The sequence below is a fragment of the Pimephales promelas genome, chromosome 15, assembly GCF_988280905.1.
Source record: "Pimephales promelas chromosome 15, fPimPro1.hap1.1, whole genome shotgun sequence".
NCBI classification, from domain to species: domain Eukaryota; kingdom Metazoa; phylum Chordata; class Actinopteri; order Cypriniformes; family Leuciscidae; genus Pimephales; species Pimephales promelas.
The window spans coordinates 24,191,258-24,479,615 of NC_142783.1; the positions used below are offsets into that span (position 1 = coordinate 24,191,258).

At 37.6% G+C, this 288,358-nt stretch overlaps 7 protein-coding genes across 20 annotated transcripts in view; 5 read left to right on the plus strand and 2 right to left on the minus strand.

The window, feature by feature from the left end:
• Nucleotides 1-51,019: 51,019 nt before the first annotated feature.
• Nucleotides 51,020-179,396, plus strand: mdga2a (MAM domain containing glycosylphosphatidylinositol anchor 2a). Its single transcript, XM_039679659.2, has 17 exons — nt 51,020-52,189; nt 89,596-89,735; nt 100,690-100,864; nt 105,480-105,676; nt 107,647-107,779; nt 109,765-110,034; nt 120,222-120,551; nt 123,503-123,796; nt 138,295-138,564; nt 149,299-149,447; nt 164,088-164,265; nt 170,283-170,303; nt 171,550-171,705; nt 173,566-173,730; nt 175,835-175,965; nt 176,185-176,287; nt 177,123-179,396. The coding sequence occupies exons 1-17, from the start codon at nt 52,117-52,119 to the stop codon at nt 177,209-177,211; spliced, it is 2,874 nt and encodes a 957-aa protein (XP_039535593.2). The 5' UTR covers nt 51,020-52,116; the 3' UTR covers nt 177,212-179,396.
• Nucleotides 179,397-204,378: 24,982 nt separating this feature from the next.
• Nucleotides 204,379-206,798, minus strand: LOC120484359 (uncharacterized). Its single transcript, XM_089120405.1, has 4 exons — nt 205,959-206,798; nt 205,679-205,885; nt 204,987-205,203; nt 204,379-204,878 (listed from the first exon to the last, which is right to left on the minus strand). The coding sequence occupies exons 1-4, from the start codon at nt 206,614-206,616 to the stop codon at nt 204,677-204,679; spliced, it is 1,284 nt and encodes a 427-aa protein (XP_088976531.1). The 5' UTR covers nt 206,617-206,798; the 3' UTR covers nt 204,379-204,676.
• Nucleotides 206,799-207,065: 267 nt separating this feature from the next.
• Nucleotides 207,066-215,049, plus strand: mis18bp1 (MIS18 binding protein 1). Of its 3 annotated transcripts, none has more exons than XM_039679396.2 (19): nt 207,066-207,197; nt 207,919-207,999; nt 208,400-209,069; nt 209,165-209,260; nt 209,410-209,499; nt 209,868-210,139; nt 210,250-210,323; nt 210,566-210,687; nt 210,766-210,856; nt 210,955-211,067; nt 211,374-211,540; nt 211,669-211,744; nt 211,830-212,874; nt 213,008-213,177; nt 213,273-213,412; nt 213,499-213,641; nt 213,813-213,891; nt 213,996-214,047; nt 214,490-215,049. In XM_039679396.2, exons 3-19 carry the CDS (start codon nt 208,472-208,474, stop codon nt 214,597-214,599), a joined length of 3,438 nt encoding a protein of 1,145 aa, XP_039535330.2. In that variant the 5' UTR covers nt 207,066-207,197; nt 207,919-207,999; nt 208,400-208,471; the 3' UTR covers nt 214,600-215,049. The 3 variants fall into 3 exon arrangements, with proteins under 3 accessions (XP_039535330.2, XP_039535250.2, XP_088976530.1); XM_039679316.2 differs by having other exon boundaries at nt 207,159-207,314; XM_089120404.1 differs by lacking the exons at nt 207,066-207,197; nt 207,919-207,999 and adding an exon at nt 208,030-208,221.
• A 1,126-nt stretch (nt 215,050-216,175) lies between these two features.
• heatr5a (HEAT repeat containing 5a) lies at nt 216,176-242,264 on the plus strand. 3 transcript variants are annotated; one of them, XM_039679068.2, is made up of 37 exons: nt 216,176-216,312; nt 218,506-218,705; nt 218,969-219,180; nt 219,298-219,406; nt 220,698-220,847; nt 221,510-221,681; nt 221,939-222,096; nt 222,597-222,846; nt 222,931-223,086; nt 223,937-224,187; nt 225,907-226,018; nt 226,145-226,297; nt 226,522-226,621; nt 226,718-226,827; nt 227,206-227,369; nt 227,489-227,652; nt 228,449-228,554; nt 228,649-228,839; nt 229,642-229,801; nt 229,967-230,156; nt 230,247-230,416; nt 230,842-230,868; nt 231,653-231,797; nt 232,383-232,562; nt 232,698-232,934; nt 233,108-233,286; nt 234,645-234,713; nt 235,064-235,243; nt 235,437-235,659; nt 236,872-237,111; nt 237,269-237,396; nt 238,383-238,530; nt 238,621-238,893; nt 239,196-239,420; nt 239,524-239,675; nt 240,316-240,526; nt 240,711-242,264. In XM_039679068.2, the coding sequence occupies exons 2-37, from the start codon at nt 218,580-218,582 to the stop codon at nt 241,010-241,012; spliced, it is 6,123 nt and encodes a 2,040-aa protein (XP_039535002.2). In that variant the 5' UTR covers nt 216,176-216,312; nt 218,506-218,579; the 3' UTR covers nt 241,013-242,264. The 3 variants fall into 3 exon arrangements, with proteins under 3 accessions (XP_039535002.2, XP_039535070.2, XP_039535135.2); XM_039679136.2 differs by having other exon boundaries at nt 222,937-223,086; XM_039679201.2 differs by lacking the exon at nt 230,842-230,868.
• Nucleotides 242,265-242,567: 303 nt separating this feature from the next.
• Nucleotides 242,568-271,073, plus strand: hectd1 (HECT domain containing 1). Of its 7 annotated transcripts, none has more exons than XM_039678129.2 (43): nt 242,568-242,817; nt 245,901-246,147; nt 248,860-249,094; nt 249,300-249,527; nt 250,730-251,011; nt 251,114-251,384; nt 251,502-251,578; nt 251,981-252,079; nt 252,176-252,290; nt 252,808-252,982; nt 253,101-253,239; nt 253,335-253,505; nt 253,628-253,850; nt 253,988-254,251; nt 254,346-254,422; nt 255,009-255,143; nt 255,241-255,387; nt 255,492-255,586; nt 255,684-255,789; nt 255,897-256,031; nt 256,136-256,275; nt 256,427-256,750; nt 256,868-257,034; nt 257,587-257,787; nt 258,422-258,469; nt 259,022-259,846; nt 261,289-261,510; nt 261,751-261,929; nt 262,243-262,399; nt 262,558-262,780; nt 262,889-262,943; nt 263,255-263,437; nt 263,826-264,039; nt 264,128-264,210; nt 264,417-264,544; nt 264,630-264,831; nt 265,654-265,791; nt 265,901-266,508; nt 266,640-266,718; nt 267,692-267,785; nt 267,966-268,116; nt 269,805-269,949; nt 270,073-271,073. In XM_039678129.2, the coding sequence occupies exons 2-43, from the start codon at nt 246,008-246,010 to the stop codon at nt 270,208-270,210; spliced, it is 7,818 nt and encodes a 2,605-aa protein (XP_039534063.1). In that variant the 5' UTR covers nt 242,568-242,817; nt 245,901-246,007; the 3' UTR covers nt 270,211-271,073. The 7 variants fall into 7 exon arrangements, with proteins under 7 accessions (XP_039534063.1, XP_039534199.1, XP_039534141.1 ...); XM_039678265.2 differs by having other exon boundaries at nt 261,751-261,884; XM_039678207.2 differs by having other exon boundaries at nt 257,611-257,787.
• A 47-nt stretch (nt 271,074-271,120) lies between these two features.
• ap4s1 (adaptor related protein complex 4 subunit sigma 1) lies at nt 271,121-275,619 on the minus strand. 4 transcript variants are annotated; one of them, XM_039678875.2, is made up of 6 exons: nt 275,464-275,619; nt 272,285-272,446; nt 271,930-272,016; nt 271,738-271,806; nt 271,641-271,652; nt 271,121-271,317 (listed from the first exon to the last, which is right to left on the minus strand). In XM_039678875.2, exons 2-6 carry the CDS (start codon nt 272,420-272,422, stop codon nt 271,189-271,191), a joined length of 435 nt encoding a protein of 144 aa, XP_039534809.1. In that variant the 5' UTR covers nt 272,423-272,446; nt 275,464-275,619; the 3' UTR covers nt 271,121-271,188. The 4 variants fall into 4 exon arrangements, with proteins under 4 accessions (XP_039534809.1, XP_039534992.1, XP_039534890.1 ...); XM_039679058.2 differs by lacking the exon at nt 275,464-275,619 and adding an exon at nt 272,580-272,641; XM_039678956.2 differs by lacking the exon at nt 275,464-275,619 and adding an exon at nt 272,551-272,640.
• Nucleotides 274,568-288,358, plus strand: part of strn3 (striatin, calmodulin binding protein 3) — a 23,555-nt gene continuing 9,764 nt past the window's right edge. Inside the window, exons 1-9 of the mRNA XM_039678765.2 lie at nt 274,568-275,092; nt 284,018-284,121; nt 284,551-284,624; nt 284,777-284,858; nt 285,015-285,191; nt 285,296-285,434; nt 285,547-285,688; nt 286,901-287,037; nt 287,370-287,545. Of these exons, the coding sequence (XP_039534699.2) occupies nt 274,820-275,092; nt 284,018-284,121; nt 284,551-284,624; nt 284,777-284,858; nt 285,015-285,191; nt 285,296-285,434; nt 285,547-285,688; nt 286,901-287,037; nt 287,370-287,545 (1,304 nt within the window). The 5' untranslated portion in view covers nt 274,568-274,819. The remainder of the gene's footprint in view (nt 275,093-284,017; nt 284,122-284,550; nt 284,625-284,776; nt 284,859-285,014; nt 285,192-285,295; nt 285,435-285,546; nt 285,689-286,900; nt 287,038-287,369; nt 287,546-288,358) is intronic.

A 288,358-nucleotide genomic window follows, 5' to 3' on the forward strand; every position in this document is an offset into this window, starting at 1 on the left:
GTTATCTGCAAGTTAGAAGTTTCTGTGGATGGCTATGCATTATGTCACATTGTCTGAGGTTCTCTGCCATGTGTGCTCACATTCAGACAAAGAGAGAATGAATCTGCCACAACAAGTGACCTCCATTTGTCTGCAGTGGCAAGATGAAGAAGGGACCGTCCCTGTTCACTGCACAGGTCAATCCCCAAAAAACCATCAAATGTCTTACAGAAATATGAGAATACATTGGGAAAGCTCCACAAAGTATGAAATAGTGACCACAGTGACCCAAATCATGACTTTCTGCTTACACTGAAGAGAGAGAATATTTTATTATAGTCAGTAGTGTAAAGTATTTGAGTAAATGTAATTAGTTAGTGTACTTAAAGAAGAACTCCGGCGAACAATGAACCTTTGGTCTAATAAAACATCGGTATTTATTTGGTCTAATAAATACTTCTAATGCTAAAGAAGTATTGTTCATTCTTTGTTAATGTTAACTAATGTAGTTAACTAATTAACCTTGTTGTAAAGTGTTACCATTTAGTTTAAATCAACTCCAATGAACTTTTCCTCTGTGGTCAACCAACAAGTTGGAAGCGGAATTGTCCATTACCGCTGGCGTAATTAATTTAGCCTGTCACAAGCCCACGCTCGCTGTTTATCCAGCACCGGCTTTGGAATCAACAATGGCAGACATTGCAACCTGTAAGAAGTCATTTCAGAGAGGTACACGCACCTAAAGGATTATAAGGAACACCTGTTCAATTTCTCATTAATGCAATTATCTAATCAACCAATCACATGGCAGTTGCTTCAATGCATTTATGGGTGTGGTCCTGGTCAAGACAATCTCCTGAACTCCAAACTGAATGTCAGAATGGGAAAGAAAGGTGATTTAAGGATTTTTGAGCGTGGCACGATTGTTGGTGCCAGATGGGCCGGTCTGAGTATTTGTATTTTGTGTTCAACAGAAGTTGTTGTTGTTTGTTAGTTTTTTGCTCTGATGATCGATTCTAACGCTTAGCGAACTATCCCTACTTGTTTCATATGCATGAGTTGGAGAAGCCTCCATGCTGGCTATCTCATCATGTACCACTGCATGTGAGGATTAGAGAACCACAGCCGTGCTGGGCAGTGCTGGCATCACATTACAGGAAAGTGCTGAATAACTATGTGCCCTTCCAAATTCTAAGAAAGAAGTGCAAGTTAAAAGACAAGAGAGGGATGAGAGTTAGTAAATACTGTATGGAAATTGATTCGAAAAGGAGAGAGAAAGAGGGGAGAATGCAGTGAGAATCAACTGGACTTGGCTAATCTTTATGGCATTTAAACTAAAATGTACAAATATGTTTCCACAAAAATGTTAAGCAGCACAACTGATTTCAACATTAATAATATGTTTCTTAAACAGCAAATCACCATATTAGAAAGATTTTTGAAGGATTATGGAACACTGAAGACTATATCAGCGGAATATATTACAATAAATTTAAAAATATTGACTGTTTTACAGTTTTTTTATTATCAAATTAATGCAACCTTGGTGAGCATTAGATACTCATTTCAAAAACATTTTCAAAAACACCAACCCCAAATACCCCCAAACATAGTGTACATGCAGAATGTGCTACAGCAAAACCAAGAAAAGAGTGCTTGTATGCTTTTAGGAATAAAGCAAGCCAATGAAGTGCTATAGTTTACATAAATGCTGTAAAATATTACATAATCAGGCAAACAAAGAACTGTCTCATTTCATTCTATATTTTAATGTGTTTTTCTGTTGTATTCAGTGATGTTTTATTTTGTGCCTAAATCCGAGCCATTTATTTAATGTGTCTCCTAAAAATACCTCCAATTACATTATAGGATTTTTAGAATTGCACCAGTACCATGGCAGAGAGAACAGATATGTTTTAGGCACATGATGAGTTGAATGTAATACTCGCATTTCGCAGAGGAACTTGTCAGTAATCCTGTCAGGGCAGGCAAAGGGGTGGAACAGGAGATAATGATTTTTCTCTTTCTCCCTGGTAATTTATACTGAAACATTTATATGCGACTGTCTGAAAATGGACAGTGTGTGCTACATTGGCTCTATGATATCTTGTCAGACATAAAACCCCCTAAAATCTTTATCCTTTGATATATTACCCAAGCATATGTACTGTATGTTTAATGCATGCATATATTATATATATATATATATATATATATATATATATATATATATATATATATATATATATATGTCTGCACTCTGATTCTGTTCCCCTGGGATGTACATTGTTCTGAGAGATAACAGTTTCCCCAGGGACCACAGAAGGATCTGATACACTAATTTGGAAAGAGTACGCAATCTCAGAACCCCCTGATTAATTAAATAGGAGGCCACTGACACCTTTTCTGCGTGGTGATCGCTGAGGTCTGGGAGGAAGCTCCTTAGAGCCCTGCCATCCATGACCGCACACAAGCCTTTGAGGGGGGTGTCTGTTGAAGTGGCTTTCCGGCAGCATGACGCTCCCAGCGCGGAGCCTTAGGACAGAAAACCAAGCTTTTTTCCACATAGATGGGGAACGAAGGCATATGCGTGTAACCCTGATCAATCCCTGAGAAAATCCCTTGGTTTTCAACCAGCACTGCAGAGTGAACCTCAGGAACTTCCTGTGAAATGGAAAGATGGATATGTGGAAGTATGTGTCCCTTAGTGACAAACCAATCCTCAGAATTGATCTGATTCACAATGATGGAAATAGACAGATTCAAGACAGACAGATTCCTTAGATATAAAATTGGCGCAACCCCATCTTTCTTGGGAACTGTGAAGCAGCGACTGTAGAACCTGGACTCCCTGTCTGGCGGAGGAAAATGCTCTATGGCCTCCTGTGCCAGCAGGGAGTTTACTTCCTTTTCCAATACTAATATATTGCAGAGGTATCAACGATCATCAAAATACAAATTCGTAGATACCAAAAATGGTACAGGTGAGGTTACATTAACTAGTGGTTCTATCATAAAGCACACATAAAATGGTGCACAATGCAAAATACACTTTACAATACAGTAATAATTATTTGCACAATGTCCTGGAGATATGCATGTTCATCCATTGAAGGTTTTTTATGATATGAACCAAACAGTTGATGGGCCCCATTGACTTCCATAGTATGGAAGTATAAAAAAAATATGGGAGTCAAATGTGGTGCCCATCCACTGTGAGTAAATGACCGAATTTTTATTTTTGGGTGAACTATCCCTTTAATTGTTAAACTAAAGTTGTTTAAAGTTGTTACTGTAAAAAAAATATTATAAGGGTATAAATATTTTTTCCCCATACATTTTTGAGAACTAGGTGTTTTGAACTATGTATTAAACAACTTTTCCTTTATAATATTCCATTTAAATTTTTCATTGACCTTCTTGTTACACTTTAGCAATAAATGCCATGCTCGCTCTTCACACCCTGCCAGGATATGCTAAAAAAAATCTGGCCAGTGTGTATGTGTTTGTTTGTGTGTGTCCTGTAGATCTAAACATGTTTCTGTTACCCCGCTGTGCTGCTAATATCTCAACTGATTCTAAGCATCCAGGACTCGGCATGAGGTGCAGAAAATGTCCATACCATGCAGAGAAGAAGCCTGTTTGAACTCAATATTCTCCATCCTCTGGAATTCAGATAGTCCATCAACATAAGAGATATGTTGGGTTCAGTTCAGACATGCATTGAGTAAAACCTGTAAGGTTCCAAGTGAAAAGTATATGCACAGTTTTCTAGGAGAGACACAGACGATATTATTGGCTGTCAAACTGATTTACATTCAAGATCTAGGCTCCACAGCAATGTACATTCATCAAAAGGATTATTAGGAACACCTGTTCAATTTCTCATTAATGCAATTATCTAATCAGCCAATCACATGGTAGTTGCTTCAATGCATTTAGGGGTGTGGTCCTGGCATTTAGGGGTGTGGTCCTGAACTCCAAACTGAATGTCAGAATGGGAAAGAAAGGTGATTTAAGCAATTTTGAGCGCGGCATGCGTATTGGTGCCAGACAGGCCGGTCTGGATATTTCACTATCTGCTCCGTTACTGGGATTTTCACGCACAACCATTTCTAGGGTTTACAAAGAATGGAGTGAAAAGGGAAAAACATCCAGTATGCGGAAGTCCTGTGGGCGAAAATGCCTTGTTGATGCTAGAGGTCACAGGAGAATGGGCTGACTGATTTAAGCTGATAGAAGAGCAACTTTGACTGAAATAACCACTTGTTACAACCGAGGTATGCAGCAAAGCGTTTGTGAAGCCAACCTTGAGGCAGATTGTGCAGAACAGCAGAAGACCCCTACAGGGTACCACTCATCTCTACTACAAATAGGAAAAAGAGGCTACAATTTGCAGGAGCTCACCAAAATTGAACAGTTGAAGACTAGAAAAATGTTGCCTGGTCTGATGAGTCTCGGTTTCTGTTGAGACATTCAGATGGTAGAGTCAGAATTTGGCGTAAACAGAATGAGAACATGGATCCATCATGCCTTATTACCACTGTGCAGGCTGGTGGTGGTGGTGTAATGGTGTGTTGGATGTTTTCTTGCCACACTTTAGGCCCTTTTAGTGCCAATTGGGCATCGTTTAAATGCCACGGTCTACCTGAGCATTGTTTCTGACCATGTCCATCCTCTGATGGCTACTTCCAGCAGGATAATGCACCATGTAACAAAGCTTGAATCATTTCAAATTGTTTTTTGAACATGGCAATGAGTTCACTGTACTAAAATAGCCCCCACAGTCACCAGATCTCAACCCAATAGAGCATATTTGGGATGTGGTGGAACGGGAGCTTCGTGCCCTGGATGTGCATCCCACAAATCTCCATCAACTGCAAGATGCTATCCAATCAATATGGGCCAACATTTCTAAAGAATGCTTTTAGCACCTGATTGAATCAATGCCATGTAGAATTAAGGCAGTACTGAAGGCGAAAGGGGGTCAAACACAGTATTAGTATAGTCCTAATAATCCTTTAGGTGAGTGTACAACAGATCACATAATACGTTTGAAAGCAAATGACAGCAGTATTGATGAAAATGCCATTTCACCAAATCTAGTAAATGGTTTCCAAGCACAATGTAGCTTGTTACCCTGACTGATGTTAAAACAATGTAGCTTGTTACCCTGGCTGATGTTTAAACATTAACTGGACAAATAAAACAATTATGGATAATCGTAAAGAGGTTTTGCTAGCACACAATTTGATTTAATGGGGAAAATGAGAACAATTTGTAAGATCTTGATGGTACAGGGTGAGTTTGAAACTAATGGAAACTGAAGTCTATAAAAAAACTGCCTGGCTAAGCCATTTCAAGACAAAAATGATGAGAAAGGTAGCCTTTGTCTTGCTGAGTATAGAAACTAACAAGTCTGACCACTAATATGCTGCTATTGCACATATTTTTCATAACATAAAAGTTATGAATTAATACTTTGGCATAGGGTTGTGTGTTTACTCATTAAATAATATTTCACAAGCAAAATCCTAAAAACTTGGGTTTATAGCATTACTGTTAAATTAATTCTGGAAAGTAACCAACGCATTCTCACCCCAAGGCGTCACCTTTGACCATGCTTCAATATTTGACGTTTTAGGCGCCCTTTAGCGTCACTTACATGACGCGATCCTACGGCGTCATCTAACTGACGCTAAAGGAAAGCGTCAGTTAGAGGACGCGGTTAGGTTTAGGTGTGGGGTGGGGGTAGGGTACACGCGATCCTAGGGCGTCATCTAACTGACGCTAAAGGGCGCCTAAAGCGTCAGATATTGAAGCATGTCCAAATGCTTCCCAAGGCGTCAGTTAGGTGACGCCTTGGGGGTGAGAATGGGCTGAAGTAACACATCACGGCTTATTTTAGCCAAGAAGTTTTTTGACAGGAAGTGTAAAAGCATTTCCGTGGCATATGAAACACTGACCTCCATCCTGCTGCTTTGTTAACTTAAGTAAACCTATGCATGTTGTACTTGGTAATTCAAGCCCAAAGACTAAACAGAAAGTGATAATATGAAGTCTTAATACACATCAAAACTGTTGCAACAATTCAGTCAGTGTAAAAATACAAAACAAAACAAAAAAAACTTGATGTATTTTTTTCTTAAAATAAGTCAGATTTTGTATGCCACCAGCTCGCTTTAACATTCATCATATCTGACAGCAGAGAAAACCAGCATCAGGAGGTCTACGAGCAGTAGGACCCCAAGGGTCTACTCCCATGTATGTGTGTGGGTTTGTGTGTTCGTGCACAGTCTTTTCCCCTCCTCTTCTTTATCAATTTTCCACCAGTAACCTTTTTTCTTTATATAGAGAATCTTTTCTTTGGAGATTTCTAAAGTTATTATGCTTGATTGACTAGTCTGATTGTCTGTTATAAATGTGAAAAGTTGACAACATACACACACACACACACACACACACTACTCCAAAGGCAATTCCAGATCTCAGCAAGCCCATGAATAAGAAAGGAACTCAACTCTGCCTTGTATGTGGGGGATAAGGTGTCAGTCTGAGAACTAGTTAATGTGGAGAGAGGGAAATTAGAGGTGCTGATGCGAGCGAGAATCGTCTCTGCTCTCCAGGGTCTCCTGCCTGCAGACCAGCAGTCGATTCTGAGCAGCATTTGAAATGCTCTTTTCCAGCCTTTCTTCTGAAACACTTCCAAAGTCAAGGTTCATAATGGCAACACATTTAAATTCAATCGAGCTCATCCATACAAGAGACAATAGACACACAGTATACCTTTGTGGTTTTTACACACAATTAAAATTCAATAAGAGATGATTACGCTCTTCTGTAAACAAAAGCGAGGAATTGCACAGTACAACTGCCGTTCTTCACAAAGACACTATGCAATCCCTTCTATATAATGGTACAAATGAGCAGATTACACTAAAAAAATACTACAGTTGGAAAAGACTGCAGGATTTATGCATACAAATCATGTTCAGTGCTTCAGTGCCAGTATGTTAGAATACTGTTAGTTCTTAATGCCTGCTTCGGTGCCATTTATCATACAGTATGTAGCGACAAAGCAACCGAATGTAATTCATTTTCAATGAGGGCTGATATATTTCAACGCGTTCTCATCCCAAAGCGCCATATAGGACGCTTTTGCAAAAGCGTAAATATCCAACGCACATGGCACCCTTTAACGTCTAATGAGACGCTTCGGTTAGGGTTAAGTTTAGGTAAGGTGTAGGGTAAGGGTTAGACCACTCGGGGGCGCCTTCTGCCCAAATATATCTGCGTCCCATTTCACGTTAAAGGGTGCCATGTGCGTTGGATATTTATATTTTTCTTCTTTAATATACTGCAGTGTTCATTTTATATTTAGAATTATAAAGCCACAAAGCATATTGTTGATTTGAACTTCTCAACAATTACTTTTTACTGTGGCATTAAGAACTAAATCATCAAACAGCATTTTTATTAGCTTACACTCTATGTAAATAATATATGACAGCACAAAACAAATCATTGCATCAGAGGAACACTATAACAAAGGAAATGGGCAGGTGGTTGAGAGGTGGCAAGTTATACAGTATGCAAACAGCATGAATAATTAATGTATTTAAAATCACACATTGTTACTATAAGGCTATTGCATTTGATTTCATGTAAGTTTGGAATTGATAGTGTAAAAAGATGATTCTTTAGGTGCTGAAGAATGGATTGTTTTGTATGTAAGTCACAAAGGATTTTTGATGCTAAATCATTTTTTAAAAAATAATAATAAAAAAAACTGTAGATCAGGACTATAACTCCAGGCCTGAAGGGCAACTGTCTTGCAGAGGTTAACTCCAACTCTTGTCAAAAACTGAACAAGCGAAACAGGATAACTAGTTATAGAAGAGATATAGAATCAGATATAGGTAATTTACTAAATTATATAGTTTTCTCATCTGAGGTTCCCGTGTGTTAAGGATGTATAACAATAAATAAAATTGGAAAAGTTTGTATAATTGGAAAGATTTAGATGTAGGTTTATTATTTAAAATATCAAAACTTTAACTTAAAGGTGTCATTTCTGTAACACATGTATTGCAAAAATACTGTTTTTGTTTTAACGGTTCAATAAGAAATGTCTGTTAAAATAAGGATCAATATGCTGAGTTAAATGAATCAATATTAAGGTAATCAATCAATATCAATTATAAAGAAATTTTTCGTATTGATTTTTCACACGTGTTTTACATATTTTGAATTACACATTGCATTGCATTGTGTTTTAGGGTAAACAGAAATACATGCAAACTTCTTTCTTATGGTATAAAAACTGTATTTATTTTGTTGTTTAATGACAATGCATTTTCACCCCCAAGGCGTCACCTTACTGACGCCTTGGGAAGCATTTTGACCATGCTTCATAATCTGACACTTTAGGCACCCTTTAGCGTCAGTTAGATGACGCCCTAGGATCGCGTGTACCCTACCCCCACCCCACACCTAAACCTAACCAACCCGGTCTCACCCCAAGACGTCATATAACTGACGTTTTGGGACGTCTTTTGACCATACGTCAATATTCGCCTTTTTAGGGCCCCCTTAAACGTCGGTAGATGAGGTTATGGGATCCTAACTCTACCCCATACCTAAACCTAACCCTAAACCTAACCCGTCACCTAACTGACGTTAAAGGTAAAGCGTCAGTTGTATGACGGCCCGGGATCGCCATCTACCGACGTTTAAGGGGGCCCTAAAAAGGCTGATATTGACGTATGGTCAAAATACGTCCCAAAACGTCAGTTATATGACTTTTTGGGATGAGACTGTGTTAACCTAACCACGTCATCTAACTGACGCTTTCCTTTAGCGTCAGTTAGATGACGCCGTAGGATCGCGTCATGTAACTGACGCTAAAGGGCGCCTAAAACGTCAAATATTGAAGCATGGTCAAAGGTGACGCTAAGAATTCTACAAAACTCTCATTATAACAGCTATTTTATGAATATGAATATCACTCTGTAAATCCCTAGACGTATGAATTAGCATTTAATTAAAACATTGGTTCATAACATAAACATTTTCATTTCCCATTTTGGTAGCAAATCAATGTGAAGCCAAAATAATAACAGAAACCTGCAAAAATGTGACAGTAAACTTTCATGTTTAGTTTCAAAACCTCCACATTTGCCAATGTTAGTTATGAAAAAGTAATAATGAAAAAAAAAAAAACTTTATTAAAGTCCGGGTAACTTTAAATTACCTTTCTTTTAAAGGAAAAATGTTTGTTCATATCTTCGAGAGAACCTTGCAGAACGTCAGCTAAAATTCTGGGAAGGTTTTCTGTTAGCCTGGTTGTCGATGAAAGGTGAGGAAAGCCCACAGAATCACGTTTTAATAGCCATTCATGCTTCCCTGTGAGAGCTGATGTTGGCAAATTGTGGTGGCCTCGGGTCAATAGATAAAGATTAGACTGCCTTCATGCAGCACCAAGAGTTGTTCATTTAATTCCACATGAGCTGTGTGTTTACACTAATTATCTTCCTTATTGCTCACTGTGCGATCAATTGGTGACTTTTTTTAGATGTCTTAGGGGGGCGATGTGTAAGTCATGCCACTTTTTACTGAAGTTGTCTGCTATTGGAGTTTTTTTTTTTTAAATTTTAAGCGTTAAACTAATATTCAGTTTATTCTGGTTCTAGACTCTGATATATGATCTCATATAATAATTCAAAAGGGATCTTTCACTCAGAGAGTGAAATTCTCTGTGTATTAGAGGTTAGGATTTTTCAGTGTCTGTAGATTACATCAATTCATACGAATTTTACAAGGTGGCTAATTCGTATCAATTCATAAGAGCTAACTTGTACAAATTCGTAAGAGTTTTGCTAAATCGTACATATTTTATGAGTTGCCAAATTCGTACGAATGACCTACCCCTGACCCCGCCCCTAAACCTATCCATCAGGTGGGTTTAGACGAATTTTGTACGAGCGAGGTCATACGAATTAGCCACCTTTTAATCTATTTTGGTTGTGAGACAGCGTTAAATATGTGCTTTTTAAATGTTTGTTTGTTTGTGTCAGTTTGTCTGTCCCTCAATTTCATAAAACTAATCGTCACTTGTTTGCCCTTAAGTTTCTCAACGAGCATTTGGATGCAAAACTCATTATTGCTGGCACACTTTACCCCTCAGCTACCATTTTGGGAAAAATTACTCATTTAATAATTCATGGCCAATTTTTGGTAAATGCTAGACTTTAAATTGTTGACCCCTCAGAAGGTCATTGAATAATTCGGGGGAAGGAGATCGTGCCATAAAGACCTGGGATTTCCTCATTTTAATGTACAGAAGTTCAAAACCCAACAGATTCACATGCTTCTTAAATCTCTCCCATTTCCTTCTGCCAAAGATCAAACGAAAACCCCACACACATTTTTACCCTTGGACGTGACCCTTTACACTTTTGCAATTCATAAGCAGCATTAGCTCACACGACACTTAACCCCCTGACATGAATGAGATACGCCGCTATAATCCCACTCCGCATGTCTGTTTAGGAATCTACAACATTTCTCACCCTGAGACTTGAAGCCTCTCATCCAGGTCTTAGCAACTTGGTCTGGCTTTTTTCATTAAGAAGCCTGACTAGAATAATAACGTTTTTAAAACACTCTGCATGTGCTCTGCAAGTTAACAAGCTGATGAATTTTCATGAGCTCATCCTGCTGTCTGTTTGTGGAGCTCACGGTGAATAAAACAACACCTCTGTAATGAAAAGATAATTATAGCCCACAAAGCTATTGAGTTTTTCAATAATCAGTTTATGCTGGGCTGCGTGTGAGGTGAAACGGGAAAGAGGAACAGGGAAGTCAAGGAGAGGAGCTTGCCATAGCAAGATTTTAATTTCACACCTCACTTTACATGATAATTCAGACTAAAACAGTCCCCAATGATACCGGTGACCTGGGGCATCTAATACAAGCATCCTAGTGTTAATTACTCTATACAACAAGTGCAAAGTGTAAATATATTCATCTTTGTGAACACGTTTTCTTTGCGAAGAAATTTGTGAGCCATCACTCTTTGAATGGTGCACTTTAGTAACATAATTAGTTGACTAAAAGTTCTTTATTCAAGATTTTTACCCAATAGTTTCTGGCTTGCCCCCCTGCAGTGCTTTAAAAGAGTCACGATCAATGAAACCTTCAATGAAACATGCCTTTCACGTAGACTTTGGCTTTTAAATTTGGCTGCTACATCGATTAAGTAAATAATAGTGGAGTCCGATTTGTGAAAAACACTAAAGGACCATTTCAATGAAAAGTGTGACCTTTGCAATGCCTTTAGTCAAAACGTTTGCACCTGCTGTGCAAAGCATCTTTATGCAATACCTCTTTGTGCAAAACAATCACTGGATTTATACAAGTAATAATAATAAAAGGCAACGCTGCACACCATTGTTGACATACTATATGAATGGTGAATAGACTGGCAAGAGCTGACAAATTGCTTGTGATAAATGAAACACATTAACACTGATGTTTCTTGAATAAATGTTGAATAATGCGTTCCTGAAAATGAGTCAATTACAGTATAGCTACTTAGTTAAATGACTTATTGTATGCAAATAATATGCAAACTACAGCCAGGAGCTAAACATTTTTTTTTTTTTGTATTATTGTTGAGCTATGTTTGAAGCAATGTGAAAAAAATGTTTTGAAATAGTTTTATGTAGCTTAATGTACTGTTTAATAATATACTTAGTAAACAAGAAATAACATATTAAAATGTTGCATTCTAAAATAAATACTAGTAACAGTCACTTGTTTATAGGTAAATGCCATGTGCCTTTGACTGGTATGTAAAAGTGTAAAAAAAAAAAACACAAAAATGAATGAAAACATTCATTAATAAATAAATGAATACATTTATTAAAGGGGTCATGAACTGGCTTTTTAAATGTTATTATATTGTTGTCTGAGGTCAACTTATAACGTTCGCTTGGTTTTGCATTCAAAAACATCAAAATGAACAAGTAATAGGCTATTTTGTACCCTGGTTGTGAGCCTTCCTGAAAAACAGTCGGTTTTTATGGGCGTGTCGCACTGAAGACTTGGAAGTAAACACCCACTGCTGCGAGTGGAGAACAGTTTTGCATATTATAATGAGTTTAACTCACCCGTCAGTGCACATGGGGGAAAACGTCCTATGTTGTAAAATGGCAACCGGATTCGCCCATACATGTTCAACCCAGAGTCCGTGTGTTGCACAATATTCCTGTCCAACCCGATCTCACGACCAAGTCGTACGAATTCGACGAATGATTAAAAAGTGGCTAATTCGTAACAATTCATACGACCTCACTCGTACGAATTAATACGATTTTGCTAAATCGTACATATTTTACGAATTGGCCAATTCGTATGAATTCGTACGAATGACCTACCCCTTACCCCGCCCCTAAACTTAACCATCACGTGGGTTTAGACAAATCGTACGAATTAGTACGAGTGAGGTCGTACGAATTAGTACGAATTAGCCACTTTTTAATCATGCGTCGAATTCGTACGAATTGGTCGTGAGATAGTGTTGTCCTGTCAGATCCAATATAGACGGCACAGCACCGTTCTTTACTCTTAATCGGTCTGCAAATCCAGTCTTGTTGACAAAACAATCCTCAGTGAAATGAAGCGAACGGACGACGATGTTTTACCTCATCAGCTGGAACGTCATTAAAAATAAATGTTATCCATGCAGTCCTATTGGAATCCACAGGAAGCTTATGCAGCGACTGTCTTGCACAACCAGGCACTGCACAATATTCTGTATTGCTCGGTAGCGATCCAGTTTGTCATCACGAGGTAAGCATGTACATGTATGATACTTATGTGTGTAATGCGCGAATCGGTGGGCGGGGCTAAACCTGCCGTGGTGAAGCAGGCGTTGATCATCTTCTGTGGGGGTGGTGTTTTATCCTCTTTGTCATCATAGTTCCCCACTTTTAAAAACGAGTCGTTTTTAGAGGCTGTGTCAATAAAAGCTTTTACTGGACTAACAAGGACGTTTTCAGTTCTGAAACGTACAGGATATTCTTATAATATGATGACCTCTTAGATGTCAAAAGCTCAAGGAAAATTTGATTTCTCAGTTCATCACCCCTTTAATAAACTAAATTAAATTAACTGAAGTTATATTAGAATACAATAATTGAATGAATGAACAAACACTAGTTATTTCAGAAGTCCTCCACATGCCAGTGTGCTCTTTCTATTCAATCTTGCACTGATCAGGTTTCAAGAGGTAAGTGACTGTTACTCATTCACATCTTGCTCTACCGCTGATGAGAGTTGATGGCTGAAGAAAAACAAATGCATCTTTTGCATGCAGTGGCTTGTGATTTGTAAGAAAATATGCCACTGAAGACACTTTCAGCGTTGCGTTCAGTGTGAGAGCTGCTCATGAGGAATTCAGGCAGGCAAAAGGGACACCACTTTTTCCCTCATTTCTCCCTTTTCATAATGAAAATCTCTGAAAGACACAGAGAGAGAGAGAGAGAGAGAGAGAGAGAAAGCAAAAAAAAAGATGCTTTGAGACATGAAGAATGAGAGAATCAAATTTTCATCATCTTATTTAGTTAGTTCTGTCTCTCTCTCTTGTTCCTGTGTTGACTAATTCTCAGGCCAAGCCGAACAGGAGGGAGTTTTGATCAATGAGCACGCTGGCCTTCCGCCATCAATCAAAGGAGGATTATGCTGTGTGTGAGAGCCTCCTAAAGACATTATTATCGAAGTCCCAGTTCCTATTATGAGGGTGTCAGCTCTCTTCATACCAGTGACATCACATCCTCTCAGCTCTTCTTCATATGAACATTTTGGTATTGAAGTTTCAAATATCTTTAATCCTGCTGCCATTTAAACTCCCATCATGATGCAGCGTAAGTCGATGTGAATTAGGAGCAGGCAAAAGGTCAGGTCAGATATAATTTTATCACCTGCTGTGGAATGATAAAATGCACAGTTTGTTGAAGCTTAACAGTAGCAAATGACTTTACAAGTGCAAATTGATTATAAAGATGGATCATCAGTACTGATAGGGGTGGATATAGAGTAGAACAGTACAGTATTGTTTTTTTTTTTTTTTAAAAACTATAATGAAAGAACGTGTGCAAATAATTCAACTATAAATGCCAGTCAGTAAATTGTGTTTTAAGACAAGGCTATTCCTTTACCCTTAACATTGTTTTAAAATGTCCGGTTCAAGCTGCTTTTGTCCAGGGACAGCCGTGGTCATCGTTCACTTTCATTGTATGGAAAAATAAGCTTTGGCATTCCACTCAATATCTCCTTTTGTTTTTCATGGAAGTAAGAAAGGCATAGGTTTGTAATGACATGAAGGTAAGTCAAATAACAGACTGTTATTTTTTTGTTGTGGTTGTTAAACTGTCCCTTTAAGGGGAAACACTTGCTCCTTTATTGTTGTTGTCCAACTGTAATACTTTCTGCTAATACTGCAAGAAAATAACTGGGCTCTCCTGAGAACACAAGTTACAAAGCAACAATCTTTTATTTGTATTTGTTTTGCTCTCTTGCTTCTCACTGGTCAAACCTCAGAGCACCAGATCGAACAGAATTAAGTCTGTCAATGAACAAGTAAGAGTTCTCAAAAGGAAATAATGTTGTTAAAAAAAAAAACAACCATAATTTATTTCAATTTAATTTAATGTGTTTAATTTAAATTGTTTAAATGCAAAAATAAAAATAAACATTAAGATATCCCCTATTCCTATGCATGTGTGTGCTGTCAGGTCTATGTTCTGTTTTGGTTTAGTTTTTGTGTTCCCAATTCCTGTGTTTATTTCCTGTTTTCCTTAGTTGGCCTTGGCTGTGTCTGAAATTTTCCCCTATACACTTCAATGGGGCTCTATTGAAGGGAAAAGCCATTTGTAGTTGTGTCCGAAACCATATTGCATGTTATTAAGTCCACTCATTCAATCCCACAATAACATTTTTTTTTTTTTGCAAATGTATAAGAGGTGTTTTGCCTACTCCCTGCCAATATGCTGTTTTATCATTATTGACAACGGTGGATCTAAAGTCTTCCTTTTTTTAACCCTTAAATGTATAAATATTTCACCAATTGCCAATTCTGATGCACTTCTTACAACTGAATACAAAACATTCTCAAAATGTTTGTCAAATAGTTACTGGACCAATACTGGACTGGACCAGTTTTATTTATTACACTGGGTTCATGTGAACATTTTTTGTGTTCACTTGAATGAAAAGTTGTTATTTTTACAGTCTATTAAATGTTAAAAAACATAGCTTTCAATTACAATATTGAATTAAATATTGACTGCTTTTTTTCTTTGCATGATTGTGTTTATGGGGTTTAATATAACATGTATTCGTGGTTTTTCTTTTTTTTTTAAATCTTATTTTTCATAAACTACAACTTTATTGTCAGCCGCGCTCTCCTCTGTCCCCTGAACGAGCGGTCGACTTCCTGAGTCTATGAAACCACTCAAAGAGGCAGTGGGCTCAGATTGGTTAGTTTGGCCCGGTGTGTTGTGATTGGCTAAACTGTCGCTCACGTTGTCCGGAAGGTTAACGCCCATTACCTTTAGGGGCGTTTGCTCCGGTCCAGATGTAAAAATCTTTATTTGCTCCGGTCCAGATGTAAATATGTGTCGAACTGCAGTATCAGTTTGAGGCAGAATCAGAACGAGAAAGGCGAGATGAAGAGAGTTAAACAGAATCTCACCACACACGGCTATTACTAAATGTTTCTGAATGATAATTTGCTACATTTTTTAACTTTATACACATTTGATTTACACAATAGCATCTGACAACAATAGCAACTGACTGACTACTAATGTTATACCGTACTCAAACAGCGTTGGCAAGTTTACGTTCTTGATCGAATCGAAAATAACGTCATAAAACATATATGCATGAAAAATACATTCACAACATTAGTACTTATACAAAATTCAGGTCCATAATGTTTGTACGCGTTTTTCGTAGACACAAAATAGCATAAGCCTATAAAGCCATCGCTGGCGTTTGAAAAAAATAAAACACAGGGCCACGTCTGGAATTATACATGCAAATACATTTAAAATGATGAAGTCTTACCCAGCTAGCAAAAAGTCGTCTATTAGACGTTGAATAGACGTAAATCTTCAACGTCTAATTACGGTCCACTGAAGGTTGAAAATGAAAATTGAAAAGACATCAAATTTTTCCAACTTTTCAACGTTGAAAACAGGTCAATCTTCAACGTCTAATTATGGTCCATTGAAGGTTGAAAATGAAAATGGAAAAGACGTCAAATTTGTTCAGTTTTACAACGTTGAAAACAAGTCGATCTTCAACATTTACCCAATGCCTATTGACAATTGTCAATTCTCAAGTCCCAACACTAATATGCCAAAAACATTTTAGATGAACATATGAATGAAACAAAGCTTTAAAGAGTTAGCTTAGAATAGCTTTATTAAACCGACACATTTTAAAATAAACCAGTAACCAACATTTCAAGATTTCACATTCCAAAAGCACATTCGAGTCAACACAAAACACAACTTAAAAAATGTACACAAAAAAAATTCACACTTTGCGACCTCCACCTCCAGCTCTCCCGGGAGCATGTTTAAGTGTCTCAGCCATAGCAGTCCTGATTTCTACTTCTGTGGCAGTTTAGCTCTTTGTCGCGACGGATAGCGACCTAAAATGTCTACAGTACAATAAAAAAGTCAGTTTTGTTAAAATAAGGTAAATGTTTATAACGTTACACTTATTTTGCCATCATAGCCAATTATTTTGTCATACTTACATTACACAGCTGCTGCTTACGACTCGTGAACAGCTTCTGGCGGTTGGCTTGATAGGTGTAATACAGATTCGTGCACTTTCTCTGCTGTATGTTCGCAGGCACCATGCACGCACCTCCTCATTACTTCGATGGCGGTTGGCAACTAACTTTAATGATGCATTACCGCCACCAGCTGGGGTGTAGGAATTCTTTCCAAGTATTGCACTTAGCTCAATCCCAGTTATATATATATAATATATATATATATATATATATATATATATATGTATAATATATATATATATATTATATTATATATATATATATATATATATGTATAACGTAATGTGTAAAACTCTTACATTTATTTGAGAACATGTTTTCTCCGTTGTTTTAGCAGATGATCAGTTGAAATCACGTTGTAAACCAGTCCAAGGTGGACCGACTTATTTTCAACCATATTTCAACGTTGAAAGACGGTAATTGTTTACTGGGTAGCCTACTTACAGGTTGTGGCCCAACAACTGCTGCCTCTGGTTTTAAAGTTGGAACTGCTTCATGTTTTAGTAACAGTTTCTTGTTGAATCCGGTGTTGAACTCGTGGAGATTCTGGAAGCTGTCTTCCGTAAAATGCGCAGCACAGAGAGCTAGATTGTGATCATCATTTTCAGGAACATAATCAAACATAAATTGTATCCATTGTTGACAAAGTACAGCGTCCTTGGGAAGCTCGAACACAGAAGACCTGACAGCTGGGTGAAGATAACACACTCGACATGCCGCGGAAATATGTGCATGCCCTTTTCTGCATTATATGGAGGGAGGGTTGATGCAAATGTGTGGGTTATTGACGTCTAAAATCCAGCTGTAACCCCAATCGAGTCGTTTCAATATACTTCCTGATTTTTAAAAGACGATATCTCTGCTTGCACTAAACTTTCAGTGCTGAAACTTTGCAGATACTGTTCATGCACCAACAGCAACATTACACACTATTTAAAATGAAAAAAGTGAAATCGCAGTCACCCCCCCCCCCCCCCCTCATAGACTTTAATTGGACTTATTTGTTTCATAAGACTAAAACATGCTATTTGCATTGTTTTAGTGCCCTGGTTTAGCATCATACACCAAAGCATATAAAACAATAACAAAATGTTTTGCATGCCATAATTCCTGACACCTGAATCTTAAAAGGCTAAAATAGTTTAGTTATTACTAACTGTTTAATAGTTTAACGTGGTGTAATTTTACAAAAAGTAATTTACAAAAAAAAAAACGTGATTGTGCTGAAATAGACATTTTTGTGCAACATTTTGTGCCGCAAAACTGCACGCAACAGTGACGCTGCAGTTCACTGAATTTGCCCCATTAATTAAAAAAATGTATGATCTACAAATTCTACAAACAAAATTTGACAACATTTCACTGGACAGAAGAACATAATGAGAAAAACATAATGAGAAGGAGCATAACTCATTCCCTTGCAGCTCCTCAAGGCTACATTTACTTTTATTCTCTATTCCCTGGGATTCTTCTCTTACAATACACTGCAAACATACAGTACACATTAGATTAGGAAACAAGATTTGGAGCATATCTTGTCAACTGGTCCTGAAAACCCAACCCACAGAATGGTGATGTGAATATATGTTCCCTTTCGTTCGGGAACTCCTTTATCTCATCGGAGGAGTTTCTAACGAATTGGGATCACGTTAAGGAGACCACTTGCCTTTGAGTGAATTAAAATGAGCCAATGAATATTGACATGCAGGACTTGCATTCCGCTCCCCGCCTGCCAGTGTGTGTATAAAGCGGAAGCGAGCGCGCACACATTTTTGCTTCGGAGCCTACCGGTTGTGTCCTCTGAGTGCTTCAAGATTGGTTTATTATGAGGGCATGACCACGTCGGCACGTTGTTCGTCTTGCCTTTCTCATGAGGGGTTGAGTGCTCAGCGTGCCGTGTCCCATCAAAGTTATGGCCACCTTCACTATTTTGCATGCCTGGCAGCTTTCAGGGGGAATTTCTGGTCCTTCTCATGAGGGACCAGCTATTTCATTCGGGGCTCCAGGGGAGGATCAGATGTCAATCGTTGCTTCGGAGAGAGGGCTGTTACACTCTTGAAATGATGATGCTGAGTTCCCACTGTAATGGTGTGTGTACTCATGCTGAATCAGATTTAGACTTGACAGCCACACTTCCCGGGCTACTCTGGGGGCGCAGTGTGACCATAGACGGTAAAAGAAATGGACACAGCGACCCCATTGATTTCAACGGAGAAAATTGAAGCCTGTTAACCTGATAGTCAGGCGTACTGCGCAGGCTCAAACTGAGCCTGTCACGTGAGCAACCTGTATGTTTTCTAGTAGCTGTACTGAGTGGAATCTGAATAATTCCCTTCCGAATCTCACAGAGACGTAGAGAGTGAGTATTAGCTGTCCATGAGCTAGCAGCAGGATCCACTTTGACTTTCTATGTAGGGCCTCCTTGTCCCACCGATTACCTGCGAGCTTCTCCTCCAGTCTATATACGGTATAGTTTCTCTACTGTGCGACGGAGTAGAGTCACTCATCTGAGTTGCGGGCTGGGCGACACTTTCACTATATAGTCTCTGTGTTGAACCTGTTTTACTGCATTAAACATATGATGTCAAAAAGTTATAAATATAGAACGTAATTTCCAGCTGACCGTGCTTTGCATTGCATCCTGAATTTCCACAATATCTCAGAGCTAGACATTTTCACTCCACAACCACAACCTACCTCATATTGTCCTTTGGAATTATAATAACCTCTTTCAGTAACCTATCTTGCATACTGCTATCTTTCTTCCAAGCCTGGTCATTCATCACCAGTGCCTCCACCAAAGCATGATTTTATCCTGAGTCCTAAATGAGAGAGGGAGAGAGAGAGAGAGAGAGAGAGAGAGAGAGAGAGAGAGAGAGAGAGATAGAGAGAGAGTCATGTGGAAAAGGAGAATTCAACCATGAAACCAGGCGAGTCAGAGAGCTGTCGACCTCTGCTAATGATGCTCACAGCATAGCTGTGGTGACAAATCGGCTTTCTAACAAACAGCATCTAGTGAGAAAGCCCAGGAGAGGAACAGCAGGGCTGCTGTAATGCAGAGAGACTGCAGTAGGCCACACTTAATGTGTTTTTTTATGCTGCTCTATTGGTTAATGCAAATCTCTCAAAATCTTTTTTCTCATGTCTTTAGTCAGTCACGAATATGGGAAAATATAACAATGGAGAGATGAGTAGAAAAATATCTTTGGTTGGCAAACTGAGATATATACTGTAATAACCAGGACTATATTAATAATAACATATTATTTAAGTCATCTGTCTATGTATCTGTTCTATCATTTAAATGTTTGGGGTCCGTAAGATTTTATTTTAAAGAAATGTATACTTTTATTTGGGAATGGTGCATTAAAAAAGTGACAGTAAATAGTTGATGTAAATGCTACTTTTGAACACTTCCAATAAAATACAACTTTTTAACATTTAAAATAGGCTTATATTAAAATAGAAAACAATATACACAATACGGTTTTTTTTTTCTGTATTTTTAAATCAAATACTGTTAGTGCAGCCTTGGTGAGCAGATATATAGCCTACACATCTACTACTATACTGAAATCTATGATTACCAGACTTGATTTATATAACTCTCGGCAATCTATAATTGCAAACCATTTTCATATAATAGAACATTTGTTTTGCACATGTAAATTGAAGTACAGTGTGATGGAGCACTTAATGTCATAACGTCATTCGAGTGGACCTTTCCCTGATAGACTGCCTCATCTGCAACTGAGGAAAACAAAGGATGACAAGCGAATTACTTCAAACAATTTATTTACCTGAGCCGCAAGCCTTCAATATGTTTGTTTATCTCCCAAAATGAACAGACTCCCCTCAGACCTTGAGTTTGCTTTCTACCACATGAAGCCTGAACCAGGAAATTAAAAAACCTGCTGATAATTTAAAATGGGATGGAAAATTATTACACTATATTGAAGCACCAACAGGAAACAAAATATCTACTGCCAAAGAAATTAACACACAGGATTTAGTGTTACTAAACTCTAAAGTGGCATTAGGCATTATTTCACACTCAAACATACTGTATAATGTTTATTATGATTTTAAGGCAAGGTAAGGCAATTTTATTTATATAGCACATAGAGTATCATATTTTTCACAGGTCCCAGTTCTACTCTGGGATTTTCCAATAGTGATTACACTGTGTCTGGTGTTCTGGTGTTCTTTTTTTTTTTGTACTGGATTTTTTTTCTGAACTTTGGTTTGTCGTTCGGTGATAACTCTTCGACGCCCACACTGTGATTGCTCATCGGAAAAGAAAAACAATTAATGGACTCTGTGTTTAAGTTTTGGTGATATTTTTCAAACTGTATCCAGTTGTTTATTCCATTTGTCTTGTTTAGTTACTCATATACAGTAAGTTAATGCAAGTTGGAATTATTGGTTGAATGATATTGCTCTTATTATTGTTTTAAATTTCATATTGACGAGCTGATTTTGGTATAATGGACAGTGTTGATGACAAGACTTTTTTATTGGACCAATACTGTATGCATGCTTTAAGTTTCTGGCCAGATGGAGAGGGCCAGTGGCAGTGCCTGGGTCAGGGGAACGCCTGGAGACACAAGTTGAGTCGTAGAAGGAAGAAGTGGAAATGCTGCAGAAGTGCCTGAGTGAGTCCCTGGATCTTCAAAGAGGTATTATTGACCGTTGCACAGAAAACTTGCATGTACATGCTTCATACCAAGTGCCTTCTCAAGTCAGGCCTGTTGCTTTACTTTAGAGATTGATCTTATCTGCAAGCATGCGCTTGAGCGCTATACAGATGTCACTACACCGCTTTTCAAGTTCAAATCCTCATCTATCTCTCCTGTCAGTCAAACTCCCAGCGAAGGGTCAATTAGTTTAAAAGTCTATAAAGTTGGCTTCTTCCATCGTTCATGACATCAAGGCTAGATTATTGTATTGCTCTTATGGGTGGTTGCCCTGCACGCATAATAAACAAACAACTTCTTACTAGAACCAGGAAGTATGACCATATTAGCCCCATTCTGTCAACACTGCATTGGCTCTCATGCCGTCACCTTTTTCACAGATTCAAGTTTCAGTTAACCTGTCACGATTCCTGTCTTGTGTGAACTTTTGTTATTTCCTGTTCTGTGCTATGTTTCGTAGTCCTTTGTAGTTTTTCTTGTTTATTAGTCTCTCCAGGTGTTTCTAATTAGCTCTGTAAGGCAGGAATGAAGCGGAGAGAGAATCCAAACGCAAGCACTATTTTAATGAAACAAACAGGTCATCCAGGGCAAACAAAGGAACTCAAGACAGGAACATCAGGACAGGACAGCAAGCAAAAACGGCCAACAAAAATAACTGAAGTACATAGGTTTAAATACACAGGCAAACAAGCTAAACAAGATAACAAGGGGGTGGGGCTAATTAGAAACACATGGAGAGACTAATAAACAAGAAAAACTACAAAGGACTACAAAACAAAACATGGCACAGAACAGGAAATAACAAAAGTCCACACACAAGGGGAACGCAAGAACGGAATCATGACAATAAGGAGATGTTTTTCAAAATTTTTCAAAACTTTCACTTTGTAACTTGTCAAAGATTGCGTTCTCCAGCCACCAAACACTGTTGTCGTGCAAATGAATGGCCAGAATATATTCAAAGTTTGCTGTTTTTAGTTAAAACGTTGTCGTGTAAGCGAGTAAGTTAATAACTGATGATCTTTGCAATGAAAGTGAATCAATCAAAAACTAACTTTAGCTGGACAATAACTTTAGTCTAGAGCTATATAAATGAAGGTGACTTGACTTAATGTTCTCTAAGGAAATATCATCAACATTTATAATTTCTGAGCTGTTCAACCAGTTCGCAGATCAATAATCCTTCAATTCAGTTTGACAAACAGAGTCTGTAAAGCATAATAATTGGGCTCTGGTTTAGTGCAGAGGAAAACAATCCCATCAAACTGAATTAATGTATTCTTTGCACTGTTTCGAAACACTGCATAGGCTACATTGGATTGTGGCATCCTACATCACTGCAATGCACCTTTGAACTTACAAATTTAAGACACTCATCATTTGATTGGACCAAAAAATCCTTAGCTATACCAAATTATCTAAAACAGTACCTAAATAGCTTTTTTTCCACATTATTATCAAGCCTGAACGTCCTAAGTGACTTCAATGGAAAAAAGAAAAACTATTTTAAATAGCAAAAGACCACTGGTTTTCACTGGAATGTCAAGGAAATAGGTCAATTTTGATTTCACGTCCACTCATGTTTACACAGAACATGTGTTTCCATTCCAATGCACTAATTTTCCATTGTTTTTTTATGTAAAAGCCCTAGACAGACGTGTATAACCATTGCGCTCGCATGACATGGCATTCTAAAACACGGTTAAAAATCAGTTCACAGCCCATTCTCACCCCCAAGGCGTCACAGTTCAACATTTAAAAAAAACATGAGCCCTAAATGTTCATTTGAACCATTACATTTCTCAAATCAAATTTCTAGAGAGATAATCTAGAGAGTGGTTACATTATTGTTGGGAACCTCAGACAGTAGAATAAAGACTGGGTTAAATGTCAGTTCACATAGAACTTTTCTATAGCTTTAGTCACTAAACATTATGCCTTATGACACTATGGCTTTGACTCCTGCACCCTTTTCAGTCCATTTTTTCTTAATGGCTTGGGTCATAAAAGGGCTAAATCAGAGCCCTCTACATTATTGGCCTTAAGGTTATACCACAATTGAAAGGGATAAAGAGAAATAAATTTGGAAGGACAGAAAAATGCATTTCCATGTCATCCTCTTGCCACTTAATTTGCTACATAAACCTTTTCAGACTTTCTTAAATAAACCTTACAAAAGCTGTTGTGACCCCCACCCCCATCATTCATAGTATACTTCTAGAGGTGATAGTGAAAAGTGTTTCTCAAGTCACTTTGAACCTATTTTCAGGATTTCAGGAATGTCCATGAACTGAATCAATCGGCTTGAACCCATAAAACAGAGGAACATAATGTACCACAAGGGCAATTTTCTTGCCATTTCTGATACTATGACAACTGCTCTTTATTCACTGTAGATCTAAAAAAGAAGGAAAAAAATGTCTTTCATCTCTGCACTATAAAAGTTTTATGAAAAAAAATCATGAACAACTTTGAACATGAAGAGGACCGATCCTTTAATTAGGTTAGGGTTAGAACCTTGCATTCATGATTTCTTTACTCCCCATGATACCAGGGTTAAATGAGGCTGTTGGAAGGCATTACCATCAGGGCTCTTTGTACCTGAGACCTGTGCATTCAAAATGAGTTTTTGGGAAACAGGATATTGAGGGATCAAAATCAAGAATTGATAAAATTTCAAAATTTTGTCCTGGCATATAAGGTCTTTCGAACACAGTCCAGGCACTTCCAAGATAGTGAGCTTTCAGGACTTCTGAGAAAAATGATCCCATGCTAGAATTCCTTTTGTAAAGTGATTTTCAGCCACGCTGACATTCAGCGAAGAACCACTGATTGTTGAAAGCAACAATAAAACATTCCTCGACAGCCATTCTCAAGATGCCCTCCGGATTTACTAGACCGGAGAATCGAGCCCTTTGCGACAAAAATAAAGATGACACAGTGTATAAAGATTAGCAAGAAGAAATAACAACAGTCATCTTATGCAAATGATGTAAAATCCACATACATTTCAAGTGTAATCATGCAGCGCTGTTTGCCATGCAGATAAAACCACTCATACTATAAAAGTCCAAAGCCAGATTCTATATTTCAAGAAAAACCTGACATCATAGAGAGCTCTGGAGAGACACCGCAGTGAATAAAGAAGGGATTTATTTAATGCAACCTGAACACTTTACATTTGCTTATATAAACAGTTAAAATGAGCATAAATACTATATGCAATTGAGTGCTAATTTTAGCCATAATGCTTTAAAAAAAAATCAGGATGACATATGCAATATAATAACATCCATTCCAAACAGCAAAGGATTTATTTTTTTGTTGTTGTTTTAGCAAATGAAACAATTAAGCATACACACTTCCAAAAAGAATAATTAAATAGTGTGTTCACAACATACAGTATGACAAATTTATAATGCAGGCGTGATCTAAGCCTCTGCATAGCTTCAGGATGGAGGACTGCACATCCGTAACAGAAGGAGGGAAAAAAATCATCACAAAACTTAATTAACGCTTCCACACCATCTCAACTATCAGACGTCCGGCGCTGTCCGTAATATGTAGCCTATTATCTTTGACTTACTTTTCTGAAAACCTGATCACAGAGTGCTAATGAGAGACATTGTCAAATTAACAACTTTTGGAGAATTTACAGAGCGAACGGCTGAGAGAGAGTGTAGTATCTCAGACTCAAATCTGTTCATTTCAGTTTTGAATAGAATGATGAAATAGCTTATTTCTGTGCTTGAGGAGCTGTTGAACATGAAAAGCAAGAGAAGTTGTAATAATTGTCAGACGTCTGAGGCTGCTGGCTCACCTTTTATTCATAGAAAAATGAATAGTGACTTAATGACAACCGTATTGGTTGTTGAATTATTGCTTTCTGAGTATGATTTAGTGTGCATTGCTTTCTCACTCAAAATAAACATGATATAAAAACAAGAATATTCCTCATTACCAGAAGTGATTTCTCTGAGCTGAGAAGCCTAGGTCCATAGCCTGTTTTTTAAATGTAGTCCTTCAATTCTGAATTAATTACCACAACTTATTAATTTATGACCACTGGCCACATTTTATAAATTCGTTCCCTTTAAGTTAAATCATGGTCATGTCATACTAATCCAAAACTATATCGTGCCCACAATTTAACTAAAATGGGAGAACAAACAACATTGCCACGATTAACCTAAAATGGAAGTTGTTAAAAAATCTTAATTTGTGACTAAATATCTAGTTTGTAGCAAAAATATCTAGTTTTGCTGATAAATTCTGCTTTATTTAAGGTAAATAGGCAAAGCTGACATTTATTTAAGGTAAATAGGCAAAGAGGACAAGCTACTAACTGTTTGCTAAGCAAACACCAACATGAAAACACCAAACGGTTCTCTTTAAAATCTAATCTAACTATCAAAAACAAGAAATCATTTCTCAGTCTATTGTTTTATCACATAGGCCTGCTATTATGTAACATTAGACATTAATAGACATTACACCATAGTTTAGTCTAGAGAGTGAGGGAATGTTCACACAAGACGTGCTCTATTTTTCAATTGTTGGTCTATGCAAACATTGGATGCCTTTTGGCCATTATGGTGCATCTTGTAGCTTTTTAGCATTCCGCAACATGGTGGCACAGTTTTAAGATGCAGTGTAAACAAACTTAAAAGTTTTGACACAGTGGATCAATGTCAGTTTTAAAAAATGGGCCAACTGGATGAATTTGGGCACAGGATTAGTAAGGGATAAACCACGGCTATAGCTGTGTTTTAAACGTTTCTAGTGCTACAAAGAATTCAGATCTTTTAATGGACAGCTAGCTGTGGATTATTCCACTTATACCATGGTAATTTGCCAGCATTGACAAGCTAAAACTGTTACTGATGTTTGCAGCACAATAATTGACCGAAGGGGTAGAAATTATGGCTTTTTTTTCAGTTACTAGTGCGTGGAATGCTATCTCCAATCTCTAAATGCGAGTGAAGTGTATGCATCAGGGTCCAAGTCTGCACAGGGCAATCAAAAATATGGTGTGTTCAAAGCTGCGTTCACACCATGTCGAAATTACTGTACAATGAGATTTCAACTTCTCCTCGTAGAGCTCGTAATTACAACTTGCAAACTGTTTTTCTGAGAGCTCCTATACTTGTACCACATGACTGCTTTACCACCTGACCACTGCAAATTCATTTGGGTGTTGATATTGTTGCCACAGAAATGCATAATTGAACAGCTCAGCGTGTAGTATATATTACGTGTTGTCATCTCGAAATTTCGGTTATTACGACATGGCGTGAACACAGCAAGAGTCCTCCTGAGAAGCTCATATTTATGAGATAGGAAGTCATGTTTACAACATCAGGTTTTGTTTACAAGTGTTTATGTAAGCAATATTGTCTGAGAGTTAACACCTAAAAACATGCCTTAAGTTAAGTCCCGCGCTGTGCTCTGTCTAGCTGTTTAATGCTACAACACGTCTTGTTTGAAAGGCCTTTGACACAATTGCCCAGTCTGTGACACCGAGCAAGGTCTCAGAATTTTCTTTGTGTTTAATGGTCAGGATTTACAGTAATTGATGTTAAACCTTTTTCCGATGAGAACGGGAATGGCCTACAGCAACAAGAAATTAATAGATTTGTCTAAAAATCAAGGGCCATCTGAAATGTCACATTTGAAATACCAACTGCTGCAGGAAAGGTAAATCATTTAAGTGCAGCTCCCCACAGCAGGTGAAATAGCTCATGAATTAATCAAGGATGAGACCCGCCATGTTCCTGCATGAACCTCACGGTCATATTTATTCAGACACGTGTCATGTAAAAGTCATACGCATGGTCACACTTACCTCCACATCTCTCTCTTTAGCTTTAATCATTCACACTTTACCTTACATCTCATCTCTCTCTAAACTGACAGGCTGCATTGTCTGTATCCCCAATCACAGACAATGGAGTCATGTCTAAGCTGAAAGCAGCAATTAAAGAGAACAATATACATACATTATACAACCATCCCATTCATTTACCTTTCTTCTCATTCATAAAGGCGATGTGAAGATGATTCTCCTGCAGAGTTGGATTAGTCTCCACAAGAAAAGTTAATGATACAAGACTGTTTATCATGCGGCGATTTGCCTAACAAGCTGATACTGGTGAAATATCAGCAGAAAGCCTCTTGTCCAGTCAGATTCGAGGATTGGAACTACCTGTTATAAATAAAAATAGCATAACAAGCCAAGCTTGATGTCAGGTTTATGTTCTGTGACGTGGACCCTTATTTTTACATTCTCTTCTCTTCACTTGCGTTTCAACGCTGTTTAATTTCGGTTACATACTAGGTTATTGAATGTGTCCTCGTTTTTGTGCATGCTGACCACGTACAGTAGTAACACTTATTTATATAGCAACAAATAAATCAAAATAAATAAATGGAATGGTGATAATACTGCATATCAGGCTATTGAGCCACTCAAAATTACCGCAAGGGAAAATCATATAGTTAATATTCATAGAAATTAGTTTGTTCAATTGTGTTTTGAGAGTTGGAGCTTAACTTTGCAGGAAGGTGGATCTCCAGTAACCGGAAAGGGCACCCCTGACATACAGTACACACTTCATGCTACGTTGTAATTATTAATGTAAAAAACCTTTACATGAATGTAGAACTTATAATTACAGCATGCAAACTCATACTTTTCTGAGAGCTACGACTTTGTTGCCCCTGTACCACTGCATATTAAGCTGTGTTAGACTTGAAATGGTGCTATGCATGTTTGATCTTTGGCTGACAAATCAGAGGAAAGGGGCGTTTCATTCGCCCACATGTAAATCGAATATTCAAGCTGTTTATTATTTTTTCTACCTCAGAACGAAAAATGATCAAGCTGAATCTTGCGAGTAATGCCTGTAATTACTTACAGAAAACCACTGTGAATAGTTCACATTTCCATAGCATCTTTTTTTGTTTATTATTCAAAAACGTCTAGCATGGTTCCATTCAAAGGGATGCAAACTGTTAAAAACCATTAGTCTTACAACATGACATCATGACTTTTGCGTAAACATACACGCCACTTTCGAGTCAAGTGGCGTGTTATCTCTACGCATTTTGAGCTATCCGCATGTTTGCGTGTATGTCTACGCCATTAACGTCCGCGTCATTCCGCGTGTCTGTACACGACGTCAAATCTCCAGTCATAAATGCCATTAACCCCAGTGACGGTTAAGTTTAGGGATGGGGTTGAGGTAAGTCATATCTTTTTCTTTCCTAGGATGGTAAGGGAACAGTCATAAATGCCATTAACCCCAGTGACGGTTAGGTTTAGGGACGGGGTTGAGGTAAGTCATATATTTATATAACGTTAAGTCAACGGCGTTCATAAACACGCTGAAAGGCGATTATGCGTCTTGATAGCACGCCAAAAATGGAAATACGAATTGGCGTGTCATACACACGCTACTTCATGAGATCAGAGTCTTAATACATTTCTTATCCTGTGGCTGCCTCAAGTGGGCAACGTTTTCACAGCCTTCAACTTCAGTTTGAATGGCTGATACTAGTTTAGAATTTGCTGTTAGCCTCCCGATCATCATAAATTCATGATTGTTAAGAATGACATGTTCTCCATATGTACAGCGTTTTGAGAAGTTTGGCCACACAAGATTTGCACAGCATGGTCTAGAGGTGATGATAGTTTAGTGAAGATCTGACAAACAGCCTATGAGGAGTTTGAAAAAGAACAAGAAACACTGAAAGGTTTCCATTAATGGTTTTAAACTAAACAACACACACTTTCCCTTGTGTGTAGTAAATGGATTTGTAGAGGTAGTTTTTTTTTTTCTCCTTCCATGAATTCATTTATATAAAGAGGCATCCTGTTCCTATAGCTTTTCTCGTGAAACCACATTAAGTGCACAATGCTTTGGAGTTAGCAGATAGAATAGCGATAACTTTTTCTCTGCAATTCCCTCAGAGCATGGCCATCTCCCAAGGGAATGAACCCAGCTGTGAAGCAAGCTGTGTTTGTGTGAAAAAGCGAGAGTGATTATACACACTACTTTTTTTTCATCATTGAACAAAAAAAAAAACTTCTTCCACTACAGTAATTGTTTCATTCATCCTGGTCATTCCTGGTCTGATTGTAGTTGTTGGTTAAAGTCCAGAGTAATCTTGCAAGTAAGTGACAATGCACAGAGATCATATAGAGGGGAATCTGGACCGAGTTCAGGCCAAGTGACCACAACCTAGCCCACATAAAAAAAATGAAATCTTGGTTACTAAAAGAATGAGATTTTTATTTAGATGCATTTGTCCTCACAACTCCATGACTTCTCCATGCCTATTAAAACAACATTTTACACAGGCCCTTTACACCTCAGAGATTTCACTGTGCAAGGATGCATAACATAAATAGAAAGCCTTGAGAACACAAGGTCCATAAAAAAGAACATTTTGGAAAAACATACAGTCTCAGCCCACGCTTAATTGTGTCACTTACTCCAACTTTTAATCTTTTGTTTACTTTTGCAGAGTCAGAGTCAGCTTATTATCAGCTTATTTATAGTTTCTCCAGTTGCATGCCTTCCTGGTTCAAAACTTATTGAAGGTAAAGGTGAATGTTCTGTTGGAACTCCAGTCTTGGTTTCTTAAAGTTATGAGATTCCTCACAGCTTGGCTTTTCAGGGGCAGAAAGACACCACAGTCACATGGTTCACACTCAATACGTAACACCACACACACACAACATGGATGTAAAATTGTAATATTGATTTAAAGTTTAGAACAGGAAACAGACGTTTTGATGCAGTGGGCTCCCAAATATTATATTAGCATTAGTACAAGATCCAGGAACATCGCACATGATCTTTTCATGGCAGTTAAATGTATAATTCTGCAATCAATATACAACAATATTTTACCTCTCAATGCCACGATTGACAAATCAGAATTAAGTAGCCTAGAGGCATGAGATTGTGTGGAGTAAATCAATAAAAACACAGTAAGGCCGACTCATGTTCTATATGCAGCTGGCTAACGACAGAGAAAAAGAAATACTCACTTTTTATCTCAGCATTATGGTGGATTATGGGGAGAGTAAAAGGTGTCTTGTATTTATGTATTCCTGGCTCTCAGCCTGAGATTGGTAACCTTGGCAACCACATGAGCCACAGAGGTTGATGTGAGAGTGTGTGTTTATTTGTGTGTGTGTCACAGAGGGTTTATAGCACCTAAAATCGCTGAAAGAGAAAGGGCTGTCTTAACACTTTCTACCCATAGGCCTTGGATGCACACACACAAACAATTCACAAAGCATCATGATGTGGATAAAGAGGGCCTAGAGGCATCTCCTTTCTTTCTCAATTTATGCCTTCTCTCTAAGTAATACAGAATCATATTTGTTCTCTTTTCATGAAGGGCAGGTTTCACTAAATAAAATTGTCAATAAAAGTGCGTGTACAGTGATTTAACATCTATGGCTGTGTTTGTCCTTGAAGAGGACAGAATGAGTTACATTAGAGCACTGTTGGCATGACCCATTTTTAAGGACCGTTTTTTTTTTTCCTTGACTCCATTTCTTGAATCACTCCTAAGAAAGGTCATTGTGACCTCTCAAGAACTTTTCAATTCTTAAACTAACCTGCTTTTTTGTGAAACCTGATGCTTGAAATCATAGTAGCTCTTTTAGGCCTGATTCCACAGATTTCCTTTACTGAGTGATAGTACAAATCTCGAATCAAGCTCTTAATGCCAAGTAGATCTTCGAGTTTTACACTGTACAGCGAGGTAACCTTTGTCAAGTTATACTGTAGGTATTCAGGTGTCAGATTAGTACACCATACTCATGCTGGAAAAGAAGTGCTATCAAGTGTAGGAGTAGACATAGAGCCATTCATTGAAACTTTGCTTTATGTTTCTGGAGAAAAGTTATATTTGATTTCATAATACAATGATGTGTTGTATTTGGACCATTTTTGTGATTTACTGCTATGACTATGGGAAGCTGAAGGCAAAGTCAAGCCTTTCTGTCTTGCAGTGATATTTATTTTATGCAAAAAAGTTGTCTGTAACTTTCTGCATATATTTCTTGCAGCAATGTTTCTTTGAAAATGATTTTGTTCACTCACATTTGCATTTGTACACAAAGACACATTTATTCTTGTCAAACATTTAGCTGTTTTTCAGCCCATATTTGTTAAAGGGGTATTGGTATACGTCTTGATCAAATCAAAAAATTACGTCATAAAGTATACGGAAAATACATTTATACAAAATTAGTACATATTTACAAGTTTAGGTCCAAAATGTTTGTACACGTTAGCAAAACTAAGTGGTTATTACAGCCAGCGCTGGCATTTGTTTACGTCCTTGATAAAACTAAAACATTACGTCTGAAATTATACATGCAAATACATTTAAAATGATAAAATGCCCAAAAACTGCTGCCTCTGGTTTTAAAGTTGGAACTGCTTCATGTTTTAGTATCTTGTTGAATCCGGCATTGATTTTGTGGAGATTCTGGAAGCTTTCTTACGTAAAATGCGCAGCACAGAGAGCTAAATTACGATTGTAATTTTCAAGAACATAATCAAACATTTTAGCCATTGTTGACGAACTACAGGAAGCCCAAACACAGAAGACCTGACAGCTGGGTAAAAAAACACACATTTTCGAATATGGCCACAAAAGTCGCACAAAGCCTCAGAAATATGGCCATGCCCCCTTTTTTGCATATTCCGGAGGGTGGATTGATGTAAATTTATGGGTTAGTTATGTATAAAACCCGGGAAGTATCTTGTTGTAGTCCCATTCGAGTCGTTTTTGTAGGCATTAAACTTCCTGATTTTTAAAAGACGATATATCTCTGCTTACGTTCAACTTTCAGTGCAGCAACTTTGCAGGTACTGTTCATGCACTAACAGCAACATTACACACTATTTAAAATGAAAAAAAGAAAAGAAAAGAAATCGCAATTAACCACCCCTTTAAAATGGCTGGTGCAATTGTGAACAATTGTCTAATGTTTGACTGTCTAGCTGCAAATGAGTTGTAATTAGTGAGGTCATCATTCACACTAATGTTCAATGTAATAATTGGAATTTCAATAGGCCATTGCAGAGAACTGTGCAGAGGGAGAGCTAATTTTCTGTTAAAGTACATCCTAAATAAATAGCAGATGGATTTTGTTAGTATCCTGTTTACCAACAGCTTTTTGTTGCTGGTGTATTGTCAAATCCATTATATTTGTTCATATCTACTGTTTTTTTAGATTCCTGTAAAGTATTTATGCAAAATATCATCATTACTTCACACTGTGACTGGGCCATCAATCATTTAAACATCATTAATTTCACTGTCTTTGTTGGTCACTTATTATCTCCTCTGGTCATACTTCTGATCATTGACCCTTGTCAAACTGTCAAGCTTTTCAAATAATTGAATCTCCCTTTTCTATTGATTTCTCTTAGACAAATCATATCTCAAGATATTTCTAGATATTTCTATCACACAGAGAGTATCGTCATGTGTTTGTCTTTATATATTTAATGGAAAGGATTAAGGACTATGTTTTTTCTTTCTTTTTTTATAGATAGAATAGATCTTCATTCTCGCTATCAACAGACTGTCACCTGCTTGCTCCATGCTCATCACAAGCCACGGCAACATTTTATGTGATGGGAATAGATCTAAATACTTTAAAAACTTCTCACGATTTATTTAAATAGTATAGTTGTAGTAAAAGTATTCGAGAGAGTTTCACATGATGTAATACTTAGCTATGTCATCTGCAAGAACTGGCTGTATGACAAAGTGCTAATCCTGTCACAGCTTTTTGATACATAATGGTTACCATAGAGGCAACGCACATTTGAAAAAGCGAGGCACTGGAGAGCACCATTCGTTTGAATGCAAAATATACATTTTCATGGCTTGATGGGAGCAATTCCTACACATAGTCCCTTTAAATCACTGACTTCCAATCACAATCCATTCTAATTTAAGGGCTTGTGTATTTAAAATGGCAGACATTAATCAGAAGTTAATCGCAGAAGTCAAGCTCCCATTTTTAAAAAAAGTATATGGAAAACAATCGTTCATACACTGAATAAAATTACCTCAGATACCCAGCGCTCGTTTCGAAAACGTGACTTGCTTCCTTTTAAGTTACGTGATGTATACTAGGCGTTGTTTTTAAGTTTTATTCAGTCAGCTAAATTCACTCTTAGATTATTAGATCGAATACACTAGCTTTACTCAAAACATGGCATGCTGAGGATATCTGCTGGTTAAATCCGTGAAAATGCACCCCAGTGCACGACCAGGCTTAGAATAAACAGACCGTTATCGTTTGTTGGTCTGTGGACGCAAAGTTATCGTTATTGTTATATTTATAAAGTGATTGTCCTTTATGTGATGGCATGTAACAGTTTACAAGCAATAGACAATTAAGGTCAGAGTTCCAATAGAAAAACCCTAGGTGAGAGATACCCACATCGGTGCTGGTGCTTGTGTCAGTGTGTCCGTGTCGGTTCCGGTGTGTCAGTGCCGGTGTATCTGTAATGGTGTCGGTGCCCATGTCAGTGCTGGTGTGCGTGACGGTGCCAGTGTGTCGGTGTCTGTGTGCGAATGCCTGTGCCGGTGTGTTCCTGTCGGGTTGTCCGTGCCGATGTCCTTGCCGGGGACATTTCGACCAGCTCTTCAACCTTTTTTAAAATAATAGTGTTTTTGACAGAGCCATGGAGCTCAACAAAGCTGTCTTTGACAGCTTATGACAACCTATTCTGTTAGATTCTCCTTTTAAATTTAATATGAAACTGGTATTAAAGCAAAACATTGAACATGGTCATCCTGAGGATATGTAGCTGGTGCATGGCACCGATATTATCTCTTCTGCTCCTCAGTGCTGTTTCTAATGCCGAGTCTAACCGTTTCTCCTCCTAATCTCCTCCATATCAATTTAAAATATGGCATTCTGTGTAGAATTTAAATAGGTCCGATACATTTTGTGGTCTGTGCCGAATCGCGCATGATCCACTGTGTGCTATCGTGTCTCTGGACCAGAGCAGACTGTGTGTGCGCTGTGGCAGTTTGCGTGACACTAACACAAAACCAGACTTCATTCGCCCCAATGGAAAACATATTTACTGGTACACTATCTGAATCATTCCCAATCCCCTATATAATGCATTATGTGCCAATCACCAAATAGTACTATTTATAGTGTAGGGTACGGGATTCTTTAGATTCTAGAGAGCATTTGATTGGACAGAAAATCTGATGAGAAGCTGAAGTGCAAAATGTGATGTCATCAAAATCTTCTAAATGCTAATTTTGTCATTGTTTTGGAGCACTCTATCTAAAGCCCCTTTCACACAGCATGTTGATCCCACGAAATTGCCAGAAGACCTTCTGTGTGAACGCAAACACAACCTGGGATTGATCCCCGGATCGATGCAGGGTTGGGGACCTAGTAACATTACCATGTTCAGTTTCGAAACGCGTGCTGTGTGAACAAAAGCCGTAATCAATGCCGTGTCGTAATGATGACGCTGAAGCCGAGATCGTTCGCCAGCTAGTGAAACCGTATGTAATGCGCTAGTTTATGATCAAATCAGAAAAAAAATGCTCAAGCGTGGTTTGAAATCGAGTACATTTAAATATTGAAACGCTAAAAATATAGAAAACTGTTATTTACAGTTTGTGAAATATAGAAAACTGTTTGTGATAATGTCTCACTATATATTTATTTGCTGTATTTTTGATAAAATAAAATCAGTCTTGGTGAGCATATTCTTTCTCACTGGCCCCAAACTATAGTGTGATATAATATTAAAAAATAAATAATTCATAGCTGTATTCAATTTTTGGATTATGACCTCTACTCAAACTTATGTTTTAAGTTTAAATTTATTAAGGCCCAATCAGTTTCATCAGGCTTTCTCTGTGGTGGTTATCCATTCCATGTACTAGAGCATTTTACCAATACACCTTTACATTTTGAATTTTATGTTATCTACAATATGCTGAATTGTCTGTCTTTTATGAATCAAATTTTGTGACAGTCAGCCTGTTGATGTCACCAGCTGTAAATGTAATTGCAGGCTGCATCTGTAAATTCTTCAGTTTACGGCATATCTTGACCTTTCCAGTTTTGCGGGTGTGCAGAATTATGACTGTAGTTAAGAGCAGTTGCTAATGTAGCATCTAGGTATTCATATTTATGATGTGAAGTTCAGACCTCATGAAGAAAGAAAATGAATCCTATATTGCTGTAGCTAGCTACACACTTGTGTTTCTGTCTGTCCCAGATGACAATTTCCCCTCCTCAAATCCTCTGATCCAGATCACTGGTTTTATCTCTTTCTGTATCTATCTTGTCTGGCAGTCTCTCTCTCTCTCTCTCTCTCTCTCTCTCTCTCTCTCTCTCTCTCTCTCTCTCTCTCTCTCTCTCTCTCACACACACACACACACACACACACACACACACACACACAGATGTATTTATGAAACTTTTGGAGTCAAAATGAAACAATGTTCACAAATTAAATGGGAAAATTAAATATGGGACTTTATTTTATACATCAGGGATTAATTGAATTGAAAATTTACTCCATAAGACTCAATAGTGCGTTTCACACTGCGCTTTACCCTGAGTTCTCATCAGTATAATGGGGTTAGGATATAATATAGAGGGGTTAGCACTGATTTTTACCCAGGGTTATGCAAACTTTTTCCAGATCAGAGATAGGACCACTTTTGTGGTGCCAGATGTGTACAGCGTGAAACAATGTTTCAAACTAAACATCAGTATTATTAGAATGTTAAAGCCTTAATATTAATATTACAGTTTTTCTCGATTGTTTACACACATTTTCTGAAAGCATGCCTCGTACCCTCAGAACTCTACAACACACATCAAAAAACAACACACACACACAACAATGGGAAAAAACCCTCAATTATCCTGCAAAAAGAAACTTAACATTCAAAACAGTGCTATTTTTTTTCTCAAAATAGTATTTTGTACTATTTTGTATTTTATTTTGTATTTTAGTATGACACGCACAAACACGTCTATATGAATAAACATTTATAAGAACCAGTTGAACACTGATACTCAATGTAAAACACTAGTACTTGAGACACAATGGAAAACACTTCTTGTCCATTCATCATGACTTAGGCTAGGCCTTTTTTTCAGTGTTCAGTGGATCAGTGTTATACTTACTATAGTAGATACGCATAAATGTGTTGTGAAATATTTGAAATTATTGTTTTTATACTCAGAACACAAATACACGGTAACAAATATATTTTATTTTTCCACACACTTCCACACACAGTTTTTCGAAAGCTTTTCTGAAAGCATGCCTCGTACTCTCATAACTACTCACAAATCAAATAACACACACACAATGGCCAAAATGTGTGGAAGTGTTAAACTAATTAACCAATCAGTAATACCCTTGATAAGCTCTACCAAACATGGATGTTTTTCCATTTAGAAACGAACATTGTTATGTTTTGATTGATACTGTGAAGCTGCTTTGATGCAATCTATATTGTGAAAAGCGCTATATAAATATACTTGACTTGACTCACAGTGTACATCCCAACCAACACAAAGTTGCACATACAGTGGTCTACAAAACAACAGAATAATTTACTTTATACAGTAACAAAAAACAACAACAAAACTATGCTGCATCCTTTATTCTGTTTTAGTCTGGCCATAGCACCTCATCCACATCACAAGCAATGTTTTCCCTGGCCAAGCAGTGGGGGAAATATTGCCCAGCAAGCCGATTCCAACCTAAACTTACGTTGTTCCAAATGACAACGTACCTGAGCTGCTCAGGGCCGTCTATCTAATCTGGTGGAATGAGTCTATTCTGTATGGTGTCCCTCATGATCAAAATGATCAGATGGGCAGTGTTGTAGGGGCCAAGGATAGCATGGTGATGGATGACGCCATGGTGGGTAATTTGCAAACATTGTGATGTTCCCTCCGTGCTGGCCAGGGACTTCGATAATGTCACGCTGGCCGATGATATTCCTTCCCCTCTTTTGTCTCTTTGTGAGGTTGAATCCAACCTCATCAATGAAGATGAACTGGTGCTCCACTGCAGCCACCTCTTTGGCTAGGATGACCATATGTCATTTGTGTTCTTTGTGAAAACAAGAGATTTTCTGCATGAAAATTGTGCCAAATGCAGAGAATTGTGTGTAGTGTTTTGAAAAAAGTATGTTTTAGAACTGCAATTTGGGTGTAAAGCAGGAATTGTGCTTGTAGTTGTAGGGAACCTGGTATATTCCCATTAGCTCAGATACCAGGAATATCATTTTAATAACTAATCATGAAACATGATCGGGGAATCACCTACAAATTATAAAATTACCCGTAAAGGGAAAGTTATCAACGGCCTGTTTGGACAGCCGAACACAACGAATTATGATCAGTTCTCCATCCAGGTCAGCAAAAATAGATCAATTGTACTATCAATAATCAATCATAAGTATTATAATTAAGTATTAATATCTCAATTATGTCTATCATAGTCTATCATTGTCATTATAATCTTTAAGGGGATTCATTTATGATCAAATCATCTGCTTTTCCAGCAAAGCTGATCATTCGATCTCCATCAAACCTCACAAAATGATCCTACTTTATAGACTTTCAAGGGAAGCTATTGCTCTGGCCATATAACAATACCTTTTTAAGTATCAATAAATGTGTAAAGCACGAAGCTTTGGATCGTACATTAAAGGGACTTGTATATGAGCAAGAGACAGAATCAATAAATGAATATAATGAATTTAATAAAGGAAGACTACCTACAGGGTTACTAACGTTATATGGGATAGATGTATATACAAACAGATAATGGACAAAACATAAAAAGAGATTGATAGTGAAAGAAACAGAGAGTGAGTGAGAGAGAGAGAGTATATTAGTATAACAAATGCTCGCACAGTAGTTCTTTGTGTGGCTGCTTCAAAGGCGTCTCGGACGTAAACTACCAAAGAAACAAACAGGCTAAGATCATTTACCCATCTGGGGAAATGAACAAAGTCAAAAGGAAAAACAAAACTTAAACAAACAAAGAAAGAAAAAGATCCCCGGAGGGGAGATCACGGAGGAGTTGCATGATGAAGCGCCACCAGAAGAAAGGAAGAAGAAAGAAAAGAGAGAGCTAATCAGTGATTTTAAAGTGTAAAGATGCCACACCCTCTGGAGATGTGTGAGCCAATGGGAAACTGCCCCTTTGGAGCGAGTTTTACGGCCCTTTGTCTTGTCAAGGCTCGTTCATTTGCATGTTTTGCAGGTTTTATAACAGAGTCAGAGTCATGACACACACATTTCTACTCTCAAGAATGGAAAGTATAGTGTGATACATTCTATCATAACCTAAGATGCATTTTTGACTGGAGGAGGCCACAATGATACCACGCAAGGCATACAAACACGAAAGGAAAGTAATTTTACATTCATAGGCATGAATATAGGCATTCAGAGTTTTTTCTAACACATCTAGAGAAGTCATGATTATACTAAAAGGACAATAAAACAAATGGTTATGCACTATGTGGGAATACCGTATACTTTTCAGAATTAGTCAAGTTACAGATTTCAATGAAGGAATGTATGTTTATGTGTGTGCATTTTGGAGAGAGCTTTCTCTTTGGCCTGGTTCTGAGGAGATAGCGATCTCTTTGAGGCCTGATGCCCGTGTGTGTGTGTGTGTGTGTGTGTTGTACACAACATTCCTTCTTGTCGGAAAGGGGGAAGGCTTGGTTTTAACTCGGTTTGGTATGAAAGTGTCAATGAATGCCATTAGGAAAAGACTTCCTGGCACTCGCTGGTGAATAACTAGTGTGGAAGTAAAAGATTAAAAGCTTTTCAACTGTGGATATGAATGAGTCCCAACTGACAAAGTCCAGTTACCCTACATAGTTTAGCAAAATTGGTTCAGGGGGTTGGTGCAGGAGTTACATGTTGTGGTCATTGTGTCTCAAGTACCAGTATTTGTGTATAAATAATTGAGAAAAACTGTAACATTAACTGCCAACCGCATGCCTTATATTTGCATGCACGGAAACACGTGCACATTGTATAAACATTTATTAGTTTGAGAGAAAAAGTGTCAAATGGAGACAGAAAACACAACAATTAGAGAAAAGAAAAGACAATTAGAATAAAGAAGATGCCATTACATTCTTACCTTTATAGTCCGAAAAGGCCTTTCAGGATAAACTTGTCGACAATAAACAATCAATAGGCTATATGAGGATGTGCAATGCTAGAGCCTTAATGTAAACAGGTTGCGTACTGCGTTCGACACTGACACCACAAATATGCAAATAAGAATCTTAACCCAGGGTTTACGAATGTACAGTGTGTAATTGCAGCTAATGATGAATACCCAGGGTTAATTGTTAACCCCGGGTAAATTATGAAGCAAGATACCAAGGGTTTCCAAAGATACCAAAGATTCCATTTACCTGGGGTTAGGGTAAACAATTTCAAGTTTGGAGGAAAGTAATCAAAACAAATATCAGTCAAAAAAAAAAATTCAGAGCCAGAGCGCTTTGATAAATGTTTGTTGTCCAATATGCATCAATAAATCACACAATAAGACCATGAACATGTGTTAGGAGGGCAAAGTCCTATTCACAGCAATGTAAATGCCATCTTGATTTTATGTGAACTTTAAATTTTGAAGCAAGTTTTAAAACAAAGTAGGCCTAAGTAAGGATATATAATACAGTGTGTCAAAGCAGTTTGAGTAGAATCCTCACTAACCGTTTTGTAGGTTTTCGCCCTTAAAATGTCATTTAAATGTTGTGTTTGGCTTGTTTGGAAGATTACATGTGGGGGTGAGAGCAAAGCGGAAATGAAGTCTCGCAGAGTTCGGCAGTAGTGTTTCACTCTATGACAGGATCCGTTCTGCTAATGAGTTATAGGTCAGCCTCACTTCCTAACAGTATGACAATAGCCAGTTTTAACACGGAATAGTTTCCCTAATTGCCTCTAGAAATGCTCATGTGGCATTCTAGATGATGACTTTTTTTTTAATTAATCATTCACCAGGATTCACTGTAAGGTGTAAAGTGTGTGACTGTGTATGTGTGTTGTCACAAATAATCTCAGACAGATCTTTATGCCTCTTTATTATGGCTCCTAAAAAAAATCAGCCCATTCTCATCCAGCTAAAGGTAAAGCGTCAGTTATATGATGCCCTAGGATCGTCATCTAACTGACGTTAAAGGGTGTTGACGTATGATCAAAAGCGTCAGTTAGATGACGTCTTGGGATGAGAATGTGTTGAAAAAAATACATGTTTGGCTAATTTACATAGCATCCAGAGTTTCAGTTTTGGTGGTTTCAAAGATTTTTCCTTTAGCGCTAATGAGCATTTTTAGTGTGTTTATTCTGTAGAGAGAGATGTTCCCTGTAAGACAGTGTTTTATAAACATGGAGCCAAGACAGAAGCCTTTCTAGAAAGAAAAAAAGAAAGGGGCACATAGATGTGTGAAGTGGTCTTTCTTCAAATCATTTTAAAATTCCTAAGTTTTTTTGTGCGTTTACATGCTTGCCCGCGGAGTAGCCTATATACTAGCTGTATAATGAGAGCTGTGCTGACTGTGTGTTCTCAAACTGGCTTTTCGATTCCCTTTCTCAGAAATCTGTGGAATACAATTCAGTGTTTTATACTTCAGCAGAGAGGACAAATATTAGCTGCAATACAAAGAAAAGCAATAATAAAAACTGAACTATTGTCCTGTGGGTACAAACTACAGTACAAAGACTGGTGTCCCACTGAAGCTAAGCAGGGTTGAGCCTGGTCAGACTCAGTAGGCCTACCAGGATGGGAGACCTCCTGGGAAAACTAGGCCATTATGAGGTGCTCACTTACCCTGTGGTCTGTGATTGAACGCCCCAGTATAGTAATGGGGACAGTATACTGTCAAAAAAGGCATGTCCTTGAGACACTAAAACAAGGTCGAGACTCTCTTTGGTAATTAAAAATCCCAGGATGTCCTTCAAAGAAAAGAGTAGCATTTAAGCTTGGCATCCATAACACAGTCTCATCCCAAAAAAGTCATATAACTGACGTTTTGGGACGTATTTTGACCATACGTCAATATCCGCCTTTTTAGGGCCCCCTTAAACGTCGGTAGATGGCGATCCCGGGCCGTCATACAACTGACGCTTTACCTTTAACGTCAGTTAGGTGACGGGTTAGGTTTAGGGTTAGGTTTAGGTATGGGATAGAGTTAGGATCCCATAACCTCATCTACCGACGTTTAAGGGGGCCCTAAAAAGGCGAATATTGAAGTATGGTCAAAAGACGTCCCAAAACGTCAGTTATATAACGTCTTGGGATGAGACCGGGTTGGCACCCACGCCAAAATTTGCCCATTGGCCTTCTGTCTGTCATCATTCCCATACTGATTGGCTTCATCACTCGCCCTCTCCACCAGTAAGCTGGTGTGTGGTGGGCAATCTGGCACACTATGGCTGCCGCCGCATCATCCAGCTGGATGCTGCACATTGGTGGTGGTTGTGGAGATTCCCCCTTCCATGTAAAGCGCTTTGAGTGAGAAAATAGCTATACAAGTGTAACAAATTATAATTTTTTTAATAGATGACCACTGATTACAAAATGATGCCATGATGAAAGACATTCTCCCTCTTACATGCACATTGTACTGATACACATGGGCCTACAGACACATCACTTTCTGATAGGCTCATTGAGAGTTTTCTGTTGACAAACACTGCCACCCAGAGGCAGCTTGAGAACGCGCAAAAAGGTTTTATTGCATCCTGTGCTAGAATGCCTAATATCGTTTTCACGTGATTATTATTATTATTTACTAATTAGTGTTTTAAAATGAGCTTTAATTTGTACAAATATATATTTTTGCATAAAGTCTTTTTGTTCAGTTCATCTTTTGTGTGGATATTTAAAAACCCATATTCCAAGGAATCTTTATTGTTTTTTAAATACGTAAAATCAACAGTAAATTACTGACAACAAATAGCCAGCAAGCTTCTTTATTTTACACCATAGTAAAATTACTGTAAAACTAACTACCATAGTTTTATGCATTGGCTTACTGTAAAATAAAGTACAGCATTATTTTTTATTATTTTATCAATTGTTTAATTATTTTATGAATTTTACTGCTAACACCGGTTATTGCTTCACAACAACAGCTTTATTCAGGTTTCATCTTCTACATTTCGTTGCTGAACTTCAATAGAATACAGATTTAGCCTACACAATTATAGCCATAGGCCTACCTGTAAAATCTCAGCAGCCTAACACAGTGCCAGTGGAAAATAAATGTTGGAATGGGAAATATTAAAATAAATGATTGAAGATTTTAAGTGCCTACTTAATTAGTAGTAGTATACAACAATAACCAGGGAATACATATAATCTTAAACCGTTTAAAACCACATGCTGTAGATGTGACGATGACGACTCTTCCCGCCTTTCTCACGATGGTCCTGTCGGTCTGCCAGGGAGGAAAATAATACTAGTCAGCATGGCTTAAATGGGCACCCGCACCAGTGTTCTTTTATATATATATATATATATATATATATATATATATATATATATATATATATATATATAAAAACATATTTATACCTTGCAATTTTTTTTTTTTTCAAGGAACATTTATAAACCCTGACCCTGGCTTATAGATCTGTGAAACTGGGTCATAAAGTTTTAAAAGAACAACATTTGTTTATACCGAAGACCATTTGTGTCATTATAAATGTTTTTACTGTCATTTTTTGACTGGTACACATTTTGAGTCAAGTTAGGAGCAAATGATCATCTTAATCCTATACTTTCCTGTTTGGTGATCATTAAACATCAAACCATGATTACAGTATAAGCCGACGTGTCAGAGGTGAATTTACAGTATGCAGGTTATAAAGTTTTTTTAGGTTTCTCTATGTAAGTAGACATTATCACTTCAAGAAAACCAATGGAAATAATAGAGAAGATAAGGATATTTACAGATGACTACTACTGTATATACCAATATGTAATGCTGAAAATAATGCTGTATGAACCATTTATGTTAAATGTGGTCTATAATATAGGTTTGGACATTTGAATCTGGATAAGTATGGAATTTTGAAATGGAAAATGTGTAATCCTGAATGCAACATAAACACAGTAAGTACATTGCACTTATGTATAATTAGTTAAATACACCTATTATAAAGTGGGGCCGTGCTTTGTCCTACAGCTATGTTCCCTTTTACCTTTCCTCATCAGTGGGAGGAATGAAGGTAACATTGCCTTTACCCTCATTTGCTTTATACATTTACACAGACTGAAATACGACTCAGTTTAGACTCGGGTATGAAGCCCATTTCATCCCATTGGAAACTGGAAATGATTGGTGTGGGATCTAACGATTTGCAGCCCCCAGTGGCCCTGGGCTCATTCCATTAGAGGAATGACAACCCCGTGGGATTTAGTCATGGGCGTCTGATGTATTTGTGATTCAGCCAGCTGGATTATGCCACACACATTCAGCAGATATCGACTGGATGCCACCACACCTCCTTTGGCTTGCACAGTCCTTGGAAGTCAGTTACTTAGAAGTAATATCTCATCTTTTCAGATGTCAGCTGGTTCATTTAGTGTGAGGTATCTTACCATACTTCCTTTCCTGCATTTTGCATGGGGGTAAGCTTGCTTTAGGCAGTAAGGCAGGCTACCTTGTCAAAGTGGCAGGTGTCATTGTTGCATTCATGTCTGAGCATTTTGATTTTGATGTGTATAAATTTGTATACATAGATGCCACATTCGTCCACTCCAGACACGTTGACTCGTCCGCCATATTGGAACTGTCAACATTTCACATGCTGTTGTCACAATAGAATTGAAAAATGACGTGTTCGGTGCGCAAGACCGGCAAGACCCCATTTCGCTTGGCCGTGTGCATGGCTTTTTTTGTAACAGTGCACGTGGCAGGTAGCCTACACCTTTTCAGATATCAATAAACTTTTATTTCTAAAGACTATTTAACACTGAAAATGAAAAATATTTTAAATATACACAATAAATTAACACAACCAAAAACTCTCAGTCTCTCAGTCTCTGTTAACAAAAAAATGCACTTGAATAAATACCAAAAACAATCAATAAAATGGATGAAAACCAAACCCGAATCTACTCTATGATAAATGATTTGTTATTAAAGCATTAACACACAAACCATTGTTAATTTTACATAAAAGCTAGCAGGCTACTGCATGCATGGTTTGGCTTGACTGAATGCGCAAAGTTAAATAGTTACATCATGTGGACATGACAGCCATGTATGTGTGCCATTTACCTGGGGAAGTGATGACACCAGGGTGCACTCTGGGATGATGACAAGGCGGTAGAGAAAGTGTGATGCTCTGGGCAATGTTCTGCTGGGAAACCCTGGGTCCGGCCATTCATCTGGATGGAAATTTGACATGTGCCACCTACTGTAACAATGTTGCTGACCAGGTACAGCCTTCAAGAAAATACTGTTGTTCCCTGGTGGAAGTGGCCTCTTTCAGCAGGATAATGAACCCTTCCATACTGCACACATTGTTCAGAAATGGTTTAAATGTTTTTCTCCGGCCTTCAAATTCCCCAGAGCATCAACGGAGATCAACTAGTTTGATCCACGGCGCTCCTCTTCGCAACCTACATGATTTGAAGGATCTGCTGCTAATATCTTGGTGCCAGATACCACACCTTGGTATCCTTAGGGGCTAGGGGTCTTGGAGAGTCCAGGCCTTGGTGGGTCGGCACTGTTTTGGCAGCACACAGAGGACCAACAGCATATTAGGCAGGTGGCCTTATAAATAATAAGGCTATTATGACAGATGTTGACTATGTGAGGTGAGACAAAGTGTGAAGAAATCATTTGCTTAGTTACATGAACACTTGAGATTGATTGACAAATATTTATACAAGATCACTACAAATATGGCATTCAGTACTGCAACTACTACTGCAACAAAAATAAAATGTAATCACAATGATTTTCTCTTGTCTGATTAGAACTACAGAAACGCGACCTGGTCTGGCAATCTTACATAGTGCGCTTATAGCAGAGGACCGCTAAGCGAATCCAGAAGGACTTGCACCTGAGCCACTCTGTAAATTTGTGAACAGGCTCGAACCCTCCAGATCAACAAGAGCTACTATACATGGAGACTGTAAAGTTTCATTTTTTAAAACTTCTTTTGTCCAAAATGTTTTTTTCTGTGAAAGGAGCCAATCTGTGGAACTGTCTTCCAACAAATATAAAGACCTTAACTAAACTGTCCACCATCAAAAAACTAACAAAAGCCTGGTTCATACAGCAGCAGCAGTGTGATCATGCCCAACCCGATCTCACGACCAAGTCGTACGAATTCGACGAATGATTAAATAGTGGCTAATTCGTAACAATTCATGCGACCTCACTCGTACGAATTAATAAGATTTTGCTAAATCGTACATATTTTACGAATTGGCCAATTCGTATGAATTCGTACGAATGACCTACCCCTGACCCCGCCCCTAAACCTAACCACCACGTGGGTTTAGACAAATCGTACGAATTAGTACGAGTGAGGTCGTACGAATTAGTACGAATTAGACACTTTTTAATCATGCGTCGAATTCGTACGAATTGGTCGTGAGATAGTGTTGCCATGCCATATGAAATTGTATATTGTTGTGTATGTGAGGTGTGTATCTGTGTGAGTTTGAGTGAATGTGTTTATTTACTCATTTTTATTGGTGCTAACTGGTTTCTTGACATTTTATTGTATTCACTGTCATTTTTTTTCCCCTGTGTTTTTCTTGATTGTTAAAAGCCCTAGGGACAGGTGTTGCGAATTAGCCTTGGCTATAAACACTATGATACAGGCATCGGATTGTTCTTTATGTAATAATCTATGGGTTTTTTTGTACCTGTCCCTATTCAAATAAACAGTAAATAAAATAAATAAAATAGAAGTGCCTTTCACCCTGTACGACTTATTGAGTCACTGAAACGATTTTTTAGGTAAAATTAAATCTTACTTAGTGTTAACTTACTTATCTACTTTTTTTTATGTACTCTTCAGTTCATTTATTCATTTCATTATAAGATTATACCTTCTATTATAAAAATATCAAACCAAAATGTAAAATTGTCTTTTTCCACACCCATGTGTTTTCACACCCATATACTGTAGAAAGAATTATAATGAAAGTGAAAGAGGAGTTGGGTGATAATGTAATCATACGAGTGGTTTTTGGGGACATTTAAAAAGATTTCTAGTTTTTCACAACCTAAATAATGAAGGGCACACCTAGTGAGCCAAGATGCATTTCAAGGAAGATGTATCTTAAGTGACAGCTGTACAGTAATTGACAGACTTGCTCAGACAAGCAGCACTTCGATCTCTCAAACCCTGCCAAGCGGGTTAGAGCACTGGTGCTTTTTCTTCTGTGAACGACTTAAACTATAACCACATAATAAGAGAACGACATGTTAGCCAATTATTAGTCCAGGGGACTTATTGACTGTAGAGATGTTTAATTCCTAAGGAAGACGCGTCTAGGAATGACAGCCAATACTGTAACTGATGACCCAGCTTTGCTCCATTACACAAACATAACACTTTTCACCACTTAAATGTTGTGTGCAAATCAAAAAATCAATAGACTTGATGAAGTCTCTGTCAGGATCAGGAATTGGTTAAGGATATTTGGTTTACAGTCCAATCTCATTATTTGAAGGTTTCTCTGATCTCATTGGGTTTCAATGAATAGGCATAATATCTCACATGTCAAGTCTTTCATGTACACAGACACTTATTTTTTGTTTTGTTTTTTTGTTTAAAAATACAGTAAAAACAGTAATATTGTCAAATATTAATACAATTTAAACATAACGTTTCACTATTTTAATATATTGTCAAAGGTAATTTATTTCTGTGATAGATTAATTTTCAGCATCATTACTGCAGTCTTTAGTGTCACATGATCCTCAGACATTATTCTAATACGCTGATTTGGTGCTCAATAAACATTTCTTATTCTTATTATTATTATCATCAATGATGAAAACAGTTGTAATGCTTAATATATTTGTAGAAACCATGCAGGATACTTTTTTCAGAATTATTTGATCAAAAGTAAGTTTAAAGAAGAGCATTTATTTGAAATATGGGCTTAATCTTTTGATACATTTGAATTTAATGAATTCATTGAATTTTATGAATTTAATCCTTGCTAAATCAATATTTTGATTCTATTTTTTTACTGACCCCCACACTTTTAATGTAGTAGTTTACAAGAATTAAAGTTATTTGTTATTTGAAAGAATTAAAAGAGCAGTTTCATATGTATCATCGTATTTAAACGGTCGAGGCAGAAATGGGTTTATAAAGTGATAAGTAATAATTATAGAGAATAATTAGTACAGTAATCCATTTACAATGTTGAAGATGTAACTAGTTGTGAGTAATTAATAACTTTTCTTACTTTAACTTGACCAAAACGGTTCTCGGCGTACATCCACGAACACGTTTAATACGTTTAAATTCTGAAAATACTTTATATATATTCACTAAGTCAGAATACAAAAAAAATAAAGACAAAAATGACACATTTCATCAGATCAGAGCTGAAAATATCATACCAGAAATAGTAGCAGTGTTTAAATGTCATCCTCAATTAATTTACCTCCCAGGTCACCTTGTTAAATTTGTGTACACACAAAATATCTTTAAATGGAATTCTTTGTGAATACTCTAGTCTACATTTACATTTGATGTAGCCTATCAAATTGGTACAAGGTATTCTGAAAAGCAAGAATAATTACGAGAACTTTTCATGAAAGGGGTATAATGTTCTTACATCAAGGCCTCATCACCTATTTTGTATACATCAACTCAGTGTGTATCATTTCAGAAGCAAGATTGTTAATTAGAAGAGGTTGAAGAGTGTATGTGGATGCTTAAAACGAGTGAACCTCATTAAAATATAAAATAATCAGATCTGTATCAGATATATGTTCGCATCCTTTCACTCCCTCATGTCAAGGTTCCTCAGCTTCATAGATCACAGAACTGTTCACCATTAGCAGGCAGTTTTATGTGAGCTTGTCGTTGTTGGATAGATAGAGTTAGTGATGCAGCATAATGACCTGGACAGCTCTGAGGTTTCTGGCGAGCGGCTGTCTTGTCAATCTCAGCTCACCACTGCGAGGGCTAATTTTAACCCAACGCTAATTTGCCTCATCTCTCTGACACACACATTTCTAACACACCCTAATTAAACAATAACATGGGTGACTATACACCACACATACAGCTGTCATGTCTGTTGTGTAGCTTTGTAAAGTATCTAGCTTTAGCTGAAGTCCAGCAATTAACCTGACACATTAAGAGCTTTATATATTCAAGAAACCTGGCAGTTGCACTCTACAAAAAAAAAAAAGAAAAATAATAATAGTAACCTTACTGTTGTTGGTATAGATAAACATGTCTGTATATAGTTTACTCCACTAATGTTCATAAATTTTGGACAATAATCAACAGTAAAGACATTTGTAATGTAATGTTACAGAATTTCTATTTAAAATAAATGTTATTTTGAACTTTCTATTTATTTGAATCCTGAAAAAATATATATATCATGATTTTCACAAAAATACTAAGCTGACATAAATAATAAGAAAGATTTCTTGAGCACCAAATCAGCATATTAGAATGTCAACTTTACCATCACATGAATAAATTACATTTTAAAATATATTAAAAAAGAAAATGGTTATTTTAAATTGTAATATTTCACAGGTTTTTTACTGTAACCTAGTGCCACTGCATTCAATAACATTGAATTTGCCTTATTTTATTTACAGTTCTGGGCCTCAAGCAGCTTCATAATAAAACATTGAAAGAAGAGACCAGCTCGACTCCATTTGAATCTCACGCTTTACACTGCTTTGAAGAAGCTCGCCTTACGCTTGCACTGTTCTTTCTGGTTTTTTTTTTTTTTTTTTTTTTTCAGTTTTGCAGATAGTGTTTGCCGTTTTTTAAATTATTAACATTCCACACTCACACCATTAAAACACTTAAGATAATCATAAACCTAACAAAATTACTATTGTGTAATAAAGATGTGCAACGACATCCTAGTAACCCAGACTATAAAAATCTAACAATAAAAGTATTAATCAAACAGCTGTAATAACCCAAAATATCTTACAATATTATATTATTACCTTATTTTGGCCTATTCATGTTCATCAATGTTATATTGCTGTATGGTGTTTTCACATAATGCAGTTTAAACACAATTTGCAATCACTTAGGGTAAATGATTACATGTTTCAGATAAGTCTAGATGACCAAAACAACATTTTATGTCATTTCTAATCTAGTTCTTAAAGCCATAATCACACTAATTATATTCACATACAATATTTGAATGTTAAGTAGTGAATTAATACAAATAATATTATGTTTATAGAAAATGTAATCAGTTTGTGCTGTTTTTCATGTTATCATGCATTTTCATGTAACTTTATTTTATTCCAGAAGATGGCAGTATGTGTACAGTACACATTTTTTTGACCAACTAATCCTCTATGGCTGTGAATCCCTGACAGTATTATTAAGATTTTGTAATCCACTCGACTCGATTGATCATTTGATTGCATATTTCATATAAATATGATGTAAATATGATTCATATTCAATAATACAGATGCAAGGACATAATGTGTGGTGCTGGGAGATTTTTCAAAAAGATAATTGATTCAATCAGGGTGATGCTTGAACTGGAGCTACTGTGATCAAGATTCACGCGAGACCCTGTTGCACAATGTATTGTTTATTAGGTTTTCACATTCACTGTTCATCTGTACTGTATATATAACATTTTTCAGAAAGGAGAAGTGTTAAATAACACTTATTAAACACTGAATGGCCATCATAAAAGTTTAGTGAAATATGACTTTATACACATTTACATTTAAAATGTGCTTTTAAAAAATGTGTTTAAAAAGGCAATATGTATGCTTAATACTGAAACATTGTGGTAAATTGTTTAGTTTTAAAAGTGTTAATTAATTATTAATTAGCCTACATAATGTTACAATAAAATGATCATTCTCAGAATTCTCTATTAAAATCCTAAGATTTTTATTTCTTATTATGTTGTGTAGCTACATTTGGGTATTGTGTGGTATTTTAGTTTGGTTAATGTTTACTGTTTTATATTTAGTGTCTGATCATTGGTCACGGTTGCTAGTGAGTCATCACGCTTTCTCTTGTACCACCTGTGTCATCATCCTCATCGTCATCAGTTTGTTTTACAGATTGTATTACTGTAGCTCGAATATATTGGCATATTAACATCACCGGATTTAATGGTGAAATGTTTAACAGAATGTAGCCTCGCATCTACTGGCATTGTTACGGTTGATAATGGAATGAAAAGGCATTTATTTGATAGTTATAAAGTCGACCAGGAAGAAGAGTGAGCGGCGAAATTAATAGCAGCTATCATCTTCCGTTTCAATGAGAGAAAAAGGGCAAACGAACGAGCAAACGTCAGAAAGCATGTATACCATTTAGACTAGCGGCCGTTAATTTATAATGAAGTTCACGTTGCTCTGCTGCGAACGTTCTCAGCGCGAGAGTGCTTCTCATACAAATGAGATCCAAGCGCGCTCACTCACTCACTCACGCGCTCTTTGACGTAGCCAGCCAGCTGGGCTCCAGCGTTCCAGCGCAGTACGTATGGCGCAGCGTGCCCGATCACCCTTCACATTTCATCCAGTCTAAATTACGGTTAATCCTGAATCTAGGCAACCTGACCTGACAAATCCGTGTGAGTGTTTGTGTGTGTGTCATTGTATCTCTTTTTTTCTCAAGCCGGGACCAAAGACTTCCGAGAAGTAAAGCTGGCCCACACAGCTCTAATGAAATAGCGGATTCATCTGTTTATCCGCTGGAGGCGAAGAATTACAGTGTTACTATAGTAGCGCTCCCATCGGCATCAAAGAACAGCTTTTTTTCGGCGTGCCTTTCTGCCTCACCGGCATCCTGAAACCAGGAAGGGATGAGAGAGGTGGTCTCGTCGATTATTGGTTATTTTTCGCATTAAATTCCGCAGTATTATCTTTTGGCAACGTCGAAGAGGTGGATGCCAGCGCGCGTAACCGATTAATAGCGCGCGTGTTTCCCATGGCGCTGTCATTTACTTTCGCCAGCCGTGTCGGTGCTTAATGCCGGCGAAGGTGTGAGGAGGAGAACCGCTCTGATGGTTTGATGCTCGTCCTCCTTATCTGGCACAGATTTATATCTCCGCCTTGACCAATTTGGTGAAAACATCTGCATTGAATTGACGAGAAATGACTTGAGACATCTCGGACTGACACTATTTCAGCTGTTTCTTGATGATACGGTCACGCGAGGTGGGAGATTTGGACTGCACGTACTGCCTTCAACTGTTTGCCGCCTGAGGAGCTGGATATGTTCAGACTAACGTGAAGATGGATATTATCTTGGCTCTCCTGTGGTTATTCGCCGCACTATTTGAAGGCGTTTTGTGCCAGGGAATATACGGTAAGACAAACAGACGTAGCAGCTACGTACAGAACTGTCGTGACCTTGCTAGGTAGATGTGGATGTTCATTCTCAATGATATCCAGTATAGGCCCTATAGCTCACATGTCAATTGACTGTTTCTGCGTTACAGGTGCACTGTGGGGTAGTCTGTGGTCCCAGTTTGCCTCGTATTGGGCTTATGCATGAAATAGGCTACGTTGCCATGATAACCATTATTGTTAGGATGTTTTGAAATATCTTTATCACTAGGAGATGCATGTGTTCATCTATGGTAAACGTTGCTGCAAAGTATGTATATGGACAGACGGCTATTTGCCACATGGGGAAGTTGTCACAAGGGCTACATTGTGCGCAATTTGTTGACTTTTATTATTCAGTCCAGATGTCATTAATATAATGTTAATACCAACTTATGTGAGCCTGTATGTTACTGAACCTGTATGTTACTGAAATGTCGTGTAGGCTACTACAATTAGCTAATGACACAGGTGGTTCAATCAATGGAACGACCCATAATGACTTGGAGATAATCAAAAGTGCTTTTTCCATAAGTGGCTTTTACATAAAGTCAGAGCATAGTTTACCCAATACAGAACACTTTCGGAATTACACATTACAAAACAAACCAGTAGCCTAATTATTAACTGAATAATATAAAATGCAGTATAAAACACTGTAGATTCAATGTGTATAACCGATAAAAATACCGTGATGGTTAAGTAAAAAATATTTTACTTTGTTATACTTATACTTTCTATTTATAAACAACATCATTTTAATAATTGAGTGTAAATGTTATTACATATACTATTACCTTGTTAAATATATTTGTTATGTAAATTTTAAGGTAATTCATAGGCCTACAGTTTACTTCATTTCAACATCACATTTTTTAATATTTTATAGAAGAAATACATGGATTGTTATAAATTATATCACAATGTAAAATATAATATACTGTAATTTATTATATCAACATATCCATAGTTTTACTGTATGCATTAAGATAACTTATGTAACTAATTAACAGGTTTTTAGTGCAGTATTTTCACAATTATTTATGTAATATTTACAGTGACTGTATCTAAGGTTTTGAATAATAATAAAAAAAAAAACAGTTCTAAAAATATGCTTTCTCTGTGTGTAGTTCAAATACCCCTTTAAACAGAATATTTGATGAATTGTGTCCACTAAGCTCAATAGCTAAATAGCTATGTTGAATAGCTATTTTGTAGCCAATACAGAATTGACAGTCAGATATACTGTACATTAGAAATATTTACATGAAAAAGTGTGACAACTAGCCCCATGTTTTCCTTATTTTATCTAGGTTAGGCTGCTCATGTCAACCGTTCAGTCATAGAAACCTACATAGAAACGGTTCAGCGCTCTACTGCCTGCAGAATATTACAAGGGGTTGGTCATAATGGGATGAAGGCTATACCTAAAAAGCGTGGGCTGGGAGACCGATTTTAGCTGACGTCACATGGATTACAAGGGCAGATTTACTGTTACTTAATGGAAGACTGTTTGGATTGGTAAAAAAGAAAATAAGGGCAAGAATCAGTGCAAAATATTTGCTACAGGTTGGTTGTGAGCACCTGAAGTCAAGCACAATGGACTTGTGGTCCATTATTTTTAAGAACTTAAAATGTACATTTATCCATTCATTTATATTGACGACTCCATGATGACCAAGTAGACAGTTGGTGATAACCTCAGGATATTCTTTTCATTTTCCTTATACAGATTAGATTTGTGTCATATTAAATATGGCATGTTACACGCTAGACGTGATAATCTGGGATATGTGATATTTCCAGTAGTTGACATTCAGTGGTCAAATGGTGTCATTAACTTCATGTTTCACAGTGTGTTGGCTTGCTTTCTATTTGTAAGTGGCATTATGAACAAACAAGTGATTCCTGTGTAATGACCTGTGCAAATTTTGAACTGTTGTGTGGGTTGTACTTCATTTCTAGGAGCTGGATGCTGGTTCATGAGCTCTTAGTTTACTCCATGGATGTTGCAATGCATGGTGAATCATGATGGGGTTTTGAACATTGAATTGATGAATACTAAGTTGGTCTGCATGCATGGATCATGCACTATAGCTGATTTCTCAACAGGATTCAAACAGCCATCGTTCTACATACTGAATCCTGCACCCCTAATATTGATCATTAAATGTTTTGGTTTAACATGTTTACCACAATGAAAGAATTTGCATATACAATGAGTGAGTCTCTGATGCATTTTACTAGGTTCACATTACTTTTTAAGGTGGTAGTTGTCGTTCAAGTCGAGCATGGAAATCTGGAGTGGTCATTTAACTTTTAAGCGAGGAAGTTAGGTCTTTTGTGTTTTGTATTTTCTAACACATGCAGAATTTGCAAACAAAAGTTAACAGACCTTCTTTGCACGCTGCCTCTTAGTGGCAACATGTTTTTCTTTTCAACTTTAAAAATCTTTAACTCAGATCACTCTCCTTGTTCAATTAATGTTGCTTTTGGTGTTCACATGACAACTGTTTTCTTTTTTTTCCCCCTTGTTATATTTAACAAGACATTTAATTTGAAGAGTATGGACTTTAGGTTAGCTTTACACTACTTGCACTGATTTTATAACCAAATAGAGAGAATAGTAAGTAGGCCGCTGGCGCTGTTACGCATTGGTGAACAGAGATGCAAATTTTAAAACACCTGAACTCGTCTTCCTTTTTGAAGTCAATAAGAATTACACCACAATCAACTTTGATGAAGATGCCAACTGGAAAAAACTAATAAATGTTTTATTGTACATTGAGACTAATATACTATATTACAGCATCCCAACTGGCCACTTAGACCGAAATGAAAAAGAGAGCTCTGATAGTAAGACATCTAAGAGGTCGATAAGCTTTTAGTTCATGTAATTCAGTACAACTGTTGGTCCACTGTTGGATCTAATGTCAGCATGTTTTGATTGGATATGGATATTTTTTTCTGATATTTATATTATTTATACCCTGTATGACGGTTCTCTTTTTCATATTTCATATGTAGCCTCTCCATTAATTCCAGGCTCATATCTGTCACAGACAGTCAACTAAGTGGTCAGCTGATATCACACACACTTCAGCTAAATGCGTCCATTCTCTGCTTTTCCAGTGTTAATCCGAGCTGCTGATATTTAAGTATTTTTTAGCTTCAACATCTGTCCATAGAAGAATTGCTTATATTTTACTAACACTGTCAGGATAATCAAATTCATTCTGCTTATCTGGCCACAACAGACTGCTTTAGTTTCATTGTACATTGGTTCAAACATTGCTATGAAGCCTGGACCCTTCAGAAACAAAGGCCAAGCACATCTTTTTACTTTAGAAATAGTACATACTTTAATAGTTTAATTAAAATTTGATGGCTGCATTTGTTAAAATGTAGCATATGGTCACACATACTGACAGTCTCCGCAAGCTGGAAGTATATTGGGCTGGGCTGGGGTGAATGAAAATAGCATTCATATACATTATGACATTATAGCCAGTTGCCTGTGACAGTTTCCCCCAGATTGGACTGACCACTGTGAAAGGGCCATTCTCAGTTCCTCTAGCTTCTACTGTAAATAATTCACACCTCTTACAAGCAGATATTAAAAAGGTATAGAAATAGTTATACAATATTCAAAATTCTCTTACATTTCCAAGTGCAATTTCTTAAGGGGAACGGTTGAACTGATGAATGATGTACAGTAGCATATGTTGCAGGCCACAATGTAGATCTTTATGGGTCTTTATGTGCAAAGAAGGACTCGTGTCCTTACATGCTTTTCTACACCGTGGTAGCAATCATCTGCCGAGTAACCTTGGGATGTACAATGCATATTACGGTTGTTAAGCATTACTGTTAATGTGGAATACAACAACCTTCTCTACACGTTTCTCTCAATTATTTATCAACCCTCCAGTCCCAGTTTGTGTAGCACATTTAGTGTGCCATGTTAGCGTAAACTTTGAAAGACTAAGGCAACATGCAACAAACCTAACACAAGTGCTAAACAGAAATGAGGGTTAGGAGAGCTTGGGGTCGGTAAGATTTCATTTGTTTAAATGTCTTTACTGTCACTTTTAATCAATGTAAGTTGTTGTAAAAAAAAACACAAGTTTGGTATCTATAAATAAAAAAATAGACAGTATATTACAGTACGTACCTTAATGGTCACTTTGTGCTTTTAGGTAAAATGAGAAATTTATTAAACACAGGGAAAATACGCCATCTCTCGTCTTTGCACATCTTTTTCTCTGACACCTATTATTGTTTTTTTCACTCTCTGGGCAACATCTCATCTGCGTTACAGTAAACCCCCATAATTTAGTCATATAATCTTTCTTTTTCAATAAACACAAGAAAAAATCACAACTGAATTTAACAATGGATATCGTTGAATGGAAATGGGAATTAAATAATTACAGCTCCTTGTGTTCCATGAGGAAAGATAGTTTTGAGTGGCATGTGGATGGTTAGATGTTGACAGAACGTTTTTTCACCGCAGCATTTTGATGCTATTTCTACTTGCAATAATAATTATGTCGTATGACTTAATTAAAGATGCAAATAATTTATGTTGGAATTTGCATTCAAAATGCATGGCTCAAAAATATCCACAGGCTTGTTTGAATAGGCAAGATGCTTCTGGCTTTGACTGCTTGTTTTTGAAAAACATTTGAGAACCACACATCCACTGGCACTCGTTTATAAAGATTTTCCAGTTTCACTGGGGGCCCATTTAAATAATACAACACTTTTGTGTAGTACCATCTTGCACAAATCTTATAATATACATTATTCTTCTAATAGCTTTCTAAAGATGTGACACCTAATTTGGTAAGGTTTTAGTGGGCTTTAGGCTTTCATACTGAGGACCACATTTTTTTTTTCTTTCTTTGTAATACTTGTTTTGTGTTAGTGTTTTAGGCTTTCTGCTCCTGTGGGTTTGTACTTTTTCACATTACAGGTGGATGATTAACCATGCAATGCATTACTGCAATCCACTGCCGTTTTGAAAGAAATCATTGTATTGCGAGTTATTGTGGCCAAGAACAATACTGGGCTGAAAAGGCAAAGACTAATAATATAGCAATGCAGTGCTAAGATTTGGTAAAATGCATATGTTAATGAATATTTAATGGCTGGAAGTACAGTATATATGGGGAAAAAATAATCAATGGATGTTGCCTCCCTCTCTTGAGGACCAGTGTGAGCTAAAGTCCTGAAAGCAGAAAGGCAAGATTAGTGACTCTCAAAGTGCCATAAAGAAAAACCTCAGTCACAAGAACTGCCTATTCCCTTAAGAACACTTTGGACAGTAAATTTACTACTGTACATTGCAAGTGATAGGTGATAATTACCATACCTACACATTGTGAAGTTATAGCATATTCATACACATCTCAAATAATGAAATTTTTACTGCTATATAATACCTCCTGACAATCACTAATGCACAATATTCAAGATGTGCTTTTCACATCTCCAATCCTATATTTATTATATTTATAGACTTTGGTAGTCGCTCCATCCTTACTGATTTGTGTAGCTGTTCTGAACCGAATAGCCTCTTGCAAATGGTGATTGACAGAAGCTGATTTTCGAGGTTACAATGTCTTACTGCAAAGTAAAGTCAAAATCTACTCTCTAATGGTATCTGGAATATGCCCAGCACTGCATATTTTGTATGAATCCCTTATTTGACACATCTGATTGAGGTCATGGAGCACTCTACTATCGAACTGATGAATACCAGATGGGTTAGATTAGGAAGACATCCAAAATGTGAGCTATGTCCAGAAGCTACCTTACTGCCCAGTTTATTTATTTATTTATTTAAAAAATGTGGGCTATGACCAAAAGCTACCTTATTGTCCAGTTTATTTATTTAGTTAGTCATCCTAAGACATCATAACATCAAGCCAATGATTTAGAACAGATTTAGTACCTTCTAAGGAAACTGGTTTCAGACAGGCGTCTAAAACGTGATAAGACAATGAGCCCTGGTGAGATTGCTCTGTTTGTGCAGATTATTTTAATAAGTTTGAACGCTGCCAACTGTTGTGCACCAAACAAGAGGACCAAGACTGCTGAAAAGATGGGTCTCAGTCCACTTCCAAACAAAGTCTGAATAAAATGACGTACTGTAAAAGAACCAAGGATGATGCGAAGACAGGAAGATGCGACCCTAAAAAGGACAGAATGTTCGATTGCCCATCACAGTCTCAATTGCCCATCACAGTTCGGTACAGGCATCAGAACCATGTCTCTTGACAGCAGAGCATTTGTGTGTGCCGGAGGGATTCCTGACGCTGTTTTGACTCTTTTACACATTTTATATGCTCTTCACGAGTTCGTATCTGGACAAAATACCATCATATGCATGCACATGCATTGAGTGCGTTTATCCCAGCACACACCATTGTTTTGGATGTTCGTCTTAAAGTTCCGTCTCAAAATAGGCAATAGGTCACAAATCAGGTTGCGAACGTATCTCTATGCCTTTAGGTTCAGTGGTAAAAATGCTGAATGCTAAGTGGACCAAGCCTAAAATGACCAAGACTTTTTTTTTTTTAAACCTAGACCTAACAAACCAAGCCAACCGAACTGTAAATGTGAACACAGCCTAAAAATGCTTATTTCTCCCTTCAAATAGAAATATAATTAATTAAATAAATAAATAAATTAAAAATGCGTCAAATTATGAGATGAGTTATGCTGTACTTTACAAAGTAATTCGATTTTTTTTTTTTTTTTTTGCCTGGCAACTGATAAAACTGTGGCACAAAACCAAAAAAAAAAAAAAACTTTAAGAAAAACATAATCCTTAAAAAAAAACTTTGAACATCTTCACAACTGCTGAGCAACACCCTTTAAACCACTCACAACACACTGGCACTGAGGAGGCAAGATTTGCACAGGCAAGCACCACTCATATTTTCTTCAAAAATGTCAAGTTTTGATGTTTCCTGACTAGAGCTTTGCTGAACTATGCATGAAGAGCGAGTGTGCTTTGACCAAACCTGTGTGTGTGTGGACTCAAATAATGTTCCAACAACCAATGGAACAGCACAAAATAACCTCAGCAAGACCTTGGACTTCACATTGTTAATGCTTCAGTGAAGGTCTCTGAGGACAGCAAGCATTATTACAGAACCATATCCTGCTGAGCCCTGTGCTTAAAAAAAAAAAAAAAAAAAAACATCTCCGCACATCTGTGTTTTTTTTTTATGTTTTTCAATCAAGGGAAATGAATAGAGTGTAAAAGGATTGGGAGCTATTTACCTACCCATGGTGCTTTATTGATTTGGAACGATATTTGCTCTCTATTTTTTATAACAAACATTCTCAACTACATTTCTAGACTTTTGTGTTTCACGTTAAATGAAAATAGCTTGTAGTTTAAACTCATTAAACATTCATGGGACTAAGTGAGTTTTGCAACTGCATCAGTGAACCTTCAGGGCAGATGTAAGCGACATTTGTCAACATGAAAATCCGTAAATTTTTATGCATCGACCCTTGGAGTTTTTCTATTAGCGCAGGCACTCCGCTTACGTTTATCAAGCCATTAGCTGTAGATTTTGTGAGAATGAGTGTTAATAAGTGTTAATGAGTGCTAATGAGTATAAAGTAGTGCACATTATACTGCAAGCAATGCGGGCAGGCTTCATTTTGTGGTTCACCGCACTGTTTGAGTTGATTTGCAAGAAGGTTTCACTTTCTTTGAAAACGTGTAGACATTTCGAAACAGTCTTGAAAAATTGATATTCACATTTCAGGTCATGGATGACTAATAAAAATATCTCTCAATTCAGAGAGTATATGAATTTTTTATTGTTTACTGTATGTATGTTGCGAGGAGAGAAGTAGATGTGAAAGTCTGGTAGGCCTGTGCCGCAGGTTACCTTGAGGGTAACCATGACTTGTGTGAGAATGCTCTCCATAATTAAAATTTCACAAGCTGAAAGCTGGTTAACTTAAGGCCATGCTCACAGATTTATGAAGAAATCATTGCTTCCTGTCTGTCTCATGCTAATATATTTCTGACTTTTATGCTGGAATTGTTTTTACATAAGCACTAGTATTTAGTATCCCAGTGTTATTTTATCCCAGTGGAAGATTTGACGCAGGAATCCATTCATTGTCTGTAATTGGGTGAAGTCTCAAAGACATTATAAAGAAACCAATCAAGCCAACAAAATGATCATTGTAAACAAATTTAGAAAAAGAAGTTACTGTACACAGGACAGAGTCAGACAGAGGCTGTAATAGTTTCCTCTTTCTCTTGATTTTTTTTTTTTTGCAAAATGATGATGGATGCACAAAGTATGATTGCGCCAGACAATAATACTTCTAGCATCTTAGTGAGATCAAAAGTAATCTGTATATTTGGGATTGGACAGATCTGGTCATGACTCATGATCAAATATAAAATCAGCTTACTGACACGAGCAAGGCTCTATAAAGCAGTGTTGTCAGAGTTATGAAAATACAGTGGGTTACAAAAGTGAAATGTTTCATTTTGTTGCATTTTTCTTATTGCATACATTTTATCTGTATAACCAATTAATTATTACAAAATTTTGATTGTTTTATAGTACTAGATAATTCAGCTAGGGATCGACCGATATGGATGTTTTAGTGCCGGATACCGATACCGATTTTTTCCCTTCAGCCTAATAGCCGATGACCCATACGGGCTGCCGATTTTCTTGAGCCGATATTTGGAGCTGATACATTTTGCTCGCTAAATTTACTTCATAAAAATGACATGATGTTAACAAATGATACAGGTCTCAATTTAACAAAAGTAACATTTATTTAACTTTAAAAAGCAACATTTAACAAATAGTAAAAACGTGAGGTAGAACAAGAACAAGTAGATAAACAGTTTAACAGATATTAAAAAGATGAGGTTGAACAAAAAAAAGTTCAGTGTTGAAAATAAATATTTAAGCATAAATGAAATAATTACACTATTGCAAACAGTAGCAACCAGCATAATAAAGTACACAGTGCACACTGTACTTCATTTTAACAGTAACTTAAAAAGTAAATTTTTACTTTAAATTTTTCTGTGCCGGGAAAAACTATCGGCGAACGCAGCAGTCGTGTATCGACCGATTCCGATACACGTAAAAAAACGCAAATATCGGCCCGATATATCGGTCGATCACTAAATTCATCTTCAATCATTTGTAACAAAAGTTTTCACCGTTGAACCAAACCATTCTCATTGCTTAACTGTTTCATTGCAAAGCTGATCCGACTTAGCTGTTACAGATATGGTGCCATTTTTGACTGTGGAGCTGATAACAGAATGCTCTGGAATCTAATACAAATGTGTCAGTTGTTGCCTTGCTAATGCAAGAGTTTACAGATTAAATGAGATGTAAATAGCGACTGCGTTATGAAGCATGATCAGATGTTTCTTTTAATTTTATTCCGTGCCGTGCCAAACCAAGCTTAAGTTGAAAAATAACTGGAACCCATTCCATACTGTTCTTTTGTGGTGCAGTAAAAAGTATTTTTTTACTTTGTTGCTATACTTAGGCTAAATCCATTTTTCAAGTGTCTGTACTTTACCGAAGGAATTAAAAAAATGTAATGTGTTGAGAAACCTTTACTTTTACTCCACTACATTTCCTAAAAACATGTTGTTCCTCGTTATTTTGAACTGAATACATTTTCACCAAGACGCAATGTCTGATTCGTTTATTTTTATATTGTTTGTCGACACTCATTTTGAACAAAGAAAGCTGTAATGAAGCCCATCTCTCCAGAAAATTGTCTTTCTCTTAGTTTTGTAGAGGTCAGAAGAACACAAACAAAATGATTAAACATTATAAAAACAACAAATAAAAAAATACAGCAACTGAAACACTACATTAATGTGGACAATTAAGGTATACCTGTCCTATACCTTACGTCACCTTGCGTCACAATTTTTTCTTCCAATGGGAAAAGAACATGAGTTTGTCAGAGAGAAGTGAGCTCCGTGTCTTGCTTAAAATGAAGCTATTGTGTTGTGTTCATAAGTAGAATTGTGTTGGGACTATTTTAAAGAGGAAGTCTGAACTGTTGAAATTGTGTGTAATGACGTAATGTGTGCGAGAACGGAATTGAAAATTACTGTAAACCAGATGAATGAAGTTACCTATTAATGTGCTTAATTGTTTTATAAATCCTGACAGATACCACACTGCCTTCACACACAAGGATTAGGATATGTGCCTAATATTACGCACATTTATCTAAGTTAACGTTAGAACAAGCTAACATATGGCTACTACTTTGTTTAAAATAATGTTTGAAGTCACCGTTTTGTGGTCATTTTTCTCGCAGTTATGCTACAGAACTTTGGATTTTCTGCCCGACATTACAGCATGGACCAGCCGTATTAACGATCTGTCACTGCGCGACTTTTCTGCAACTGAACAACTAATTAAAATTTAGTCGACCTAGCCTCTTTTCATTTACTAACATTTAGTCGAGTATTAGTTGGCAGCACTAAAGTAAACCTGGTCTTTCTCTTCTGCTGAATAGCATAACCCTCTTTCTGGTCTGAGGTTTTTTTGTTTTGTTTTTTTGTTCATTACTTATACCATTTATTTTGTAAGGCAGCCATAAGGATTATTTACAGCAGTTGTTCCTCGGCTGGTCTTTGGAGTGTGAATTTATGCTCTATAATGAAAAACAGCCCTGCATCAGCACTTTGATAGCGTACATGCAGATTTGTTTTAGTGATGCACCTCATAAATTATTCCTCCTCAAAAGTTTTTTGCCACTCTGTTATCCTTATGATCATATTGTTTCCTTTAGAATAGTAATTGGGTTTTCAGTGAGATCAAAGTGAATGATCCAAGATTATGAATTATGAATGTGCCTCAAGATGTAACTTCATGGTGAACTGTAGTGAACGGAGATGAACTACCTAGATCTTAGGTGAATGCTACAGTATAAGGGGTTCTGTTCTCCAAATGATAACATAGAAAGATACTGTGTTTGCTCCAGTCTTATTCTTATGTTATTATTGTACAGATCTTAGTTTTTTTATGGCAGCAATGTTCTTAAATCCTTAATTCATGTCTTAAAGACGTTTAGCGCAAGTAGAGCTAAATGTGAAACATTAGCTGATTTTTTTTCATTACAAGAAGGAAAAAAAGACCTCCACTGATTTCAAGATCAGTTGTCTTGGAGTGCAGTCTGCCAATATTAACACTAATCTGCAGTCTAGATCAGTGTTCCCAACTTTTTTGTTCTTATGAACCACACAGCCCTTATTCAGTATTGTCATTAATATTAATAAAATTCACATTTTTACGATGATTCAATTTAGGGTATTTAGCACTTGAAATAGTTAACACTTTTCACACTGTTCATCATTTTCTCAGGATTCATATGCTGCCTTTTTACACGGTACATTCATAAACCCAAGGTTAACATTCTTATTTGCATATTTGCGGTGTCAATGTCACTACTTGGTTGAATGCCACACACAGTATGTTTACATAAAGACTCTAGCTTGGCACATATTACCATTTTACTGACTGTACTATCGCGTTTATCCTGAATAGACTTGAATAGACGGTCTCTTCTTCAATCCAGTTGTCGCGTTTTCCATCACCATTTCACATATTCCAAAATGTGAATTCAAATGCTGAAACCGCTGTTTATACCTACTGTACAATACATGGTGTATGTGACTTTCCAGTATGTGAATATGGGGCACGCTATTGATTGTCGGTTGCTAAGCATCTAGTTGTTGCATTCTAGCACTGCATCGTTTCACACTGTGCATTTTTGACACCGCAATGCCTACGCCACAAAAGTGGAGCTAACCCTGCTCCAGAGAACAATTCCATAACACTTGGTAAAAAGCGGTGCGTCTACCGCTTCTGAAGGGTAAGCGTTCCATTCCCGGGGGTTAAAAGCTAGGTTTAGAACGATGAGAACCCGGGGTAAGTACAGTGTGAAAAGTCCTTTTATAGTGAAAACAAAGGTCCATAAAATGTTGCTAATTTTTTACAGTACTTCACTATTGGAGATTTGTGACTGTGTACTGTATATGCCATTTATTATCATTAGCCCCTTTCACACAACATTCCTGGTAAATTACCAGAATGACTTTACTGGTAAATACACAAATGCACTGTTCACACAAGCAACAGTGTTGCGTATTTTTCCCCGGTAAGATACCATTCACACATCAGTACGAAAAGCACTGGTAAAATCATTGGAAATTACCTTTAATCGTAGAGACGTTTTCTTCATCCACCTGGATGAGGAGAAGAACTTTAGTTTAATTTTAGTTACTTTTTTTTTTATACTTCTTAGCACAGGCATGAGGGGATGATCACACAGAACACAGTTTCTGTTGTACGGTATAGGGTTAACAAAGCAAACATAAGGGGCCATTTACACGACTCCTTTTTTAGCTAAATACTGAAAACTGTTTTTATTATAGCATTTTGGGGGCCTGAAAACACAGACTCTTGAAAACTGGGTTCAACTTGCATATTTTTGAAAACTATACTGTTATTTTCTCGTGTAAACTAAAATAACATGCTAATTTGTGAAAATGGTAACATCATCTGCATGCATACTACCTGTTCAGTCTATGGGCACGTAGTTTTTATTTACAAAGTGATTTTGCTAACTACAGGCCTGGCAGCATAATACAGTCTTTTTTTAATCGTTTTCGCGGATCTGTGGGGATCATTTTGACAATTTCGTCTGTACACGAAATACATTTTTAGTAGTAGTTGTGTAAACATATCCTAAATGTTTCCCTGTGGAATTTGCTTGTATCCCTGGGAATCAATCAGAGTTGCCCGAACTATTTCGACAAAGTACCAAAAAGCCAAACTCGATTGAGGACTTTGGGCATTATATGCATTTATTCAACTAAATATTTTACTCCCAGTTTTTCTTTTTCTTGTGTTTAGTAAAAAAAAAACATTACTGTGGATTAATTGAATCAATTGTTCAATGTTTTCCATTTAAGACGAATGGCTGGAATGGCTGATGGATAGATGCTGGGGTTTTTTTTGTTTTTGTTTTTTGCCCTGGTTTGGGCATCACTATTTTTTTTAAAAAAGAACATTAATAAACATTAATAAAGATATTTAGAAAGAGTAAGACTTTGTCTAAAACTAAAACACACATTTAACAATGTATCTGTATAATATAGAATTAGCAAACAAAACAAAATCAAAAAGATGTTCCTGGCATGGTATAGCACTTGCACTCTCAAAACAGCTCAACGGGTTTAGCTAAGAAAGTGAAAAAAAAAAAAAAAATCATGACCTGCTTCTGCTCCTAAGTAACTCTCAAAGGTGAAGCTCACTTTTTCCTTGTCTGCCGTTGCTCACTGTGACCATGTGACGAGTTTCCAAGCAAAGCAAATTACCCTGCGTCGGTAATGTGCTGGAGATGACATTTTAAGACAATGTACATGTGATGAAAATAGCAGAAGGGCGTCAGATTGGTTGTGGTCCAAAGAGGGCAAATGTTCTCCATCAATATTCTTAAACACTGCCCTCATCATCTCTGCCCTTTGCAGGGAATTAGCATATGAAAAGGAGAGCAAAGTGCTGTATTTCAATGAGTCGCCTCTGCCATTTTCAGCACCGCTGTGTTCTCTTTTCTCTGCTTAGTTTCACGAACAGCCTGAATGGGTTGAGATCAGATGGTCAGAGAAGATAGCATACGATTTAAAGCAAATTTAATGAATGAACTGGGCACAATTATGTTGACCTTCAGTTCCAAACGGTTTACAGTGTGCAGTGTTAAGATGTGATGTAAAGTTCTTCCCAGTTTTAAAGAGGCCATATGCAGCTTTCTCCCCAAAATAAACGTAACAATACCTTTTTTTATTTTACCATTTATGACTAAAACATCTCCTGATGAGCAAACTGACACCTTGTCCGCTCACAGTGGGTGCACCTATAAGCCTGTATCCTATTTTTGCTATTTTCTGTCGGGTCGGACTTTTCCCGCGCTGTCTGCGGATGTGACGTCAAGCGCGTTCATGTTAAACGTTTCAGATCACTCTGCCACCACCGCTAGTCAGCAAGTAGCCTACACTCGCAAGCTTTATCTCAAACAATGTTCTTACCTCTGTAAACATAATGTTGACCTCCTTGCGGCAGATGACTAGTGAAGTGTGCACGTAAAAGCGTGCGTTGCGAGAGAGAGCAGAAAGGAAGAGCAGTTCTGTTTTTTGGCCACAGGTGTCAGTCGCGAGTTTAAATTTCAGGAAACGCATGTAGCCTCTTTAAATGAGATTCTTGAAAATGCAAAATGTGATTTTTATGGTTGAACATACATGATACAAAAAAAAAATAGGAGCACATTACACTTTAAACACTTAATTTAGAGATTCTTAAATTACTGCTTTCTAATGCCAGACTCGCATGGTGTTGTTTCAATTTACCTCCCAGTTCTCACCACACTGTGAATCCTTTTAAGGATAACACTGACATGGCCTGACAAATAGTTCTCCTGACAACCAAAGAAATAAACAAAAAAACAAAAACAGATAGCACAGCATAATTACTAGACAAATAAATTGGTAGTGAAGACCGCCTAAAGGCCTGCTCTCAACAGAATGTTATTTTCCTTTTCTTTCTCTTTCTCTTCCTTCCCATATTGTTCTCCTCTGTTTTTTACTGCCATACCCGTGTATGTCTCAGGACCATGGACATAGAATTACAATTGTTTTTTTTTTATATATTTATACTATTGGCACTTATTTTCAGTTTTGGTAGAAATTAAAGATGAGAAACAGATCTATACGCAGCAGTTATGATTTTATTTAACAAAAACTCAAAACAAGACACTCTCAACTACAAATCAGGAACAGAACAATCGTGTATATAAAACGAGAACAAACCATGAACTGAAGTAAACACAGAGCTTATAAATACGCAAACAAACCAATGAAATGAATGACAGGTGCAAATGAAATTCGAGCCCGTTCTCATCCCAAGGTGTCATATACTGAGGCTTTTGACATTTCGTCCACATCCAACGCACATGGCACCCTTTAGCGTCAATATGAGGTGCAGATATGGACCAAAGCGCCTCCTAGTGGTCTAACCCCGACCCTACTCCAGAACTAAACCGAATAAAGCTCTGTGCGTGTTATATTGACGCTAAAGGGTGCATGCCATGTGCTTTGGATTTAGACGAAATTTCAAAAGCGTCAAGGTATGACGCCCTAGGCTGAGAATGCGTTGGATATTCAATGAAAAAAAACAGACACAAACAGAAAACTGGGAAACACAACTACTGTAAAACCCACCCGAAACAGACCCAGATAACACATTGTACGTACATACAATATATACATACGTATATGCACACACAGAGTATGCAACAATTGGCATAAGAAATCTAAGTTGTCTGAGCTATAGTTCCATCTTGTTTTGCTAACATACGCTTGATTGACTGTAACTTTACCTCTTCCTGTCTTGAGTTCAGTATACTAAATTAAACGCTCTGCCAACATGCTGTATCAGCAGTCGATCAGGCAAGCAAATGTCATTAAGCAGTAATTCGAATATGACTAGTGCCCACTTGCTTTTCAGTAAATCACTCACAACTAGGGGAGAGCAGGCCACAACCTAACACTTTTTGACTTTCTCATTTTGTGTAAATTCACTTGGGGTTCAGAGTATTATTTTTTTTTCACACATTCATTTCTAGTGCAATTATATGGTTTTGTTTTATTAATACAGTGTATATACTTTTTTCTTTTTTTTCGAAATAATGGAAGTGAAATCTGACATGCTGTAATATGTGAGGGGCACACTGTAACATAACCAGATATGACAGCTTAAAATGTTATCTGGTCTAAACTAAAACTAAAATATTTTGTCAATAAAATACAATTATTGGCATTTTTTTTATTTTTGAGTTTGACAACAAACACAGCAAAACAGCATAGTTCAAAACATAATAATGAATCATTTCTGAACATGGACTAATTCATGTAAGTATAGAATAGTATAGTTAGGAGCACAATGAAATGCAGTTTTACAACATTTCCCATCTGCGCAACTGGGATTTAAACCCTGCTAGTGTCTTTTACTGGGCTGGGTTTCCCAAAATAACGATGTATCACGAAACGACACGTTTTTACTGACCCTCAAAAAGGGATCATTTTAACATGCTGCAAAAAATATCTGTGGGCTATTTTGAGCTAAAATTCACATGCACACTCTGGGGACAACAGAGACTTATTTTACAGATTGTAACAAGGGGCATTACACCACCCCTTCAAGAAAGAAATTTACTTTTAAATGAATGTTCAGTTATATGTTCCAAAGATGTTTTAATTTAGTAATTTTGCATTTTTTCTCAACGTAGTGTTGATATGGCACCTCGTAAATACAATAATTTTCGTCATGCTGGCATTTGTGGAAAGTTTTAAAACACGTTTGTTACAACTAGTCCCCCTCACCCTACACTCACCCCTACTGGGCAAATGGGACACTTTAAAAGAAAGCAACAATACATTTCTTAGGCCCATCAGTATATGCTGTGACTGCAGCAAATAGAGTGACTTGAGACGCCACTGTGAATAAAACACTTTCTTTGGAGGCTTTCACTTACTCTCATCATGGCCAATTTGGCACGAGGAGCTGTTCTAGAGGTGCTCTAATTGACACTTTTAACTTTTGAGTAGTTTATGGCACTATTACATTAAGTATCACTCTAATGAAAGTACTTAGGTGCAGTTCTAGGACAGAATGTCAGCGGACAACAATGTAATGGCATTCCACATCTACAGACTCATGCTTTCTGCCTTTCCATTTTATCTGCTTCATTACTCTGGAGGGCAAATTTAAAAAAAAAAAGAGAATGACTTCAATTTGTGTAAATTGAATTGCTAGAGAATGTCCTTGGAGGGACAAAATCAAGGGTTTACCCCTCTGTCCTGTAAATACCAGATTCAGTCTATAATCGTGTGTGCTACTTCTGGCAGCTCATGACCTATTCAAGGCCAACGTTAATTGAAAACTACTACGCTTTATAAATATGGTCTTGAAAGTACAGCTAGTTTTAAAATGATGAATATGTAATTGTGACTTATCAATGGCTAAGCTGACTAATATTACCTGTTCAAACATAGTGGGCTCATGTAAATAATCACTGACTGACTCAGTTTCTCACAGTGTGTAAGAAACGTTGTTTTGTGTTGGCATGTCGTTTTGCCTGCTATGTGTTGGCAGAATTCCACTATAGGATTTGATTGGAAGAGATTTGACTTTGTTCCAAGGTGACCATTTGTAAGTTTTCATAAAAAAAAAAATAAAAAAAAATAAAAGCATTTTTTGGATTTGTTGGGTGGCGGTGTTATAATGCTGTTGCCAGAAAATGTAAAACATTCCAACGCATTCTCACCCCAAGGCGTCACCTTTGACCATGCTTCAATATTTGACGTTTTAGGCGCCCTTTAGTGTCACTTACATGACGCGATCCTACAGCGTCATCTCACTGACGCTAAAGGAAAGCGTCAGTTAGAGGACGCGGTTAGGTTTAGGTGTGGGGTGGGGGTAGGGTACACGCGATCCTAGGGCGTCATCTAACTGACGCTAAAGGGCGCCTAAAGCGTCAGATATTGAAGCATGTCCAAATGCTTCCCAAGGCGTCAGTTAAGTGACGCCTTGGGAGTGAGAATGGGCTGAACATTCATAATGAATTATATAGAATGATTGCATAAAGATAGGCCTATAGTATAAATTCAATGGTCCCCACAAGTAGTTTATATAATTATATATAATTTGGGGGGATATTTAGACAGCATACAAAAGGTTTATTTTTTTACATTTACGGGTTAAATATAAATATGTCAGTAAGATTTTCTTTAAGAAATTGATTCAAAATTGACAAGTGGCAAGTGGCATTACATTCAAAAGTGACAGTAAAAACATTTATAATGTTACAAAATATTTTCATTTCAAATAAACACCTGTTCATGTGAACTTTGCATTCATCAAAAAACCCTGGAAAAATGTATCACAGTTTTCACAAATATCAAGCAGAACAAAACTGTTTTCAAAATTGATAATACAATGCTTCTTGAGCACCAAAGCAACATGGAATGATTTTTGAAGGATCATGTTAAAATTCAGCTTTGCTATCACCACAGGAAAAAAATGGCATATTAAAATAGATAACATATATATTTCATAGGATTACTGTTTTTAATGTTTTTTTTTTACTAAAATAACAGCAGCTCTGGTGAGCATGAGAGAGAGAGAGAGAAGAATGGCAAATAATAGTTTAGCTTACATTTATGAAAACTATTTAAGGGGTTAAGAATTTGAATAAAAAACTTTCTTTGTCCTCATAAACCAAATGGATTAAAACATGAAGAGTTCAGATGCAAAAGCCTCTAAATGCCATTTGAAATTTTCTTCTAGAATGGTCATTTTTATCAAGCTTGTATATTTAAGTTCAGTAATTTCACTTAAATGGCAATGCCATTTAAGTGAAATTACTGAACTTAAATATACAAGCTTGATAAAAATTATCATTTTAGAAGAAAATTTCAAATGGCACTTAGAGGCTTTTGCATCTGAACTCTTCACATATCAAACTGTGTGTTTTTCTTTTTTTAATATGCCAAATGTTTTCTGTGATGGGAAGGTTTAGGGGTATTGTTAGTGTAAGGGGTTAGGATATACAATTTGTACCGTATAAAAGCTATTACGACTATGGAGAGTCACCGTAAACCACATATTAAAATATAAATTTGTGTGTGTGTACCTCTTGTCTGGAATTAGATCACTTTTAGAAACTGTTTAAGAAACTGTCAACACTGCAAACTTGTGCCATTGGCTTGTGGAAGGCACATGCTATTTAAACTTTCAAACAGATGTATGCATGTTCATGTTTTAAATTGGAGTGAGATGAATTGAGGTGGGCGCCTAAGAAATACCCCACCTTATATAAATAAATAGACATTTTAGAGCTTGTTGCTTTTTAATAATGGAGATTTATTGTATTCCCACATTTTTTTTAATTGGGGCTTTTATCTCCAGAAAAATTACACCACATGTTAGACTTGGCAGGCAAATTTTTATAAAACCTTTTTGCACACATGAAGCTTTTAATTAATAACACAACCAAAGTATGTTTTCCACCTGACGGGTTTATTCTCATGTTTGCATTTTTCCTCATTTCCTATCCTCCAGTAGCCTTTTTGTCACGGAAGATGAATGGTGTAATTTTGCGGTGTGCTTTCAAGTGTTTCATACTTTTTTTAATGATTATCGGAAAATGCCTTCTGTATGTATATTTGCGAGTGTGAAGATGAACCTAGTGCTTTATAGATTGTAAATATAAGGGGTGGGTTTTTATTTATTTATTTATTTTTGTATGTTTTCCAATTTTGTATGTTGAGCTCATTCTCTCTCTTTTTTTTTTTTTTTGGTTCCAGCATTTATCACAGTCACATTATTAACTCTAGAAATAGGTGAAAATGCATTATGGTGCTCAAATTAAACTATTGTAACTATTTACATCATCTCGTTTTGTTTGCAAAGAGAGCTGATTTTTTTTTCTTTGAAAAACAATTACCTCTATTTTTGTTAACATGTTTTGGTTTTCTATATGTTCTGTATGTCACACATAACAGCATTAAAGATTACAGCACTCATACCCTTGTATGAGTGCATGTGAATGAGCATATAAAGGGTAAAGCATACCCTTTATGTGCTCATTCACATAGAAAAATGAAAACCACAGTATTACCTTTCCTCTATTATTTGAAGTGCTTAAAATAGTCTGGGTTATGTAACCGCCGTGCAGTGTGTGATTTGCTGGTATAAGACTGTGTTACACACTCACACAAACATACACACACATAATTGCACAGCACTGGCAGCTGATGGAGCGTTGTGTCTAATTTAAGATTTACATGCAAAATATGCACAATAAGGAAAGGCATAAAAATGGCAATTGTGCAAGAATAACATTGTCATCACTACTTACTGTGCATCATCTGGAAGTCTGGGCAGATGGCTTCTGTATGCGCTGCCATCTTCCTGCAATATGAGAGATCTCAGGAGACTGATGATCTTTGTAAGCCAGGACCACTGGAGCTGATCATAGTTAAAGGCAGAGGCTGCAAGATGGACTGCTGCTGTCCTGTCACTTTCAGTGGAAGACATTTTATTTGATTTTTATTTGATTTTGAATATTAATATAGTTGTGCATGTCTAAGACTCTTAATTCTCTCTGGCATGTCTGCTTGAATCAAATGGAATGTGTTCAATTTTAGTTAAAGCTGCCGTCGGCAACATTTTGATCATGAAATCGACACTACAATCTGACAGAATAACATAAACAAAGTGGTTTTAGAAAAAAAAAAAACCTGAGCTTATAACTCCACCTGACCTGGAGCATGTTATTTGTTTTGCAAAAATCCACTGCTCCCTGTTCATCGGGTCCAATCAGCGCAGGGGTGTGTGAGATCTGACTGTCAATCACACGCCACCTCTCGCAGCAGTTACTGTCGGCATTTTGAAAGGTGGATTTATTTGGGTTCAAGCTGGATGCAGAGCTTGTAACATTTCTTCTCGACAAGTTATTGCGCTTTATCAACCAGTTACTTTATGTCTCAGTGTTACATTAGTAATCTAAGGCTCAATCCCAATTCACCCCTTGGCCCTACCCCTTAGCCCTACCCCTCCGTTTTGCGCGTTCACGTCTAGGGGTAGGGTGTCCCGATTCTTCTTGAGATCGAGGGGTAGGGCGAAGGGGTAGGGCTACATAGCACTCGAAACGGAGATTTTTCAGAGGCACACTCCAAACAGAAGGCTAAGAGAAAACTTCACGGAATGCATCGGAAATCACCGGCGAGATGGATCGCAAACGGTTAACGTTAAACATTTAAATTTAGCGCCAGATGATTCCACCACGCACTTTATTTACTCTTATAATAACACTATAGCCGTTTAAATTAAGAAAAGGTATAATAAATGACCTTTCCGATCAGAAAAGACATCCATTTCGAGGAAGGGATGTTATAATCATCATGTTTGTGCAAAGTTAAGAGCAGCTGCGCTGATTGTCAGTTGTTGTCATGGAGAAATCCTGTACAAACTCTGTAATGGCAAAGCCATCGCCGACGACTGATGATATATTGGGTTCATGAAGGGTTGTTCCATTTCGTAGAGGAATATTTCAACCCCTTGACCCTTGTAACTTTTAAGTGCCATGGGGTACACTCGAAAACAAGGGGTAGGGTCAAGGGGTGAATTGGGATTCAGCCTAAGTAGCCTATGTTTGTCCAAATGTGTTGGTATGGATAGCTTACGTTAGCACTTGTTGGGCAGGTTCGTTACCTTTGTTTGCACTGAAATCCACGTGAACGTGACGTCGTTAGGTGTATAAACATGTCCAGATGAAGGAATAAAGTTCAGCTTTTTGGAAGAATGTTGATGGATGCTGATGAGACGGGCGTGTTCACAGTGAACTGAAACAGTGAAGCACTCACTTTTTTGCCCTCTAACCAGCCATTAACACATACAAACCCTTAGAAATGTGTTGCTGTTGAAACAGCAGTTCGAGTGCTCGTGATCACTGCTGCACTCGCGTTGTAGAACACCAGAACTGGGAGAGTCTTCCTGAAGAACGCTGACACACTCGCTCGTTGTAAACAACAGCACTCTTCAGAGACTTCAAATCGATTGGTTCTGAAGCGAAAGGCAACAAGTGCGTGCATCCACTTCCGTATTTATACATGCGCCGCTGGGGCGGATTGTGTGATGCGAATCACGCACGCCAATTCCATTGGCTCGTTCAATAGTACTCAAAGAACATTGGCTCTCTGATGCAATCCCCATTTAGTCGACCGTCGACTACCTCTGACTTTATCGACTGAAAGGGAACAGAGGGGCGGAGTGAGCGAAGCTCATTATCATTTATATGCACTGAAACGCGCGCTGAAAACAGCTGTTTTTGACCAGGTAAAATTTGTGTTTTCTTACAATACTAATGAGAATTTTTTAAGTATATTACAAAAGAATCATATTAACATGTATAGAAATGGCATTATATGATCCCTTTAAATGCTCAATTTCATGAAAGTGAGCTTAGAGTTGTCTGAATTTGATTATTTATGTTAGAATTGGTCTGCAGTTTTTAGATTCGATTTAATTACATTTAAATTCTATTGGGTGGTTTGCTGTTTGTAGATGACAGGGTCTTTTCACAGATCTGCAAGGGACTGATGAGCATCTCGCAACAGTACAATTTATCTTAACTGCAGGAAAATGATAGGATATTAATCAAACAGTGTCCTTATGCTTGTGCTCAATCAGTTGCTAATTAAGATTTATGGAAACATTGTTGTGACAAATTTGTGAAGGTGATATTTTTTCACCTTTTACTGTTGTTAAAAACAAATGCAAACACATCAACAATAACAAGTTTGACAGTTACGAAATTAAAAACTACATCAAGTACTGTGCTATTAAAAAGTTCTAAGCTTTCATTTTGAAAAATTCAGAAATGTATCATACAGGACAGTGCATTTGTTCTAAGTGGAAGTCTTTAAAAAGTTATCTTTTAATACAAAGCATACATGAAGGTCATGCAAAACAGTCTTACTGTATCATTCAATGTCAAACCATAATAGGTTTATTGCTGAAATAAGATAGCCTCCTTAAAGAATACTAATACCCACTGTCACACTTCATGAATAACTTATTTGAATGCGTTTTTGTGTAAATTGTCACAGCAGGGCTGTAACCACCATAGATATTGAGTAGACATTTTTGAAATCCTTGGTTGCTGCTCTGCTCCACCCAATTACGCACCACTCTGTTTGTTGTTAGGATAACAATTTTTTTTTTTGGACTGGTCTACCTCAGTGGTCTAACATCACTCGTCACTGTCAGAATGATTGAGATGACCAATCAAATCAATGATGGCGGGCCTTACTGTTCTCAAAAGACATAATAATTTTAATGCATGCTTGAGTTTTAGCAAGAGTGCATGGTGAGATTTAAGATTTGACGACTGTTTTATGATAGAAATGTTCAGTAATATCCAGTGATGCAAACTACTCAACTTTAGGCTCACTTTAGGAGGTAGGTATTCTCGCCACTTGTTAAAGGGTCATGAAACCCTAAACTAAATTTTCTGAGATTTTAACAGATGTATGTGTGTTGAACACCATTTAAGACAATGTAAGCATTTGTTAGATTTAATAGTAGGGTGAAAATTGTTAAATTTTAGGGGGGGTTTTTTCCGCTATCTTCCGGGTTTAAAATCTTCATCGTAGGCTGTGACGTGGCAGAGTCGTTGTGAGTGCGTTGATGACTCATCGGTGTCTCATAATTATTAATGAGGCTGAGTTTTCATATCCTATGAGAAGACACTGCTCTTAATTATTCATGACAGACATGTCAGACTGTGAGATCGCATAGTAGATGAGAGAGGCAATCATGGGACGCAAGTGTTTGTTTTCATGGTGCGAAGTCCAAGTGTTGAATATATTTCCCCGCGATGCTGCCAGGTCTAGACTCTGGCTCAGGACGGTTGGTTTGCCATCAACCACGGACACATCTAAACAATGATCTAAACTATAGTGTGTGCCGCAAACATTTTCTTGAGAGAGCTGCGAGAAGTGGAGAATGGTGGACTTCGCCTTGTCGACAGCTAATACAAGTTGCTGCAGTATCGCAAGGACTTTTCTATCCATTCAGAGGTGTGTGCGTGTGTGTGTGTGTGTAAAATGAGAAGTCATCCACCTCCGCAGAGCCATCTTTATTATGAGGGGTTTCTAGAATGCTTCACAGAACGATTTTTTTAAGCGGAAAATGTATAATTGTTTTCTGAAATGCATTTATAGTGTCTATATAAACCACTATATATTTTAGAATGACATTATAATTATACATGTAGCCTACATTAATATGTTTTAAATAGAATTACGATTACTGTAGGCTAGTATACACTCTCAGAAAAAAAGGTACAAAAGCTGTCACTGGGGCGGTACCTTTTCAAAATGTACACTTTTGTACCTAAAGGGTGCATATTGGTACCTTCTTACCTTTGTGTGTGCACATGTGTGTGTGTGAGAGAGTGATAGAGAGAGAGAGAGAGTAAAGGAAAAAAAAAATTCACCCTGGGCTTATCTGAGTCTATAGCCCTCAGTGGACCACCCACACCATCTGCCGGTGCAGCCAGAGCTTTTAAGTCCGATTCAAGACTGCTTGGAGGATCCAGAGCCAGGTGTTTGGGCAGGACTGACATCAGGCAAAGTGCAATAAAGTCAGATATCAAGGACATGCATATTATCTGTCTCTACTGAATCATATTCCCACCAATAAACCATTTTTACCCCTTAGGCAGACTTTCAAAGTGCCCTACAAAGTTTAGCAAAATCCATTCAAGTGTGTAAACCACTACGGTTTTATTCCAACATCAATTTCAGCTTGTAATATGTTGCAGATCACAATAATTTAATGTAAAATGTATAGGTTATATATGAGGATATCTGGTGGAGTCTCTGATTAATGCTGTAAATCTTAAGCTTATTATTATTATTTTATATATGCGTATGTGCTTATGTTTAGCTTCAATCAGTTAAGCAGAATAACTCCAGCAGATATTAAATTATATTATATTAGAGACTGATCTCATGAAATGGCGTATGTATGACACGCCAATTCATATTTCCATTTTTGGCATGCTATCAACACACCAAATCGCTTTTATGAATGCCGTTGACTTAACGTTACATTACTGATATTTGAACTACCCCAACCCCGTCCCCAAATCTACCCGTCACTGGGGTTAATAACATTAATGAGTCTTCCCCTACCATCATAGAAAAAAAAGATCGCACCCCAGATGTAGATCTACATTTTGCTTTGTTTCGCTCGAACATTTAACGCTGTGTACATACACGCGTAATCACTCGGACATTTAACGGCGTAGACATACACGTGGATAGCTCAAAATGCGTATGACTTGAAAGTGGCGTGTATGTATATGCAAAAGTCATGATGTCATGTTGTATATTATGTTATATATATTAATTATATACTAATTTATTTAAAAATATTTATTATGCATTTTTTCGTTTCGTTTTAGTTTCACTTTTATCTGCACATCAACAATGCCAAATAATGCTGATACCACAAACAGCAATGACAACAACAGCAATTGCTGTGACAAGAGCATATGGCTTCCCACCAGAAGTGGAAGGTTGGTGCATATATGAAGCGATATAATTACATCAAGCCATTATTTCTTGGATGATATATTTTTGCAAGCCCAGTTTTCCCCCCTCTCACCAGAATTGAATGCAAACCATAATCTAATCATCACTTTTCATGTGGACAGCATGCTGCATCAACGGATTAGCTTCTCTGTAAGCCGTAAGCAGCTTTTCCAAATTTCATTACTGTCCCCCTCATGATCAGGTGTTGTGTTCAAACAGGCCCAGACTCCCTGTGTTTTGAGGTAGCTTTGATAGTGGTGATGATAAATCAATGCATTTGCCTCAGTGCAGCAGGAGGAAATTGTGCCGGTTGTTTAGCATTTGGAGGCGTACTTGCTATTGCCCAGAAGTACTATATTGGTAAAGTGGAACGTTGAGATTGGAGGCGTGGAACTTGAGAGACGTGATTGAAATATGGATCTCACAGATATGCACTGCGCTCTGCAAAACTAGCTTTGACTGAGAGACACGCAGAGCTTATCAGAGATAATTTTGCTTTTATATACAGTATATCTCACATCGACTCCCACACTTCAGTGTGTGCAAAAACATATAATGTTAATCTGATTTAAGTTGTATTGTGACGGTTACAGATTGTTTTGAGCTACTCTTCAAAACTGGTGCCAATTGTGTTAAGGCATTTTACAAAAAAACATAAAAAAAACTTTTTAATTTGACATACAGTATATAGCTGCATACATTATATATATTACAGCTACAAGAGTAATCATTAAAAGATTGCAAGCTCGATTCAAACACCCACACAATCTTATTCCTAAACGACAACAATTCAGGTGTCTATTAAACCTTTGATAAATACGATGATAGAGAACATTCAGATCTGCCTTTGTGTTGATTCAGAGAACACAGTTGTCATGTACTGTATATAAATGGAACCACTTCATAATCCGTTACAATGATTCAAATTATCACAGAAGTACGTACTGGGATAAAGGTTTATAGTTGAGAAATATAGCGGTCAAAATAGAGTAACTCAACATTTGAAAGTAACTTGATGCTTCTAATAAATAATGTGCCAATTAAATTACACCATTAGGTGGCAACACGTGACTATTAAACAGGTTTTTCGTTAAATCATTCATTCAAAGGATATTTAAGATGCCTATCCAGTAATGAAACAAGTGACGTCTTAGAGTCAGTTTAAACCTATTTTTTTAAATAATAATTTTTTAATAGACTGGAGCAATTAACATTTTGTCAGAACAGAACCTCTAGTAAGTGACGTTATATTTGGATTAAACGTGTCTATTTGTTGATATATTTGTGAATGTATCATATCATATTTATTAAATGTAATATTTTATACAAATAATATATTTAAATTGATAAATTTACGCTGAGGTGGCACAATGCAATTTGTTATCAATTAGGCATTTCATTTCAACATTTCTACAAAAATGTACTTCAGCATCTCAAACTGGAATGGCAATAGTTTAATAAAATGTTGATGAGTCATGCTTATCCTTCACACAATCTTTTTGCTTTGAATATAGGGTGCACTGTCATGTTCACCTAAAAGCAGGCCAGACATATTGCCTGTCCTAATTACACAGAGAAATTATTTTAGTAAGGCTAATAATATGGGAATTACTCTGGAATAAGACTGCCTGAACTAATGGCCTTGTATTGTCTGCTCATAGAATTAGTATGCCCTTTAATTCACTGTATGTATAGCCTGGTTCATGAGATGATGAAAACAAAATTGAAACAGAATGTATATCCCAAAAGGTTTTATAGTTGGCAAGTACACTGGTGATGCAATTAGAATCACAACAACACGCTTTGCATCAGAATCATTGCTGTGAGATTGACTTTAAACGAAATGAGCATCCATTTGAGGCCGGCTTTTTTTTTCACTTTGAATTAATGTACAACTTAAAAGAGAATGATGAAAGAGCTACAATATAGGCATACATATTTGTAGGTTTTTTTTTTTTGGCATTTTGTTGTGTTGTAGACATTCAGTCTCATCTACTTTATAAAATGAAGATGTAACTAAATGCATGTCTTTGTATAATGGAGATGAGAAAAAAAAAAAAAAAACTTTTCTGTTCTTAAGAAACGGCAGACATACTTCAGCACAGTTAGCCTGGGGCTATGTCACATGTTTGACAGCTTTAAATAGAAAATGTAAAATCTCATTTATCATTAAGACATCTTTTTCATTCCGGACCAATAGATCAAAGGATGCGAAGATTCAAAAACGTGTGAGCAATACTTGTTAGAATATGCAGAAGCTGAATACAGAGTTTGCCTAGCCTGAAAGGTCACCCACTGCGCTGACGTGAATCTAGAACTAATTCATTACTATTTCAAAAGCCAAACAAACCAAACTTGTCAGCTGAAAGCCACAAAGCAGACCAACGTCAATTGAGGTTGTCCTCTGGCCCTCATGCTAAAAAACTTTTCAAATAACGTTTAAATTAAGTTAAAGCATATGGCATGGCATTGTGGTAGAGTTTATTTTAATTAAATTCACTATGATTCATGAGGCCTTAAAAGGCCAAAGGTGACTAGTAAGGTTTAAAAAAAATGCACACTTGTATCAGCTCGAATGCTTGCGGGATAGAATGAGTGATCCTAGCAGTTGACTCAGAGCTGATGCGGTGGTAAATGAGCACAGAAAAGGCCCAAACTGTTCTTCTAAAAAGCATAGACATTTGGTATTGGCATCATCTTTGTTTTACTGTGCATGTTGTAGTCTCAAAATGCCTCTTATTAAAGAAAATATCCCAGCAATGAGATCGAGAATGTGGCAGTGTCCCGCTAACATGTGAGAGCCTGGGAAATGTTCTGTCACATGCCTCACAAGAAAAGAAAAAAAAATAGAAATCATAGAAACCTAAATAATTAAAAATAATTCTGTTAAATAATTAATCCTGTTTTGATATACACTACCGTTTAAAAGTTTAAACGGTTGATTCAAAATTGTTTTGTTTTTTTGTAGAAAATGAATGTTTTGATTCAGCAATGATGCATTAAATTACTGTAAAAAGATTTATTGTGTTACAAAAGATTTTTTTAATAAATACTGTTCTATTCATCAAAGAATTCAGAAAAAAATGTATCATGGTTTCCACGAAACATTGATAACCAGCACCAAGGCTGCTTTTAAATATTTTATACATACCCTCGGGGAACCCCCACCACCATTTTGAAGTGCGTTCAACTTCATTAAGTGGACGAGAGAAGTTTATTTGGACAGACCCATGACCCCTCGATTTTGAACGAGGGAACGGGTCTACTCAACATGTGTGCTTTTTTAACAGCCCAAACATACATACGGTACCAGCCTATAGAATGGTGTGTGTTACAAATTCATGAGGGGAAAACAACTGTAAATAATAAATCATCTCCATTGTGTGTATTCCAAGGGATCAAGGGCTTTGTGCATTCCATTTTAACACATTTTAAGGATTCAACGTAAGCAATGACGTACAGCCGAGTGAATGAGACGGAGGGAAGTTATCGAGGGAAGGGCATACAAAAGTGGACTTAAACACAGCCCTAATTAGCATATTCAAATTATTTCTCGAAGGACACTGAAGTGATCATGTGAAAACTATGAAATCAGAAAACATCTTTATTTGTCTCAAATCGTCATTAATGTACATGGCTTCACCCTGTGCTGTTTTCACTCGGGCTAGCTAAATAAATACTATTGTATTTTGTGACATAGTTGCCTAGACAACGGATAACGTTACAACAAAATAACAGACTTAAAGGGTTAGTTCACCCAAAAATGAAAATTAAGTCATTAATGTACCAACCCCGTAAGACCTTCGTTCGTCTTCGGAACACAAATGAAGATATTTTTGATTAAATTTGAGAGCTGTACAACTACCACATTGGCTCCTAAGGGACTGCCTCTTGACGGCCCAGAAAGTCAATGAAGAAAATGTTTAAATATCCCAAGTGACTACCGTGGCTCAACTATATGTTTATCAAGCGACGAGAATACTTTTTGTGCGAAAAAACAAACAAAAATAACGAGTTTATTCGACTATTCCTTTTCTTCCTTGTAGGCCAGAAACGAGACTTCCTTAGATTTCCACGACGCATGCGCGAGAATTGAACTGAAGTAGTGTAAGCAGATCGCAATTCTCGCGCATGCGTCATGGAAATCTAAGGAAGTCTCGTTTCTGGCCTACAAGTTAAAACTCACACAACGTGCAGATCTTCTACCAGGAGTTGATTCAAAATTGAGCTAGCGCGATTAGAATGTGCGCGTCCGGTGTGCGATACCTGGAGTTGTTCTAGACGCGGCGCTGCGCTTCTCGTCTGGTGTGCGACCCCCTTTAGGTATGAATACAATATGTTGTACCTAATCTTGAAATCGTATACTTGAATTTTAAAAAATGGTTTTGTTATTTGACAAATCTTACATCCCAGTGCTAGATGTTGTATACAATTTAAAAAAAAAAAAAATAGCGCAACTTTTTTAGATTGATCAACATTTGATTATTTAGAAAGTGTCTACATTATGACACATTGCATTCAGACAAGACATTCCAATAATTGGTTTAGCCATCGTGAGTTTTGAAGTGAATTACCAAGCATGTGTTGAGTTCAGTGTGAGTTGAACTGCACAGAGGACTGCAGCTGTGCTGTCGGTATGAATTTACTTGTGTACTTGCGTTTCATAAAGTTGAAGAAACCCTGGCTTACGGATAGCACGAAAATGTTTTGCTTCGTCACGATTCATCCTTGGCTAGAAGTTATATCGGTTGTCTTTGTTCTTCCTGTTGGAAATATAAGTACATTAAACGCAGCCCTTTACAATGATGGACGACATTCTGTGTACTCATTGCCAATCGAGCTTCATGGCCTTGGGTGGTGCCTCTGAGCTCCTCCACAATTAGCCATGTTCCCAGCATGATTAATATTAACCATTAGAAATAATCGGATATTTGAAATAGCACTGTCAATTCAGATGTGAATGTGTATATGGGCCTTTACAGAATTAGTGCCAGGCTAATGAAAAGTAATGACTCGTTTTGCAGTGCTTATTCAATCGAGCTCCTCTGCAAATGAAGGAGGAAGGAAATTCCATCAGCCCTCGGCCCCACGGGTTTGCCATCCAGTGCTGCCTCTCTCTTCCATTATTAGTCATCAAAATGAGCGCATCATCAAACGACACACCCAAGACCTGGGCGCTAATTGTCTTCAATGCAACCCCGCTATAGAGGGATTATCACTATATGCGTTATATATTGACACACGCACTGCGGGTTTGTCCTCTTCCGTGTGTCTCGCATCCCCTGAGGCTGTAGGATGCTATGCATTGTATGAACAAGTGGGTTGCCAGGTTGGCTAGGGGTTAATCCTCACAGCTGGACAGCAGAGGGGCTCAGGCAGCAGCAGTTGTCATAGCATGTGTATCAAAGTGATAAGCTCACTCCGCCCAATAGCTCGCTCCACCCAATAGGGCTATTATCCTCCTCTGCCTGTGTCTGATTAGAGTGATTGAGCAAAAGGAATCTGTTCTGTAAAAAAGGATTAATGTTTGCAAACAGAGGGTTCATTCTCTATTTCTGCACCCCACTGACATTTTTGACATTTAAACACGTTTTTTTTAATGAGCATTAGCGGTCAACACATACAGTTTTGCCAATGCTATTATAATATAATGTATTATATTATATTATATTATATTATATTATATTATATTATATTATATTATATTATATTATATTATATTATATTATATTATATTATATTAATTCTTGACTATCCATCCATCATAATAAGTATTACATTTATAATATATTTACTAAAAAAAAAATACTTGTTTATTTGTTAAAGGTAGACTGCTACTAACTACTTTCAGGTTATTGGTCTTTATTTTTTTATTCTTTTAAAATCATTTTAAATGTTAAACAAACATTCAGAATATGTGCTGTTAAGCTTAACTAAAAATCTGTAACCTCTGTTATTTGTATACTTTCTTTAAAAACATTTGTTATTACATGCAAATGTAATAATTTGACTGAATAGTTACTTTACCTGAAAGATGAAAGTATGTCCTTTATGTTTATTGTATCCGTATAGTGTTGTGTGTTCTTTTTCATCCAGAATCCAATGCCTACCACTCAAATTATAAACAAATGTGTCTGCTGCTCAGGAATAAAGAAGTCTCCGAGAGCTTTATGCTTTCATGTCCGTTTCCATTATTGTTGGAAGCGGAAATTGACAATGGCTTTCCATCAGTGTTCATTAGTGTGTTTATTCCCATAACTATGACTCTAAATTTGAATGTGTGTTCTGTAATAGCATGTGAGATGTTCACTTTTGTAACGTGATCAGAACGCATATGTAACTAGCAATTTTCATCATACTACGCAGTAGGGCTGGTTTTGACATCTTTTTTTTAGCCTTTCTACATATGAAGAGTTCAGATGCAAAAGCCTCTAAGTGCCATTTGAAATTTTCTCCTAAAATGATCATTTTTATCAAGCTTGTATATTTAAGTTCAGTGATTTCACTTAAATGGCAATGATAATTACCTATTAATTGTTATTTAAGTGAAATTATTGAACTTAAATATACAAGTTTGATAAAAATCATCATTAAAGAAGAAAATTTCAAATGGCATTTAGAGGCTTTTGCATCTGAACTCTTCATATAGACATTCTGTATGTAGAAAGTGCATATTATAAGTGCACATATTTTATATAGGCCTAGTTGTCAATATGTTTTTATTCAGTTTGCTTTGGAATGGATTGATTTTTTTTTTCTAATCATTTCAAGCAAACAACTTAGTCAATAAATGATTATTCTAATGAAACACTCTTTATGAAACTTAATGGCCAAAGAAAAAGCACATGAAAAGGTTTTGCATTTTAATGCAAAAAATAATATATCATGAATATTTTGTGTATATTGCCCACCCAGTCCATGAAACCTCCCATGTGTATCCATGTTAACTGATTCAGTTTATTGATACCCATTTTATGTATTATAAAAGTGACTTGTCCTTGTTGTACTCACTTGTTTTTCTGGATGAAATAGAAATTAACATGAATCGATCACTTTTAAACTAAAGCATTTCTTAATTGTATCAGACAGTGATCATAAATCCTTGTTCCTCTCAATGGGACTGCAGGCACATGCACAATTTTGGTTGGGGAAGCAGGCAGATATTACCATTGAAATCAAAGCTTGTTTGATTGGAAGAACATCCAAAAGCACTTCAATTGCCCACACAGGGTTGACTGCGATACAGAGCCAAACTTGAATCACGCTCCAGAGTGGATGAGGCAATCTCACAGCCGCCGGTTTGATTGATCTGGGCAGGAAACTCCAACACGCGGCCTGCATCGACTGCTTTCGGAGATACTAATAACATTCCAGGAAATTAAACTAAGAGTTCGGCCTTATTTATTTAATAGAATATGTTCTCACATTCTCTAGACGGTGCTATACTTGACATGTAATGTGATGGCAAGAGATTGGAGTGTTGATTTGTTGTGAAAATGGATGCTATGGAAACATGATCTGATCTACAGGGCTTTTCAGTTCCAGCTGTTGAAATCCACTGGACAGAATTAAGAAATGCTAATTGACTAATGATTAAAACGTCATGAGGGTTGGGCAGGTGCACTGTTTGAGTCATTTGAAGAACTGCACTTAACAATTCAATTATTATTATATTTTTTTTACGTTATATTCATTCACGCATTTCACAGTCATGGACATGTAAAATATATATTTTAATTGTATTAACACAATTTAATGTTAAATAATAATATACTGTATACTGTGTATATATTCCATTCATTCATACTAGATCACTTATATTTATATAACAACCATTCGGGCCCTCGTGATCAGATTGGGTGACAGTTTCTTCCCCAAAGCCATCAGACTCCTCAATCAGGCCTGACAATCACACACATACATTCACAGCAACTTTATCAATCTTTGAACATAAAAGTCTTGTCTTTATTACCGTGCCCTGTTCTATGTTAGTCTGTATGCGTATAAATGTTCAATTCATATTTTAGTTCTTACTATTGGTTCCTTTTTTTAGCTCCTATTCAACTCAATGTACAGTTTAGTCCTGTGTCCAGTGTTTGTCTTATGTATAGCACCATGGTCCTGGAGGAACGAGGTTTCATTTCACAGGCTGTATAGAGCTGAAATGATAATAAAGCTAAGCGGACTCTTAATTTGAATTAAACAACTAATTAAATAGTTTATTAAATTTCTATGATAAATTAAATAATTTAATACGTGTCGTGTATGTGAGTTTTGACTTCCCTCTTCCACAACACTTATGAGATATGGAGGAAGGAAGTGACATAATTTAGGTCTTCCGAGGAGCCAAATTGGCAAATTTTACTCTTATCTAATATTCAGAATTTGTTGTTTTTTCATGCTTGACAGGACTCATAAAGAAAAACCTATTCACCCGGTCCCAAATCAGACAGAAATAATATATTTATTTAACGTTTTCTCTATTTATAGAAATGTTCTCATATTGTTGACTCTTGAATGCTTGAGATCTGAGGATCTACAGTAACTAGGGGTCATCATCTTCTTCCTCTTACTTGGGGCCGGGTCACAGAGACGCCCAGACCTCCCTCTCCCTAGACACTTCCTCCAGCTCTTTCAGGGTAATATCGAGGCGTTCCCAGGCCAGCCAGCGTCTAGGTCTTCCTCGGGGTCTCCTCCCATTGGGACACGCCCGGAACACCTCCCCAGGAAGGTGTCCAGGAGGCATCCGGAACAGATGCCCGAGCCACCTTAACTGACTCGTCTCGATGTGGACGAGCAACGACTCTACTCTAAACTCCTCCCGAGTGACCGAGCCTCTCACCCTATCTCTAAGGGAGCGCCCAGCCGGCCTGTGGAGAAAGCTCATTTCAGCCCCCTGTATCCAGGATCTTGTCCTTTCGGTCATGAACCTAAAAGCTGGGCTCATGACCATAGAGTAGGAACGTAGATCGCCGATAAATCGAGTCTTTCTTCACTACGACAGACCGGTACATCGACCGCATTACTGCAGAAGCTGCACCGATCTGTCTGTCAATCTCCCGGTCCATCCTTCCCTCAAGATACTTAAACTCCTCCACTTGAGCCTCAAGTGGAGTAAAAATACGGATATTATGTCACAACAATATCGTGGATAGTGACAAACTGTATTGTGTATAGTTCATCTAAAATTTAAATTACTGTATGAGAAAAAAATTCAAGTTTCCTGAGTTTTAGTATCAGTACTACATTAAACTACTATATATAATGTTGAATAAAATGTATAACAATGCAATGGGGGAATATTTGTGGGTCCTGATAATGCCAAATGATAATGCCAGATGTTACCAGTAAAAGGTGGCCTACTACATTATTTCAAATATATCTATCTAGTGACAGAGTGCAAGAATATTGGTCTAAAATAGTTCTGTATTTTCAGAATCATGATTTTTTTTTTTTATTATTCTGGTGTCACTATCGTCCAGTGCATTGGTTTACCAGCACCAAGTCCAAGCCTATTCATTTCTACTCCCAATGTAATAAGAAACTGAGCATTTTAATCAACAGTACATTTGTTAACCTTTTACTGTGTGTCTTGGAGTATTGCAATAATATTATATTTCAGTATTGTCTATTTATTATCAGTATTAGAGTTCAGCATTGTGATACAGTATGTATCAAATCATGACAAGAGGGTATCGTTACAGTAACCAGTAACCATTTTGGTGTGAAATATACCACACCTTCACAAGTCTAGAACATGTTGACATATTTATATTTTATTAATTTAGCTGGAAATAGCTAACTGCAATGTATATTACAAATTGTTTTTAAGATGACTCAAGTAGGGTATACTAAACACGTGTTAGGACATTGGTCTGGTGTCAAAATATGAGTGCATTTGTGTCGACACTTGAAAGATTACCAAACAATGATATGCCCTGGCATCAGTGGCATGTTGAGATGCCTGAGATGAATATCTGTTTGGAATGCTTACGTCAAATAATTCCCTCATGACGTTATCATGTAACTCATATAGATAATCCACCGTTGCGTATACTGTATGAGGAGGTCTCCAGTCTGCAGGGAGCATCCAGATGTCATAGTGTAGTGTAGACGTCAGAAAGCACTCAATGCTGCCTCTTTAATCAATAATAATCCAAAGACCAGCTTCTGTGTGTCCCTTTGAGGCATGTTCAGTGATGTCTGCTTCCTGAATTCTTGACGTCATATGGAAGGACATTAGCAGAGTCATATGGTGGGTTGTGAGATAGACACTGACTTTCTAAAAATAGATGGTGTGAAACTAGGACGATGCAGTGCAGGCAGCTGGCACACTGGAAGAGAATGCTTTTTTGGATGTGTTTTTTTTTTTCTCCCCCCTTTTGTTTCATCTGGCGTTCAGAAGGAGACCTTTCAACATAATGCATTTTGGCACAGTTTCCTGTCATTTCCTAAACTTTTTGCAGTAGCCTGGTGAGCACTATTAGATCTCTGAGATGTCTTCATTCCAGGTGGTGTCAGTCCTGATAGATTCTGTGTGCTTGTTACGCCCTGTCAAGGGAAAAGGGTGCAACTTGAAAGAGTCTGGAATGTAGTGAGTTTGGACCAACTACGATGATCTTAAATTGTAGACGGTAGATTCAGGAGCTGACTGGGTCAAAATAACAAACAAAACTGATTTTAACTTATTTTAAAACCTCAACTCAAACTCTCCTCTATGCAATCAAACTCTCTCTGCTCTGAACACAAGATGACTCCAGAGGAAGTGATGGCGTGCTTTTTAAAGTACTGTGCAACAATCAGGCCTGCAGGAACAAATCAGTAGACGATCCTTGACAGACACTCCCAAAACAACAGAAACATAACAAAACCATTATAACAGTGCTCACCAGTGTTGGGGAACGTCTTTGAAACCGTATCGCTCCAAATAAGCTAGTATCAAAAAGGAGCTAACTACGTGTATGTAGTAACTACATTGAGGCTATATGTTCTGAAAACATTAATACACATTTAATTTATCATTTTCACGCCCACTGTCACGAATATGCTACAAACCGTTTGACTCAGTCAACCAGCCGAGATAACGACTGCATTCCCCCAATGCCAGTTAGTGCATATTCGCTACGGACCTAGGACCTTCGACAAGCACTTGTTTCTAGTGGGACCGCAAAGTGACGGACTTATTTCCTGTTTACGCACGAGGATTACTCCGGTCAGGAACATTTGCAACATTTGCAACATACCAAATGGACCCCAAATTGACCATTATGCCCGCTGTTACAGATTTGCAACATCCCAGATTGACCATTATGCCCGCTGTTACAGATTTGCAACATACCAAAATTTCGATTTATTTGTTGTGCAAAAGTGAAATTGATAATCTCAACATTATTTACCATCTACTTAAAGGCAAAAACACACATAAAACATTTTTTTTATATACAGCTATATAAGTTCAGGTGTTAAGGGGTTAAATCAATCAATCGACTGATTGATTAAAAGTCGGTTTTAAAATTTATGACAAACAAATCTTATCATTAATTAAAATTTGCATGTCTCCAAGTCAACAATAATCGTAATTAAAAGTTTCAATAACGTCCTTGTGTCATTTTTATAAACAAATTTTTTACATCAATAGGAATATGTGGGTTTTTGTTTAAAAAAAAATGGCATCCTTGAAGTGCTTGGTAAGTGGAGATTAGTGTAGGAAACATCAAGCAACCACACTGCAGTGCAGCGGAGCTCCATTCTCCTGCTTAGAGGGGAAATCAATAATACAGGCACTTTTCCTCATCAGTCGCCTACGCATCTTCGAGATGTACTATTAGGTAATGCTTAGATGAGGGTATTTTTGTCTGTGAAATTGCTTGGAAATGCAAGTCCAAGAGTTTTCTGCATACAGAACAACTGGTGTATTGCAAATTACATCTGCTGGAGTTAAGGTGAATGATTGCAGTGCCTCACCTTGAATTTGATTTGGCTGAAAGCATCAGTCTCATATGGCAGGGATTTTATTTCCTTCCTTGACAGCTTTCTGCAGTTGTGGCTGGTTGATGATGCAACCTCAAATGATCCGGGAAACTGAACTATATCACTTTTTCATTTCTTCCCTAATGCAGCTCCCCCAAACGTTCGGATCATCCACTCCGGTCACGCGTGCAACATTGAGGAGGAACGCTACACAGAGAGGGTGTACACCATCCGGGAGGGAGAGACTTTGGAGCTGACCTGTCTGGTGTCTGGGCATCCACGGCCACAGGTGAGGCTCTCGGTGTTTACTGACCTCTTTTGTTTTTTTGATCATCTGCATGAGGCTGCTCATTGATGGGTATCATCGCAGGACTCCTTGTGGGTGAGATGGAATATTTCATGCGCTGTGTCCGAAATCGAATACTTCCCAACTAGAATGCAAGAAAACAGTACGTGAACAGAGTAGTATGTCTGAATACATTAAAAAGTAAATGAAAAGATCCCAGATGACCTACTACTTCCGCAGAGTTATGAAGTTATGTCAAGTCACCTTTATTTAAAGCTCTTTTTACAATACAGACTGTTTCAAAGCAGCTTTACAGTGATAACAGGAAAGTAATGCTACAAAGTTTGTTTCGGCTGTACAGCAGATCCAAATTAAAATAGCGTCATTGTCCAGATTTAGTAAGTTCGGTGATGGTTCTTTTTTTGTTGTAAAAAAGTTTATATATTTTTATATATAAGGCCGTTCTGGAGAAAACAGTGATGTTATCATCATATAAGGGAATAATTATATAATGGTGTCAAAGCAGGCAGATCAATAATATTGTTGAATATTAAGTGTCCGCAACTAAGCAAGCCAAAAGCCAAAGGCGGCTGTGGCAAGGAACCAAAATTCCATCAGGTAACTGTGCACATGTGATGGATTTTACTATCCCATGAGGCCACAGGAGAGGTTTTATGAGTGGAAGTGAAGCGACGCAACTGACACTGAAAGGTCACGTCATGTGACAGTAACAACATGGTGGATGTAGTAGATTTGAATTTCATTCACACTTTCATTCATACATTCATACATGCAATCTGTGGTGTTGAAATATACAATATAGTAGTATTTGATACTCAGTGAACTGCAATTTATTATAGAGCCTTGATATGATGACTGGCACAGAATGAAGAGAGTGGGTTAAGATGTGCCACCTCCTAAATATATAGAAAACTGTGCATCGTTTTTCACAGCGAAGCCCGTCACATACAACATCTCTGGCAAGAGGTTGTTTTTTGCATGTCAAAGTACAAACATGATATATTTTGTCAAAATGTATATAACACAAGTTAATGAATTGCCTGTGTATAAAACTGTTTTAATTAGTTTATATGAATTAAATTTAGTTTAATTATATATGAAGAATTTCCAAAAAGGTATCTTAGGGGTAAAGTGTGAAGCTTTGTATCCATATGCAGGAAATAATATTACCAAAATATGCTGAATATTGAGCATTTATGAATTTGCAGACAAATAGGAGTTGGATTCTGTTTTAGAAAACTGCTTTTTCTCATTTATATTCATATTTTTATTTCAGATGCAAATTATTCAAGTGTTCTGCAATGATTCAACTTACTCTTTGTCATGACGCAGCTTGCCCCTAATGTGGGGCAGAATTTTTCTAAAAAAAAAGTCATATTTCCCATCGTCCAATATGTTGCAGTTGCTTTCTTCTCAACCTGAAATGTTTCATTGTAGGAATACCATTCTCCTCTACTCTTCTCTACCCCATATGTTACTCAGATAAGAGCCAGTGACAGAATAGGCAGGAATTATGCTATATTTGGTGCTACTGTGCATCCTAAATCAATTTTATGCTTCTTAGCTCAAGTGGACGCAATAGAATCCTGAATAATATGACATTTTGATTATCGCAGGACGACAACAACGTTCTGTGTTCCTACTTCATGCACTCCCTGTATGTATCATTCATCTGTTGCGCTCCTGGACTTGCTGCAGTACTCTCCATTTCACCCTCACTCAAGTGGTTTTAATTCTCTCAACGCCCCACTCCTCGCCGTATCTTGCGGAGGGCTTATCAGTCCCATAGCCTGTGTGCTGTTTTAGATAGGCAGCACTCTACGCCTCTCATCTTGGTCTCAGTGCTGAATTTTCAGTGGAGAGGAAGAGCAGTCCCACTGAGTTAGTGCAGGGGAAGAGACGGCCACGAGGGAAATCACTGAACCTGCACGACTGCAGAAGAGCTGAGTGATTCCCCGAGGAGCACTGTCAGACCTCAGAAAGCTAGGAAGAGTCGTAAAATCTAAATGTTTGCTAAAAAAAAATCCTCCCGGCGCTGTGGTGTCATAGTTCTGAGGTAAGCCTTCATTTTGGATTCTACACACAGTTTCTGTAAGGCGTTTGTGGTCCTGTGACGTTCTTTTCCTCACATCAGAGCCGCGCCGCGTCCATTTTGTTCACTGCCCTGCAGCCAGGTTCTTGACGGAGCAGAGGCATAAGAGATGAATAGGGTGGGCAGTGTCGGATGAGGTACACCTTAAAGTGCCCCGTCACCGCTGCCGTTAAGTGCTAAGTGCATCTCTCCTCTGGCGGTTTGCATGCACAACGGGGCCCTGGGACTCAGCGACACTGGAGGAAGCTGCCATCCCATGACCTGGAGGGGAGCAAGAAAGTCTATATTACCTGAAGAAATCTATCTGTTAACATTCCCATTCATCTTAATGTCAGATGATCGATGCCGTTGGACTCCCTGGAAGTATTTTCAATTGAAATCGGCAATATCAGTTCTGGACACGTTTTTTGCTTTTTCTCTCAAGTGCCGTAAATGTGTGTAAAACAAAATTGGGTGCTGGTAAAACATCTACTGAGATATTGTTGATAAAAATATGCTGCTTGTGAAAGAATATATATTATTTCGCATTATTGGGTCTAGTTATGGTGTCGAAGTCTTTGTTAAAGCTGTGAAACCACACCAACTAGCTGTGAGGTAAATCTCAACATTGTAAACTGATTCGAAACAAAATAAATTATTTGATAATTAGACAAAAAGACAAAGGTGTACTTAAGAACTGTACTGAATCAAATTGAAGACGATGGAGAAATTAGTCCTTTTGGCTATATTTCTTTAAAAAAAAAAGGCAGAAATGATGCATGTTGATGGCTTAATATACCATAGATTAACATCCTCACAGTAGGTTTGTCTTTAAAGGTTTACCATTTATTGTTATAAAATTAATTCTCTTATGGAGAAAATGAATGGTATTTCTACTTCCGGAACCCAACTGTTGCGTTTGGTTTGTAGGTTTTGTGTCCTACGTAAAACATAAACACAATCAAATTACAATTTATGCTTATAAATTATGTGTTTGATGACTAAAATTCAGGCAGTTTGTTATTTTAATTGTTTACGCAAGCACGTTTTGAGTTGTGTTGGTTCACGCGGAGGACTTTTTTTTTCATTTTTTTTTTTTTTTGGTTTGGCTGTGAAAACCCTAATGCATTTTGAATGTTCTGTGCTGCATTTGCCTCCCAGTCTTCATTGTAGAAAGATAGGAAGATTTTTGCTGGCAGACTCATTTTGAATAAATGAACTTGTGCCACTTCTCATCTCATCTCCGACTTTTGCTGACTCCCTTACCTTGAGTGTAAATAAGGAAAGATTTTTAATGAATTCTACTTTTTTTTCCACTTTAAAGCAGTCGTGCCATCTCTGCTTTTGGGACGTTAATGACCGTAAACATGAAATATGACTTCCTGGACCTATTCTATCATGCAATGCAGTAGGCTGTCGGAACTGTACTACAGGAACATTTATTATCTAAAATTTAAACTGGGTACCAGCACAGCTCAGTTTTGTTATGAAATGGATGAAGTGTCGGAGACCACCATGTGTAATTGTTGGAAACAACATTTTAACAACAAATTTTTACTTTTTTATAATTGTCCCAGTTAAGCATGTATATACTGTACGTATTCTACCAATAGTTCAAGTTTGCAGGAGCTCTTTAGCCCCTGCTGTTTGATGGCGTAACTGTACCATCTGGCTCCATAAACGTCTTTCTCTGTTGACGTCCATTCAGAATTATTCCCAGCAGCATGCTGTCAGATTTGCCTTTTTTTTATTTGATTGTTTCCCAAGACATTTCACAAGATATCGTGTCTTGTCATCTTGTTTAAATTTAAAGCTGCATTTGTGCATTGTTACATGGATATTTCACCATACAAATAATGGACAGTACTTTTTTTGTTTTGTTTTGTTTTGTTTTATTTTATTGTATTTATTTATTTATTTTATATTCAATTTAATCTTTGAAGCAGGATATATATATATATATATATGAAGAGTTTGGTTCCAAAACGCTATAAATCCATTTTGATGAATTTGAGTAAAACTGTGTTTTCTTTAGCAAGAAAATGGGAAGATGAAAAACACTATTTTCGGTTTCAAATTTTCACATAGCATTTGTAGGTTATAATAACAATAAAAAATGAAATCCAGGTTTTGATGTCCAAAGATTTATTATAAAAACAGATCGTTTTTTCCCCAAAATGCAATAAATCCAATAATTAATTTTTTTTCAAAATGCAATTAATCAAAATAAAATGTTATAGACATTGAATTTCTTGTGCATACTATAAATCCATTGCTTTAATATAACAATATTCGGTAACACTTTAAGGGTTCATGTCATGAATTATCATGAATTCGTGGATAAATGAATTATGCATTAATTCATATTAATATCATCAGGAACTATCAACGTTTTTTTTTAACAGTTCAACGTTTTTCATTCATGACTTCATGGATGAACAAAACCTTAATTAAAACATTAACTAAGACGAGCACATCATCATGAATTATGATTTATTAAGCATGATCTAACGTTATGCATATCGCTGTTGTCAACCTTGGGATGTCGCCGCTGAACTTTGTTGACGGCGATCAGCTGTAAACTGGCTTGGTCCTGCTCGGTTTTCGTTGACTTTGAATAAAACAACTGAAAGTTTTCCAAAAGATCCTCTGGGGGTCAGTGTGTCAGCGTGACAGAAGTTTGATGCTGTCGTGTGAGAACAAGCAACAGCCGGCATTTCCTCCTCCCGAGTCCATCTTCTTCCTCACGTAAATGATTCGATTTCGATGTCACGTTTACCCATGCAGGATGCCTTACCCTCCGCAGGTTCACCAATGCTGTCAAAATTATTCATTTTTTTGTTTGTTTGTTGATCGAAAGGACAAAATAGAGAAAACCTAGGAAGCCGGGTTAGTTAAAGCGCTGCCGTTACTTTTTACATTGCGTGGAATGGTGCGTTGTGATTGGTTTAGCGGATATGTGGCATTTTGCAGAAAAGGGAGACTGGCGTTTGTCGCGGTTTGGAAAGAAAGGGAGAAAACATTACATAATAACACGGCGGATATCCCATTTTACGTAAAATTAAACATTGTTTTGTATCTGGTCGGTATTGAAAAGTCCGATTTTTGCAGTAACTCATTTTTTTTTTAAATGGCGTTTATCGCGTTTTGGAACCAAACTCTTCATATATATATATATATATATATATATATATATATATATATACTGGTCTTGTCCGTATTCTAGCACTGTGAATTGTGACCACAGAATTTTCCAGAATTGTTCTCTTTGTCAAATTAGCACCAGGGTCATCTTAGATGGATTTCTTATCATGCAGCAAAGCATATTAATCGGTAATTAACGTAAACCCTCAAAACATCCTTGTCTAAGGTTTCACCAACTATTTGATTCAGCTCTTCCATTACTGAACCAGTTCCCATAGATCCCACAGACAGTGAGTGGGCCAGAGAAAGATACACCCAGGGCTGCTTTATGATAGACTGAGGGGGCTGGAGGCTATATATAGCTCTTTTTATGGGTGCATTCTGTCTGCATTTGACACTGGGCCCGTCGTCACAGAACTCTCATCAGTGTTCTGGCTCAGGCGCTCCGTGGCACTGATCCACTTAATGCTGGCAGGGGAAGAAATTTCAGACTTGACAAATTTATGAGGATGAACGAAAAATGTTTGTACTTCAAAAAAAAAAAAAAAGAGTAGCTTCATTTTTCATAGTTACTATTTTGTGTATTATATGCACTTAATTTATGACATTACCAAATACATTATAGAGAAATTCTGTCATCATTTACTCAACCGTTTTCTTTTTTCATTTTTCTTTTATGCGGAACAAAAAATAAGATATGTGATGTGTCCATCAGTTTCAAGCTCCATAAGGGCAGCATGAAAGAGCTCCATTCATGAGGTTTGTTGTTATTGATGTGTCATGATATTGTGGATATTTTGATTTTCTAGTGAATATCCACTTAAATATAGGTTTTCATCATAAAGTAACTGGATCACTTCAGAAGATTGGAGTTGCATTAAGTTCACACTTGAAAATATGGACCCAGTTGAATTTCAATAGATAAAAACTTCAACTGAACTTCAAAACACATATTGGACCCCATTGACTTTCTTTGTATGGAGAAAACAACAGAATACAGAGAGTCATACAGGTTTGGAACGACATTACGTTGAGTTATTTAGGACAGATATTTCATTTAGAGGTGAAATAGCCCTTTAAAGTGAAATCCTGAGTTACAATAACTGTAATTTGAAAATTTCCTTTCCTTCCTTTACTCGGAAACGATATTTTCCTTTCTATTATATGACATGGGTTCTGGAGGACTCATTTCCACTGTTTTATGACTATTTATGGAGGCACTTTGGCTGTGAAGACAGTAGGCTCCTGTCAAATTGTTTTCTCTTTCTACCCCAACATATCGCTTGAGTCATGCTCTCTACTAACACAAAAATAAACAGAGGTTTTTGATTTATGTGCTACTTTTTTATTTTATTCATTCCCAAAGTTGCGAATTTATACTGTAGATTAAATGAAGGAAGTTTTGGAAGGATTTGACTGGGCACAAAGAATTATTCAGTTTCACTCTTTCCCCTCTAAAAGTAGAAATTCCTATTTGTGCGCTGTCAGCTATAGCCCACCTCAATACATGTAGACGTACAGGGCTAAGCACTTTTCTTTAGCAGCCTTATTTCCTGTTGAGCTCACAAAGAAAGCCGGCGTATCTAAGCCCCACGAGTTCCAATACCCTTATTCCTAACCAACATCCAATACGTGTGTAAACAAATCTGCCCACCCTCCATCCTCAGCAAAGCATGAAATGGATTTCATTCTGCCACTTCCAAAGGTTACGACTCTGTTGGGCTTCAAACCGCTGTTTTTTGGGGGGTTTTTTTCTTCATAGATCTTCACGAAAGGAAAACCGAGAATTGCGCTCTTAAAAATAAAGATTATTTATTGGCAACCAAGGGTCTTTGTAGAACCTTTCCACTGCAAAAAAATAAATAAAAATTAATTATATATATATATATATATATATATTTAAAACGTTCTATAGGTAATTAAAACGTTCTTCACACTAACACTTTTTAAAAAAAAAAAATAATGGTTCTTTAAGAGCTGTTCACTGAAAGGTTCTTTGGTGAACCCAAAATGATTCTTCTATGGCATCACTTTGAAACCCCCCTTTTGGAACCTTAGTTCACTTTTGAAAAACCATTTTGCTGATAATTTACTCACCCCCATGTCATCCAAGATGTCCACGTCTTTCTTTCTTAAGTCGAAAAGAAATTAAGGTTTTTGATGAAAACATTCCAGGATTTTCTCCATATAATGGACTTCAATGGGAACCGAACGGTTCAAGGTCTAAATGAGAGTTTCAGTGCAGCTTCAAAGGGCTTTAAACGACACCAGACGATCAATAAGGGTCTTAACTAGGACCCTTCGAGTCATGACTTGAAAAAAGATGTGTTCATTTTGATGAACGAGTTTGAACAGGAGAGTCACAAACGCTCATCACAGAACAGAACAAGGCGAGCATTTGTGCTTATAAAACTTCAACTTTTTTATTATTTTTTTAAAATGGCCGATCGTTTCGCTAGTTAAGACCTTTATTCGTCTTCTGGAATCGTTTAAAGCCCTTTGAAGCTTCATTGAAATTCTCATTTGGACCTTGAACCGTTTGGTTCCCATTGAAGTCCATTATATGGAGAAAATCCTGGAATGTTTTCATCAAAAACCTTCATTTCTTTTCGACTGAAGAAAGAAAGACATGGACATCTTGGATGACATGGGGGTGAGTAAATTATCAGCAAAAATTTTTTGTAAAAGTGAACTAAAAAAAGTGAAAAGTGAACTACTCCTTTAATTTTAAAGAGTTTATAGGCGAAGCAGTGCGTAGCCTTTTAAAATCACAGAGCTGAAAATGCTTTCAATTAGTAAGAGCGGGGCTAATAGTTGGGGTGAAGAAGAAGTTGCTACTTGCAAGAGGAAGGCGGAGCTTTGATCTTTGTTGCTGGACTCAAGCTGAGTTGCTCCCGCCTCTGAGGTTCTTGAGCAGCAGTGATGATAAAGGGGGGTTCTGTTGTAATGTAGGTCATCTACACAGTAAGTCTCACTCAGGACTCGGTAAGGCCAAGCCAGGGCTGAATGGCCAATTTGCTCCACTTGTCTGGCTGGTTGGCAGATAGAGTGTACACAGAGGGAGCTACAGAATCTCTCACTCTCTCCTCTATGCCCGGCTGAGCTCCATGTGCTGCATTCGTTCCTTCATCTCTCCATGCTTTCTTCTGGGTTATACTATATTTGTGTGTGGGTCTTGATGTCAAACATTGCAATTTGAAATGTACACAATATTTGTTTGTTTGTTTACCATGAAAAATGTTTGCCATATTACATTTTAATGAGGCAATTAAGCAATAATAGACTAGTGTCACGTTAAAAATTGGCATTTATGTACTTTTGATAGTCTGTAGTCCTATTCAGGCTGTATGTATTCCATTTGGGGAACATGATATAATTTCAACATTTTCAGTGATTTAACTTCTCTCCGAATCAAAAATATTGGTGTACTGGGCTGAATTTCCTGCTGTTTGCTGACATGCTTCAATTTTGAACTACTGGTTTACAAGAATGAATCGATAGAAAGAAAAAAAAAATTGTTTCACAGCCATACTATTTGACACTATGATATAGAAAGCAAAAAAAGGCTATTTGGAAAAATGGGGATTTGTATTAGATATAATCATGTTAGAGACAAAAAAAATCATATGGGCCACCTATATAAATAAAGTTTGATTTATAAACCTGTAGTATATACCAAAGACAGACCATATCAAATAAACTTCCAGGCTGTCAGATGACACTCCTTCGTCCTCTGTGAATTAATTGGCATCCAAATTCATGACATACAGATTTTGTTTTACAGACATCCTGCTGAGAAATAATTACCATCCAAATGCAGCTTATGCCATCTATTGATCTGGAGATCAGATCTGTGACAGAGTATTTGCTCATTTCCAAGTCAAAACTTAAATGTAAACAGTAGCATCACAGTTAGATCTCTTCTAAATTCATTTAAACAATTTCAGTTGCAAATTTAATTGCTATTTTTCATTAAACTTATTACACAGTGATATGATGGGACAAACCACCACTCTGTACAGTATGTTGCAGGGGAACGTAACTCTTCTGCATTGTTCTGAATTATTTTCATTCATGAAATAGAGCAAGAAAGAGTCAAAATGGACAATACTTATTTTTTAAAAATTAATTAACTTATTGTTTATTAAACTATTGTATTAAGTGGAATCTTACGTTTACAATCATGCTGATATTCAGGGGAAACATTCAGCACTTTTGATCGTGTGATATTGCTTAAATATATCATAATATAAAAACATGAAAGATAAAATCTCATATGGGGAAATTCATATCTTGAATTTTGCTGGAAATTTTATAAATTTTTGACCTGGCACAGCGGATTTTTTACACCAGCGCCAGACTCGCTTGTTGTTCAGCTTTATGTAGGGCTTAACAACAAGCGAGTCTGGTGCTGGTGTACAAAATCCGCTGTGTCAGGTCAAAAATTGCTCCAAAATGTATAAAATTTAATACAATATTGCCTAGTTATGCTGTCTCTATGTCGATATTTTAATAATAGTCTAATTTGACAGCAGTGACAAACAATACAGAAGCAGAGTTTAAAAACTATCATTACCTGGCTATTGCAGTGAATGCTGGTCAGTGGGATGTGAATTCTGCTCCGCTTACAGAACTACAAACCACGCCCCCTACCTCAAGTTATGATGCCATTTGGGATGTTCAGAGCCCCTTCCTCTGATGGCTGATGTCCTCACTAGTACTGCTCTTCTTCTACTTCACTTTCCTTGCTTCCAACTGTAGAAGTGATGGGGGACTCAAATTGCAAAATTTTCATAACACTATAAAGGTGTTTAAAATAAATTAGATTAGAAGATGTCTAATGAATACAAATTCTATATGTGTTTTTATTCCTCATATCTTTAATAACATCGGAGGCCTCCCTTTTATCTTAAAATGTAATTAGAATAAACTCCCTAATTTTCATCAGCAGGCTCTTCTTGCATGGAAATTGTGTTACATCCACAATTTCTCACCACACAAAACTCCTTTGTGGAATAATACGAATATAATATGAAATCTTTCTCTTTTTCCAGTTGGTTTAAAGAGGTTTAATTTATATCTTTTCTTTATTTGACAATTCTGATAATATCATATCTTATGAACTCTTCATGACTGTCCATGACTTCCATATTCCTTTTAAAGAATATAATACCGTGCTTAAAGCTACTGTATGCCTACAGGTCTAGTGCAGCTGGTTAAGAGCCATATATTATACAACCAGACAGATACAAAGGCGTCTTTGTTATTGGACTGTATTATTATTAGCAAACATATCTGCCAGATGTTTCAGAAAAGAGACCAAATTTGCTCTTAACATAAACACTTAAACAACACTTAACATGAGTGTTGTTATCGTTAACTAAAACTTAAACTATTAAAAATGAAATAAAATCAAATATACATAAAATGAAAATTGAAATGTTGCCTTGACAACTAACTGAATTAAGTTTCAGTTAAATAGAAGTTTAAAATTAAAAACAAAACTGAAATAAAAATATAATTTTAAAAATACTAAAAGAACACTGTTCAATATTATCTTTTTTACTCAACAATATATCTCATTAACAATATATATTGTTTACCATGTTTAAAGATATATGAGCCATGTGTGCTTCACCAGAGATGTGAACTCTGACTGCTTTAAACCACTAGCTTATGATTCTCTTTTTAATATTATTTTTGTTTCTCTCTCTCTCTCAGATACGATGGACCAAGACAGCAGGCAGTGCTACTGACCGCTTCCAGGACTCCAGCGTATTCAACGAGACACTGCGCATAACCCGCATCCAGAGGCACCAGGGCGGCCGTTATTACTGTAAGGCTGAGAACGGACTCGGCACTCCCGCCATCAAATCCATCCGAGTGGATGTCTACTGTGAGTTAACAAGCTCATCCGCCCGTCTGCAGAAAACCACACACTCTTGCAAGCCATAGCTTGGTATTACGGTCGCCTTTGCTGACTGTGTCTGCGTCTCTCTCTCTCTCTCTCTCTCTCTCTCTCTCTCTCTCTCTCTCTCTCTCTCTCTCTCTCTCTCTCTCTCTCTCTCTCTCTCTCTCTCTCTCTCTCTCTCTCTCTCTCTCTTAGATTTTCAGATGCATACCTTGATTCAGCTCTTCACTTAAATCCTTAAAGTTACACATAAGCAGTTGGAATGACACTTATAAGCAAAAGTGTTTGATGTACCACTGGGTTCACTGTTGATTTTGTCACATCAAATTTTATAAACTAATAAAGAAAAGGAAAAAGTCCTGTCCTTCTGGTTGTAGCAATCAAACATATGGTATATCAAATCAAATATTTATCTATATTACAATATGATTTTTAATTGAGCATTTTTAATTATACCATTAAAGGGATAATTCACCTCAAAATTTAAATTATTTCAGTAATTACTCACCCTCATGTTGTTCCAACCCCGTAAGACTTTCGTTCATCTACGGAAAACGAATTCATTTGTGAATAAATTTCCTTTTCTCGAGTGAGTTCACGTCGTAGTGTAACAGCGCAACACTTCTGTGTTGTACGTCACACGCATCACACACATGACCAGCGTGGGCCAATAGTGAGCCTGCATGTGACGTACAACACAGAAGCTTTGCGCAGTTACTCTACGTGAACTCACTCGAGTCCCACAGAGAAGGAAATTAATAGGTGAATAAAGTTGTTATTTTTGTTTGTTTTTTGCTTACAAAAAGTATTCTCGTGGCTTTATAAACTTAAGATTGAGCCGCTGTAGTCACTTGGACTATTTTAATGATGTCTTTAATAACTTTTCTGGGCCGGCAAGTTTCAATCCCTTAGAAGCCTATGGAAGAGTAATCCAGCTTTCAGATTTCATCAAAAATACCTTAATTTATGTTCCAAAGATGAATAAAATTCTTATGGGGTTGGAACAACATGAGGGTGAGTAATACTGACAGAATTTTCACTTTTGGTTGAACTAACCCTTTAAGCTTGTTAATTGAACACTTGTTTTCAAATTCATACCTCGCTTTCCTTTTTTTCATGATTATGAAAAGAAAAGAAAAAAGCGCATCCCTTGCTTGTTTAGCTATTATGAAAAGCATTTCTCTGAAAAAAAAAAATGTTAGGCACAGTAATCTAAATAATTTATCATGACCGAATGACCTTCCAGAATTGTTTATAATGGGCCAGAACGTTTTCTAAGCGTTAATGTGTCCCTCACTAGCTGCTTTATGCAGCTCAAAATGAGACAGTTGTACAAATTCCAAACGATTTTACATGCTTTCTTTGGCACAATATTCACTAACAAAACAGGGTTTTATAGTGACTAAATCTCAGCCTCTTATGGAGCCAGCCATTAGCCACAACCTTTGTGCCCTTGAGCAATGAATGTTCCTAGAATAAGTTTACAGTTGGTCACTTTGAATAAAAGTAAATGCTAAATTGCTGCTTAGAAAATGTTCTATCCACTTATGGTGACATTTAATGAAGCAGACACAATAACAAAATAATGTTAATGACTGGACTGTGACACAAGGAAGTGCTTAAGGAAAAAATACAATACTACTACTAAGTTTCCATCACTATCTTAGTTATGCTAGTCATCTACTATAGCTTTGCTTTATATGTGAAATGTAACCAGATTTTATAATATTATTTATTATTAATATTATTAATATTATTATACATAATATTTTGACTTTTAGTGCTGTCACTTTTTATATTCCACTGTATTATATATTTATATTTTTTGAAATATTATAATAATTAGTATACTATTAGATTTATAAAACATGTATCATAGTATGTAAAATTATATACTGTTAATATATTTACATGATTTATTTCTATAAAGATACACTACTGTTCCAAAGTTAATAAATATACACTACTGTTCCAAAGTTAATAAATATACACTACTGTTCAGTCATTTTAAATTTTAATAACATTTCACAAAATTAACTGTATTTTTCAACAAATAAATGTGTCTTTTGTTGCATAAGAGCCTTTATTCAAAAACATTTTAAAAATACCGATATTATACTATTTATATGCTGTTTATAGTATATTGTGGTAAGTTACTGTAAGGAACCATTTTAAGTCTAGCTACATGATTTTATATTTTATATTAACAACTGAAGAAAAACACGCATGCAAAACTACTGAGAAAACAGCTGCCAAGATTAATGTGTATCCTATGATATGTCAACCTTTACCTCTCCATATGTTTCTTTACGGCTTCATGTTTGAAATTAATTACAGTACTTCTGATATGGTCAAATTTACATTATCAGGTCCCTAATGGAGCATGTCTTATTTCTTGTCTAGCACAAGCCAGACCAAGCCAGTAAGGTTTTTTTTTTTTTTTTTTGTGACTCATCATAAGAGAATATCTCGCATGTCTCTTTCAAAGAGTTTTGCACTCATACACGTCATGATTCTGAATCTGTGAACACTTTTATTTTCTTAGAGATGGCCTCATTATCGACTTAAAGACACTTCTCATTGAAGTTTTGGCAACCGTAGACTTTGCTGAAATCAAATGCATGGCTTTGAATATGTGACGAAACGCATAAAATGAGAGGTTTAATGAATGAGTGAACTGAAAATGAGGATTATTCTTCAAAGAGACATCATTGTCAGTAAGCTAGCTCCTGAATTTTTCCACGTTTCAAAGGTTTACTCCTCTGCTATCGGAACCATCAAAAGCTATCACAACCTGTCAAAAAAGGAGTTGTGTGTTGCCTCTGTTCCCTACAGACACGGAGGAGCCATAGATGTTGTAAAGTGATTTACGGTAGCACAGAGAGATGAATAGAAGGAGCGATGGACGATGGCAGGCAGCATTGCCGTGGGGAGACAATGAGGAGCAAGTCATTACCCTTGAATTAGAGAACAGGCCTCAGCTTGTCATTTTTATTCCAGCTTCACGGTGGACTATTCGCTGGTGGGCACTCGCTTTTATCGATCAGAGACATGCTACTCCTGATGCAGTGATCAAAGCCTAGACACATGTCATTGATAAAGAACAGCCAACACACTGCCGATAAACAACCGAGTACTTCAAATTGGAGTGCCCGTCTTGTCTCTAAGCGTGGCAGCGCTCATTAGTTTAAAGCGGTCAAGATAGGTAATAGTGATATTGATTACGTTCAGGTTGATATTTGTTCCGAAGGGGTCTACTGAAACCTTTAATCCAGTGATCCAGTTTTTTCTTCAATTTACAGAGATAGTTAACCTACAAATGACAATTCTGTGATCATTTACTCACCCTCATTTTATGTCATTTTTTTTTTTTTGTTTTGCGAAACATAACATAAAATGTGTTAGGTTTTTTTCCAGGAACACACACATTGACGTTCACTGAATGAATGTGTGGTTCAGTATTAAAAATATAACCTGACAAGCAGGAAATGAGTCGTGCCAATGCTGTCTGTCAAATTGTTATCGGACAGGTTGATTAATGTTTTAAAGCAGGAGAAAGAAAGATGTTGAAAGGCACAGCTTACTGGTAGCTGAGAGTTCTCTAAAATTGCATTGCTTTGAGGGCGGTCTAAAAGCACATGGTTCCCCACTCAAGCACTGTAATTATAGGGGGAAAAAAAATACTTTTCAATATTCACAGTTCAGATGCCAAAATAAAGGCCCCCGACGTGCTCCATAATTTTAGACATTATGTTTGCTTGTGTGATTTGTGGAGAGGTGAATTGTGCTTGGTATTGTTATAACGTTTGTAGAATTGAACACACATTATTAATGTTGGTTGTTAATGTACTTTTCGTTTTTATCTGTTATATGTTAGATATTGCATTAACTAATGTTAAAATATATTTGTTGACCTTTATTGTAATGTGTTACCAGACTGCATTGGATCTCAATAACATACACTCATTTTAACTGGTGTTTAATGAGTTAAATATTAAAAATGTGCAAAGCAATTTATGTCTATATTGTACCATAATAGGCTACTGTATGATTTGCGCTCCAGTAAATTTCAATTCTTTTATGGGCTTCTTACTTAATTTAGGTCCTTTTTGGCTCATTAAGCAATTCAACAAAATTGCGCCTTCAATTTCGAGGCAGCTTAGAAAGAAACAGGGAAAAATCAGATATATCACAGTAGAATTGTTTGAATTATTCCACATTATATTTAGCGGAAACTCAATGCTAGTAGTGGCAAACAACTGTTTCTGGTATCTGTAACATCGTGACATGCATTTGAATTGAGCTTACTTTTTAGAATTGAGTGAACATGAATATTAATGTATAAAGTAGGGTATAAATAAAGCTAAATATGGATGTTTTTGTTTACCTGTAACCTAGTTTTCTGTTTATTTACATTCTGTCATTTCCATAATTCTGTTCTGTCCTACATGTCTGCATACTGAATATATCTAGCTAGAGTTCTAGATGGCTATTCCTGTATACCATGCCACAGAAGTCTCCTGGCGTTTTTTTTTTTCAGGGTGATTTGAGCAATGCTAGATCAGCGTTAGCGTGACCAACCCATCTGTGTACATTTCAGATTTAGATGACCCCATCGTGACAGTCCATCAGAGTATAGGAGAGGCAAAGGAGCAGTTCTACTATGAGAGGACAGTGTTCCTCCGGTGTGCTGCCAATTCAAACCCTCCGGTGCGGTACAGCTGGAAACGAGGAAGGGAGTTCTTGTCCCAAGGTTCGGACAAGGGTGTGGAGATCTATGAGCCTTTCTTCACACAGGTAAGACATTGGGATACATTGATGGAGATAAATGTCGTGCAAGATGTGCATCCATTTTTGGTCAAACTCTTGTATTGTCAATGTGAGAGTACTCCAGCACATCCCAATGACTTTTTAATGAGTTTAAGGTCTGGACTCAGAGGTGCCAATTCATCTGTGAAAATTATTCTTCATGCTCCCTCTCAACCATTTGGTCGATGTGAAATATATGATATTCGCACTGCACTTCAGTTAAAGGGAATCATATTTATTTGTTTGTAATATAAAAATTAGGTTATATAGTGTGCATCAATGGTGACCTTGATGCTAGATAACTTTAATATAAGATAACTTTATGAAAGGCTGGCATGCTTGAAAACATTTGATGAATTTCTTGCATCAAAGTTGTCGCAGCTATCAAGAGAGACAAAGAGAGAGCATCAGTTTGACATTGTGAGTGTTATCTGGTCCAGAAGGATGCACATCAGAAATGACAGTTAAAAAAAAGGCTTTCAAAACACAGCTTTGCCATATCCGATATGGCACAGTGATTGGCTCAGAGTGGATCTGTCTTGGTAATTAGTCATAAGATGCAGGGTATTTCTGGACCTGTTTCGCTTTTCTTATTCCCCACAGAGAATCATTCATGCAACATTAGTCTGTGCACTTAAAGGAGATCCTGCGTGTTATTTTCAATAGAGCCTTCTTTCAACCCCTTCAGAACTATGAACATGAAGCTGCTGCACTGCAGTTTTTTGTCAATAGAAAGCAGATCAAAAGCCAAGAATCTTCAGAAGGTTTTGGTATCAAACAGTGCCACTACTTATAACCGATCAACTTAAATGTCTTTGTGCAAATTGACCTCATCTAAAGATGACAAAAAGTAAGTTACTCATTTGATTGAGGTGAACCATTTGCTGTAAGTGCACAGTTGCCATAATAAAACTGGTTTTGGTTCTGAATACAGATTTTACATTGGTCATTAAATTACAAAAAACGAGTTTTGTTCATATTAACTTCTACCAAAATGACAGATATCCTTCCCCAGTGTTGTAGTACTCGAGACTCGGACTCGTCTCGGACTCGGTCTCGAGACCATATTTTAATGGTCTTGGTCTTGTCATGGACTCGTGTCCATTTGGACTCGGAATTGACTCGTACTCGAACATTTTTTTTTTAGGACTCGGAATTATTCCCGAGTCCACTCGAGTTCAATTAAAAATATTTTTCATGATTATTAATGTATGTTAATAAAATATTTCTTTAAATTGATTGACACGCCCAGTGATTGGTGATTTTCTAGTGCGCAACTGCGCATGAAGAATTGTAATAAAATTACTTTTAACACCACCTACTTTGTGGCCTTTTTACCCTAAACTGATCATATTTTTTAAACTAAGTAAATTCAGTAAAAAAAAAAAAAAAAAAAAAACGATTTCTCTAAGTAAATAAAAGTAAATTAGGTAATCAACCCTCACTGGTCTCGGTCTCGACTCGGACTCGACCGTCTCTGGTCTCGGACTCGACTCGGACTCGACTCTCTATGGACTCGGTCTTGACTCGGACTCGACTCTCTCTGGTCTCGGTGTCGACTCGGACTCGAGTGAGGTGGTCTCGACTACAACACTGTCCTCCCCCTTTTTTTAAAAGATCAGTTTATTTATTAGCACCATTATATGGTTAGTTGCATTTAATTATTTGTATTTAGCATTAATTTACCACAAACTAAAAAGGTTATATAGAGTTACTTGCATCAAAACAAGTTGTATATACTCACTGAAATGGAAGCACCTTCACCAAAGAGAGCGCCATTCACTGTAATGCTGACTTGACCATAACAAAATATAAATATATATAAAAAAAAATATTAGCTATCAAATATCAAAACTTTTTGGTACTTTGTTGGATCACCTCTTGATGTCTAATGTAAAATCTGTGTCCTGACCTGAAGCAAAACCCAATTTATACAATATCGTCTTCTTGGCTTGCAGGGTGAGACCAAGATCCTGAAGTTAAAGAACCTGCGTCCTCAGGACTACGCAAACTACACATGCACTGCCTCTGTCCGCAATGTCTGCGGCATCCCCGACAAGAGTGTGCTATTCCGGCTCACCAACAAAACCGGTGAGAGATGCCGAAGATACAGTACCTCCTCCTTGTGCACAGCATTGTCTGTTATTTTAGGCTCCTTCTGCTACAGTATATTTGAGCCGCCCAACGAATAAGAAAGTACATACATGCAGCACCACAGAAGCAACTCTCCAAAGGAAGTGCCCTAAGGCTCTTGTCACCACAAGTGCTGTGTGGTCTGATAATCAGCGAGCTGTGAGTGCTGCATGTGTTACTGAGTATGTTACGCCTGTTACATTTAGAGGCCTGCTGCTACTTTTCTCCTCTGTCGGTTGATGGCTGGAAAAAAAAAAAAACACCCCAGGCTGATGTTTTCACCACTGGCCTTGCAGTTAATTCAGTCTTATGGCAAAACCACGTTCTTGAGGAAATGGCCCTGCGGGTTCCTGTGCTCCTTATCTGTCGCGGTGGGCTTCACACGCTACTGTGGCGAGGACCTAACCTTTACGGAATCCATTAAAGGATGAATAGAGTCGGCAGACCTTTTCCTCCGGCCATCTCTGTTTCTTCCTCTCTTCCTCTCCCTCTCCACCAGACCCGGTCATTTTCTTGGACCATCCTTCTTTCTCACTTATTTTCCGTCTCTCAGCGCATTTCTGGCAACACATATCTGATGATGATGATGATGATCATGGCACAATCCCGGGGATTGACTGATAGCTTTGCCAACTTGAAAGCCCTTACATCACAGCTTGCCAGTGTGCTTTTGAGACAAGGCCTTGATTATATAGATTGGATGTGGTCACCTAGTGCATTATGGGTCCAAGTAAACCAATCTCTTTGGGTGATAATTGTAAATAGCACTTTTTAAGCATAAGCTTTTTTAATAAACACATTAGCGTAATTAGGTAAACCACCATAATTGTCAACAAGAGGTGACAGTACATGAACTTTGTGTATTTGCTGTAATTACTCACTTGAAGTTGGCTGTGCACCTGGTATTGCTTCTAAACTAGCAAATAAACTGTTTTTGATTCCTTTAAAATCGTATAACGTCACTTAATTAATATTCATGAGTCAAGCTGATAAGTGTTTTCTTCCTCAAACTTTTCAGAAGCTGAAAAAAATTAATATTTTCTCATCATTTACTCACCCTCATGGCATTCCTGATATACAGTATATTATTAGACTTTCTTTCTTTAGATGAACATAAACAAAGATTTTTTTTTTTTAAACAATCCATCTCCAGTGTTGCCAATTTAACGACTTACTATTTTAAAAAAGCGCCTATCGACAAATCTACTGACTTTTTTGGACAAACCTCATAACTTTCCCAATTTTGCCAGTACTGTCCTGCTAGTGCGAGGTCTTTCTTTCTCCCTGCCATTACACCTCTCTCTGTGTCTATCCTGTTCAGGTAATGGCTGAGAGAAGCAGCAGCACATTCTGTTGAGCACACGGCTGTTGACAGACGTGAATGGACTTATCACTTATCTGCTTCTACTTTGTTTTGTATTTAAAGAATTTAGTTGAACTGTTTTGATTTCCATGCTTAACACACTACCACAGAGCTTTAGTTCATCCAGTTTCTGAACTCTCTCAATTCAGTTCATTTTACACACATAAAAATGTTGTCATTCACTATACTGTATCATACTCGTTCTATTGTCTGACAAAAAATGTATTGAAAATGAAAACAGCTTAATTGGACGTTCAACTATATTATATTAAAATACAGTATTTGAGCACAGATTAGAAGAGAACTAGGCAGGTAGAACACAAGTGAATATGCTAATTGTCATATGAAGTAATCTAGCGACATTTAGCAACTTTTTAGGCAGGCTTTAGCTTCTTTCCTTTAAAAATATAGTTGGCAACACTGTCCATCTCAAAGTTGATGCTTCAAAAACCATGCAAAAATATTGTTAAAATTTGAAACTAAACCATTGTTTCTGGACAGCTGTCATACAGGCATTTGCTTAGAAAATAGGTCTTCCATGTGAAGTTGATAAGATTAACCTGTTCTGTTTTTGTTTTAGCCTCCCCCTCTATTAAGCTGCTTGTGGAAGACCCCATTGTGGCCAATCCTGGGCAGACAGTGACTCTGGTATGCATCATCTCTGGAGGCGAGCCCAACCCGACCCTGGCGTGGGTCCGGAATGGCGAAGAGCTTCCAAAGAAGAGTGTTCTCAATGGTGGAACCCTCACTATACCTGCCATCAGCACAGATGAAGCTGGTGTTTACAGCTGTGTAGCCAGTAACAACGTGGGTAATCCTGCAAAGAAATCCACCAACATTGTCGTCAGAGGTGAGAAGAGAGGCCTCGAGGCCGAGTTGGTTTAGTTTGTTTGAGCTTGATGTATCATAGTTTCTGGAAATTGTTTATTTGCAGCAGGTGTACATAGCACTGGCCACTCAATGCTTTCAAATAAGTGACTTTGATGTTGGAGAAGTGGCATGACCTGAGTTTGCATTAGGCTTGTGGCATTTTCAGATCCCTTTGCTCTCATCAGGAATTATCAGTATATTTTTGGTTAAAGTTATTCTGAAATTCAGATCTAATTTCTATTCTAATATTTAGACCCAAATCAAACCATAACTGACCCTTAGAAACATGATATTTGTGAAGCCAAATGTCTTTATTTATGGCCACTCACATGTTGTGAAACCAATTGAAAACTTTTCCTGTGCTAATAAATAAATACAAAACTTGTATGAAGTTATTAGTGAATTAGAGCCATTCAGACCCATTGCCTGAAAAAAAAAAATCCACAAAAATATTAAGCAGCTGTTTTCAACTCTGATAATAAGGAATTTTACTTAAGCCCCAAATCAGCATATTAGAATGATTTCTGAAGGATCATGTGACACTAGGCTGGAGTAATGTTATTTTCAATTAAAATAACACTTCACAAAATTATTATTTTTACTGTATGTTTGATTCAAAAAAGCAGTCTTGGTGAGCATAAGAGCATTTTGAATGTGTATATATATACAGTACTGACAAAATGCAAATAGTGTCTGTTAGTATTTACACTAGGGTGTAAATAACATCTAATTTCCTTCACACTCAGTGTAAATTGTCTCCGCCAATAAGTTTTACAAGCCTCTCAAGTTTGCTGTCAGCATTTTCCACTTTACCCATTTCCATTTATATCAGTGCATAATGAATTACATAATGATTATCATGAAGGCAGAATGACAATACATGGGGGTAATAAATATATTGACAATGAATGCAGTGTACAATTATGAATAATGACATCGAAAAAACAATCAAGTTGTCGTTTGAAGCTGATGTGAAAGGACAAAGATTTTGCTATTGCTTACTATAAGCGTTATGAGAAAAGTATTTGTGGAAACTTTCTTGAAGGTTTGAAAGTCTCAGCCTTGCTTGAAATGTATTATAAATAGGTGCTCTTCCAGCCAGAGCCATTACCTAGTGTAATGAATATCCATGACTTTGACTTATTACATCTAGCCAAAAGAGCAGAGTGAAATGGAGAAAAGGATTTGCTTTTTCGGGCATCTGTGTGTGTGGGACTCTCTCTGAAGAAGCTTTACTATCCCCGGTTCGGAGCAGCTTTACTTCACAGTTACTCCTCCTCAAGGCTGATCCCCTGGGTGCACAAAAAGCTGTTTACACATCTGGAGGTCCAGGTTTTAATGTGAATCCCTTACTGTCTGGGTCTGGGGAGCACAGTGAGATTACGCATTTCCAGCGAGCGGGGTTTGTGTGTGAGGCTGGAGAGTATGGGAGTCAGATGTCTTGCCAGTGAGGAGGATCATCTTGGTGAGGTAGACAGCAAAGGGAGAAAGGATCATACAAAAGAAAGAAAGCTGCCATGTGTAATTCTCTGAGCTCTCCTCACAACAAAGAGCAGTTTAGTTTGTGGGTTAGTATCATTACTGACAAGTATCAGTATCATTCTGAGTATCAATTTTGGGATTTTTTTCTTCTTCTGATATCCAGAAACCTTTTTAAATGTGCTTGGTCTGATGAGTTTGGTTTAGCAAAGGGTAATTGCTGTGATATCCATTTTAATGTTTTACTTTGCTCTCTTTTGACTCAAATGATAAAATTATTAAACTCAGTTCAATAATTTATTTTTTCTCCATTTATTTGGGTAAGCTGTCAGCTTACATTACCATAAATTATACAAGTTATTTCTGGTCCTCAAATGTGATTGGTTAGCGCAGTCTAACAGCACTGGGACTTTTCGGTGTTTTTTTGACACAGTCTGTGCATTAGGTGGGGATTTTACAAAAAGATTCAGCAAATTACTTCATTACACCATACGTCAACTTTATCAGTCATTTTAACACTTCGCTCAATCTATTCATTCAAAAATTCAAAATGATTATTCATTCAAGAATGAAACGATTGCCTATCTTTATAAATTAATAATTTGTTTAACCAATTGTTGAAAGTTCTGATTAATTCAGTCACTCTCTTTATGAGTGTATCGTTCGTTTAACCATTTAATAAAAAAATGCTGAGCATTTCACGAATTAAACAAGTGACTCTAATTATGAGTGAGTCAATAATTATTAAAAAACACTAATTAATTTATAAATGAAGCAAGTTATTTTCTTTATGAGAAAGCTATTGAATCATTCATTCAACTGATTCGTTAAAATAACTGAATCATTCAAGAACGAGGTATGCGACGATTCTGCTTCTGTGTTGTTGAAGCAAATAGCTGTAAATAACAAAATTGTGTCTAAAATATGACTCATTATTAACTTATTGTTGATAAAATAATTGTATAAAAGTAATATAACACTAGCAATTGTGCTGCTCGTGTGATATTGCTTAAATACCCAGACTGGTTGATCAGGGCACCAGGTCGAAGTAAGTCTTTTATTTTGTGTTAATGACCAGCTGACTGTAGATTATCCCATAAATAAATTTCACATTAGAAGACAGTTATTTATTGTCATACATAACCTTCCGAGACACTTTTTGCATTATTCATTCATTGTAATATTAAAATGCTATTATTTTAACATTCATTTCCATTAGACTTTGTTTACTCACACATACTGATCCTCTGGTGGCTCAGTTTCTGGTCCTGGTTTCCAATAATCGCTGTTGCAGAAACACTTTGCATGCCTAATGATCCACACTTTAAAAGTATTTTCAATGTATTAATTGACTCTCACAACAACAAAATGAACTTCCCACAATGCCGTTCAGCTTACTTTTGTGCTTTTCTTCATGTACTGTATTAACCACCTTCAGTGAAGAGCTCATTTTCTACTACATCACATGAAACCATGAAGTTTGCAATATCATTGCCACCAATTTATGGCTCACTTGTGACCAATGCTGCCTTTTTGTCCTATACGCGATAGCCTTTTAGGTTTTATAGGCTTTTTCTTATGGATGGAAACAAAATTATTGGGCATAAAATAGCAATGATAGGCCCATTCTGTAGCTCCGTAGATCGAGGAAGGTTTTATAATATAAGATCGTCAGAGGGGACGTTACAAGCTTGGGCTGTGCAGCTTCTTTGCTGCACAGCTGGCGGATTCTCATTTGTTGGGCAAAATAAGCAAGGGATTGGAGAGAAAACGATATTACATGGGTTTGGAAGTTGGGGTAATCCCAACACACTCTGCTGGCTGCTTGTACAAAGCTCTATGATAGCAGCTGTACTGGCCATTTGAAATATGACCTTTTCTCCTGCAATGGGAAAAAGAGCATGTGTAGCCAGATGGGGTGGTGTTTGAGGTGAACTGTTTCTTCAATCACTTATTAGGGAGGAAGCTGAACTCTTGAGGATGGATGAAGGTAGAATAGAGGTGGCTCTATTTTGAGGAGAAGATATAGAGAAGTGAAGTGGATTAAACAAATAAACTCCAAATATTTTGATATAATATTTAAGATTTAATTGGAAATAAAATATACATCCATTTACAGTTTTAACATAAACTAAACTAAGTCATCTAGTACATGTTAACTAATTGCTTGTTCCACTGCTAGCCAGATTAATTGAATAAATTGAGTTTGTTTGTACAATTAACAGATTTGTGCAGATTCTCTGGAATTTCAATAAAATATGATTATTTAATTAAAATCAAAAGGATGAAAATACTGATTCGTGTGTGTGTGTGTCCCAGTATTTGGAAAGAGTAATTGGAAATCTTCCTCAAATTCAAGAAAATTGTCAAGATAAGTTAGTATTTTTTTCTGTTCCCTTTGTTCTTTGGTTAACTTTTCTGACAGAGAGAATTAGAGGCTGCTGTCACTTTAAGACCTGCCGCCGCTGACAGGATCTCATATCTGATTCTCTCACTACTCTTTACTTTCATTAAGATTTTAACTCAAGACTGTTCTTGTGAAGATACTTGACAATACGGACATTTTGGCATACACGTGTGTTTTTGTTCGTTCAAGCAGCGAAACAGAACTCGATACTGGCGTGCTGTCCGTGCGATACTGCATGGCGCGTGTCTTTCTGTGCGTCGTGTGTGTGTATCAGGAGGACATTCATTGGCAGTGCATTCTCTTTTGTCTTGTCGCACATAAATGGTTTAAAAGCATTTGCATAAATAAGAACAGGATCATATGGCGCTAGCTTAAAGTCACTCAGTACTATAAGTTACTACAGCCTTTGCTAGCTAGCCTATGCCTTCGTCACAGAAATGCGTAGGCTACTACCTGGATGCGATCATGCACAAAACAGATCGTGTCCTTATTTAAATTTCCGAAAAACGATCACATCAAGAAGGATCACTCAGCCTTCATCCTTCCGAAAGAAGTATCACCAGAGAATGTCTAATATGGACCGTAAGACGGGCTTTGGTATCACCCATAGGTATCACCTAATATCACCGTCGGCAGCAAGCTTTCCCACGAGTGGCCAGTGGACACGACCCCAGCGTTTGAGAGCAGAGAATAATGCTCTCTTTTTTTTTTTTTTTTTCAAGATTTTAATAGCTTATTTTATTTATTGGGTGGCTTTTTTATTATTCAAATTTGGCTGGGTGGCTAGTAACACATTTTTCTGTGGTGTGACAAACTCATACTTAATTTTGACTTTACAGGGACTTTAAATGCCAACCGTCACTATACATGATGCTTTTGAAGCTGAATTGTATTTGTAATTGCATGAAAGAAAAAAAATGTTGGTTTTGGACTAACATGGGGGTGGGTAAATGATGACAGAATTATCAGTTTTAGTCCTGTAATCTTGCTCGGCTCCTATACAGAGCAAACGCAGTGCAGGGATTACTTGGGGGCAGATAGGTCTGATGAGAGGCGTAATGGGCCGTCATTCAGTGGCACCCAGGTGGGAGTGACCAGATAGCCATCCCTGAGTAAGGCCTTTTCTGACAGCTCTGTTCCAGCACCCGCTGGCAGCACCATCAATAAAACACACCCCACCCTTCCCCAGTTATCACTCAAAAACTGAGCCTTGTCAGTACTCTTCAGCCGATTATGCCAGATGTTGCAGGGTCTGCTCTGCAGATAACTGCAAAATAACCCAACGTTCTTTATAAGATATTTATTAGCCAAGGGGATGGAAGGGAGGGTATTGCTGAGCCTGCACACTGCCGTAGAAACTCATCTTTTTATTTATTTACAGTGAAGATATCATCTCCCGTTTGGGCCACTTTCCACCAAGCAATCAAACAGGCATGCAAAGATCGGTCCTACCATCCCCCTTTTCCTGGCTGCTGAAATTGGTCATATTTCTGATATGGAAATTGTGTTCTGAATCACTTTGATGGTCATTCACATCAACTGTTTTCTCAGCAGAATTGCTGTGCGAATTTGCGTTGTCTGTATTATGGGCATGCGATGTGTCAGTATTGTGAATGTGAGGGCACATTGATGAGATTCCACTGGATGTAATGACTAAATGCAGCTTTTGCTTGTAAAGCTGTTTTCAAATTAGCTGGGCTCACGAATGATCCCCTCGTACATTGCACTACTTGACTTATTTTTCCGCTAAATAAAATGGATAATAGAGAATTCCATTGCTGTTGATGAGGTGGTGACTATTAGCAGACTGCTGCAGTGGTGATTTACTACAGCTAACAACAGATTTGTATCCAACCATTTCTTCTCTAATGGGAGGGCATCTTGTTGGTGGGGCTTTGTGTTGAGTGTACTACTGCCTTTTGTATAAGGGAATGTGAGACGGTGGTATACTTTTTATACACTCTTTGCATGCCCAGAAAAGATTTTCATGCAAAATTTCCTCTAAACAGGTTAATTTGTTCTGAGCTTCATTCTCTTTTTGATGAATAAATCATTTTTCCTAATTTTTATCAGGGAGTGCATGCCTGCAGTTAATAGTGTACACGACCAAATATAGATTAGATAATATAATTTATTCAAAGTATATAAATATTTACATAATGTTAATTGTATACATATATATATGAAGAGTTTAGATGCAAAAGCCTCTAAGTGCCATTTAAAATTTTCTTCTAGAATGATCATTTTTATCAAGCTTGTATATTTAAGTTCAGTGATTTCACTTAAATGGCAATGATAATTACCTATTAATTGTTATTTAAGTGAAATTACTGAACTTAAATATAAAAGCTTGATAAAAATCATCATTAAAGAAGAAAATTTCAAATGGCATTTAGAGGCTTTTGCATCTGAACTCTTCATATATATATATATATATATATATATATATATATATATATATATATATATATATATATTATATGAAGAGTTCAGATGCAAAAGCCTCTAAATGCCATTTGAAATTTTCTTCTAAAATGACCATTTGTATCAAGCTTGCATATTTAAGTTCTGTCATTTAAGTGAAATTACTGAACTTAAATATACAAGCTTGATAAAAATGGTCATTTTAGAAGAAAATTTCAAATGGCACTTAGAGGCTTTTGCATACAGAGAGAGAGAGAGAGTATAATATTTATAATAAAATATTAATATATTTTTATAGAACATTCTGGCATAGCCATTCATGTTTCTAAGACTCCCACCTCTGTGGTTTTTGCAGGTGCAAACTTACCAATGAACCATGATTTCTATGCAAAATGTTTTTACTGACAGTTAGTCAATGAGTGCATAGTGCATTATATCTGTTTGATAAACTATTGTTTAAATTGAACTGGTTGGTTATTGCTCGTTATGTTCCAGGCAATGATAATCGGTTTACTTTTGATTATGAAAGACATTTATTTTAGTTCACTGATTATTATGTTCCATTTCCAAATGACAAAGCCTTCCTGCAATATTCAGCATTACAGAGTAAGTCTGAAACTACAGATTTGCTGTCTATAAAAGGGGAAATTGACTAGTGCAAATGTGGCCATGAAGTAAACTACTTTAAAGATGCCTTTTAAATTCCCATGGTTGCACAAGATGATAAAAGTAAAGAAAAGTGCTTGTAAACATATTCATCAGTAAAAGGCATTTCTCAACCATTCACTGTATCTATTCACTCTGATTGAACGACTATACAAGACTAGTCAAAAGGATTATTGATTTTTTTATATACAGTAATGCAACAAGTGTGTTGACAATGATCTGTGGTGGGTGCTGAGCTGAGGAAATAACTAACTAATTATAATATCACAAAGAAAAGACCCATCTAGAACAAAATCGTTTGAAATGCATCCATCAATATCTTCTGCATATATTTGATGCCAGAAAGGAATCATATTTGAGCATTATTATACTGTTTGTGGAGTGCAAAAAAGCTGAGCAGTAATTCAAGGTGATGTCTTAATTCTTTCCCAGCCGTTAAACATAAAACAAACAGTTACAAAACACAGGTGCAAATGGTGGATAGAAACCATTATGTTTTCTCTTAGGAGCTCCTTGATATATTCTTCTGTTGGAAAGCTCATTAAGAGTTGAAGCAAAAAGTTGGATTTCCATTTTAAGCGTTTTTTGAAATTTCAAGAGATGTTATTACAGCGGATTACTGTAAGAAATCATCGTCGAACGCTCAACGTGTAGCAACCTGACATTAAATGTTCTGGAAAGATTAAGCAGCTTGTCTCTTGGTAATTGCTTACCTGCAGCGCTTTTTGATAATGACAGAACTGGACTCGAAAGCATTAGCACCCTGCACTTTTTACGAGCACACCAAAGACTGCACAGCTATCTCACCACAATATTCTGCTATTGATTAAGTCGCAAATTGACCAGTAAGGAAAGGCCTGCTGAGCCGAACCTTGCATAAAGCAACCCTGCAAAGTTACAGCTCTTCGTTGTCATCAATCTTATAATAAGCAGTCTCTGCCAGTTTCATCATTGTAGTCCACCTTGCAACAGTCCAGATTGTAACAGATTGTAAAATGTGCAGAAAAAATGCAAATAAATTGGTTAATAAGATTTGCTAAAAGCTGTTTTTAAATAATTCAGTCACTGATTAATAGGGCCAGATGCACAGCATTCTCAAAAATTACTGGGAAATGAGTTTGTGGTGTTTTGCTTTGGCTCATAGCTTGAGACTTGGGATCCCATTGGGAGTCATTTGCTTGTGTGTCTCTGACCCCTTTACTCCTGATGAAAAGAGAGCACTAATGAAAATTAAAACAAAAAAGAAAGAAACCTCCAAAATCTCATGATGCAGTTGTGTTTTGTTGAAGTCAACGTGACTTTAGAAAAATTGCATTCACAACCCATTTCCTTGGGTAATGTGACAGTTCCCAAAATAACAAGAACAAAATGTAAGACAGGAATTGATTTTATCCATTGGGAACCAATCAAATTGTGAACATTGGTCTCTGTGACAGGTGAAGAGAGGTTAATATATTGATATATAAGTTTGGGTCAGTGAGTTTTTGATCAAATAAACGCAGCCTTCCTTGGTGACCAAAATAGAATATAATATAGCATTTGTTTCAATAAATTCAATGAATAATTGAATCATAAAACAACACCAGCAATTTTTATTAGGGAGTCAGTTTTGATTTCATGTTGACTTTGCGACTTTACAAAAGATTGTTTTTCTTTTTTTTAGAATGGCGGGTTGCTGTTTCGGCTTATTTACTGTGTGGTTTTAACTCGTAAAGATCCTAAAATAGTTGCTGTTCAGTCTGGTGAGCTTTGAGTTGGAGTTATTTCTGAATGTGAGTTCACAGTGCGCAGTATCTCTCAATCCAGCCTTGCAAAGATTAACTCATTAGCATGTGTGGAGTAGTGTGGAAAGTGTGTGTCATGTCATGCCGTTCTTACATCATTTCCAACTCTGTAGATGTCAGTGTGGTTGAGTCAGAGTTCTTCTCAATGTCAGTGTCAAAGGACTGAGGTTCTGTGGAAGGAAACGTCTGTTCTCCGAAGAACAGAGAAAGTGCGCGACTCCTTGACAATACCTTATCTAAATAATATCACGTTGGTGTGTGTGTGTGTCTTGAGGGGCCCTCTGTTTATTTCTCACCTTATTCGGGGTGATAGTGGGATGATGTATTTTAAGATCCCGCTTTATTTGTGCTGTTTTCACTGGCTAAGATGGTAGTCACTCACGTCAAATACTTAAAAATAGCCCATGGGTATTTTATTAACATTTTATGTTTTGTCATTTTTGTGTCACTGGCTTGTCACAGTGATAATGACTTCCAAAGCAGTGGTGTGGATGAAATGTGGAAAAATATATTAAACTGTTTTGAAATTACATTAAGCAAAGACCTTTTAGCTATGTAAACTGACGCACTGCGTTTAATGCATCATTAACCATGCTGTACAAATCTTGTATGAAGAGATTAAGAGACTTAATGATAAAAAAAAAAAATGTGCAGTGTGTTAATGCTTCTTGAGCAAACCGATATTTTGTAAAACGAAAGTGCCTTTTTTAATGGGTTTTTCTTCAACACCAGGTACTTTTACATACCAGGAATAAAAAAAGAAATATTATCATATAAAAACTATATTAACTAAATATTTAATATAAAAATATGTATAAATAATTTTAAAAACTAAATATTTTACTCTACTCATTGAAAATTAAAAAATTGCAATTACTTACCAGAGATGCACACGTTTCATATGTTGTTCTTCGTGCAAGGAAGCTAGCTAAAGTCAGCGAATAAAACACTGACGTAATGATGAACAAGTAACAATAATATTCGCAATAACATTGTTTTACTGAATAATAAATGAAACCTAATTTCTTAATTTATCTTTGTAAAGATACCTCATTGCTTAACTGGCTACTCTCTACTGTCTCACATCTTTTCCCGTCGTCCACCGTAACTTTTGTTGGTTGCAGTTCGCAACCTCACCACTAGAATCCGCTTAAAATCACACACTGCACCTTTAATTGGCCCAGGTAACATTGCGATCAACAATTTAATGACGTCACCCAAATTAAATGACGAGGAATGAGTCCTAAATAACTTGTGAAATAAGTTCCTCTGAAATAAACTAGTTAGAGAGTGTCTTGAGTGTATTTTCTAACTATTAAAGGGCGAAAAATGGCCAAAGTTGAAGAATAATCCACATGAACATTATTGTCATTATTAAATAGGTTGCATTTCTTTCTGCCCACACAGCTCTGAAGAAGGGCCGGTTCTGGATCACACCAGACCCCTATCATAATGATGACAACATCCAGATCGGCAGGGAGGTGAAGATATCCTGTCAGGTAGAGGCTACGCCGCCTGAGGAGCTGATGTTCAGTTGGCTTAAAAACGGCCGTCCACTGCGTAGCTCAGAGCGGATGGTCATCACCCAGACTGACCCAGACGTTGCCCCAGGAACCACAAACCTGGACATCATCGACCTCAAGTTTACTGACTTTGGCACTTACACCTGTGTGGCCTCACTAAAGAACGGAGGGATACCAGAGATCAGCATAGACGTCAACATCTCTTCCACCACTGGTGAGCTATTCTTATTCTTTACAAATTAAAGAGGGTAGCTGGCTTTTACAGAGCTTCTAAAGAGACGTTTGAAAGAAATTAAAAATATAAAGACTTTTGCACAAGAAACTTTTTGCATGCTCACAAGAAACTATTTCATACAGGAATTTTTTTTTTTTTTTTTTTTTGCGTGCTCACACGTTACAATGTCCAGTTTATCTATAGCCTATTATAACCTATTTCCTTTGCGTCACTGCTATTTTACTTTGGCTGGATCCAGCTACTTATGTGTTTGTCATTTAATGAAGTGTGAGCCACTCCATAATATAACACAACACTATCTAAAGTCGTCTAAGTGCTGTTAGAATTGAATGAAGAAAATCAGCATTCCTCCACCACCTGTAAACATCTGTTAAATCCGACAATGTGGTTTAACAAAGGGTGTTTTGATCTTGAGAAATACAAGATTTTTTGTAACTCTATTAATAATGTTTAATTGGCTGTAAAAACAAATGTATATGGGACAATATAAATAGGTCATTGACAAATAATTCTTCAATAAATGTGTTTTAAAACTTTTTAGAAATCTTTTCAAAAACTGATGTGATGCATATTTTTTGAGGTGTGTTTAAGCAAGTTTCAACTGTTACATAACATTTAAAATACATTTTTTTGACTGTTTTTATGTCAGGTCGTACAACCAAATACGTTGAAACATATTGTACACATAAGTAAATTGTTTTGCATTGCAAAATAGTACATTTAAAATGACAAAAGAGTTTCAGCAGATGATACCGTACCATGTTTTAACTAGCTTGGCACTTGCAGTAACATGGATTTATTCATTATAAATATGAATTAATTAGAAATCATGCATGCATTACTGAATAAATGAGAAACAATTGCAGTGGAAATGGGGTTAATGGTAGGATTCCATCACTCTTTGAAATAAATAAATAAAAAACATTACAATTATTTACTATTAAAATATTTTTATAACGATTACATTTATTATTGTTTTACCGACTGTTTCGGCACATTACGGCTTTATAGCTTCAATAAAACAAAATAATCTCAGCCTCCCCCACTGATGACATTTTAATGATACAAATGTAGATCTAAAATTTTTTTTTTTCTGCGACAAAACATAGATAATGCTGTTTTAGGCTTTTAATGTTGCCAAAATGGATAATGTGATTTATTTTCTGACTCATTTCATTATGCAAAATATCCAATGTTTGTTTGTTTGTTTGTTTGTTTGTTTGCCCTGGGTCTGCAAAAGAAGTCATGCTTAATCAACCTGCAGACGCAAGATCTCTCTCCCACCAGGCCCCCTGCAGTCGCAATCGGAAATACATTCAGCATTGTTCTCCTATTTTTTCATGCTATACTCATTACCATCCCTTTATATAAATCAGTCTTTCCCACTCACCTTCTGGAGGAAAGAAAAGTACATTTCTATTTTTTTTCTCCAAAGGAGGAAAAAAGTTCTTATTTTCCACTGTACGGTATTTATCTGTCTTTGTCATCATCTCTCATGCACATCTCATGCACGCATGATAGCTTCATTATGACCTCCCGTTTCTTGAATTGTATTAAAATTTGATTTAAAAAGAAAGTTTGTTCCCACTTTTTAAGAGAATCCCAAAAGATTACAATCAAGTGATATGCTCACTACCCAACAAGGCCCCTTGTTTTCATGCAGATCTTTTATTAACGGTGCTTGTGAAGTGGGCTGTGGAGACTTGGACAATTCATGTCCAGATACTTTGAACATAGGAAAGTCAAGATTTACAGTGTGTTTAATGGAAGGGGCTCATTTTAGAGGAAGCTGTGTGTCTGTGTGGCATTGTTGAACTATAGACATCTTCAGTTGTCCTGTTTCACAGATCATTTTATCACGTCAACCTGACCCTGCTGTTTCTGAGGTCTGGACTCAATCAAAAAAAGTTGGCGGAAAGAATTATGGACAAATTGTTCAGTCATTGAGGATTTGATGTGAAAAACTAAGATTTTCTTGCACCTAGACATCCTCAGAATAACTGGAAACATTTGAATGAATCGTGTGGGTTGAATACAAGGTCAGTCGACAGCATATGTGACATTTCTATGTCCATTACAGGAATCCTTAGTTAAATAAAAAAAAACACTTACAATTTAAGTAAATGAAACCAGGCAATAAATATTAAAATATGGTACATACTGTTCATAGTCAAATAATAGCATATTATATGGGTTAACATGAGACTAAAGTGATAGAAAAGTGTGTAAAATGATATTCTGTCTTTTGTCGTCATGACAACACAACAGCGATAAGGCCTGTAAACCTAGTAATCTTCACAAAATGTCCCACTAGGATACCAAGAAGGAAGGTGACAACATCCTTGTTTACATGGAGCTAAGCCGGTAGTTTGCCAGACTGTTGTCTGGAATAAGCAGTAGAACATAAACTTGTCTCTTTCCTGTCGTCTGCATGGTGGGTGACAAGATATCTCTATTGATGTACTGGCAAAACCGATACAGATATTATGTCTGTGAAAAGATGTTTATTCACCTAGAGCAGTAGTTCCACTACAAAATTGGTGATTTATTTTAGACAACATTAGTTTAAAATAAAAAGCAAAAGAAAAGGGAAATCAGGTCACACTGAAGACTAGAGTAACGACTGCTGAAAACAGTCACAGGAATAAATTACATTGTAAAATAGATTAAAATTGAAAAATGCATTTTTGATTAAGTAATTAAGTCTTTTTGAGTATAAAACACTTTCAAAATGATTGAAAAAAAATTATACTTATTTCACAATTTTGTAGTAGTATAGTATACAAACTTTAGTGGTATAAATATATTGTTTCTCGTTATTATCATTATGCAATAAATGCTGTCGACCTTCCTCCAAGGACTGTGAAGTAAAATGTGCGTTTTCATAGCTCTTTGCAATATGTACATTTTGATCATCTACTCTCTTTTAGTTCCACCCAACCTGACCGTCCCACGAGGAAAGTCCCCTTTGGCCACTCAGGAGAGCGACACAGTAGAGCTGCAGTGCCTGGTCTCCGGCAAACCCAAACCCATCATCCTTTGGTCCCGTGCTGATAAGGAGGCACCCATGCCGGATGGCAACATGCAAACCGAAAGTTACGATGGAGTCCTGCGCATCGTCAACGTCTCCCGTGAGATGGCCGGAACGTACCGCTGCCAAACCAGCCAGTACAACGGCTTCAACGTCAAACCCAGAGAGGCCATCGTGGAGCTCATAGTGCTGTGTAAGTACTGGACGTGCTTGTTGCTCATGCACTTTAGCTGGACCTAATTAACTTACTTTCAGGCTAGAACATACGTTTTTGTCGTGGTTGCTTGGCAAACCATTCGTTTTCTGGAGAAATAAATGAAGAAAGTGTAGGGGCATCACTAATTGTAATTACAGCCAACCTTGGTGAGCGATGCACATTGCCAATCTTTTCTCATTAAGGCTCGCAGATTCAATTAGCGCAGGTGCAGAGGTTAATGCAATGTAATGCATTCCATATTATCATAGCATAGCATAGCATGAATAAATTGTTGAAGAGGACTTTGACTCGGTTTGACTCGGAGACTGGCACACGAGAGGGTCAGATGTAAGTGTTAACCATCATTTCATCTATGGGGAAGGTAAAAAAACATGTTCTGGCTCTGGCTACTTTTTCTTATTCTCCTCTACAGCTCACGATGTCATGGAATATCTGATTACAGCCGTAATGCAAGTAGGATGTATGGTGGATTAGAGATATACGCTTCACTTAAAGTATTTGAAGAGATTTTAATTAAGTATCTGGCATTTGTAATGATGTCAGGAAGATCTATTATATATCCATCTTGATAACGTGCACCCTAAATGACGTGTTAGAAACAACTCCTATTCAATCTCAGTTCCTCCCAAGGCAGATTGTATGTGGTCCAATTGGCCTTGCTGAGTATATTGTTCTCATACACTACTGTTCGCACATGTACAGTATGGCATGACAGTTCTGCTTTGTGCAAAATGTTTGGACAATGGATGCATTTAAACATGTTTCATAGTGTTTGTATTGAAAAAAAAAGGTTTAAATGACCTCTATGTATACCTTCATTAACAATGCATCGTACAAGAGGGTTTAATTTAAAATGTGCGCATGAAAGAACACAATGTAGCGTCGGATGAAAAGCGCTCAGCATTTTAAGATATAATTGCTAAAACTGTATGGATCCACAAAAAAAAAAATCATTCTGAATTTTAAATAACACTTCGCAATACTGTCTTGTGTCAGCGTTTTACTTCTTTAATGTCTTGAGACTCTCTTTTTGTCTAGTGGGCCAGATTGGTCTGAAATAGCCTTTGTGTGTTTCCTGTTGTGATCTGAGTCAGTGATTTTGTTTGTTAGTCACGATTCACTGCTTTTATTTTGTTTGTCTGTAATTGCCCACTCTGCCTGAGCTTTGTTACACCCTACTATGAAATTCAGCATGTGTGATCATTATTCCCTATTTAGTTGAATCAAATAATCTTGACCTTTGCATATTGCACGGGCTTAGTGAAAACTAATGAACACAAGATCTGGTAAGTGCTGTAGTGTCTTTTGAAATTTGCTTAAAGCCATCATACTTTGCTCTAGGATTATTATTAATATTTTCTACATAAAATGAGGGCTTGTTTGAAATCAATTCATTTTCTTGGTGAGGGAACTGCTTGTCACTTGTCACCTGCTTTTTTTAGGTCATGATATTGTAATTCAAAGCTCTACTCTCCAGTGAAGTACAGTCACGGATGCTTGTTGTAATCTTAGCTTTTGCTTGGCGGTTCAATTTGTATGTTTCTGTTTTAATTCAGACAGCAGAATTTTGTCGTTTAGGGATTTGTATATATATAATACATATATATAGTGTACATACTGTATATACATATATTTAACTCATGAGCTATATGAAGGACTGAGAATAACAGGGTCTTTATTAAAATATATACACACAAAGAAGTAAAAAACTGAAATATAGCACTCAATCACCTTAACTACTACTAATGACACAGAAAAACATGAAAATCCCTACATCAATGTCCCTATCAGTATCCTATCAAGTCACAACTTAGGGGGCGTGATCATAGTTTCAAAGTGTATGATTTTGAAAATGTTACCATTATCATCTTAGTGTAAACAACAAAAAATGTGAATTTATGAAAACAGTGACATCATGCATTCATATTACTTGTTCAGTCTATAGGTGTGTGGTGTTTCTTTACAAAGTGACACAATCCAGCGTTTTTTGTCGTTTTCGCGATCATTTTGACGTAGTTGCGTTCTTTTACGCGAAAATTGCAAAGGAAAAACATTTGACATGTTTGTTTTTTGTTAACATACCGTATGTTGCATAAAAGTGGTCTATACATCTTGCACGCTATATTCCAGGTATTCTGAAGTCATACAGTGGTTTTAAATGAGGAACAGACCCAAAATTTAAGTCATTATTCATTAAATATCTTGACGTCCCCCTAGCGTCCCTCAATGTCTTCGTGAGAGATGTAATAAAGTCTAATTAAATGTGTCAGAACTGTTTACTGAATCAGGTGTTTCAGGGAAACAAACTATTCTAAATGATTCATTTACCAATCAGACTGATCTGGTTTCAGCTCGATTAAAACATTTGATCTTTTCATCAATTGCTCGCTGGAGGAAAATAATTGTCTTTCTCACACAAAACCATTGTATGATTCAAAAGATTTGGAATATAGCACACAAGTTGAATGGCCCACTTTTATTGTGCATTTGCATCCTCGTTGAACCTTTCAAGCTCCCCATTTGTTGTAATTATGTTGAAAAGGATAACCAGTTTTTTTTTTTTTTTTTTTTTTTTTTTTTTTTTTAGCATTTCTCCTTTTGTGTATCACAGAGGAAACAAAATCAGACGTGTTTGGAACAACATGAAAGTGAGCAATCAAACAGATTTTTACTTTGAGTATACTGTCAAATCTCCATTTGAAGCAGCTACAGTATATAAGTTACTCGTCTCTCTGCACACATTGGATGTGGAAGTAGTCTAATGACAGATACAAGCTCTTTAACAAAGCCATCATTTCCTGCTCAGCAGAAGCACAGCTAGCATAAGCATTAGCCGCTCAGAACGAGTAACTGTATTTGATGACTCATTCTCCACCGCTCTAACTTATGTCATCTCTCCCTGTGTGATAAAGGCTGCTTCCTCCCCCTCCATCACAGACAGAATGATTGCAGTTGAATAGTCGAGGGGGGGTCCAGAGGTAATCCTAATGCTGCAGTCATTACTTGCAGAAGTCCAAGGCACAAATGTATGCCATTGGATAATGTCTGCTTATGTCTGTGACAGCTGAACGGGTCTTGCAGCAAATGCTAGGACTGCGGGGGTGGAGACAGACAGAGAGAGAGAGAGAGAGAGAGGAAAGGTGGGATAAAAGAAGCATGAAGACAGATGCTGAAAGAGTGAGGGAGGAAAAGAAAGAGGCGGAATTCTGACAGGGCAAGAGAAAGTATGGAGATAGTACCGAGAGAGCGAGTATGTTTGTGTGAATAAGCGAGAAGGGGGTTGGTTGTCCATCAGAGAGATTGCCCTGGATTTCGTTCTGTCAAAGCGCTTCAAATCTCTGTTATATTGGTAATAAAATGAAACTCGTCTCTCTCGTCACAGAACAAATAGTGCAGAGGTTAATGCCTGAGTGCCATCTGTTAAGTTACCCCCTTGGATTTTCCCCTATTTTCCCTGGCATTTAATCAGGATAATATCATTTCTGGACAAAATTAAAAGCTAAACAGTTGAAGCTCATATCTGAACAGTATATACATCCATCTGGACATACTTTGGTTTGAGATATGACTTGCATAAACCTATTTCATTTGTCATCATGGTGGAGGAAACATGGCAAATTACATATGTAGTTCAAAACGAATAGTATTGGATTATATATTAATATTTACACGTTTTTTTACACATAATTCTCTTTATTTATTTATTTTCATATTTTTTAACCAAAGCTTAGGTGATAAAAACACATATAAACAAGAGTTTGAAGAGTTGGACAGTAAAGAATGTACAGATGTGCTGTGTAAAGGTCTTAATCTAATTTTCATAAATGCCCATGTTTCAAGTTTCAAGTGTCCTCTGCTAAATGTCTTTGGAAAGGCCTTTTTTATCTCAGCTATCTGTACATAATCTGCCATTCAGTCAATAAATGTTGTTTTCGAACTTTGCCATCTCAGAAAAAAAAAAAAACATTTTAAAGGGGTGATGAACTGAGAAATCAAATTTTCCATGAGCTTTTGACATAATAATAAAACTTAATTTTATATAGTGCCTTTAAAAGTAGTATCTCAAAGCACTTTACATAAAAAATAATGGAATTAGAAAGATACACAACAGCCTAGGCAATAAAAACTAAACAAGCAATAAGATAAAAGGCAAATATAATAACAATCACAGTGATCACACAATCACATTAAAGCCACCCTAAATGAAATTTAAAAACTCTAAGGGATTCTGCATTCCTAATCTCAGAGGGCAGGGAATTCCACAATTTTGGAGCTAAAGAAGAAAAAAGAGGGAGGTCATCTAAGAGGTCATCATATTATAAGAATATCCTGTACGTTTCAGAACTGAAAACGTCCTTGTTAGTCCAATAAAAGCTTTTATTGACAACAGGCTCAGCAAATGACTCGTTTTTCAAAGTGGGGAACTATGACGTCAAAGAGGATAAAACGCCTCCCCTGCAGAAGAAGATCAACGCCTACTTCAAAACAGCCGGTTTAGCCCCGCCCACCGATTCGCGCATTACACGCATAGCTAAATAACATAAGCCTACCTCGTGACGACAAACCAGATCGAGCTACCGAGCAATACAAAATATTGTGCAGTGCCTGGTTGTGGAAGAAGACAGTCGTTGCATATGCTTCCTCTGGATTCCAATAGGACTGCATGGATAAACTTTATTTTTAATGACATTCCAGCTGATTAGGGTAAAACATTGTCCGTTTGTTTGCTTCATTTCAATGAGGATTGTTTGGTAAACAAGACTGGATTTGCAGACCAATTAAGATTAAAAAACGTGCTGCAGTGCCTTCTACATTGGATCTGACAGGAATGGTGCAACACACAGACTCATGGGTCGAACATGTAAGGGCGAATCATTCCGGTTAACATTGGACGTTTTCAAAACAATTTCCCCCACTAGCCCCACTAATATCCACTCACAGCAGTTGGCGTTTACTTCCAAGTCTTCACTGCGAGACGCCCATAAAAACCGAGTGTTTTTGAGCTAGGCTCAAAACTAGGGTATAAAATAGCCTATTACTTTTTCATTTTGATGTTTTTGGAAGCGTTTAAAAAGCCAGTTCATGAACCCTTTAAAATCTATTCAATTTGAAAAAATGTATTTTAAATATTTTAAAATATTTAATATTTTTAAATAACTGGAAGCAGAGGTGTGATGTTTCAAAGAGTGAGGCAAAATCTAGTGCCCAGGCCAAATGTCAATATAACTGGAGTATTTTTAATGCACTTGAACTCAATTATCTCCCGTCACTTGTCAAGAGTCGGCACGGATGCCCCACATTCCACACAACATCGCCAATGTTCGCCAGTCAAGGGGTTAATTGAATTCATTTTCAGAGCATGTACCGGCAAAAAACTACCCATCCATAATTAAGCACATACCGATTCATGCAAGACGGACAATGATTGCCACAAAACCAATGACTGTGACCAGAATCGGAACCTCGTCACATACGATTTTGGCAGGAGGCAAACAGCTACAGATTGTAAAGGTCAATTGGCACTCTTGTCGTTGCTCCCATGTGTTTGATGGGAGAAACGATAACAGAAAGGGAGGTAGAAATAGGGAGGGTGTCAATTGAGCTCATATTGTCATTTTCTCAGGAGTGTTTTGCACCAGCAGCTGAGCCTCTCTCATTAGGACGTGACATTTCTTTAACGCTATAAGTTTTCTCTGTCTCATAAAATGCCTGCCCTGCAGTTGCTAAAGCTTCTATTTGTAAAATGAGGGAGGGACATTTATTTTATTTATTTTATTTTGGTGTGACTGTTAATTCTGCCTTTGAGATCAGATTTTGATGATGAATTCATATATCGTCATGTTAGTTAAGCAGACATCACATGATGAATATGACTGCCGTGGACTCCCAACACCTTGGAGTGAAGTAAGTTTTAATTGCATCTAAATGTGGCAAGATTATTAATGATCTAATATATTTTAATGAAGGGATAATTGCAGTTAAACCCTAACAGTAACAACCCACCTTGTCCCCTTCTGGTTCTCAAAGCAGCATGGTAGAAAAAAACTTCTCAAGAGGATTCTTCTTCACAGCAGCGTTAGCGTCTGAATGAGCGTCATTCACAATGTTCCACACATCATCTGCCCTAGTGATGAACAGCTGCGTCGCTGAAGGTAGTGAAGATTTTAGTGAGGTTGTAGTATTGTTATTCTTATACAAATACTATATATATATATATATATAAATGGCATTAAGGCTGCATTAATATTTATTTGATTAAAAGAATTTGATGAATGAAAGTGGAGAAAATTACCCCTGAAATTCCATTACATGGAAGAAACGACTCCTAAAATTTATACATTGTTCAAATTCATATGGCATATTATAATGCAACCTAGTAGCCCTGTATTTATAGAATAGCAAAGTATGCCTAATCAATGACTGTACCACATAGGCTAGATTTATAAAGGCTATCATGATCATTTTGCCAACAATGAACCATGGATTTGTTTAGTTTATTAGTTTAGTAACATTAAAAACTCATTGGCTTAGACTGCATTTGAAGAAAAATAAACGCAACAGTTTTCTGTAATCTTCTGCGATAGAATTAGACTCCTAGAATGTTCTTTCAAGTACAAAAAATTATAATTTTTTCTTATCGTAGCCTACAAATGTCTTCAGAAAGTCCTTTTCCTCGATATACTGAAGCCTATATGTAAAACGCATTAGCAGCAGCACAGCCGTGTATATATCTCTGCCGTCTGGCTCGCTCATAGGCTGCGCTGCGGCAACTGCACATCCAATGGCGTGCGACCAATGAGACAACTCTACGTCATTACATGTCAGAGCCTGCCAAGGGGGTGCCAAGTTCCCGAATTCTCCATTATAGCAGGTCTTCGTTCATTCATAGTTTGTCTGACATATATTAGAAGAAACTATGTGTCTGTCACAGATTTGCAATGAATCTGAAAATACGGAACAAAGTGCGTTCCGTATCAGTTTAATACGGAACAAGACTTTTATGTGTCAAATACGGAACAATTCCGACTTTTCCAGTTGTTCACATGACATGGTATATGTAAAATTAAGTTGGGTGTCCACTTTAGAGATAATCACTATATTTATAATGAAATCATATTTTAAAATATCATATTAATCATATATTATAAAATATCATATTTACTATTACTACTGTAAAACTATAAAATCTGGATCTCGAGATCTCTCTAAATGCCTTCAGAATCTTTACTTTCTTAAACAATTTTGTTTCCATGTTTTTAAAATGAACATATTTTAATGAGAGTAGATTGATTGAAAATCTCTGTTGTACCCTAGGCTACTTTTATATAGCTTCAAAGTAGCGAATTACTTTTCATTTGTAGTGTAACATGTATAGTGCTAGATTTTGAGTAGCTTGCCCAACACTGCATGTTTATTTATTCAACGGTTAATTTGATTACATTTTCTGCTACAAATAAAAGTAGTTCTATCTACCACGTTTAAATCCATTTAGATGAGTTCCCTAAAATAAGTGCAGAAAATGCAATAAAAGCCCACAGATTCCATCTGGGCCCGATGATAAGTAATTGCAAATTGGACGAGGTCTAAGTAGAACTGATGTATGCTTTAAGAAGCTGCTGCAAGAGAGTTTTTTGGATGGCGGTTACTTTTTCAAAGTGACAAAACACTGGGACGGCTCATATGCAAATAAGGGTTCTGATGTGGAATATAAGAGCAGTGTGGCTCCTCGTTATGAGGGGATAAAATTGGCATCCTGATTAGTGGTGTGGAACTGGGATAAGCGCTGGAGAATAGAGGAATATTCCTCTCCTCGGATGACACAGTGCCAGCGTTCCATGCTCAATGTTCGCTTAGCATGGCATTGAAAACTGGCTGCCAGCCTAATTAGCAGAGAACTAATTTATTCCCAATAGTATTCATTTATGAAAAAGAGGGTATGCTCATGCAACAGTCCTGAGTGCAATTCAAAGTACGATCACCATTCATGCATCAAACCCAGCTTTCAGTCCCCTAAGAAATTCACCAAAAATAGAACAAAAAAACTGCATTATTGCTTATTGGACACAAATTTGTAAAGAGGGTTTCCTTGGGGACTTGTTAATTAATAGGTTCTAACACTATCATCTATACACAAGCCTGTTGTCATGTTATGTCATGTAATTGCATGTTGCATAACAATTTCCTACACAGGTCAGAAACAAATGTTTCATGCAGCTAAACAGTCATGACGTCTTCACTGTAATGTGTTGTCTTCTATGTGCAATTAAGACCCTTAATAATGATGCAGAAGTCAACACAACTGATACAAAAGCTTTAACGTGAAGTCTCCTAAGGCTGTTGTGCTATAATTCTAACTGCTTTGTTTGACTTCCTTTTGTATTTGGTCTTAAGTTCAGAGAATGGTTTAAGAAACTACCTCATATATGATTGTATTTTGTCATCGATTCATGTGTTCTATTCCCATTTAATTCATATAAATGAATAGAAATAAAGCAATCCATTCTTAAAATGATGTTTGTTTGAAACTGAAATGTAAAGTGGTCATATTTGCTTAATGCACATTTCTTATCTTATTGTAAATGATTCATCAGTGGATGGTATTCTGAAGAAAAAGCATTGATTAATATTTGATTAATTTATAAGCAAAATTGAACGACTTACTATGAAACTACTTTCCCTTTCTGTGGGTTTTTATTTTTTGTACCCTATGTTTTTGATTAGATTACTGCTTTTATAATTATACTAGTATTAATTATTAACTCCATACATAAAAAAAATAAATGAAAATGTATTCAAAATCCTGTTTTACTCAGTTGCAGCTGTACAGTATATTGTTGAGAAACACATAAATCTTTTACACAATTACAGCTTACTAGCAGAGAGTCAATATGATACACAGCTGTTATTAAAATGTGAACACAGCAGTGTGCTATACCATATTGTGCAATGTACAGTACATTTATTAGCAATTTGGGTCTGTTCTTTACCTCCTGTTGCAATGTTTCAGTAAATCGTTTATCTGTTTTTTTTTTCTTTCCACTTGCATACACAATTGATTCTATTTCAGCAAACGTCTTTTCCTGTTCTCCCTGTATTGCTGAAAATCGATTTGCAAATACACACTGTTGCTCGCCGTCACCTGTCTGACAGCGCGAGTGTGGGATAACCGCCATGACTAGTCTATCAAACCCCCATCCATTGGCAACATGTCAGCAGGAATTGGTTCAGTTTGGGAAACTCAGCCGTGAAATTTAGAATGACAAAATGCGGTAGGCTTGGGCTCGCATCATTGCCTGAATAAAGTCGTTGTGGAAGCTGAACTGTTGACCTCAGCTGTAAGAGATACTGCATTGCACAGAATGTAATCCACTCGCAGCGTGGGGCCTCCACATGTTTGTCATTTGGAGTGGGGAAACAAAGTGAACAAACCACTGATTTTAGAACGCTTTTCTCTAAATGGCATGTTTTGTTATTCATAAAACATGTTCCGGTTATCCATCTTTTCCTTTTTTTCTCTCATACCTGAAAAAAAATGACTTTTTTAAAAGTTTATTTTAACTCACAAAGCGTGGACCTTTTTTTAGCTATTTCATTTTCTATTTCTTTATTTTTTTTTTACTGTGACCACTGTAGAAAAAGCGAAAACTGAATCGCCGTCTTCAGGAGACAAAAAGGTTTTGTGTGCGTGTAAGGCAAGCACTGCTGGTGGAACATTTTCGACTCCTCGAGAAAGCTTGATGTGCTCATTTTGATGCATTCACGAGACTAGCTGAAAGAGACTGGCTTTGTTCTTCCTTGATTATCACTCGAGGGATAGGTGACAGCGTTTGCACAAGCGCGTTTGGCTGTTGATGAGATTGAGAACACTGAACAGCAGACTCTGTTCTCGCCTGATTCCCGATTGAATGATAAGAGTCTAGCATTGAATGGAACATGCCCAGCTCTTGGGGGAGTTGAATACATGCTTTGTGACATGATGAAAAGCTCCACCTATACCTCAGTCCACCAGAACCCTGGCTCCACCTCGGCTGCTCATCACTCCGGTTCCGCCATGGGCTCTTGAACCTATGGTGTCGTCTGGTCTCTCCATCTCCTCAGCTGTGCCTGGGTCTTCAGTTCTTTGGGCTCCACTGTTGGCTGTTGGACCGCCATCTCCACCCTGGCTTCTCCCACCATCGGCTCCACTGTTCAGTCTTGTCTACTCTGCTGTGGTGGTCTTCCGCCCCTCTATGGGGGTCGTCAGTCCTGCGTGGGTGGTTTCTGCTCTATCATTGAGGTCCTCTGCTCCTCCACTTTCCTGAACTCAATTTGAACATACAGAGTTCCAGACTGCGTCCAAAGTGGTCGCATATGCAACCATTTTTTGAGAATGTGCGAGTTAAAATTTTATATAGTCGCATTTGTGTGAGTGGACGCTTGCGCAACAGAACGCCATTGTATCAGCTGCTGCAGTCCGTAACTTATGTTCAAAATGAACAAGTAGGCTACATCATGAATCCATTTTCTGAACCGTGTTTTTGACTTATCCTGAATCACTACAGTACGCCTATAATAAGTGTTTAAATTCGGACTATTTTATCCCGGCTCGACTCGGATGCAGAGTTGCCCAGTGCCTACGTGACTCGCCATTGACATTACAGTAATGGAGAGAAGTAGCTCCGGCTACAGTGTTCTTCCGCAAGACACGTGCAGTTTATTTATTGACGAATGTAGACGTCACACGCATTGCACACTGATGGTGAAACGTGCCAATTACGAATTCACGAATTAAGGCATATAAAAATGTAAATGTCTCACGAAACAGCATGCCCCTTCCTACGTCTTTTCAGCGGTGTGAGATTTCTTGAATTTTTTTGTTACAACTTTAAACTTTGATAACGAAAAATATGTCTTAGCTTATTATAATACTCTAATCTTTTAAAATGCAATGCATACATTTGAATGTTTAATGATTTTTAAAAGATAGAAAGATGATGCTGATATAAAGATGATGATTGATTGATAGATAGATAGATAGATAGATAGATAGATAGATAGATAGATAGATAGATAGATAGATAGATAGATAGATAGATAGATAGATAGATAGATAGATAGATAGATAGATAGTATATAATTCAAATGTAAAATGCTTAAAATTACATATTAATTAAATTTACTGTCCAAAATCCATGAAAATCCTGAAATTTGGCAATGATAATTAAATATTATTGCAGGTATTTATGCTGCAACCCAGAAAGCTTTTGCTAGCTTTGGTCCATTAAGACCACTATTCATCAGCATGCATTGATTAATCCCATGGCATGTAACAAAAAAACAAAAAAGGTGCGATCAAATCAAATGCTGGGGCGACCAACTGAGAAAGTTGGTAGCGCCAGTGCAACCAGTGGAAAAGTTAGTCTGGAGCCCTGATGACATATATAATGTAATGCGCCAGTAGCCACCTTCCGAAAGGGGGAGTAATTAGTTTAGTCTTTTTTGGTTCAGTTTTCAAAGACTTGGTTTCATTTGCTTATCTTTGTGTCCTGTATTCCTGCTTGCCATTTGTTGCCATGGTTATTACGTTATTAATTAGTGCACAGCTGTTTTCATTTGAGTTCATTATATTGTGTATTTAAGACCTTTTTTCTCTGTTTGTTGTCTAGTGTTGACTGTTTGAGTGCACACTGTTGCGTAGATCACTTTGGTTTTGAGTTATTAAAGTTTTGCTGTAATATAAACTGACATTTTTCATGTAAGTGTGAGAGTCGGCAGCCATCGAAATTGGAATGTGTTTATACGTGCTTTAGACACCAGTCAATCTGGTGGCATTGCCCATCGCGTCGATCCAAGACGCAGGGTCTCGTTCCCCTTTTTATGAAACCATGGTTACATTAACCTGAGACCTTTTACATTATTAAAAAATATATTATATATTTATTAATTATTTTATTTTACCCACTGTTTGTTCATGTAGAGTTGTGTGATTAATGTAAACCATAGTGAATATAACATATAGTAATATATTTCATGTATATAAAAGTTTCCATTTATTTTGAGCACTTGTAGAGAGGAGAAAATATGTGTTGTTCTATGTAAGTTTGGGATATGGGACTGAGATGAGCATGCCTCAAATGATTGCCACTGTGGATTGCCTACTATTCCATTTATATACTGAAGGCGTACTACCAAACAGATGATACAATTTCATGAAAAAAGGCAAAGCCTATTTCTTTGGGAAGATGTTATTGCAGGGCCATGGCAACCATTATGAATGACATTTTCAGTCATCCACAACTCTTTTTGTGAAAATATTCAATATCCATTCTTTACTATATCAACATATCTTCATCACATCATCCTTAAGCCCTTTATGTTATGGGACTTTGAGCCTCTGAAAATGGACAAATTATGAATACATATTATAGCTTACATATCTGTGGTGTACTGTAGTAAGAGAGGAACGTGGTGTGTGAATTCTGTGCATCAAGCCCTCTCTGTAAGAACGCATGACTCTCAGCGGACATTAATAGAAGTGCTGTGCACTACAGTTACAGGAAGCTTCTCCAAATCAGACTATAAAAAGTGCAAACTCTGTGCAGATGCCAGCACCCTTCTAAGGACATGATGTTATGTTTGATGATGCTCTCCCGGGCCTGCTCTCTGATGGTGTGCATCATAGTGTATGTGCGCGCATTGGCTCACAACACCATGAATCACTGATTCATGACAGGTCACTCTCTTATAAGTGGGTGAGTCAGCATTTTTCCCCCTTTTTTCTGCTGTTTTCCTGCTTCGCAGTGATTATAAAACGTACAGATCCATCTGTGATGTCTGTAAAGCTGCTGTTGCGACATTCTCAAGTAACTTTCACATTCCCTGTCACTCACAGGCCTCTATATGTCCAAATTTTGATTTTGTTAATTAATCTTTAATTTATCAGTCACAGTATGTTTATTATCTACTTCTTCAAACTGCAACATTTCTCAACTTTGCTGAAAATTCCAGCGTGAATTTCATGGTTTATGCGGGTATAGTGCTGGGGTGCGTTTCCCATACAACGACGTAGTTCACTGTTTCACTACCATAGTACGATGCATCGTTGGAAAAATTAACTAGCTAGTCACAACTGTTTCCGTTGGTTTATAAATAACTACTTTTAATGAAACCGATTGAGATCCAATTAACGCTAGATTTGTTTTATATAAATTACAGACATGTCATCTGAGGACTATTTCTAATTGTTCTCAGTTGTTCTGCTTTATGACCAGACTCAATTTTTGGTTCGTTCTTACATAGGAGAGCACGTTCGCACATGCGCACTCTTCAAACACGTAACTTCAAATCTTTTGAAAAACCAAAAGGCGTAAATTATATTTGTATGTATTCTAAATAAAAGGCACCGGTTGTACTGAATGTCAGCTTGCTTATTTTGCTCAAGATAAGCATTTATTACCTCCAAATGTCATGCAATATAGAAACGATGCCTCTAACCACAGGTCGAGAGCTGTCGTTCAAACCACCCAACTTTTTTTGCGATGCTATTTGCGAATGTCCGTTGGAATGATGGTTTCGGGAAACACCGACTCGTTAAACTATGCAGATAACGGCGGAACTTGCGACCATAGTTGGCTAACGATGCTTTCGGGAAACGCACCCCTGGTCTAGCTGGTGGACCAGGGGTGCGTTTCCCGTACAACGACGTAGATTGCTTGATTCACTACCATAGTACGATGCATCGTTGCAAAAATCAACTAGCTAGTCACGACTGTTTCCCGAAACCCACTGTCGCAAAGTATCGTTCAACCACGTTGGTTTCGCACGTGGTGGAGTAATAACTACCTTTAATGAAACTGTTTGAGATCCAATTAACACTAGATTTGTTTTATATAAATTACAGACATGTCATCTGAGGACTATTTCTAATTGTTCTCAGTTGTTCTGATTTATTACCAGACTCAATATGTGGCTCGTTCTTACATAGTATCCACGTTCGCACATGCGCACTCTTCAAACACGTTACTTCAAATCTTTTGACGTAAATACCATTTGTATGTATTCTAAATAAAAGACACCGGTTGTACTGAATGTCAGCTTGCTTATTTTGCTCAAAATAAGGATTTATTACCTCCAAATGTCATGCAATAGAGAAACGATGCCTCTAACCACAGGTCGAGAGCTGTCGTTCAAACCACACAACTTTGCAATGCTGTTTGCGAATGTTCGTTGGAACGATGGTTTCGGGAAACACCGACTCGTTGAACTATGCTGATAACGATGGAACTTGCGACCATAGTTGGCTAACGATGCTTTCGGGAAACGCACCCCTGTGTAGCTGGTCCACCAGCTCTTCCGCTTTCTATGCTGGTGCCAAGCATGCAAATCATACCGTATGGTGGATTTTTCAGTAGGGAATTGTATTTGTTTTATTGACTTCGTAGACACCAGTGCAAATACATTCTTTTTGTCTGATATGAACGTGCGTCCTTTTCCAGATCCTCCCGCGGTGGAGCCGGTGTATACGGAGATCAGGCAGGGTCTAGGCCGGCCGTTCTCACTGAGCTGCAGGGTCTTACGGGCCCACCCCTCAAGAGTACTGACATACGAATGGAAACTGGGCACGAGACTGCTAACAACGGGCAAATTCGATACTCGGGACGAGACGGAATACCACGTAAAGTCACTCAACCGTGAGGGCTACGGCGCGTACACTTGTGACATCACCAACGAAGCAGGTGCTGGCCGATGCACTTTCCTTGTCACAGGTAAGACGATTGAAATACATGTGCAATTTAAAGGATTGCGTTTGAAAATATATGTATATTTAGGAAGATAGCACATAGGGGAAGGATTAATCAGTGACTCTTTCCACTGGTTATATTGTTACGCCAGCTGGCAACAAGCAACTATCTTTATGAACAACTTAGATTCATTCCTATTCATTCAGGAAAGAAATCTCCACTACTATGTGTTGCTCAGAAAAATGTAAGTTATTCAATATTAACTTCTTTCTTGTGTCGCATATGATGTACAAGACACTATGCATTACTATACCATTGTGTATTGTAATTTTATGTGTGAACACACTGAAAATGGAAGAGTGCAGAGTATGGTGTGTGAATAGGGACGCATCTCTTGTTAACTGAAATGCTGTATAAATTAGAATATTGGGCTGAATATTAGAATGGATGTGATAATGGGCGCAAGCAACAACACTGTGCTTTTTTCTTGATTGTATGTTACATGTTGTTTCTTTGTTGGGTCACCATGCAATCTCAAATCTATCTTCTAAAGAAAAACCTGTCAAGAATCACCATTTTACGATACGTTGGTACCTAATTAAAAACTGTTCCTGGTGGTCAGATTTTTGTGCTACAAACATAATTAGGAAGAAATGACCCTGAGAAGTACCCTGTTATTTTTTTAACTTTCCATTAAGCAGATGTTGGTTTGGTCCTGGAAGTATTTTCTTATGTACACTTTTTATGCAGTCATTAATAACATGCAAATCTCAACTACAAGCACACGACAGAATAAATTAAACTGTGCAGATACATTGCTAGCATTATGCGGTTCACTAGCGATTCAAAAGCCGCACTTGCTTTTCCTTCGAGATTCAAAACCCCATATCTAGAATTGGCCATATATCTGTTTTGGCACCAATAAATCCAGTCCACCATGTCACCTGGAACATTTGGTGCAAATGGTGGAGCAGTTTCTCTTTGATTTCGTGCCACCACATAAGTAGCCTGATCTCATGCCTGCTACTGCACTAGACGCTTGTGTTTAGAAATGGGAACTGCTAGCTCGTGTTCTTGCCCTCCCTGCTGTTGAATATTCATGGCTGAAATCCCAGCTGGTTGATGAGGCATCCTGGACCAGAGGAGAATGTGGGAGAGAGAGAGAGAGAGAGAGATGAGCTACCTGCCTTCTGATGCATGGGTTATTCTTGGAGATGTTCACCCCTAATCATTTAATTTGCATTGACAATTTCCTGCTCTGTTCAGCAGGCATAAAAGAGGATTATATCACTCATATCCACTCTCCTCGTATCCGCATCTCTCTCTCTCGTTCTCTCTCTCCTCTGTGCACTTCTGTAGGACATGCTGAAGGCCATTATTTTGCACAAACCATGCATCTATGATGAGCCTCTGCTCTCTGTGATGCTGCACGAGTTAGAAGCTCTCATTTATCGTTGCCACCATACAGGTGTTTATACTGTATGGCTAAGGGTTAAAAGAACCCAAGCTAGAAAATCCCACGTTGAGCCTGTTTTATTGGAGGTTAAACTCCTGGAATGTTGAATGCAAACATGATGGATTCAAGCAAATGAAGGCGAAGGCATAGAACAACAGCCAATGTCACATGGCCACAGGGTTTTGTGTGACACTTGAACAAATGGCCAATGCATCAAGTTGACATTTCACTTTGTCAGAGCAATGTGCACAACTGTTCGAAGATAAAAAAGCTTGACTTGTCTCAGCATTAATTTCAGATGTTCGCAGCGCTGGGCGATGCAAACCCAACAGGGGTTACCAATTAAAACAGCAGAAAGTTCGGAAAGTTGAGAGAAGGACCTGCAGGACCATCATGCACTTTTTTTCTGAAAGGGCACCAGTGTTGTACTGGCTCACTAGTGCCCAAGGCGAAACAAGACATGACTAAGGAAAGAAACACTTTAACAAGAAGTTTTTAATTTAAGTATGAATTGTGTTAGTGTAGTCGTACAGTTTATTTTTGGTACACGAGTGGACCTGAGTTCAAATCCCAACCGAAAGGCCTTTACATTATATTAAAGTACATTAACTATTTGATCTACAGGCAGATATACAGTTTATTGCTGTGACTATTCTTTTGCACGTTTGCACTTTCAACATTTCTTCACAACGTCATTGTGACTAATACTCTGGTTTTGAAAGAAGTCTCTTTTGCTCACTCAGTCTGGGTTCATTTGATCAGTGTTGATCAGGTTTGAGAAAAAACAGTAAAATATTAAGAACTATTATCACAATTATCTATTTTAATATATTTCCATGAAATCATAAAACCCATGATTCTTCCTATGATTAAAGGCAACACTTCTGGTTTTCTTCCCACCGGAGCCATTTCAAAATGGCGGCTGCGTGAAATCAGCTGCTGTGTCCCAATTCGCATACTATCCGTCCTAAATAGTATTCAAAAATAGAATTAGTACTTCCCAAATTGTAGTATGTTGAAAAGAGTGTTTCAAAGATACCCGGATGGTCTACTGTTTCCGGTCAGAATCCGAAGTGTAGATCGATGCACACTCTAACGGCTGATATTGCCCACAACCCATCGCGCGCTGGACGAGGATTCGGTTAGAACTACAAACACGAGTAAAAAGTGTTAAGAAACTACAGACATGGAGGACGTGCAAGTCCCGCGGTTATGTTGAGAGGTTTAGATAAAGAGGTTTGAGTGATTAATTATCAGTATCTAACCTAACTTAAAATTAATTTATTCAATGTTGTCCGCATATTGCATCTGCAGCAGCATTGTGAACTTTTGTAAAGATACTTTTAGCCACCTTTTAAATGCATCATTATATTCAAATTGCAAACACGAGGAGAGTATCCAGATGAAAGTCCCACAACTGGCAGATCATCGTGCTCTCTGAAACGGTAGAAAATCGAATTAGATTGAATGGAGGATTTTAACTGTGACAAGATGATTGACAGGGCAGTTTACAGTGACAGCATGCATGCAGCACGCGACAGGGCTGTCCGTTAAAGATGACGTGATAGTATGTCCCAAAGCTTGCCTACTCTTTTGCTACACACTCAAAAGTATGCACTTTTTCTTCACAAAAAGAGTACATCCTTTTAGGGCATAAGTAAGCGAATTGGGACGAAGGGAGTGTATTGCATAGCTCAGCTTATGTGGCGATCACGTGATGAACGAACGACTCGAACCCGAAGTCGATAGACTCGAAAGGTGAACTATGCCTAATCAATTCTGTATCCGGTACTACAGACGGCATAGCTCAGTTTATGAGGATGTCACGGAATGAACAAAGAGCTTAAATCGGGAGGTTTAAACTACTGCTAAGCTCAGTTTATCAGGATATTTCATGGGATAAACGAAAGACTCGGGAGGTGAAATAAATAACAGACTGCCTAGTCTGTAGACCCAGATAAATTAATGAATCGTTTCTGTTTCTCATGATTTGGCCTATTCCTTGTATTGCAATTTTTTTCTTATTCTAAATGCGATCAACATTCGATGTGTTTGGGGAATTTGGTCGTTAAATTGTAACATTTTAAATACATTCTGCTGAAATTAACGAAATTACTCGCAAAAGGATTTGTTCAGTTTGATGAACGAGATTCAAAGATCAGAGTCAATAAAATTATCCAAACTTCCCACTACTACTCCATTTATTTGAAATATAAATCTTTTGTTACTTTATAAGTTTCTTCCTCGTCACTTTTTATCAACTAAATGAATCTTTACTAAGGCAAAGTATTAATTTCTTTTCTTTTCATTTCATTTTCATTCATTTTCATGGTAGTTAATGTATTAACGCATACAGTTCCTTTTTAAGATAAGACAAAATGCGTTAATTTAGAAATGAATGAATTATGTTAAACTAATACATTGTAAAAATATATTAATGAAATTTAAAAATGATAATAAATTTAATACACTTAATGGATTTAATTTCACTGGGTGAATTGACATTGGATGATGCGTATTTGTTTCACTGTTTATGTTTGAATAAAATAGATGATTCATTTCACTTTTGGTGTTAAAAGAGCCATAAACATATTCTTTAATAATGTCTTTATTCTAAGCTAAAATGCATCTGAACTTTGATATGTAAATTGTGTGACATTATTTGTCAAATATAAAAACTTTGCTTTTGTTTTTATGCTTCTTTTCTTTTTTGGAAGCTGCATTCAAAGTTCAATTGGCTCAAGAATGTGGTTTGCTTCAGGGTGCCTGTGGTTGATGGGTTAGTAAGTACTCCCCACTGGTTGATGGCTGCACACTGTTGGGGAGTCAAATAAAAAGTACTTATGTCCTGAGGATTGCAGTAGTATGAGCACAAGTCCTTTGTTGTGACGGTGCTGATATGTGCATGACGAACACCTTGAACCAACTTCAATTACACAACTACCGATATTCATATCCCAGAGGTGTCTTGCTTGATCTTTGAAGGTCTTTGAATAGTGTCTATATACATAGGCAAACACACATAAATCAAGGCTTAGTGGTTGTTAGTGTTAGCTTTAAGAAGAATTGAGTATCAGTACCAAAAATGTTTAAATGGGTTATGAATACCACCCCCAAAAAAAAGATTAAGCACAGATTTAATTATTGAGTTATTGATGTCAAATTTTCACATTTATTATAGACAAATTTAATTTCTTCTGCTGTCCGTGGCTGTTTATTTGTTGCATAAGTTATCGATTTAGTATCTATTTAGATACTGATGTACCTTGAGACAAGGTTAATTCAGAACTGTGGTATTGATCCAACCCTGAAACTAATGGATCAAAGGTTTGCACTTCAGAGCATGTGTACATTTGCGTTGTAGAACACAGTGGATGCACACTTGAAAACCTTGGTGGCAGGAGCCGCTGTGTTTCTTTTGCCTCTCTGCTAAGTGACAGCTGATCCATGCAGTACCACATGTATCTTTCTCCATCTTAGGCTGATTTAAGAGCCACGTGTGTACGATGCTCCTGCTTTTTCACTCCACCTTCGCTCAAGCATTGATTCCCAGAGGAGTGAAATTTATCCCTAAGCCTTAAGCAGAGTAAACTCGATGGACTTATTAGCATTGGCTCTAGATTTTTCCCTCTTAATAAGCTGGGGATAAAATAAGTGCTGGTGACAGCCCTTATTCCTGACCTGCAGACATCAGCAAATTTTCCATTCTCACTCTTCTCAATGTAACCCTCCGAGATGTTTCTACCGAATTGGACATTGAAAATTTCTCTGCAGAAAGGTGAACTTCTGGATGGAGTGACCTGTCTGACAAAAAGAAGAATCTGTGGAATGTATTTTTACTGTTTAATTCTGCTTTCTAAAACAATTTTAATACATGTTCATAATTTCTTTTAGTTTTAGTAAAATGTCAATATGAAAGCAATTATTGTAATAATATAATTTTCCAGCATTCATTCACAATACCACTTAACCACCATTGTGCTGTCACAGCAATATACTGTAAAAAGAGCAATTTTAAACATTCCTTAGAGGTTTTTTTTTTTTTTTTTCATTTCATGAGCTTAACGCATTTGTTGTCTGCAAATAATATATTTATTCTTTTTTACTTTGATTCTGCAAGTGTTTTTTAGTTCGGCAAGAAACAGACAGTCCTTGATGCAAAACAGTTCCCTTTCGAGGGAACTCTACACTGCGTCGAGAATCGACACTTTGGGGACGCTCCCTAAGCGTGCGCCTCTGAAGTATGAATGAAACTAATCCAATCCTGATTGGTGTTGCGTCGTGACGTAACATGTGACAGCTTTCGCTCTTCAGCAAGCGCTTTATGTTGAAACTGTCTGTCTTATTTGGTGTTGTTTGTCACTCAGTTTGAACTGGAAATGGCCAGCGAACAATTTAAAAACATGTGTGCATCTCTGCCCTCGTTATGTCACAGGTGGGGACGCACATGCTTTGTGTGTAAATTGTTTGGGAGCGCAGCATGACTTGTGCAGACTGTAAAGCACTTCCTATTAGAGTGCTGCGCTCCCGGCTGGCGTGCTTTGATGAGCACGGTCAGGCTTGCGTTCCCTGCGTTTCTGGTCCCGCGTCCGTTGAGGCGGCGCGGCGATTGAGATCGTGGGGTTCACAGCGGGATCTTGCAGACGAGAATGAGACTGCTGAGGCACTTTCTCATTCATCGTCTGATGATCCCGTAGCCCCTGTGAGTGGCGCAGAAGTCCGCGCCGCGGCTTCTTCTGACCACGATCAGGTCCCGATACTCAGGCTCTCTGCTTCCAAGGAAGTAGACGTGCTCAGTATCGATACGGATGACCGTGAGTTAGGCGCGCCAGTTCACGGCCAAGCATATGAGGAACTGGTGAGGTTGTGACTCGTGCCGTGGCCAGACTGAACTTCAGCTGGCCACAAAATGAGGAGGGAACGCAAGTTTAAATAAATTGCGTTTCTTGCGGCACGGGTCACAGCCTCAGCGCCGGAGTTTGCCGTTTTTTCCCGATCTCCACTAAAAGATCATGAGATCGGGGGATGAACCGCATTCGTCCCGTGTTTCCAAACCCAGTGTCCTAAATTCTTGCGTTTGCCGAGGCAGCGTGTAGATTACGAGTCTACTCTGCAATAAAGATTCTGTGACTGCAGCGCATAGATTTAAGGTCTGCATTGCAATACGGAAACTTTGACTCGGATCTCTCGTTTGTCGAGGCAAATTTTCTCTCGTGAAAATTACGAGTCTCCTTTCCAATAAGGGAAACTGGCCTGTTCTCCGGCGCTGTAACTTCAATCGTCGACAGGTTTAGGAATAAATAAATAATATATATATATATATATATATATATATATATATATATATATATATATATATATATATAGTAAATAAATAAATATAAGATATATATATAAAATATATATGTTGTCCCGCCGTTTTGAACGTTTCGGGCTACATCGATTTCCAGCGAACGCACACTGTGTCGTTCACCCCGACTGTGGTCACAAAATTTTTCTCGACTTTTTCCTGCCGGTCATCCGCTTCAGGGACTCGAAAGACACCCGAGGTCGGTCTCAAGGGGCTGGTTCCCTTAGTAGATTTTGCAGAATGGCTACACCTTCCAATATATCTATATGGGGCCTGAATATTTTTAAACAGGAAACGATGTATGTTGCCCGCCGTCAGCGACGCTTCGGGCCACATCGGTTTCCAGCGAAAATATTATAACGAAGCATCGTTTATGGTCAAAACATCCATATCGACTACAGCCTGCCGGTATTCCGCTTCAGGAAGTCGAGAAAGATGCTCTCGAAAGACAAAACAGAAAAAAAAAAAAAAAAAAAAAAAGAAAAAAAACCAGAGGCCACTCTCCAGAGGCTGGTACCCCTAGTATATTTTGTAGAGGCATGGTATCATCTTCCCAACATATCTGCATGGGTCCTACATATAATAGAATCAGGGTACAGACTGCAGTTTGCACACCGCCCCCCAAGTTCTCTGGGGTGGTACAGACTACAGTGGTCCCAGAGCAGGCTCAGGTGATGGAACAAGAAGTTCAAACTCTGCTGCTAAAGGAAGCCATAGAACGTGTTCTTCCTTCAGACAGGGGGTCCGCGTTTTACACCCGGTACTTTATAGTTCCAAAGAAGGATTGGGGGTTAAGGCCAATTCTAGATCTCGGGGTTTTGTACCGATCTCTGAATAGGGAGGTGCAGGTTCGAACGGTTAACTCCAGTAATCGTGAGTCAGATCAGAGGACTGATTTGTCACGATAGATCTAAAAGACGCCTATTTTCACTCCATCCTTCCATGTCACAGGAGATACCTGAGGTTCGCTTTCGAAGCTTACCAATATCGGGTTCTTCCGTTCGGCCTAGCACGCTCTCCCTGCACATTCACCAAATTTATGGATGTAGCCCTTGCTCCACTGAGACTTCAAGACATCCATATATTGATTTATCTCGACGACTGGCTCATTCTGGCTCAGTCTCGGGAAATGGCAGTTCGGCATCGAAATGTCGTCCTTGGCCACATTCTGAAATTGGGGTTGAGACTCAATGCAAAGAGGAGTGTGCTAGAACCATCCCAGTGTACGACATTTTTGGGAGTCATATGGAACTCGATTACGATGTAGGCACGCATGTCTCCCGCACGTATCGAGTCAATTTTGACGATGGTATCCAGGGTAAAGCTAGGCCAGGCCATCACTGTGAAGCAATTTCAAAGAATGCTGGGCCTCATGGCAGTGACATCCAACATCATTCCTTTGGGGCCTGCTACACATGAGGCCCCTTCAGTGGTGGTTAAAGACCAAGGGGTTTTCTCCCGAGGGAATCCGCTTCGTATGATCAGAGTAACGCGCAGATGCCTTTGTTCTCTGAGAATATGGAAGAAACCTTGGGCCAGTGTTGGGAGTGTCATGTCGCCGGGAAACCGTTTCGACAGACGCCTCCCTCACTGGCTGGGGCGCGGTCATGGACGACCGTTTGCCAGGGGTCTATGGCAGGACCATCATCTTTCTTGGCATATAAACTGCCTAGAGATGATGGTTGTGTTCAGGGCTTTGAGGAGCTTCCTCCCAGACATCAAAGGTCACCACCTCCTAGTACGGTCAGTGGTAGCCTATCTGAACCGACAAGGGGGAATCAGATCGCGCCCTCTGTGCAGACTGACGCATCAGATTATCCTTTGGTCCCAAGGGAAAATACTCTCTATCAGAGCAATGTATATTCCGGGGGTTCAGAATCAGGGGGCAGACATCCTGTTGAGAAAACCATACTTAGCTCTTGGGCTCCATCCACCAGGAGATTATATGACCTCAAGTGGAATGTGTTTGTCACTTGGTGTAGAGAACTTGGGTTAAATCCAGTAAACTGCCCGGTGGCTTCAGTTCTGGGATTTCTCCAAGATCGTTTCTCTAAGGGTCTCTCCCCGTCCACGCTTAGGGTGTACGTGGCTGCCATTGCGGTTTTCCACGCACCGTTAAGTGATGGGCCTCTGGGGAGGCACCAATTGGTCATTCGGTTTATCCTTGGTACTTGGAGGATGAGGCCGGCAGCCAGGTCCAGGGTTCCTGCCTAGGACCTGGCAATAGTTCTGGAGGGGTTATCCAAAAGTAGAGTGCCCCCTTCGAACCTTTAGAGTCGGCTTCGCCTAAGGACTTAACACTGAAAATGGCTTTTCGCTTAGCAATTACCTCACTTAAGAGGGTGGGAGATTTCCAAGCCCTGGCAGTAATGCCAGCTTGCTTGGAGTTTGCCCCTGGCAGAGTGAAGGCCTTTTTACACCCGAGTCCGGGCTACGTGCCTAAAGTTCCATCAAATACGGCTCATTCTATAGTCCCTCAGGCATTCCATCCTCCACCTCATGTGTCGGCGGAAGTGGAGAGGCTTCACTTGCTCTGCCCAGTCAGAGCTTGAGCTTGTACCTTGAGGGGTCCTCTTCTTGGAGAAGGTTGGAACAATTGGACTAGTATGTTCTGGGTCACCTAAGAGGGGGCTCCCGGCAACCAAACAAACTATTAGCAACTGGATCGTCCAGGCTATTACTGAGGCTTACAAGGTGCGCGGTTTGCCTTCACCTTTTACCTTGTGGGCACAGTCAACTAGAGGCATGGCTTCCTCTAGGGCCCTTCTTTCGGGAGTACCTCTTTAGGAGATCTGCGAGGCAGCCGGCTGGGCTACCCCACATACTTTCATAAAATTTTACAGTCTCCACCTTCCCAGTACACCCGGTGCACAGGTGCTCAGTCCTTGCTGAGTGCCTAGACAGTTTTACTCCAGGACAGGCCTATTCGGTGCGTGGCCTAGTGGGCACTCGTTCCCCAAAGTGTCGATTCTCGACGCAGTGTAGAGTTCCCTCGAAAGGGAACGTCTCGGGTTATGACTATAACCCTTGTTCCCTGAGAAGGGAACGAGACACTGCGTCGTTCTGCCACGCCCCCTTTAGGCCTTAGAGCGTCTTGCTTCATCGCGAGGCTAGTGTGTGTTGTGACAACGTCACTTTTATACTTCCGGGTATGCCGTCACATGTTACGTCACGACGCAACACCAATCAGGATTGGATTAGTTTCATTCATACTTCAGAGGCGCACGCTTAGGGAGCGTCCCCAAAGTGTCGATTCTCGACGCAGTGTCTCGTTCCCTTCTCAGGGAACAAGGGTTATAGTCATAACCCGAGACGTTTTCATATAGTATTTTTTTCATTCCTTTCAGCAGATAGAGAGATGAGCTCTTCTAATGACTTTGCTTTGTGTCTGTCTCCTTTGAACCTCTGATGGAGAACGTTCCTCTTTTTTAACTCATTTTCTACATGCATTTACAATGTCCTCTAGCATCACTTCAGTGCGCCAGACATTTGACCCGCCGGTCTAAACACCAAACTATAGCCAGGTTTCACATACAGGGCTTAGACTAAGCCAGGATTCGGCTTTAGTTAAATTAGGGCATTTAAGTTGCTTTTATAAACATGACTTGGAAAAAAAGCATTAAAACATTACTTCTTTAAGACAGACCTACCTTATAAAACAAATTTCTGTGGTTTACTTTTTTGTTCAAATGATTTATCTGACACATCCTAAATCGAGAATATTTGTGATAATGTATCCGGTTTCATGGCAGAGGGAATATGGAATCTGCCACTTTTGTATCTGCAACTTATAGCCAAGACAGTCCATGGAAATCTTCACATCTGTCTAAATTTTTGCTTCAAGATTAAAAGAATTTTCTATTAGGACAAAAAACAAATAATTGTTCAGTGTTGGTTTTGGCCTTGAAATGTGGCTGTGGATTTACAGTAATAAGCCAATGTGTATTTTCAGGTAAAGCCTTTGCACCCGAGTTCTACTATGACACCTACAGCGCTCTGTGGCAAAACAAACCTCGTGTCTACGGCTTCAAACTTCAGTGGACTCAAATGAATCCCAATGCGGTCGACCGTATCATGGCTTATCGACTTGGCATCAAGCAGGTAAGTGTGTCTGAACACCTACTTAAAGATTATATTATCAGTAGGGTTGGGTATCGAGAATCGAGTATCGATTGGAACCGAGACTAACTTTTCGTTTTTCCCGGAATCGTTCAAAAGTTAAAATTTTGATTCCTAGTTTCGTTATTCACAGTCCGCCGAGCGGAAGAAGAAACAGCTGAACAACACCAACGAAGAAGCGTCTACCGGAAGTGTTGGCATAACCATGCGAGTCGAACATGAGTACCTTACGTTGGCGATCCAAAGTGTGGCTTCACTTTTCTAAAAATAACGAAATCTCGGCAAAATGCAAAATTTGTGACAAAAGGAGTATTTTTACAGAAGGAGTATTTCCTTCAGAAAGGCCGTTGGTTAGCAAGGTTAGCTAAACTTTTTTGACCCTGCCTCTTAAAAGAATCGGAATCGAGAATCGTTAGGAACCGGAATCGAAACAAGGAATCGCAATCGGAATCAGAATCGTTCAAATTCAAACGATACCCAACCCTAATTATCAGTGGTATGTTTTGGAATTCATAACGAATGTGTTATGGTGAATACATGTCTACAATATAAAGAGAAGAAAAATCTTTATTATTTTATTTGTTTTATTTAAAACATGTGCCAAGTTCTTAGAAATGTACTCTTTGTATTGATTTCATTTGGTATGCCATAAAAAAAGACTAAAAATGTCATGTGGTGTAACCATCAAGTAAAAACTAATTCTTCTATATCCATTAAATTATATATTTATAATGTATTTTTCTTATTTCTGAGGGGGATCTGCAGGAGTCCTCTTTGATATAATTTTCTTTCTTTCTGCATGTTGGTCACACCACAGGAATTTTATTTAGCAGATTTTTTTCAACACTAATAAGTAGTGAAACTGTTTTAATTACGGTAAAAGTTAAATGAGTTAAATGATTAAAGTAATTTGTAAATAAATTAAAATCATGCTCATTGAATCGGACTCATTATATGTATTAATTGCCTTTTTAAGGTCTTCAGTTGTATTTCTTGAATACATTATTAGATAGGACAAAAAAAAGACCATCATGTCATTTCAAGATATGTTTTAAATTTTAAAAAAAATGTTCCGTTTCCCAGAATGCTTAGTTCTAAGTTAAATGCAACTTCTCGTCTGGCTGTGCTCAATATATAATTGTTTATAGACTCTAATGGTGCATTTGGCCTGTGTGCAGAATGGTGTGCACGATTGCTTATGAAGGCAGTGCTAAAGTAATACTGAATTATACCAAGTGTAGTTGTCAACATCCTACACATATAGGACAGGAAGTCAAGGAACATTATTGACATTCATGGGAGACATTTATGGTTATTGTTGATGTAGTTCACATCAGTGAAACGGATAAGTTCTTTTTATTGAGGAGGGCTAATATTTGTCCAAGAGCTTTAGTGCTGTACTGTTCTGCCTCGGCGAGTGTGGTCACGCAGAGCAGTGCGCTTGTCAATTACGAGTCATCATCACACTGTTCTGTCACCCTCTCCTTCACACTTCCTCTGCTCAGCTGGAATGGCATCGTCCACGGCCATTTATAATGACATCATGTGGGGTGATTTATTCCTTGTCAGATTCGCCTTTGCTAGTGGCTGCCTACTGGGGCTCAAAGTCAATGCAAAGTACACGTAACACGTCTTGCCACGCCATATTGTTGTTGTTTTCGCCCGTATCCTTTCCTTGCGTTTCATTTTGTTTCTCTCTCCCTCTCATTCTCTCAGGCTTTTTGCAGTTTCCATCAAGGTCTCTGCATTGCTTGCGTTTTGGGATTGCATTATTAGTAATGTTTACTAGTCTTAGCGCTCTACTTTTATTCTCAAGGGATTGTTGAGCTTGAGATGAATTTTGTGTTTGCACATGAGCAATATTGGTTGATGGTAGAGATGTCCATTAACCTATTTTTAATAACATCATGGGTTAAAGGGATAGTAAACCAAAAATGAACGTTTGGTAATCATTTACTTGTCCTAATGTATCCCAGTACCTTTGTTTGTTGTTTTTTTGCTTGTTTTTTTGTTCTAGGAAAACAAAAATAGCTACAGTATGTTTGAAGAATTGTTACGCAGCTCTTGAACAAGGACAGTTCATACTGGCCAAAGGCTAGCTTCCAAAACAACAATAAATAATACAACCATCTCCGTTGACTTTGCATTGTGAGATATTCCAACGCATTCTCACCCCAAGGCGTCACCTTTGACCATGCTTCAATATTTGACGTTTTAGGCGCCCTTTAGCGTCACTTACATGACGCGATCCTACGGCGTCATCTAACTGACGCTAAAGGAAAGCGTCAGTTAGAGGACGCGGTTAGGTTTAGGTGTGGGGTGGGGGTAGGGTACACGCGATCCTAGGGCGTCATCTAACTGACGCTAAAGGGCGCCTAAAGCGTCAGATATTGAAGCATGTCCAAATGCTTCCCAGGGCGTCAGTTGGGTGACGCCTTGGGAGTGAGAATGGGCTGGATATTCTTTTCATTTATGACTTATAACAAAAAAAAAAAAACTATGTCTAAAAGCTACTTTGTGACAAGGTGTATGCAGCAAACAAACTGCCACTAGTTCTCGTGGTAAATAAAGCATGTTTATCACCCCTCTCTGCCTCGCTCACACAGAGAAAGGGACATTTTATTCGAATTATTTATACTTTGTATAATCTTTTTCCAAGATTCTCTATTGTAGGCGAAAATGTCAGTTTATAAATTGATAAATTATTTATGGGAAAAAAATAGAGCCAGATGTATAGGGAAGTTGGGATGCAGTTGAAAGCGAAGATAGCAATCTAGTGTTAGTTTTACGTTAGCTACAGCTTAGCTTACATAAATGTAATATATATAACTGATTTTATGTCCTGAAACAACAGTTTTTTTGGGGTCGGCAGCTTATAGAAAATGATTTCTGGGTTATTTAGCTTATTTGCTGTACACCCATCACATAGCAGCTTTTAGACATTGTTTTTTTGTTATAAGTCATAAATGACAAGGAGGCAGCCTCTCGCAATGCAAAGTCAATGGAGATGGTTGGATCCCTCCCCCCGGTGGGCGTGGTCTTCAGATTATGACACGTTATGATAAATAGAAAGAAAATAGAGAAATAGAAATAAACCTTTTTTAATTAAAGAAATGTAAATGAACTTTCTGTTAGTTTTGATTAATTTCACACATTCTTGCTACATATGTCTTTCTGTCAAAAAAAAATCTTACTGATCCCTAACTTTTGAATGGTATTATGTTCCTGTAACTAGTCACTATTTCTTACAATTGTATTAAATCATTTTTGTCTTCACTAGCTAATTTTATAAGGTCCTGCAGTGTGACAAATTACTTTTTAAAAGTATAAATCTCTCAATTTAAATGGCTACATGTTCTAAAATAATCTGAAAAAATGGTGTTTAAAGTGGTTGTAAAAGCAGCATGCCACCCCGTCCTCCGGAGTGTAATGATATAGTGGATGGACTGAAGAATCAGAAAATAATCAAATCCATGCCTCCCATAATGGCCCATGTAATGTAGTTGTTAGCATTAGATTTTCTAATAAAAAATGTTAAGCGTGTCGCAAAAGCAAAACTTTTTTAAAAGATGCACAGACTTGAAAAGGAAAGGCTCTATCCATTTGAATTCAGATGAGCTTCATTTCCCAGCCTCTGTCACATTTCACATTTATCTTTATCAGCAGAAAGCATTTATTTCATTAACTCTAAAAGAGAAATAACAGCATGCATGTCATTTGCACTATAGAGAGGACACCTTGTACTATCCTTGATGACTTCCCAACTGAAAGCACACCTGGCACTGCAAAGAGAAAAGGGAGTCAAAAACAAGAGAAGGGGCAGAAAACTAATTAACAGCTGTGTCCAGTGGGATAAAGCTGCTGTAATAAGATAAGCTTTACAGGAGAAATCAAGGATGGGACCCCAGCGAACAGAGGTTAGCTGTGTGAAGTGATTGCGGGGGCATCCGTTTAGTACTTTTGTGTGTGTGTGTGTTTGTGTGCACGTGTGGGTGTGGAGCTGTGTTTTGTTGCCTGCAGTGGGTGGTGATTGACTCATCTGTTCTGATCATGATTGAGGAGTCTGGCCTCTCCTTTAATTTCTTATATTCTCCCTCTACACGGCCTCGGCTCATGTTTTTCTGTGCACCAACTCTTGTTCTGCAGTTTATTTGTTCTGTTTAACATGCCGCTTTTCCCCTACGTGCTCATCCATCATGTTGTCTCGCCTGGTCACCTGTCGACGTGAGTGCCTCGCAACGCTCCGTGGGCTCTTCGCCCGCTTTGGCTAGTGACATTTCCAGGACGCAACGGACATGGGAAGTCTTAGCCTGACAATCCTAAATGAGAGGGTTTGGAGTGCGCGCTAGCTAACGGAGACACTGCCAGCCAAGCATATTAGGCAGCGCTTCAGTGCCTAACCCTGGGACGGGCAATTTCACTGCGGGGGGCTGGCGTGTTTATAGATCCCTTAGGAATGAGATTGCTTACTGCTGCTTTTTATAGCCTTCATGTACTATATTAACACTCTTTGAGGCTGTGAACATGCACAGAGTAATAAATACAATGATTTTGAATATCTCGTTTTATGTAATTTCTAGGAAAAAATGTTGAATGGTGTAACCACCTAAAAGGTTTCTTAAATATATGTTTGTTTTTAATGCAACGCCTGGTCTGCCTGGTCTATAACAGGCTTTCAGACTGATTGATTTTGATTTCCTTTCATTCTGTTTAAAATCATAGTGGAGAAACATGTATACCCAATGAAGGATATTCAATAAGAATCAAATCAGTGGTTCTAAGGAATATATCTCATATATCTAGATCTAAGAGATTATGTTGAGTTTTGACTCTTTTTAATCGAGAGAATATGCTGTAAATAATTATGGGCCATTTTGCAAGGTCTATGCATGTTTCTTGAAGTTACGAGCGAAAATGTCTGCAAGGTTGTGTTAAAACTAGGAATATCTTTATATCTAAGTTACGGATTATGGTGAGTTTGGGCTCTTTTTAATCACGAGGATCTGCAAATCTGAATCTGCAAGAAATGATGTGCCATTTTCCAACTTCTGAGCATATTTCATGAAGTTGCACTTTGGGTTTAAGCCTTATATAAAGATCCATTATGGGTGATTCAATCATGTTCTGCATGTTGGTGTCAAGCAAACCAGACGGTTCGTGAAGTATCAGCCATAATTTTTATATCGGTGTAATCGTAATTGAACCTGAGATTAGTACTGTAGCATGTGTAAACAAGGTTATGGGTTTCTGTAGTCCCTTCAGTTACTTTTTTTCTTTTTTTTTCTTTTTGTTGTAATGTAGATAGGATAGACATACAACCCTATGAAGATTTTGAATATACTGTATATAAACTCTATTGATCTAATATGCAGCAAGCTTCCCATCTTAAACGTGGTCTTCAAGGATTATTAAAGCCACTAGAGCCCTGGTCTCATAGTAGCAGTAAAGGGCAGCATGTAGCCATAGTTATGAACAGCCCTAATATTCTATGACCTCATTTTTCACTATACAGCCTACGTACTTCAAGTTTAACGAGCCCCATTAACATTTTTTTCTGTGCTTATGGCACTTAACACTCTGTTGTAAAAGTCATCCTAACTTAGATGACATATAGGTTCCACCTCTGTAGTGCTGCAAGTTGCCTCAGCTTTATGTTTAGAGCAAGTTATATACTGAAGCACTTTGTAGAAACATTGTATAACGATTCATCTTTAATTAAAGGGATTTCAGAGTTTACTTTAATGGGAATTAAGTGTCTTTAATGATATTGTTTTTAGCACTATCTTTAGCTCTCAGGCTAGGGGAGAAATAGAAAGCCTATTTTACTGCTGCAGTCCAACATTTAGTTCTCCAGGCGTGGTAAAGGCATTTGCACATAAAGCTTCCAAATCCACATTATAGAAATCTAATTCCTTTGAATTCCAAAGACATAAACCAAATTTGGCTCCTAAAAGTGTGAGGTATATAAGATGTTTGGTGTGGAAAATACTCATATTGTTTCTCATTTGCAAAGCCTCTGTTATTGTTTATTTGTTCCTGCAGCCCTGAAATCCAGTTCAGAAAATATTCTATTTCATATTTAAGGTGTCACAGAGTTTGTTTCCTCATTTGAAACTCCAACTGTTTGCTTATCACAAGCAAATAAATTTCATAATTATCAAATCAATGCCAAATGAAGCCATGAAGAACCTCTGGGATGGGAATTGACCCTCGGCCTTCCGTTTTGCCCCCAAAGACTTCTTGTAGAGTGTTTGAATTGCATTCATTCTGTAAGTGTGTCATCATATTTCTGCAATGTTTCAACAGCATTGTAAAAAAATCTCTCTATTGATCATACTTCCCATGTAGTGCTGAGATGAAGCCTTTTACCTCGGGCTGCTTATGGGATTTTGTTCTATGTTACTTGCTCACTCTAACTTTAAAATGGTGAATATGCCTGTGCTACTTTAGTTTTTAAGTAAACTAAGTACAAAATACAAATTTAAAGGTCAAGTGAACTGGGTTAAAGTAATGTTAAAGTACCCCAATTCCCATTTTAATGTGCAGAGACTACCGACTACTTAAAGCAGGGTTTCCCAAACTTGAACTACAGGGAGTTGTGAGTTGATGAAAAAGTAAACATGTCTAATCTTTTGCTAAATGATTGCAATGATAACTTAAATTCAGGGGTTATGTTAAATAAATATTTTAGGTGAAAGAGCTTTGTCTGACATCAAAGTTTGGGAATCCCATTTTACAGGAAAACTTCACAACAAGTGTAAACACTGAAAAAAAAAACTGCTTTATGTGCTTACTTTTATAAATTCATCTGGTGAACTAGTGCCTGATGCATTTTGCTGACAAAACTGAAAACCATTTTATCTGGAATTATATAGAATCTCAGAGTCGGGGCCGCCCTCTGCCTTTCATCCCTTCTGCACACTCACATAGTGCTTTCTCAGGAGTGAACTCAGCAGAGCGCACTTATCAGATCTCTTCCCCCTCATGACTTCCTCTTTTCCCCTTTTCCCCCATGGGTTTGAAATCCCATACTGTTCACCCTCGTTATTCTCCCTCTGATAACTTAACGTTTGTCTCATTTGTTCTCAACACGTATAGATCAGTAGCATGCACTTGTCTTGATAAGGAGGCTATCTTTTCAGGAGGTCTCTTTTCTTGATTTTATTTGTATTTTTTTCATGTGCCATCCAGTGTTTACATGCTCCTGGTTAAAGGTTAATGGAACACTTTTTACAGTAAGTTGCACTACCAACAAGCAATTTTTTATGTTTATATGAGAACGCTATTTTATAGAATTTCCTAAAAATGTTATGAAAACAGAGTTATAAAAATGTTTTGGGATTAGTACGTTTTTTTTCAGCAAGGATGCATTAAATTGATCAAAAGTAACAAAGCATTACAGGAATACATTTTAAAATTGGTTATTTTAGTCATTAGTTGGTTTAAATTTTAATAATATTTCACATTATTACTGTTTTTACTGTATTTTCATAATCAAATGCAGCCTTGGTGAGCATTAATTACTTTTTTTTTTAAACACGGTTACACTTTATTTTAAAATCCCATTTTAGACATTCTTTTAACTATAAGTAACTTTGCAACTACATATCAACTAACTCTCATTAATTTTTAGCTGCATGTCAACTGACTCTCATAAAGTTTAGGTTTAGCATTTTATTCAAATTACTCTAAACAGCTAGGGTTATTTGAATAAAATGACAAAGACTTGCAAAGTTACTCATAGTCAGTAGAATGTATGTTGGTGGACCTTCAAAATAAAGTTGTGGCAGATAAGCAGACATGTAGTTGACATGCAGATGCAAAGTTACATATAGTTAGTAGAATGTCTAAAGTGGACTATCCAAATAAAGTGTTAACAAAACGTTTAAAAAATCGTACTGACCTAAAACTTTTAACTTGTAGTGTCTTAAAACACTAGTGGTGTTTTAACTAGTAAAAGTCTTTGATTTTTAATTAGATTTGGATGACAAAAAGGGGTTATATACGAGTGGCGAGTTTAATTAGTGATTAGTTGGTCCATTTCCCCCAGTTTGGTTGATTTGAGGAATGATCGCACTAACAGGGCAATCAACCAGTCGCAGATCTCAAGTGACTATCGATGTCTCACCATTCCCTCCTCAAATTTATGCTTTGGTATCTCAATGTGATCTCAAGGAAGGCGAAAGGAATGTTGCAACATTCTGAAAACTTGCCCACGGGTGACGCATTTAAAGTGTGTTATTCCGAAAAATGAGCAGTTTGTACATTATTCAGTCACATATTTGGTAATATTTGTTATATTTTGGTTATATTCGTTATATTTGGCCTCCTTAGAGCGAACACGACTGATATAGATTCACAAACTCACAAATACAGTGCACCCCTTGCATGCTAATACAATATCCACCCACAGTAAAGATTCAAGGACACTCTTCTGCACTCTTCATGCACAGTTTCACACTGAGAAGCACACAATTGCTGATGTGTTTCTTTTTCAATCTGTGACGTAATTGAAAATAGGCCACCTTTTCAGTCTACGAATTGTTTGTGCAGAAGGACAGTGTGCTAGGATACAGTTGCACATTTACAGTACCACAAGAAGAATATATTAATCTCCACTGCAGCAGAGGATTTGTGTTGGTGGCAAAAGGCACTCTGCAGTCAACAAACTGGCCTGTGGGCTAATTCAAAGACTTGCACGACATTGACACATAGCCGGTCTCTGGAAATATGCAATTTGCTTCGCACCAGATGAAGCATCTAAAGGTACAATGTCCTTGGGCCTACGTTTTGGCTAATGCTAGCATAAAACCTTATTTACAAGTGAAGCTCGTTGCCATTACTGTGTATTATGACAAAATAAGTCTTGTGTGAAGTCTTATTACCGGGGGCACGCTGGAGTGGTTACACTAATGAAAGCGATACATATTTTGCATGCACAGGTAAGCGTGTATGTGCATATTGTTATTCCAGATTCCAATATCTCACACTTTTTTGAGTTGAAGCTCAAGTAAATGTTTTAGTCTCTGCTGTTAAAAAAAGAAGGAAACTGAATCAAATATCAAAAGGGGATTGTTTTGTATCATGGTCATAAACTGCATTAGACACAAACTGACATTGAATGCACATGGCATTGAATTGAATGAACTGACATTGAATGCACATAGTGATCCTATGTTGCTCATAGCTCACAGTAAACAGAGTAGACAATGCTTTAGCGTGCCATAGCATGGTTCCCAATTAATAATGACGTTTCTATGTTTAGCATTTGCTGTACGCGTGCCTTATGCATATTTTAGCTATATGCATTGGTTTTATTGCTGCAGGGTGGAAGTACTTAAATATGCATTAATGAGGTTTTGAGATGGTCATAGATCAGCACTGCTTCACCTTTGGACATCCAGATGAAGCTGCAGGGAGGAAAGTTTTGGTTTAATTCGCAAAACCCTCTGTATTGAGATCAGCATATCTTCACCTTTGACCGTGTTCATAATTAAGCTGGCTATACAAATAATTTAATTTGATGAACTTAGTATATTAACATTTGCAAAGAGTTCTTTTATTAACTTTCCTTAGGTTGCCCCCAAGTATGCGGTGAATAAAGAAATCATCATAATTTGCTTTAATTGCCTCGTTTTGAATTGCAAATCAGCTCTTTTTTTTCGTAGATATCTTCGATCAAATACTAATGAGGTTCTTATTTACACAAAATATAATTTCCTTTCTCCCATGTGGAGTTGATGTATCTCAGTGCACAAAAAGGTGTTTAAGTTAGAATTTGCATAAGGGCAGAATGTCTTGTTCTTCTCATATCAACTCACCCCATCCTCCCTTCATCCCCAACTCCTTCTCTGCTCGTCTTTATACAACAAGATTTGCTGAACGATGTCATGAATGAGAAGTGAGCCCAGTTGCCATAGCAACCAGCCATTTTACCTCCGACCGGCAACATATATTACAATGCAGAACAAAAAAGGTGGAACAAAATGAGGCAAAAGTACTTTCAGTGAGAGTAGGTGAATGGAGATGCTTTTATTCTGTGTTATACTTGAATCGCAAAGACAGTTGTTATTTAGCGAGCACGCACCTTCTTGTGTAACCCGCAAGTTCCAGTAGCCCTAGAGAGATTATTTGACCTTTTTTTCTTTTATTCATAAGAAAAGCTAATGGTGGGTGCTGAAGTTGCAGTGCTGCAGAAGATCATATATATTTTCATTTAGTCTGACTGCAGTATGAATTTCAGTGCTGATATTCTACTGTAAGTGGAGTTAGTTTTTCCCTACCTGGATTACTGGGGCAGTTGCTCTTCAATAGTGGTTAACACTGATGTGCGTGTGTATTATTATTATTATTATTTTAATTTACCTCGTGTTTTGAGGATGTTTTTCTGATCAAAAGAAGATGCCTGTGTATTCATTTCTCTGATGATGGTATTTGAATAAAGGTCATGTTCAGACTCAGAGGAAGGGAAATGTCAGGTTTGTATGTAATGCAGAATAGCCAAAAATGCCTCAAAGTGTGCTGTGTGCTCAAATGCGAGTGTCGTAACTGTGCCTGGTTTGATTAGTAATCAAAATTCATTGCCAAACTGCAACAAACCGAAAAGAGATTTTGCGAAAAAGGGGAAAATACAGTATATATACGGTTTAGAGCACAGATGGTTCACTGAGAAACCAGGAGGGAAACTGCATTCTTCAGCTATGATAATGAGAAGCAGATGAAAATTTCATTATAAAAATATAATAATGCTTGTCTCACGAGTGACCCCAGAGAAAGCCTCTGGCATCAAGCCTCTGCTGATTGTGAAAGTTCGCGCTTTCCTTCTGCTGTTGGAAGATTTGAAATATGTTATTTAATTGTAAGTTTGGCAAGGAGTTTTTGAGATTTCAAGATTACACCATTCAAATAGATAGGACTTGTTCTTGGATGCCCGAAATAGCTACCTGGAGGCGTTGCAAATATGGCCGCAGAGTGAACAGGCTTTCCTCAAAAGGGACTTGTTATACAGTTAACAGTTCAAAAGTTTGGGCTCTGTACGTTTTTTATGTTTTTTTGAAAAAGTCTCATGCACACTAAGGTTGCATTTAATGGATCAAAAATATTGTAAATGTGCCAATACTTTTCAAGAAGAAACGTATTAATTTATTTTCTTTTAAACTGCCCCCAAACTTTTGAATGGCAGTTAATGAGTTGTCTGAGCTTTCTGTTTTTGCTGTTTATAATGTCATTTAAAAAAAAAAAAAAAAGCTGAATTATTTATTTGCACATTGACACAAGTAGTGACATTTTGTGGCAAGAACTATAACAGTCAGCCACGGTCACTTTCTTGAATCACTATAGATTATTTTCACATCCCACAGACTTAAGTTAGGTATTATATCAGCAGCAGCAAATTTTAAGTATTTCATCAGAGCTGGTTGGTCCTGCAAGGTTGTTTTGTCAGCATATGTGTGCTCTTTGTCCCTGTGCTCCACACACTTTCCTTCAGTGTGAGGGCTGTGTGCTTCAATATTGCCTCTCACATCCACAACAAGGTTTAGAGTGTCTTGCTCAAGGATGTGTTAAGATTTGAGTGCTGTGTTGGAAGAAACAGAAGGTCCCTGGAGCTGTGCACATCGAACCACATGGAAAAAGCAGATGCATTTCATTTCTTTAATGAAATCCACCCAAATGTGGTGTTGAAGGATGCTCCATGTCAAAATGTCAAGTGTTGTGTGCTAGTGTTAAAAAAAAAAACTTGACATTGGGTTTTTTTTTTTTTTTTTTTAGAGAAGGTTAGGAGTATTTTTGTAGGATATGAAAACGATCTTCTATGATTCTCTTCAGTGGGGTTTAATTGGGTTTTGGGTTTAGCGGCTTTGCATAGATAAGATCAAATGCTGCTGAAAGCTGTCTGTGATGATATCACTTATGAATGTATTGATTTTTTTTTTCTCTGTTTTTAAAGGAGAGACTTTGAAATAAGCTGTTGTTGTATGATGCATTGCAGAAGTAAGGTGCTTTGGGGGAAGAACGGTCTATTTTTCCTTATATATGCCTTCACCGATGCTTTTCCCCTCTACAAGATCTGCAGGCATGGAATTAGAAATCGCACAGAAGCAATAAACAGTAATTGGATTTGGCGATGGAAATCTTGTTACCAGGAGAGAGAGAGACCCTGATGGGAACACTGGCAACTTCTCAGGGCTATTGCTGCCACCCTCCCCTCCTTTCTCTCGCCCCACTGATTTAACCAATCATCTTGTATTTGAATCCAGCGAGACCCGCGGTGATGAGGCTGACTGCCGAGGGAGCCTGTGTACGGCTGTCAGTCATCAAAGCTCTGAGACCGTATTCTTGCTGCCAAGATCAACGGCCACCGCACAAGAGTGTTCTCTCATCGTTGTGCATCTACAGCTTTCCTTATAGTTGTCACCTGAAAAAAAAGTTCAAGTCTGCTGCAAATGTTCACAGTTACTCTGACCAAATCTGCACACAATGGCCAAAAGATCACCACAATCCATGCAAACATAAATTTAAGCCAGATGGATTTAACACTAGAACGGCCACAACGGTCATTTTGACCGTTTTGAATTTTATATCTACAATAACTTTGTTGAAAAAAATAATAGAATCCTGCTGGTACCTGACTTTTCCTAAAATTGTCTGTATTTTCATTTAAAATGATTTTCATATAAATTAAGTTACGTAAACGTAAGGCAAAACAAAACAAATGAACATATTTACCTATTTCGGCCATAGACGGTCATATTGACCGCACTGAATTTCGCGATATTTTTTTTGTTAAATATCCCGCGGTTGATCGTGGTCTCTCTCTCTCAACTGTCAACAGAAAGGTCCGTCCGGTCACCTCTGTAGTGGTGTTTGCTTTATAATAATTTCTACATTAGTTGTTGATCAGAAATAAGCAAACAAAACCAGACTACAGTTATCAATACTTGCGTTATAGGCTATATATCATCAGAGAGGGATTCAGAGTCAGAGTTCACATCAAGGAAAAAGAGACGGCTGATATCATCAGACACGGTGGATCCAGATGTTCAATTCATATCGGATGATCCTGGTGAGCTCTGCTGCCCTGTCCTGCGCTGTTTGTTTTGCTGCATGGGCTGTTCACTAGTTCTGCTAGTCCTATTATTATTATTAGCCTATTGACCGCTTCGCATATCGTCACTATCTAACATTTTCGTCATAGTTTTTGTCATTCAAACCTAGTTTTTATTTAGTTATAGTCTCGTTTCCGTCTTTGAAAAAAATGTGGTTGACGAAAATAATTCCGAAAATTATTCGTCAAAGAAATAAACACTGTTTTGAATCTAACGGTCAAAATGACCGTTTGTGGCCGTTCTAGTAGTTTTGGAATTCTGGCACTTCTAGTGTTAAGCCAGTATGATAAAAAAAATTACCCCATTTACTTTTTTAATATATACTGTGCTTGAGTTAGTGAAACTGGCTCCATTCTTAAATGTCCACTATTCACAATCAAATCAATTTCTAAAGGATAGGGCAAACATTTTTTCATTATTTGACACTCACAATTTGTGTAATTTACCCCCAAAACAAACTTTTGTGTGTATCCTCATTGGAAATTGTAACTTTTAATCCTTATTTAATCCATATTTGTGATGAAAGATGTATGAGGTCTTTGAGTTGCTGAGTTGACATGAGACTAGGCAAATGAAAGCCCAGAGTTTCTCAAACACTGTCACAACTTTCAGATTCTCTGTTTGTGGTTTGAACACTCGTGTTGGTTTGTTTACTGCCCGCCCGGCAGTTCATTTTAGGAGATCCAGGAAGGTTTCATAGGTGCTGGGTTTTAATTAGATATGTTCTCTCATCTACCACCACAACAACGATAAAAGGGCATCAGCCGAAATCCATTTATGCTTTTCTTCAAGCCTGAGCTGAAGGGATGAATTGACTTCTAATATTGCTCTAATACAGCTTGCAAAAAGTTAATTGAGAGGGTCAGGGAGCAAAAATGCCTTGTCAAAATCAATTAGCCGGCTCACATATCTCACTGAAAACTCAATAGGGTTTATTTTTTTGCCCATTCAGGAACTTTTTCTGATTTCACTGAGGAACGAAAGCTCATGAGGTGACAAATCATCATTGTTTGAAAATGCCACCTCTGCTGTGGTGTTTGTTTAGAGAATGTGTACTGATTTGCATCAGACAAGTGGGGCTGTCTTGGGAAGAGCCAGTGCATTTTGATTAATGCCATTGGCTGGTGCCATTGTAATCAGAAAAGTTGAATTTGAAGTTTTAAATAAGATTCTTAACATAAAAAATTAGGAGAGAGAAAATTACTTTATATCATAAAGGAGAGGAAGAGACTTTATATCATAATAGCTCTGTGGGACATTAAAATGGACACAGACAGAGAGGTGATCAGCCCTTTTCAATGTTATTCACAGTGTGTTACATTATTATATTAGTATGTTGAAATTATGTTTTAATTAATAGTGCAGAGACATCATATCAAGATGTATGGTTTTTGTTCCCTAGAGACTATGTTATTAAAAGGACCTTTTGGAGGATCATTACTTATGCGTGTGCTGGCTTGATGCTTAATCATTAGGTTTTGGAATAACGAACCTGTAATTATGCTCTTTACCTCAGACGGGGCATCAGAGATGGTGGGAGCAGGAAATCCCAACAGAAGACAATATCCAGAAAGGAGAACTACTCACCTACAACCTAACCGAACTCATTAAACCTGAGTCCTATCAGGTCCGCCTCACGCCGATAACACGGTTTGGAGAGGGAGACTCAACAGAACGGATCATTCACTACAGTGGTAAGAAAAACTTGTTTGATTGGCCATGGCCATAACTTAGTTTGGATTGACCATAGCATGATGGTGAACTTAGCTCTCTAAAATACTGTATGTTTAGAGAAAGTATAGTAGAGTCTCAAAATACATTGGGGTCCAAAATAGGGATGCACGAGACTGTAGCATATTGTTTATCAGTCAATATTAGGGATATTTTTTCATTTAGATTTTCTTTACCATCATCTAACCCTAACTTAATGATAATCTTTAAAAACTCTAATAATTTATTAACACTGTTTAAGGGCATCTTAGCTAATCTTAAAATAGAGAACGTCTCGGTTACGTTTGTAACCTTCGTTCCCTGAGTAGAATGAGGGTTACGTTCCGTCGGATGACGACGAATGGGGTTTCGCTTAGAAAGCCTATCGACTTACAAAATAAGCCAATGGCAAAGAAATGCCATGGGTCTGTGGAATTTGCATAGCGTATCTTCGCCTTACCTCGTGGGTATAAAAGGAGGACGCCTGCAAAATGCAGATATGTTTCTTTGCTGAGGAACCTGATGATCAGGTCGTGCATCCCATGGATTTAAGTTCAACTGGGTCATGGTGTGCGGCGATAGCGGCAATGAAGACCTTGGAGACAGGTGGGAGACAGCCTTCGCTCCAACCCTTCTTGCAGGAAGGAAAGCATGACACTGATCAGGCAAGAAATGGGGTTTTCTCGGAGAGAAGACCACCAGGAGACGAAGAGTTTCCACTTCAACGCATAGGCGTGTTTCTGGGACGACGCTCTAGCGGAAGTGATGGTAGCCACCACCGCTTGTGGTAGGGTACTCAAACCTATCTCGTCCCATCCAGGATCCACACGTGGAGGTTCGAGAGCCCCGTCTCTGAGAAAGGAGGTCCTACCTCAGAGGAATTGGCCAGGGAGGTGCTCTCGCGAGAAGTTCAAGTTCGGAGAACCAGGTCCGGGTGGGCCAGTGTGGCGCAACCAGAATGACCTGCAAATTACGCAAACCCATGGCATTTCTTTGCCATTGGCTCGTTTTGTAATACTCGAAGTCTATAGGCTTTCTAAGCAAAACCCCATTCGTCGTCATTCGACGGAAAACTCGGAGTGGCAACGAAAGGGAACCATTGTTCATACTGTGCTTTACGTTGTGATGCCTAAATTAATTTGTGATATTTAAAGTCCCCCTATTTTGCTTTTTCAGATATTACCTTTTAAGTGTGAATGTACAGCTGATTTTAGTTTTTAGTCATTTTTCCTTGACAAAATTGTATAGAATTTTAATATAAAAATTCCTTTTATATTGAAAAGGAATTCCTTTATTTGTTACAGTATCAGCCATAAAATGTAAGGTTAAATATTAGTTTACTACTAGTAAAAAGTCTACAGAGACCAAAGTCAAAGTCTGCTTGAAATGAATTATACTTTTCTCTCAAATTATTATGCATTCAGTTTAGTTTTACTATGCATAATTATTATTATTCAGTTAGAAAAATGCTAAATTTTGACCTGTGATCTCAGACTTTTGCTAATATATAACTGCTCTTGCAACATAGATAATAAACCAAAAATCATGTCAGTGTACTGATGAGCAGATACTGTATGTGTACTGCCTGTCTTAAAGTCAAGGTCACGTACATTTTTTCTGCATTTAAGTTCAGATGATTCGACGGCTCCAAATATTGTGCAAATGCTACGTCTTTAGTAATGTAATTGTTGATTCAACTGTGTTTAATACTTGTGTGGAAATCTGCTAATCCAACAAATAACTTACAGAGGACCTTTTAATTATTTATTTATTGTATGTAATAGTGACCTCTGCTGGCTATGTACATGACAAATGCATTTATATTACTCATCTGTTGACATGCATTTTATTGCAACTGTTTCTTGTTTTTTACCATTTTCCAAAATTAACCAGAGCTATAGATTGACCTTATGGTTTTGCTTTGTGCTTCTTAAAGAGGCCAGTCGAGACACAGGTAACGTATGTCAAGTCACCTAAACCTTACGTCTGTGGTGCCTGACCTGAACCCCATCCCTTCTTTACTGGAAAACCGCAATGTGTCAGCTTTATGACCTCACCAATGGCTGGATGCACACGAGCACATTCATTAACTGTGCACAGTGTTCTGTTATCGAGGTTGTGGGATATTAGAGATTCTTTAAAGGCTTTATGGGTAATGGACATGGCATGCTGTAAAAAAGTCGACGGGTCCTAAGGTGTGACATCCTAGGCTAGTTAATTCCCCCTCACACTCTGTATGTCTTCTAAAAATATGGATTAGCAAGAAAAGACCCCCGTAGATCTGTACAGACCAGGTGCAATTACAAAAGCAGAGGAAAGAATTCCCCCAAAAATGATTTAATCTTCCATTCGGTCATTATTTGATTTATTCTGCTCATAGTTTATTCAGCAGCTTACCCGTATGATATGAAGCCCTATGGCTCAACACGGTCTTTGTATCACGTAATGGAAATACTAGTGCTAAAAAATTGAAAATCTCTCATTCCATAACATCTCCCTCACTGCTATTCCATTCCCCCAAAGTCATTTTGCCACAAGGCTCATAGGAAAAGACCATCTGTATTGATGGGATGACTTTCACACCAGGAGCACTTCCATCAAAGAGTCCAGCTTTTGCCACTGTGACATTATGCATTTTAATTGGCTCAAATAGCCTGGAGAAGGTGATAACACATTCACACCAGTCAAAATCCATATCCCCGCTTTCACAATACACTGGAATTTAAGCCATGCATGTAAACGGTTGAATAAGCTCTCTGTGAGGATAGTACCTTCTATTGGTTTGCTAAAACTGCACCTTTATGTTTACATTTATGCATCTGGCAGATTCTTAAATCTAAAGTGATATTGCATTTAAGGTATACCATTTTTTTGGTTCATGTCTACTTAATTTTTAATGTTAAATGTTTAATGTAAATTCTGTCATCATTTAGTCACCCAAGTCGTTCCTAACCTGGGGTGCATTTCCCATACAACGACGTAACTCGATGCATTGGAATCCAATGTTGTTGACTTTAATTGGGGGGGAAAAACAAAACAGTTGAATAAGTCCAAAATATATTAGGAAAGACAGTCATACAGGTTTGGGATAACGTGAGGGTGAGTAAATAATGACAGATTTTTTTGGATCACAATGTATGTGTGTTTTTTTTTTCTACTGCGTTTTCCACTGAATGTTGAGAATTTATGAAAATAAGGCAGAATCTGCCATTTCAGTGCTTTTTATTCTCCCATACTTTGGTTTTTATTGGAAAGTTTTAGAAAGGCAAGCCATTGCAACTTGTGGCAAAGGTCTCACAGTGTTTGTTGAGACTTTGAATGGCTGCTGTTCACATTTGTGCATGGACAGTGCCAGACAAATTAACAAGCTACCAAGAAGAATTGATGGACTGTGTCATTTGGTGTCATTCTATAAAGCAGTTATTCAACACATAAACTTGCTGCTGCCTGTAGATTGCTTTGGAAAGCCACCAATTGGCAGCTATTTATGAGCCTTTTCCGAGAACACAAACAGGCTGAGAGGACAGTGCTAACAAGCTATTATAATTGTATTGTCAAACAGTTAGTACACTTCACTACGACTTTACTATGGTGTTAGGTTGTCATAAATGGCATTATTTCTTTGTTTAGTTGTTTACTGCTGATAATATTAATAATAATGATCATTTAAATGCTAATGTAAGTCAATGCAAGCATTGCAGCAAAATGGATGAATATGAAATATGCTGATGAGGATGCGCGTATGCTTCTACTCATTAATTTTTATAGGCCTTTGATTATGTGTGGGGTGCATTACTTGGAGTCAGTGATAACATATTGTTTCTGAAATGCCTTCGGGATTTGTATCACCAAACCCTGTTTCAATGATAAGGCAACATGGCTTGTACTGTATCTAGCCTGAAATGCATTACTGCAATGTGTTACTCAGCTCTGCACATTAATGTTGTTCTCTGGCTTTGTTCAAATGAAAGGCCTGAAAATGCTAGGATTTCACCTTAAAGCTTGCCTTTGAGTAGGGCGGCTGTGAATCCTCTCTGAGTGGGAGATATACTGGGTCTAATTGCTTGTGTGTTTAATGATGTTGACGTTTTGCTTTCGCCTCCTGCTCCAATAGCTCTAATTGTACTTTTACGGGGATGGAGGAAGAGAGACGGGGAAAGGGAAAGCACAAAGAACACGCAGCCCATCAATTTAGAGAGTGTGTTAATGTGGCACGTGTTTCCAAATATGCAACATCTGTTTAGCTTAACTAAAGCAGGCCTCTTCCCTCCTTACCCCATTTAGAAACAGCTGGGTTGTGTTATAGGAACGGAACTGTAACCTTCATGAAATAATTAGTTTCTAAATTGCGATTTTGTAATAGGAAAAAAAAGTCTTGATGGAATTTGATCAGTTCACATGTGACAGACATATTGATTGTGCTCTTTTATCAGTAATGCAGTTGTTTAGCGATAGCAAATTGTTTATAGTTTTGTAGGGTTAAATATATTCATTCAAAATCAGTTCTAATGTATTGTATTAATAGTAATCCTGTTCAATTCCGTTGATAATTGTGTTATTGAATTCTATTTTAAAAAAAAATCATGTATGTTAAAAAAGTTTGTACATTGCTGTATTTATTTTTTTTTAAATAAATTAACACCAGATACTTTTACATAATAAAGCATTTATTGCCGTTCACATCAAACATTTAGTAATAATAATTATATTATTGACTGTTAAGTGTTAATGATATGAGGAAATAACCTTGATAACATGGAGAGCACCAGCAATTTGGTTTGAATTTGTTCCACCCCGTTTCCTCCCTTTTTCTCTTGATGTCCAAACATATGAATTTTTATAAACTTAGCTTGAGATGCCAAAAGCAGTTTTTTAACACTATTCTATATCTGATAGAATGCACCAAACCTTAACATAAATTAACTTGAAAAATAAACACCAAAAAAGATAAGGCATCTGTTTCAAGGAATGATTCACTGGCATTTTGTTTTCCTTGACAAGATCCTCTTTTCCCCTTGAGGTTGCAAATCCCATGACACTTCCCATCATTCACTCATTCATTCATTTGTAAATCCTGTGTATGTAAACAGACGTTTGATAATTGATTCCCCTTCTTTCCCCCTCCTGTCAACTTTTTACTTTTTCATTTGTATCATCAATTTCGTGTGGAGCTGTTCCCCCTGCAGTTCACAAAGCAGACATTTACACTGACAACCCCTTGTGAACATCTGCTGTGTTTGAACGCTGTTGTGCTAATCTCTCTCATTATAGAAGGCTGATCAAATGCCAGAACCGATGCCACTTTTCCGTCCCAGAAGGCGACTGACACACTGTAGTCATTTTACTCCTGGAATGTCAATTTGAGACACTTATATTGCCATAATTCTTCTGCTAAAGTTAGATCCCTCGACAATATTAGCTTTTTTTTTTTTAAAGGATGACCTTTGATTTTTGTTTTCCCAACATAGATATTCCAAGCTTAGTGTGGAGGATCCAAACCCATTTTCTGACTTAAACAGGATTGCGGATGGTTTTTCTGTATTAAGGCACTGAACTTAGTTGGTTGAAAAAGGGATCGTTTCAGTCTCACTATCTTTTCCACACATGCCCTCTGAAACCTTTCTTCCACAATGCACCTTAGCCCTCAATGAGGCTGCCTGGAAGCACACGGCTTTCTGCCACACTCAGATAGGCTGCTTGTGAATGGAATGATGAGAGATACAGGTCTTTATGGTTCACCTGAGCATTGCACAGCCCCATAGCGACCTCTCCCCACACAAACACCCCCTCCTGCACTGAAACGCTATTTCATTTCCCCTCTCTAACTGTGTGATACATGGTAATGATGCCCAAAGCACTTTCTAAACACTTTTCTCCAAGGGCAAACTGCATTCTCCCCTCCGAATCCCCTGCTGTTGTTTATAATGGTTTATTAATAAACTATCTACTATAAGCCTAGGGTTTCACATGTGTAACGTCTTATTTTTTTTCTGTTTTACAGCACCGGTGAATCCTCATTGGAGTAAGTTGTTTTTTTTTCTAATTAGTAAAAAAAGGGGGGAGAAGAGCAATTTAAAAATATCTAGCTTTTGCCTTATGAAGTTTAGCATGAGTAAATGATCAACATGATCTCATTAGTATAGGTATAGCCATTTATATGTTTGTATAGACAGATTATGTATCAAAATATTAACATATGGATAGCTGCTGATTACCTTTTTTTATCTACACTAACGTGCAAAAGTTTAGGGTTGGTAAGATCTTTCAAATGTTTTTGAAAATAACTTTTCAATAATTGTATTTTAAAATGTTTGAGGTCAGTAGTTCTATTTATTTATTTATTTATTTTTTAAAAAAGCTCTTACGCTCACCAAGGCTGCATTTATTTTATCTGTCATTTTTAGCAGCCACTATTTAGAAATCATTCTTGCATGACTGGTGCCTGAGATGTTTTATTATTATTATTATCAATGTTGAAAACAGCTGCTTGATATTTTTGTGGAAACCATGACACATTTTTTGATGAATAGAATGTTCAAAAGAACAGGGTTTATTTTAAATAGAAATCTTTTGCAACATTATAAATAACTTTACTCTTACTTTTGATCAATTTAATGCATCCTTGATTAATAAAAGTATTAATTTCTTTCAAAACAAATCTTACTGACCTCAAACTATTGAATAGTAGGGAATGTATAATGCACATTTTACAAATTTGAAAGCATATACATACAAATGTTTTAAAATCCAAAGGTTTATTGTATATTAAATTCATGGATTTTATTGTTGTTATAACATGTGAAAATTAAAAATGTTTAATACCATCACATTTTTTAACACTGCATTTATCAAATTTGTCATTTAAAGGATTCTTTTTTTCTCTGTAATTTCTAATGGTCATAAATATTGTGACAGTTCACATGGGTAAAACTAAAACATTTAAATGTGACATCAACAGTTTTTGACTAGTTCATAAATTTGAACTCTGATGATGATGATGAAAGCAGTCTTAAGAAAAATTGTACAAATGTGCTTCTAAAGATCTTAAAAAGAGCTTGTCTTAGATGTTTCTATACATTGATATTGTACATTTCTACACTGTAAAAAATATTGTTGGTTTAACTTAAAAAAATAAGTAACTTGGTTGCCTTAAAATTTTAAGTTCATTGAAATGGAAAAAAATGAGTTAATACAATGAAGGAGATAGATTTTAATCATCAGAAACTCAAAATATTATTGTACTGTTTTTTCTGCTGAAACAACCATAGGTAAGTTTCAGTGTGGCTTCGAAGAGGACACCATCTGTATGTTCACCCAGGATAAAACTGAAGAGTTTGATTGGACAAGACATAGCGCTGCCACCAGGGACACTAAATATACACCCAACACTGGACCCAGCAGTGACCGCAGTGGCTCTAAACAAGGTATGCTGCACACGTGCCACTTAGTATTAAATCAAAACGGTAAGTTAAATATAGATAGACGTGGCTTTATGACTAAGCCAAAGTCAAACAATTCAAGATTCATACTTTCACAAATAAGTTAATGAATTGTTGTTCATCAGTGGCATAATGGATGCTTAGTAAAAGGTTATATCGTCAGCAAAATGAAGCTTGTGACTTTTAGAGGGAGGCTAATAGCATTAGCGTCCAAAGGCACTTTCAATTTCTCATGTTTCTAAAAGAGTGCACAGGCCTTCTTTTGGTTGGGCGATGTTTAGAGGAAGAGGCTCAGTGGGTTCCATTAGCTGCACTTTCAGAAAAATGGTGTCAGTCATTAAACCTGACATCGGATCACGACAGATCCGGTGTGCAACTGGATAATTTCCATGGGTCAACACATCACTAATGCAATCAGCTTGTCTAGTACTTTGAAGTAGTCGAATCTGAAGAATGCAAGTCATAATTTGAGAAAGAACGGTAGGGTGTTTATTTAATATATTTACTGAAGTGGGTTTTTAAGTGTTGCAGGGATGATGTAATTTTTTGTTGCCAAATCCTCGGTTTTCCCGCATAACATTAGTTTTACGACGTCTTTATGAAGCTTTTGAAGTGGTAGTTGTGTAGCTGTCAATGGAGAATACATAACTTCCCATGATTTTATTAAAAACATCTTAATTTGTGTTACGAATATGAATGAAAGTCTTACCGGTTTGGAATATGACAATATTTTCCTTTTTGGGTACACTAACCCTTTAAGCTTCTGACAAATCTTTCAACCTCTAAAAAATAGTCATAATAAGCATAAATATAACCACAACAAGACTGTAAAAGAGAACTAGTGAGTTTATGAGTGAGTTGATACTTGTTCAATCTGATCATGTCTAATGTCCCCGGCAACATCTGGTCCCATTTTAGCCACTTGATAGCAACTGACTTTTGCAAGACACATAAAAGCTTTAAAAAAATGATGTACTTAATGTAATAAAGAAGGGAAACAATTGTGTTAACCACAAACCTTATTTCAGGCTTTTATTGACTTGAGGATGATGGAACCGGAAGTGCTAAAATGCTAAGTTGTTTCAGGACTCATTCTTGCAGCACTTTGTTAATATTTCAATTTATGGGTGTTTAAGGGCTTGGCTTGAGTGGGAGCAAAAAACGCAGGTCAATAGCTTTTTAAGTCACTCTGACCTGATGTGAAAGGAAAGAAATATGTCTTTTAAAAGGCTATGAGAAATGTGAATTGAAAAAGCATTTGTCCTCCTCTATGGTCATTGAGGTCCTATATTGATTATTCTGAGGCAGCGCTAAGTTCAATGGACGTGTATTACAGCTTGGAGAAATTATATCCTGATAATTTACCATGTGTTGAACTGGGATTTTGGTGCTAAACAATTTTAATTATTGTTCCAAATTTAATTCATTCTCTTGATTTGATGTATTTGTATACACTACCATTTAAATGTTTGGGATCGGTACATTTTTCTTTATTATTATTTTAAAAAATGTATCACGGCTTCCAGAAAGAAAAAAAAATAACAAAACAGCAATTATCAGCATTTAAAAGTAGTGATCATCATATTAGCCTGATTTCTGAAGGATCATGTGACACTGAACACTATATTAATGGATGCTGAAAATTCACCTTTGACATCACAGAATAAATCACATTGTATAATATATTCAAATAGAAAACAGTTTTTTAAATTGTAATAATATTTATTTTTGAGTAAGAGACTTCTTTCAAAAAACAAAAGAAATGTACCAACCTCAAACTTTTGAACAGTAGTGTGGGAGCTACTATGATCAGGTCATTTTTATGTACTTGTGGACTTTGCACAGGTTTCTACATGTATATTGAGACCTCACGACCACGTCTGGAGGGAGACAAGGCCCGACTGTTGACCCCATCCTTCAATGTTGCCCCTAAAAATCCCTACGGGAATGTGGCCCCCAACCCAACGTACTGCTTCAGCTTCTACTACCACATGAATGGGAAGCATATAGGTGGGTCACTGTTAGACTAGTACATTGCAGGGACTTCTGATGTGATCATAAAGGGGATGCGGATTACTTATTTTAATTGTTTCTAATTAGTGTTGATGAGCTGTAACCTCTATTACTACTCTAGTGTGTTTGACATCACAAATCTACTGTTCATATGAGGGCTTGATGACCAGGGCTACGTTTCTTCTTACTTCTTATTCCCTTCCCATTTCACTTTTTTGGAAACGCAGCCCTGGTCAGTTAGTGACGGGCAGATATGGGCTGGAACGTTCTTACTTTCAGTGTCTCAAGATGTAAACAAAGATGAAATGTCTACCACTTTCCAGTTAGATATTTATAAAATGTCAAAATATGGACAGGTTCTAAAATGTTTTATGTATGAACCTATTTAATGTATGAATTTTATTTCTCAGAAATGTTTTTTTTTTATACAGTATGTCACAAGTGTGATTTTATCGTAATAACTTTGTCACAGTTTTGTTGTATAATGTTATAAATTGCAGTGTGACATGTATCTCAAAATGTTACTATATCTTATTTTAAACTTGTATAAGGATTTCCTGATTTTTGTATTTTAGATGCTATTTTACTTTAGGTGGAAACAGGTGTACATATAAATTTATATTACTGTTTTAATTTAGGTGGAAAAATGCCTACATATAAAAATATATGTCTCATAATTATTTAATTATGAGAATAAAATCTTTAAATCTCATAGACTTTACATATATGTCGAAATTGCACATTTATTTCTCATAACCTACACTTTGTCTCAAAAATAACGGATTTATTTTCTATATTTTATTTTTTACTCTCAGACAGAAATGGGTTTCCATATAAGTTAACATGCTAGTCAGAAATTTGCAGTGTACTCTTTGGTCTATTCGGGGATGGAAACACTTGCTATTAAAGATTTCTAGTGGACTAAGTGCTGTAAATGACTTAGACCAATAACTCAATTTGTTCTCTGTGGTACACATACATTTCTATAGTTTCTTTTTTCATGCTCACTTTATGCTGCTGCAGTTGAGCTGAACATGCTGTCGCACTTCTGGGGTAGCAATTACCTCCATGGCCTCACAGACAAGCTTGTAACTGCAATTTTCTGCTTCACGAAGCTGTGTGCTTTTAGAATAGTAAGTGTGAAGCTAATTCCAACTCACCAGGGTTTTCTCTTCCTGGCTTTTTACACGTGGTCTCATCGGGCGTCGTGACCAACAAGATCTCCTGTCTGGCTGCACAGCAAACAATCGAGACAACGTTAGATGGCAACATGGTTTTGACATAAAAACCTACCCAAGTAGTTTTTAAAGGTGCAAGTAAAATTCATTTTGCGTATGTTGCACTAGCCTATATTCCAGTTGTCTTTAACTTATACTGACAACTAGTGGTTTGGATGGACTGTAATGCAAATACAAATGGTTCAGTTAAAATGCAATTATAGTAATATTCTGCTTGTTACGTGATCTCAAAATGCCAGCCACTGACAAAATAAATATTATTAAGGAACTAATATGACTAGAGTCCTCATCTCATTTTTGCCAAAAATGTTGTAATGATGGAAAAAAACAACATTGTTAATGAAGAACGAAATGGCAACAAGATTTTTTTGTGTGTGTTGTTTCAATGTTTCACTCTTTTTTTATGCCGTTTTTCTCCAGAAAGTGTATCTTAGCATTAATAGCATCACATCTCTGTAGCACTAATCTCATTGTTTCCTCATTTGCAATGAAATGAAACATCCCAGAGACCTGAGAGAGTGATACAGATTTTCTTCCAGCGTTTCATTTCATTACCGTAGAATTAGAGTGGTAGCAATTATATATATATATATATATATATATATATATATATATATATGATGTAGTGTGTATATGTAGTGCCAGTATATACAGTGTATATTCAACAGCAGTGATTGTGTTCTGAACAGATTTATGATTGATTTCTTCTGGAGATGGAGATGAGTCGATGTCTCTTCAAGGTCACTGAACCTTGCAGTTGCTATGTAATACATGAGAAAGGTTCCAAGGGCAATATGTAGTTAACTGGCATATTGCATCTAATGACTTCTACTGACAATAAGTGCATATGCCTTTTTTTCAAGGAACGTTAAACGTGTATTTGAGACAGAAGAGCCAGACGGGTCAGGATACGTCTGTGTGGACCCTGAGTGGGAACCAAGGAGACCGTTGGAGGCAAGCCAGAGTTAACATCAATCCAACATCCTCTTTCCAGGTGCCGTTTTCTGTCTTCTTTTTGCTTGCATGATAACTCAAAAATAATATAAGAAATATAATAATAAAATAATGTAATATTTTATGATAAAAACGACATGAATAATATTTTTCTCATTTATATAATATAATTTATGCAATTTAATGTACTTTGTATTCAAAATGAAATGAAAAGCCAGTGAAAATGTTTGTTTTTTTTTTCTTCTGCCCGTTCATTTAGATGGTTGTGGAGGGTATACGTGGCTCTGGCATTGAGGGGGATATTGCTATAGACGATGTGGCCATAGAGGAAGGAGAGTGTCGAGACCCCCCACCCAGTAGTAGTAAGTATATTGGAAAAAAAAATTTAAGAAATGGATTTTGAGTTTATTACAATGACATAAAAAATTAATAAGAAAAATAATAATTGTAATTAATGTCATGCTATTGTAATAAGGGTCAAATTGATTAGAAATAATACATGTAATTCATTCCTATGAATGCATTGCTCACCAAGGCTGCATTTATTTCATCAAAACAGTGATGTTGTGAAATATAATTACAATTTAAAATACCTTTTACACTTTGTGTATCTTAAAAAGTAATGTATTCCTGATTTTTCAGCAGCTATTACTCCAGTCTTCAGTGTAACATGATCCCTCAGAAATTCTTTCAGGTTTTTTTTTTTTTTTTTTTTTTTGAAAGAAAAGTTTTAGAAAAGTTTAAAGAAAGTTAAAAAGAACAACATTTATTTGAAATATATATTTTTTAACATTTGAAATGTATTTACTATCACTTTTGATCAGCTTAATTAAACCTTTGCTGAATACCTGTTTAGTATAAATAAATAGGTCACAAGAACAAACAATTGTGGAAGAAACCTTTCTGTAGGATCAAGGCTAACAAATCTGTATTATCTTTTATTTTTCTTGTCAAGATAATCCACCAGCTTGAAGGACTCTTTCATGACTCCGCAAACATTTACAATGTTTTTTTTTTTTTAATTAAAGCATCGCACATTGAAAGAAAGATGTTCTACAGATACAGAGCGTAGACAAACCTCATTAAAGTTCTAAAGGACAGAAGAATTGTTATTCTCTGAATTATTTACAAAACACTGAGGAATGAATATTTGTTCACATCCATACCTGCATTTTGTTTTTGTCTTTATTCCCACAGATATAAGATCTCTGGCTTCTTCCGCTGCAGTGCATATATGGCAGCTCTGTCTCACTTTACTTTTGGTCTTGGTCGGCCTCCGAAGGTGACCTCATCACATAGAGGTGGAACCCAGCTTTGGCATTCATTGAGATTTCGGCTGACTCGGACTGCCTGAAGACGACAACCAAAGATTCATCCCGTCTACACAAAAGGAACGTAGGTTTTAGATCAGTGCGAATGAAGAGGAAGCCGGGGAGGGAATCTGAAGCTTGCTAACACATTGGCACGAGTATTATGCTGGAGTCCACTCAAGATCTTGAGGAAAAAGCCCATTACCGTTGTCAGTGTTAGAAAGAAAAGAACAGGTGGATGGTTACAGCAGGGCGGCTTTGAGAGACTTAATAGGGGAATCTTTCAAAGCACAAAGACGTAACATGTATTTCTATCACTACATGCTTTTTGCTTTGTTAAACGTCTGATTCTATCATCAAAGACCTCATTATGTCACAATATGTAATACTGAACCACATGAAGGAAGCTTCTGAGAAGGAAAAAAAACAAGGATACCTGAGTCGGTAACAAAAATGAATGATTGTTTGAAAAAAAAAGAAAAAAAAGAAAATGTGTTCGTTTCTTTTGTCTGAAAATAGAGGTATGTCAAATACATTTGCGCTTTTCGTATCTCCCTGTGCTCTGATGTTATCGGTTTGATGTGAACATCAGGGCTCCAAAAATGTGTGTTGTTTTAAAGGGGAGAACAATCTCTATGTAAAGTATGTTTTCCGACAGATGGGGCGTTCATGTACTTGTCCTTTGTGCTTTAACGGAGCAAATTTAACAGACGGCGTCCCGATACGCCCATTCTGTGCTCTATATGTTTCATTCTTACTCTATGTGTTTCGTTATATTAGGTATGTTACCAAACTCATCTGAATCGATATTAACAGCTAATCACGCAGCTGACACAACGAACACCGTCTCTCACTGAGAATCATTGAGTTGACCTTTCATTTCAGTGCAACTCTGCTAAACAACAGCAGTAGAGAACTGCTGAACATCACGATGCTAGTGTGGATGTAAATCTCCCCACTGTGTCCGCTTGCAGTCGTTTTCTCCAGGTGCGTAAAGATAGCAGGAACATGGAGTTGCTGTTTGTTATGAAATCAAGTGCCTTCAGAGCCTCTGTAAAATCATTTTACTGTGCTACTGTATCATCAATAGCATTTCTTTTTGGCACGGTTTATAGCGTACATACACGCGTGAGATGAAAGGTGAAAATCAGAGAGCCACGATGAGAGACGGGGGCCCATTTTGAGCGTCACTGATGTCTTGCATTCCACATACTGTTAGATGATGACTTATTTTTATTTCGACAGCATACATCCCACCTGCTCCACATCCGACTGATATAAGGAAAACAATGGCGGTGGGACTGGACTAAAAGCACCATTGATTCCTCAGTAGGACATCTGGGAGCTATTATCACCAGGTGAAAAACAGCCGGGAGGGTCACTATGAAATCCGCCTGAGAAATCTGATGAGACTTCTGTGCCGCCGAAAAAGGCATTTTTTTTTTTCTGACATCCCGAGGACTGAGAGGTATGAGAAAATGAGGACCTTTTAGAGGACTGATGCTCACGCTGGACAAAATGATCAGCCTTGATCTGGATCCATCCGGTTGGATTCGTACAAATGATATTTTATTACTCTAATGAAAATGACTGCTTTTACAAAAACTGAACTACAAACTATGAACTACCTGAGACCATCCGTTACCTTAACCAGCTGGTTTTTGGACATGTATTGTAAAATCACTTTTCTCATTCATCTTACTCATTTCTGAGGAAGAATTACGTTGCTCTCTCAGTTTTTTCAGCCCAAAAATGTTCCTTCGGACAACAAATATATATATATATATATATATATATATATATATATATATGTTTTCTTTTTTGTCTTCAACATTTATTCATTTCTAAAAATCCCTTTTCATTATTATATTATGACATAATTTGAATCTATAGTATGACATTATAAAATAATATCAAATATATGAGATTATATGCAAATACACCTGGTAGGGAGGTCTATGGAAATGGTTTCACACTTATTCAGACAAAGCACAATGTGAAATATTAATGTCAATATTCAGAAACACAATACCTTAAACACACAATAAGTTGTTTTTTCTCAATTTTATTAAAGTTACAATCAACAGGAATAAACTATCGAATTCTTTACATTAAAAAAAAGATATTTTACATCTCGGTTCAATAAAAGGCTTTCATGGTATTGTGTGTGGGTGATGTTTTCATTGGACTTCTTTTTTCACTTGCTTGGACATCTTCTCAAAAAATGCTATATGGCCAAACAAAATCTTAGAGCAAATTATCAGTTTTTATCCTCTAATTCGAGTATTGATTGATCAATGGAAAAGTTTCTGGATGGATGGATGGACGGACAGATAGATCTGACTTAAAGGGATAACAGTTAGTTCACTTTGAAATGAATTTCTGATATGTTTTAGCTTACCTCAAGGGCATCCAAGATGTAGGTGTCTTTGTTTCCACAGTATTTTCAATTTTGACATTTTTCGGTCAAACCGGTGTTGTCTGTCAGTCATATAATGCAGTTTTAGGGGGTCCACCTCAAAGAGAATGCACAGAGAAGTCAAATTAAACATGATTTAATGACTCGTACATTGTAAGTACACACTGATGGCCTAAGACACGAAACGAGCGGTTTGTGTGAGAAAACGAACAGTATTTTTTATTTTTTTTTACCTCTTATTAACAGCCGTCGAACTGATCTGAATCAGATGTGCAACTGAACCGAACTGAAATCTCCATGTAAACAATGCGTGATGTAGACGCGCGAGAGATCACTTCGGGCGTAACGTCTGGAGACAGAGACGGTTCAGTTCGGTTCAGTTGCACATCTGATTCAGATCAGTTCGACGGCTGTTAACAAGAGGTAAAAACTATATAAATACTGTTCGTTTTCTCACACAAACCGCTCGTTTCGTGTCTTAGGCCATCAGTGTGTACTTACATTCACGAGTCATTAAATCATGTTTAATTTGACTTCTCTGTGCATGCTCTTTGAGATCATGGACCCCCTAAAACTGCATTATATGACTGACAGACAACACTGGTTTGACCGAAAAAGGTCAAAATTGAAAATGCTGTGGAAACAAAGACACCTACATCTTGGATGCCCTTGAGGTAAGCTAAAACATATCAAAAATTAATTTGAAAGTGAACTATCCCTTTAATTCTCACCTATTTTGGCAATTGTAGCAAAATTACCAACAATAGATTTGTCCATTTGGTAAATAGAGCTGCTCATTTAAAATACATCACTTCTGTATTGTTTTTATGGCTCAAGCTGGACTCAAACATTCAAGCAGCACTGTGTGTGTGGGGAGAGAGATATATTTTGTCATTCCATGAAACGAAAGCTTTGAATTTTGAAAAGAAGATGTGCAGTTACAGTTCCACTAACCATCACTTAACAGAACATTTGCCGTCTTAATTATGGTAAAACCCGTGTGTGGTTGCGCCTTGGGCTGCAAACCCACTTTAAGCCATAAAAAGTGTGCTAAATGAAGTTGCAGAGAGACTGTCACTAATCCTTACAAAGACCCATCTTATTTTGTAGTTTGAGGGGTCTCACCACAGGGTGTCTGGTAGTTTCATCAAAAAATAGATTACAGATTTAGTTTTGGGCCTCATTTGATCTTCGGTTGAAATTGTAAAAATGCATATGAAATGGCTTACTGAAATGTATTCAGTTCAGGCTTATTTACTAATCTTGACATACATTTCAGCAGTTGTATAGCCTTTGAATACCTTTTCACTGAAACATCCTGCATCAGATATATCATAAGTTTTCGTTGGATTATCTGTTCAGCTGGGTGGCCAAATCATTCCACAGATCCTTATAATAAAACAAGCAAGTGGCACACCTAGGCCTGCTATACCCCTCAAACAAACAATTAATAGAGAAAGCTGTGCACATGCAAGTAACAATATAATAACTGCTATAAAGAATGAAATTGAGAAAAATACACAGCTTAAACATAGAAAATCAAAGAAAAATAGGCTCTCGTGGTTTAATGAATCCCTTTGGGACAAAATGAAACAGTGATAACGCTCTCAAGGTTTCACTTAAAGGGGGGGTTGACTGCTTTTTTTTCTTTGCATGATTGTGTTTATGGGGTGCAATATAACATGTATTCGTGGTTTTTCTTTTTTTTAAAGTCTTATTTTTCATAAACTTCACCTTTATTGTAACCCGCGCCCGCCTCTGTCCTTGAACGAGCTGTTGACTTCCTGAGTCTATGAAACCACTCCCTCAGAAACAGGCAGGGGGCTCAGATTGGTTAGTTTGGCCCGGTGTGTTGTGATTGGCTAAACTGTCGCTCACGTTGTCCGGAAGGTTAACGCCTTTACGGGCGAAACGTGCATGTCATGAGCTCCGGTCCAGATGTAAATATGTGTCGAACAGCAGTATCAGTTTGAGTCAGAATCAGACCGAGAAAGCCGCGATGAAGAGAGTCAAACAGAATCTCACCGCACACGGCTATTACTAAACGTTTCAGAATGATAATTTGCTACATTTTTTAACCATATTCACGTTTGTTTTACACAATAGCATCTGACTGGCAACAATAGCAAATGACTGGCTACTAATGTTATACCGTACTCAAACAGCGTTGGCAAGTTTACGTGCTTGATCAAATCGAAAATAACGTCATAAAACATATATACATGAAAATACATTTACAACATTAGTACTTATACAAAATTCAGGTCCATAATCTTTGTACGGTCGCGTTTGTCGTAGACACAAAATAGCATAACTAGTAGCATAGTGGCTATGAAGCCAGCGCTGGCATTTGAAAAAAATAAAACACAAGGCTACGTCTGGAATTATACACGCAAATACATTTAAAATGATGAAGTCTTAGCCTATTTACAGGTTGTGGCCCAACAACTGCTGCCTCTTGTTTTAAAGTTGGAATCCATGTTTTAGTAACAGTTTCTTGTCGAATCCGGTGTTGAACTCGTGGAGATTCTGGAAGCTGTCTTCCGTAAAATGCGCAGCACAGAGAGCTAGATTACGATCGTCATTTTCAGGAACATAATCAAACATAAATTGTATCCATTGTTGACGAATTATAGCATCCGTGGGAAGCTTGAACACAGAAGACCTGACAGTTGGGTGAACACAACACACTGGACGTGCGCAATATGCACATGCCCTTTTCTGCATAATTCCGGAGGGAGGGGTTGATGCAAATGTGTGGGTTAGTAACGTCTAAAACCCAGCTGTAGTCGCAATCGAGTCATTTTTCTAATCTAGGCAATATACTTCCTGATTTTGAAAAGACGATTACTTACACTAAAGACGATTACTTACAAAAAGACGATTATTTACACTCTGCTTACACTAAACTTTCAGCGCTGCAACTTTGCAGATAATGTTCATGCACCAACAGAAACATTACACACTATTTAAAATGAAAAAAGTGAAATCGCCGTCAACCACCCCCCCCCCCCCCCCTTATAACTAAAAATTAACCACTGATTAGTATATTTATAAATCTCTGAGAAATAAAGTTACCATGCTGCTTCGAAAAAGCAAATCAATTTTTTTTCCAAGGCAAATGCTCGTTGTAAAAATCTGTGGAGGAGAATGGATAAATTATTGGGAAGGGAAAAAATATATCGGGAGCATTTACAGCTCAAAATTAATGGTGTAGTTCAAAATGAGGACTCAAATCTGGCTCAATATTACAATGATTATTTCTTCTGTGTTAGACCTGGCGGAGACTTTCCCTAAAGAGAACTGCTGTAGAGATGATCATGGGGATGCCAATGCGTCTTACTGTAGGTTGCAGAATATAGATGAAGATACAATTTCCAAAATAATAGCAAATTTAAAAAATAGTGCAGCAAAGGATATATTTGGACTTGATACATCCCTTCTAAAAGAACACAAAATGACTCTAACTCCTGTACTAAAAGCTGTGAATCAATCTATAAATGAAAACAATTTTCCTTTGGGGTTGAAAAAATCAAGCCAATTTTCAAGTCAGGAGACAAGCTCTGTGTGTTATCTACTATTCTACCAGTCATCTCCAAGATCTATGAGAAGGTGGTGGCAGAGCAGCTAGTGGAGCATCTCGACCACATTAATGCATTACATCCCTCCCAGTTTGGGTTTAGGAAAAGGTACTCAGAGTCTGCGTGCTGCTAATTACTAGAAAACATCAAATTCAGTGTTGATGGTGGAGGACTTGAGAAAGGCCTTCAACACACTTAATCACCAACTTCTCATCAGCAAACTATCTGTTTTTTTCTCTTGACACAAACACAATAGCATGGATTCAATCTTACCTCAATAGCAGACAACAATGTGTTGCAGTCGACAAAATAAAATCATCCTAAGACCATGTAGCATGGGAGTGCCACAAGGTTCCATTCTGGGTCCCCTACTGTTTACATTATTCATAAATGACCTGCCAACTATGAGTAAGAGTAAAATTATTATGTATGCTGATGATACGGTTTTATATGCACATGTGAAAACTGCGGATGAAGTCGTTCAAAAACTGACCAAAGAGATGAAGAAAGTTTCTTTTTTGGTGAAAATCTCATGCCTCACTTTAAATCTAGGGAATCAAACATTGCAGACTGTTTCGATGTTTTTTATTAATCGTTATAAATTACACAAAGATCTTAATTGACGGACAAATCATTTCAAATCCAGATCAGGTAACATATTTAGGTGTCATATTGGAATCAAATTTAGACTTTAAAAAGCACATAAAAAAGGGTAACACTTTACAATAAGGTTCGTTAGTTAATATTAGTTAACTACATTAGTTAATATGAACTAATAATGAATAGCACATATACAGCATTTGTTAATCTTTGTTAATGTTATTTTCAACATTTACTAATACTTGATTAAAATCTTGCTAACATTAATTAATGCACCGTGAACTAACATGAACAAATGATGAACAGCTGTATTTTCTTAACATTAACAAAGATTAACAAATGCAGTAACAAATGTATTGCTCATGGTTAGTGCATGTTAGTAAATACATTAACTAATGTTAACTAATGAACCTTATTGTAAAGTGTTACCTAAAAAAGTTATCAAAAACAACCAAATTTGATTCAGACACATTCGAAATTCCTGTACAACCGAGGCCTCGGGAGCCTATCTAAATGCAATGATTCCATTATTGTCATATACTTTTAAAATACAAATTTCTCAGTTTTGAAAACCTGATAATTCACACAAACCTGTGTTTGATGTCCATGAAAATGCTGCTCCTCCACTAAAAGAGTTCATATCTTTGAGCCCCAAGATCTACAGTGCAAGGCGAAAACAAGTTCCCTAAACGCAGGACTGCATTTGAAAACTGCTTTTTCTTGTGTGTCTGCTCGTCAGTGGAATATGTTGCTACGGGTTGTCAGGGACTATGCATCTCTCCCCTTGAGGTTAATGTTTATTGTACGCTGTCCCTGTTTCTCGAAATAGAAAATAAAATAAGCCAAAAAAATAAGAGCTATAGTTTTCCCTAATGACGAATATTTGTTTATCTGCAGTGCAAACTTTTTGCAACTTCTGACCCTTTATTTAAAAAGAAAAAGATTAAATTCTATCAAGCATGGAAGAGTTTTGCACATAATACCCTGGAGCTTATGATGTTAGGGATGGTTAAAACCCCTCCATTAGGTTATTTTATAAGTACCCATATGATTATCTGTAATTTATGGTCTGAAAGTCCCTACAAGCAGGCCCATTTGTCACCAGTGACAAGCCACTGAGAAAACACACACCGCAATGTATAAAGCTGAAGGCAACTTTGCCTCTGCCTTCCAGTGCTGTCATGTGAAGTGAGATTATTGCTGAACAGGTTGGACACCCTTCTATATTTATCTCATTAAAATTATTGTAAGAGGTGCTAGTTAATAGCCATCATACATCAAATGTAAATGATTATTTTATTTTTTGGGCGGGGTGGTCTGGCTGTTTTGAGAGTGATTTGTCTGTGCTTGTAAAATATTTTCCCATAATCCATTATTTTATGGCGAAATGCTCCAAGCAAAGAAAGTACCATCTGTTTCCATGCTGTACATTTTCATCTCTATCCTTCTCTCTCCTTGCCCCACTTTCTCTCATGTGAAAATATTAACTTAACATACAAATGAGAAAACGTTCCAAGACCAGTGATGCAAACCAACGGAAAAAGCATTGTTGAGCGGATTATTGAGACTAGCCGGACAGATTTTAGAAAATATCCTGAGCATGCTGAAAACACTGGACTCGCAGTAGTACTGCAGGGATAATCTCTTATCCTTTAGAATAGGGAGCTGGTCAAGTATCTGTCGATGACTTTTTATGGACTTCCACATTTATAATCAGCCTGTGTAGCATCACTTGTCCTGCAAATGCAGTTTTTGCTATAGATGCATTATTAATGTAGTTATTAAAAGTTTGGCTGCAATACAGTTGATCAATGATAATATGTTTTATTAATTCAAGTTCACTTTATTTGTATAGCACATTTACAATAGCCACTAGGTTGACCAAAGTGCTTTACAGAACAACCAGATTCAAATATAAGACCTGCATAACAACACATAAAACACAATTAAGAGCAGCAAGGCTAAGCAAAACCAAAAGTGAGTGACAAAACAGTATCAGACTCAAATATAAAATAGTAAAACAGGAGTAGCAAAGCAGTGTCAGACTCAAATATAGAATGAAAAAAAACACCAGTATAGCAAAGTAGTATCAGACTGAAATATAATGGATATACAAAAGTTGAAAAACAGTATCAGACTCAAATTTAAAAAAGAACCAACCATTAGAGAAGAGATTAAAGAAAACAAGTGGATTTTTTAACAGAGACTTGAAAACAGACAGAGTTGGTGTCGTTCTAATCTCAAGGGGCAGGGTGTTCCAGGGATGAAAAATGAACTAGGAAGTTTGTGCACTTTACATAATATATTTATATAGTTTACTTATAATAATTGTGTTTTTTGACTTGATTGTGTCTCAGCTTAACAGTTCAAAATCCTAATGTACTGTCTAAACACAAACCATTTATGTCAAAAAAAAAAAAAAAAATGTGTACATCCAGAGGGTGGCAGTATAGTGTGAGACAACTGCCATTTTGCCCGAATTTTATTGTGTTCAATCTGCTTAAATCTACGAACAACTTAAGTTTACTTAATCCATTTGTGTTGGATTAAATTATTGATTTGTGTTGCATTTAACTGAAACTGGGCAGTGCTTTTAGTTCCCAGCATGCTTTGCATATGGTTGAATTAAGAATAAGAATAAATGTTAAAACTAATGTTTTAATTTATGTTCTTTTTTTGAGAAATTTAGAAAAGCGGGTGAAAGACTTTATAGTGTGTAATAGTGTTTAATGTTAAATTACATTGGAATTATTAAACCATTTAAATTACAGTGGGTTACCATTGTGGAGAAGAGTGGAGCATTTTGTTTGCCCGTCGACTGATTTATTTTCTATTCCTTTGGACGAAGGAGCATGTAAATCCTTGCATTCAAGATGTTAATATGTGTTACTGCTAGCAAATAGCTAGCTAAAATCTATCAATTTAATTAAATGTCACTGACGCTGTAGAAGTCTGACTCTGGCGGCAGTATTTTGGACTAACTGAAAACTTTGAAAACTTGATTTACCGCAATATTGCAGTAATCTAGCCAACACGTAATAAATGCATGAACAGCCATTTCCAGAGTGTGAAAGCCTTTGATTTTAACCAATAGACGAAGTTAGAAACTGGAACTGATTACGGATAAGTTCTGTTTGTCAAATTTTAAAGGCTGGTCAACAAGAACACCTAAGTTCACACTCCTGGGGATTTAAAAGCTGATAGACTCTCTAACTCTGGACTTTACACTGAAAGTTTTAATTTGGGGCAAAAACGATGACCTCAGTCTTGTTGTCTTCATTTAGGAAGAGGAAATTTTGGGTTAGCTATGTTTTAATCTCTTCTTGGCATTGCAGGATAAAATTCATCGCTGCAGGGTTGTTTCTCTTGATTGGAATATAAATTTCAGCGTCGTCCGCATAAAAATGAAAGGATACACCATGACAGAGCATGTATAGAGAAAACAGAGAAGGAGCCAAAATAGAGCCCTGTCGAAAACCATAGGTCAGAGGTGAAATCACCCATCTTTTCTATAAACTGTGTCAGACAGGTATGAGTAAAACCATTTCAGGACAGAAGCTTTTAGATCCACCCAAGACTCTAGTTAAAACAGTAGGATAAAAGAGTAGTTTTTAATATTTTATTAAAGGGATCGATAGTTCACCCAAAAATGACAATTCTGTCAGTATTTACTCACCATCATGTTTTTCCATCCCCATAAGACCTTCATTCATCTTTGGAACACAAATTAAGATATTTTTTTTATGAAATCTGAGAGCTGGATTATTCCTGCATACTAGTTCATAGGCTTCTTGAGGAATTGAAACTTGCCTGCCTCGAAACGTTATTAAAGACATCGTTAAAATAGTCCAAGTGACTTCAGTGGCTTTTTTGCACAAATAGTTTTTGTGCACAAAAACAAACAAAAATAACGACTTTATAATGATATAACTATCATTGATTGGCAAATTCTGTCATGACAATGTATAAATCGTGGGGTTTAGGTAAATTCTATAGGGTTGGTGATGTCACTAACCCGTGAAGTAGCTCTTGTAGTCCCTACCACCCATTTGTTAGTCCTTAAAAAAACGATATCTTTATAAGCAAATATCTTCCTTTGGTTTGAACTTTGAGCGTTGTAACTTTGCAGATGTTGTTTATCCTCAAACAGCAACGTTACATAAAAGTGAAATCATAATCAACCACTCCTTTAATGAAGCTTTAAAAAGAATAATATTGATATGTTTGTTTTAGGGAATATTAATTCTAATTAATAATCATTTTTATAACAATGGCTAGTTGTAATATGGCTGTTTTTGTTAAAATTATGCTTTAGTTCCTGCAGTACAAAGCATATATTTGACAGCTCTCTAATCAAAAATTTAAGATTGCATTATATAATAGAAGAAAAGCTTTCACCCTCTGTGCCTGGTAGATTCTGCGGTTCAATTAGACTTAAATCCTGTGATGTGCGCGTTCAGTGAAGTCTGAAACACTGTAGGGCCTGAGATTCCATCCACCAGAGATTTCTCTGTGAAGTCTCTGCTTTACACTTCAACAAGCTAACGTCTTCTTCACACACACACACACACACACACACACACACACACACACACACACACACACACTCTCTCTCTCTCTCTCTCTCTCTCTCTCTCTCTGTGAACAAACCTGAGCCTCTGCCTTTCTTACACACTCTTGTGGGTTATTTTACACTTTGAATGCTGGGTCTTTTCCAACACAATATGTCATTTTGACTATAAATGCAAGTGACATGGAAGAGAATCAAACAAACATTTTATGTAGAGTTTGATAGAACACATAATGTTCAAATGCGATTTCCTCAGCTGATTCTTTAAATAATCTTACGTGCAATGTTTGATTCCCTTGTACAATTTTTATTCTTTGAATACATACAGGCAACCAAGCGCTTTGACTAAAGTTTCAAGTTCTTCTAGCATTAGAATGAAGTTTAGTTTAGTTTAGTTTAGTTTAGTTTAGTTTAGTTTAGTTTAGTTTAGTTTAGTTTAGTTTAGGAATCTAAAGGTGGAGTGTGACATTTTTGCTGTGTTAAAATACTTTCTTCAATGCCAGTTCCATGTGCAAAGGCAGCTATAAGTAATTTGTCTGTTGATCTCCTCAAAAGTTTCTTATCCAACGCATTCTCACCCCAAGGCGTCACCTTTGACCATGCTTCAATATTTGACGTTTTAGGCGCCCTTTAGCGTCACTTACATGACGCGATCCTACGGCGTCATCTAACTGACGCTAAAGGAAAGCGTCAGTTAGAGGACGTGGTTAGGTTTAGGTGTGGGGGTAGGGTACACGCGATCCTATGGCGTCATCTAACTGACGCTAAAGGGCGCCTAAAGCGTCAGATATTGAAGCATGTCCAAATGCTCCCCAAGGCGTCAGTTGAGTGACGCCTTGGGGGTGAGAATGGGCTGTCTTATCGAGATTTTAACGGCAAAAGACTGTTAATTGGTTAACAGAACCTTTCCTTGCTATATGCAGTAAATAACTGTGATAGATATAATGGTAAATTTCATGTCATTTTACTGTAAAATACTGTTAAATTTACCGTTTTTAAAGTGAAACTGAACAACTCATTGTATAATTTACAGTCTAAAACAGTAAATTGACATTCCCACAATTCCCTGAGTGACACTAAATTTCTGGCAACCACAGCTGCCGGTATTTTACCGTAAATTGAACAGATTTTTTTTTTTACAGTGTATGTTTTACACCAAGAAAAAAATGTTCACTGAAAAAAATGTTTGAGGACCCAAAAAATGGTTCTCTATGCCATCACTGCAAAAATAAATTTTTGGAGTGTTTAGCTGGTGGCTGGCGGGCCGGAGACTTTGGGGAAACCAGGTTTGCTGTTCTTAGCATATAAATCACATATATTTGCCATTCGATAATAGATTTTATTTATTAAAATGATCCTCTGCAAACTCTGCTAAAATTAGACAACTGGTGTTTAAATTGTTCTGAAAACTCTTTGTGTTCCCACTGCAGGAATGAGTCAGGGAAAAAAATTCTGCTGAGAACCTGTAGTTATTCCAACAGTGCTTACAGCACGTAAAATATTGTCTGTCTTCAGAATGTGTCTGAAATATTAAAAGGAAAATGACTTTGTTTGACAGCCCGAACATTACCATAAGGTGATGGAATCTAAATGAGCTGTATGAGAAGAATGAAGGGTGCATGAATGAACAGGAGCTGCTTCCCATGCCAAACTCAGGGTGCTCCTATAATATTGCATTCAGCGTCTGAAGTCTGTTCTGTATGTCAGCTGACGCTGGTCCATCTGTCAGACAGGTTGTAGCTGTCACTGTTGAGTAATGGATCCCGACTCTGTCAGGTGCCTATCAGAACAGATGCCATCACAGCGGACAGTCACTCAATGGTTGATGGGAAAGAAAATACCATGTGATCAGAATGCAGCACATTGAGTTTGATCACTTGCAATGTTATACAGTGGCTCCAGAAAAAACTTATTTGAACAAGCATTGGCCAAAATTGAAAAATGTTTGAATCGCATTATCAAAATATCATAATAATATAAGATAATAGTATGATATCATAATAATAATATAATAAAACATTTTTAAATTACATAGATTGGATGTAATCTGAAGACATAAAAAGGTATTTAGTGTTATTTCTGGTTGCCACACTTTAGTGGAACGTGTTTTACATCCAATAGTCACTTTGAGAAAAGTAGATATTGAATAAAATAGATATTTAATAAGATAAGGATCCCCTTATCAACATGGGTAATTTTTTAAATAAATAATGTACTGATAGCTGTAAATTGAAGTAATTTTCTTATGCTAATAATATGTTTTATTTATTTGTTATTATTAATGTAATTCTATATGTTGGAGTTTGAAAGTTGGTAACACTTTAGATTAGGCAACCCAACACCAAAACTTAAACACTACAACACCCATACCTTACTTACTGTCAACAAGCAGTAATTAGGAGTTTATTGAGGGAAAACTATTAATTGTGAATTCCCTAATAAAGTGTTATTAATAAATTGTTCTTTATTTTGTGCTGTTACAGATAGCAAAATTGAATAACAATAGAATTTTAAAAAGAAAAAGAAAACAATCACAATCATTTGCTTGCAGATGCCACTTGGTTTGCAATTTTATGAATGTATAACTGAAGAGTTCAGATGCAAAAGCCTCTAAATGCCATTTGAAATTTTCTTCTTTAACGATGATTTTTATCAAACTTGTATATTTAAGTTTACTAATTTCACTAAAATGGAAATGATAATTACCTATTAATTGTTATTTAAGTGAAATTACTGAACTTAAATATACAAGTTTGATAAAAATTATCATTAAAGAAGAAAATTTCAAATGGCATTTAGAGGCTTTTGCATCTGAACTCTTCAACTTTTTTTATCTAAAGCTTGTGTTATCAAAAGATTCGCACAAGCACTATCCTAATTAGTCAGGAAGGAGCAGTTCTGGCTGCAAGTAACTAGGGTCAGACTTGTAAATTATGAATCCAGGCCAAGCATGTTGCCATGTGTGTTGTAGAGCATGCAGTTTACAGTAGTTGTGCTGTGTTGCACTTTCAACCACAGAACCCGCAGCCCTTCTTCTCCAGACGCTGGCAGTGAAAATCAGAGTTTAGTGGAAACTGAGAAAGTGTAAATTATGTAGAATGTGTTTCTGTCTTTAAGTAAACACTGTTGATTTACTCTTTATGGAGATCTCTGTAATGATTCAGTTACTGAGAAGGCGCACTGCATGGAGAGGGATGTGAAAAGATTGCATGCTTAAAAATGTATAGCTGCATATTTTCACATCAGACATCCCTTGAGGCATTTGCAAAACAACATAGCAAGATTTCAATGGTGTGACTTCACTTGAATTCAAATGTTTTCATCATTATGTTTGCTATAACTAAATTGCGTTCTGCAACAGAGTAAATGATTCCCAAATGTTCCTCTCCAAATATAACTTGAGCTACTGGAAATGTATTTTTTTTTTTCAGCTTAATTTTGTTTTAAGGAGTGGCCACAAAAAGCCTTGGATGTCACCATGGAGAGGATGACTGGGAAGGAAAAAAGACGGAGGTTCATTCATATTAATAATCAGCTGTCAAAAAGGAGGCAAACTGAATCATAGTGGCCGCTCTGCTCAGCTGCTTTTGGTTAGTGGCTTTATTTACGATAACATACTTCTGCATGAAGACAACTCGTGATGTCTCGTATTCTTCCCTCACTTTGAAATCCATTACTCCTTTAGACAGACTAAGTAATAAAATACATAGGCTTGTTGGTGAATGTTGCTTTCCTTTATATTCCACACCACGATAAGTAAATCCCCTACGCCACATGCCAGGAATAAACAATGGTGTGTTCATAATTAAAGTCACCGTGAAAACAAAATTGACAACTATTGCTTTTTATGGAAAATTGTGTATTTATTATGAATGACTTATCAGTGCACATATTTATTATTATTATTATTTTGTATTCATGTGCCCTCATAATCTTTAATCTAATCTTTTATTTAATCTAAAAATCCAAAATTTCAATTTCACCTTTTGCAGTGACATCTCTTCCCTGAGGATGTTTACCAGAGCGAGGGCAGGACGAGTTGTCACTCACATGAGATCACAGTAAATAGTGAACCACAACCATCCAATCAATTTCAATTAATGGGAAACATCACATCCCACCCAACATTTTTTCTTGTTCAATAAATCATTTCCCTCGGGTATACTGTACGTCACAATAAGGAAGAAAAAGCTATCGCGCCATCAGCTTCATGCGAAACTTTTAACGCTAAAACAAAATTGGTTCTGACATGTGTAGCAACTGAACACGACTTAACATACATTACTTAACATTTTATGAGTGAAGTAACCATATTTAATGTTTTGTTTTTCTTTTTGTCACAACGCCTCTTGATTCTGGTTGGTCAATCACGCCATCCAGCGGTATGCTGTTCCTCGGTACACAACATCCGTGTTAAACTGACAACACAGGCTCATCCTGGTAACTGATACGCTGTACATCCTTTAGGAACGTTTTTTCTTCGTGGAAGTTTTCCGTTTGGTGAGCTGATAAAATATTAAAACTCAAATCAGTATTTTGTGTACAATTATTTAATTATGCTCTCCAGATATAGCAGGCTCACTTTCTTTTTCATACAAATGCAGCTGCTGGTAGTTTTGTACACCGCAATGGATAAGATAACAAACAGGTAAGGTTTTAAAACAGTTTTATCTCAAAATCATGTCTCTTATCCCCATAATTAATTCCCAGACTCATAGTGTCGGCCCAGATGCAGCCCGCGTCTTGTCTGTCTGGAATCCATGTGGACCAGATGTGGACCGGACCTGGCCTGACATGTTGCGGTCTGGGTTATGTGTGGCGAAATACCATGCAATAAGACTCAGTGGTATGACTGCTTTCTTCGGAAGCTTTGAATTTAAAGACCTAATAAAATATTAAACTTAAAAAAAACCTTCTGAGTGATTCGAGAGCCCTCCACTTCACGACAGGGCACTTCCCGATCACTCTGTCAGGGTTTATTCTACGATTACAACCGGCTTATCCTTTACATATTCCGGTTAAACGACAGACTTTTCTCTGATCATGCCGGACTCAAAAACCAATCCACAACCAGTGGATAAAACCAAGAGGCCATCTTATACCTTCTTTCTTTTCCAATAATCCACTACCCACGTATGTCGTATGTCAAAATTCTGACGAAAATATCAGTTGGTACGTCTGTTTCATCACGACTTTAATAACCCAAAGTCACAATGAACTCTCATTGCATAGCAAATGCTGTGCATAATGATGCTTCAAAAAATATCTTTTGTGTTTTTTAGTTGGAGGATTTTCATCATTTTTTTAAGTATAATATATTCGTTTAAAATATGCTATTAGACTGTAGGGCAACCAACTAGGTATTACCACTTATTGCCAGCATCAACATCAATATGATCCAGAACATCTCTTAAACCCTGCTGTTGGAGAAGATATGGACACAGTGAAGGTCAGGCCTCCTATTTCTCTGACTGAGTACTGAGTTTGGTATTAGAGGACGATACTCGGAATGACCTGTCCCTTTATTGCTAGTCTACGAACACCCTTACATCCATAAAACAGGCACTGCTTACAGATTCCTATCATGTAGACACCCCTACTGTATATAGACACGTACTTAACCCATAAATGTGGGAAAGTGACAGTAACTGGGACAATCCTCTTACACGTCTGCACTTGGGTGCTCGGTTTGCTTTCGAGGTGCATTAACACTCCATGTCATTTTGATCTCAAGTAATTCCAGGGCTGGGAGTATGCTGTATGGGTCAAAAAGCAACACACACACTCATCTCAATCATGCAGTCCTTGACCCTGCAGCAGCAAGAGGATGCATCTCTTGGATCAGCACAGCGACCCAGCAGATAAGAAATGATGAATGCAGATTGTTCTGTGGCTGACACTATCATCAGTCTATGGTGACTTAGTAGCAGCAGGAGTCTACACCCCGGGAACCAAGCGTCCGTGAGTGATGACCACTCCCACGGCATCCTCGGCTACATACCAGTGGATGCCGTGTATGAAAACCAAATTCCAATCCTCTATCAAACTCCTCCAGAATTGCTTCTTTATCTCTGTCGCCAACTATATGACAAAGGGAGCCATCAGCTTCCCGCTTGAATCTATTAGTATGCCTCAGGAAGAAAAAAAAAACACTTTTTTGTGAGGTGGTGGGGTTGGGGGGATGCAAAGACGCATTTGCAGGTAGAACTCATTTACATATACAAAAACTAACCTGTTGAGGACTCTTTAGAACAGTATATCTTATCTAAAGATTTAAAGAGTTTGTTTAAATGTTCTTTTCTGTTGCCTTGATTTGATTTGTGTTGGAGATTAAACCAACCATCCAAATACAAGGCCAGTGACTGAAAAGATTATACAAAATATAGAGATTTCAAGCCTAAAAAAAATCATAAGTGATCCATATTACTCATTTAAGGGGTAAAGTTGTAAAGGCCAGGACTTAGAGAATAGGAGCTTGGGTAGTAGATTATGCCTAGAACTATGTACCCGGTTTTGGGCGTGTTCACACCGCAGGAACAAGGAATGATTTTAGTAGGAACTCCTTTTGGTGAAAGTGTACGCTGATTAGTTTACCATATGAAACACCAGCAGCTGCCTTTTTTAAAAAAGCTGTGTAAACATACAGTTCTCAAGAAACCACCCTGGTTCCTAGAACTACCTGGTGCGAAGGCCCCTTATGAGAATTTTGGATGCGCATGATTGAAGCTCTAACTCCAGCTAAAGCTGTGTTTCCACCGCAGGCACTTTCCCCAGAAACTAGGGACTTTGGGGTGGTACTCTGTGTGTTTTAACCTCAGGAACCAGGCTCTGAATGAAGTTCCGGGTAAAAAATCCCCCTCAGAAAGTCCCTGCTGGTGAGGAAGTTGATGAAAGTTCAAGAACTTTCGGGACTTGTAAAAAACATTATTAATAACAAATAAGAACACTGTTGTTTAATCTTACTTTTAGAACTTAAACTTTTAGAAGTTTATGCAACTACAAAATGCATGAATATTTAATGCTGTAAGTGCTGCTTAGTTTATGATTGGTTGTCTACTTCATGCACTGCATCATTCCATGCTGTTCATTTTTGGCAAGGCTGTTTAGAGCACAACAGGGTGTCATAACCCGGCCGGGGTTTAAAGAGAGCACAACCCACGGGGTATGATTAAACTAATTGTGAGAAATGATCTCATCCAGCACCTTATTCTTTCTCTTACATGTTGGTTTGTGTAATTTTACTCATATATGAGTGTCTCTTCAGTCCAGCTGATCTAACACAAACAGATAAAAAAAAAAGATTGTTGTCTCCTCTTGATTTATTAATGCTGTATTTCCTTTTGTCTTTCTCATTTAAATAACAATTTAATCGACTCCCCATACAAACCCACCTATTGATCTTTTTCAGATTATGTATTAATAATGTACAATTACAATTACATACAATTAAAAACATCATTACAAGCTTACATTTTTGAATCGAGCTATGGCAAGCAGATAGTTTTGAACACTGGCTGGTTTGTATTTTCTCAAATATGTATTTTGGATCATTTTTAAATGAGGCCTATTTGTCTTGAAGCAAATAATTTTATTTATGAAAAAGTCATCATTATTTTCCGTCAACTCCCTATATGGAACACACTGTTCAAAGAATGGAATTATTTATTCATTGTTTGTGCATCAGCACTTTGAGCAGCTTATGAAATAGAAATGTTCTCATGGCACTCATCCACATGTTTGACCATCTCTCTCTTTCATTATTTTGCTCAGCCACTTCATTCTCTTTCGTTCTCTGGTTATATCTAATGGGGTATGAACACAATAAAAATATAGGATTTTTTTTTTTATTATTATTAAAATGTTTTAGGAACATCATTTTGGAAATATAATTAATATAATGCCTTAAATCTAATATTGTGGGCAGTGTAGACGAGGCCTTACAAATTCAGTTACTGATTCCAAATTACATAACAAAAATTGTAGTAATGTAATCTTTTACTCATTTTAAGTAGCCTAATGTATTCTGACTTTTTGATTATTATTTAGATTACTTTGACCTGACTCGTTTATCATATTGATTTGAATAGGATAATCTTGATTTTTGTACCATATTAATATAGAAATACAAAAAAATTATCAATATAAAAATGTCATTCTCAACAACATGAAGTTCATTACATTTTGGCAATTCCACAACATTTTAAGGTCTTTGGTTTTCAACCACATAGCGTCAGGGTTTCCTGAAGGAGCTGCATGGGGGTTTGTGAGTTTAAGCTTTTAAGTAATTAAATCATAATAATCAATTGTAAACAATAAATAATAATAAACATTTACTAAAAAAAAGATTTGAAAAAAATCGTTTACCTGTCACGTACCGACATCTGAGAGCCTTGAACTTTTTATTATTATTGGCTTAATTTTATTATTGACCTAACTTATTAACTTCCGAGGCTTACTTTTAGGCAGTGGTTTAGCTGACAAAATAAGTTGGGAAATCCTTGCATATAAATATGAAATGACGTGAATTTGCATATTTGAATATGTTTGAAAGACAAACACCTTCTAGAGTAATACTGAATGACTCATTGAGCGATAATTCAAATAATAATGAATGTGTTTGTCAGGAGCTGATTAGATGCTTGTTTAGAAAACACTTTTTAAAAGTGAAATGATTCAGAAGACCTTCTGAATGTATACATGCAGTAGGCTTTTAATATAGCATAGAATTAAAGTACATTTAAAAGATTTAAGATTCAATTTCAGTCATATATATATACTGTCAAATATACACGACTGTCATTGGGAGGTAAAAACATCTATTGTATTTCAACGCATTCTCACCCCAAGGCGTCACCTTTGACCATGCTTCAATATTTGACGTTTTAGGCGCCCTTTAGCGTCATTTACATGACGCGATCCTACGGCGTCATCTAACTGACGCTAAAGGAAAGCGTCAGTTAGAGGACGCGGTTAGGTTTAGGTGTGGGGTGGGGGTAGGGTACACGCGATCCTAGGGCGTCATCTAACTGACGCTAAAGGGCGCCTAAAGCGTCAGATATTGAAGCATGTCCAAATGCTTCCCAAGGCGTCAGTTAAAGGAACTAAACGCAAGTCTCTGAGTTTTTGCAGAACTACGCCCCCTCTGGCGACAAGCGAAACTGCAACCAGAGCTGTGCGCGTTCATGGAGGAACACACACACACACACATACGCACGTTTGCACGAGCTGTTCATAATAAGGAGCATCAGCCGCACACTGTGCGGCACACATCTTTTGTTACAGTCATAATGAGGTAATACAGTAATAAATCTGCAAGTCATTTAAAATATATGAAAGGAAAGGCATTCGAGTAAATTACACACTTGTGTGAGAGGGGGAAACGGGGGTAGTAGAAAACTTCCGTTTTTGTTTCCATCTATCTCCCTGTGCTTACTGTATCCACTTATGATTGAATTATTATGGAAACACGTTCAGTTATCACTTTGTATAGGCTATTACCCGTTTGAGCCCTAGAGCAGACCGGAGATCTCTCCGTTTGTTGAAAGCTTCCCGATGTTGACTCTCGTCTTATTCCGACGCCTGGCACTGGACAGACAGAAGTTTTATTTTCTGTCTCACGTGGAGTTTGCGTTGGGGTTTGTAATGAACTACAAGCCGGTCTCTTTCCGCGCCATATACAGATTTAATGAAGTGCACGTCACCGAAAGCAACAGATATGAGCTGGATTTTATTAATCATCGGCTGTGTTAAGGTTAAGGCTGTGGTAGTGTTAAGCGTCTGCGACTTACTTTCACTAATTCACTTTGATTTGCGATAGATTGCGGCGCTTGATGAAGGGGCTCAGCTCAGCTGCTCAGGTGATGCGCGTCGTCATATATGACTAAAATATCATGACATATAGCTTGGTTTCAACAACCAGATGCAACTTGTCCAGTTTCGTCTGGAATACGGCACAGACCACGTCCTCAAGTGGTTTGAGCGATCGAATTCAAATCCGTCTCGAATGCGTTTCGGAGGGCATTTACACCCTGGTCTTTTCACGATCGAATAGCTATCCGATCACAGAAGACACATGAAGTGACCAGGTGTAAACAGCCCCTTTGAATCCATCGTCTACTTTTGTGGAAAGCTGACTAGAGTTGTGTCGCTCGAGTTGTCTTCTCTGATACGGAGAACGGCGGCGAATAGCTACACGAACCTGCCAGACACAGCCAGGCGAGCGTGAACGCGCATGACGTCACGCCCAGTCTCAGATTCGAGCCCGAATCCCTCTTATATATTTCACTGTACAGGGTTATAGAGGCGATCGCAGTGATCAAAGAAGGGCTCATTCAGCCCATCAGGCGATTGTTTAAGCATGTATGGGTTAGAAAACGGCTATTTTTAACATGAAAAGTTGCGCAATGCACCTTTAAGTGACGCCTTGGGGGTGAGAATGGGCTGTGTATTTAGTTTGACAGAAACCTTGAGCTTTTAGAGAACCTTTTTTTTTTGGGGGGGGGGGGGTGGAATCTGATGCAGGATACAGTTAGCAGGTTAGCCCTGGTTACAGTTAGCCCTGTTCAGTTTTTTTCTGGCCTTACTACCTCACTAGTGGCGGCTACTGATTTTATTGTTTTGTCTCTCACTCTCACACATTCACACTGACCCACATCACGCTTTTCCCTTCAGACATTCCCTCAGGTTCTTCACTATGCCATTTACAACTCCTTGTGTCCTCAAAACCTTTGAACATAAAGGGAGAGAAAAGTGCAAAGGTAGAAATTGAGTGCAAAGAAAACATATTTGCTGGAGTTTGTTTTGTTTCTAAATTTGCTGTTTCTATTTTATATCCTGGGAAAGCAAGTATAGGGTTTTTTTTTAAAAAAAAAAAAACATAATTCAAACATAATTGAACACATTGGGACAAGTTGTCACAGTAGAACCTGTTTTGATTTCTGGCTAAATAAAATGATAAAAATGTATTACATCATATAAAACCACTTTGTGTATTTTGTGTAAAATGACTGCACACAAAAACAGATAGACCCTGCGAAAACTAACCCTGGTCTCGTATTTGCATTTATATATATCACATAGAATGGCATCTTCCTGCACAGACGTTAATTTCGCCAGTTACCCGTATAGCTCCCTTTAGTTGTGACACAGGTTTCATTGTCCCGGCATGATGCAGCGTTTGCATTCGGATGAGCTGGCAAGCTATCTCCCAGATAGTCAGTCTGTTCATTCGGCATCTCCTTTCTCGTAGATCAGACGGCATGGACAGCCATTTCATATAGTTATGATGGAGAGCTTGGACTTTACAGTCTCACACAAGCAAATTGCTTTCTGATAAGAATGGAGAAGTCGTTTAGTCACAGTAGAATGGGGGCTTCACATTCACATACTCAAAATGAGAAATGATTGAGTGTGGAAGAGAATGCAAAATCCCTCCATAGACTGTAATGGAAGAAAGTTAAACCAACAAAATGATACCATCCACTAAATGGCATTGATTATGTGTAATCATGTGGGGAGGTGCATGCTATCCTCCGTAGCCATTATTGTATCATTTCTCCATTGCCGTTTTCATCTCAATCAAAACTAATAGGGCTGGCGTTTCATTGCTTCTTGCGAGCTACCTTGAATTCCAGCAGGCCTGCCATTCAGATCGTTTAGGGTCATACTGTATAAATTAACTTCAGAATTCCCATTCAGAGCAGTCAAAAGCTGAAGAGTGTTCCAAGCTCATATTATGGCTCAAAACACATTCAAGGAAAATTCAGATGCTTTAAAGGAGACTTTTTGCCCTATTTTCAAACCAAATTCTATATAAATGATCCGAGTGAAAATCTGTCACGATAGCCTAATTCTATAAGGACTGAGTGAACTCCTTCTCGTATGATACTTTTATCTGGAAAATAAATAAAACACATTTTTTCAAGCGGGATTTTTGTTAATTTACAATACAATGTTCGTAATTGGAATAGCAGACTTGTCAGGGTAAAACTGTAGGTATTTGTTTTTTGTTTTGTTTTTTTGGGGAAAAAAAATCCCCCCAAGAGATCCAGTACAGAACACTTAGCATTCTGAAAGATGTCTGTCTCAGAATGAAAATTAAAAGAGAATATACCAATCTCCTTCGATTTTCTCCTTTGCTACTCATCTCAGATTGTATGAATGAAGCATTAGAACATATTGTTCTCTTGCTGAGGTGAAATATTGACATTTCTGGAACATGCATAAATGTAGAATATTTACCAGAGGCGGACAGAGTACACAGCTTCATTACTTGAGTAAAAGTACAGATAGCCCCTGTTAAATTTTACTCAAGTAAAAGTACAGTCAGATGTCTACTTAAACTGAACTTGTTTTTAATAGTACTTGAGTATCAAGAGTACAAGTGTACATTTTCTAAATATTTCATTACTACTGCCACAGTGCTTACATTTATGTATAGAAACGTACATGGAGTAATGAAAAATGTTAATACCTTGGAAAATGTAAAAAGAATTGTAAATAAAATCAAGTCATTTTCATCTTTTTACCACGTTGATTTAATCCACAAGTTGGAGGATGATTTTTTGTAGGCGGTGATGAAGTTCTGTTTTGGTAAACACAGCAAACACTTGAAGCGAAAACTACCAATAACTTGTTCAGAAAATTGAAATAGTGTGGCGAGGAGGGGCCATGGGTTGGCACATTCCCGGACCTGCTGTGTCGTCCATGGTTTCGTCTCTTGCCTAAATCTGACCATGGAGTTGACTGTGGCGGAAAGCTGAAGGTGATTTCTCATATGCTGTCCCAATCAGTGGCGCCTGCACAATCCAATTTTTATTTTATTTTTTTGTAAAGAGTACAATGTTTGCCTCTCAAATATGAGTACGGTCATGAGTAGCCTACTCCCCAAAAATGATACTCGTGTAAAAATGAGTAAAGTATACAGATCCCTCAAATTGTACTTACTGTACTCAAGTAAATGTACTCTGTTACTGTCGGCTCTAATATTTACACTGCCTGAAATGAAACATAATGACAAAAAAAAAATGTATATTTTAAGGAGACTGAACCACAACCTTCACATCAAACGCATGCTAAAATCCTACAACACTTTTCAAATTGCACATATAGAACTGGATGTTGAAGCTTTGCAGGGTCCTCAATGGACACTGTTTAAGTCAGGCAACATTGCGTGCTACTCCAGAAGTGTTTTCACTCAGTCTCCACTGTTACTTATGAGCACATTATTTCTCCCTCAGTGGGATATAATGTGGAATGATATGTTGTCCTTGTCGTCTCTCATTTGATGAATGCTCCATCCTCGCCTAATGGAAGATTTCTCACAGCTTCAATACACCATAAAACTTCTGGGAAGCTCTTACAACTGTATAACCTTGAGTGGGATTAAAACATCCAAACATTCACCCTTCAGTATTATATTATGCAATGATGGATCAGCTTTACTGCAGCTAATTGCTAGCAAAATTGCTTCTAAATTATATTAATGCTTCATCAGGTTGACTGGGCCTTGATTAGTAAAACCTGATAGAAAGACTTTAAAATTACTTTTCATCATAAATCCTTAAAACGTCTAAATTGGAAAATGAAATGTGGTAAAAAAAAAAAAAAATCATCAGCAATTTAAGTTATCAGCAATGACATTTTACATATTTGTCTTACAACTGAAAATATGTGAAATGTGGTAAAAGATAAATCTTTTAAAATAGCGGCAAGCACAAAAAGGCACAATTAGGCACAATGCGGTGGGCCAACAGAATGCCTAAAAAATTATAATTATATATCACTTTCGACCAATAGATGGCACTGTTACGAATCTGATGTGGTGTGGTCAGAGTGAAGCCCAATTTATACTTCTGCGTCCACCTCATGAATCAACCATCCAGTAGTACTGTGCAAATGCGTTTCTTTTCCCACATCAAGCAAGAAATATCATAGAGGACCATGGGACCAAGGCAATGGCAGTGTTGTTTGGTGGAAAGCAACCGGTTCCTGCCAGTTATGACCAGTAAGACTTCTGCAGATGATCCACTGTAATGGGCTATATGCACGCATAAGTTCCGCATTTGACGTAAGGATGCTCGTCCATTTCCGGTTGTGGAGATTAAAGCGGAGGAAAACCGGAGAAAACGGTATTATGGCAGAGTCTTCAATATTTACTGTCCTCCCGTCTTTGAAACGAAACGTACATACGTTTAGATGTAATTTTATATATAGTTATGTTTATTTAATATAATTTTAAAAAGAAGCATAAACACAACGAGGGGTGTCTGTTTTATCTGTTTTTGTGACTAACGTTTCATTAGTAGCCTATAACCATGGAGTATAAAATTCAATATTAATTCTCGGTATTGCATTGGACTCTATGATCGGCGGAAGTTATCGAGCATCCTTAATCCTTCACCGGAAATAACGCCGTGCATAGAGCCCATTGCACTACCTGCACAAAGGTGCAGTTTGCAGGGCACATGGACTATCCCTGCTTGTGGACCATGTCAAGGAATTGTGAGAATTAGGCCTACTATAATCAATCTCTATGGGAGGAAGAGTGTGACGACTAATGGTAAGTGGTCACAGTGCAAAAAACAGTAATATGTACAAATAAGAAAAATATTAAACAATATTTATAAAGAGAAACCTTTTGTTAGATTTTTTTGGGGTCAAGCCATATTTGCTTGTTGATGTGGTATACAAAAATAGTTTTGTATATTGACTCGAAATCCAAACCTTTTAGCCGGCACAAAAGAAGATGGTCTGACTCAAATTTGGTGAAATTGGACAAACGGTCTAAGATGAGTTACTTTTAAAAAGTAGGTTTTGAAACAAAATACAAATGGCGGACAGGAACTTCAAAATACAACTGGCGGACAGGTCAAAAATAGCAAAATCGGTATCTATGTTCTTGGCATGAACATGAACATCTATTAAGACCAGCTTCATTACAATAGGCTAATTTAATCCAAAGTTATTAGCATTTTTGGAAATTTCATTATAATGTTTGACCACGTGGTTGCGCTGTCCCACATGATACCAATGCTTTCATAATATATATATGAAGAGTTCAGATGCAAAAGCCTCTAAATGCCATTTGAAATTTTTTTGTAGAATGATCATTTTTATCAAGCTTGTATATTTAAGTTCAGTGATTTCACTTAAATTGCAATGATAATTACCTATTAATTGTTATTTAAGTGAAATTACTGAACTTAAATATACAAGTTTGATAAAAATCATCATTAAAGAACAAAATTTCAAATGGCATTTAGAGGCTTTTGCATCTGAACTCTTCATATATATATATATATATATATTATTTTATTATTATTATTTTTTTTTTTTTTGCCAAAATTAAAAATGGCCCTCATCATTTGGGTATCGTTCGAATCAAAAGAGACTAGTTTTGTGATAATTGGCCAAACCGTTCAGAAGCAAAAAAAAAAAAAAAAAAGTAAATTACTACTACGTGGCACTGCGCCAAAACTGTATACTGGTAGCCTCAGGTCAATGATTTGTCCTGAGCCACAGATTCAGAGGGGAAAATAATTTTGTTTCTATCCCTTACGGTTAAAAAATTATTAGCATAAATGTGAATGCAACTTTGGGCAGTTGGTGGTGCTATAGGGATTCAGTCAGAGACTGCAGATTTGTTATGGTGACAGTTCAGACTGGCTCCTAATAAATAAAAGCTTACATTTTAAAAGTTTTTGAGGCAGTTTGTATAACAGCCTACATAAAGGTATAAATAATTTAATATTAAACTTATTTGTTGTTCCAAAATGAAAATATCTGGTATATCTACAAGAACTACTATATACAAGTTCTAAAAAAAATAACTTGCACATATTTGTTATATACTTTGTGTTTTAACTGGACGGATTCGTAAAGTGGTAAAAAGTAGTATATATTTTTAAATACTCAAATGTGAATGGATTGCCACCTAGTGGAGGGTTTGGATGTTAAGGATTGTAAACAGGACTTCTTACTGCAGTCTTTATTTCATTTCACTACTTTATCAAGGACAATTTAAAAAGAGACTATAAGAGATTATACCATTTTCTAAATATATTCCACTTTGTAAAGAATCAAGTGAATGCTGATGACATACAATATCATTGACAATGTAACAAATGTCCACTAATCCACTATTTACAATTTAAGTCCATTTTCCATCTTTCACATACATGTTCCTCTATATTACAAAAACTGTATAAAAGGCATGAGCATCTGTATATGTCTGAAATCATCAAGTTGCACATAAGAAACAATGAAGTGTATCAATTAAAACCACAAGAACAAGTTGTTTGGTCCCTTGAATTGGAATGAAGCACATGGATTTTATTGTTTGTTTGGTCATCAAGTTTTCGTTTCAGATCTTGTACCGTAGGACTGCCTTGGGGTGCATCCAAAATCACTAACTGCTGAAGTCCAGGCAGATGGTGAAGCTCAAGAAACAATGATGCTGGAACATTTTGGTGTCTGAAAGTGATGAGTTATTTAGAATGAAATTTAACTGAGGTCAGATGAACAAAAAGCAGCACGTTTACTTATTATGAAATTATATAGTTCATTACTAAGAACTCTCACCTCACTTTTAGGACCTGCAGCTTTGGGAACATCTGAGGAATTTCTTTGATTATATTGCAGATGTCATGACAACACAAGTCCAAGTGGAGGTGAAGGAGATCTGGCACCTGCTCTGCCATGATCCTTACTGCCTTCAAATCTGCCCTCACTCCCATGAGAGACAAATGCCGCACAGTCCTGGGTATTGATTTAGCATAGAATCCGAGCGGGTATCCTACTAGAAAACACAAAAGAAAGAACAAAAATGTAGAGGGATTTATAGTATTATCAAACTGCAAAATCAAGATCAAGTGCTTCCTTAACATACTTGTTTAATGATCCAGATTTTCTAAAATAGAAACTAGGGCTGTCAATAGATTAAAATCAATAAAAAATAATAATAAACGTAATAATTATTGATAGTCAAATATATTGTAACTACATGTATTAATAATAATAATAGCAGCAGCTATAATTATTATTATTACTAATCATTATTGTGATATTTTGTTCATGAACCTATGGGTGCTAATGAAAATGAAAACTTGTCCGTGTTAACTTTGTCGTTTTCTGTCAAGTAAGCAATTTGCATTATTGTACAAGTATCGTATTTTTCTCATTTGTAACTTCCGGTTGAAGCCCGTTTTCTATCGAATCTGCGAGGTGAAAATGAAAGATGTATAACCCGTGTTTATGCATTATTTCATACTTACAAGAAATATTGAGCTCTGAGAGTACATGAAGCCCTTGCAACCATTTTGTGAGACGGCAACGGGTTGGATCCTCACACCATTGTTTATAATGCACCGTCAGTTTAGTAAGGGAGGACAGGGCGTCAAAGGCAACAGGGGAGAGGCAGGGGTCATAGCAGTTCAGCAGCTCCAGACTGCTCAATCCGAACTCTGAATCCGGACTAACTCCTGTGTGAAAGAAAAGCGTGAAAACATACCCTTTCCTTCATTTTGTGTTCTTTATGAAGCATACATTACATACCAGGACGCCCACATGCTTTAATTGGGCAAAAATAATCATCAGGAAGAATCCCATACTTTGGTCCCAATCTCAAGGAAAGGTGTTTCAATTTGGGCAGACGCTTCAACATGCCATGAAGGACAGGTTTAAAGATAGGATTTTTATCTTCATGGTAGTGTAGTGAGGTAAGCTTGACAAGTTGCGAAGTAGCAGCACTTATCTCCGATACTGAAGCTTTCTGGACCTCACATAAGCAGAGATGAGTCAGTTGTCTCAAAGATAAAAGTGAGCTGGTCAGACTCCGACAGCAACATTGACGGATGACAAGCTTCTCGAGTTGTTTTAAAGCACCCAACTCTGCCAGAGCTTTGCCATCACTGCACTGAGCCAGAGTCACGGAACTGATCCACGGAAGCTCAGTCACAATATGTCGCAATCCTTTTGCATTTGCCTTTTGAACAACAATGGACTTGGTTTTTCTTTGGCGCAGAGTTTTCCAAAAATGTGTGTCGTAGAGTTCGAACTTTTGGAGGACAACAACGCTGCCTTTCCATAAGCTCCAATGGTCGATTAATCTTTTAAAGTACGTGCAAGTTAAACGAACACTCAATTTGTCACGAACAGAGAAAAATCCAAAAATGTGGATCCAGATCTCATCCGTTAGTTGAAGAGCGGACATCGTCTCGTCTCCGTTATCCTCACATGTAATTATGGTATTTCCTAAATTTTCATTCTTATACACGAATCATTTTGTATTCACTCCGAGTCTCCAACACATGGTGCATAATGCATGGTTCTTTTGAGTCGGATCTTTTCGGTTTGGGTTCACAAAACCAGTCTGAACGATTTATTCACTACTCCGGAAGCAGGGCATAGCAGAGGAACCTATAGAACTCCCACTCACATTGAACTTCCGGGTTCTGAACGGGTTGCAGTTCTACTCTGGGTCCATATGAGGGCGCTCACAGGCGGAGTGCAGAATGAATGAAGGTCTATGGAGCAATGTTAAATGTTGTTTTCGAAAGAAGATGCAAAGAAATGACACATTACTCTGTGTTTGATTTTTTTAGAGTCACTTATTTGCTTTAAAAAGTCTTTTAAAATGTCAATGACGGACGCCGCGAAATTTTTAAATATCACTGTTTTGAAAATACTACTGCTCCAAAGTGGCCAATAGGGCAACTATGTATTTATTATGTCAATGCTTGTGTGCTCTGCACTTTCTTTCCTCTTGAGGCATCGACAACACAGCTGACACAGGTAAATACATGTGTGTGAGAGTTTTAGTCCTGCTTCGGATGCCACAATGCCATCAAGAGGTATCTCTGGACCAATCAGCGGAATGCTAGCGTGTTATGGGCAACATCAACTCAACCTGTAAGAAATCGAAAGGACATAATAACTCATTCATTCAACTCACGACCTATAACCCATGTTGAACTTGCAAAACCTACATTCAAATATGAGATTTCTCAATGACAATCAGGTGAAAGAGACAAATTCTGGTGGAACTACAACCAAAATACATTTTTTGGAGTGGCCAGGCTTTCCATAGATGGGCTTTGGGCATAGTAAAGTGAATTGGGACACAGCGATTTACTGTCAATTGAATTGTGTATTTAAAGTGTGTATAATGTGACACCCTTTGTCTGACATTTTAAGCCTTTTACCATTACACTCACTTTACACTGTTATATTATGCTCTTTAAATAGCCACCCATTTTAATTGTAATACAGTTTAATTCTAATGCAATTTATGTTGGTTCAATAGTTTGTTTTATTTTCCGGAAGTCTCAAACTTTACTGGTAAACATTACAATAAACGCCATAATTAATCAATCCTAATCTCAAAACACGTAATGAACAGTAAAATGCAATGAAATGCGTTTTGAGATCAAAGAATCACTGTTTTTAACCATTTTTTTAAACTAACTCTTTGAAAGAACCGACTCGCTTAAATGAATCACTCACTTCCTCGTAGCATCAACGGAAGTGACGGAGTGCTTCCGCGACGCAAGACGTTAGCCGCGCTTATCCGGGAAAATTCAAACGAGTTTTTATGGTGAGTTTTTTGTTGTTGTTGTTGTGGTTGTAACTTGTAAATGGAGGCCATAATGTTATTCACTCTACTATATAAGTTAGAATATTAAGTTAGATATTTATTTCGCTCAGTGATATGTAATGGAGCGTTTTGCATATTTTGTTGACGGATAAGTGTGCACGGTTTTTTTCTCGTTCTAGCTTTAGTATTTTACAGTCAGAAGCAAGCTTTGAAATAGTTGGGGTTAGAGAAGTGTTTATAGTATAATTCCATTAAGATGTTTATTCATTTTTAATGTTATTTTACAACTGATGTTGCGTCTCATATTACAAATATGTGACTAACTTAATTCTTCATGAAAGTGTTCAATTTGATAGACACTGGATTTTTTTGTTGTTACTAATTTCTTTGCATCTTATAGGATTTTTGCTGAAAGCATGGACCACAACGGGTCTGTAAACAGTTAGACTATCTTTCCTCTTACTCAACAACAATGTATCATCAACAACTACAAGACTATTTCATAGCTCCTGAAGTCCCTAAGCCTGGTGACATGATCACCCCTGTCAAAACCATATCAAAAACAGCTCACAATTGGGCCACTGGGTCAGGCAGAAAGAATTCAAACAGAGACGTGTTGGTGATGAACTCCACTGCACAGAGTGCTGAAGAAAACAGCCCAAATATCCCCTGCGAGCTCAGCAGTATCAATGCCACGTCAGAGGTTGTAACCCCTCAAGACAAGGCTAACCTGATGCTGAAGAGGTGTAATGAGACGCCAGCAAAGATTTTTGCAAGAATGAAGGCAAAAGTTCAGAGACAAAATTCTGCTGGGCATGGGGCAGCCTCTGATCATGTAAGAAACCAGGATATCTGTGGTGATATGCTTTCAAACCGTGTGATCCAGTACTCGCAAAAGAGAAACGCCAACCAGGAGACATATGTGTTAGCCCCCTCACCTCCACAGTCGCCAAGAGGAGATGCGCAGGCTGGAGAAATGGACTTTCCACAGGAAAGTCATTCCATCAATGTTTATAAAGATCCTGGAAGAAAAAATGAAACTTTTAATACTGAGTCACGGCCATTTATTGGTTAGTTATCTCTCTTTTTTATTATTATCTTTTTTCAGATGTACATATTGCTGTAATTGAATTATTTTAATTTCAGTTATTATTTGTGTGTCTAGAGCCATGTGTTTTACTGGAGAAGATGCCTGGGGAAATGTTATCCGTGATGAAAGCAAGGCTGAAGCAAATGCCAGAGAATCTAAACAGAAACAGACGTATGGTTTATATATATATATATGTGTATAAGTTATTTAAAAATTGCTTTTTGCAATTGCTGTTCTCTAATATTTCAGCACAGTTGTATTCACAGGTGTTCACAGGGACTCAATTAATTTATAAAGTCTGTTTTGTTTGTTTACTCAAGAGCCTTGTGTGCTGTTGGATAAGGTGGTTCCTGATGAGACATTAGCCCAGCTTCAGCAGAAGCCCATCAATTTTCTAAGTGGAAATAGAGGTATAATGTTTCATTTTATCCTGCATTACTCATAAAAATACAGTAGTTTAGAATGATGTATGTGTCTGGATATGAATCTCTTTTTTCATAAACATAAACTGATGTAAAGCTTTATTTTTGATTACCAGTTGTGAGTTTGTTTATTAATCTTTATTTTTTCTTGTTATTTTTTGTTCACTGGAAGAATCTCCTTTCACCAAGACAAATTCCTTGTTTGTGTAAAACTACTTGATAACAATTTGGATTCAGATTTTTACAGAACACTGGGTTATAGACCTCGTGTAATCTAATAAAGAATGCAAAAGTAACTTATGCAAAGAGTAAAATGACACTGATCATAATAGATTTGTTCTGAAATTTGATTGCAGGTGGTTGTGTTGTAATTCGTGAGAAGAGCATTTGTGTAGAAAAAGACAACGAGAAAGACCTCCATAATGACACGTCCAGGAGTCCTGAGTCTGGTCTTGATCAGTCGGAGTGCACAGAACTCCCTGGACCCCCTCAGCCCTCTCATAATCTTCTGGAAGATCCTCTCCTGCAGCTTTCTCCTCGCGTCTTTATCCCACGAAAGCAAGTGTCTGTGTTTCAGTCAAAACAACAATCTAGACAAGCGACTATAGCGCTAGATGAAGGAACCAATGTAAGTAAAGGAAATTATCGTTGTTTTTTAGTGTTTTTTTAAGATCATTGACAAAAAGAAATGCAAAAAAGTTTGTATTTTGTAATGGCGACATTATACTTGTCTTTTAGGTGAAGGGGATTCATTTAAGAGAATGGGTTTTGAAACTGCTCAACAAAGACCTTGTGGTTGATGGTATTCGCGTGTAAGATATTGGCTTTTTACTTTTAGTTTTTTTTTTTTTATGTGATTTTGGTAAATCTTGATTACTTGTCATATTGTCTGTGTGCTACACTATACATGAATTTAAATTTTATTATATTACAGCATTATACTATTCTTTATTACACAATTTATTTATTTATTTTTTACAAACCCATTGCAAAACTTAGCTGAATGATTTCAGATATTATGTAGCTCTAATGTGGTTGTGTTTGATAAATACAGAGACACTATGATACCTTGGCACAGCAGTTTCATCACTGAAAGAGTCTCAAGTAATGTGCTCAAGACCTCATCTGGCAGAACCTATGTGCTCATTGGGAAAATGGCCAAACATCCCAAGTCATGTAAGAAAAATGCTTTTTAAATGAGGTTGCCTTATTTTGTTTTTACTTCATTTAACAATTTTGTTTTTACCATTACAGCATTTCCATCATGGTTTTTGAAGAAGTTTCTGTTTGGGTTTCCAAGAATGTGGAAAGAGTACCTTGATCAGTTTTTGAGTGGTCATATGGGGTATGTTGCCTCATTTCTGATATTACGTTATGTCTCATCAAATAACAAAAAAGAGACCATACATTTCATTAAATGATTTTACCTCATTTTTGATTTAGATCACAGAAAGGTCAGAAAGATGACAGCTGTGCAAAACCTCCCAATGCAAGAAATCAACAGGCTTCTAAAAACTCAACATCCAAACATCCCAAGATTCAAGGCATTACAACCTGTGAGTATATCATATGTTGCATATTTGAAAACTATGGACTGTATAGTGATGTCTAATGTGAGTGCATATTGTTCATGTGATTGACTTCTTTTTGAAGAAATCAGGTAAAATGTGTTCACAAATCAATCTGAATCATTTGTCACTGAATCAATCAAAAATAATTGATTCATTTAATGTCTCTCTGCGTTTATATTTTTATTGGCGTCTGGATCAAGAATGTTTGTAATTCCAATTAAAATAATTTAGTTTAAACTCTGGCCATCCTCATATGTTTGTAAAGGTCACACAATTTTTTGTGTTGTACAGCTCCCATCACGCCCACTGACAGCATTCAGCCGAGCAGCGCAAAAGTTTCCCGCAGTGGCCGACTCATCAAACCGCCACTGGAATACTGGAAAGGAGGGAGGATTGTTATGGACTCTGAAATGAATGTCACCATCCATGAAGACTACTCTAAATCACTGATGTCCACGGTACTCTTATCATTTTATTTAGCAGTGTCAATGTCTTTTGATCTCTAGTGACAATCACAGGGACTTTATATTTATTATTATGGTGCAAGTGGGCCATTTATTAAATATGTTGTTATTTGTATTTCCAGCCAAAGAAGCCGGTAACTCTGGCAACATCACAAATCACAGAGGAACTATCTTCCAGGCCTGAAACTCGGGGAAGAGGTGTGTATTGATAACACGCTTGTATTTATAAAGTGCAAGTGCTTTTTTTTATTGCAAATTCTCACATTTATTTGTTTTAAAAAAGGGAAATGTAACACATCTAGCAGTGAAGATGACCTGTCAGTGCCAATGAGGAAGATTAAACGGCATTCCAAGCCCCAAAGGAATGCCCCATCTCAAAGCAATCAAATAGAGAGCACCTCACTGAATAAACCTACAAGAGCTCAGAGAGGATCCCTGGTTGTGCCCCCCAGCTCGGATTCAGGTCATGCGGTGAAACAAAAAGCTGGTCGACCTCAAAGAGCCTCTCTGAGAAAACAACAATTTGGAGGAGAGGAAGCCACTGTGGGTTCTGGATCAGAAATGACAGAGAACACAAAAGTTGATGCAGTGAACGCTAATTTCTCACTTGGAGATGGAGGTATGTCATATGATGAACAGGAAACAGGCATTGAGAGTGATTCCAAGACAAAGCCCAACAGAAAGCCTTCCCAAAAACGAATTCAAGATGAACCGGAATCCATGGCATGCGATAACATTTCCTTGCGCCGAAGCTCTCGCTTAAGCTCCAGAGCCCAATACACTACTGACTCAAACAGCTCTTTTGCATCTCCAGACCCTCCAAAAAGGCAAAGAGGAAAACGGTCTACAGACTGTAAACGGCTAACAAAACCTCATAAGAGTGAGACCTCTGTGCCGCAAGTCTCCACCAGTCATAAGGAACAAAATGAACAAGGTTCTCGTAGAGCGAAAAAGGTCTCGCTGAGAAATTCGGATGATGTTTTGGCAGGAGATTCTATTGATTTTTCCATAGATGGTGATGATGAAGAGAGACGGCAACACGACAAAAAGGCCACGTTATTGTTGAAGAGGACAAGACAAAGGAAAGGTAAATCTGAACTTAAATATAAGGGACACCTGGTTTCCTCAGAGGACGCATATTCTGAGTACTCGGAGGATGAGGAAAGTGTTCAACGTGCTGTTTCAAATAACAGAAGATCAAAGAAATCTGAAACGGGACAAGCAAACACGAAAAGCAAGAAGCCACACGCAGAAAAGGGCAATACGAATGAACAAGATGAGTTATTGGATGGGAAATGGACTGAAGAAGAACTACAAAAACTACACAAGTAAGCTTTTATCTTGAAAGCCAACCTAAAATTGTTTTTTAATTGAAGTGTTTTCTGGCCATAATTGAACAAATTCACATAATTTAATTGGATGCAATTTAGAAATGATTTCACTCTGTATCTCTTTGGAAAGGGCTGTCAACTTATTACCCAAGCATAAGACCGGATACTGGGCCAACGTTGCATATGTTGTTGAAACTCGTTCGGCTGAAGAGTGTCAGGAACAGTATAATGCCAATCAGAAGACCAACAAAAGACCCAGTAAAAAAGCATCAAAGAAACCAGCAGCAACTGAGGAACCAGGTAACCTATCCTTTACAGTATAGCTCGATGAGTTATGAGCATGACAGTTTTTACAGATTATGGAATTTTTTTGTTTGCAAATGTTTTGCTCACAGGAAAGGAAATAGTTGAAATAACTGCCAAAGCTGGAACTCTTAAAAGGAGACAGCAGATGAGGCATTTCTTGGACCACATGCCTAAAGATGACCATGATGATGTGTTTACCAGCTCACCAATGCACAATAAACAAATCAAGGTGCTTTTATGTTGGTTGATTTAGATCCACATACACTGAACTAGATTTCATAAAAATATCTAACTTTACCTCTGTATCTTCTGTAGTTGCCTGTATTTGCTGCAAATGGAGATGATGCGGATTTCAGCCAGCTCCAGAACCCTCAGACGCCGAGTTCTTGCAACTCTACCACTGCTAAAACCCCTCAGTGTTTGCATATTAGCCCAGGAATGCTGGGATCCATCAATAAGTAAGTTTTTATCTCGACTGCCAAAGTTTTTCATGCTTTTGGAGTATTTAGTGGGCGGATGCTGAGTGTACTCATCAGGCTTATTGCCTCATTTGAAAATGGAGACATTCAAATAGCAGATGTCTAATTTGCATCTTTGTATAAATCAGTTAAATTCTTTGTTTATCTTAGGAATAACATGGACAAGTACATTTTTCATCTTCAGAAGAAACAAAAGGGACAGAAACGAGGCAAAAAGCCTGCACCAATGGTAACAATATTAAAATCCTGCTTGTTTTTAACATTTTTCCCATATGTGTTCCTCTTTTTCTTTTTTTCAATTAATATGATAGTGATGCAATTGTTCTTGTGTAGGACAAGCTTACACCAATTCCAGCAGTCAAGAAGACCCTAAAGAGATGTGTTGGTATGTACATTACATTTTTGGTAATGATAACTCAAAGGCTATGTTCAGACTGCAAGCAAATTAGGTTTTTTCTCAAATCAGATCTTTTCAGGTAGACTGTCTGCACTTTTAGTTACGAGTGATCAAATAAGATTTGTGTGTCCAAAACATATACAACCTATCTGCATGTATGGGTTGCGCTTTGGCAATGACAGTGCATACGTTGTGGTGGTCTATCTATTGTTCAGATCTATCCATCATCTCATGCTGTAGTCACTGCAGAAATCTTTGGACGAACCATATAAACTACCATATGAATACTACCGACATTTCTATTCCGTCACCGGTTTTGATATTATCGTTGCCTGTCACTTTAAGACTTGCAATCTGAACAGTCATATACAGAGCATTGAGTTGAAAAATATACTATGTTGTTTTTTCTATTCATCCCGCATGTTTTCAGCTGCTGAAGATGATGACTTTGTGGTGTGGAATATGCTCTCAGAAAAGGATAACCCATACAGAGCTGATGACAGTGATGAGGAGGATGATTATTTTATGGAATACTGCTGAGTTTCAATATCATTGTTTAGCATTTGTAAAACTTACAATCAGCTAGTTTCAGTGCTGTTAATCACATTATTTTACAATATTTTATCTTCTATTTGGTATCCGGATGTTTTTAAGCTCGTCTTGCTTTGTTAGATGCCAAGGCTCATGTTTGCTAAAGCTCTTCATAGCTTATACATTTTAAAAGAAAAGTGCTTTGTTTTTGGCTAGTTCAGAGTTTATCAATGGATTGTAATTTTTTTAATTTGGAATTCATCAACAATCTGTGGATGTTATACAATTAAATTCGAATTAAAGAAGATAAACAACTCAGTATAAAGTGCAAAAGAAAAAAGTTTTAATGAATCCTCAATGAAAATGCAAAATTTTTAATGGATTTTATTTGATAGTATTATATTGTAAATAAATATAAGCAAATACAATGTATAAACTAATAAAACAGTTACAATTTAATTTTTGTTCACAAGTTTTACACAAGTATACTTTTAGGGGAAAAGGGCAGAAATGCTGGCCTGCTGGGCTAGTAGTGATGTCTCAGTTGTGTCTTCTCTTTTTTCTTTATCTTGTTCCTTCCTGTTTTTAAACATTTTTTGGAAAATCCCTTTATTTGTGTTTTGATTTAGCCTACTGCTGCTTTAGAAATGCTATGCAAAAGGATAGTACTGACCTGTAGAATAAGTGTAAAAAAGCTGTTTATGCTCCTGTACTTAAGGTCTCCATGTAAATGACCTCTTGTAATCAGCTTGTAATCTTGCATACAAAGTGAGTGAATTAAGTTCCTGTTTATTGGTAGCTATACTGTAATGCGGTGTTGGTAGGCGGCTAGTTAGTTAGAAAACTTTTTTTAATCTTTTTTAACTATTTTTTATTTATTTATTTTTTTATCATCTACAGCGATACATCCCCAACAGAGCACTGCATAAAACAAAACACTACAATTCCCTGATAAAATACATAAAGAAGCTTACACCAATAGAACTCATAAAAATAGTCTTGATTGTGCCTTTTTAAAAGCAGCCTCACTATTTTTCTTCCAGTTCAGTTTACTGTCCAAATGGACACCAATATATATGTCTGAACAATCTGTACTTTCTGACTGTTAATAAACACTGGTTCTATCACTTCTTTTTCCCCCCCTTCTAAAATCAATGATCAACTCCTTAGTTTCATCGCACCATCTAAGAAATAACTCAACCTCTCCTAATTGTCCACATCATTGCTTTGAAAGAAAAGGTGATACGACTGTGCCCTGAGGGGCTCCTGTTTTGGTTGAAAAAATGTCAGAAATTTTATCACCCAGAAAATTTGACAACTAATCTGACAGATAACCAAGGATAATCCTCTCAAAACATTTCATGTGCTATATGGCCAAAATGCTTAACAGGTATTGTGTATAATGCATACAAACTGTACAGTTAGGCAGGTATAATAGTGCACATAAAGATAGTCTAGGTAGGCAGCTACTAAAGCCAAAAATGTAGTCTAGGATGACCGCAATGAAGTTTTTAGGTTTGAATAACGGCAGTAGTGTATTCTTCCCTCTAGCGGTCAGTCACGTTCATGTTCTCTTTAACGTGACTGCTGCGCTTCACAGTTTGATTCACACTTTCATGCAAGCAGATGTCTTTGAGGAATTGCTTACTAACAGTCGACTTCAACAGGGATATACCTCTCTTACTATCGCCCCCCTGACAATACAGTTGATGGGTTTAGCAGGTAATACACCAATTTCTTATGATATTTTCATTTTAAAGAAATAAGTCGCTGCTTATGAAGATTTATCCCGCTAGCATGTCAGGTAATTGGGTTAGCATTGAATATAAGCTAGCGTTAGGCTAAAATACCTAAACAATACATACAATCACTGACAGACAAATGTCCGCTTTAGTTTGTGTTTTATATTTAACGTTAGCTAAAAATAAGTGTTAGAGGTTAACTGTCTTTGTGTGAAGTTTGCAGCAAATCGGGTTAGCCAGAGGTTCTGTTTATTTAGCCTGGAGTCATTGTCGGTTCTGCATCACACACACCATAAAGACTTATTTTTGAAAGTGTATGTTTTTATTTATTTATCCAGCGCTTAAACAGATAGTTGGATTTTTACAAAAAGCTACAGGTTAACACAGTAGCAGATAACATTAAATACTTTCATAAGTAAACATGCAAGAAAAGAATTGGGTCTCCCTCCAGCCTGATTCATCATAAACGAACCCAGCATCATTTCACCACCCCGTCCTTTGTGTCCCCCTGACCCTTTAACCCCCCCTGGTTTAAAAGTTACAATTAATTTAAGGTTTTCTCTCTTAGTCATTTTATTTGCAAGGTCTCCTGGTTTCTCTCCAGACTGTGCAGAAACATTGGACACAATGCATAATTAATTGCTGACATATAAGTTTACAACGAACAGGAAGAATGTACGTGCCAAGTTTATTTAATAAACCCTTCTATAAACTAAAATGTTTACCGACTTTTCTCCATTGAAATTAAATGTAGAAGTTATGAAACAGGACATGTAGCAAAGTCTATCAGTAAAACAGACATGCAGAGTCATATTAATTGCATCAGTTTTTAATTACAACACCTTTGCTGAATCTGTTGTAACTGTCAAACTTTTAAATGCCACAAACCCCCAAATTTGACATCCCCATGCTAAGGAACCCCATTAAAATGTAATAGTCAGCCATATATTGTTATTTATAAAGACTTAATCTAAATATACTGTATTTAAAATTCATAGGTTACACTTTATTTTACAGTGTCATTGTTCCAGTGCAATTATATATTTAAGTACTGAGTAATGTTAATTTTATTTGCATGTATTTACTATAGAGTTTGGGTAGGATTGGGGTTTGGTTGAGGGTTAGTTGCATGTAATTATGCATAATTAACTGTTAAAATGATTGTAAGTACTTGTAACTTATGTAACAAGGACACTGTAAACTAAAGTGTTACCAAAAAAATATTTGGAAAGTATTTAGTTTCTATTCACCATATTACTGTACTGGGTTATTATTACAAAAGGACCAGCAGCGAATCTCCAGCACTCAGTGCGGCTCTGCATCTGTTGGAAACGATCCAGCCTACGGTAACACTTCACAATAAGGTTAAGCACATTACTAAGAATGAACAATACTTCTACATCATTTATTGACCTTAGTTAATGTTCATTTCATTTTCACCAATAGGCTTCATTGTGGAAATCAAATGTTATATCTGTTAACATTAGTTAATACGCTGTGAACTTGAACACAAATGAATTGCTGGATTTTTATTAATTGTTTAACAAAGATTAATAAATAGCCAACTATAACAAATGTATTGCTCATTGTTCGTTCATGTCATGACATTAACTAATGTTAACTAACAAGCGAGACCTTTATTGAAAGTGTTACCATTAAAATCATAAAATAACCATAAAATACTTGACATAAAATAAACGTTAGGCTAAAAAAAAAAAAAAAAATTAAAAGCATTTTAGTTAGTTGCCAAAGCAACAGTAACTTAATATTATTTAATTATGTATTTTGATTTTTCTTATTTATTTCTTATTTAATTAATTATTATCCGCCGGTTTCATGGACTTTCACGGCTAAATTTGCATGTTTGAGCTGTTTTAAGCGAAAGAAACTTGCACGGGCAGTGACCGTGTTTTGTCTCAAGATGCACATTGGTGATGTTTTTTTTTTTTTTTTTGTAAAGCACGTTTATAAAAGCTACATAAATGTCCTTTTAAACGAAGGCCTAAAACTGGCTTAATCGAAGCCCTGTCTGAGAAACCATGCCTATATGTTTTGTTTTATCTTACTTTAATTATTTATTACATTTTTACACAATTTTACTGTAAAAATTTCCACGCACCCCTTAAAACTCCCCCCAGTTTGAAACATTGTGTAAACGTCTGGTTTATTTCAGGGTGGATGGAGGTGTCCAAAAGGTGAGGGGCACTGCCTTCGGTGTCTCAAGTGAAAAGTCTGAGAGCCAGAAAGATGGAGCGGGCTCATAGTTTACTGTTGAACGAGGAAGCCTGCAGCCAGCTACGGGAGCCCCAAAGGGCCGAGTTTGTCTTTGAGTGGCTGCGTTTCCTCAAGAAACTACTCCCTGCTACAGACCGGGTGAGTTGAGGGCGCTGACAATAAGCTCTCTGTTTGAGAAGAAACACTTCTGTCTCTCTCTCTCTCTCTCTCTCCCTCTCAAACACAAGCAAGCCGCTCTGAACAGACTCTCTGATTATTTGTCTGCCTTTCCACTGGCTGTCTCTCCGCCTGGAATGGACTAGTGATGTGTCTGTCTGTTTCTTACTGGTGAAGTGCCAAGCAAATCCTATTAAAGAGCTGCGCTCAACTAAACAATATGTTGGTGTCTATTTGTGTGGCAGGCCGATGTAAAACAGACCCAGAAGCGCCTGGTGGAGCAGCTGACGGCGGTACTGACAAGTTCCCCGGGTCCTCCAACACGCTTGCTGCTGGGACAGTGTCTGGCGCTGGTGTACAGAGTGGGCGACTCCCTCATGTCCAGCCTCACTGTGGACCGCTGCAATGACATCATCCGCAGCAAGGATGACTCGCCCAGCTTCCTGCCTACACGACTGTGAGTGTAATAAATATGGACCCTACATGCACGCGTCACGCACACCCAACCGCCTGTGCTGCAGATGTGCTTCCGCTTGATTCCCTGCCAGTGTGCTTACTTAATTTTTCCCTGTAGGGCAGCTGTGGCCTGTTTGGGTGCGCTGTATGAGCAGCTGGGCCGACTACTCATCAACTCGTTTAAAGAGACCGTGGCAAACCTTCTGAAAGCCATAAAGAGCGCAGAGGTACGTGTGGTTGCACAACAGTATGTGATTTACTGTTCAGCCAAACATACAGCTGTGACTGTTCTTTACTGCAAAAGATAAAGCTTTCCTGTGACCAATAGTTTGTTGACCAATTTTGGTTATTTTGGGTGTTTTGAATCATCACAGACACATTCTTTTTATTTTGATCATCACAAAATGCGTAGAACTTGTCAGTGAGATGAACACCACCAATCAAAATTTGAGGTTGGTAAGAATTGAATCACCATGAAATATAAATGGGCGATTCTTATTTTTCATAGAATATTGCATTGTTTATTATAACTGATTTATCGGACCCGAGAGGGCGGGTCAACCTATGAGATCACAGCGATAGCAATCCACAACCATCAAATCAATTCCTGAAGAACAAAATCGATTCCTGCCTTGTCTGTGAAAAAATAGGATGATAATAAATTAAATAAGAAATACTTAAAAAGATTGAAATAAGTAAATAATAATATTAAGATACTAAAATGCTGTTTTTATTTTTAGCTAAAGAGAAGATGATCGAAGAAAAGATGACTTTAATGCTTTTGAAAGAAGTCTCACCAAGGCTGCATTTTCTGTTCAAAAATACAGTAATAACTGTAATAACGTAAAATAATTACAATTTAAAAGTTCTGTATTAAAATGTAATTTATTCCTGTGATGGCAAAGCTGAATTTTCATCATCATTACTCCAGTCTTCAGTGTCACATGATCCTGCAGTAATCATTCTAATATGCTTATTTGCTGCTCAAGAAACATTTCTAATTATTGTCATTGTTAAAAATGGTTGTTTTGTTTTAGGATTCTTTGATGAATAGAACGTTTAAAAGAACAGCATTTATTTAAATATCTCACTGACCCCAAACGTTTGAATGTGTATAGTGTATATTTAATGGTCTTTTTTCAGGCAATCATTACTACTATTGCTCATACTAAAGATTCAAATTTGAATAAACCCATTATCTTCAGTTTTAAACTTAAGTGTGCACGGTTATCTTGAATGTCTTTTGCTTATTTCTAAGCAACAGACTTCCTGCCAGATTATAAATCGGTCAAAAAATCTCATAGACTTACATTGAAGAAAATATAGACGAGTTTGGGAACCAGAATATCACCGAGAACCTAGATGTGGGCACTTTTGACTTGAGCCTATAAGAAAGCACACAGAAACCTTTCTGTGATCGTTCTGTGGGTGTTATATATAGAAAATGTGATTGAGATATTATTTATGATATTGTGTTCGTGTAATGTTGAGTCAGTGTTTGTGTGTTAATGTGTCCAGTCTCAGGGGCGCTGTGAGATCATGTTGTGTATTGAGAGGATCCTGAAGGGTTTAGGTGTGAGTGCCGTATCTTGTCACAGAGACATCTATAAAGCTGCCCGCACATGTCTCACCGATCGCTCCATGGCTGTGCGCTGTGCGGCCGCGAAGGTACTGAACACTCAACCACATGCCTCAGTCACTAATCATGTCTGTTTGACAAACACACTACGTATTGACAGAAAAAGAGTCACGGTCATAACTGACCGAAGGAAAATGCACATTTTGTTCTTTTTGAGAAGATGTTAGTATCAAACATAATTCAGTTTATAATATTATTTTTAACGCTCAATATATATATAAAAAAATGTGATTCCTATATGTTATTGTAATAATTTCAAATGATCAAAAAATATGATCATATTAAGAGAATTTCAGTTATTCAAAACAAAGGCGAATTTGAAAAAGTTTTATTGGTTTTGGCCTAGTCTGCCCAGAATCACTATCAAGTTATGAAGTGCATTATAATTATTATTATTATCTTTTTTTTTTTCACTTTAGTTCTCATCTTAACATCTGATATATTTCATTAAATTGCTTTTTTATAGTCTGTTCCAGGGCTATGGGTTTTAACTATTACTTTTACTGTAAATGGATGCTGTGCGTTTATATGTTTAGAAAAAATTGCATCATGAAGGATAAAAACAAACAAGCTTGGAAATCAATTTCTCTGCACTAATATTGCCCTGTAAAGTTAAGTAAACTGTAAACTGTTGCCCAGTCTGTAGAATTGCTATCAAATTGTGATGTGAATTATTTATTTGTTTTTGTAGTGTCTTTTGGAGCTCCAGCGAGAGGCTGTCTTCCTGTGGTCCTCAGAGCTGGAGAATGTGGCCACTCTTTGTTACCGAGCCTTCGAGGGCTCAAACTATGATGTCCGAGTCAGTATCTCAAAACTGCTTGGCACTTTATTTGCGTCGGCACTGGAGCCCAGACAGGTCATAGGTGGGTGGATTTTTTTCAGTAATGTCAGTGACATCCTCAGAGGACACTGAAATGAGCATTTGCCCAAGGAGTTTGTGAAAACCCTGACCTTCCCTCCTGTCCTCTGTCTCCCACACACTTTATAACTTTTCTCTAAATGTAACACTGATCTTTCCTCTCCCACATTCCATCTGTGCTACAATTTATCCCCTAACACTCTCACTCACGCTTCTCTTTGTTTCATTCTCCCTCCTCTGTTCCCATGGCTCTGCTCTCAGCTCCGAGGCCAGGATCCAAGCGCAACTCCCTGCAGGAGGTGATGGAGCTGCTGAGTTCTGGTTTCCTGCGGGGTGGAGCCGGCTTCCTGCGGGCCAGTGGAGACAGGTTGAAAGGAACCAGCTCAGTCAGCAGAGACGTGCGCGTGGGCATCACACAGGTTTGCTCACACTCCTACAGCCCTTCCCTTGTGATCAGAATGTTTGTGTTTTGAGTCACAGCATGACTGGCTTTATGCCTAGGGTACAAAAAGAACAAATGAAGGTTATATGACATCAGAAAAACAGAGATGAGATGTTATAGACCATTTTGCAAGATGTAAACAACACTGGTCCAGAAACACTTCCTGTTTCAGGTTGTAACTGTTTTCTTTATTTCACATGCAAATAAAACATCTTAAAGATTTTTGTTTAACTTTTTGATTCAGTTTTATATGTTCTGTTGGTTATATTTTATCCCAGCTTTTATGTAGTGTTAAAAAACTGAAACAGGAAGTGCTTCTGGACCAGTGTTGTTTACATCTTGCAAAATGGTCTATAACAGAGAATTATTCACATGTTCACAAAAAGCGAATCTTCATAGAGGAAATAATCAAATACAGGGTTTTGTTTATTAATCTATTTTGCTTTAATTTTACTACCTGTTCTCTCTTTTAAACAGACATGCGTGGTGTTTGTGTCCATTCTGGGTGGTGCGTGGCTGGAGTCGAACTTCTCTTGTCTTCTTTCTCTTCTCATGGAGTGGGTATCTCACACAAGGGCGACACAATACCCAACGGAAGCTGTCTCCTGCCGCTGCTGTGTCTCGTTCATACTGCGGGCCACTCTTGGCACTTTGCTGGGGGAGAAGGCCCAAATCGCAGCTGCCAAGGAGATCTGTCAAATAATCAGCAAACAGAAGAGGGTTATGGGTAAGAGACGAGGCCAAATATTTAGGTCACATTGGAATGGATATTGAGTTGTAATGACTTAAATGTACCCTGTGCTACTGTGAGACGCAGCTCTTCATGATGGGAACATGGAGACACGTGTGAGCCCTGCGGATGTTGCAGCTAGTCAGCATATCCTGGTGTGCACCCTCCTGGAGCTGGGCAGTCTGCTACAGGACCTGAGCTCCACTGCCGCCCCACTGCTGCAGGACACCAGCATAGGTTTGTCATGCATAAATGACAAACAAACTCTGGGGACCCCATCAAAACCCCCATGATAAAAATGTTCCAAATATTTAAAATGTTATAAAGATAAACGCTATTGTTTAAAAGTTTTGGCTGAGTAAGAGTTTTTTTTTTTTAAAGAGATTATTAATTATATTAAGCAGTGATGCATTAAATTGCTCAAACAGTAAAGACATTTTATTATGTTAAAAAATTCTATCTCAATTAAATGCTGTTCTTTTGAAACCATCAAAGAATCCTTAAAAACAATGTTTCCACAAAAATATTAACAAAATATTTTGATTTTGTTCAAGCCTATGAGTATAACTATTGGATGTAAATGGACAGGATGTTTGGGCTTTAGATGGCTAGAAAAACTGGACTTATAAAGAAAAAAACCTTCGAAAATCAGTTCCAGGGGACATGATATTGCTCAGAAATTAAATTATTTTCAAATACATGTAATATTTTTTGTCAATTAAGTAGGTATGCGCATTATCCTGCTCCTAATGTTGTGATGCTTTGTGGATCATATACTGAAGTGAGTCTCCGTTCTAAGGATCAACTCTCTGACAGAATATGTTTTTTAAAGATAGTGTGTAGACGAGCTGCATTTCTAGATTGTGTGTGATTATGTTTGCTCTTTAATGGTTATGTCATAGTATGGCCAGGATGAAGGAGTGAGCTGAAAAATTGCTCAAAAGTGCAGGATGAAAAGTATTCAGCCTGCTTCAGAGACACTAGCTTTTTATGAGAATTCCAGAAAGAGCTGAGTGGCATCTGTGATCTGTGAACTTTAGTAAAACTGTGAGTTCAATAGTTTCTTTGTTGTTGTTTTTTGTGACAGGATTGTTGGACACCGTGATCTCTGTTCTTCTTCACCCCAGCGCGTCTGCTCGTCTGGCCGCCGCCTGGTGCCTGCGGTGTGTTGCCATAGGGATGCCTGCTCAGGTGGCGGTGTTGCTAGACCGCTGCACAGAGAGGCTGAATGCCCTGAAGTCATGCCCTGAGGCCGTGGCAGGGTACAGTGCTGCTATCGCAGCTCTGCTGGGAGCGGTACAGCTTTGTCCGCTAGGAATATCACACTCTAAGGGCAAGGTATGAATTAGATGTGTCCTGTGCCTCCATTTTAAAGCACACAGAGTTTTAAATGTTTTTGGTTCTGTTTGTGCTATGTCACAAAGATTTGCTTAAGGGTTGTTCATACTGACAGCGTTTCACTGAGTCACTACTGTTGCCTGCTAGAAGGCATTTCGGCGCAAAAGCAATTTTCAGTTAGGCGCCGGACCACTGTCTAGAGTAGACTCCCTTTGGTAGTTTTCACACTGTATCACTGCTCACTTTAATGAAGCTGAGCTCATGAAGTTGCCGTCTAAACGTTAAGAAATGAAAGTCCTCCTGGGGATGAAAATCAAGTTTTTAAGGTTTATATGTCTGTGGTGTTTTAAACATGCTTTAAGACAAACCATGTGCAAATTCAACAGTCAACACCATTGCTGAGTATTTTCTCTTTAAATCTGCAGTGATCTGAAAAACACGGTTTGAAATCGATGGTGTTTCTTACGTCACAAACTACCTTGGAACCAATCACATCAACATGCCGGCTTAGGCTTTAGCATCTCATTTTGATGCTCTGAGTTAGGGAAGTCTCAAGAGAAGCCAGGTTAGCCCGGTATTTTTCTGGTGATATGAAAAATCTGGTAGATTTAACAGCATTTGCTTCAGTAAGTTGGCCGAGTGAATCTGAGCTGGCGTGAGTGGAGGTGAGGCTAATTAGCATATTCATGAATCCGGGGGCCGAGTGAATCTGTGAGCTGGCGTGAGTGGAGGTGAAGCTAATTTGCATATTCATGGCTCTGTGGGTCGAGTGAATCTGTGAGCTGGTGTGAGTGAAGGTGAGGCTAATTAGCATATTCATGGTTAGTTCACCCCAAAATGTAAATATTGTCATTAATTACCCTCATGTCTTTCCAAACCCGTAAGACCTTCGTTCATCTTCGCAACACAAATTAAAATGTTTTTGATTAAGAGCTTTCTGACCCTTACATAGACAGGAACACAACGACCACTTTCAAGGCCCAGAAACGTATTTTCAACCTTAAAGGGATAGTTCACTTTGAAATGAATTTTTGATATGTTTTAGCTTACCTCAAGGGCATCCAAGATGTAGGTGTCTTTGTTTCCACAGTATTTTCAAACGGTCAAACCGTTGTTGTCTATCAGTCATTTAATGGAGGTTTAGAGGGTCCTCCCTCGGTTCACCTCAAAGAGTATGCACAGAGAAGTCAAAATTAAACATGATTTAATGACTCGTAAATGTAAGTACACATTGATGGCCTAAGACACGAAACGAGCAGTTTGTGTGAGAAAATGAACAGTATTTATATCGTTTTTACCTCGTGTAACCACAGCCATGTCCAACTGATCTGACAGCACGGGTTCTTCGGCCTGCGCATGCGCCGAAAGTGATCGCTTGCGTTGTTTACACAGAGATTTCAGAAGTTTTACCTTTCGAGTTTTACTGGGTCGGAGGAAGTTTCATTTTTTTCGGTGTCCGCAAAGATAACAAATATGACTCCAAAATGAGGAGCACAAGAGGCTAGAGAAAAAAAGAGCTTTATTTCCTCACTTGAAATTCTCACACAAGAAAAATAATGAAGCTTGTGAAGATTTTGTTTTTCAAGTCTTTTTCTTTTTTCCCCACTTATTCACTGTACGTGTATTTTTCAAATTCACTGTACATGTTATTGGTATGATATCTGGATATTATTGTTCATTTTTGATCAAGATTTACTGATTCTGATGGACTGGTTGCAGGCGGTGATGAACTTGGCAGAAGATCTGCTGCGCTCTGCAGCACAGAACAGCAGAATCTCCATCCAACGCACTCAAGGAGGCTGGCTGCTGCTCAGTGCCCTCTCGACACTTGGTATGAATCAATATACTGCTTTATGATGTTCACACACATGACCACATTGACAAAGATGTGCCTATAATGTAACAGCAGCTGATGTGATTGAGTTTTTAACATCCTTTTTGTTATTTCTGATTCAAGGTCCCACTGTGATGGAGCATTACTTGCCTCGATTGCTGCTGCTATGGAAATGTGCCTTCCCGCCGTCTGTGAAGGACGTGGAGAACGAGGTGCGGCGTGGAGACTCCTTCACCTGGCAGGTGACCTTGGAGGGACGTGCAGGAGTACTGTGCGGTGAGGGTCTTTTATGAATCTCACAGGCTACTCACTTATGCCTCTCCTTTTCACTGTGAAAAATAAGTTCTTTTTTTCCATGCACCTACCCATCTGCTGATCTGTACATCCCTTAACATCACAGTAAAAAACAACTTTGTTGGAAGTTCTTTGCCATTGACTGCAGATAGAAATAAACATTTGTCAGGAAATTTGGTCTTCATAGCTTGTCATCTCTCCTGTAGCAATGAAGAGTCTGGTGGTGCACTGCAAAGACCTTCTCACTGATGATGTTATCAGTCGTTTGCTTCCTCTCTTGTCCTGTGCAGTGACTCTGCTCACTCAGTGAGTAGATCTTGGTTGCTTAAAGAAGACTGTAAAATGGAAAGATGTAAAAATGGACAGGATGTTAAATAACATTTTTTCATCACCTCCTTTTAGGCTGCCTTCTATCATTAAATCCTATGGAAACCAGATCAAAAATGCAGCCACTGTCTTTAGATTGAGAGTGTATGAGATCCTCACATTGCTACAACCTAAAACATATGAAGGTAAGCACAATCTTGATCATGTGCTTGTTTTATAAATTCTATTTGTATTCTGGAATACTTGATTCTGATTGTTTAAGTTCTTGTCCTTTGTCTCTCATAACACTCTTAAGTCTTCTCACAAAATAAAATAATTTGAACTCAAATGTTCATTTATTTATTTGGTTAATTATGATAATTTACAGTGATCTGACAAAAACCCTAATCAACTAAAACAATTAGCTTAATTAAAATAACAAAGTTAGTTTTTCTGCTAAAAGCACAAAGTTGTCAGCTAAGATCATGATTCTTCCCCCACCCCCATTATGACTGAGATTGGAAATATTTGATTCCCCAAATATGTATTTATTTGTTTATTATGGTTTGATTGTGTTGGCTCAGAGAGCTTTGGCATTGTGCTGAAGCAGCTGCTGAATGATCTGACCGGGCCAGAAATCACAGCATGTGCCGAGCTGAACCTACTGCCCTCACTGTGCTGCAGCCAAGACCTGGCACTGCTGGGCCCTGGGCTGCAGGATGTGGATCAGCACTACATAGAGGAACAGGTCAGAGCACAGTCTAATCATCTAGGAAATAAATAGCCTTGTTAACCTGCAATCAATGTAATTAATCGATTTCCCAGAACAGCGCATTGCATTGCATTGTATTGTCTGTTTGTTTAAAGCTCCGTGGAGGTGGTTCAGGAGGCGGGACATTGGAACACAACCCATTTACCATCTTTGAAAAAAACCAGGAGGTTCCTACCCCCCTCCCTCCAGCCTCCGCTCTTATTGCAGCCGCTGTCCAGCTGTTTGGTGTGATTTTCCCTCACCTGGGCATCCAGCAGAGGTACGTCCATCATCATCACAGACGCTGCTTGAGTGACATGGTCATTTATTTGTATGTTGTTGCTGTTTGGTTTGAGTACTATTAGTGTGGTTGGTTTGGAAGGGTCTCAAAGATGTTGCTTTGACACTCCAACACCTCAGTTAATTCAGTTACTTTATAGGACCTTAATGCTAGCAATACATGTAATGCTTCATGTGTGCAAATAAACAGGCAATGCTGATGAATAGAACAGCAAATCTATAGATAAAATTAGATATTTACTAAATTAGTTTGCTAATTACTCCTGTACTAATTGCACATCCCTCGTTGTCAGTTATTTAAATATTTTGTTTTATGTTACATTCACTTGAATGTGGATAAACAAATGTTAACCAGCATTACCATTTAAAGTTATTCAGATTGTTAGAAGTAAATGATACTCTTACTGATATCAAATTGTGGGAATTGTCTTTAATGAGATTCAGAGGCTTTTTGAAGCAGCATAGCCAAATTTACATCCAAACATCTGCATGTATTTGCATAATAGGGGGCCGTTCTGGCCATGTGCAATGCATTATTAAGCATGGCAGTGGAGAGGAAATGATATAGGGGCCTCATCATAAGAGGCCATTGGTCCTGAATGAATGAAATAATAATGGAAAAATAAGCATTAACAATGCACTATTGAATATGTTGGCTCATATACAATTCATAATATTGGCGAATAAATGATATGATACACATGACACGTCATGCATCCCTTGTAAGATATTACAGTAGCAATGCAATACAATATTTGCGGTATTTCCTATCTCAGGGCTCAGATCCTGGAGCAGTTTTGTGAGTTTGTGCGACAGCTTAAAGGAGCCCGGCAACAGACAGTTCAAATCCATGTAGCTGCTGCTTTTTGCTGCACTTTGAAGGTAAGAAGCTTTTTAAAGACCGTTTAAAACCTGTGCATTCATACCATATAAAGCAGCTTTGTTTTTCTCTACTCCTCCCTTTTTTGCTGTGTAGTGTTTGGCATCAAGTAGGAGGGAATTGGGTCCAGAAGAGGTCCAAAGACCAGCACTGTCTCTCCTACTGGGAGCGCTAGAGGGCTCAAATCCTCTGTTGCGCTGCATGGCTGCGGAGGGTTTAGCGAGGCTGGTGCAAGTTCTCAATGACCCCAGTATCACCGTTTCCATCACTCTCATGAGCTTTGACAAGTGAGTTTATGCCAAGGTCATAAAAATAATAGTAAAATATACTACTATAATAGCGCGTCTGTGTGAAGTCTGTGCCACTGATCGCAGCGGCAACAAGCACTTTGGTCACTTTATTTCAAAAACAACATATTTCAGATCGCCTCTTATTTAACAAACAAACTAAATGGATGCTCTACTAGAGTTAACTGGAGATGCTTTGTTTGTTTTGATGCATCCGTGCCGCGAGATGTTTCAATGGGGACATATCACACCCGTAAATTACGCTTATGCTCGGTCAGTCTGCCGTTTCCTCTTTCTCTGTTCCTCCGACAATGCTTTCCGATAGTGTGACATATCTGTGTCCATCACCCTGCGGAATACGCAATTTTACAGAGAATAAATTGCAATTATTTTACTAGTCATGGAATGAGCAACATGGCATTAACCTGTTTACAGGTGATTTTTGTTTTCATAAATTTAATATTAAGATTATTTTATTAAGAACCCGTTTTCTTTACTAATTTTTTGTATAATTTTTTTTTTGTTCAAATCTGCTAAATGTATTATTGGTGCTAATAGGTTTAAGAGCTTTTCAGTTCTTCAGTAAACACTCAGACAGTGTTTCGCTTCAGTTTGAAACCAGATAAACTTCACATGCTTGTCTTTCTAATCCATACACACTCACACGCTTATAGATTCTATAGATATTGCGATATATCAATAACGTGAATTCTTTTGCCTACAATAACCGTGGTTTGAATTCAAATCTAACATTGTGAATTTGAAATGAATGTAATCTGAAATGAATGTAAATGGTTTTCAGACTGAAGACTGCGAGGGATGCCATCACACGCACAGGTCATGCTTTGGCCCTTGGGACTGTGTATCGTTACCTGAGTGGGATTAGTTCCCCTCAATACATCAGTGCCTGCGTTGGGGTCCTCTTCACCCTGTCCCAAGACAGCACCTCACCTGAAGTGCAGGTACACATGTCACCTGACCACATGATTGTTTATACTCTGTTTCTTAATATAGGAAGTCTAATGGTGTGCTTTTCACAATTAACCAGGACTCTGATGGTGTGCTTTCTTAGAAAGAGGGTTGTCAGGAAGTTCATGCATTGATCTCTCAGTGTATTATATGTGCAGATGTGGGCTCTCCATGCTCTGTCCATGGTGGTGGATCTTGCAGGGCCTCTGTACCACAGCCATCTGGAGGCCAGCTTCACTCTGGTGCTACGATTGCTCCTCTCAACTCCACACACACACGCGGAGGTGCAGCAAAGCCTGGGCCGCTCTCTTAACGCCCTCATCACCTCCATGGGACCAGATCTGCAAGGTGCACTCACTTATTTTCCCATAAACACTCACACAGGTAGTCATCATGCAGGTGAGACCTTTACATATTATTTAATGTAAACTGTCCCAGGTGAGAGTGCAGGTGTGTGTGCGGTGAGGACCTCGTGTTTGGTGGGCTGTACTGTAATGCAGGACAGTCAGGACTGTCTGGTCCAGGCTCAGGCCATCTCCTGCCTCCAGCAGCTTCACATGTTTGCGCCACGCTTCGTCAATCTGGCCAGCCTGGTGCCCAGCCTCTGCGTACGTGATCAATGCACTTAACACACACATTCATACTGAACAACTGACATCTCACTGCTTTCAGTTTCAGATAAATAGACATTTTCATTCAAGGTTATGAAGGATGTTTTGTTATGAGACTAACAATGAATTATGCACACAACCAAGGACATATAGTCATATGTTTCATGTTTTGTTATTGCATTGTTTATCTTGAGTTAAATTACAAGGGAAAACCTATATATTATTATAGCAAGTCATATATGACCAGTGGCTTACATACTTCAAAAAGAAGTTGTCTTATTCTCATCATAGATTCTTCACATTCATTTATTTTATATTACGTAGAATAAAAAATAAATGTCATTGAAATAAAGGGGAGTTTACACAGGTCTGGCTCTGCCCTCATCTGTAGTGACAGTACTGTTTTCTGTTCCCTCGTACAGGAGATCTTATTGGATTATTCTGTATTGGTAGGTTTTGTCTAGCTCTCTGCTGTCAGGCCACTTTATGCTCTTTCCTTTGTTTGCACCTCATATTCCTTTACTTATATCTTTCCCTATAATTATGCTCTGTTGTCCTCTTCTCATTTCCCAGTGTGAAACTAACTCAAGCAGGACCTGGTTTTGAGCATGAGCAGACAGTGTCAATGCCTGTAACTGCAGGGTTAATGCCAAGGATTAGATGTGCTTGGCTTGGTCCTTTCTGTAAAGGCTTCCAACACTGACCACCCACACAGTGCACATGACATTCACATCCACAGCTGTGGCCTTATGCCAATTCAAGCTATTAGCTTTATTACTGTGTGAGCTTCAGTCCATTCTCTCGCTCTTGCTCTCTAGCCCCCCCTTACACAACCACACAGATTATTAGACAGTAATTGGAAAAAAAACATGCTTTGTTCTACGTGCTCTATTTTTGCATGGTTTGATTTATGGTCTTATTCTTCGCAAACAGCTCACTTGTCGCATCATTTGAAGCTCATAACAAGCCTTGACAGTAGCCCTGCTGTCCCTTTCTCCTCTCCCTCTTGTCTTCTCTACACTAAAACAGCATTTCTGTGGGATCATTGTGACGAAACGGGACTATCTGTCACTATTAAAACTTTATTTTTTGTTATACCACCCAGATCTAATGTCTCAGTTTTGTTCTTCTATTTCTCAAGATCTCACTAGAATCACTAGTGATCATTATTGTGACCATACTAATGATGAGATCTTTCGTTATATCTCGTGCATGTCTCTTGTGCGTATACAGATAAACCTGTGCAGCTCGTACCTGTCTCTGAGGCGGGCGGTTGTGGCTTGCCTGAGGCAGTTGGCTCAGAGGGAGGTAGTGGAGGTATCGGAGCACGCAGTTGCTCTGGTTAAAGAGCTGCCACGCAGAGACAACTCACAACTGGGTGAGTCAGCAAGCATTGCCCCCTCTGCACAGCATAGTATCATCTCAGCACATTTCTGTTGTTTCTGCATTGAAGTGGCTTTGACTGCAGTGAGTTATACATTAGTTTGGGCCTGTAATTTTGTCTTGATCTTTGAAAGCAACTGTGATTTGATCACCGTTCAAAAGTTTGGCGTCACTAATAATTTTACACTTTTATTCATCAAGGATGTGTTAAATTGATCAAAAGTAACAGGAAATACATTTATAATGTTTTTCTATTTTAAATAAATGCCGTTCTTTTGAACTTTCTTTTCATTAAAGAATCTTGAAAAACAAAAATCACAGTTTTCACAAAAATACATAGCATCACTGTTTTTAACATTTTTTGAAGGATCATGTTACACTGAAGACTGGAAAAATTTTCACATTATTACTGTTTTCACAATATTATTTTTTCTGACTTATGCTGACTTCTCAACGTTGGAAAAAGTGCTGCTTAATATTTTTATAACCTGTGATAACTTTATATGTATATGTATGTGTTTTGTTAAAATATATGTCATAAGGTTGGCTGTGTATGAAATGATTATTGTGTGTCCTGTAGATGTCACTATTAAGGAGGTGGGATTGGAGGGGGCTTTGTTCAGTCTGCTGGACAGGGAGTCTGACCCGCAACTATGCCGAGACATTCAAGAGACGCTAGTCCACATGATGAGCTCGGCTGCAGAGAGTAACTTAGCCCACTGGCTGAAACTCTGCAAAGACGTACTCTCTGCCTCTGCAGGTGGGCTGCCATCTCGGCCTCACGAGCAGAATAAGATGATCTTAATTTTCCATCTTGTGCCCACTTTGTGTGTAATTCCCATTGTTTTATCCTTGTTTTTGCTCGTTTTACAAAGATGGTCTTGTCACTCCTTAGACTCCGCTGCAGCTGCCTCTGTAGAAACACAGCAGGAGGAGGATGGAGATCGATATGATGATTCCTCTGCATTCCATGCGAAGTCTGAGTCCAGCGGCCCCTTCAATAACCTGCGCTGGTCCACTCGTGTATTTTCTATGGAGTGTGTGTGTCGTATAATAGCGCAGTGTGAGAACGGAGTCCCGGCTCACTTCAACATGGCACTCGCTCAAGAGCAGCGTTTACATGAGTCCACAGGTTAGACGCTAGAATTGCTTTAGTGTATTTGCTGTTAACTCTGTATAATGTGATTTATTTATTTATTTTTCTTGATGTGTTCAGTGAGTTAACTGGATGTTAATGCCACTTTCTGGGGAGATTTTATATTCTTTTGTTAATTCTGTTTTATATGCATCCCTTCTGTCTCGCAGATTTCTTAGTTCTCCACTTGGCAGACCTCATTCGCATGGCTTTCATGGCAGCCACAGACCACAGCGATCAGCTTCGTCTGGCTGGTTTACAAACACTGCTGGTCGTTATCCGTAAATTCTCCAATGTGCCAGAGCCTGAGTTTCCTGGGCATGTCATTCTGGAACAGTATCAAGCCAATGTGAGCACTAACTTACTATCCAGCCTCACTCTTAAAATCAACTTAGCATACTATTATACTATTTTATGCCCAGAAAGGTGTTGAAAGAAAAACTTTGCTTGTCTGGAAAAAAAAAACAGTTATGAACTTTGAATTGCAGCTTAATTAAATTAGGAAGGGTACTTACTAAATGCATTCAAGTAAATGATCCTTATCGCAAAGGCAGTTGTAGGGAGCAGTTTATGCATCTGTATTTTATGTATTTATATTTAAGTGTGCACCTATTTGGCTGAAGTTGCTAAAAAATTCAATTTCTGTTAGAGAAAGTGGATGCAAAATGTCAACAGAAACCTTCACATTTAAAATAAATTATAATATTTGATAATTAAATTAATGATTATTTTTTATTAAATGTAGTTATTTCAAACTAAGCCTCATTTAAATTATGCTTTTACGGCCAAGGGTTTTAAAAAATTTTGGCTTTTGCATACACTAGTTGTTTTTAAAAAAACTAAAATAAATAATACTACTTTTTGAAGATTGTGCCTGCTAGACTACAGGATGCTTGGTCATTCGAAATGCATGTTACGAGTTGTACAGTAAAGCTCTCAGCTGTTATTCTTAGAACCCCCCTAAGACCTACCTGAGCTCGTTCATCAGTCTCTTGTTACTAAGTGCATGTGCATATGTGTGTGTGCGCATGTGAGGGCCCGTATCGCTTACACTAAATTAGGTTATCTGCGGGCTTTGTGGGAGGCCTTAGTTTCAAACCGTGACGTGAAACATCTTCAGTACCTTGTGCTACAATATTCTATGTTTAAGTTGAATTAGTTTCCTCTGGTTGTAGGACATCAATTCCGACAATTCCATTGTCATGCTGCTTAATAGTTTCATTTGTTCAAAGATTTTTTTTCAGGTTTTTCAAAGTACTTTTCAGTTAAAAAAGAAAAGAAAACAGCAGTTATATAAAAAAATTGTTTATGATAAATTGAATGCATCTATGTGGAATAACAGTTACTTAATTATCGACTCCAAACTTTTCAACAGTAGCTAATGTATTTCCAAACAGAGTCCATAAGAGTTTTAAACTAAATTTGTATTGTTGATGCATTTACGGTAATTAATGTTTATATATTATGCAAGTAAAAGTTTTGGACACTTTATTATTATCTTCCACAGTTTTCCATCAAAACTATGAAATAACACAAATGGAGGTCTTGGGATCAAAAACATTTATACATATAGGCACTTGTCTGAACTTTCAAAATCAAAACTAATTTAAGTATACACATTTTGATCAAAAGATCTTTAGGGTTATGAGAAACCTCCCAAAGTTGACTCTGTTGGTGTAATGGTGTAAACAATGTTTGGTGTTGTAGGTTGGAGCTGCGCTCAGACCTGCCTTCCATGTGGATGCCCCTCCGAATGTGACTGCCAAAGCCTGCCAGGTGTGCTGCTTAAAGAACTTCAGCATATCGATCTATAAAGCGTTTTTTTGGTTTTTCTTTGCTTTTACTGGCACACTTGTTGATCCAAATACCATGTAACACATTGTTTAAAGTCTTAAGTAAAGAATGTTGTCATTGTCAAATCGAGCATCCCAAGAATGTTTTTTTTTTGTAGCGTCAAAAGTTCCCAAAACAATCATTTACACTGTTTTAAAACTCTTGAACCCTTTTTTCAAGTTCACTTGGGTTCGCTTGACCTAATGTCTTCCCTGAGTCTGGCGCTACACTGCTGCTGCTGAAAGCTGCTTCAGAAGTGTTGGGTTTTGACACGAACCTTTGTTGCTGTTCAGGTTTGCAGTGCATGGATCGCCAGTGGGGTCATCAGCGACCTGCGTGACCTGAGAAGGGTACATCAGCTTCTAGCTTCCTCTCTCGCCAAAGTTCAGGTGGGGAGAGATGTTCCCAGTCAGCTCTATAACGAGAGCACCTTCACCATGGAGACGCTGGCTGTACTCAAAGCTTGGGCGGAGGTACTGAACACAATCTTAACAACTATTAAAGCAGTTGCACCTCTACATCTAGCCATTATTTGACTCTCTGTATTGGCGATATGACTGTATATAAAAATAGATTCTGGTACACTTTTTATTCCTTAGTGCATCTGTAATTGTAAAAAGCAGAAAACTATAATCTAACCTGTATCTGAATAAATCTGTCTGTAAGGTGTATATCACAGCGGTGCAGGGCTCCAGGCAGAGGGAGAGTCCGGGCAGCCATCTTCAGCAGCCGTGCGAGGAGGGAGGGACTGCAGGTCCAGCAGGGGCTGGTTTGCTCAAACTGGTTCAGACTGATTTGGCAACCCTGAGCCGCCTGTGGCTGGCTGCCCTTCAGGACCATGCCCTGCTCACTCTGCCCCAACAATACTCTAGTCAACTCCCCTCCACAGGTCACTACTCATGCTCTGATTCTCAATTGCACACCCACCTGATGAAAAATAAGCAGATCTAGTCATTTACTTAACATTGTCCAAAATGAACCAAATAAATGTAAAACATAATGACTACTTGAAAACAGATTTCCCGAACATTCAACCTGTCGGCCATTGCATAGCCAAGCAGGTAGTCATTGTCTTAAACTCACACTAATGTTGCTATGTCATTCAAACATTATTTTAAGTGTATCAGGAAATTGATCAACAGATTTTTTTGCTTGTAATTTTTGTCTGCGCAGAAAAGGATAGGTAAAGGTGTTTTAGCATTGAAAAAACTGCTTTAAATATCTATATAAATATCTATTTCCTTTCACAATAACTTGCTTACTACTTTTATTTTTATTTTTTTGCAGTGCTTACACTACCGTTCAAAAGTTTGGGGCTGGTAACATTTTTGAAAGTAGTCCTTTGTTCACCTAGACTGCAATTAAACATAAGAACATTAATATTGTGAAATATTCTTAGAATGTAAAAGAACTGTTTTCTGTTTTAATACATTTTAAAAGGTAGTTTATTCTTGTGATGACAGATGAATTTTCATCAGCCATTACTCCAGTCTTTAGTGTCACATGATCCTTCAGAAATCATTCTAATATGCTGATTTGGTGCTCAGTAAACATTTCTTATTGATGTTCAAAAAGTTGTTAATATGTCTAACCATGAGCAATACATTTGTTATTGTATTTTCAATCTTTGTTAATGTTAGTTAATAACAATACAGCTGTTCATTGTTTGTTCATGTTAGTTCAAAGTGAATTAACTAATATTAACAGATTTTATTAAAGTATTAGTAAATAAATTGACATTAATAAATGCTGTATAAGTGCAGTTATTAGTTATTGTGCATTAATAAGTATAAGTGCATTATTAGTTCATGTTAACTAATGCAGTTAACTAATGTCAACTAACAAACCTTATTTTAAAGTGTTACCGATGTCTTAACTGTCACTTTTTTTAATAAATTGTATATTAGTTAGCCCAAACTTTTGATTGGTAGTGTAATTTTTCCATTCAGAATTTATTGTATTCAAAATAATCTAAAGATAATTTTATTACCATTGAAAAAAAATAGTAGTGGAGTGATTGTAATTTGATTTTTTCATTTCTGTTATCATCTTGTTTAGCTACTGTATGTGAGTGCTAACATGCATCTTTTTTTTTTGTCAGGTGGCTCATTTTACACCGCAGAGACGGTGGAACAGGCCCGTCCACATTATCACAGTGCCTGGGCTACCATTCTCCACGCTACTGCACTCTGGCTCAACAGCACCGAATTCATCATAGTGGACGAGGGGCCCGCCAACCTCTCGAGGCCGGTCACACCCACCTCCATGGGCCAGTCCGCCTCTATGAGCAGCGTCAAATCCCCAGAGGACGTCAACACTGATCGCCTCCACCTCATCTTGGGTACAGAGCTCAGTTTATATTTCCTTTTTCATTAATTGGATGTAGTTCAGTGTTTATACGGCATGCATTTTAGGTTTTCACTTGATTCTGAAAGATTCAACACATTTATTTTTAGTCTTGTTTAATATTGCTCCATTTACTGAAATCTTTGCTTTAGGAATCAGCGTGGAGTTTTTGTGCTCTCCTCACTCTGGAGAACAATTGGAAACTATCAATTCATGTCTTCAGGCTCTGCAGGCCTTATTGGAGGTGCCTTGGCCTCGTTCCAAAGTGGGCAATGATCAGGTATTCTACAACTGAATATATATAAATAAACACTTTTATTCAGCAAGGACAGTAAATACATTAATAATGTTGCAAAAAGTTTATATTTCAAATGAATGCTTTATCTATTCATTAAAGAACTCTGAAATAATGTATTACGTGACACTGAACACTGAAGTAATGACTGCTGAAAAAATTCAGCTTTTCCATTACAGGAATAAATTGCTTTTTAAAATTTCACTGTATTACTGTTTTTACTTAAATGCAGCCTTGGCAAGTAAAGTGTATGTTTTATCATTTTGCACTATCTGAGACAAAGCATTAACTTTTTTTTCTCATAATTGTTTCTTTGTGTTTAGTTGGGTTATTTTTCCTTTGGTATTGCTTCAGTACTTTTTTAATATAATTCCATATAAATTAACAATATCATTATATCAATTAATGAAGAAAGAGTTTGCATATTTGCCTAAATAAGCTGGCATTTCTCAGAGACACTTCTCTGAGAGAGGGCACTGGACTGAAGTAAACCGCACAATATTACGATCAGGGTTTGAAATTATGTATTTATATATAATTATTTCCATTTAAATAATATATATATATGAAGAGTTCAGATGCAAAAGCCTCTAAGTGCCATTTGAAATTTTCTTCTAAAATGACCATTTTTATCAAGCTTGTATATTTAAGTTCAGTAATTTCACTTAAATGGCAATGAAGATTACCTATTAATTGTCATTTTAGTGAAATTACTGAACTTAAATATACAAGCTTGATAAAAATGGTCATTTTAGAAGAAAATTTCAAATGGCATTTAGAGGCTTTTGCATCTGAACTCTTCATATATGTATGTATATATATATATATATATATATATATATATATATATATATATATGATACACTGAGATTTGGTATTTGTCTTTGTGTGTAGTTCATATCAGGTATATTTTAGCCTTTTTATGTTTGTCACTCTTTGCTCCTGACAAGTCTGTGGTGCTCTCTGTATAGGCTTTGAGTGTGGAGCTTCTCAGCGTTCTGCATAGGCTCATAGTCACTCGGGAATCTCCCAGCATTCAGTTGGCTGTGCTAGAACTGGTGAGCCAGATTGTTTGTGCTGCTCAGGAGCATGTCAAAGAGAAACGCCACAGTGCGGAGGGTAAGTCTAAAACAAACAAACAAACAAAAATGAAGTGTGCAGTGCGTACATACCACTCTGAATTCCTCTTTCTTTACTGCATTTGGTCAGTTGATGATGGTGCAGCAGAGAAGGAAACTGTTCCTGAGTTTGGTGAGGGCCGGGACACTGGCGGCCTGGTGCCAGGACAGTCTCTTGTGTTTGGAGCACTGGAGCTGTGTCTCTGCACGCTGGTGAGGAAGCTTCCGCAGCTCAGCCCTAAGCTGGCCGGCAGCCCCACGGGGCGGGGAGGACAGACCTGCTCTCTCAGCAACACTGATTGTAGACTCGTCACATCTGCTGTGGCCATCCTCTCAGAACTGCCCTCCATCTGTTCACCAGAGGGTAAGAGATCCAGGGAATTACTGCAGCCATAAGAGCTTTCAGATTATGAGAAAAAAAAAAAATCTTTCTGCCCTCTTCATTTAAATCTACTCTTCATTTTGTTTATTCAATTTAGGATTCCCATTTTTTTCTTCTTGTGACCTAAAAGGTCACAAAAAAACTAAATACTATTTTTTGAAGTCACCATCATTGTTTTGTTCTCTATTAAACATTTTGTTATATTTCAAGATGAAATGTGTCTTGTTAGTTGCACAGAAATTATATTTGAATCCATAATTGATAAAAGTTTCTTCCCTCTGCAGGCAGTGTGTCAGTGCTGCCCACAGTGCTCTATCTGCTGCTTGGGGTGTTGAGAGAAGCGATGAAGGGCTCTGTTGGAGCTGAGAGTGGACAGCTGGTACCAGGCATCCTACAGGCTTTGCGCACTGTTCTCACCTCTCCCATGAGCAGAGCTGAGAAGAGTCGTGGGGCCTGGACTGAACTACTGCAAAGTGCATTGCACACACTCTTGGAGTCTTGGAGTACAGGTAATTCTCTCTGTCTCATCCATCATGCTGTGTCACTGAATGTTTTAAGTTTGTTTGAGAAATAATTTGAAGAACATTCATGTTAATGGATTGTTTTGGACAGATAAAATGGAGCCTGGAGTAGATGAGGTTACCATGTTGACATCCCTCACCATCTTCCTGCTGTACTCCACTGCTGAGGTGACCACTGTGGAGCCACTGAAGACACGCTGCATCCAGACATTCAGAGCCGGTCTGGAGTCTAAGGACCCCATAGTGAGTGAAGAGGGCTGATTACAAAGCTTATGTAGTATAGAACCAAACATATAACTTTTGTACAAAAGTTTTCTACACTGTCCTTTTTTTTAAAGGAGAACTTTTACTTACCACGGATGCATTGAATTGCTCAAAAGTAACAGTGAAGACTTTTACATTTTTACTAAAGAATTCTATTTTAAATGCTGTTTTTTTTTTTAATTTCTATTCATCAAAGAATCCTGACAAATATATTAAGCAGCACATCTGTTTTTCAACATTGATAATAATAAAAAAAAGTTTTTTAATATAATAAATCAGCATATTAGAATGATTTCTGAAGGATCGTGACACTCAATACTGGAGTAATGATGCTGAAAATTCAGCTTTGAAATCACACAAAGAAACTACATTTTAAAAATATATTTAAATAGAAAATGGTTATTTAAATTGTACTTGTAATATTTCACAATATTGCTGTTTTTACTGTATTTTTGATCAAAAAAATGCAGCCTTGGTGAGAGGAAGAGACTTGAAAAACAAATTTTAACCCCAAAGTTTACATCTTCCCTCTTAAATAAGGAGCTACAATTTGTGTATAATTCCCATATGGGGAAAAAACTATTTATTAACCTTCTCTTCTGTCTTATTTCTACTTTAGGTGCTGAGCAAGAGTTATCAGTTGCTAGTATCTTTATTTCAAGGCCCAGAGCCAATAGCCAGGCCGTTTATTCTGGCTTTGGGTGGCTGTCTGGTGTCACAGCTGGAGGAAGTTGAAAAGAGTCGTCCTCAAGGCCCAGCAGAGCTACAGGCCGTACAAGACGCAATCCGAGCCCTGGAAGCACTGGTGTTTGCTGCTGACGAAACTAACCGTAAGTGACTGAAAAATGTTTATGAACATTTGATCACGAACAGTAAGTTATGATAGCATCAACAAACAATGAAAATTCATTTGGCTGTAAATTTGTTTTTAATGTTACTGTTAGCAAAATGTTGTAGTGTTGCTGTTATTCGGAGACCAAGAAAATCAAGTCAGGATTTGTTTTATCCATGCAGGTCCACAGCTGGTGGCTGTGCTGTTGCCCATCCTCATCTCTCTTCTGCTAGATGAAAATGCTTTGGCATCGGCTCCGGCGGCCTCTCGCTCACTGCACGAGTCCGCCTTAAGAGACCTCATGCGCATCGGCCCCCAGAACTCGGCTGTCTTCAAAGCGCTGATGGCCTCTGCCCCACACATGAAAGCCAGGCTCGAGGCAGCCGTCAAGGGCAACCAGGAGAGCGTGAACACTAAGGCACAAGTACCTCGGGTCATTAGCAAAAACACACCCAGCATTCAACTGAAGATCAATTTCCTATGAATCCTCCTTAATGGTTATGATTACGACTGTATTATGATTTGAATGACTGAGTGAATCTTTTAATCAATAGTGTTTTTAAAGATAAATCAGATGAAAATGTGTCGTTTAATAATTGTAGTCAGTTTTAAAACCACATTAACCTCTGTGAGGAACTTAATATTACTAAAAGGAAAGTTTGTTTCACAGGTAAACAGCTGGGAGTGAATTTTTAAATGGCTTCCATTTATATAAACTTTTTTGTTTGTTTGTTTTAATAGTTAGCTTGCCAACAAGCTTGAATAATTTTCTGTTATGCATAGCATGATATGTTGTGAAGTCTTTTATTATTGTGTCTGTACAAAGAATGCAAATCATTCATTTCTGCAAGACCAACTCCAGTGCTGGTGATCAGTTATCTGTTTAACTCTACATATACAAATTTAGTGCACCGTCAAATATTTTAAATATAAAGAGAGTTTCACTTATTCACATGTTATGAATGTACTTATGATAAAGCATTACAAATTAATACTTTTCTGCTCTTTCTGCCACATGAGAAATAAAATCATGCTTTCATTAATCATAATGACAAAGTTATCATTATGACTTGCTAAGTTAAGAATAATGGACTATTATGGCTTATCTCAATATTGACTGTCATATTTTTGACTGTCACTTGGTTTTTACCTCATGTTTTTACTCATGTCAATGTTGACTTTATACTGTATTTCCTAATTGACAATGTAATGAAAATTATCTCATAATCTTGGCTTAGTATCTCATAAAGACTTTTTTTAATCTCATAATTAATCAAAGCTTGATTTTTATTTTATATTATGTGATGGAAATGGGCTTCATGCTCAAGATTGTACTTACCTTTAGTTTTTTCCTATATTCTAATTATACATGCAAATCTGTGTGGGTGTCACTTTATCTCAACACTTAATTATTTTGCATGTCTGACAGGCAGTATAAGTAATAGCTTGGTTATAAGTGAGCGAAAAATATGAAACATTTAGCAAAATATTATTTACTACTAAAACGCACTACAAACATGTTTACAATGCAAATGGAAGAGTTTCAGCAAATACAGGACCATTGTTTTTTGCCAGTTTGTATAGACTTCAGGTACTGTTTTTTGCTAGAAACATTGATCAATTGTGCATTTGTAACCATACCATTTTGTATGCTGTAAATTGTACAGATGAAATAGGACTAAATTAACCATTATTTTTTGATTTTACTGGAAGAATAAAATCTAGTTTTGCTTCAAGGGTTGCACTGGTTTTACTTTAGAGTAGAATCTGAGAGGGACATGGTGTGGTATGTATTAATTTGGATATGTCTAATCTATTAGGATCTCTGGATTAAATGCATAATGCATTTCATGCACAGTGCAAGTTTCAGAATGAACATTAACCCACTGAACCACTATGGCTTGATTTCAGAGAGTCAGTGTCACTGGTCACTTTCTACCATTGTGCAATCCATGTGAATGATTTGTAATTTGTGTGGCAACCTAGTTGACTGTAAATTTTGAGATGTTTTAGCGCCCCCTGTCGCTGAGCCGCTTCGCTGTTTGTTCCTGACCGCTACTGCGGAGCCTCGTGATATGCGGAGCGTCGACTAGTTCTTTCGACTGCTCTCCATTTCACTCAATATTTCACCCGTCGCCTTCCCTTTTACTTTGACCTCTACGTTACAACCATCAGACGCGGGGAATGAAGCAATATTCACATCTTGCCGTTTGACAACTTTATCCCAAGACTCATTTTGTCCACCCTGTGTGTGTTTTTTCTTCTCTTCTCGTCGTACGGCGATAAACGGTGAGTGTTTGTGTCGCTCGGCCGAGGGTTCGTTTCTCAGCCTGACAGACGCGATCAGGCCTCGGGATCCCACTCAACTTTAGCTCGGAGATTTACTGGTAAACACAAGGCCGCAGTAGTGTTACTTGGGTTTTTTATTTATTTGTTTGTATTTTAGCTTAACATTTTTTCTGACCGGTTATATTTGTGGATGGAAAATGTATTAATACCTAATACGAATGACGTAAATTAAGTTTGAGATTAATTAGGTCTGTCGAAGTGACGCTAACAGGGCGCATTTTTGCTAATCCCAGCTGATTAAACCTCCCTTTCTCAGCCGATCATTTGTGTTTTTATCATTTGCCGTGGAATTATTTCATTAAATGGGATTTTAACGAGGAAATTAAAGGGTTCTTGGCCCTGTCATGGCGTGTAATAAGCTAACATAAGCTGTCTGAACTCAAGAAAGAGGCCACAGGACTAGATTGAACGTTAATATGACTATTTATTTGCTTAACTTGCATTCTCTAACGTTTAATCGAAGATATTATGTTTGATAGCGTCGTATTGTTTGTTGTTTAAGATTTTCAGGTTTAATTAGTCTGTTTGTTCGGCTCTCAGGATCTGGTTAGATGGCCAAACATGAAGTTAAACACGCGACATGATATTATACATAAAACAAACTGTGCAATTACACAATATTAACGCTCATAGGTTCAATGTGAAGGTAACGTTAAGGTTTTATTGTGCTGCTGTATAGGCAGGTGTCATGATGACATCGGTTGCAATCAAGTTGTTTTTTTGACTCCTTAGTCAGCTGCAATGGCAAAAAGTCAAAGAACATCATTAGAATCATGTTTGTTCGTGAAACATCAAGTGTCATGAAAGCAGGAGTCACGGATAAGCTGAATGTCTGCTTAGCAGTAAACTTTTATTATTTGAAGTATTGATCTCTATGCTGTAAGAATAACAGCAGACAGAATATAAAAATACTTCACTACTTAAATTAAATTGGAGTCTGGAACTTAACGTACCTTTCTATTCGAGACTAAATTTCATTTTTCTTATTATTTAGCTTAGGTAGGAATGAGCCTGCAAAACCTGACATAAAATAAAAGTCCCTATTATGGAACATTTTTTAACCTTAGTTTAGACATAAGAACAAGTTGTCATGAGAATTTATTAATATTTTTTTGTATAAAATTTGATATATTATACTTTCATTGCCCATAAATTATGATTTGGTGAGAATATTGTGTTTACTATAAAATATTCAATATTGTGTTCATTGTGTTGTCAACTTCAGGAGAAAAATGAATGTGTCGGTTTTAGTCACAGGCCTGAAATTAGCAAACTTTAGTGACGTTATGAATATGGTCACAGCATTAAATGACATTCTGATTGCTTGTTATTTCAGTGATATTTTTATTACTGTGTATCAGACCATTTTCATAAGTATTAGTTTTCACTTCATATCTAATATGTCTTAAGAATATATTTAATGCTTAGTTTTATCATCAAAGTTCTATTCTAAAAGCAATTCTCTCGCAATACTCACAATTATAAAATCCTGTTGTATCATATATTTGATGCGTTTGAACATGATTTGAAACAAAAATGATCAAGTAAACCTTTGCTGATTCATTCCAGTATGTTAATCTTGAAATTTTAATAACAATTTAAAATGTATTATGTTACTTTATTATAAAAAAAAAATCATTAAAGTGTTCACAGCAAAAAGGCAAGCGTACCACAATCTGAAAGTTGAACTTTTTAGAATTGTGCCTTTAAAGTAAAGGCCTTTTACTTACTGAAAAACTATTAGCTATCAATCAGAGGGCAGAAGACTCACTGTGTATGATTGTGTACAACATATTATTGGTAGTTTAAACCAAAAAATTGGCTCTAAATGAATGTATCAAATTGGATACAATCATTATAGGTTTACATTAATTAACAACAAATAAAACCTTAATAACGATATGAAGCTAAAGTTGAATGTTGTTGCTCTGGTGTACTAATAGTCTGGGAATGAACCAATCCCATTCATTTAAAGGTGGTATAATTATAGTAAACAAGTTTTCTTTCCAAGAGAAATTGTAACCCCAGAGCAATGGCATCAGAACTTGTTTTGGTTCACAATGGCCTAGTGTTACAGTTAAAAATTGGTTATGAAACCAAAAAAAAAGTAACTGAAAATATCAGCTCATGAATTAAAAAGTTATGATGAATGCATTGGCTATGGCATATATTTGTCTAATTTGATCACTATCAGGTGATGTTCATTCATATTTGGATTTTTAGAGCAGCAACACATAATGTGGTGTGCATGTGTTCAGGTTTTTTTTTTATTTTTATTTTTTCATCTCTACATCCAGCAAATGTGTGGATTAGGCCACAGACAGTTGCTTTGAATGTCAAGTTACACAGGACATTCTTTCTGAATCAAGTTAGTCACTTAATCTGTTGATAAGTGGATCTCTCTGTTAGTCTCTAAGAAGGTGGTGGATCTATCTGAAGCATGTCTGTAGCCACCCAGCCAGTAATGGAGGACAGACTTTTGCTATTTTACATAAATCTCCCATTCTAATGATTTTATCCTCGCGCTTGGCTCAGCTAGCCTGTCTCAGGAAAGTAGTGCTGCTCTTTTCTTAAATGGTTTGTTTCTCAGAACAATAAAAGGATAGTGATTTCTGTTTGAATTGCTTACTGTGTGTTGGTGAAGAGATGGGCTGTTTAGTCCATACAGTGTGAGTCATTGATGAACTATTCATCATGGAAACTGTTGTTGGCTGAGCTTACTAATTCGCTAATCACAGCAATTTCTTTCAGTGCTTTGATTACAGGCAGCCGTTCATCATGTTTATTAGTCTGATTTACTCCTATTAGTTTACCTTTCAAGTGCTCCACCCATTTCATAATAACCAACATTTTCCATGCAATTACTCAAGGGTTGTGTTTTCAGTTCAGCACCAAACAAGTGGGAGAAGGTTGAGGTTAAGGCCCAAAGCAACATTGCCTAGGATTTTCTGTGGCGTTCTCGTCACATGTTATATCCCAGATGTCATTTCCATGCTCATATTTTGTTTCTATTTCTTATGAAGGTGACGACTTGATGAGACATCAAGAGGACCAGTGACTGCCCCTGTTCATTTCTCTCCTGCTGCTGGCGGGGTGACTGGGTGTTGGGTGGATAGGGTAGTGGGGCGTCATGGCGGACGTGGACCCGGACACACTGCTGGAATGGCTGCAGATGGGACAGGGCGATGAGCGGGATATGCAGCTTATCGCCCTGGAGCAGCTCTGCATGCTGTTGCTCATGTCAGACAACGTCGACCGCTGCTTCGAAACGTAAGTGTGAATACTGATTCTGTGCTATTTCTGTGGTTCGTTGTTTTTGATTGTAACAAAATAACTGTTGATAAATGTTTTTAATTTAATTTTAGTATTTTACAAAATGTAAAAGGGTGGTACAACAACTTGTGGAAGTGTGGCAAAGGCACTCGGAGATAAAAAAAAAAAAACTTAAGTTTGCCAATGGGGATTAAACCCTTTTATAAAAAAATAAAAATTGTTTAATGGTATCGTCTGATCTTAGTGTTAAAATTTTGGTGACTCTATTAGCATTCAATTTTCTGATCAGTGACTAGCATTAATTCATAAACACAAATGTCTCCACTCCAGGGATGCTTACACTAGTAATGCACCTGTATTAACATTTAGACCAAGCTAATCATTATTTTGATGTTATGGCCGACATGTTTTATCTAAAAAAAACAATTCTAATGTATTTAAAACATATGAATCACTTGAATTTAGACCTCACAGCATTTTCTTAAATTTTTTATGTAATATGAACAACAAAAATCAAATCAAAAGAGGGGTGTTTGGTAAAACATTTTCCGTGGAGCTAATTTCGTTGGTAAGTAGAGCTCAATAATAATCCAACCTATGGATTTAAATTTGTTAGATATCATATGAGAATGTGTATGTATAGTCTTAAAAGTAAATATCCTATAAATAGTTGTGTAAATATGCACTGTTGGGAGAAAAATGCATTTGTAATGCTCATACTACAACTGTGAACATGTTCCCTGAGATTAAAACAAAATAAATAAATGAATACATCATTTCAGATGTATCAATCTATAGATTAAAATAAGTTTATTGCACATTTCACATTTTGAACTAAGTTAAGTCTGCTACAACTAGATAAACAAGCAACTCAGTCTAACATACAATATTAATGGGTTGCACAAGATTGTTAATGTTTTTACACGTCTTAAAAAGTGTATAATTAAATTTGTTGCATCAGCAGTGTTTCTTGCTAATTTTGTAAACTGGGTAGGCGTTGGAGGTCAGAACAAGGAAGCCACAAAAGCTGTTGAAGAAGTTCAAGACAAACAAGGAAGCACCTCGTTCTGTGGGATTATTTTGGTTTTAAATGTGATGACCACATTCAGTCACTAGTGGTTTGATCTAAGCTGTAGATCACGGGGTGGCTACCCGTAGGAGAAATACGACAGACCTCTTAAACCAAAGTTCAACAAACTGCAGTTTTTACACAAAGTTGACATGTGTAAATTAGGCCTGCCATTTCTTTATTTATTGTTGATTGTTAGGGCTGGGTTAAATATATGGATATTTTCAGTTGATGAATGAGAAAACAATCTGGCTTGTTATCTTTTGTGCTTTGTTACTTGTGATATGAAACAAAATCTCAGCTTTTGAATTTTGTCAATTTAATTAAGAAATTCAGACATATACCAGAGAATGCTCCTTTTTTTCAAGATTTTGATATCTTATTTTATGTACTTGCCAGCTTTTTAATTATCTGAACGTGAGTCAGTCAAACATTATATTATGATAATCAAGCACTATTTTTATAACTAATTATTATTATTAGGTTTGCCGATTGTCTGAAGCCCATATAGAATCACGTCAATCCATTGGCTTATGGTGCGGGCGCTGCCTTGATGCTCTTACGTGGTCATATTATATTAGCACGTGCATCATCTGCTCCTCAGATTTCTCTGCCAAAAAGGAAGCTTGTCAGCAGCGCGAGGAGTTTGGCAGTGAACGCAGTGTCTCGTTCCCTATTCAGAGGGAATAGGGAGTTAACCCTTTCATTGGTTTACTCAAAGCTCCGTAGCTAAGACGCGGTGGGAACGAAATACCAAACTCGCCAAGCTATGTGCTGCGTAACTAGTACAATGACCAGATAATTTACATGACTGATTCAAGCAAACAAAACATGGGAACCTGTAGCCATGTCAATATTAGATTACCTGGTAGTAATCTCTATTAATCTCCAGTTTTATTGCATTGTTTTATACAGTATTGTTTTATTTGATATTATTTAAATCTGAATTTATTTTATATTGGTTTATTTATGATTACCATATGTTACTTGTCATTATATTGTTTTAAGTTAATATTCTGTCCAGTTTGGCTCTGTAAATAAAAGGATATTATTTTTGACACATATTTTTGGTGTGTGCGGTTTTCTTTTTCTTAAGTACCGTTTCAAGAACCGCTTAAGCACCTGCACCGTTTAAAAAATACAGAGTAGGTACTGGTGGTATCTATCGGATAAAACTCAACCGATACCCTGAAGTTTACTGAGTGGAAGTTCTCCCCTTACTAGACATTCTGATTTTTGATTCTTGACAGAAAAATACAACAAAGAACATTATTTACGTGTAGCCCATTGATTCTGCGTGGTATGTAAGACATGCGCAATGTTTTAGATAGGTAGGCGAGTGTAAACTCATGAATCGGATATGGGTCACATTTGAAAGAACGTGTAATCGGACCGTCAAAAATATCGGATCAAGACCTGCAGTGTAAACGAGAGCTTTGAGAGGTTTGCATAATGCTTTGTTTACATAGAACATGAGACATGCATATTAGATATAATTATTTTCTGGCTTTAAATAATAAGTGATTTGTTGCATCGCATATCACCATTGTGCTATTCAACAAGTAAATCATGAATTGCTGTTATCGTGCAGCCCTAATGTGTATCTTCATTTCACTCTGACCACTGTCTCGCCACCATAGGTGTCCTCCACGGACATTTCTCCCAGCTCTGTGTAAGATCTTCCTGGATGAGAGCGCACCAGATAACGTGCTGGAAGTGACAGCCAGGGCCATCACCTACTACCTGGACGTTTCTGCTGAATGCACCCGCAGGATTGTGGGAGTAGATGGAGCCATCAAAGCCCTGTGTAACCGGCTAGTGGTGGTGGAGCTTAACAACAGGACCAGCAGAGATCTGGCTGAACAATGTGTAAAGGTAAATATTGCTTTATTTGGCTGGTGTTTTTTTTTTTTTCAATTAAATTATAATTATTTTTTATAATTATAACAACTTTTCAGTCAATATGCTAATATGAGGTTTAACAGTTGAAATGATGCTCTATGAAGCTACTTGATTTTTACAAAGGTGCAGTAAATTCCACTATGCATGATGGTCATATCATATACCGTCTTGTCATCAGGTTCTGGAGCTGATCTGCACACGGGAATCTGGAGCTGTATTTGAAGCGGGTGGACTGAACTGTGTGTTGAGCTTCATTAGGGACAGCGGTCATCTTGTGCACAAAGACACATTGCACTCTGCCATGGCAGTAGTTTCTCGCCTCTGTAGTAAGATGGAGCCACAGGACTCTTCCCTTGAGACATGTGTGGAGTCCCTGTCTAGTCTGCTGAAACATGAAGACCACCAGGTAGTACATAACTAAAACTTATGGTTCACCCAAAAATTTGCACTATATTTTGTGTGAGATAAATTTCAGTCCGTTCCTCACAAAAGGCTACAGAAGACTTTAAAGTGTTAGTTCACCCAAAAATTAAAATTATGTCAGTAATCACTCACCCTCATGTTGTTCCAACCCCGTAAGACTTTGGTTCATATTCAGAACACAAAACATCTCAATCCTTCATAGGGTGCAAGGTAGTTGATATCTGCTAGCCCAGGAAAGTTAAAGACATCGTTAAAATAGACTAGACTACAGAGGCTCAACCTTAAGTTCATCAAGCAACTAGAATATTGTTTGTGCGCAAAAATAACGACTTTATTCAACCATCTCTTCTCTTCCATGTCATTCTCCTAAGCTGTTTTGTCACACATGACCAACATCGGCCAAAAGTGTATGTCTATGTTCTGACGTACAGCCCAGAAGCGCTGTGCTGTTATACTATGAACTTTTTGTTTTTGCATACAAAAAGTATTCTCGTCGCTTGGTATACTTTAGGTTGTGCCGCTGTAGTCACTTGGACTATTTTAACAATGTCTTTACCAACTTTTCTGGGCTGGCAGTTATCAATTACCTTGCAGCCTATGAAGGAGTGAGACGGCTCTCAAATGTCATCAAAAATATCTTTGTGTTCCGAAGATGAACTAAAGTCTTATTGGGTTGGAACAACATGAGGGTGAGTAATTACTGACATAATTTTCATTTTTGGGTGAACTAACCCTTTAAAATTCCGCTCTCATTCAAAAGTTTGAGGTAGTTTAAACTTTTTTTTTTGTTTGTTTGTTTAAAAAAGACTCTGCTCTCCAAGACTATTTAATTGATCAGAAATACAGTAACAACAGTAATATTGGAAAATATTACAATTTAAAAGAACCGTTTTCCATTTTAGCAGTCTTCAGTGTCACATGATCCTTTAGAAATCATTCTAATATTTCAATGTTGCAAACAATTTAGGTGCTTAATATTTTTGTGGAAACTACTAAAATTACGATTCTTTGATGAAAAGAAAGTTCAAAACAACAGCATTTTGTAACATTATAAATGGCTTTTACTCTCCTTTTCATTCAATTTAATGCATCCTAATAGGTATAGAGAACTGGCATTGATGGTAAAAATGACGCACAAATGTAACATGAAAAACTAAATTATAATTGTCCTGGTGAAATCCACAGGTGTCTGATGGAGCTCTGCGCTGCTTTGCTTCACTGGCGGACCGGTTTACACGGCGTGGAGTTGACCCAGCCCCATTAGCTAAGCATGGACTGACAGAAGAGCTGCTGTCCCGTATGGCTGCGGCAGGAGGGACGGCATCTGGACCCTCTTCCACCTGCAAGCCTGGCAGGACCTCTAGTGGAGCTACTCCATCTGCTGCAGACTCTAAACTAAGCAACCAAGTGTCCACTATTGTCAGTCTGCTCTCTACACTCTGCAGAGGCTCACCACTTGTCACACATGTAAGATATATATTTACAGAAATATTCTAGCCATTTACTAGATGAAATCCCAGTTTCTACTGGTTACATTTATGGACATTTGTGTTTCCTCTCCTCCTTCAGGATCTCCTGCGCTCAGAGCTGCCTGACTCCATGGAGAGTGCTTTGCAGGGGGATGAGCGCTGCGTGCTGGACACCATGCGGCTGGTGGACTTGCTGCTGGTGCTGCTCTTTGAGGGCCGCAAGGCTTTGCCCAAATCCACAGCTGGTTCTACCGGCCGTATCCCTGGTCTGCGGCGTCTTGACAGCTCCGGGGAACGTTCCCACCGACAGCTTATTGACTGTATACGCAGCAAAGACACTGATGCTCTCATTGATGCCATTGACACCGGTGGTAAGTGTTTGAGTAGTGCATGCAAGATCAATATATTAGGTGGGAAGGACTTTGAAGGCTTTGAGGCGACATCCTACCTGACTTGTACATTTTACTTTTTTTCCCTCCCCCTGAAAGCATTTGAAGTGAATTTCATGGATGATGTAGGACAGACTCTCTTGAACTGGGCATCTGCATTTGGAACACAAGAGATGGTAGGCTTTATTTATTTATAGCTGTTTTTGTTTTTTTCAGTGCACATGTTACACGAAATTACCTTTTAGACAGTGCAATAGCATGAGCAAACAAACCACATACTTATGAATAAAGGTTACATGCTGAATTTATGACGACACTATTCTTACGTTGTGCAATATGGTTATGTGGAGGAGACACGGCTGAATTGGCATGATTGTAATTCTGGCTGACTCAGGCATTCTGGCTGAATTCTGGCAGCAGCAGTATTACAAATGCCCTGCGTAATGAAAATAAATGCAACCTAATTTTTTGGCCCTCTTGGTCTGGTGATTGCTTGCGTAAGTTAGAAGAAAGGGGTCAGTGAAACAGATGAACATAGATTTCTGATTACTGCAAGGTCTCACTGTATTCTGCTTAAGGTGGAGTTCCTCTGTGAGAGAGGTGCTGATGTCAATAGAGGCCAGAGGTCATCCTCTCTGCACTATGCTGCCTGTTTTGGCAGGCCACAAGTAGCCAAGGTAAAGTGTTTGTCATGTGACCTAGGATTTCTATATTCATTATACATTGTTATTAACACATTATATTTATTTTATGGCATTTGTTTTTCACAATAGACTTTACTGCGCCATGGGGCCAACCCTGACCTGAGAGACGAAGATGGAAAAACTCCGTTAGACAAAGCTAGAGAAAGGGGACACAGTGAGGTTGTAGCAATTCTCCAGTCACCTGGTGAGTCCATCAGCTTTTATCTTCACTTCATGACATTTCAGTTAACCACTGGTATCGGTCACACCAATAAAATATGTGTGTTGTTTCCCCTTGGCTATTTGAAAGTAAATGCTTCAGAAGAATAAAGCTAAATTGTTCTTATGTTCTTAGAATGCAGAGGCTATTGTAAACTATTTCTATGCTATTTTTTGCTGAAAAATGTCAACACTGAGGCCATATGGTGCAACCAGAACATTGCCTTTGTCATTTCTCAAATCAGTCAGACACCGCAGTATTGGCTAAACCAATTGTGTGAATTTGGGACAGAGTAGCTTGTTTGGACAACCAGTGGCAGATGATGGAGTGTTTGGAAAGCCCTGTTTAAAAACTATTATTTTTGCACTTTGTGGTGATGCTGGTGGCATAGAAATTACACCCTTGTCCTTTAATGCAGTCACTCACCATTCATTTCATAATGATGACTTCCATAAGTTTGTAGATTTTTCAGATAAAGAGTTTCTTGTTATGTGTGATGTAGGAGACTGGATGTGCCCTGTCAACAAGGGGGATGACAAGAAAAAGAAGGATATTAATAAAGAAGAGGAAGAGGGCAGTGAGCCGAAAGGTGACCCTGAGATGGCACCCATCTACCTGAAAAGGCTGCTCCCAGTATTTGCACAGACCTTTCAGCAAACCATGCTGCCTTCAATAAGGTGAGGGGTTAATGTGGACCATCAGTGTTGAAGTACATTTTTTCAACAACAACAAAAGTGCTATATTTAGTGCTATTTTTTGCATTTTGGATAACAGTTTGCATCATCTCTTTTACAGGAAAGCCAGTTTAGCTCTGATCAGAAAAATGGTGCACTACAGTTCTGAAGTTCTTCTTAAGGAAGTGTGTGACTCTGATGCTGGACACAACTTGCCCACTGTACTTGTGGAGATCACTGCAACTGTCCTGGATCAGGAGGTCAGATAATTTAGTCTTTCCCTCTTAATGATCTTTTTTTTTATTTAATAGGGCTAAAGTTAAGTCTTGCTGACCTTTCTTCTCCTCTCTCACAGGATGATGATGATGGTCACCTGCTGGCACTTCAGATCATTAGGGATCTAGTGGATAAGGGAGGTGATGTGTTTTTAGATCAGCTGGCCAGACTGGGTGTCATTAATAAGGTGTCCACTCTGGCAGGACCCACGTCAGATGATGAAAATGAAGAAGAGGCCAAGCCTGAGAAGGTCTGAATCAACTCATTTTAGATTCATGTCTTTATTGTTGTGCAATTATTTTGTAAAAAAAAAAAAAAAAATCTTGAAAATATTTAGAAATTGCTCGAAGTTCATCTTTTTCTGTTTTCTAGGATGATGAACCACAAGAGGATGCCAAAGAGATCCAGCAGGGGAAGCCCTACCACTGGAGAGACTGGTCCATCATCAGAGGCAGGGACTGCCTTTATATCTGGAGTGACGCAGCTGCTTTGGAGCTCTCCAATGGAAGCAATGGTTGGTTCCGCTTCATCCTGGATGGTAAACTGGCCACCATGTACTCCAGCGGAAGCCCAGAGGGTGGCTCTGATAGTTCGGGTTGGTCCCCCTCACACAGATTCCTCGATCAATGAAAAAACAAAATTACTTCCTGACACCAGTTGAATAAATTTGATTTCTTTGATCAACTCCTGTGTGCTCTAATAGCTGATGCTTTCTTTCCCTCCTACCTGTAGAGAGCAGAAGTGAGTTTCTGGAGAAGCTGCAGCGTGCCAGGAGTCAGGTCAAACCAGTGACAGCCAGCCAGCCCATTCTGTCCACACAAGGTCCCACCAAACTCACTGTGGGCAACTGGTCTCTCACTTGTCTGAAAGAGGGTGAGATTGCCATCCATAATTCAGATGGCCAGCAGGCCACCATCCTCAAAGAGGACCTACCAGGCTTTGTGTTTGAGTCAAACCGAGGCACTAAGCACTCTTTCACGGCAGAAACCTCTCTAGGTAAGTTTGAAATAATAGATTAAAAGTGTTTTTTTTTTTTTTTTCAGTATGTTTCCTAATTAACTCAGTTATTGGTGCCTCTGTTTTGTAACAGGGTCTGAGTTTGTTACTGGCTGGACTGGTAAGCGAGGAAGAAAGCTTAAATCCAAATTGGAAAAAACTAAACAGAAGGTATGATTACTGAGAATTTATTTTATCCTTTAGAACTTGACTCATAATTTTGACCATGCCTATTTGAGCCATGGTTGCACAACTGTTCAAAATTTGAGGTCATCCTTGTCACATGATCCTTCAGAAATCATTCTGTTATGCTGATTTGGTCCTCAAGTGCTCAAATTTGAATGTAATGCAAGCTCACTATATCTTGCAGCGATGTTATTACTTCTGTGGCGGATTCAGATCCTTGTTTATTGGATTTCTTAGTCCTGTGTAGTAACAGTTTTGCTTGATCAAGATTGGCATGCGTTGCTCTGACGTTGGTCAACTCATAACGGTCCGTTAGGCAAAAATGATTAGCGCAGATTCATTCCGCTTTCATCACGTTTGCCATTTGATGTTGGGCAACATTGTGCTGGTCATGCCAGTGTGAATGAACAAAATTTTTTACCGGAAGGAAAAATGGTCCAATGAATCGTTTGGTTTCAAATGTGTGCCGAACCGAAAGCCTTGTACCGAACGGTTCAATACAAATACCTGTACCGTTACACCCCTTCTGTAAACCCCATAGAAAATATTTTTTCCACATCTGTGTCTGTAGGTGAAAACCATGGCCAGAGATCTGTACGACGATCACTTCAAGGCTGTGGAGAGTATGCCGAGAGGGGTAGTGGTCACTTTGAGAAACATTGCTACCCAGCTAGAGTCTGCTTGGGAGTTGCATACTAACAGACAGGTATAATTATGCTAACTTTGTCAGTTTATTTTATCTTCCATGTAGTTGAGGTTAAAAAGAAAATAATGGTAAGATTTTGTTGCTTTTTTCCCCTCAGTGTATTGAAGGTGAAAACACATGGCGAGACCTCATGAAAACAGCTCTGGAGAATTTAATAGTCGTTCTCAAAGATGAGAACACCATTTCTCCATATGAAATGTGCAGCAGTGGCCTCGTGCAAGCACTTTTTACTGTCCTCAGCAATGTGAGTCACACATACAAGACTACATTACTGTCAGTTGTAAACATGTCAACGTTGATTCCCAATACTCATTACTCTTTTACTTTATTTACATGTTTGTGTCACAGAGTGTGGAACTAGATGTGAAACATGATTGTAAGCCTCTGATGGAAAGAATAAATGTGTTCAAGACTGCGTTTACTGAAAATGAAGATGATGAAAGGTAAAGTATATCTTGTCTTACACATAAGTTCATTGTGTCCTACCTAGGCACTAATTTGTTTTTGTTTGTCATACATTTAATTGTTTCTGTTTTCTAGCCGACCCGCAGTTGCCTTAATCCGCAAACTGATAGCAGTGTTGGAGTCAATAGAGCGGCTACCTCTACACTTATATGATACACCAGGCTCAACGTATAATTTACAGGTCAATCTCTATGTTTGGATGTGTATTTTTAGTTTTGGTGCATGTGAAACAGTGACATCTTTCATTATGAATTATAATTTAATTTAAATCTTTTTCTGTCGTGTTAGATACTGACAAGGAGGTTACGCTTCCGCTTGGAGCGTGCTCCAGGTGAAACGGCCCTGATTGATCGTACTGGTAGAATGCTAAAGATGGAGCCGCTGGCCACTGTTGAGTCACTGGAGCAGTATCTACTCAAGATGGTAGGAAAGCTTTTTTGTTTATTTCTTCTGTTCCAAATTTACTGCTCTGTATCTCCACACGAATCTGAGAAAAGATCATAACTTTGTCTCCTCCCTTTCCCCAGGTGGCCAAGCAGTGGTATGACTTTGACAGGTCCTCATTCATCTTTGTTAGGAAGCTCAGAGAGGGCCAGAGCTTCACCTTCAGGCACCAACATGACTTTGACGAGAACGGAATTGTGTACTGGATTGGCACCAACGCGAAGTGAGCAGATTTGTCTTTTTTTGCACTACCAATTTTAATTAAAACCTATATAAATAATCAACAAAGATCATTCTCATACTCTGAAACACAATATGACCCATTTAGAAAAAATTATGCATAAGAAAGTTATTCCTTTTCCGTTTGTCCACAGGACTGCGTATGAATGGGTGAACCCAGCTGCTTATGGATTAGTGGTGGTGACCTCTTCAGAGGGCAGAAACTTGCCTTATGGCCGACTTGAAGACATCCTGAGCCGAGACAGCTCAGCCCTCAACTGTCACACCAACGATGATAAAAACGCATGGTTTGCCATCGACCTTGGTTTATGGGTCATCCCTTCTGCGTACACACTTCGCCACGCTCGTGGATACGGTCGGTCCGCCCTCCGTAATTGGGTATTTCAAGTGTCCAAAGATGGCCAGAACTGGATGACACTTTACACGCATGTGGATGACAGCTCTCTCAATGAGCCAGGGTATGTGTGTTATTGTGTTGTATTTTGCCTGCTTTTATAATAGACTGCTATTATTGCTTTTTTTTAATTAATTTTTTGTGGGTGCACATACTTGTATGACTCATGTTACTGCATTAGGTCGACAGCCACTTGGCCTCTGGATCCATCCAAGGATGAGAAGCAGGGCTGGAGACACATTCGTATTAAACAGATGGGGAAGAATGCCAGCGGACAAACACACTACCTCTCCCTTTCTGGTCTAGAGATCTATGGCACTGTTACTGGTGTGTGTGAAGACCAGCTGGGTAAATGCCACTAATTTCTAATACTACTTATTGTCATATTGTAATTTAATTATAATATTTATGCTTACTCAAGAGCTGTTTCTTGTCCGCATGTGAATGTATTTGACGTGACTGACCTAATTGCAGTAATCTAACCATCTGAATTTTTTTTTTTATTTATTTATTTTTTTTTTTCCTGTTGGGATTTGGTTCCCAAAGCAACATAATTCATAATGCAACTACTACATATTTCTCCAAACTCTTAAGTTTGGCTTTAAAGTTGCGATGTGAAGGAAGTGAAATCGATTATCGAAAAGAGGCTTTTTTTTTTTTTTTGATTTTAGATCAAAGACAATAATAATTTACATTTAATGCCAACTTTAAAAAGACATCTCTCATCATGACAGTATTGGATACTGATTAACCTATTAACTGGAAGTCATTAAAAGAGCTCTTGAGTAAGCATATTTTAAATTCTCTAAAGTATCACAAAAGAAAAATGACCATCATTAATTGCATGCCTTTTTTTTTTTAATTTGACGTTGCTTTGTCTCTGCTCATGTTTCCAATCAGCCAAGGTTTGTTCTGCATTGTCAGGTAAAGCAGTTAAGGAGGCAGAGGCCAACTTGAGACGACAGCGCCGTCTCTTTCGCTCTCAGGTGATGAAGTACATAGTTCCAGGGGCACGGGTGGTGCGTGGCATTGACTGGAAGTGGAGGGACCAGGATGGCAATCCTGCTGGAGAGGGCACTGTGACCGGAGAGGCCCATAATGGTGAGAATTTGATTCACTTCTTTGGCTCTTCGTGTGTGCATCCAACAGTTTGGTAGCTTGTGTAGGACAGCACAATGTGTAATGCTTATGCCATAGCAGATTTCTGTTCAGCGGTTTTCAAGGCATCACTGCATCGGACCACTACATTACTGACCAATCAACAACAATGGAGTTCAGTGGTACTTCAGTGTTTAAGGGAAACAAATTGTGAACATCAAGTGCATTTGCATGTTTTAGAGCTTTCTGCAGCAAATCCATCAAAAGTGAGGGGGGAGATGGAGTTAACCATTACTGACGTTCACACAGTAAAACAACTAAAGTTAAATCACATTTGGACTTGTTTTCCCATCTTGCCTCAGAGCGACTGTTTTCAGACCAGCCCTTATTATTTTCAAGTGACTTCACTAATGCTTTGTGTATTTAAAGAAAATTAAACTGTGGTGGGGTTGATCTGAAACTAGTCTTTTTTTCCCATGTGTTAACTTCCCTATATGGTGCTTTTTTCCTCTTGCTTCTATTCTGCATGAAGAAATGATAAACTATCTGTTTCACACTCTGAAGTTCAATGATACGTGTTAGATTACTACTTTTTGCTCTCTGCAACTGTCATTCCATACTTTTTTGTTTTTGTTAGTTTGCTATTTTGAAGTGCAACCTTTATCCCTCCCCCCCAACTTAACAGGTAACATTTTTACATATCCTACTCGTATTTTCTTTAGCATCCCCTCTGTTGCTATTGATTCTTTGGGCAGCTATGTCTCGGTGTGTAAAACAGCCTTTTTAACCTGTCTCCATCAGTCAAGCCAAGTGCATGTTGATGTCACAATTTGCAAGCTCCGAACGAACTCCATTGCAAGTGTATTTGACACTGACCGAAATGATTCTTCTGTTCTTTTTCTTAAGTGGCTTTGTAGCTTGGCATTTGCAAAATTCTACTGCTTTTTTGTTTTGTTTTTTAATTTGTCATTTTCTGTGCTTCATGTTTCTACCTCACTGCTTCACCTGGACCAGAGTTATTTGGTTGTCCTCTTAGATGATTGTCAGTTGTATGAATATGAATTGAATAGGTTTGGCACAAAACAAAACAAAATTTGACCTCATCGAATGGTCTTGGTTTATTCTGTTGTTTCTGGTCCAGTGTCAAGCAAAAGCTGTTGTCTTTGACTTGCTGCTGTCTCTCTCTGCTCTCTTGCTGGGTCTCACCCGTTCATATCCCCCCTCCCCCACTTTCCAGGCTGGATTGATGTCACCTGGGATGCCGGTGGCTCAAACTCGTATCGTATGGGTGCGGAAGGGAAGTTTGACCTCAAGCTTGCGCCAGGGTACGACCCTGAGTCAGCGCCGTCACCCAAACCTGTCTCATCCACTGTTGCAGGCACACCGCAGTCCTGGAGCAGCCTGGTGAAAAATAACTGCCCAGACAAGGGTGGCTCATCCTCCACAGCGGGGGCCAGTTCCTCCAGCCGCAAGGGTAGTAGCAGTTCGGTGTGTAGCGTGGCCAGCAGCAGCGATTTAAGCCTCAGTTCCACCCGAGTGGAGCGCAGGGTCGAGAGCCTGTTGGAGCAGGGAGTAAGCATCGTCGGAGGGCCCCCGGGGGCGGAGGGCCAAGAACCAATAGTTGTGCTTTCCTCTGCAGAAGCCGGCTCTGTTTCCAGCACCAGCACACTAACGGCGGACACGGGAAGCGAAGGCGGCGAACGTAAAACACCAGCACCCGATGGCACTTCGCCCGCCATCTCTATGGGAATCGTGAGCGTTAGCTCTCCTGACGTCAGCTCGGTTTCAGAGTCGTCTAGTAAGGACGCTGCATCCCAGAGGCCCTTGTGCTCTGCCACCAGCGCGCGGCTCTCCGTCAGCTCACTATTGGCAGCTGGAGCGCCCATGAGCTCCAGTGCCAGTGTCCCCAACTTGTCCTCCCGCGAAGCCAGCTTGATGGAGTCGTTCGTCCGCAGGGCGCCCAACATGTCTCGCACCAATGCCACCAACAACATGAACCTGAGCCGAAGCAGCAGCGACAACAACACTAACACGCTGGGGCGCAATGTCATGAGCACTGCCAGTGAGTATCTTCAACTGCCCATTCTTCTAGGAGCCAGTACTTTAGATCAGTGGTTTTCAGCTTTTGTAGGCCCCTAGAGGAATTTTGTTATTAGAACCTAATTTTTCTTTTGGGCCCTGCCAATTACTTTAAATTTAAAGTATTTTAATTAAATAATAAATTGAATAGCTCATTATTAATTGAAATAATGAAGTTTCCAGACTAAATGTTCTGAAGTGTTTTCACTTTCACATTTTAACCAATGAATTTACATGACTCTTTTATTCAGTCGTGATTTACTGGATAAGTATTTTCATATATACATACACTCATATCCATATAAGTAGGCGTATTTACTTTTCTGTAGGCTGTATAGCATGCTTTATTAATACGGTGTGGTCAGAAATTGATCTTTTAATATGTCTTAGGATATCAAGCCATTAAGTGTTTTTCGGATACAATTTGAAAAGACTCAAACGGACACAGACAGAGTGAAAGACTAGATTTTTTAGTTGTTTCGATCAGCTAGGGTACAAGCGATTTCAAAACATATTTGCTGGTTTTAATTTGATTCTTGGATGCTGTGAACATGTTTAGCTAAGAAGATTGCCACTCCAGTTTAGCGTTTATTATTGACTGCAGTTAAAAAGACAAATAAAAATATAAAGAAATTATTAAAATAACAAAATTATGGCCAGATTTGTCAACTTTTTGGGGTTCTAATTTAACTATTTGTGGCTTGTATTTTGAATATGTTCCCCTGCTCTTTAGGCATTTGCACACATTTGTTCTTTACTTTGTGACTTGATTCTGACTTATTTCGGTTTGTATTTTTATTTATTAGAAAGGTATGTTCTGTTTTAAATTAATTAAGTAAAAAGTAAAATTTAGATCATATGTTAAGGGTTTTCTGGATATATATATTTTTTAAGAAACAAACAGTTGTTGAGAGGGTGAATGAATATCTTGATTAAGCTTATTTTAATGCTTTTTGTTATCAAGACCCTGGCTTCCTGTTTGAGAACCAATGTTTAGATGTCCTTTTAGCTTTATTAATGACAACTTAAATGGAGGCTTATTATATTTGTTAATCAAATAACGAATATTCTCAGAAAAATTTAGTCATTTGTTGCCTTAGAAATTGCACTCGGAAAGCATGCAAGTATAGAAGTGATAGTACTGCATTGTAAATACCACTATTTCATCTGTAAGCTTGCCTTTTCTTTTTCAGGATATTTTAGTCCTTATGTAATGGCAATCATTTTGTTGAATTTATTTTTGAGTAACATCCTGCTCCAGAGTATATTCTGTGAATATTAACAGGATTCTAATATTGGCCATGATTTGCATACTGCAGCCATTTTAAGCATGTTTAGTTTCTAGAGCAAGCTTTTGATTTCAGTTAACTGCTTATTTAGTTTTTTTTTTGTAGACTAATCACAGTTTTTGGGTTTTGTTTGCAGCTTCTCCTCTTATGGGTGCACAGAGCTTTCCTAACCTTACAACCACTGGTACCACCTCAACTGTTACAATGTCCACCTCTATAGTAACCAGCAGCAATAATGTAGCCACGGCAACTACAGGTTTGTCCGTCGGCCAGTTGCTCAGTAACACGCTGACGACCAGCCTGACCTCTACATCTAGCGAGAGTGACACAGGTCAGGAGGCTGAGTTTTCACTCTATGGTAGGCCATGTTACATTTATTATACACTCTCTCTTTTCCCTCACCCTCAATTGTTCTAGTACAGCCCCTTCCTCAGCCTTGTTTCTCTTTTTTTTTTCTTTTTATAAATATTAATCTCTAATTTTATGTTTTTGCTTATTACTAAACTAATTACTCAGTCTTGTCCTCTGAATTCATCTCATTGATATTTTTTTTTTTTTAAATATGAAGGCTGATTTATTTTCATTGTCTTCTGCTCAGACTTCCTGGACAGTTGTCGGGCCAACACATTGCTTGCCGAGTTAGATGACGAGGAAGACTTGCCAGAGCCAGATGATGACGATGATGAGAATGAGGATGACAATCAGGAAGAACAGGAGTATGAGGAAGTTCTGGTACGGTCCAGGGTCAACCTTGGTTACCACGTTCATATTCATAGGGTAAAACCTGTTGTAGTTTCAATAATAGTACAGTGGAAATCCTTTATTTTTGGTTTTCTTCGTCTTCTCCTCTCTGGTTACTTGAAATTTGGTGTTTATTAAATTTTTTTAGTTTGGTGAAGTGTTTTTTTTTTTTTTCTTCTTCTTTGGGTTAAGAATGTATTTGGTGTTCCAGGTTCGTTTTTGTTCCAGCATGTTTCCTCTGTGTAGCATGTCTTTGGTTAGGTGAAATATGTGTTTCACATTTGCAAGCTGTTGAGCATTATATGTAAGAGAGCTTTACCACTCTGCTTTTTCAATGGTGGCCTAAAAGGAGGAAGAGGAGTATGAAACCAAAGGGGGTCGGCGCAGGACATGGGACGACGACTTTGTGCTAAAGAGACAGTTTTCTGCTTTAGTACCTGCATTTGACCCTAGACCAGGCCGCACCAACGTCCAGCAAACTACTGACCTGGATATCCCTACACCAGGTACTGGTGACAAAATTAATTCTCACACTGTTGGCTGCAGTACATTACAGATTTTTCATTTTTGGGTAGACTATCCATTCAACAATAGGGAGTCAATAGCCTGAGTCAAACACAGCAATCCATTGTGATTTTGCATGGCTCATGTTTAATGTGTACAGGTACACCTCGCTCAGAGGTACAAGAGGAGGTGGAATGCACTCCTTCACCCCGTCTGGCTCTCATCCTGAAAGTAGCAGGGTTAGGGACTACACGAGAAGTAGAGCTACCTCTCACCAACTACAAGTCCACCATTTTCTATTATGTCCAAAAGCTTCTCCAGCTCTCATGCAATGGTGCTATTAAACCTGACAAGCTTAGACGCATCTGGGAACCTACATATACGTGAGTCTAATGTTTTACAGTTCTTTTCAGTATTCAAACTTTTGTAGTCATTTTCGTAGTGCTTTTTCCCCCAGAAGTCTGTTAACAAACATTGTTTTTTTTTTGTAGGATAATGTACAGAGAATTGAAGGACTCTGACAAAGAAAGAGAGAGTGGAAAGATGGTAATGACACGTTTTTAATGTTTCTCCTCCACTCTATCTCTTTACCTATCTTCCTTTCATTCACTCTCTTTGGCTCATTAAAATCTTGGCTGTGATTTTTCTGTGGCTGTCCCCGATGTGTAAATGCTCCTTCTCAGTAAATTGTCTGTCAGACGTCACTAACATTATAGCCAGAAGACTGTGAAATGACCCCAGTGGTATCTATTGTTAAATGCACGGGCTTCTCTAGTGGTTAAGCCTACTGTAATGCATGTATATTGCGTGAGACTTTACAATCAGGAAAGACCAACATTTGGTTCTTCCTGTTGTAGGGTTGCTGGTCTGTAGAGCATGTGGAACAGTACCTTGGCACAGATGAATTACCAAAGAATGACTTGATAACCTACATGCAGAAGAATGCAGACTCAACTTTCCTGCGCCACTGGAAATTAACCGGCTCTAATAAAAGTATTAGGAAAAACAGAAATTGTTCACAGCTCATAGCTGCATACAAGGTATAGAATGCCATCGGATGTGCATATATATCTGTACATACCATCTTTATTTTCCCTTTTATATTTTTGAGTATTTTTTTTCTCTTTCTTGCTTGACTGTCACTTGTGCAGCCACCTGTTAGACAGTTGTTGTAAATTCTATTGCCTAAATGGGTGTAAATGTTGTGCCATGAAGGTTTAGCTGTCATTGTGGACTTTCTCTATTTGCTTTGATTTTTTTTGATTTTTTTTTTTGTCGTCTTTGGCCATAAACTATATAATTTGGTAAAAATTTAGTAATTGCGTTGTTATAGGTATGTTGTGATGATGATGATGATGATGATGATAAAATGGTTGGGAGGAAAAATGAAGGGTAGTTTGTGTTAACAGTACTTGCATGGTTTTACAGGACTTCTGTGAGCGTGGCTGCAGATCTTCAGGCCTGGGTTCAGGGACTTTGTCCGCCACACAGAGCTGTGACATCCTGAGTGCTGCACGTGAGCAGGCTCAGGCCAAGGCGGGCTCAGGCCAGAGTGCATGCAGCGTAGAGGACGTACTGCAGCTCCTTCGCATCCTCTTCACCATCGGAGGAGAACCTTCATCTGGCCGCACACTACAGGAAGGTAAGGAGTGCCTTCCCAGAGCATTGTCTTGAACCAGTTGTATTTGCTTCCATTTTTATAAATTTATAAGTCACATTTATTTGTGTAGATGTGGAAGAGCTACAGTTCAATGCATCACCTGAGGAATTCACCAGCAAAAAAATTACAACCAAAATCCTGCAGCAGATCGAGGTAATCTGACTTGTTCAATGTAGTTTTTTGTTTTTTTTATGCATGTTATACATTGTAGATGCAGGTTAGTTCAAAAGTCAGGTCTGTATAATTTTTCTTTTTTGATTATAGAAATAAATACTTTTATTCATCTAGGATGCAATAAACTGATCAAAAGCCACAGTAAAAACATTTATGATGTTACAAAAGATTTCATTGTCTTTTAGGAGCCACTGGCCCTGGCTAGCGGGGCTCTCCCTGACTGGTGTGAGCAGTTAACCAGCAAGTGTCCTTTCCTCATACCCTTTGAAACCCGGCAGCTTTATTTTACATGCACTGCGTTTGGAGCCTCCAGGTTTGTGCTTACAGTTTTCAAAGTGATCTTTACTTCATTCATACAAATCTGAAATTGCCGTTTGAGAATTTGCATCTCTCTCTAGGGCTATTGTCTGGCTCCAAAACCGAAGAGAAGCCACTATGGAGCGTTCCCGGCCATCCACAACAGTTCGCCGTGATGATCCCGGCGAGTTCCGTGTTGGTCGGCTCAAGCACGAGCGTGTCAAGGTGCCTCGTGGAGAGAGTATGATGGAGTGGGCTGAGAGTGTGATGCAGATACATGCTGACAGAAAGTCTGTACTGGAGGTAAACACCAGAACAATAATGTTTGGGGAAAAAATTGTGGGATCTAAAAGTCTGAGAAAGTCTGTTTTCATTACAAATTATGGTAACACTTTATTTTACCAGTGTCCTTGTTACACGTTACATGTAAATGTAGTAATAGCTAAATGGTAACACTTCACAATAAGGTTCCATTAGTTAACATGAACTAACCATGAACAACATCTCTGATAACTCGCAATTGCTGTTAAGTGTGATCAGCTGTTAAGTGTTATTGTTTACAAAATTATAATATAATATTAGACTTTTTTTGAGTATGCACATTTTGTGCTTCTGTTTACATTTCTTTTGTAACTTGAATGTATAGGAAGAAAGAAATATCCTTTCTACTACTTACTTACATGCACTTTAGAGGTGTTGTTAAAGCACTGTACAGTGCTTGTCACAGTTGTGTTTGTTTTCAACACATATTGTACAGTTTATTCTGCTGAATAAACCATGACAGGAAACAAACATGATGGGGTCAATTTGTTCTTTAACATTGGTAATACTGCGCACATTATTTAAAAATATACTCTGGCACTTAATTACTTGTGTATTTACTTATTATTGAATCGATATCGAAGCTAATAAATCAATATTGAATCGAATCGAATCGAAGCCTCAAGAATTGAAATCGAATCGAATTGTGAAATACCTAACAATACCCAGCCCTAAAATTAAGTCATCTTGTGGCCTCCTTGGCAGTTTGCTGAGGCCCTGCCCATAGTTGAGAACCTCTGCTCTTGAGCAGTGAAAATCCATCTCCGACTGTTTAAGACTGATAATGATGGATATCGTGCACAGGTGGAGTTCCAGGGGGAGGAGGGCACTGGTCTTGGACCCACCCTGGAGTTCTATGCCCTTGTTGCTGCAGAGTTCCAGAGGACTTCCCTCGGTATCTGGCTCTGTGACGACGACTTCCCAGATGATGAGTCACGTCAAGTAAGTGCTTTACAGCATGTTTACCTGTTAACCACAAGACTCTAGCCATAGGTATGAGACTGTTCTCAATTGGCTGATTCATTTTGGCTGACCTTTCATTGTTCATCAGGTGGATCTGGGCGGAGGCTTAAAACCTCCCGGCTATTATGTGCAGCGTTCCTGCGGCCTTTTCCCTGCTCCCTTCCCTCAGGACAGTGATGAACTGGAGCGTATCACCAAGCTTTTCCTGTTCCTTGGCATCTTTCTGGCCAAATGCATCCAGGACAACCGTCTCGTTGACCTGCCCATATCCCAGCCTTTCTTCAAACTGCTCTGTATGGGTGACATCAAAAGCAACATGAGTAAGCTACTTTATCAAAACCATATTGAGTCGGACTGCCACTTCTCTGAAATCCAGTCTGAGGCTTCCACTGAGGATGGTCAGGACACATACTCAGTGGGTAGCTTTGATGAAGACTCTAAGTCCGAGTTTATCCTTGACCCACCCAAGCCCAAGCCACCAGCTTGGTATCACGGCATCTTGACGTGGGAGGACTTTGAACTAGTGAATCCTCACAGAGCACGCTTCCTGAAAGAGCTGAAGGCGCTGTCTGTGAAGCGCAGGCAGATCCTAGGCAATAAGAGTCTGTCGGAGGATGAGAAGAACACACGGCTACAGGATCTCATGCTAAAGAATCCTATGGGCTCTGGCCCTCCACTTAGTGTAGAAGATCTTGGGTGAGATATGAATGTCACTTTGTATATTAATCAAGGAAATCAATATCGTGTGAATTTCTTGCTTGTCGCCGAGTATTTTAATTACATTTTTATGTTGCTTATCTAAATTTCTTTGTTTTATTTGTTATTAGATTAAATTTCCAGTTCTGTCCATCATCCAAAGTACATGGCTTCTCATCGGTAGACTTGAAGCCCAATGGAGAAGATGAGGTATGTCACATGTTTTTCAGACATGCAATGTTATGCCCTGTGTTCTCTATAATGAAAATGAAATCTTCTCTTTTTGTGGTTTCCATTATTTTGTGTATTTGTAGTTATTGCAATGTAGAAATATTTGTATAGCAGGGACCCTTCATCACCCTTAGGTCAGTACTTCCTGCTGTCATCTTGATAAAATCACACTTGCTTTTGGGATAGTCGGCAGGATGCTTGAAAGAGATGGTTACGTTTTGGGTCAATAAGATGGTATATTAGAAATGTGCTGATACCTATGGATGAATATTCAGAATACTGATAGTTTGATTTTCTTAAAGGAACAAAATATCTCCCAATTAATGCTGTAAACTATACAGCCAGGGAACACTTTCATTTGGTACATTACAATAATTTTAGAAGTTAGAATTAACAACAGAGCCCAAACTATTTTATATATATTTTTTTTTTTTTTTTGCATAATTTTACTCATTCCCATAGGTTTCATGGTCAGACCAAAAGAGTGTACACCACTGATCTTTAAAGTGGCATGCAAATAAAGCCACCTCTCGGACAGCTTGAGTACAGCTCGTTTAGCTCTTAAATGCTTAAATGATCAAACACACAAAAAAAAGTAGTTGCAAATAATTATAAGCATTGATCTGCATTTAATTTTTTTTATTTTTTCTGTAGTATTTCTACTGTTGACACTGAACACTATTGTTAGACCCACCTCAAAAACTTGTCATGATGTTTATTTAATTTGTCCCTTTATTCTGTTTATTCTGTATTTATTTGTGCTATTGTTTGCAAATTATTAATTTGTTCTTATTTTATTACTGACGGTTAACTTAAGTTCAAAGTTTCAAATAAAGCCTGCAATTAAATGCAGACTGTTTGCTTGGTATCTAATTATGCAATGCATTGTTTCTGCTGTCATCTTGTATAAAATAAGATTTAATTGCTATTAATTCTGCTGTCCTCTTTTCAGATGGTCACAATGGACAATGCTGAGGACTATGTAGAGCTCATGTTTGACTTCTGCATGCACACAGGAATCCAGAAGCAAATGGAGGCCTTTAGAGGTATGATAAGATTGGCAATACTCTCATGCCTTGCACTTTACTTAAGGTACACTCAGTGTGTATCAAAGCATACAAAAACAGTATGTGTAACTTGGCTGTTCAAATATAAGAATATTATGAGTGACACTCATTATTACATTATTCATGTCAGTTATAAATATGGTGCTTTTTTTGATACAGAGGGCTTTAACAGAGTGTTCCCTATGGAGAAACTCAGCTCATTTAGTCATAAAGAAGTGCAGATGATCTTGTGTGGCAACCAATCTCCATCCTGGACTTCTGAAGACATTGTCAACTACACAGAACCTAAACTTGGTTATACACGGGACAGGTAGACATTTACTATTATTTCTATTGCTCTACATTGTCTTGGTAATTATTTGGGATGCACCGATATGATAATGTTGGCCATTACCGATAATACTTTTTATTTGAAAGTCGATAAATCTAAATTCAAATGTAATTTTTGAGAGCCTGATTACAAAAACAAAATTCACCTTTAAAAGACATGTCACAAGTACATCAAACATGTACAAAAGCCTAGTTTGAACAAGTGTAAGTTTTAAAATTATTTAACTTAACTTTCTTTATCTTTTTTTTCAATCTATTGCCTTACAAACAAATAAAATAATGCTAACTAGTCACAACATTATTTGTAGAGTAGCCTATGTGCAGACAATAATGAAATTTTTAATAAACCATATTGTTGATGGTAAATGATATTTGTGCAATATTATTAATAATGCATCAATGTTTTTTGGGAAAAAAAACATCTAAAATCAATATTACTCTTTTAAATTACAGCATTGCTGTTTAAAGGACAAGTTCAGTATTTTACATTTAAAGCCCTGTTTTAAGATTGTTTCTGATGAAATAGAACAGTTCAGATTCAGATAAAAATTTGGGCACATGCTGCTGGCCTGAGAATTTTCGGTTTCTGTGGTTGCGCTCTTCCTGCAACGTGCTAAAACATTATTTTACAGTAGTGTTTTCATTATAGTGTTACGTAGTGCACAATTTACACTTTTAAGTGCAACATTTTCACGAAGATAATGCCATATGCTTACTAAACATAAAGAACCGCCCACCATTGTTTTTTACACTAAAATGCTGAATATAATGTGAAAAGTTGGTAATTTTTACACTCCCCCTCCTTTCCACTTGGCTGGGTGTGACATCATAAAAGGGATTCCAAGTCTTAAGTTAACTTTAGTCCATCAGCAAGTAGGCTTGCAATTATTTAGAATAATTTTAGATTCAGAAGTGATGAATGGAATAACTCAATTGTAATTGGATGGTTGGGGTGCATAAAGGACAAAACCTTCATTGGAATATACATGTAAATAAGCTTAACTGCAGGAATCTGTGAGGGAACTTGTTGTGAGGGATCAGATTTAATTTAGTGTGATTTACTGCAATGCTTTTTCTTTAGTTCGTTGGTCAAAAGAACAAAAGTGAATGCTACTTACTTGTTCAGATTACATTTTAGGGTGAAGTTATGTTGGTCATATTTCCAAAAAGTAGAATCTGTGATTCTTAATGACAGTATCCACACCGCGCGGTGACTGACAGGTGCACACTGTCATACGCTCTGTGCCGTGCCGAGGTACTATTCGCGTAAAGATGATAATTCCGCGAATGACTGCAATTGCAGAATTCGAACAGAGATGGCGACAAAGAGGAAAAAACGGCGGACTGAAGCTTTAAATTAAAATGATTTCAAAATAGTACTGTTTGTATTGCTATGTAGTATGGTTGGGATTTTTTTTTTCTCCCTAATAAATGCAGCCTTGGTGAGCATAAGAGATTTTAAAAATTTAAAAACCTTACTGACCCAAACTTTGGATCACTGAACATAAAACATTTATTCTAAAGTCGTTTTGCATGTGCCATATTCTGCTATTAGAATATTGTAGTAGTCGTGTATAAATGCGGGATTCACATTCAAGTGTATGAAATGATGTATTTGGGCACATTTCATATAGTACACATCATGTTGATGATTTAATTGTATTGCAGTCCTGGTTTCCTGCGCTTTGTGCGAGTCCTGTGTGGAATGTCATCAGATGAAAGGAAAGCGTTCCTCCAGTTCACTACAGGCTGCTCGACCCTGCCCCCTGGTGGACTGGCCAACCTCCATCCACGTCTTACAATAGTCCGAAAGGTATGTAAGCTCACTTTTTATTTTTATTTTTTTCTCAATATGCTAAGATCAAGTCCAGTTAACATTGTTAACAAGAAAAACTAACATTCTCTCTTTATACCTGCTGTTGTCTTTTCTCCTTAGGTTGATGCAACAGATGCCAGCTATCCTTCAGTTAACACGTGTGTGCACTACTTGAAGTTGCCGGAATATTCTTCCGAAGAGATCATGAGAGAACGCCTCCTTGCTGCCACTATGGAGAAGGGCTTCCACCTCAACTGAGCATGCTCTCTCTACATCATTGACCAACTCCCATACTGGTGAAGCCTGTTGTGTTTTGTTGCAGAAAATAAAGCTGTGCTCTGAAATCCCCCCCACACCCCCCAAGCACCCGACATGTACCCAAATACACAGGAAAAACAATCCCATCGCAGCTCCACTAGTTCCTGAAACCAATTAGGGTCTCCTCCTAAACTGGCTGCTTCACAAGGCCTTTCCCAGGTCACTCTACTGCTTTAAGGGCTTGAGCCACTGGCAGCCAGGGTAGTCTCTCCTCACCTACTGTGTTTACTGTCATTACTCCAGGTCCAGTGTAAATTTTGGCATAGATCATCTTTTTTCAGACTTAAACATCACCACCTGCAGCTGCAGTGTCAGACCATGGACACAAGCACACCTGCTTCTGTAGAGCTAACTATAGAGTGTTTGGGCATTTCCTTAACAGGTTTTAAGTTTTACTAGTGCCTGCATTTGTTGAAATATTAGGATTTTTTTCTTTCATTTGTTTTACTTGATGTCTACATACAATCATGCACATGCTTTTTCTTTCTTTTTTGCCTCCGTTACTGTGTTGAGTATGTTTTCAACTGTTCATTTCCCTGCTAAAGGATCAAAGTCCCTGAGTGCATTTGTGTAATTTTACAATAAAGCTATAGATACAGAAACACTGGTTCTGTGTGCAAGGCACATTTAAAAGAGAAAAGAGAAAAAGACAAAGCAAAAAGCAAGCTGTGCTTTCCCTTGTATTTTCTTTGTATATTATAAACATTTATTTAACTCAAGTTGCAGTTTGAAGTAAACAAATATTTTCAAATGTGTATGCTCCAAAAATAATCATTAAAATGTTTGCAAAGTATCAACACTCATTTCTATGACTAAAACTTTTTTTTGGAAGAATGGGAAATGAACAAGGTTTATATTGGTATGAAAGGCTTTTATTTAAATTTGAAATGGATTATTAATAAACCGAATTGCAGCAGTTTAGCTTTCAGCCATCTTGTCCAGGGCCAGTAGTGGTGCCAGTATTCGGTTCTTATTTGTCTCCACAATGTGTCCATTGAGGATCATTTCATCCAGTATAATGTGTACTTTATCTAAATTGAACATGATCTGATTTTCCATTAAGGAACGGAACACTCATATAAACACATGTATCACTAAAGACGAAATGGACCCTTTTGACATTTCAGGGGTTCTCAGAAGCAAAAGTCATAGTTGGTTAAAATTCTATTGTGGTGAACGGGAGACAACATGAAGAAGCTGCTGATGAAAATATTTAAAACTTTACTAGAATTGCATGGATGACTGGTAATTATGCATTACAGTCTGTAAAAAGAGTCCATGACAAATTATATATTTCCAGCAAAAAAGCAATCATAGCCAAGATTCGTCAATAATACCTAATAATGTTATTTTTTACTGTTAAAGGATACATCCAGCTCACTCTGTCAAGAGAAGAAAACATCCGTTAATCTTTTCTCAGGAAAATTGTTATAGACCTATGCCATTATCAAAAATATCAGTACTTACCACACGACTGAAATACTTGTCTAACACCTCTACAAAATTGTGTACAAGTTCATAGATTGACAGTTCATTCTGTGGGAAAGAGAGCCAAGGACTATAAATAACAGACTTAAAAAAAGCTCTAAAGAAATACTGATTCCCAATGATAATGTCAGTAAATAGACAATACTACCAATAATAGTATGAATAACTAACCTCATTTTCAGTGATGCCGACAACAATGAAAAGTGCTGCATATTGACGATAGACCAGTTTGTAGTCCTTATACTCCACAAATGAACACTGAGGAAAAATAATTATTTCAACAGCTAATTTTAATTCTAAAGGTAATTGCCAGTTTACAAAAGTAAAATAAAACTCAAGACCACAGACTGAACACTTGATATAAAGCATATGTGTAGATGCAAAGATAAACAGTAAGTTCCTGTCCTTTATATCAATTATCCTGAGGGTCAGTGATATTCATAATATTCTGCACCGCAGACAATGGCTATAACATGTTGTGTGATCTACCATTAAATTAAGAGTAAAAAAGGAAAGCATGACTGACCTCTTCCTTCCTCCGGGCGAGACATCCCCTAACCATGTCAGCTTCAAGAGCTGCTCTCTTCCCAAGCTCTACTTGTTCATAATACTTAGATAGACGAGTCTGCCCCTGTTTGTTGACCATAAGTAGGAACTTGATCATAGTAATTCAGAAGAGTGGCCACCTCTAGAAAGAAGAAATTACGTCATTAACAAACAACACGGGATCATGGCAAAAAAATATTTATCGTTTTACAAATAACATAATTAAAACTGCTTCACATTATTTACGGTATAACCGATAGTTTTCACCAGCATACCACAGTTGCCACAATTATTGTTACTACTGTAAATGGAAGGCGGTTTGATGTGATGTCAACATAGATACAGTCGGCAACGCGTCATAGTTGGGGGGCGTGGTCGGCGTGGGGGAAAGCAGCGCGACCATCCTATGTATTTGAATGACAAAAATGTCATATTGCGAGTCATTTATGCCTGCCGACCGGCAACGATACATTGCAAATTTAACTGTAATAGGTTATGATTGCCCTTATTTAATTAAAAACTGGGCCAATGACCCAACCAAATGGCCGGAGGTGTCGTTTCCAGACTATTATATCTGGTTGAATCTTCAGGTAAGACATCGCGGAAGCTACCGGCAACACAAGCCTGTAACTCAATCAACTTGCGTATAAGTTACTATAAGTCCATAAAACCATGTCACTTACCAATTGTACGTATGCTTCACTCCAAACTATTAATCCTTTTGTAAAACGGTGATCAAAGTAGTCGCTACGAAGTTGCAGAGGGACTTTGCTGACAGTTATCCGAATTCTCACAGACTGCAGTCTGATAACCTTCAGCTGATAACGCTAATAACATCCCTTATGAAAAACAACTAAAGGAATCTTGTAGTATTTTAGGACAAACTATTATAGTAACGTTAATCCTATAGGAATACTATAGTATTTTGGGACATAGCCTAGAAGTATAGGTATTAATGAACATCACAGAAGTATTATACACTACTATAGAATACTAATAGCCATAGGATTACTATAGTTCTTTTTCGTAAGGGACGTAACGTCAGACAAATCTGGCCCACTGCCTAATACGAGTTAAACATCTACTACTATATCACACAGGGACCTCTACTCACACAGTAATCTAATAAGATATGATTAATTTTGCCATTTTGTCCTCCTATCCGGTTCTGCATGTATGTAAGAAAGGCTGTAGAACTTCAATTTGTAATTTGTTAGTTTATTGGTGGTACAGAAAACGACACCGCAACCCTTCCGCATGATTGTCCCATGTATTTCAATGAGCGCCAAGGCAATGATTTCCCCCACGGGCTAAATTCACACCACGTGACGGGGCGTTCCCGGGGGCGTTCCCAGACCAACCGACTGTATCTATGGCAGCGTTCTCTGGCAGCGTAGCGTACACGTCACGAGGGAGTGGCCTGCTCCATGCTTTTTTGTTAGTGTTCTCAAAATTGCTTTTTTTTTTATTTATTATTATTTTTGCGAAGACTGTCAAATATTTTAAATGAGTAAAATCGAGTGCACCTTATATTCTGAAAATAAAATGGGAAAAAATAGTTATTAGTTAGCTTCTAATAATAATAATAAATAGTTATTAGATAGCCATTTCTTTTTTGGAAGTTTCTTTCTTTCTTTCTTTTTTCTTCAAGCAAGTCAAGCAAGTAGTTTTAAAACAGGTGCTACAGCGGTGGCTATTACTGGCTATTTAATTCTAGCGAACCGTGCTGTGGTAAAGCGCCAAAAAGTGAGCCATCCCATACCATGCAGTGGAAAAGCGCCGTTAGTATTATTCATATTATCATATTTTATGGAGACCAGATTTCGCGGAATGATCTGATTTGTCATGACACCGGTCTATGATGCCAACATGGCAGCGTCCGTGAGGGGGCGACCTGCTCCAATGTAGAAAAAAAAATTGTTTCTAAAATTGTTTTCACTACTGTACATCATTGTAACAACAAGTTGCAGTTTATTTTTGTGGGTTAAAAATCTTTAAATGGGAAAAAATGTTTAAAATGAGCCAAACCAAATGCAAAAACATTTTTTTCAAAAATGAAAACAAAAAACTAATTATATCAACAGAAGCATATTTGATATTTTACTTATCTCTGCCCGACTATATGGCTATTTTTCAACCCCACATGTATTTTTATACTGTCAGTCAGGTACAGAGCCTATCACTCTACAGCGCTGTACGCATGCGCAGTTATCCGCCCGTCAGTCGGTCGAGACAGCTCAGGGTTGGGTGAACGCGTCCCATCATGCAGCGCGCGCGCCAGTCCTCCCTCACTCACTCACTCACACTCACCCCGCAGTAGGAGACTCACATCCAGGGATCGGACTAATGGCGGCCGGCAAATCCGTGCGCTGACACGAAATCTACAACAGCCGCTCAGGTGCCAGCCTATTTCGTGGGGGGCAGGGCGACGTCGCATTGCTACACGAACGGCAAAGAAGGGCGGGTTGAGGGGAAACAATCGGCGACTTCTAGCAGGACTTTCCTATTTTAAAACATGGATGAACAGCCAGGCGGCGGTGGAGGAGGAGGAGGAGGAGGAGGAATGGCCGCCCAGAGACAGCAGCAGCCCGCACCGCAGCAGGGCAACAACAGCATTAATCCCCAGATCGCCAACGCTGGAGGAGCACCTATGGTTCAACAACAGCAAGACGAGATGCCCAGGCCCCAGCAGTACACTATTCCGGGGATTTTACACTACATCCAACACGAATGGGCCCGTTTCGAGATGGAAAGGGCGCATTGGGAAGTGGAGAGGGCCGAACTCCAGGTACAGACCCGTGGATTTGCTGACACAGTAGTTAGTAGCTAACTCCAAGTGGGGACATTGATCGCCATCAGATCGGCTCCTTTAATTGAAGACTTAACGTTTATTTAGTAAGCAATTTACTACAGATCTCGCGAGCTTCCTGACCGCCTCCATTTGCACTGAACGGGAACAGTTGCATTACAATAAAATCGATCTGTTTGCACTCAAAGTATGCGAGACAAAATTTAGTACGCTTGTATTTTAATACAGTGATCTAGTATTTCGCGTCGCTCACTCGCTTGTAGTGTGAATGGGCTATGCTAAGCTAACATGACATTGTTGTATTAGCGACATTACTTGACACCCGGTACAATCGAGTCATATTTTCTTACCCAATAACACAGGAGCAGATTTAATAGTTGTTGTTGTGGATTTATCTGGTCACGAGAAAGCATCTGTCAGTGAAAGCCAGCAGACTTTGTCAACTATTCTCTTGTTCTGCCATTTTGTTTTGGTCAATATGGCGTCCGTATGGGTTGCTTCTTTTATTGATCCATCCTACTACAGCTCACTTTCACACCCTGCTGTATTTGTCTAACACACAATATCTGTTCTTTTAAATCAAAAAAAAGTTAATGTCGCTAGTTTATGTTTATTTCTTATTCTTCCTGAGAATCCACGTAATAGTCCTCAGTCAAAGATGTTTGGCAGAATGACAGGGACAGTCACCTATTGCGTTTACTTTATGAAAAAAGATGCATTGTAAGTGAATGGTGACCGAGACTTCGAGTTACTTGCTTTGACTAACATCTCCATTTATATTACATAAAAGAAGGTACGTTATACACGTTTGGAACAACATGGGGGTGAGTAAATAATGACATAATGTTCAATATTGGGTGAACTGTCCCTTTAAGAATGCTATGAGCAGATAGTCTTTGAGCCCATCTTATTATAACAAACTTATATCTGATAAATCATTCACATTGTTTAGATGAAAGTATCATGATGTAATGTAAATGTATTCCACCATCATATGTGTCATTATTTACTCACTTATTTACCTGGTGTTTATCCAAACCTGCATGACTGACTTGACTTGCAACACAAAAACTGATGTTTGCACCTTCACTGTATAAAAAATACTATATTTTGCAGGTGTTTTTTGCGTACAACGCATACCATTTGACCAGTTTTGTGTTTGCTAGTTGTTTTTGACAGCCATAACTTTAAATGTTTAGTTCACCCAAAAATTAACATTCTCACCCTCATGTGTTCTGAATCCAAACCCCCAATACTTTCATTCATTTTCAGAACACAATATTTTTACACTCAAAAAGTTCATAAAGAGACCTTAAAATAATCCATTTCAATTGAGTGGTTTAGTCCAAATTTCCTGGAGTGACATGTTGTTTATATGGTGAACAACAGGTTTGATTTAAGCTTTTATTCCCAGTTATGGTAGTGGGTTTGGAATAACATGAGGGTGAGTAAATGATGAGAGAATTTTCATTTTTGGGTGAACTGACCTTTAACATCTGCAATATCGTAGGATGTTATTCTTAAAGGTATAGTTCAAACAAAAAGTATAGCCTAATTGTCATAATTTACTCTACTTCTTATCGTTCCAAACCTGTATGGCTTTCTTTCTTCTATGGAAATTGAAATGTCTCAATTGTTTGGTTTGAAAATGATTGTGAGTGAGCTGTGCTTCATACATCATTCACTATACTTTGACAATTGACCTTTTTGCTTGTGACATTTCACTTAAAATTAGTTCATGCGACTGCATACTAAGTCTCTTACCTTAAGTATGTCATGATGGCTAAAGTTCCCAGCCACCCATATTTTCAGCCTACTCAAGATGAGGGTGGCAGTTTGGCTTTTGTGAATGAAGAAAGGAGCTGGAAGGTCTGTGGCAGGACGTTGCGTTATGTAAACATAGTCAGTCTTCCGTTAGGAGGCTGAGGAGTTTTCATCACCCCTGTACAGACTTGTTCAGTGACATACTTTCAGGATGACTCCCTCCTCAAACCTAATGGGCACTTTTCATTATTCAGAGTAAGTCAGCTTGTACTCCCACACTCATACCAATCCAGGTCTTCTCAGAAAAGGGTTTGGTCTTGTTTATCAGCTCTGCATTCCATGTTTCAGATGTTCACTTTCCACCTAATCGTCAGACACATATTTTGAAAACACCACAAATGAAAAATGCTGCAAGTTAAAGCATATCAAATCATGTTTCCAATCATGACCTTTTTTATTTGCCAGCCTTGCATGCAGATTTTATTATCAGATGCTGCTCTTCCATGCATTTGGCAACTTGTGTATTGGAGATCTGGCTAATGTCATCATCGTAGTGGACAGTTCAGTCTTCCTTTGATACTGTCTGGTTCTAATTGATGTGAAACTCCTCCTGTCAGTTTGCCGGGCCTCATAGGCATAGCTGCTAGCAGAGATGTCCTGGGTAGTCACATCAGGAATAGGCCTGAATAGAGTTATCTGGGTTAGCTCGGGGTTTGTAGGTCATGGTAGCACCATCTTCAGAGTTGTGGTTCATTGCAACTCTCCAGCCATCAGATATTGTTAGTGCTGGTTTTATGTTTATAATTAAATTGTGTGTGTAGTATTACACGCAACCAGTGGTGTTTTATTATTACTTATTTATATACTTTAGTATATATTAATGTTTTGAATTGGATTTTATTTTATAGTTTCATTTATCATTTTAGTTTGATTTGGAATTTTGCTTTGCCATTAGCTTTTGATTTTTTAGTATTAATATCGACCTTTATTTTATTTTTTAGTTTTAGTCATTTTAATGCTTTTTAGCAGTTTAAACGGCAAAACAACTAAGTTTGTCGTCATCTGATATTTCATTTCAGCGTTATTTTAATTAAGGAAAAGTGATTTTTAGCTAACACTTGGTAGTTTTAGTTTACAATACCAACATTGAAAGAAACAAGTAGTTAATATCAAATATCTTACATTTTAGTAAAACATTAGTTAGTTTGTATATTCCCTCTGTCTGTACCAACACATATAATAAATTCTAGTCACTCTGGTTTCACTTTTCACCGCTCACACAATCTGGTATGAAATTTCATGAACATAGTCAAATGGCGTAAATAAAGAAGGTGTGACATCCCGTAGCCTAACTTTAACCAGTCAGATTTGATAACCATAGCTAAATCTTATGTAATTGTTTGGTGAATATTTTAACTATTTGAATTGGCATATTGTAGTGGCATCCAGTTTTAAGAAAGCATTTTTTGTAACCATAATTATGCTTTCTTAAAACCCCTTTCATGCTGTTTATTTATTTAAATATAAAGCTCTGCTTTAAATGTGCTGTTTAGTCTGGGCTGTATGCACATTTTAATTATATAATTGTACCATTACATTTCCAGTATGTTTCCATTGTACTATTATTAAACCTATAGGGTCCCCTCATTCAGCTGTTTTTCTCCCACAGCAGGCAGAGTATTTTTAGTGTCTGTGTTGAGTTCACACAGCTGAAATGCTGTTCTGTCGAACTTTAAATCTGGTAGGTGACAGAGATTTCAAGCAAGCATCAGAGAGCTGCTCTGGGCTGTGAGCAGCCAGCTGTTCCCGACCAAATGTGTACTAGCCATCCTCACACTCTGCTGACACGAGCAATGCTGATGTAATACAACAGTGTTCCTTAGTATTACCTGTGATTAAGTGCCAGTGAAACTGATTTACCAGAAATGTGGATAAAAATGTAAGTCTTGTCAAGTTGGTTCAGGAGATTACGTACATACTGTTGATGTTTCCTTGTAACTTAAACGCTTAGTATGGTGAGTTTCTAATGGCCTAATGTTCTACTTGTATAGACTCAGCTCATTAATATTCAGATCTTAATGCATGTATCCCATTTCAGAGATGAACCATCCAACGTAGTAATCTGATCGCTTCAAGCTGCTTGTTTGTTTGTTTGTTGGAGAACTCTTGTGTGGTGAACTTGCACTTTACCAGAAGACTATGATTAACTAGATGTTAACTTTCATAGAACTTGTGTATGATATGGGCCATTTTGGAGGGAGCCATTTTAAAGTTGAACTGAATATCCACTCATGTACCAGTTCTGTTATGTGAAAGATGTTTTTATTATTCAGAATTGATTTCAGAATCAATTTTAATTCATATTAAATTTCTTTATTTCATTCCTTGCTTATAGACAAGGCGGAGTAAAGTTTATTCAGCTATTCGTTTCTTTGGTGTGGTGTGGTTCTCTAGTGTAAGTTCACGTCAGAACATAGGCTCACTGTATTGGCCAGCATCACTCACTTGACCAGCGTCGGCCAGTAGTGAGCCTTACCATTACCAACCCCAAACTTTTGAACAGTATTGTAAATACATCAGTTATGGATGAAGCATATATGTAGCCTATATATGATGTTGAAAAACATATATTTCCATGATATTCAGGTTGTTCAGCTTTAAATCAGACTGCAACGGAATAGCACAAATTTGAATGGTTTCCTAACTATTCCCATGTCTGCTAATGGTTGAACAAACCAATCAGACAGTGTTGCCATGTGGGTATGCTCTAAGTCATGTTGTCATAGCACTACATAGTTTGCATTCTTTGGGTCAGCTTGCTATTTAGTGGCCTTTTAGGTAACATCTTCCTCCCGTACAGTTTATTTCAGAGTGATTAAAAATCCAGTAGTCGAGCAGCTTTCATAAGAGCGTCAGTTCAATATTCATAACCCCATTCTATTAAAGATGTTGTGTTATTCCTCTCTTAGGGAAAAATCTTCATTTGCTTGTAATGTTTTTTTGTCGTTGTTAACTATCTAATCTGACAACTGTATGGTGGAATGTCATGCGTCGGTGAGGGCTATTCTTGCCCCGTGCGCTGCAGCTTGCTCCTTTGTAAGGCTCTAGTTTTGGCTAGTGATCTCACTATGTTTCCCCCGAATGCCTGGGAGGCGTCTCAATGGAGTGACCTCACACATTGATTCCAGCGCTGTGAACATGGGGGTGGATTGTGAAAGCACACTTCTGCCTGACGTTTGGACTGTTGGTCACCTCATGATAAAGTTATACATGTTTTATTGTGATCTGTGTATGAGCCTGTAGTTCAGAGATGTGGGGTCGTACACATGGTGTGCTTTTGAGCAGGCCCTCTGTGTGTCAGTCTCATTCCAAAATGTCCATAGTCTGAAGACATGTACAGACAGCTGTCTTGTGTGAAAGCTCCATCCAAGAGTGTAATAGCTTTCAGCACCCAGCCTAGTTAGCCTGTTCTTTCTCACATCTTTCTTAGGATAGTTTTATTATTTGAGCAATGTGTTTGTGAAAATTAAACACGTTTAATTATGTCCTCGAACTGTATTTAAATTCCACCACAATGAAGTGTTATAGTTGGTGCCATTTGGAATAATTTATAGCAAGCCTATAGCAGTTAGGCCTACATCTCTGATAAATCATCACGATTGGAGCTTTTTCTGGATTCTGTTTAATAATTTATTACAAATTTATATAAACTTTTACAGTTTAAGCAAGCTTTTAAAATGTAAACAAATGAGAATATAACAATTAGCCTAAGGTACAAAATATTTTTTGTCAAAGAAGATGCTGCTCAACAGAGCTGTATAAATGTAATACATGGGTAAAAAAAACAAGTACATTTTAGGTTACAGTAATGATATATTTCTGTCATAATTTCTTTTATTTTGATGGTTTGTCGTGAAGATTTTTTAGTTTCTTTAGTTTTCTCAAATGAAACAGTGAAAAGCTTGTCAAGTGACTCTCAAAGCAGCTCTAGAGATAAAGTTCATGTGTTCATGTCCTCATATATTTATATATATATATATATATCATCTCATATATATCATGTCCATGCTAAATATGATCAAAGATGGCTGTAATAATCTAAATTGTTTATCCTTCTTTCATTAAAATATTGACAAAACTCTAACCTTTCATTGAAGTAAAAGTGGGGGAAAATCACTTTATGAAAACATTGATTTACCAGTCAAATTTGTAACTGAGACAAGATGATTTCCCTTAATTTAAAAGAATATATTCATCCCACAGTTACCGTATGTTATTTTTTTTCTACATTAGCCCATCATGTATCAGACCATCCCAGAGCACATGTAGCGCTAAAGGCCATTGCACACCGAGTCCGAAATTCGCATCCGAAATTTTCGCACGTTAAAAAAAAAATTCGCCCTCACGTTATGTCAGTCACGCTTGCACACCGCCTCCGAAACTTTCGTCCGTCATAAAATTAATCAGATCGGGTTCGATTTTCTGCGTTTTTCGCATCCAGAGCCAGCATTTTGAAAGGTCTTTTGACACTTCAGGGCCGGGGGAGCTCGTCCTCAAATCATTGCACATATGCGCCGTGCTTTCAGTTTCGGTTTTCAATTCGATCAAGTGTTTATGTTCTTTTCTCTATATTGGATTATGAAGTTAATAAACCTCCCCTTTCAATCAGATTGAAATTTAAGATCGAATAAGGTGTGATAACTAATGTATTATTTGGGCACAATACACAATAACAGCCTAGCTGTTCTGTCTGACCAGCGCTTCCAACGGGCCGCGTGCGGGTGTGTGTTTGTCCGTGTGTGTGTGTCCATACCTGGTCCATTTCAGACACACTGCCAGTCTCCGTTCAGAATCGATTGGTTCACGGAAATTGGTGGTCTTGTTTTTAATATGGCTCCAGAATCGCTAGCAAAGCATCGAACTGTCCCACTGACATTCTGAGGTAAATTTTGAATCGATCAGGATAAATTCGCAACTCCTTGATAATGAACTCTCCTTCCTCTCGGCGCAATTTCAGGATTGGATGGACGTAATATTTTCTCTTTCTTCATTTTCAATAAGAGAGGGCAAAAATCATCCTCACTGCTTGACGAATCCATTTGGTATTTTTGCGTTTTTTCCCGCAAAGGTTTAAGAAATACGCAACGGACTCGGTGTGCAAGGTTTCTATGCGTGACGAATTTTTAAGCTGACGAACACGAAAATAGGCATACGAATATTTCGTGCTCAGTGTGCAATGGCCTTAAGAGTTGGAAAGACCACAGAAAGCGAAAATTCTCGGGCCAGCAGCATGTGTCTATTTCATTCTATTTCATTAGAAACCATCTTAAAACAGGGATTTAAGTGTAAAATACCGTACTTGTCCTTTAATATTGATCTAATTCTGGTCATAATTTGGAGACTGAACATATGAACCGTTGTGCCGTGCCTTTTGTGTTATCACACAGTTAAAAAACGAAAAAACCAGTTATCTGTGGATGAAAATCTGACTGGTGGGCCATTGTCCTGCTTCACTTTACAGATGCGGTGAAAGGAGAATTATAGAATAACAGGACATTCATTTATATGACACTTTATTCATCAGGAGAACAACTCGTATAGCACGTCATTCAGCACGTCATTCGCCATCCTTTCAGTATTGGTTTTTAATCGATCAAGTGTTTACATTCTCTCGATAAACCTCCACTTTCAATCCGATCCAAATTATTTGTAACAGAGTGGACATTTTGTGTTTTTAATGGGTTATGTTATAGCCCTACTTGTTTTTAATGAAATGTCTGTAGTGACTGCATGATCATCACATGACCGTATTATTTACCACCATGCGAGCCACAAATTAAACTATTAAAGCCGAGCATTTACATTACATTTATTCATTTAGCTGACGCTTTTCTCCAAAGCGACTGGAGCAACTAAGGGTTAAGTGTCTTGCTCAGGGACACATTGGTGTCTCACACCAAAGTCATGTTTCTTATCCACTGTGCCATCACCACCCCGCTATTAACACTGGTCTATATTGTTTTAATGCACGGTGAGGAGGAGAGTTTTGAGTGGCCAAAGACTCTCTAAGGATCCCAGATGGAGAAGTTGGAGTTTTGCAAATGTTTTGAATAAAAGATCAAAATGATAAACGGTGCAGATTTATTTTTTACAGCCATCTTTGATCATATTTACCAGGGGTGCCAATAATTATGACCTGTGAGTTTGTGTATCAGACGAAACCTTGCCATTCTTACACGCAGAGACATGGAGAAATCACTTATTAGCGACATGCACTGACTTGGTGTTGTGGTGTTTATTTCTGCTGTATGACAGGCTGAAATGAACAGATCTTATTAAATGCTAGGTTTCTTTCTGTCATCATGCGGTTTAGGAAAATAGTGCTCATCGAATTGTAAATGACAAGCCCACCTCACCTTCTCTTTTTTTTCTATGAAAATTGCACAGGATGTCCTCCTAGTTTACCTGCCAAACAAACTAGGTTGTCATGAGAGCCTGCAAGATCTCTTTTTCTCCAGGAAGGTTGAGGGTTTTGGTTGTCTATAAATACCCCCTCCCTTTGCCTCCTCTCATTCACTTCCTGGCCTTTAACAGGGGTCAAGTTGCACAGCTGCTCTCATTTGCTAATGTTAACCTGCTTTGTAGAGCTCTGTTCATCTGGGCAGTCGCCTGCCAGTGGCGTTGTGTTGGTTCCTCTTTAGAAAATAAGAGATCTGTTTTTTTTTTTTTTTTTGATGATGGGGGGAGATTAGCCATGGCATCTCACATCAATCAAACAGGAGTTCAATTCAGACTGATTTGTCAATCGTTTTCAGAAAATAACTGCACCATTCAAATAATTAGCTAATACGTTTAGCTAAATATTCCTTTTTGTATGTTGTCAGTTAGGACGTTGTTATTTATTAGTCTATATATATATATATATATATATATATATATATATTATCAGCTTGTGAATTGTGTGTAATGAGCAAGAAAGACTTGGCACTGACACAATATACTGTGTATATATATCTATTGTTTCAGTGCCAAGTCCTTCTTGCTCATTACAGACAATTCACAAGCTGACAACTTAGCTAAAATATCTAAACACTGGTTTAACCTGTTTACATGTCTTCATCACCTGCTTTTGTCTTCCAGGCCCGAATAGCGTTCCTCCAAGGAGAAAGAAAGGGTCAAGAAAATTTAAAGAATGACCTTGTTAGAAGAATAAAAATGTTAGAATATGCATTAAAGCAAGAAAGGTTTGTAATGTTTGTTTGTTTTTTCCTTACATTGCATTTTTGTTTATTTTTTTGAAAACACTTTACATTAACGTTTCATTTGTTAACATTAAAGTTTTAACTAACATGATCTAAACATACTTAATGTATTTGTTATCTTTGTGAACGTTAGTTAATAAAAATCCAGCTGTTGTTTGTTCATGTTACTTTACAGTGCAGTAATTAATGCCAACAAATACAGCTTTTCATTTTAATAACGTATTAGTAAATGTTGAAATTAACATTAATAAGTTCTGTAGAAGAGCATTTCATTATTAGTTTATTAAAAAGAGTTACCATTATTTTTAATGAATTATTTCTTAATCCTCTTTAAATGTAATGATAAAGTCATTTCATTTGTAAATGTATTCATAAATGTATTTTAACAAAAACTATTTCTTCCATTAACAGAGCAAAATACCATAAATTAAAATATGGGACAGAACTAAATCAAGGTGAAGTAAAAATGCCTAGCTTTGAATCAGGTAAGAGGATTCAACCTACTTTTGAAAATGTGTATATAAACTACCATTCAAAAGTACTTCCCCTAAATTTTTGAATGGTACTGTGAATGTCTGTGTATAGATTTCTTTTCAAGGTTCACTGATGTGTTCACTTTTTGTGTTGTTTCTTAAAGAAGATACCAAAGAAACAGAGGTCTCTGCTATACCTCAGAACAGCCAGTTAACATGGAAACAGGGCAGGCAACTCCTCAGACAGTAAGTTAGCCTTGAGTCATTATGTTTTTGTGAATGACACTTCCTGTGTGGCTGTGACAGTAGTATTAGTCCTGCTAAGAAAGTTCATGGACTTTTTCTATCACCTGAATGTCTGAGATGTGCTCTGAATCTCTTTACACATCTGTCTTTTTCAAGATATCTTCAGGAAGTAGGTTATACGGACACAATACTGGACGTTCGGTCGCAGAGAGTTCGGTCGTTGCTGGGGCTGTCCGGCTCAGAGCAAAACGGTTCTGTGGAAACCAAGAACCTAGAGCAAATTCTCAATGGAGGAGAGTCTCCAGCCAAAAGAAAGGGACAAGATATGAAAAGGTACAGGTTTTTCTTGATTTATTTGATCCAGTTCAACTGGAAGATTAATATAAACAGTTAAAAGAAAAGTTCTAACATTTCTCATGCTGCTTTTGGTTCAACAGGAATCCAGAGGTTCTGGAGACATTTAATTTTTTAGAAAATGCTGACGATAGTGATGAAGAGGAATATGATGAGGGTGACATAATGGAGGACGTGCCTGACAGGAGCGATAAACGCAGAATAAAAAAACATAAAATTAAGGTGTGCAACAGTTTTAGTGGTAATTGGCGTGAATTATGTAATGATCTCAAACTAATCTTCCTCTGTATAGATTGTCTATGTAAAATAGCCTAAAACTTGACTACTCTTCCAGGTAGGAAATGAAGGTTTGGCTTCTGACTTGCCGGATGACCCCGACACAGAGGAGGCACTGAAGGAGTTTGACTTCTTGGTGAATGCAGAGGATGGAGAAGGTGCTGGGGAGGCTCGGAGTTCAGGAGACGGCACAGAGTGGGGTAAAATAATACTCGCCAAACTCATAGTCGATTTTATTGTCATTAATCATGATGAAAATAGGGCACATTGCTTGAGATTCTTAAAATATTTGAGTGTGATGATTGAAAAATTACGGTGGCCCAGTAGTGCACAACACAATGAAGTTTAAAAAGCAAATATAAATTCACAGCACAACGAAATTAAGCCACGGCCCAATGCAAATGCTCCCGACCACTAGAAGGTGCTCTGAGCGCGATGAAGTTAGTTTTTCTTGCCATTGTTCTACATAGGCAGCAGTCTAAAAAATATATCAACAACACGATTAGTTTTAACAGTATGTTGCTAACCATTGTAAACAATTAATCACACAGCCCTAATATTGGTCCAGAAGACTAGAAATGTAGAGCATGAGAGATGGTACTTCATTAGTAAATATCACTTTTAATATATATGAAGATGAGCTGCTCCTAAATACTGTATGTAGTATTTATTTTTATTCAAAATTAATTATTTTAAAAAAATGTTTGAGGCGGTGCACATGTGCATGCATGTCTTTTGTATGTGCTTTGTGGCACACGCTGGCCCTGCGGTGGAATCTTAATTGGGCCTGTTGCTGTATCAGCATTCCTGACAGCTTCCAACACAAGAGATTCTCTCTCTGCTCCGACCAGAGCCAGCTGGGTCAAACACATTACATTACGTCCGTCCCACACCCTTCTGCTTTCTTTATCTCTGCCTCTTTCTGTCTTACTCTCTTCTGTCTATTCTGACCCACTTCTTAACTAAAGATTATGTAAATGTAACCATAAATAGGACATGTATTTTTGGTAAAGTATAAATGCGTGCGTTGTGTGTCTTGCAAAAAAAGGGAATACGTTTATTTGGCTACTTACTTGTTTACGCTGAAACTTTCCTCAGTTTTTGAAACCGAAAATTGAGGTTATCCATTTAATTTTTTGTAACATACCCATACCTATGTCACATAACCTGCTTTTCGGAATACCCTCCTGAGGTACTAGAGGCTGGTGTCAAATTAAAGGTAAAATTTACATTGATCCAACCCATATTATTCACTCTACTTTGTTTTTATTTTATGTTATAACACCACATAGTTGTTCTGGTGTTGACCTGCTGGTTTTTGTTTGTGAAACAGTCTGTAGCTTAAGCCCTGTTTTTTTTTACTCCAAAGTGTGGCACCTTGTTTACCGGGCCCTTCTCTTTCCTATTCTTAGCTGAGCCTCTGCCATTCACGCCTGGTGGGGGCAAGTCCTTTATCATGGGCTCTGATGACATGTTGGAAAGTGTGCTGGGCCTGGGAGACCTCGCAGATCTGACTGTGTCCAATGACGAGGCTGAATACAGCTATGATGTAAGTATGACACGGACTGCATTCTGGCATTAATAAATAATAGCCTCTGCTTAAAATAAAGCCTAGGTCTTTCTCTTTTCCCTGCTCAATTTTTAAATGCAGTCTGTATTGTGTTAGCAGTTCTATAAAAACAGCCCGTCATGTTTACTCAAATGTCATGTACCTATATTAGTTTCATTCTGGATAAAGGTTACTTGTCCACGCTGGTGTGGTTTGCAAATTGGACAACTATCCTAATGCCTTGGAGTCAGCCGACCTGCAATTTCCAGGTTTCATTTCACAGTTGTTAAAATGCCTCTGCAACGGCCCCTCCCCCCACTCTCTATTTTTAGTTGCCAGCCAATAAGGATGCATTCAGGAAGACATGGAATCCCAAATATACCCTGCGAAGCCACTTCGATGGAGTCCGGGCCCTAGCCTTCCATCCTGTGGAACCGGTGTTGGTCACAGTCTCAGAAGACCACACCCTCAAACTGTGGAACCTCCAGAAGACCGTTCCTGCCAAAAAGTAAGTTCTTACTGTGGCTTTTCAAGGAAAGGAAAGGAATGTCCTGGGATTAGACATGCGACAGTATAACATTTTCATTAGGGTTGGCCATCGAGAACCGGTTCCAAGTTTAAAAAATAACAATGCCATTGGAATCGTTCAGAAATGTTGTTTTCGATTCCGATCATCGGTTCCAAACGCGCAAGCTTCGGTCCATAGTGGCTACTGGATTTCTGGAAGTGCTTGCCACGCCCACTTGTTCTGTTGCAGCAATGGAGCATGGTAAGCAGCGCTCAGAAGTGTGACTTTATTTCACGTTAAAAAGCCTGGGTCGGCACAGTGATTTTCATTTCACTTGAATAAATATAGATAAATGATTTGCGTATGTACGTAATAGGTCCAGTGGCTTAATTTTTGCCACGCATGTCACAGGTTCTGGGTTCTAATCTGCACTCGTATTGTTTTTTTTTTTTTCTCATCTAAACCGAATATGTTCATCAGTGGTTGTATATCAAGCAGGGGAGCGTAGATCCACTGTCTCGTCCTCTTCGGGCAACCCTGTGCTAACCAACATTAGTAGCGTTCCCTCGTCACAATCAGGCAAGTGATTGTAGTGTAACAACGTGCTTGACCAAATTTCCAATTGGCTTTATGCCCAGCTCCTGTCTGCCATTATTGGGCAAACTTGATTCATTCAGTTGTGTCTGATTATTGTTGCCATGACTACTGAGGTCAGGCAAACCTGAATTAATCAATTTGTCCAATAATGGCAGACAGGAAACAAGGAGCTGGCTGAAGCTCAGGAAGTAGTGCAGCTGGGCATAAAGCCAGTTG

Coding starts and splice junctions, on each gene's coding strand:
- mis18bp1 (XM_039679396.2), top strand. CDS start 208,472: ATGTATCATCAACAACTACAAGACTATTTCATAGCTCCTGAAGTCCCT. Junction 209,500..209,867: donor TTTTCTAAGTGGAAATAGAG/GTATAATGTTTC, acceptor ATTTGATTGCAG/GTGGTTGTGTTGTAATTCGT. Junction 210,857..210,954: donor TTTTTGAGTGGTCATATGGG/GTATGTTGCCTC, acceptor TTTTTGATTTAG/ATCACAGAAAGGTCAGAAAG.
- hectd1 (XM_039678129.2), top strand. CDS start 246,008: ATGGCGGACGTGGACCCGGACACACTGCTGGAATGGCTGCAGATGGGA. Junction 249,095..249,299: donor TGGCTGAACAATGTGTAAAG/GTAAATATTGCT, acceptor TCTTGTCATCAG/GTTCTGGAGCTGATCTGCAC. Junction 255,144..255,240: donor AGTTGCATACTAACAGACAG/GTATAATTATGC, acceptor TTTTCCCCTCAG/TGTATTGAAGGTGAAAACAC.
- mdga2a (XM_039679659.2), top strand. CDS start 52,117: ATGGATATTATCTTGGCTCTCCTGTGGTTATTCGCCGCACTATTTGAA. Junction 89,736..100,689: donor CTGGGCATCCACGGCCACAG/GTGAGGCTCTCG, acceptor TCTCTCTCTCAG/ATACGATGGACCAAGACAGC. Junction 105,677..107,646: donor ATGAGCCTTTCTTCACACAG/GTAAGACATTGG, acceptor CTTGGCTTGCAG/GGTGAGACCAAGATCCTGAA.
- LOC120484359 (XM_089120405.1), bottom strand. CDS start 206,616: ATGTCCGCTCTTCAACTAACGGATGAGATCTGGATCCACATTTTTGGA. Junction 205,204..205,678: donor CTCAGAGCTCAATATTTCTT/GTAAGTATGAAA, acceptor TGTGTTTTCTAG/TAGGATACCCGCTCGGATTC. Junction 204,879..204,986: donor CTGCAGGTCCTAAAAGTGAG/GTGAGAGTTCTT, acceptor CATCACTTTCAG/ACACCAAAATGTTCCAGCAT.
- ap4s1 (XM_039678875.2), bottom strand. CDS start 272,422: ATGATCAAGTTCCTACTTATGGTCAACAAACAGGGGCAGACTCGTCTA. Junction 272,017..272,284: donor TCGCCCGGAGGAAGGAAGAG/GTCAGTCATGCT, acceptor ATTTTTCCTCAG/TGTTCATTTGTGGAGTATAA. Junction 271,807..271,929: donor TCGGCATCACTGAAAATGAG/GTTAGTTATTCA, acceptor TCTTTCCCACAG/AATGAACTGTCAATCTATGA.
- heatr5a (XM_039679068.2), top strand. CDS start 218,580: ATGGAGCGGGCTCATAGTTTACTGTTGAACGAGGAAGCCTGCAGCCAG. Junction 219,407..220,697: donor AAGCCATAAAGAGCGCAGAG/GTACGTGTGGTT, acceptor TAATGTGTCCAG/TCTCAGGGGCGCTGTGAGAT. Junction 226,019..226,144: donor CAGTGCCCTCTCGACACTTG/GTATGAATCAAT, acceptor TTCTGATTCAAG/GTCCCACTGTGATGGAGCAT.